Source organism: Diaporthe citri (genome assembly GCF_014595645.1).
Source record: "Diaporthe citri strain NFHF-8-4 chromosome Unknown scaffold_2, whole genome shotgun sequence".
NCBI classification, from domain to species: domain Eukaryota; kingdom Fungi; phylum Ascomycota; class Sordariomycetes; order Diaporthales; family Diaporthaceae; genus Diaporthe; species Diaporthe citri.
In genome coordinates, this window is record NW_025064847.1 from 5,812,259 (window position 1) to 6,038,021 (window position 225,763).

Genomic DNA, 225,763 nt, shown 5'->3' on the forward strand with positions numbered 1-225,763 from the left:
AAATCTAGTTTTATATTCTTATATAATTTATTAATTATTAAATTTATATTATTATTATTAAATCCTATAATAATAATATTATTTATATAATATATAAATATAATTTATTTATTAAGGTATATAAATATTTCTTTATTATATGGGTAAATAATAAATTCTAGCTTAATTAATATATTTTTTAAGTATTTATATTAAAGCATAGGTAATTATTTTAACTTATATAAAGCTTTATTTAGTTTTGTAACTTTATTTTTATATTTTTATTTATTATATATATATGCAGGTAATTTTATATATATTTTAAAATTAATATTAAAGTATAGAAATGCGTTTTTAATATTGTAATTAAATATAAAATATCCTTTATTTATAGCTATTATTAATAGCATAGTATAGGTTTTAAGGCAGTAAATTATAGAAAAAGTCTTTAAATAGTTTATGCTTAATTTTTAATTATATCCTTAAATAACCTATTTAAATTTAAATTTAATATTATTCTTATTATTTACTACTTAATTAGGCTTTATAATAGCTGGGTTATTTATAAATTTCTTTTTATATACCTATTTTTCCTTTAAAGCTATATAGCTAGGTAGTAAATCCATTATTATATAAGTATTTTATTTTTATAAATTATATATTTTATTTAGCATAGATTTAACTTATAGGGGTTTTTTTAAGTTATTTAATACCTTTTTTAAAGAAAAAGGTTTATTAATATTAACTGCAGTTAAGCAGTATTTTAATATATTTTCTTAGGAATTTAATATAAATATTTAGTTATTTAATAATATATTTTATATAATATATATATAGTTTTTTAAATTCCTTTAAATTATTATATTTTATTTAAAATAAGAGGAAAATTTACTTTTTTATTTTCTTTCCTTTATTCTTGCAATTCTGGGAATATATATATATATATTATTATTATTATTATTATTATTATTATTATTATTATTATTATTATTATTATTATTATTATTATTATTATTATTATTATTATTATTATTATTATTATTATTATTATTATTATTATTATTATTATTATTATTATTATTATTATTATTATTATTATTATTATTATTATTATTATTATTATTATTATTATTATTATTATTATTATTATTATTATTATTATTATTAATAATATATAATATCGTTATTATTTATATATTGCCCTTTTAATGATAGGAATAAAGGTTTGAAATTCAATATCCCTTATAAATTTAAGGTAAATTCGCGGGAAATTTCTCTATTTAAATATATACATAATAAATTTACCGTAAAACCATATATTTATAGTAAATTCATTATGAAAGTACCGTGAATTTATGGGCACTCGTAAATTCACGGCAAATTCACCGTAAATTTATTATAACCCATTTATATTATATTAAATTCCCCCTTATAAATAATTTACTTTTAAGCATAATCTTCTTATAATATTAATAAGTAATATAAACTTAAATAAATTTAGGAAATAGTAATAAATAAGGAGTTTAAACCTTAAAAGCCATCTTAATAGCAGCGAAAGGCAGCGAAGGAAATATAAAAGTCCTTAATAAGGTATCCTAGCTATTATTATAAACTTTAAATATTAAAGAAAAATAATTATATAAATGCATTTATAATTTAATTAAAATATTTAATATAATAAAAGTAATTAATAATAATGCTAAAGGGTTTTTCCTATAAATAATATAATAAGTTAACTTTTATTCTTAAGTAAATAACGGAATATACTTTAATTTAATATATTAATAAAACTTAATTTATTTTTATTATGCTTAATAGCGGTAAAGCAAATTACATAAAGTAGATTTATTAAAGTAATTAATAGTAAAATAATTAGGCTAGGGATATATATAAGTAACGCTATAATATAAAGAATATAATAGCTAAATATAATAAGGTTTTAAATTTAATTTACCTTTATAATATTATAATAAAAGTTTTAATTATTATTATAAATTTATTATAAATTTATTATAAATTTATTATAAATTTATTATAAATTTATTATAAATTTATTATAAATTCATTAAATATTATTCTTAAAATAAGATAAATAAAGTAATAGGCATAATTATATATTTATAAAGTAAGTTAAGCTATATATATAAACATTATAGCTATTAGCATATTTTATTTTTATAATATTTCTTTATATTAATATAAAATTATTAATTTATAAATTAATTAGCATATTAATTATTAAAAGAAAAAACTTAAATTACTTTTATTTATAATAAACCCTTTTAAAATAAAATAAAATAAAAATAATATTATTTCCTTTTAATTCTTATTATAATAAAATATAAGTATAATTATATAATTATAAAATCTTTAATATTTAGTTTTGCTTAATTAATATTAACAGTATTATTATTACTATAATTATTATTAGCAGTTCTCTAAATTACATTAATTATATTATTAATAATATTAATAGTAATTAAATTAACCTTATTATTAATTAATATATAACATTTTATTATGCTATAGGTTTTAATATAGTTAACTAAACTAGCTATATAATTATATATAATGTCTTAGCTAATAACGATTAGAAAGTTGCTAAACTTAGCTTTTTAAGCGCAAATAATAATTAAGCAATTAATTTAATTATTCTTATTATAATAAATCTTAATAATGCTAAAGTTTTAATTTATGCGCAGCAATTTATATAAAATAAAGCTAATAAAAATGCAATTAATTTTATTATTTAAGTTAATAAAGCATAAAATATTAATAGCCTTATATAAATTAGCAAAGAAAATACATAAGATTAAAGTTATAATAATATACTTATTATAAATAAAAATAATAATAATGCATTAGCTATTAATATTAATTATATTATTGCATTAAGTAAAATAGCTATTAAAAAGGTTAGCGATAACGAAATAATATAAATTAAACTTAAGGTTAATAATCTTTTTAAACTTATTTATAAATATAGTAATATTTATATAAAAGTTCTTGGTTTTAAGGAGTATAGCAATAATAGCTAAGTTTATTTTCTTAAATTAAGTAATATTAGCCTTCTTTTTAGCTAAAAACATAAATAAGTTATTAAGACTAAACTTTAAGGCGGTTAGGTAAATAAGCTTAATATTATTTTTATTATTATTAAGGAGGTTAATGGTTGCCTTAAGTTTATAGCTAAGGGTGGATAGGCTGGGGCTAAGGTTAAGGTAATTATTAAATCTAACTAACAGTGAATATATCGTGATTAAACGGTCCCATGGTGAATTCACTGTAAATTTACTAGGGAACGGTAATTTATTGGTAATTTACTGTAAATTTACGGTAAATGCCTAAAATATTAAAATTTATAAATAAAAACCAACCCTTACTATTTATTAGCTTAAAAAAAAATAATAATTAAGTAATCATTACATTAATCATTAAAATTAATTATATTTACAAGGATTATATTATAAGATATATATAAAATTTAATAATTAAAAGTTTTATTACCTTTATTAATTAAGAATTATAGCTAATAACCTAAATATTAAGACCTTTACGTTTTTTTTAGCGAAAATAATTAATTAAAATAATTAAAATTATAAATTTAAATTATAAATTATTGCATATTAACTTAAATTGCATATTTATAAGAAAATATTGCTCCTTCTTATACTTAAAATGTTAAATATATATTACAAGAAATATATAAAGAAACTATATATATAATAAAATATTTAATTATAAATAATGCAAAGCAAGAAAGAAAATAAAGAAATTATTTAAGAAAAAGGATAAGGCGCCTAAATGGTAAGCAATTTAATTAAAAACGGAGTTAAACTCTTTAATTAAAATTTAGCTTAATTTAAATAATTTAAAATAATTTAAGAAAAATAGCAAAAAAAAATAAATAAGTTTACTTAGTAAATATTTTAAATAATATTAAGAACTTATAAAGTAATATGCTATTAACCCTAAGAATTTATTATAAAAGTAGCATAAAAATCTTTAAAAATAATGCGCTTAAATTATGGAAAATAAAACAAAATAACTTTATTAAGCATATAAGAAAGTTCTCTGCTTATTAAGATTAGCTAAAAACGCTTATATATAAATTAATTAATAAAAAGAAATAATACTTAAGGGGATTAAAAAAAATCTTTTAAAAACCTAAGATATTATAATATAATTCCTAAACTTCCTATAAGTAATTAAAGAAATTATGCTTATATAGATAATTTCCTATAAATAAGCATAAAAATAAATAAAAATAAATAAAAGCCTTAAATATTATAAAGTAAAATAGGATTTTTATTAAAAGTTAAAAAGCTATTATAACTTATAAAAGGATAAAATTATAAAAAAAGCCTTTATAATTACTTATAATAACTTAAATAGCTATAATAATAAAAATAAAAACGCTTACGTTATTAAAGATTTAAAAGCTTTATAATGAAATATAAATAAATCCTATAAGAAAAAGCATAAATAAACTCCTTTAAGAAAATCCTTAAAGATAAAGTAATATATTATATATAAATACCCCTATATCCTTATTAAATATTTTTATATATTTCTTAAAAAGGCTTATAAAAATTAAAAGCTAAATAAAAGAATTTAATAAATAATGTAATATATACTTAATAATAAAGCTAACTTTTAAGCTAAGGTTTAAGCCCTTTACAAGTTAAAATTTAAATTTAAGTCTTAAATTTTAAAGCTAATTAAGAAGGAATTAATATAAGAGATTAATAATTAATTATTAGGATATTATATAGCTAATATTAAGGCTAAGAAAGCTTTTATTATAAATATTATAAGAAAATACTCTTTAAAGTATTTAATAATATTAAATTTAATAAGTATAATTTTAATTATTAATAATAAGTAATAATTAATAAATTTATAGCTAGCTACTTATAATAATTATATTTTTGCAAGTAATTATTAATTATTAATTATTATATATAAAATAATATTAATGGAAATTAATAATTTTATTTTATATCTTAAGAATATTGCCTTATATTTATAAATTTTAACTATCCTTATCTTCCTAAAGTAATTTTATAAAAAGGATATATTTTAAGATAATAAGCATAAATTAATTACCCTTTAATAATATAATAAGATAATTCTTTATTAACTTATAAATATTTATAATTAATATATTGTTAAATATTATCTTAATAAAACCTTAAGCTTTTTTAATATATAAAGAAAAAAATATATAACTTATACTTAAAGAAAATTACTTATAAGTAAAGCTATCTTTTAATATAAAAAACTTAGCTATTTAAGATTAAGAGCACTTAAATACTTAATAAATTTATTTTAAGGGATATATATTTATAAATTAATTATAATAAAATATAAAGTATACGCCCTTATTAAGATTATATAATAAATTTATTAAGAATTAAGAGAGATTTATAAATAAAAAAGTAAAAGGATTGCATTAAACTTTTATAATTATAAAAAAGGAATTTATGGCTATATATTATAACTCCTGCTTATATATAAAGTTTTTAACTATATATAGGATTATTACCTTATAAACTAAAATAATAATAGCTTACTTTATATCTTTAAATCTTTTTATAAAATAATAAAATAATAATATAAAACTAAGATTAAAATTATTAAATATAATGGGGAAATTTTTAGCTATAAATAAATTATTAAAAACTTTCTTAAATTTAAGTATATTAAATTAAAGCTCTTAGTATTAAATATTTAAGCATAAAATGGTAATGCTAAGCGCTTAAGGGGTATAATTAAAAAGAAAATGCATATAATATATATAAGTTTAAGGCTATTATATTTATTATAGCTAAAAATTAAAAAAGTAATAATATATCTTAATAATTAAATATTAATATATAGTTTATAATATAAAATACCTTACTTTGAATTTTATAAAGTAATTATAATTTATATAAGGATTTTACAATTAAATTTAAAATTAAATTAAGCTTATTTATATATCTTTAAATGCAAAGCTTATATTATAATATTTAATATTTAATTAAGAAAGAATAAATATTAATAATTAAAATTATAAATATAAATAGGCTACTTAATTAATTACTTTTTATTAAATATTTATTAAATATAAATTCCCTTTATTAAAAAGATTATTAATATAAAAAATATAATCTTTAATAAATACAAATAATTTAATAAAAATTAAAAAGAATTTAAGGATAAACTTCTTATTATAAATATTAAATATTTTATAAAATAAATAAAAAACCATGCCCTTTATAAATAAGATGAAATACTAAACCTTAAAAGAAAGGATTTCTTTAAGAATAACTTCCTAAAAGATACCTTAAAAAAGGATTAATTTATATTGAATTATAAAGAAAGCATTAATAGAGAAGTAAAGGCCTTAAAAGAAAATATAAAGAATGCCTAAGAAAGGCAATTTATAATAAATTAATAAAATAGCGCTTATATAAATGCAAAATTTAAATTACTTCCTATGCCTTTATAAACTTCCTTATTAGCGCTTTTAGCTTATATTATTTAAATAAAATTAATAAAAGAAATCCCATCTTATAATAAATTTACTATAAATATACTATAATAAGCCATATTTATAGCTAGCATTAAAGCTACCTTAATAGCAATATTTAATAAAAAAACGCTAAATAAGGCATAAATTAAGAAATGCTTATATTAAAAAGTAAAATTATAAAAAAGCAACCTCTTAAAATTATTATAATAATATAAAAACCTTAAAAACTACCCTTTTAAATATTTATTTAAATAAGCAAAAGCTAATTATTTATAAAGTTATAAAGAAATAAAATTATAAATTAAAATTAAGAAAAAAAACCCTTAAGTAGTTAAAAAATAAATCCTTAATTATATATAAGTTTATATTTATAAGTTTAATAAGCATAAATAATTTAAAAAATGCAAAGCTTAATTAATTATTTAAAAAGATTAATAAATAAAAGAATAAATATAAAATATTTATGCAGCTACTTTAGTAAAATAATCCTTTTATATATTTATAATAATTATAATAAAGTTTAACCTAAAGTTTATATAGCATAATATTATAAATACCTTTATATACGCTTTTATTAATTAAGATATATTTATATAAATGCTATATAAATATTAATAAAGAAAAATTATTTTATTATTAAATAAAATGCTTTATAGCCTTTAAATTTTACCATTATTATAATAAAAAGAATTTATAAAAATATTAACTTAATATAAATATAATTAAATGCTATATAAATTATATTATTATATTAAAAATAATATTTTAATCTTCTTTTATATAAATAATATTATTATTACATATTAAAAAAATTATTAAAACTAAGTAAATAAGCTAATAAAGTAATTTTAAAAAAAATATAAAATTATTAAAAAATACCTTATTTAATAATTCCTTAAAATAAAAATCATTTAAAATTATATAAATTAATAAATTTAGTTAATTTAAATTACATATATTAAGAAAATTACTAAATTAGCTAATAAAATAAACATTCCCTATAAGGTTTTTATAATTCTTAAAGAATTATTACTATATATTAATATTGCTATAAAAGCTAAAGTTTATTTTTATTAAAAGAAAATTAAATTACTTTTATTTACTATAATTTCCATATAATTAAATATCGCCTTTATTATATTATAACTTGCTTAATTTTTAACTAATTTAAGCTAAAAACATTATAATATAATTAATAAAGTATTATTATATTTTCTTTATACTTAGTATCTTACCTTATATTTTTAAAATTTAAAGGGATTTATAATTACTAATAATGTATTTTTTGCTAATAATTCCTTAAATTAAAAGAGCTTATAAGCATTTATTATAAAGTTATTTAATAAACTTATTAAATAAAAAATAAATAAGTAAAATATAATTATAACTTTTATTATAAAAGCAAAGCTATTAGCTTTAGCTTAAATTACAAAAAAAATACTCTTTATAAGCCAACTTTTTACTAAGCTATTTATAAAATTAAATAATAAAATTATTAAAATTAAGTATAATAACACTTAAATAATTAACCTAATAACCTTTAAAATCATTATACTTAAAACTAAGCTATAATATATAAATATTTATAACTATTAATTAAAATAAAAGGTTTAGGATAATAAAATTATAATAAAATATATACTATTAATATAAATAGTAATAAATAAATTAATAAAAGCGTTGCCCGCTAAAAAATAAAATAAGTTTTTATATTAGCTTAAATTAAAAAGCATTAAAAACAACCTATATAAGGGAACTTTAATAAAAAATATAATAATTTAATAATAGCTAATAATAAAAAATAAATAAAGGTTTAGCCTATTAATTTCTATTAATTTAAGGGGGTATATTAAATTTAATTAATAATAAATATATCGTAATTAAACGATCTTATAATAAATTTACCGTAAATTTACTAAAAAACAATAATTTACCGATAATTTACTGTAAATTTATAGTAAATACTTAAAGCACCAAGATTTATAAATAAAAACCAACCCTTACCGTTTATTAGCTTAAAAACAAAATAATAATTAAGCAATTATCACATTAATTATTAGAATTAATCACATTTACAAGGATTCCACTATAAGACATGTGTAGAATCTAACAGTAATAAAGAACGTTAGCAAGGGATTAAGGCTTCTAGGCCTTATTAAATAATTAGCTAACCTTAATAGCTAGCATTAAGATAGCAGCCTTATTAATCTTAGCGTTAATAATTTACTTAACTAGGTATATGCTTAGGTTCTTAGCTATATAAGTAAAGGTAGCTATAGTAAAAATAATAGCAATAACCTCCTTATTAATAACTAAAATCTTCTTATCTTAATAAATAAATTAATTGCATAAATTATAAGCTTAATCTTTAAAAAGCATATTATATTAATAATTTTATAATATACTTTAATAATAAATATTAAGGGATAAATTATATAAATATAAGCTTAGCAGGTTATTATAATAATTATAAGTAAGGGAGTTAATTATATGCTTTTGCTTATCTTTCTTTATTAATTCTAAGTTTTTTAATATTTACTTGCTTTTCCATATAACGTTATAAAGGTTTTAACTATGGTATAATGAGCTATTATAATTAATTTAGCAAGGAATAAGGTATTAATTAATAAATAATTTAGCTTATGCTTTAATAATAAAGTATTTAATAAGATAATTAGGTAAAAAGTTATAAGAAATAAAGATATTATATTTAATATTATAGTTAAAAAGGCTATTATATCCCTTTTTATAAAGAGTTTATTAAAAAGCCTTGCAATTACCTTAATAATAAATAAGCAAATTATTATAATAAGTTGTAATAATATATATGCAAAGGAATATATATATCTTTTTATTATATAAATAGGTTATTTAATAATAACTAATTATTAATAGCTTATTAACCTTATATAACTTAGCTATAAAATAATAATATTTAAATATATAACTTTATTATAAATATATTATATTAAAGTTTTAGCTAATTAAATATAAAATTATATAAAAGTTTAGTATAATAAAATTATTAACCTTAATAAATTTATAATTATAATAATATTAACTTATTATAAATAAATAGCATTATAAAATAATAAGATTAATAATAGCCTTTAAGGTAATATAATAATAATTAATTAATAAAATAATTATTTAAACTTAATAATAAATAATATTAATAAAAGTTTAAAGAATATATTATAAATTTATAAATAATTAAAGTAATATAGCTAAAAGGATTAATTAAGTGCATTAATTTATTATAAATTTATAATAAATTATTTATACTTAAGTAATTACCCTTTAAATAGCCTATATATTACTTTAATGCAATAAAGCTATAATAATAAGGCTATTGCTAATCCTTCTTTTTAATAGCCTTTTTTATTTAATAAGTAAGCTTAGCTAAAAAATATTTCTTAGCTTAAAAAGCAAAGGCTTTATTATAATATAATAATTAGCTTATTAATAAAAAGCCTTTATTTTAGCTTTTTATATTTTAAAGTTTTTAATTAACTTATTAACTTATAAATAATAAGCTAACATTTATATATTATAATAATATAAGTAATTTATTTATTTAATAAAGTACTTAATAATTATTAAGCCTTAGCTTACTTTATAATCTTATCTTTAAATAATTTTTTTTATTTTATAATGCTTAAAGGCTTTAAGGCCTTTAATTTTATCTTTAATAGTATTTATATCTTTTATTAATAAAAGATTATAATTATATAAATTAAAGCTTAATAATTAAGCTAAGAATAATTAAGTAATTAAAATTATTATATATATATTTATATATAATAAAAGCATTAATTAATATATAAGCTTACTTACCTTTTTTTAAATTTTAAATAGTTTTATTTATTATTAAAAGAATTTATATATTAATTTCCTTAATAAGTTATATCCTTTTCTTAAAAATATATATACTTAATTCCTTAATTAAAACTATATTTAATAATATTTCTTATTATATTATTACTTAGCAGCTATTTAAACCTTAATAATTATAATTTAAGCTTCCTTTTAATATAGCTTATAAAATTAAGCAAGCTTTTAATTTATAAGTAATAATAATATAAATAAATTAAAGCTATAAAGCATTTAATTAATAAAATATTTTATTGCTATATTATATATATTATTAAGATTAAATTATAATAATAATATTAAATTTATTTATTTATAATTTAAATAAGTAATTACTATTATTTATATTATTATTTTAATTATTTAATTCTTAACTTTAAATTAGCTATTAATTTATAAATATTATATAATAAAGAAAAAAAGTTTTAAGTTTAAATTTTTTTAAAGTTCCTGCTAAAATTTAAAAAGGAATTTATAATCTTAATTAAAGATAATATATTTTAAAATTCCTTAATTACTTAAGTAAAGGGTTTTTAATATAACTTTTACTTAGTTTTTTACTATATATATAATATTTCTTAAAATAATAAAAAAAGCTTTAATATATTTATTTATAATAAATAGAAATAAATTAAAGAAAAAAGCTTATAATATTTTTATAAAGTATATATTATTAATACTTTTAAGAAATTTATAATAAAGTTTATAATAATAATATAAAATAATATTAATAATAAGAAAATAAGTTATATTTTTCCTAATAGTTTTTAATTATTATTTTAATTTATAGCGCATATTAAGTAAATATTTAAATACTTATATACCTTATATTAGCAGTTTTTAATAATAAATAAATCTTTTAGCTTTTAATAAACCCTTTCTTTCCTAAAGTAATATTTAAAATTATAAGCATTAATTATAATAAGTTTTGCTACTTTTAAAGGAATATATAATTAATGCTTTTCATTATAATTTTTAAAGTAAAGAAAATTATTATTATTTAATTTAAATAATATATTAATATTAATACTTAGCTATTAAAGTTAGCTTTAAATTTTAAATTATTTCTTATTTTTAAAATATACTTTTAATATTTTATCTTTAAAGTTTAAGTTAAGTTAAGTTTTAAATAAAGTATAAATAGCTAAATTAAGAAATTTATTTAAGATTTCTTTATTATTAATAGCTAATTAATATATTAATAATTATAATAATATATTAATAATAATATTAATTATTCTTAATATATAATATATTAAAAGTTAATATTAATTAAGATATTTTAAGGCTAAGGTAAGCTTAAAATTTATCTTTATTTTATTTATTATTTTTATAAAGATATAATTAATAATTTTAATAATTACAGCATAATTAATTAAAATATAAATTAATTATAAGCAGTTAAATTTAATTATAATTTAAAGCTTTTAAATTAGCTATATAAAGTATATTATCTTTAATTTAATTAGCTAATATTTCTTTTTAATTATATTAATAGTTTTGCTTAAGTATATTATTAGCTATATTTAAGATCTTAATATTAATAAATATTTATCTTATTTCTATTTTTTTATTAGCTAAAAATAAATATTTAAGAAATTAACTTTCTTTAATGCATTAAGTTAAATAAATAATGATTTATTTAAGTTATAATAAAAGAAAGTATTTAAACTTATTAAAGCTATTTAAAGATTAATAAAGGTATAAAGTTTCTTTATAATAAGATCAAAGTTAGCTTTCCTTATATATTATTTCTTAAAGTTACCTTTAAATAGCTTATTTTTTGCATTATAATGAATTAATTTTTTAATTAAAGTATAAAATAAAATATTAGAAATATTTTATAAGTTTAATAAACTTTTTTAATTATTATAAGGTAAAAGGGAATTATAGCTTTATAATAATTTAAATTTAATTAATAATATTATATATTTCTAAGCTATTAATGTAAAAGTTAAATAATTTTATTAATAAATATCTTAAAAAGAATTTCTTAAGGAAGAGAAATAAATTCTTAGCTTTAAATAAGCTAAAGATTATTTATAAATATTATAAATATTCCATAGCTAAGTTAAAGAATATAATAATATTATTAATAAAAGTAATAATAAAAAAGCTATATAATTATAAGATATAATTTATATATCTTTAAATATAAGCAAGAAAGTTATAAAATTTTATTATTATTATCTTAAATTATTTTTATTTTTAATAACTTATAATAATAAATTTATTTTAATATAACTTATAAATTATAAATTAATAAAAGAAAGTATTAATATTTATTATAAATAAGTAGCCTTTATTATATATTTATTATATAATATTAAATTAAAAAGAAAAAAAGTAGGCATTTAAAATAATAATTTTATTTAATATTCTTAAGTTTATTATTATTTAATCTTTATATTAATTATAAATAATTTATTAAATAATAAAGATAAGTAATTTAAAAAGAGTAATTAATATTATTTATTTTACTTTTTTTTTTAATAAAGGTTATTTATAAGTTTATTTATTATTTTTTAATTCTCTTTATTTAAGTAATATAAATGCTTATTAATCTTATAATTTTATTAATTATTTATTAATAATATCTTTATTTATTAATTTTTTAATATATTAATTAATTTATTATTTTTAAATATTTAATAATATTCTTAAATAAAATTTTTAGCTTTTTTTATAAATAAATTAAAAGATTAATAAATATAAATATTATTTAATAATTTAACTTTTAATAAGTTTTTAAATTTAAATATTTTTAATTTATTATTAAATTAAAGTTATTTTTAAAACTTTAAAAAATTATTTTATAATAATGCCTTAAAAAGATTATTTAATTAAGGTATTAATTAAATATTTTAATATTATATTAATATATAATTTAAGCTATAATTTAAGTTATTAAAAAGATTTATAAAATTAAATAAAGTTAAATATTAAAAAAAAAACTTATTTTAAGTAATTAATATTATATATATAAAGGCTTTTACTTTAATTTTTTAATTAAAAAATTTTATATTATTATATATAAAAGGAATAATTACTTTTAAATAAAAGTTTTAATAAATATATATAAAGTATAATAATTAATTTATTATAATAATACTTATAAAGTTATAGCTTATTAAGCTATTAATTTAGCTTTTTTATTTAAGCTAAAATAAAAAGGCTATATTTTTTTAACTTTATAATAAATATTAATATAATTTAATATAAATATAATAAAATTATAATATTTATATTAATCTTAATTATATATATTTATTTAAGGGCTTTAATAAAAATTATAATATTTATAAATATATTATTAAAGCATTTAAAGATAACTTTTCCTTTTAAATTTAAAATATTAACTTAATAAGAAATTATAAATTCTTAACTTATTAATAAGCTAATATTTAAATAATTAAGTATTTATGCTTTAATATATATAATAATAATTATTAAATAATCTTTTATAATAGCTTAATAAAATATATTAAACTTAGCTTAATTAATAATTTTAATATAATTTATTTTTTAAATATTAGCTTTTATAATTTAATTTATTATAACTTATAAAAAATACTTTAAATAATTTTAAAAAATAATATACTTTAAGGCTTTAATATTATAATAAATTATAAATAATAATTTATTTATAGCTTCTTAAATTTATATATAAATATAAATATATAATTTATTATATAATAATAAAACTTTTAATAATTAGCTTATATATAATATTAATTTACTTTAAGCTACTTTATAAATAAATATATAAAAATTTATTATTAAATAAGCTTTTAAATATTTTTTAAGTAATAATTTTAATATAAAGGCAGTATTATATTTATAATATTTAATTAAAATTAAAGTAAAGGTATTTATTTAAGTATAAGTTAATATTAATAAAATAAATATTAAAGCTTATTTATATTAAGTTATATAAATTTAATTTATTAATAAAATAATAGCTATTTTTTAATATTAAAATAATTAATTTATTAATTTCTTTATTTAAATTAAATACTTTATAAGCTAAGCTATTTTTTATAATAAAAATCTTTTTTTTTATAACTTTTAGCTTATTATTTATAAAGAAATAATTTTTAATAATTAGCTTATTTTTATAATAAAAATTATATTAAAACTTATTATTATTTATATTAAATATTTAAATAATAATATTTAAAAAATTTTTAATATTATTTTATTAATTAAAATATTAATAAAGTTATAAATTTAATTATATACTTTATTAAAGCTATTATAATTAATTTTAACTTTATTATAAGTTATTAATTAATAATTTTTAAGCTTAAAATAAGCCTATTTATTTATTTTATTTATTTTAAATTTATTAATAAATATTAAATAGCTTTTAATATTACTTTAAAATTATATTTTAAAATATAAAGTTTAAAATATAATCTTTAAAATAAAGTAATTAAATTTATTAATATAATTAGCTTATCTTTAATATTTAAAAATAAAAATTTAATATATTAATATATATTAATAAAAATGCTAAATAAATAAGCTTAATTAAAATTAAAAAATAAAATAATAATTATATTTTTTAAAAAGCTTTTTTTATTATTATTTAATTCTTTTATTATAAATATTAAGTTTTTTACTTTTCTTATAATTTAATTTTAAATTTATAAAAATCTTTATTAATAAAAAAATAATTAAAATAAAAAATAATTAATGCTTTATTAATTTAATTTTATATATTTTAAGCTATAAAAAAAGCTAATTATTTAATTAATATTATAAATTAATAAATTTATTAAATATATTTTTAAATATTTTAATTATTAAATATATTTATTTAAAAAATAATATTATTAATTTAATAAAGTTTTAATAATATTTTATAAAATATAAAAATTATTTAATAAATAACTTTTTTATAAAGTTTAAGCCTTTAAACTTCCTTAAGTTAATTTATAATACTTATTTTTATTAAATATTATTTAAAATTATAAATAAATAATACTTAATAAATAAAAAGATAAATTATAACTTAACTAAGCTTTTTAATAAATATTATTTTATAAGTATATTTTATATTAATTAATAAAGCTTTAAAGGTTTTTTTAAATAATAACTTTTTTATTAACTTAAAATATTTAAATTAAATTTTAAAAATTATTTTAATTTTTATATAATTTAAATTACTTAATAATAATATCTTTAAAATTTTAATTATTATAAAAATTATTAAGCTTAAATAAATAATTATTATTTAATAAATCTTAATATCTTTAATTATAATTATATAGCTAATTTTTTTTATTATTTTTTAATTAATATTTTAAATAAATATAATAATTATTTAATTAAAAGATTTTTATTATTAAGTTTTTATTTTATAATTTTTTAATTAAAAAAGCTTTATTAATAAAAAAAGTATTTCTTTAATTAAATACTTTAAATAAAATTAAGTTTATTACTTAACTTAATTTTATATTAAATAATTATAAAAAATATAATACTTTAATTTTAATAAATTTATAAATATCTTAATTAACTTTAAAATTAACTTAATTAACTTAAAAAGCTTAAAATAATATTATTTATATAATTATTTATTAATTTAATTTTATTCTTTTTAAAAAGTTTTATACTTTATATAAATAAAGGTATTTTTTAATTAAATTAAGAATTATAAATTTTAAAGTTTTATAAAGAATTAAAAAAGGCTTTATATAAATATATATAATATTAATACTTTAAGTTTCTTTATAATATTTTAAATTTAAATATAAGAATTAAAGTTTTAAATATAACTTAAGTATTAAACTTAATTTTAAAAGATTTTAAAGAATTTTAAAATTTTTAATAAACTTTATAATTTTAATTTTTTTTTAAATTTTCTTAATTATATAATAAAAATATTAATTTATAAAATATAAATTTTATATATTATAAATTAATAAAGTATAATATATATAACTTAATAATTAAAAATAATATTTAATTAATACTTTATAATTTAAATAAATAATAACTTATTAAAACTTATATAAAAATTTAATATATTTTAATTAAAATTAACTTAAATAAATTTTATTTAATAATTTTTAATAAATAGCTAAGCTTTTATATTTTATTAATTAATATAATTAATAATAATAATTATAATTATTAATTAAGTTTATATTTATTAAATATTAAATTTAAAGATTATTTTAAAATATTTTTAAGAAAATTAAGCTTAATACTTAATTCTTTAAAATTAAAATATTTCTTTTTATTATTATTTAGTTTTTAATTACTTTAAATTAAAGATTTTATAGCTTTAATAAATTATATATAATAATATAATAATTATAAAGAATTTATTAAATAATAAATATTATTATAATATTTAATAAACTTTATATTTTTTTAAATATAATAAATAAAAAAATATTTATTTATTTAAAAATTATTACTTATAATTAAAATAATTATTAATACTTTTTTATTAATTAAAAGTTAAAAAATAATAATAAAAATATAAAAAGAAATTATATATTAAGTTTATATTTTATTTATAATATATTTATTATAAATTTATAATAAATCTTATTTTTTTTTAATAATTTAAAAAAGCTTAAATTAATATTTACTTAACTTATTAATTATTAAGAATTTTATAACTTAATTTATAAATATTATAATATTATAGCAATAATAATTATAATTTACTTAATCTTTTTATAAGATAATTATATAGCTAAAATATATAATTATAATTATTATAATAATGGAAATAAAGGTTTAAAATTTAATATCCCCTATAAATTTAAGGTAAATTTACAGGGAATTTCTTTATTTAAAAATATATACGGTGAATTTATTATGAAACTATATATTTACAGTAAATTCGCTATAAAAGTACTATGAATTCATAGGCATTCATGAATTCACGGCGAATTCACTGCAGATTCACCGTAACCCATCCATACTGCATTATTTAATATCTGGATATTTTAAATTAATGTAGGCTTTTTATTATTTATATCCTATACTTAATATATGTTTAATTCTAGGACTATATTTAATAATATGCCCTTTTTATTTTTAGGTTTTAATTTAGTTTTATAATTATTATTTTAAAAATATATAATAAATCCTTATATTTTTAAGTTATTTATATAAGGCTTTTTTTTATTTATTACTTTATAAGGGTACTTATACCTTAGGTTTTTATAAAGTATAATATTATATAAATATATAGCATATTTTATTGCTTTTCCTTATAAATATATAAGTAAATTTATTATATATAAAAAGCTTTTTACTTTATTTATTATAATTAAATTTAGTCTTTTTATTAACTTATTTAATTCTTTTATATATAAGGATATTATATAGTAATTTATAAAGTATTTATTTAATAAGATTTTAAATCTTTTATTTATATATTTATCTTTATTATTAATAATGAATTCTTTTATTCTTTTATTATATTTATTTTTTGCCTTATTTTTATAATTATTAAAAGCTTTTAATGCTTTATCTTTATTTTTAAGCAAAGAAACTTTTAAATATTAAGTTTTTTTATTAAAGAATAATATATAATATTTATATTTATTATATATAGGTTTTAAGGGGCCGTTTATATTATTATATATTTTTTTAAGTATATTATATATTTAGTTATTTAAGTTAGTTTTATTTATTTTAATTATATGCTTAACTTTTAAGTATATTTTATAATTATTTATATATTCTTAAATAGGTTTATTTATTAATATATTTATTTTATATTTTTAAAGAAATATTTCTAAAGCTTAAATATTTATATAGCTTAATTTATAATGCTATTTATATATTTCTTCTTTATTTTTATTATTTATATTTAAATTTTATTAAGTTATATATATTTTTTAAAAGGTATATTTAATCTTATTTATTTATTTTATTATATTAATTTTTATAAAGTATAAGCCGTCTTTTTAATATTCTTAAGTTATTAGCTTATTTATTTTTTAAGAGTATAGTTTAATAATATTTTCTTTTAATTTTAGTTTAATTTTATTATTTATATACTTATAACTAAGTATATTTAAACTTAAAGAAAGTATATAATATATATTAAAAAATTTCTTTATAATATTTATTTTTAAAAACTTAATTATTAAATCCCTTATTTTATTTATAAATATAATACTTGCATTACCCCATTTTACAGTTTTATTAATTATATATATAATATTAAAGAAATAAATATCTTAAAAACTTATTATATTTATAGCAATATTTATAGCTATTTCTATAAAATTTATATATTATTAATTTCCTATAGATTTATTATTAATTACTATGGTTATTATATATATATATAAGGTATATAAGGGGTTATTTACCTTAATTTCCATTAGGTTATTAAAAGAAAGTTATAAGAGATTTAATAAATTTTTATTATATTTAGTATTTTTTATTAAATTATTTATAGCTATATAAGCTATAAATTCTTCTTAAGCGCCTTTTAAAGCTATGGGAAACTTTATGCTAACTAATAAAGCTAAAAGTTGCTTTTATATTTTCTTTTATTTCTCTTAGCTTATATTCTTTCTTAAAAAAATAGTTTTTTCCTTTTCTTTTCTTTATTTATTTATTTTCTAGCTAGTAAGTACCTTATTTAAATAAAGGAAATAGCAATTCTCTTAAGTATAGCCCTTTATTTTATAATTAAGGTATATAATAATCTTTTTCTTATTTTTCTTACTCTTTATATATAAAGCGTTTATAAATAATTTAAAGGATTTACCTTTGCTTTTATTTAATAAGCTAAAAAAGAAAGATTTAATTATATAAGCGTTTAAATCTTTTTTAAAACTTTAAGTTATATTTTAAATAAAGCTAATATATTTATTATTTAAGCTATAAAGAATTTAATTAATTATAATTTATTTAGGAAGAATTATATTATTAACCTTTAGATTTTTTAAAAAAAGCTTTAGCTTATTAATATATTCTTTTATAATCTTAAAATTATTAAGATTAGTATTAAAGAACTCTTTATAAAGTAAATATTAGCTTATAAATTTAAAGGGTTTATAATGGGATTTAAGTATATTTTATACTTTTTAAGCATTATTTATATCTTTTATAAATATAATAAGCCCTTATTTATATATAAGTTTAATATTAATAAGGGCTTTTTTATTTTAAGTTAAAGATAAGCCTTAAAAAAGATTCTTAAAATTATTCTTAATAGCGTTTTCTTTCTTAAGCTAGGCTTAAATTTTAACGCTTTAATATATATAATTTTCTATTTTATTAAGGAGTGGAATACTATACTTATTAAGGAATGCTATTTTAAAGTAAATAGGTAAAGTATTTATTAAGATAATTAAGATAATAAAGAGAAAGATATAGTAAATTCCGGATACGTTTAATGAGTTAAGGAATAGAGATATAGGTATTAAAGTAATATAGTTATAAAGAGAAGAAGAAGGGCTTTTAAATAGTATATAAATTGTATAGGTAGGTTGAGTATTGGTGGAGAAACGGTTGAGTGTTTAGGTAGAGGAGGTGTGGTTTTTATGTGTGGGCTCTTGGTTAGGAGATGAGGTTGATTTGTAATGTTAAATGGGGCGATTTAATTAGTTAAGGGCTTATTAATTAGCTTAATTAAGTAATTAATTAAAAGGTATGTTTTTAAGTGTGGAGCTTATCTTATTTAAAAGGTTTAAGAAGTAGTAGTAATTAGGGGTGTTATATAATGTATGTTTTTTATATTGGGTTAACGTTATTATTTTGGGTTAGCTTTAAAGCTTATAACCTTTGAAATAATAGCGTTAAATGCTTAGTTTATTAGGTTAGCTAACGTTTATTTTATAGGAGGGAAGGCCCTTATTTATAGTTATTATCCTTTATACAGTGGCAAATATATGGGGAAAAGGATATCCCGTATTAATAATAGCCTAGATATAGAATATTCCAACAGTCACCCCTTGCCCCAGCTCTACTCTCTATACGTCGACACTCTTGCTTTAACTAAGAGCCATCATGGCTTCTCCCTCTCCGGACTACATCATCATAGGAGGTGGAACATCCCGGCCTACTTGTCGCCAATCGATTGTCCGAAGACCCTTCCATTCAGGTCCTAGTTCCCGAGGCCGGCGATGACCTCACCGCTGACCCACGAGTCAACGTCCCAGCCTTCTGGACGTCACTTATAGGTTCCGACGCCACCTGGCAATTCCAGACCGTGCCACAGCCAGGGCTGGGCGGCCGGTCCATACGAGCGCCCCAGGGCAAGGCCCTCGGCGGCTCGTCAGCTGTCAACGGACAGGCATTCATTGCCCCGGCCCAGGCCGAGATCGACGGCTGGGCCAAGTTGGGCAATCCGGGGTGGGACTGGGCAGGCCTGGCGCCGTGGTACAAGAAGGAGTACAATCTTGTGCTCCCGGCGGATCAGGCCACGCGCGAGCATCTTGGTATTGATTGGATCAATGAGGAGTATCGCGGTACATCGGGTCCCATCCAGGTGTCCTTCCCTGGTGTCATACAGAATCCACTGTGTAAGGCGTGGATCGATGCATTCCGTGGATTGAACAAAGCCACAAACGGAGGTATGCAAGTGTGAACAACATGGTCCACTTTTGACCGTCTTCAGAGACCTATATGCCATATACATCGGCTGCTTGTGTTGCAAATGGCAAATGCGCATATCTGGAAATATGAGACATAAAATGGCCAAAACACATGACGGCAACCTGGCCACCGTCGATCCAGAGACCAAGACGCGGAGCTATGCCGGCTCAGCGCACGGTGTGCCTGCTCGCCAGCGTCCGAATGTGAAAATCATCACTGGGGCCAAGACCCAGAAGGTCTTGTTCACGGAGACAGGTGCTGGCACGGTGAAGGCCACGGGCGTCCAGGCCCTCATTGACGGCAAGGTCGAGACTTTCACTCCTAAGAAGGAGGTCATTCTTGCGGCCGGTGCTTTCAACACTCCCAAGGTGCGTGTTTCATGAATTTGCTCACCTGGTCTGGGGCATTTACGGCCGTCTCGATGCTGCTTCAAGTTTCTATGAGACCTCGGATGTACCAGAAACTTTTCAGCCTCACTGACAAGGTACTGCAGCTTCTTGAGCTCTCGGGCATCGGCGGCAAGGGGTTACTGGAGAAACACGCCATCCCAGTCGTCATTGACCTTCCAGGGGTGGGAGAGAACCTCCAAGACCATCTGATGACAGGCATGAGCTACGAGGTTGTTGGCGAGGTCATCACCGGCGATCCACTGATGCGTCAGGAACCCGAAGCCCTCGCCCAAGCGCAGAAGCTCTACACAGAGCACAAATCCGGGCCCTTCACCATCGGCGGCATGCAGTCCCACGCGTACATGCCCACACCCGACGCAGCAGGGCTCCTGGACAGCCTCCCACCCCCGCAGCGGCCCCAGGACGCAGAGCAGCAAGACGTCATCCGCTCGATCCTCTCGAGCCCGGAGGGCAGCTCGGCGGGCTGGTTCATGTTCCTGGCGCAGACGAACCTGCACGAGGGCGGCAAGAGCTTCGTGGGCACGCAGCTGCTCCCCGGCAACTTCGCGAGCCTGGGCTGCGCGCAGTCGCACCCCTTCTCGCGCGGGACGACGCACATCTCGTCCGCGGACCCGGACGCCCCGCCGGCCATCGACCCGCGGTACCTCTCGCACCCGGCCGACCTCGAGATCCTCGCACGGCACGTTCGCGCGCTCGAGACGGAGCTGCGGCCGTCGGCGGCGCTGGCGCCGTTCTTCAAGGCTGGTGGACGGCGGAACCACCCTGATGCGTTCCTGGTTGGGGACCTGGAGGGGGCGAAGAAGTATGTCCTTGGTACGGCTACCACCGCGCATCACTCGTGTGGTTCGGCGGCTATGCTGCCTCGGGAGAAGGGGGGTGTCGTGAGTCCTGAGCTGGTTGTCTATGGGACGGAGAACCTCCGTGTTGTTGATGCCAGTATATTCCCTCTGATCCCCCGTGGCAATATCCTGTCTTCGGTGTACGCTGTGGCCGAGAAGGCGGCGGACATCATCAGGGCTGCCTGAGATCAAGAATGGATGAACGGCTACTGTGTAGTCCGCGAATAGAGGGCCAAGGAGACCTTGAGCTTGGTCTGACGAACCTGCTGGTTAGTGCAGTGCGCCTCAGTCAAATATCGAATGTCCCCGTACCTTGATAAGGTTTTCCTGAGGAGACAACAATGGTGGACGTCTAGCCAATGACACACTTTCAGGAAAAAGTAAGGATGTATTAGGCTTTCTTTCCAGCCCCGTTTCCTCCAAAGAGAGATTACACAGATCATAATGAAATTATAGCAGCGATTTGCTTGTACGGGCCTCCAGATTCAAGATCAACCAGATATGCGTCCAAGAAAATGGTACATTCTCGCCGGGCCTTGCCATAGTATGTATACCACAGATCGTGATCGTTACTGAAAAGTTCCGACATATTCCCAGCCACTAACCACAGGTGAGAGACCTAGAGTTTCTTAGCATATGTACTCGGATGCCCATGCTTCTTCGCAAAGCCCTTGATCTGGCCGTGCATCACCAGGTGCACGATGAACCACACAGGCGCCATGAACCAGGCCATGAGCGTGTCGACCAGCCAGTTGTTCCGCAGCGCCCCTCCCATGACTCCCCAGCGCAACAGCTCGCCCAGTATGCCGACGGTGATGAAGTGCTTTCCAGCCTCCAGACCCGCGATCGCCCTCTCGGCGACCTGGTCCGGCGTCAGTTTCGGGTCGTCCTTCTCGAGCTCCAGCGTGATGTCAGGCTTCGACCTCTGCTCCCTCTCGAACCCGGGGCTCAGGATCGTGCCCGGAAACACCACGTGGATCTTGACAGGCTGGTCTGGGTACAGCATTGCCTCCTGGGTCAGGGTGTCGGCCAGTCCCCTCAACGCCCACTTTGTTGGGTTGTAAGGCGAGTAGCCCACAAGAGCGTACAGCGCCAGCACTGAAGCCGTGAAGATGAGGTGCCTGGGCTCGTTGGGGTACTTGTGGTTGGGGGACCACCACTCCCTGAGGATGGCGTGGGCCATGTCGCTCGCGCCCCAGAAGTTGACGCCCATCTCGCGGCGCATTTCGGTCATGGCGCCCTCCTCGTGGAAGAGCATGGGTGTTGACATGCCCGCGACGCACCACACGATGTCCGGGGACTGGCCATTGTTCCAGGCCGTAGCCTGGGAGACGATGCCAACAGCATAGCCTGGCTCAGACACATCCGCAGAGATAGCATGGAAGCGTTGGGATTGAGATTTGGCGGCGGTCTGGTGTAGGGAAATTAGTGTGTCAGTCAGTTTCTTGTGAGTACACACCCAAGGAGCACGATCATCACTGACCTTGATCTCAGCCAGGGCAGCATCCAGCTTCTGCTGGCTGCGTGCAATAATTATGACGTTTGCCCCTTTGGCTGCTAGTTGGCGTGCCACGCTCAGGCCCATACCTTCAGAGCCTCCCGTGATGAGGACAGTCTGGCACCCTCGTCAGCCGTGTACAACGTGAGATGGATGGGAGAATCATTGCCATACTTTGCCCTCAACAGGCAGCTGGTTCTTTCCGAAGAGTCCCATGTTGACAATGAGGAGCGCAATTACCACACCAGCAGCTGCGATGCTGATGTGTGAGGTTTCCAGAGAAGTTATGTAGTTCATATCTCAGCCGCGAGGCAGCAGGATTCCGAGATGAGAGCCTGAGCTGAGCTGAGCCGGGCCAATGAAGTAGACCTTCAAGAGCCGTTGGTCACGGAAGCTGTTGATTTTTGAGCTGGAAAAAACAGAGTTGATCCGGCTGCTTTCAAGACTCTTCCAGTGATATGATCAATCATTCGACCAGATTCGGAAGCTCGACTTATGACAAGTCACTGGCTGAGGCACCGTTGACTTCTCGTAAGCCTCACGTAGTTGTAGGAGTAAGCCAGGAACCCTGAAGATCCCTGTCAGCTGTGCCTGGCTGAAGCTGTCTTATCGCGCCGATAAGCGCTAATCGCTACCAGCACTCCCCCAAAAAAATTCTGGGGATGCGCTCAAGCCGTTCCCATTCAATTTAGCGCTTCCAGATCCTCAGTGCCTCCAAAATTTCTCAGTCTCGTCAGGCACAGCTATCCTGACGCTGACCTGCACTTCTTCATTCACGATACCAATATGGCTAAGAAGAGGAAGGTCTCACGCGCCTCAGGGCCGTCTGGACCTAAAGATGTCGACCCCGCCGAGGCACGCCTTGCCATCCGCACATATGAAGACATCGCCGATGACCAGGAGCAGTACTTCCTCGACAAAGACAAGATCATGCTCGAGGATGAACCAAGATCCAAGCGCTTGAGGACAGACGATCGATTAGACGAGTTCCTGGAGCCATCCGACGAGGAGGTCCTGGACGACGGCCAGAGCGAATCCGAATCCGACGTGGAAGCCGAATACAAAGAACTGCAAAAGGCCGTCAAGAAGCAGACTAAAAAGAACAAGAAGAAGGGCGATGATGAGGAGCAGTCGGGCGACGAGGAGGGCGACGATGGCTGGTGGGGCGATTCCAAGAAGGAGTACTACGATGCTGATGCCATCGAGACCGAGGCGGACGCCCTCGCAGAGGAGAAAGAAGCGAAGCGACTGCAAAAGAAGAAATTGGCGGAAATGGACGAGGCTGACTTCATCTTCGACGAGAACGAATGGGCGGCGCCAGCCGAAGAGACCGAAGAGGGCGCTGACGTAGTCACGGAGGAGCTGAAAGACATCGAGGTCACGGACGACATGGACACGAACGAGAGGTACCGAATCCTGCAAGCGAGGTATCCCGAGTTCGTGCCACTCGTCGAAGAGTTCGAGAAACTTCAACCACAGCTCGCCCAATTACAACGGGAGGCCGAGGGAAAGCCTGCCCAGTCGCTGGAGGTGGTAAAGCACTGGATACTAGGCTGCTACGTAGCCTCTCTCGCCAGCTATTTTGCTATTCTGACGTCCCCGGCGCGAGATGCAGGTGCACCAACAGTTTCGCTCAGTCCAGCGGAGCTCCGAGACCACGAAGTCATGGAAACACTGGTGAGCTGCCGGGAGGCATGGCAGAAGATCCGAGACCTCAAGGCGGCCAAGTCCGCAAGCGAAGAGCCAGATATAATTTCGGCCGAGGAGGATATCTCGATGGGTGAAGACGACATCAGACCTATCAAGAAATCCAAGCTGGCCCTGAAGGCCGAAGCCGACCGCAAAAAGAAGAAGAAGAAGGCAGAGAAGGAGAGACTTGCCAAGGCCAAGGAGGTCGAGGAGTCTCTTGCCGATCTTTCTACCCTCCTCACCAAGCCCAAGAAGGCGAAGAAGGTCAAGACTGTCACACAAACACAAGAAGACGACCACTCCGACTTTGGCGAAGAGGAGGCCCTGGACGCACGAACTGCTGCTGACAAGGCTGCCAAGAAGAAGAGTCTGCGCTTCTACACCTCGCAGATCGTGCAAAAGGCCAGCCGCCGCGCTGACGCAGGTCGCGATGCTGGTGGTGACGCAGATCTCCCCTACCGCGAGCGTCTCAAGGACCGCACAGCCCGACTCAATGCGGAGGCCGAGAGGAGAGGCAAGAAGGACTCCAAGAACGGCACAGAGCTGGGCGGTGATGACAGCAGTGGAGACGAAGCCGTGGCCAAACAGGTGCGAGGCGAAGAGGACGACTACTACGACATGATAGCGCACCGGACCAAGTCCAAGAAGGACGATAAGGCTGCGCGCAAGGAGGCACTCGCAGCGGCCAGCGTTAGGGATCGGGTGGTGGAAGTGGAGACGGTCGGGCCCGACGGAAAGAGAAAGATCAACTATCAGATAGAGAAGAACAAGGGCCTGGCACCCAAGAGGAAGAAGGAGGTGCGCAACTCGAGAGTCAAGAAGAGGAAGAAGTACGAGGACAGGCAGAAGAAGCTCAAGAGCATGAAGGCCACGTACCAAGGAGGAGAGGGCAAGGGCGGATACCAGGGAGAGACGACGGGTATCAAGACGGGCCTGATCAAGAGTGTCAAGCTGTAGTGGATGGCAAACTTGGCATTACTGAATTATTGAACACTACAAATAAATGTATGGTTTCAACTTCGACCATGGTAGAAAATTCAGTGAACTTGAGATGGGACTCGAGCTGTCCAAGGCTGAGCTGAGCGGTGCCGAATCGGCAGATTGTTCTCCAGCGACCCTGGCCAAAATGACAGCAACTGGGCTCTACGCCGAATCTTACAAGCATCTCTGCCCTTTACAACCAACTCAACCGACGCGCGAGAAGACGACCTTCAAGGCCATTTGACGATCAATTGAACGAAGATCGATCCACAAAGCCATGATAACTCCATAACCCACCAAGTAAACCACGGTCTCTACCTATCGCAGCTCAGCTGCCCCTTGATCCGCCCATCGAATCGACTCTCCCACCGACCGGCCGCCCACCCACCACAAACCCACCGCGACAATGGCGTCGTCCAACCTCCCCGACCCGGACCTCTCGGCCCTGACGTCCTCGTCGCAGATCTTCTCCGCCGCCGGCGGCAGCCCCTCCTACACGCTGCCGCAGATCCGCAGCCTGCACAAGCACATCCACGTCGCCATCGACGACAAGCAGGCGCGCCTGCGCACCCAGGTCGGCGGCAGCTACCGCGAGCTCCTGGGCACCGCCGACGCCATCGTGCGCATGCGCGCCGACGTCGACGAGGCGCAGGGCGTGCTGGGCCGCATGGGCGCGCGCTGCGGGCGGGCCGTCGTCGGCGGAAAGGTCGCCGGCCTGGGGCGCTTTGCCGCCGAGCGGGACGGGGTCTGCGAGGATAGGTTTGGCAGGCGGAGCTCTGGCGATGCTGCGAGGGTTAAGATACTCGCTGAGTGCGTCTTGGTTCTTGGGGGCTTGCTGCAGGGGCGGGCTGGGCAGCAGGATGGGGATAGGCTTGTCACTGCGACGAAGGTCCTTGTTCTGGGGGGCTTACTGGTGAAGAGCTTTGAGGAAAATAAGCCTTGTGTTGAGATCAAGGCTGCGCTGGGGGCGTCTACAAAGAGCCTGGACAAGTTGAGGAAGCGGCTTTTGCGGAGCATTGATAGAGTCCTGGAGACGGTCGGTGAGAATACCAGCAGGGACCTTCTGCTCAAGGCCCTCTGCGCACACAGCCTGGCAACTGGAACCGGTACTCGGGATGTCATCCGTCACTTCTTGGATGTCCGTGGCAGTGCGATGGCGTCGGTCTTCGACGTCGAAGAGCACCGGAGTTCCATGGATGTTGTGAAGGGACTCGAGCTCTACACCAAGACAATTCTCGACGTGCAGTACCTTGTTCCCAACAAGCTCACCGAGGCCCTGTCATCCCTGAAGAAGGAGCCCCTCCTGTCCGACGCCTCTCTGCGCGGGCTCGAAAGCCTGAGGCTAGATATCTACGAACGGTGGTGCGGCGACGAGATCTCCGACTACAAGCCATCGATCCGGCACGACGACCTCGACGGCAAGCAAGCCGTAGACATGCTGACCAAGTGGACCGCCAAGGGCAGCGAAGTGCTACTCCAAGGCCTGGAGAAGACGCTGGAGCGCACGACCGAGTTCAAGGCCATCACGGAGCTGCGGACCGAGGTGCTGCAGCTGTGGATCCGCGACGGCGGCAAGGCGCGGGGGTCGGACCCGTCCGTGATGCTCGGCCGGCTGCGGCATACCATCAACGCGCACGTGGCCGGCGTGCTGGACGGCAAGGTGCACAAGCTGCGCCTCGTCGGGTCCGAGGTCGCGGCGACGCTGGACGTCTGGCGCGCGGGCGTCACGGACGCGCAGCCCAGCCTGTGGGACACGGGCTCGCTCGACATGGACCTGCACCACGGCGCGGGCCCCTTTGCCCTCGACGTCGTCAACCGGCTGTACGGGCGCAACGACGCCGTCGCCAGGGCCGTCACGGGGTACAAGTCGTGGGCGCAGGTCATCGACGACGTCGAGGGGGTGGTCGAGCAGCTCAAGAGGCAGAGGTGGGACAACGATGTTGACGAGGTCGAGGATGAGGAGACCATCGACGAGAGACAGCAGGCCCTCAGCAGGGACGACCCGGCTAAGTTGCAGGAGAGGCTGCACAGCGCGCTGGAGAAGTCATTCCAGGAGCTGGACGAGCACTTATCTAAGCTGTGGGACGCGAACAAGGAGGGCGAGAACAGTGGCAAGATCGCCATGTACCTCCTCCGGATACTCAGGGACATACGAGCGAGGCTGCCAAAGCTCGAGTCCGTCAAGGGCTTCGGCTTGGGCATGGTCCCGTCTCTCCAGGAGGTCACGGCTGCCACCGTCGCGGCGGCGCCGGTGGAGAGCTTCGCGAGCGGCGCCCTGACGAGGAGGAAAGTCGTTGGGCGGAGCTTGTGGGAGGGCGAACCGGAGCTGCCGACCTCGCCGTCGCCCGGCGTCTTCAGGTTGTTGCGCGATCTGACCGTGGCGATGGGCGATGCTGGCACAGACCTGTGGAGCCCTAGCGCTGTCGCGGTTCTGCGGAGGCATGTGAGCAAGGAACTCTCTGGGCGGTGGGCGGCGACTTTGGAGGCGCACCTTGCGGAAGGCGAGGTTAAGCCTGAGGATGAAAAGCCTGCGGTCGAGGCCGGTGGTGACAAGGCTGAGAATGGGACCAAAGAGGACACGGCTGAGAACACGGAGGATAAATCTGGGGATGGGACGCCTACGGAGTCTGCTGAGGGAAGCAGAGTTGACAAGCAAGGTGGCGAAGAGGCGGCTCAAGAGTCGGTGACGGATGAGAAGCCAGAGGCAGTTGAGGACGCCGAAACGAGCAAGGCAGAGGCAGTGGATGAGTCAAATACAGACAAGGAGGCAGAGGCGACTGCAGAAGCAGCGGTTGCCGAGAAGCTACGGCGGGACTTGTTGGTGCAGTGGCTCTTTGATGCCGCCGTATTGAGGCTCTCCATAAGCACGGCGCAGACCCCGGATGGGCTCAAGGAGCTAGAGGAGTCCGTCTGGAAGAAGACGGACCTCGAGGGCACATCTTCACAGCAGCGCCTGAACAAGTCATCGCAGGAGTACTGGAAGAGGACCAGCTTGCTGTTTGGTCTGCTGAGCTGATTGTATATACCCAGATGCGTTTTTAATTCAAAGCCTATCTTTTCGGCCCCTCTAATTACCATTTGCTCGGTGACACAGCACAAAATCAACCACATTACAACTTATGCCTCTTCTCGCCTGAGGCGATCTTCCTGAACTCTTCCTGGATGAGAGCAAGGACTGTTAGCAACCAGTGACTTTGCCTGGATAGAGAGTTCAAGTTGAGGGCGGGCCAACTTACCTGTGGTATCCCAGCCACAAACCTGTCCAGGCCATCAAACACCTCCCTCGCGTTCTGCACGTCCATGACGTCCCTCTCGGGCCGCCGGATGAGCTTCTTGATCCCGAGCAAGCTGTCCCCGTTGAGGTGTGGCCCGAGGCGCTCCTCGACCTCGTTCAGGACCAGCTCGCGGAACTTTGCGTCCTCGTTCGGCGCCGTCTGGAACACGGCGTTGACGAAGCCGGCGCGCTCGAGCTGCTCGGCGGTGATGCGCTTGCTCATGATGAGGGCCTCGTTGGACCTGGCCGGGCCGAGCCTCTGCACGAGGGCGCGCGAGGCGCCGCCCTCGGCGACGAGGCCGAGGGAGCTGAAGGGGGTCAGCAGGAAGGTGTGGGGCGCGCAGTAGATGAAGTCGGCGTGGGCGACGATGGCGGCCGAGAGCCCCACGACGGGCCCGTTGAGCCCCACGACGAGGACCTTTGGGTGCGTGTAGAAGGCCTGCGTGATGTTGAGGTTGAAGGCGAGGAAGGAGCGCATCCAGTACTGGCGGACGTCGGTCTCTGTCTCGGGCGCCTGCCTGGATATCGAGACGTCGGCGCCGCTGGGGGGGCCCGGGCGGGCAGATGATGTCAGATTGGTATGTCTTGTTTTTTTTTTTCTGGGGGAATGAGAAAAGACCTTCCGGTCAGGTGGGCTGGGAGAATGAGATGAGAGGACGAGAGGGCGAGGGCGAGCCGGGCCGGCGAAAGGGGGCGGGCCTGGTGGCCTCCCGGATGGCGGAATGAAGGAGAGAGGAGCTGGTGAGACAAGCATACGCAGAGAAGAAGCGCCCCTTGGCGAGCAAGACGGTGATGTACACCTCATCGTGGGTCGCGATCTCACGTAGCGCCTTTGCTATCTCGTAGTACTGCTGCTGGTTTAGGGCGTTGAGCTTCCTCTCATTGCTTATCGTGATGGTGGCAATGCGGCCCTTGTACTCGACGGATATGACGGAGTCTGCCATGTCGATGGCGGTGATGGGTACGGGCACAGGCACAGGCACAGGCACAGATACTGGTCTTTTGGTGTTGGTACTGGTACTGGTACAAAATAGACAACGGTGTTAGTCAGGAAGAGAGAGCAAGCAACAAGCCAATGCGAGGCGATAGCTGTGTTACCTACACTAGAGTAAGCGGATCGTGGGATCAAAAAGGTTGAGACACAGGTATGAATCAGGGATGTGCGAGGATCTTTTTTGGATGTAAAACAGTCTGACAGGCAGGACGAATATGGACGACTGGATGGAGCTCATGTGGTTGAAGCCATCGTCCCCGCGGCTAGCTGTGGACTGCCTCGGCATCTCTGAGACACCCCCTGCGAACCCCCACGGGAAGGAACCACCTCCACAAGCTCCAACAACTCCACCTTTCCTCCATCTTCCCTCCTTCCCCGAGCGCACAAGGCATCCCTGGTCGCCGCGGCCTGGCAGGCATCTCGCCAGCTCGCCCGCCCGTTTGGTGCTCACTGTCACGACCAACTACACTACGCAGCACGGGTCTAATCGGATTTATTCCTTCCCCAAGGGTCCACGGGGTCTCACCTTCCCAACCTCGTCAGCGACCAAATCAACGACGTTTCGAGACAGGTCGGGAAATGATCGGCCACAAACAACGACAGCCTCGCTCTGGAATGCGCCTCGCAAGCTCTTTCTGCCGGCCATGGGTGACGTGCCCTTCGTCCTCTGTCCTCTGCCCGCTTGTCCACTATCGCTTGCATGTGCGCCGGCAACAGCAGCACCATCCAGGCGATACCATCGTCTCGGTCGACGTATGCCATTGGGGAACATGACCGTGGCCGGGTGCTTCGCCAGTGCGACTCCTCGGTGCCCGCGCCCAAGGAGATGCGCCTGTCATGCTTCACCGTCAAAGATCTGTACTCGATGATGACAGCCCGTTGGCGAGATGGCACACTGGGGGGTTATTCAACTTTGCTCCCTCCCTCCTCCCCGTCCACGATGCTAGACGGCCCACATGCTCCGATGGGAGGGCGAGGAAGGTCTGCTGTCATCGTGCGAGCGAGTATATCATACAGTACACGCAGACACGGCACTCGACGGCCGCGATGGCGCTGATCCCTGGGGATACAGGGCGGCGCTGACCTCACCGGGGAGAGCAGCCATGTGTCCAATGGCTGGGAAATTGGGGCCCTGGAATGGAATGGATTGGACATCCGGATCGTCGACGTCTCTTTTCTGTCTGCGCAGCCGCGGGTGCTCCCGTACAGCGTACCGGCGTACAGCGCACCTGAGAACTGGTCTGGGCTACCAGTTGTGACTGTGACCAGCCAGGCGTCATGATGTCGACACTTGGCGGAGGGACGTAATGACTTGCCTGTCCCGTCCGCACCAAACCGTCCCGGGCAGTGTGTGTCTGGTGTTGCTTCTGCTGCTGCTGCCGCTGCCGCTGCCGCCGCTGCTGTTGTGTTGGTCTGTCTGCCGTTGAACCTACGATCGTGGGTATCGGTGGGTACCCCCCTGATGTGTTGTGTCCTCTTTTCAACGTCTTGACGCCATTCCTCCGATCGTCGTCGCCACCTGCGTGTCTTTCCCAGACCACGCTCCCTTCCTCGCCAACGAGACAGAGGCAGAGACCTGTGCTCCGTCTATATATCAAGTCGTCACTTGTCTGCTTGTGTACCAGCACGCGGCACTCAACCTACCCTTCTTCCTCCATGCTCCAACGAAGACACCATGAAGCTGAACTCGGAAAAAGTTGAATTGCAGCCCAGGCCCAGGCCCACGCTCTCTCTGGTCTCCACGAGCCCAAGGGTGTCTGAGCTTGAGGACGCCGCGTCAACACGAGAGGGCGATGCCGACGAGTTCAGCCTGGTCCAGCTTCACCACCGCCTCGAGCTCGAGTGTCTTCCCCCTGTTGACCAGGGGAAGCATGCCTACCTATTCCTCCTGGCGTGCTTCATCCTCGAGGCATTGATATGGGGCAAGTACACTTCCATTCCCATTTTTCTTCCCCCACCCCTTCTCCCCCTTTTCTCGGATGACATCAGACAAGATGTCTCTGTCAGGATCCCTTCGTACTCGAAGAGCTTCCGCAAGAGAGCTTAGCTGACGCAGTCTTGTCTCTCGTTGACCCACAGGCTATCCGTTTTGTTTTGGCATTTTCTCGGGCTACTATGCCAGGACAGCCCCTTTCGCGGGCTCAACAGCCATAGCCAACATAGGTATGTGGCATGGGTCCGTCTACACAGCTCTATCGGAGACTGACAGCTAGACTAAAGGGACGTGTTGTTCCGGTCTGATGTACCTCTGTGGGCTGCCAGCACTCGTCCTCAACCGCATGTTCCCGCTGTGGGCGAGGTATTCTCCCCTGATCGGACTGTTCATCGTGTGCGCGGCTCTTTTCGTGAGCGCCTACGCCAGGAACGTCACGGAGCTCATCATCACCCAGGGGGTCTTCTACGGTATCGGCGGAGCCATCGCATATATGCCCTGCATCATGTATATCGACGAGTGGTTCGTCAAGAGGAAGGGCCTTGCTTACGGCATCATGTGGTCCGGGACGGGGCTAGCCGGCGTGGTGCTGCCGCTGATCCTCGAGAAGCTGCTTGAGATTTACGGCTACAAGACGACCATGATTATCTGGGCGGTGGTGCTGTTCGCCATCACGGCCCCGCTGGCATGGTATATCAAGCCGCGGGTTCCGCCGCTGCCGGTGCGGCGACTCAAGGCCTTCAACTTCCGCTTCTGCCTCTCGCGCCGCTTCATCATGTACCAGCTGTCCAACACGATCGAGGCGGTCGGCTTCTACATCCCAGGTATCTACATCCCTATCTACTCGGCCAGCGTACTCGGCGCCGCCCACTTCGCTACCGCCCTGTGCATCCTCCTCTTCAACATCTCCTCTGTCGTTGGTTGCATTGGCGTTGGATGGCTTATCGACCGCTTCCACGTCACCACCTGCGTCTTGGTCACCACCGTCGGCGCCACACTCGGCACTTTCCTCCTTTGGGGGTGCGCCTTCAACATGCCCATGGTCTATGTCTTCTGCGTCAGCTACGGCCTATCAGCGGGTTCTTTCTCCACCACCTGGACCGGAGTCATGCGCGAGGTGGCCGGCAAGGATATGTCGAGCAGCAGCACCCCAGATGTCGTGGCTGGAGCCGGCAGCGGCAACGGTGGTAGTGCTGACGGTCTCGGGCCCGCCGAGTCGCCCCTGTCCGAGTACACCGGCTCCTACGCCGAGCACGTCGACCCAATCATGGTGTTCGTGATGCTCGCCGCGGGCCGCGGCTTCGGCAACGTCATCTCGGGCCCGCTTAGCCAAGCCATGTACTACTCGATGCCGTGGAAGGGCGAGGCGGCCCTGGCGTACGGCAGCGGCTACGGCAGCCTCATCGTCTTCACCGGCGTCACGGCGCTAGCGTCCGGAATCTGCTTCCTCGGGCGTCGAGTCGGGTGGTGCTGAAGGTGACGATGATGATGATGCTCACCCGCCTACCCCCCTCCCCCGGGGGGGGATGTTTTTGATTGTCTCAGTGTAATTTACATACATACGACTACGGGATGGTTCCAAGAAGGTGGAAATTGACAGGAGGCTGGAGTGTTGTGGTTGTGTGATTCTTGTTGTTTCAAACTTCTACCTCCTGACACGCTATTAGGTGTGAGAGGAGAGACTCGACACCTGATCAAGGAGAGAGGAATGAGGATTGCAGCGAGGGTTGGTGGTGATCGATACCCAGAGAAACGATTCCCTCGCTGTAGTGGTGGCTCGGAACGCATGCGGCTTGCATCGGTCGCTCATAGACCATTCTTTCTCCCAGTTTCTTGTTTGTTTTGGCTTTGACTTTTGAAGAGGTGTAGGAGCTTGAGACATAGACACAAGCAGATAAGAAGAGCAATCCGACTGGCACGACAAACAGTCTTCCCCCACCTCCGCTGTTTGTTTGTCCCGGTGCGAGCCGGCCATTTGTGAGAAATGCTAGGCAGATTGTCTTTGGAACACGTATTTGTAACGGTTTGGATCGAGGAACTCTATTCGGCTCGGAGATCTGAGACTCCCATCTTGATCCCAGCCAAGGGATTTGCAGAGATGTGTCTATCTAGCCCTATACTGTAACCACTTCTGGACTGGACCTGTAGGACATACGTCGGGCAGTATGAATAGCCCGTGGGACTGAACAACAACTATCCTCGACCCTTGACCGGAAATAGGTAGTCTTTCCCCCCGCGCCGGCAGGATCGCAGCAGCCGCTCCAACGGGTCTTCGTGAAACCATGTCCCCAACCGGTCTTGGATAGCATAGTAGCGGCAAGTTGCGCCTGATAACTCAACAACACTACCTAGGGTTCAACAATCCAGGGGGACGGACGCAGCTCCAGCGTGGCGGAGGGCGCCGCTGTCCAGGTGGGACAGGGATTTGTCGGCGGGATGGAGTCGAGATATGCCAGGTTTTGTAGATCACTAGACCGCGGATCGTGGTCCCGGGATGCTCAAGTGACAGCTTCCCCATTCTTTTTTCCGTCTTTTCCTCTTTCGAAGCTTTTCTTCCCATGTCCGAACACGATGCTGATGATGCCGATGACGATGATTGTCCTTGACTTCCCTTTTGATGACCAAGCAATGAGAACGCCGTGACTCCGATCGTTTCTTGTTTTTCCAACCCCCTTTCCCTCTTGTCTCTTTCCCTGTTTCCAAAGCCAAAACGCCGCAAGCAGACCAAAACTGAATCAAAACAAAAGGTTGTCTTCCGTCCTTGAACCGGATGAGCCGAGGGCGGGAAGCAGGATAGCCAGCAGGCGCATCCTAAGCAGACCACTCGGACTGATTCCTCTCGAGGATCGGCCTCTGGTCCCACCTGTCCCCATCGATGCTCCTCTGGTCGTCATCATCACCATCGTCCTCAATGGCACTCCCGTCCACATCGTCCTCCTCGTCACCGTCCCTGGCCTTGTCGTACAGGAAGAACTGCACGAACACGCCCATGTCCAGCAGCAGCGTGCCCACGCTGCCGGCGAGCCAGGACAGGTTGACGAGTATGTACCGCCCGTAGACCCTGCCCGCCTCGCCCGGCTCGCACCCGGTGTCCTCACCATAGCACTTTGGGTCGAAGGCGAAGATGGACAGCGCGTAGGTCAGGTTGCCCAGGCAGGCGAACAGGAAGAAGAGCATGCTCAGGCCCTCGGTCGACTTGCGCCGCCAGTTGAGCAGCAGCTGCGGCAGGCGCGACCCCAGGTACAGCACCGCGCACAGGTACCCGAAGATCTGGCCCCACAGGTCGAAGTGGATCGCGTCGTCGCCGCCCGCAGGCTCTTCGCCGCCGTCGTGCTTCTGCTTGTCAGACCCGTAGCCGCGGCTCAGCGCCCACCCCGCCACGCCGGCGCCGATCACCATTATGACCGCGACCGTGTTCCAGGCCACCGCCTGCAGGGTCGAGGCGGGCGGGGGAGGCGTCGCGGAGGGCTCGTTGATGGGCACGATGGGGTTCACGTGGATCAGGCGTTCGGACCAGTCCGAGCCGCGGCGCTCGCGCTGGTCCAGCAGGCTCGTGCGCTCGTCGGGCTCGCGGCCGTTGTTGTGGTTGCCATTGCCACTGCCATTGCCATTGCCACCACCATTCGCGCGGCCGTTGTTCTTCTTCTTGGGCGCGGGCGGGACAACCTCGTCCTTCCAGGTGAAGCCCCGGTAGTAGAAGCACTGCCCGAGGAGGACTATGTCGGCGATGGTGTAGTATATGGCCAGGATGACCATGGTGGGCAGGACGCCCTGCAGGACGGCGCCGAGGATGTTGAAGACATCGCCGGCGAGCCAGACGATGACGAACTGGAGGGACAGGCCGTCGGCTGCGCTGCGGCGGAAGTTCTCGATGATCTGGGGACTGAAGACAACGACCCAGCATGCAATGGAGATAGATCTGCAGAGAGGGGTCGCAATCAGCCATGAGTGTGTCTTTTGGGTTTTGAAGAAGCAAGGCGAGGTAGCAAGGGGGGTTGTGTTTACCCGGCAATTCCTGAGATTGCTTCCACGTCAAGGTTGAGTGGTTGCGTTGGTGGCGCCATTGAGTGCGGAATGCGATTTGCCCAGCCCAATGCGGAAAGAAAAGCAGCTAGGAAATATACTCGGAGATAGGTACACACACAGATCAGGCCAGGGACGAAGCAGCAACCCTCCCAGAACTAGTAGAGAAGCGTGATCAGGATTAAGAAAAAAGAAAAGAAAAGGCGGCTCAGATAAGGAGGAGCAAGAGCGGGTGAGAAAGAGGGAGAGAAAGACGAGAGCGCAAAAAAAGGCTTGCAGCAGGATTTTCCATGTGAGTGACGCACAGCGTGCGGAAGCTCCGAGCGCGGCGCAGGCATTGGAATTGGGAGATTGGGGAGGGAAGGACCCACGCCACTGCAACCTCTTTGCCCCCTTGGGTCCAGGCTACACCAAGCCCGGCCCAGAATCCGGGGTAATGCGGGGTAGGGCGGGCCCTTCAGCTGCAGGTCCCAGTCCCGAACATGGGAGTTGGGACCAGGCACGGGAGGAGATCAAGTTTAGATCCGATGCCCTGCTGTTGAGATGTGCGGGTCATGTACACTAGATATGCAGATACTGTACTGTAGCCTACTTACTGTATCTGGTGTCTGTATACCTATCCTTGTCAACAAGCAAGACATACATCAATGTATGCAATCGAGGCCTGAAGGAGGAAGAGACCAGACGCCATTCTTCTCATCTGAGTGGGGCGGGGGGGGGGGGGTACGCAGCTCCACTAACCGTTGCAGTTGCAGATGTGGGACGCTCAGCAGAAGAGACAATGCTTCTACCTTCTGAGGAACAAGTGTGGGTCTGGTTCGTTCGCGGTTCGATTGGAAGTGTCATGGCTCCGTCATATTTGTCCCGTGGGCCACCTCATCTGGAGACTGCCCTGCGTCCACTCCTACCACGCAGACACCGTGTGGGCACTGCCGGGGATGGATCATGGGCTGATGTTGAAATTGTCTGCAGCCAGCACTCTTCCAATTTACGAGTGAGGACTCCAGATGGCAGCACACTGTTGAGCCCTAATTTCATCGAATGCTTGGGTCCAGGTCTATCGCAATACTTCCTTGCAACGGCCCCTTCTAGTGAGCCATCTTGAAGCGGCTCGGCATCCAAACGCCGGCAGCTGTACTCTTGATTTCTATGGACTTGGATTATCTGGACCCAAATGGTCGCATCTCAGCCATGCGGTGAGTTCCTCGAAGCCAAATAATGTCACCTGAAATATGTTTAGCCTGAGGTTGATGTCTGCCTCTGCTGTCGTGCTACAGCCTGTTGCAACACAGCCCATCTAAGCCCTCCCGACGCCTGGCCACATACGCATGGCATCCGATGTGGTATAGTATTCGATGACACAGATGTGTGTCATATCATTGGGAGGATTGGCTGGTACTACATCAGTACGGCCCAAATATCCTGAGGTTTACCAACTTGAAGAGTAAGCTGCAAGGATAATATGTAAGAGGGTAGAACCCAAACAACAAATTAAGAATAAGGATGCCAAGTAGCGATGTGGATGGTGTGGGCCATTACCAGTCCTGCAGCAAATGTGGTACCGTACATTGATGAGATTCCTCATGTCGGTGATAGATCCGGATCTGACCGGTGCCGACTCGGCAGTCTGCCCCAGAACCTCGGAGATTCTCAAAAAAAATCGCATTAATCAGCTTCGGTGATCGCCCCTCCAGGACCCCACCATCCCGAGATCCCGTCCATGACGATGGGCCCGACGGCGGTGTCCAACTTTCCCTACCTGTTACCCCTTCGGCGCGAGGTGATTATTCTGGCTCGCAGGTAGTCCCAAGCCTCATTTTCCACAGACGAGCGAACGGCCGATCCCACAACAACCCTGCCTCCCCAAACCCCCTCAAAGCAAACAGACGCGACTCGAGAGAGCGAGGAGAGAGAATCATGGGAGCGCCCATCCCCGATCTTCCGATCCTGGAGGCTGAAGACTCGATGCTGTCCAGGAAATTCGGGCGCGAGCTGTCAAACTACTTCGCCGGCAGCCCCCTGAACCGCGTCGGCTTCTTGCGGTCCGACCACGCCTTCCTGCGCTCGGCCTTCTCCCACCCCTCGGGCCCGCTTCCTCCTGCTAAACGAGCTCGCGCCCCTCGTCGACGAGACCCGGCGCCGCCTCGCCTATGTCGGATACCCGGAGGTGACGCCCTTCACGGGCACCGATCCCTTCGAGAAGAGCGAGGAGCAGATGATCAAGGACTTCAACTCGGACGAGTTCAAGCCGCTCATCCTGCTGCTCGGCCTCGACGAGGCGCACAAGCTCCCGGCATCGGAGGGGGACCCCGGGTTTGAGTACAAGGAGTACAAGGGCAGGCCGTACTTTGCCGTCGACATCACGCCCAAGGGCTCTGCCGCGGGGGGAGCCAACAAGGTCATCGATGCGGTCAAGGCAAAGGGATACTCGTTCTATCAGAACCAACGGCATATGGGGCTGGGAGCCAGTGAAGGTAAGCACGACCTCACACCACCCACAACTTGAACCCAGAGTGCGTTCGCTGACACTAATACTCCCCAGCTGCCGTATACGCCAACGCGCGGTCCCTCCTGGACTGGAACACGCGCATCCCCTTCTGCGCGTCCTGCGGCTGCAAGACCCTCTCGATAAACGCGGGCACGAAGCGCACCTGCCCGCCGACGGACCTGGCGGGCGGCAAGCTGACGGAGCGGGCCGACTGCCCCTCGCGGCACGGCGTGTCCAACATCTGCTTCCCGCGGACGGACCCGACCATCATCGTCGCCGTGGTCAGCGCCGACGGCACAAAACTGCTGCTGGGCCGCAACAAGCGATTCCCGCCGCACTGGTTCAGCACGCTGGCCGGGTTCCTGGAGCCGGGGGAGTCGATCGAGGAGGCGGTGCGCCGCGAGGTCTGGGAGGAGAGCGGCGTGCGCCTCAGCCGCGTCGTCATCCACAGCTCGCAGCCGTGGCCGTTCCCGGCCTCGCTCATGATCGGCGCCATCGCGCAGGCGGCGCCCGGCGACGGCGAGAAGATCAACCTCGGCCACGACCCGGAGCTTGTCGATGCGCGTTGGTTCTCGACCGAGGAGGTCAGGGAGGCGCTGCAGTCCGGGGTGTCTGGGCTCGGGGAGCCGGCGCCGCCGGGGTACAAGGAGGGTGGGCTGCGGTTGCCGCCCCAGACGGCCATTGCGAATCGCCTGATTACGGCTGTGATAGATGGTTTTGTTGGTGGTGGTTCCAAGATCTGAGGAGTTTGGGTAGAAGTGAGATGGCCGTTTTGGTACATAAGAGTTTGGGCTCAAGAAATAGACGAGACATTTGAAGCAAGGAGTTGTTGGAGTGGCATGAGTATCAAACGGATGCAGTGAATACAGTGAATACCATCACTGCTGCGTGAGAGTGAGCATTGCATGTTGGTGTGCTGTCGGTCGATGCGAGGTGAATCAAATTCCATTGGGGCGATGATTCTGTCTCATGAAAGCTGCATTACGAATGATCACTGCAGTGGGACAACGGATGTCTTCACACTACGGTTCAGTTCAATTCGTAGCAGGAAATTGTACATCAGCCCACGGCCATGTGGGCTTGGATCTATGTCCCTCTCTTTGCCCGCCAGACGCTGGATGCTGGGTGGGTCCCCACCGATAGCAGATAACGAAGCTGCGCCTAACCTAGTTCGGCCTGGCCCCACTATCGGCCAGCATAAAACTTCATTCAGCGCGGCGCTCACTTTTTGAAACTTTTCTCTTCTTTCCCTCTTTATCAGTAGGATTTCTGGTACACCGTCATGTGAACCAGAGATTATCTAACAACTGGAGGCTCCGCTACGGCGGCTTGCTGAGGGTCTTCCCATATTCTCTATGGATTTTCTTCCGTTCCCGGCCTCCTTGAGCAACGTTTCTTTGATCACCTTCTCCCTTCTTTTATCGCGCTGGACTTCGTTTCTAGGTCCAGTGCGGTGGGGTGGTCGCGACATGCCAACGTATGTAGGATGTGGTAGTCATGGTTTTGAGAGGGCAGTAGTTCTTGCGTAGGAAATGAGCGACCCACTCGACGCGTGTGAAAATGCCTGCAGATTCTGCCCTGCTCGTCGCGGTGTTGCGAATGTCTGCCGACCACTGCGGGAGCGTCGCGCCCGTGTCGAGGTCATTGCAGGACTTTCTGGTCTTGCGTGTGCCGTGGGAAGAATTTGCAGTCAGGGCACCCCAGGTGTGCGTGCATGAGTGCTTGCTGCATCGTGGGAGTCACCTTGGCAGACCGGAGTATTGCCTCCTTGATGTCCTACCGTCGCGTAGTGGGATAGCACCCATCGAGATGGTGTGCCTTCGGATGGCTCTTGCGGGACGACCTCCAGGGCTCCTATGGGGTAACCTACTACCAGGTGAAGGACAATCTCCTATGGGACCACCTCCTATGGGATAGCCTCCTATAGGATAGCCTCCTGTGGGATACCCTGTTGTTTTCGTCGTCGTCAGCACGTTTGTTCGAAATGAGGCTGCCGGGGATCTGCTGTTGATATCTAGGTCCCCTGCTGAGGGACAATCTACTATGGGAAACATGTCACGGGATAACCTCACTTGATCATTTCCTCTGGAGCAACCTTTTGCAGGATAACCTCATCTGGGATACCGTCATGTGGCAGAACCTGCTGGGATCTCTTCTTGGAGACCACCTGCCGAATAACTTACCATGGGACAACCCGGTGTGGGACAGACTGCCGTAGGATAATCTGCCATGGACAGTCCATCACGGGATTACCTCTTATGGGATACTAAGCTAGCCTTCAGATGTCCTGTGGGGGAATTCTTGAGGGACACAATTCTTGGGATGATCCCCTCGATGACCTTGTCGCACAAGGCCTTGTGTGATGACGACCCTCAATTGTCTGTCACTACTTCATAGATCTTGCAAATTACACTCACTCATATGCCAAATCAATGAACCGACGTGATTCTCGACGCTGGTGATTCGCATTTCCCGATGTCTTCAATCCTCAATTTCGGTATGAACCCGTCTTGAGTCACGTGATGCAGACCCACTTGGCTTGACCAATCAGCGTTAACCCCACTGCCAAATTGAAAAGTCGCTGTCGCCCCAAAAATCTTCACTAGCTCTCTCGCTCCACCAAACCAACCTCATCAACGAACCTTCGTCAACAACAAGGCGCAACAATCCTCACCATTAGAACCTTTAGAATTCTATTGGAAGACCGTCAAGATGTCCAAGATCACGGTCGCCGGAGTGCGCCAGAATGTTGTCGAGCTCCTCGACTACTCGTGAGTACCAGCCCTCCCCCTCGTGCGTGGCAACTTTCACGATCTTCTCTTGAAACCTCAACCGCTGACGACAATGAAAACATCAGGACGACTGAGAAGAAGCGTAACTTCCTTGAAACCGTCGAGCTCCAGATCGGCCTCAAGAACTATGACCCTCAGCGCGACAAGCGTTTCTCCGGCACCATCAAGCTGCCCTCCGTGCCTCGCCCCAACATGTCCATCTGCATCTTGGGTGACCAGCACGATATCGACCGTGCCAAGCACGGTGGTGTCGACGCCATGTCCGCCGACGACCTGAAGAAGCTGAACAAGAACAAGAAGCTCATCAAGAAGCTCGCCCGCAAGTACGATGCCTTCATCGCTTCCGACACCTTGATCAAGCAGATTCCTCGTCTCTTGGGTCCTGGTCTGTCTAAGGGTACGCAACATTCCACTTTTGAGCCTCCTGGGTTGGGGAAGAAACGAGAGAAGACCATAAACACTGACAAACCGAACAGCCGGCAAGTTCCCCACCCCCGTCTCCCACGCCGACAACCTCACCGACAAGATCACCGAGGTCAAGTCCACCATCAAGTTCCAGCTGAAGAAGGTGCTCTGCATGGGTGTCGCCGTTGGCAACGTCGGCATGGACCAGGAGGAGCTGATCGGCAACATCATGCTTGCCATCAACTACCTCGTCTCCCTGCTGAAGAAGGGCTGGCAGAACGTTGGAAGCCTGACCATCAAGGCTTCCATGTCTCCCCCCAAGCGTCTCTACTAAGTTTGCGTCGGATTTGTGATGGAGGTCTTTGCAACTTTCGGAAGATCGGCATCCCCGGATGCTATGGCGGTACACTCCAGCTAGACAATCACAATGAACGAGACTCGACTTGGACTCTCTGAGAGCCGATCAAAACCTCTCTCTGCTTTCCCTTCTTGGTCGCCTGTGAAGAATTTCCATGCGTGTCTCCATCCACATCAGGCAAATCGCGATTGGTGCGAACCGTCGCATCGCATCGTACTACCCCACTGATGTGGTTACCACTGTTCCCAAACACAAGTGGGCCCCCCTAATCGTAGACGAGGTTGCAGTGCCAGGCAGTTTTTCTAACGGTCTCCCCACCTTCTGACGAGTCCCGACTCACATCACTCCCGAAGACAGGCCTCCACGAGCCACTGGTTTCATCGTTGGTAATGAGAAAGGACCCGCACTTGCAGCTTCATGTCCGTGTGTGCCTTGAGTGGGCCTCGCTCATCCTTGAAGCCGTTGTCGTCGGGCCGTGATGCCTTTCCTCGCTCGGATGTCAGGTAAGGCACTCGCAACGGGAATGAGAAGCCATATGGCCGCAGATGCGACTGGAGGCGATCATAGTGAACCTGGATCCTGGCGGTCAGGCATGTCCCAGTGGCGAAAGAGATCTTGAACGCAGCAGCTGCTACCGCACCTTCCAAGAGAATATGATATAGGGAATCTATACCAGCTAGATTTCCGCCATGATGCTCGGGGACAAATTAATTTCCGGTGGCAATTCAGCTCATCGTGCCGACAGCCAGCAGGCCACTCAGGATAGCCGATTACTGACGTCTACGATCCTGAGGCTTGCCAACTCACTGCTGCTCGGCGCGTCTCAAGCAAGGCGTCTCAGCACCAGGGTCACGTCGCAACCCCACGAACTCATGGGGCATCGACCGGACGGTGTACACTCCAAGATGCCACGCTGCTTATCTACAGTATCGAGACCAAGAAGTTGGTCGCCATGGCCGGCGGCGGGCACAGTAAATCCCCACCGCAGCATCGCGTGCACCTCGGGCCCCTTTGGCCGGGCCACCAACCACGCGACACGGTCACCTCACCCAACACTGCCGTGAAGCTTGGTGGGGTTTACCGGCACGCAGGGCATCTTAGCATGAGCCATGGCGTGCAGGTTGGAGTTTCCCAAGTCCGAGAAGAGGGAGCTAGACCACGCAGCTAGCACATGCTGGAGTAGCTGGTTACAGTTCGCAGATCACTGGCATCTGTCATCATGCGTTCCCACAAACCGTTCAGCACGAGGCCTGGCAAGGGCCAGCACAAGCTCTTGATCTCCGCGGGAACGAGGCTGTCGAGGGAACCCCCGATTGTCAAACTCGACGGCGGAAAGCGATTGGCTCTTCACGTCGAGTCCCTCGCTGCGGGCGACGGCAGCTTGTGAGGGCCTGCGGGTCTGAAACGGCTGTTGGCGACGGCGGGCCACTCACCGATAGGCGTTTCCTAAGTGATGGGTGGGCGTGGGCGTGGGCGTGGGCGCCGATGATCTTCACAAGGGCCTCCATCTTCCGAAACCCGGGCTCCCACGTTCAGGGTTTGTCTCCTCAGGGCCTCTCTCTCTGGTGGGCACTCACTCACCTTGCTCGATACCCATCCCAGCACCTGGTCCACGCGGAGAGCCCGTCTCGGTGAGCCGCGAGGGCAGGCATCGAGCACCTCTCCAATTGGCCATGCGGACTCGCCAGTTCTGGACTGCTTCGGGTCCGGAAGGCCCCATCTCAGATACGGCGACAAGGGCCGCTGACGTGCAGCAGGAACCTTGAAAACCGTTGGACAACGATGGCTGGGATGGCACCCGAGGGACGAATGCGATACGACAGTCATAAAATCTCCGATGATCTCGGTCAGCCGTCATGCAGAATGCCCCGAACAATAAGATGGCGGCTCATGGGATCTGTTTCCACGCCTCCCCGTCGAGTCGAGGGCGGTCTCGACTGCCTCGACGCCAATACTATGGGCGGGTGAGTGTTGGCAGCGTCTAAGCCCTTATCCCAGGAAGTCGGAGGGGAAAATTTGGGGAGAATAAGCTTCTCGCATCGCAGATTCTAAAAGGGAGACCGTGACTGTTGGAGTCCTCCCCACGCATCGATCGATATGCTATGGAGGGTGTTCGTGCTCTGCTCTTTTTTTGGGTCTGCGCAGTGGCCCGCTGCCGAAAGTTAAGAGAGGCTAGGCCAAACCCAGTTATGACCCGAAGGCCACCACCACCACGTTCGATTCACCGCATGTTTTCATATAGGTTCGCCTCTATTGAAACGCTACGAACGGCGAAGCATTTGAGATCCGGTGTCAAGATACAGCACACCACCTACACACTGCCTCGATTCCAAGATAGCTAAGCATCGGTCTCCAAGGAAGGGAACACGCCTCCCGCTTCCGATGTGTCCACCTGCTGGAGAGAGGGAAGGAAAAGTGGAGAGCAGAGATTCGCGACTGGACGGATCGTGTCTGTAATTCCCACACTTTACGAAGGTAACATCAAAGTCCAAGCGTGCTCCGATCAGGACACGCCAATACGACTTTGCAAGAGTATTGGCAGGCCCACCTCACAACACCGCACCAGAGCCTCAGAGCCTGCGGCAGACATCGGTGGGTGCTGCTGGGTGACGCAGCAAGACTGTTAGCTGAGTGCCACATTCTTGGGGCGTTTCGCTATGTTTGTCTGGACCGCAACCATCGTTTCCCAAGATTTCAATTACGCTCCTAGCCGTGTGACATATCCACACTAAGGTCAAGCTAGGCGAGTTTGACCACCACGAACACCGGCCGTGCGCTGCTTGAAACGCTGAGGAGCTGCCAACTACCGGAGGCTAATATGCGATCCCGCTCCCCTGGCCACATCCCCAGATATTCTGGACCGCACTCCTGGTGCTGGCCCTTCCATAGCATAGCCATTAATGCGCAAAACAGAAAACAACCAAGGGCTGCCAAATGTGGTAGACCGCGAGGCTCCCGGGTGTGCTGGCTGTGCATGTGTCTTCGATCTGGTTCGGCACTGACCGAGGGGAGAATCTGGACAATCTGGACGGACACCACAAATCGGAGAAAACGTGGCCGGCGGCATCAGGACGACAACTCACCCACAGCGCGAAACAAGATACAGCCTACCTTATCTGGAACAATACCACCTCCATCATGGAAAAGAAAACCTGTTGTATCGGATACCGTGAGAACCGAACGCACAAGATGGAGTAGCCAAGGGTCAAGATGTGTGGCTGACACCAGTACCGTGCGTCACTCGATCCCCATACAGAAGACTAAACTGACCAGTCCGCAGCTGCCCACTTCTAGGGGGGGGGGGGTGTGCCTCATGACATCCATTGTAGCATTCTCTCTTACGCACAGGCATCCGTGCTCGTCACCAAGGATGTGGCACCATCAAGTAGCTGCCAACATGCTGGGCCCTGTCCTTCCTTCCCGTTCACGTCAAATCCCCCTCCCTCAGGTTGTTGGAACGCCCGTCAGCAGTTGTCTGCTAGTGTCAACTGATGAACTACGGTCTCGTGGATAGTATCACTTCATGCTATTTCATCCGGAGCCGAAGAGGCAGGGCCCTTGACTGAACAGGGACTACGTCCGAATGATGTTCTACCTCCCACCCACATGGGCCCTTGGTATCAAACGCAACACCGCCGCCTTCGCCCCCCCCCCCTTCCGTTTTCTGTCTGAAGTACTACACAAGCCACTAGACGACCGGATGAGCACATACCCTTTCTCTTACGAAACCCTTTCTCAGTCCCCAAATGTCAGGACTGACTCGGTGGTGCAGACGTAGACGGCCGATCATGAACATGTTCGTCTTGATGTTTGCTTGAAAGAGGCCGTTCCATCCCACCACATCCCCTTCTTCCGCCGGCCTTTTTTCTTTCCTCTAGAAGCCTCGCCACTTTTCTCCCTTCTTCGAAAAGCTTCTCAGCTGCCCGCACCGAGTCTCTCCCCCGCTCGGCGTGTAGGTAGCTGGCCGTCATCAAAGCAAAACGACAATGCTTTTCCCTCTGTCCGCCCTGCAGAACTGGCCCACGCCCAACTATGCCAACCCGGAGAGGAGAGGGCCGGCGGCGACCATCGTCGTCTCCGTGCTGCTTGCGCTCGTCACTCTCATCCTCATCGTCCGCATATACACCCGCGTGCGGATATCGAGGGGCTTCGGGCTGGATGATGTGCTTATAATATTCGCCTACGTATGGTCCCCTTGGTCGACTCTATCCTCTGAGCCGGGGCTGACGAGCAAACAGATACCTACGGCGGCCTTTGCTGTGCTCTCGTTCGTTGCCATGTGGAAATTCGGCTGGAGCACTCACGTTTGGGATGTACCAATAGAGTTGACCAAGCCGAGTCTGCAGTTCAGGTAGGATTTTGCTCGCATAAGACTGTCATCAATACCGTTTGCTAACAACGCCCCGTTCAGCCTGGCAAACCAGCTGTTGTTTGACGTCGCCACATCGCTGACCAAGCTGTCCATGCTATCGCTCATTTACCGAGTGGTATCCGCGGACAGGAGCCGCTACAGATACGTTGTGCTGGCACTGGCAGCTGTGGTTCTTACAGATGGTTTGATATTCTTCTTCATCACGACCTTTCAATGCCGGTCCGTCTCTCCTACTCGCATGCAATAAGAACTTCCCGCTGACCAACCAGCAGACCAGTCTCAGACTATTGGACGCTTTCCTTCGTCCCGCAGAAGTGTATCAACGAGGAGTTGCACCTGCTGGCTGCTGGATGCATCAACACCACAACCGACTTCCTCATTGTCATGCTCCCAATCCCATACGTAGTCCGGCTCAAGCTACCAAGGAAGCAACAAATCATCATTGTCAGCCTGTTCACGGGTGGTCTCTTCGTCACAGCAGCAGGCGCCGTGAGGACCTATATGTTTCACATCACGCTCACGGATCCCACCCGCGACTTGACATGGAATGCATACAACATCATCATCGTCAGCGCACTTGAGCTGTACATTGGCATCGTAAGTCACCCCTCTGAAAGGTCCACACCACGAAAGACAAAGAAACTCACAGCCAACATCAACAGATCTGTGCTTCCGTCCCCGCCATCAAGCCTTTCGTCGCCCGCTACCTACCCATCATGCTCGAGAACCCGAGGTACTGGTTGTCCAAGCAGTCAGAAAGCCGCAGGGACCCCTTCGACAGGCCGTCGGCAGCAGGCAAGGGGCTCGAGCCCGACTTCTGGCTCGTGACCGAGAGGGACTCGACAGCCACCTTCCAGGACATCGAGTCGGCCTCGGGCCTGGTCCTGCAGATGCAGCCGCGGCCGCCGATTCCGGGCATGCCGACGCCGACCCGGCCGCCGCGCACCGCCTCGACGCTGCAGACCGGGACGGCCCTGCCGACCATCACCACCAACACAACCACCACCACCAACACAACCACCACCAATAACACTACCACGGCCGACGACAACCTCTCGGTGGCCTCGGCCGCCTCGGCCGTGCCCGCGCCCCTGAGGGTGGCCAAGAGCCCGCGCGCCAGCACGGCCAGCTCGCAGCGGCCGGACCTCAACAAGCCGCTGCCGCGGATCGGGACGGCGGTGCTGGACGCGAGCTTCGCGAGCGAGGGCGAGGCGGTGAAGCACATGAGCAGCGTGTACCAGTTCATCCCGCACGAGGACGGGCACATCAGCGTGCACAAGGCGCGGAAGAGCGCGTTCGGTAATGGGTGAAGGGGGAAAGACGGGGAAAGGGGAAGCCAAGGCGTGGTTCCTCCTCCTCCCGCGAAGAAATTTATTCATGGACGATTCAAATTTCGCCACAGTAAAAGGTAGTCAGTCCTATACGCGAAAGTCCTTCCTTTGGAAGTCTTTTTCTCTCTCCTCTCCTCTCAGGCAGGAGGGAGATGAGAAATGCTTCCGTTGCACACCCCCGTGGCTGGTCGAGACCGGCTTAGGCAACAAGAGGGGGGCGAGGGCGAGAGGAAGTCCGGCCGCACAGCAGATGCTGTGCCGGGTCACTCGCGGGTTTGGTCCGCGAGTTGAGGACCCTCGAGAGTACCTACCTACTCAGAGAGCTTTGGAGACTTGGAGAGCAGGAGGAGAGGGGTTTGCTCTCGGTTCGCTGCTGCTGCTCAGGCAGCCAGTCGCTCCTTGGTGCTCGCGCACCTTACGCTACAACGAAGCAAGGTCTTAACGGCATGTGTCTGTTGGTCTAGATACCATTTAGATAGCTACCAACCTAATAATCCAAATCGGAAAAGATTATTCGCTACAATAGTCTGGGCCCAGCAATGTGTGTATGTGTGGTGCTGCCGTCACCACGATCTCTTCAGGTGCTGTTCACGACGCCAAACCATCACGGCCACAATATCCAGACCGAAGCAGGCAGATCAAGAATCTCAGTACCTCCCTTCGGGGATAGGTGAGTGGCGTCTGACCTGTGTTCTCTTCTCCCATAGAAGCCATCACCTAGCCGGCCCCGGCTAGACGGCACACGCCCCTCCCAAGCCCCCAAAAATGAAATGGAAGCCATTCACCGAACCAGGTGACGTCTGTCAGTCACTCTCCTCGCCTGCCGCCCCTTCCGTTTGATGGTTCCCTCCTCTTTCCCTCCGCCCGCCGCAGCATCCGCTTCTAAATTCGGTTCGTCCCAAGTTGCGAAACATCGGACCCGCCCAATCGCAAACCCGCCCGTTGTGGAGGGGCTCTCTGCCATGGGACTCGTTCCGCGTGACGGCCGAGGGCCCTTTCGGACGAACCCTAGGCTTGGGGGGGGGGGTTGTTGAAACCGCGCTACTACCACACGAAGGGAGGTGTCGACTTCTTGGGGAGTCGGGGGGGGGGGGGGGTGGACTGACCTCGGTGGACGATTTGGGATGAATGGGGAAAATGGCTGTTGGGTGTGTGTGCGGTGCTATGAAACCCTTGGGCGAGGTCCGTTGGCTTCGGTGACGAGGTGGCGAAAGGAGGAGGCCGACTGGATTGGTAGAGTGTTTATTCCCCTTCTCTCGTGAGGATCATTGATGAGCAGACAGCTTGTGAGCCTACGCAGTGGCCCCCCTCCGTCGGCCTGTCTACACCTACCTACACAGCTCGTTCCATGCCCTCCATCCACCGCAGACAGACTTGCATGGCTGCTGATCACCGTGCCCAAGGTGACCGCCGCGCCGTGAAGGTAAGCAAGCAGGTAAGCGCCGTCCCCCGTTCCACGAGCAGCAGAGCAAAGGAAAGACATGCACGCATGCACTGGAGCCCAACGTCGCCCCTTCACGAAACCGACCCGTACAGAGCGCCCTTCCACAAAGGCCATGTGACACCTGCAGTCCAAATCAGGCCGTCAAGGGTCCCACGGGTGGGTGTATGTGCTGTATCGTGCGTAGACCACAACCCATTGTCCGCTCAATTCCGAGACCCAATATAGTAGGAGCTCGCATCTTACCATCCATAATGCCCCAGTTGTTCGGTCGGGAATAAGCAGCACAAGGCAAAGAGAGAGTGAGAGTGCGAGAGCCGATGGAGCCCAACGCACCAGAGCTCTCAGCCCAACCCAGCCGAGACGGCCAGGACGGCAGGAGACGGCGCAACTGGGGGCCACTGAGCAGTCGGTCCATTCAAGAAGGGGGCCCCTTCGGTGCCCGACTGCCACCCGCCCCAGGGACCCAGCCAACCAGTGTAAGTTGAGCGACGCGGGCAGGCCCGAGGCGAGGTTGAGTGGTCGGTAGGGGATCGTCGCCCCGTCCCTGCCCCATCCGGAATTGGGGGCAGTCGGTGTGCGAAGGAAGGGAGGCGAGAAAATAAAAGTCGGTGCCATAGATGAGACATAAGACACGGCATGGCTTCCCTCGGGTTGTGAGGGATATAAAGGGGGTGCCTGTTGTCTGTCTCCCCGTCTGGCACAGCCTTTTTCCGCGTCGACACCATCGCGATTCTCATCTTTACACGTGCACACGTGTTACTTAGTTTCTTACCCTACCCGTTGCGAGGACCACCGAGGCGATGAGGCTGGCCATGAGCACGGGCTCGAGCTCGTCATCGCCGTCCTCTGTTCGCTGCTCGCTTTCGTCGTCGGCGAACTCGGGCTGCGGAACGATCGCAGACGTGCCCGAGACGACGAAGGCTGGTTGACGCCCGCGACGAGGACGTCACTACATGAACATGACACGCCTACGGGACGAGATCGAAAACAAGATTCGACGCCAAGTATTTTTTCATTCTTTTTTTATCCCCAAACACAAAATCAAATCCCTCAAAAACACAGCAATGACCAAAACAGTAATGTGCGAGCTCGCCAACACGCATGAGACATGAGAAAAAAAAGCAAAAGGAAAAAGGGAATAAGCCAAATGTAACAAAAATGTTGCTGTTGCCCAGGTTTGTTCTGTTCATCCAACGAAGGTTGCCCTTCGATACAAAATCTTCTAGTTGTGTTTACATGCCCGTCATGAACCGAAATCCCTCGAACGCAGATTAGTCATTCTCTTTTTTTGGTGCTCAAATGCAACGATGCAACAACAATCAATTTCACAACACAATCAATCGCCGCCCGCGGTGGCGCTGGGCGGCTTCCATATCCTTTTTGGGTCGCTCCTTGAGGCGGCGTCCTCGGCGCGTCATCCTCTGGTAGGCGACTTTGACTGTGTCAAAGCCAGTGTGATAGTCCCTGGGAGAATCTTCCAGTCCGGAGGCGGTTGAAACCTGGGCCGGATCTGCATAATCTTCTCCCTAAGGGCAGTTCCGGTTGGCGCACGTGGTAGTGGGCCTTCCTCGGCGCAGTGGTTTGAGGCCAGCCTCATCCCCGCTCGACACGGCCTGAGCTCATGGAGCGTGGGGATGATGGGTGAAGCCCAATCTCATGATGGGCAAAATCCTGTCCTGGGTCGACGGCTTTTTTGCACTCGCAGTCTGTGTTTCAAATTCCTCCAATGGCGTCTGTCATATGTACAATGGTTAGATATCTGTCACTCAAAATGTGGCATACAGTCCGCCTTCGAGGTCGACGTTTAAAAAATAGACTGACCAAAATTCATTCAGCCGGATTGCTGAGCGAAAGGGTTGTACTGCTGCTGGACCAGACCCGGGTTGTTGTGGGCATAAAGATCATTGTGGATCCTTGTCATGGCATCCAGACGGTCCCTGAATAAGTTGATGTGGTCCAAGACCGAGCGGTCATCCGCCTGGGGGAACGCGGCAACGAGGTTAGGAAGGGCAGCCTGGATTTCGGCCCACTCGCCTCGGAGCTTGATCGAGACATCTTCGACCTTGGGCATCTCCGAGTCCATAACCGGCTTGGGAGACTTGCGGCCGGGCAGGGCCTTACCAGTTGGCTCACTCTTCCTCTTCCTGGTCTTGGACGAGTCCTTCGGGATGCTTCCGCTAGGCGACGGGGGTCCTGAGCGGGCGCCCAGCGTGGACCCGTTGTCGTTGTGGACACGGCGCATGTGGTCGCGCAGGTTCCAGTTACGGGGGAATCCGTTGCCAGGGACAGCTCGGTCACATCCCTCATAGGTGCACAGGTAGGGCTTGTCTCCGTGTCCGTGCATCGCGTGGGCCTCACGCTCATGTCTCAGCAAACAGGCGGTAGAAGAGAACCTGGCGTTCTCGCATGAGTCGACCTTGCAGCGGTAGGGCTTAAGGTGCGAGTCCACAAATTTGCTGTCACATCGGTCGTTAGTGCGCAAGGACGGGATACAGGATACGGAAGAGTCAAAGTGTTTCTGTCACTTACTCGTAGTTGCACTTGAGCTTCTCGGGCTTGTGGTTGCAGCTTGCTTGTCCCTCCCATGGGCAGTGGAAGAGGCCGTCCGCCTTGGGATACGCATTCTTGTAGAGTGGATGATCCCGCGCAGACTCACCTTCGCCGACGGTTCGGCGACCATTCCAGCCGGTCATAGAGATTTGGTCGTCTCCCATGGCAGGCATCATGCTGCCGTCAAGGTCCTCCGGTCCCATCATGGGTTGAGAGGCGTGTCCGCCTAGGCTGAATGTGTCCAGTGACTGAAGGGCTGGGGAGTTGGAGGAAACACTCGTCAGGGGCGAGTTGTGCAAGGCCAGCGGCCAGACGTCATCCTTTGAGGCCGAGGAGCCCTCGCTCAGGTTGTCCCAGGAGTGAGTGGGTGAACCACCCGACATGCTGGTGTCAAAGTCCAGAGGGATCGCATTGGGGTCCACATGCTGGTTCACAGAGAAATCACTGAACGCCAGTCCGTTGACAGGCAAACCATCCATCTGGGGGTAGAAGCCTGACGTGACCATCTCCGGCGATGTTGTCATCGGGGCAGACTGCTGGTAGAGATATTGGGGAACATCCATCATGCGGGCGTTTCCAAGAGGTCCATCCTGGAACGTGTGTGCATTACCTGAGATGTCAAATTTCGACGCCATAGAAGCGTCCTGTGACATGATTGACTGGGGCCTTGGCTTGCTCTTGCTCGAGGAAGCCTTGGAGATCCGGTGGCTCTTGGCAGGGCCTCGGACCGAGATCCGTCTCATAGGCTCAGCCTTGTGAGTCTTGCCACCTTCAGCTGTGGGAGCTGGCATCCATGTGGTCTGGAAGTCCTCGGAAGAAGTCTGGGGTTTCCCGGCAGTAAAGTGGCCCATGGTGAATGAGTAATCCTCGGGTTCTCCTTGGTCTGCAAAGAAGTTCTGTGGTCCTTCTACTGTCGTAGTGTCCCACGCTGATCCCGAAGGATCAGCTGATGGTCCTGTTTGAGAGAAAGGAAAGATCCCGGATGAGTTGGGAGACATAACACCGGCTTGAGTATAACTGTAATCGCAGGTTGCATGGTTAGTGTGCTGTTTTTTCCACTACCCCGGTTGCTTGAGAACAAGAAAACACCAAAAAACAAAACGAGACATGTCATAGTTGGCAACAACTTTGTTCCTGTAGCGGAGACAGGTTAGTTTCTACGTTCAAATGGCCAACGTCAAGGTGGGGTTTGTTACAGACCAACTTGGGAGGAACTCCTCGATAGACCAGATGGCGGGGCGTTCGAGGTCCGGTTGATCCAGGCAGGGTTAACAAGGTCCAGGGCCGTGAAAAGGAGCGCACGGCGGGAACAGAATCAAACGGATGAAACTCATGACGCTTCGTGCTCCTGGACGCCTGAGAAGTGACGATTTGCGGCTGGGTCGTCCTGCCCAAGGGGTCGAAGTCCAGCTGACAACATAAACGAGGCCTTGGTCCGCAGAAAGAAAACAGCACAGCGTGCATCCGGAATGGCCGAGACGGAAATCAGAAAAGAGACAATGAGTCCTGATAGGGAAAGCATTTGAGCGGTTTGGTTGGCGTGCTGGTCTCCGGGACCAAGAACTCCCACGGTCAAGTCCTTCGGGAAGATATCCACGTGCGGCTGCACAGCAATCAGAATTAGATTGCAACGTCAGGGGGCTCACCACCAGACCAAGCCGCATGAGCTTCGAGCTGTTGGTGTGCCTCAACTGACTTCGAGGCTCCAGTAACCTCCAGTGGGCCTGGGAAAAGGACGTAGCCGATGCGTCCACGGAAACAGAGGGGTTCACTTCCTGAGTCGTCGAAAAACAAGCATTTGAGAAATCCATTTGCTCCTTGGGTATCCGGGGAAATAGCACTGAAGTGGTCCTGAAGAAAAAGTCCACTGATCCAGGGCAAAACCTGTTGATAGCAGTCTGCACGCTCAGGGTGATACTTACGAGCATCTGGTGATGCGAGCGCATGGCCGCGCTTCAATTTTCCTTGTATGGTTCTTGAATCAAGAAACCCGTGGGAAGCCTGTCCGGATGTGTTGTGATGTCCATTGGAAAATCAATTGTCCAGTACAAGAAAGAAAGTCCTTGGCTCCATTGCTCCTGGATGAGGGTTCTAGTCCTGAGGTCCGAGAGGGTCTCCCTGTCCGTCCGGGAAGTTTGTGGTAAGGATCCAGTTTCGTGGTTTGAACAAGACTTGGCTCATGACATGACAGGCTCAAGAAGCACACAAATACGCCTCCCAGGGGAAAGACAAAGGAAAAGCAAGTGTAGTATACCTAGAAGGGCTTTGGACTTCGCTTCTATCCAAGTGGTATCCAGACATGGTATCCGAACGGTCTGATGTGACAACGGTGGTCATCCTCTCCAGAGCGGCTGCTCAAAATTCCAATGGGATTGAAGGTATCAACACCTGACGAATTTGTCAAAGGTGAATGATACACGCGTGGTCCTTGTGGAACAACTGAATTTGTTGTTGCTCTGCACCACGGCAGTGGCAGCAGAGGTTTGATATCCTTGGGGCGCGAGCACAACCGGCAAAGTTCTCCAGAACAGGCTTGTTCTCCTTGTGGAACGAGGTTGTGATCAAAAGCAAAACAGAGATATCCTTTGGGTCGAGAAGGGGGATTGTTTGAGAGCAAGATGATAGTAGTGGAGCGAGTCAAGCCCGAGCGAGCAGGAACGATGGGAGAGGTTGTTAAGAAGTGGCGAAAACAGCGGGAGATCAGCAGGAGGAACCGTGTGGAACAGCGTGGACGTTGCTGGGTTGGGCAGTAATGCCTCCGGACGCGAGGTGAGCTGTGGGTGCAGTGTGTGTGTTGGGAGAGAAGAAGAGGAGGGGGGCACGATGGGAAGTTGGGCACAGAGAGGGGCCGCTTTGGGTTTTAAACTTGCAGCGACACGGACAGGGCACAACCAAGGCAGTTGCGGGTGGGGACCGCGCGCTGAGGGAAGGGCCCCACCCTCGTGAGCTGGCGCCTTCCCACTGGACGCAGCACCCTGAACATCTGCTGGTGAATGACACGGCACCCCTGCCAATGAATCTCCCAGCCCTCCCTCCTTGATGGCCCCTTTCCCCTCCCATCCAGCCATCCTCAGCTCGCTCATCTCGATTGACCACCACGCCAGCACGCCCATTTCCCGTCACGAGCAGCAGCTCCATCGCCAGCTCCTCCTGCCCCAGATCCCATCTCCCACGCTCGCTGGCACGCGCTGACACGAAGCCTGTGGCCTAGTGTACTGCCTGCATTTCCGCTGCTGGGCCATCACACTGGCCGCATCATGCGAGCCCATTGAGTTGGACTCTCTGGAGTCTGGGCCCTCTCCGTCCCTCGCTCTCTCTTCTCTCCTCCTCCTGCGACATGTGCTCGGCCGTCACGCTTCAAGCTTCATCACCAAAGCCAACTTGGCTGGTCCGGGAAGCTCTCCCAGCCAATAAAGGCCGGGTTGAGGGCTTGGGATGGCTGGTCGTGCCTCTCTACTGGCCAGCTAGACAGTAGCGAAGACAACGCATCCATGCAAGAGTCCAACTCTATCACGCCAAGCCCATCCCATGATTGGCAACCTCTCCCACCGCTGCTTCATGCCGGCTTGCCTCGTGCGGAAACCTCGGGATGCGCCGTTAATGCTGGTCGTCTCTTGATGACCATCGTCCCTTGGCGGGTTCTCCTCGTCACCAGAGAGCGAGACCAGCCAGCTGCCAGCTCAGCCAAACCAGCCCCTCACTCATCTGTCGACAGAGCACTGTATTTTCCGGACGCGCAATACCGGTCATGCGCGAGCGATTTTCATGGCCGGGCCGTCGCCTAGCTGTTTGAGAAGCCTGTTTTCTAGCTCCAGTGCTAGTAATTCTCCTGACGATCAGCCACCGGGAGCACAATGGCTTTATCACTACCGCGAACGGCCTTGATCTACGTGTTTCTGTGGCTGGGAGACGGCGTCAAACCCGAGGCTCGTGGCGTCTACTGCGTAGGTAGCAGGGTGGCTGGTCTTTCATACTTGTCCAATTCACCCTTCACATCCTATCCTATCCGTCTCCAATGGCTCTTGTTGCAGAGGAGGGGTGGGAAGTTGCGAGCAACGTTGCACGGCCGCGATTGTTGGTCGGTTCACCCACATCCGATTCCAGTCGCCGCGTCGGATGCGTTCCCGACGTCACATCGAGCGATAAGGTCGCTTGCTGGCACAATGTTAGGACTCTGGACTGTCTATTCTAGGACATGGTGGCTGCCCAGCTCGGGTGTGAAGCTCATGTGAAGCTCCTGCGTACGAGAGCACAGCACCGCTCGTCCAGACCGTCCGGCTAGCCGCAGGAAGGAGGTTAGACTCATCAGTCTACATCGGAGATTGCCCTTTCCCACATGCTTTTGAGCTCTCGCTCGCCTTCGAATTCAGCGAAAGCGGCTCTCCTCAGCACAGCAACGGCTTCTGGCCATGTCTGCAGCTGCAGCATCGCGCTCGCACTGCGAATGTTCTGGTCAATCAGCCTCTGCTTCCAGTACAGTTTCTCGGGGCCACTGCCAGACATTGGTGTCATGCTGGCCATGGCAGCGCGAGAGAGCATCAGAGTCCAGAAGACAGCAGCTTGCTCGGCAGAGTCGTCCACCGCGCGTCGTTCAAACCCTTCTGTGACTGTGCTGACGGAGTCCATAAGACATTCGAGGATCTCGTTGCTCATGCGGCCGGGCCGGAGCACTAAGCTGAGATACATGTACGCGATCATACGAGCATTGGCAAATCCCAGGTCTTGTTGCTGTCCACGAGTGCTTCCTAAGAGGCTGGCGGGTCCGCAATTTGAACGGGCGGACTTGTTGTTCTTGTCCACACACCACCATGCGTCTGTTGGCTTGGGCGACAAACTAATGAATAGCACGCAGGGCAAAGCACATTGGTTGACACTGCTGACCATGGAGGACAGCTGCCCCTGTACATCATTCCTCGTGACACAACCAATTGCCCTAGTAGCGCAATTCCGGTCAGCATCGCTCGTGCAGTCGGCGCAGTTATCGCAGCTTCACTCACATCCCAAGGAACTTTTGTAATATGGTCAACTTGGTGGTGACCATCGGGCCCCAATGGTGGTTTGCCGCCGTTACAAGCCCGTTTAGGTGCATGACTACCGCCGATAGGGCATCCGGGTTTGTCTATTGATGTCAGTCAGATCTAGTATTGAAAGCGGTCTTTGCGCCCTCGGCCCCAGACAAGGAATCCTCACCTCCCACGAAGCAGCCTCTAGAAGCAACAGACAACTAATTGTTGCCATGACCGAGTCACCCGTTTCTTGGGAGGGACCCCCCAGGTGCGTTTTGATAAAGTTGAAGGCATCTTGCTTGAAGTGCAGCAGAGGGACTTGAATGTACCTTGTAGACGTCTGTTGAGTAGTGCTCACATCGGACAAGGCACGCCCACTGCGACTTGGACTCCATGGCGGAAGAGGCAACCTGATCTGTGTCAGCAAAAGCGCTTGAACCCCGTGCATGGAACGGTATTGATAATCGAGCTGACAACGTCCCTTTCAGATCACGGGGGTGTTGACGAGCAAGTTGGCACTTACCGAAACGTTGCTGCCGATGGTGAAGATTGGCAGTCTGAGGTGCTCTCCCGGGCCACTGTGCAGCGACAAAGTTAGTCATCCAGCCGGGAACAAAGCGGCAGGAACACGAACATACGCGCGCGAAACAGCCACCAGTTCTTCTCCGACACGTCGGCTGGAGTACCGGAGAAGAGTGTCGTGGTAAAGGCATCGACCCCAAAACTCGCATCAGCCTCTTCGTTGCTGGACAGTGGCTCAGATGTATCTCTGCCCCTGGACTGGGCTCCTATCCCCGCGTTCCTGAACCTGGCATCACCATCGCGACAGTCGGATTGCTCTCCGGTCGACGCAGAATGGTCATAGTATGAGCACTCGGAGCCGCTGCGAACACAACTCGCGCTGCGTCAACCCTGCTCGTCAGCCTCAAGATCACCCTCGCTCGTCTCGCCAGATGTCGGATGCTAGGGTGCAAGTGCTTGATGGAATTGAATCGCTCCGCCGTGCCAGGACCATCCGGTGAAAGAATGTCTTCGTCACTCACCAGACTGGCCTCGCCTCATCGCACCTCACGTGACGCCTCTTACAACTCACACATCCCTTGCGGCTCCGCCGATGGTATCTCCGTTGCCGTTGCGGTTGTGGGTTCACCGAGAATTCCGTCGATCCGTAGAACGCCATTGGGGGTTGCGCTCGAGTTGACCATAGGGGCAGATTTCTCCCCCACTCGGTGACGCCGGCGCTGTGTCCTTTAATGCAGTGGGGAGTGCTGAGCGTGTGATCACGTCGATTCAGCTGCCGATATTGAGCGACAAGAATTCACCTACGGTTGATGTACAGCGCAACTCTGAGGTCCAGATCCCTTCGCTTCGAACCAAGACGAAGCAGCCTAGCCAGAAAGCCACACCGCCCAGACCAGAAAGCAGCCAAGTTACTGAATTGGAATAAGCTGGTAACCGTTGACACGGCCTTCAGATCGTGAACGGACTGGATAGCGTCGCAAAGATCTCTTGGCATCGATCATCTCGAGGATCCTAAGGTCTTACATTCTGTTGTTGAGCCCGCATCCAGCCACTTGGAATCCACGTGGGCGCCAGTCTAGCCTCGCAGCGTCCCAAGACGAGGCTAATTGTCCAGGGCAAGCATCTTGAAAGGTCACATTAGGCAACAGGATACCTAGAAGTTGAGCAAGCTGGACAGTCGATGCCAACGACTGTAGGCATGTGCTTGTCCCGAGGCGCTGTTGAGACTCATCTGCGAGCCTGCCGTTGACTAATCGGGACTCAGCTCCAGTAACCATACTATGGCGTAGATCTTGCCCATCTTCTCCATGGTGATTGCCAGAGAGCGGACGCTCATATAGCCGCATGCACCACCCCAGGCAGTATTGTCCTCGTCAGAGACTCGACAAGCCCCATAGCAGTGTCCTTGGACTCGGTGTGTACTAGGCCTAACAATGAAGGAGCCAGCAGCCTGTGTTGGACGAAGTCTGGGTGGATCGGGATGCTGACGGGAGGAAAATGGAAGACGCTATTGCCCCTTAGCACCTTGCAGTTGCATGCCAAAATACTGCTGCCTTGAGCTGTGCAGATTGAACCGCGACTGGCGTCAGAATCTAGCGCCGCGTAGGACGGGCGAGGGAGGAAGCGGCTCCGCGGTTGCGAGCTGCGTCCCTGAGCCGGCGCGTGTTAAGAAGATTGTTCTGGAATTTGTTTCAGCTGATCTATTTCCCACGAGGCCGTAGACTCTGACAACAATGCATCGTGGAGACTGGAGACCGGAGAACACCATCACCGGGCCACAGTGGTATTCGGGACCTAATATTAGCTCGCACCAGGGCGAGCCAGTCTTCTGGGCTAGAGTTTTCCGAACGGCCGCTCTCCCAGCAGATCGGGACCGACAACTCATTAGACTCGAGGGCTTCCTCTTCATGTGTTGCACGCCGAAACATACGAGACGTCATGGCCTGCCTGCCGTCGCCGAAGCGTAACGATTGCCTTGTGGCACAACAGCAAACTCTCAAGGATCGTCCGATGACCCGAGAACGGTCTTGCTCCGGCCACGGCGAATCCCAGCATTGTGTGGCCCCTGAGCGCATGTTACCGAAAGACGATGCTAGCCATGACAAGACCTGTCAGGGCGGTTCATCACTAAAAAAGGATGACAGATGTAACACCGGCACCAGCAGTCTCGGGTCTATCTTTGGCCATCATGCTGGAGAGGCAGTTCTCTGAGTGCTGCCCGGGACACCCGAGGACCCCGCTCGGGTCTCCCTGTGACCCCATCTCACCCGCCCCTGGAGTTTGGGAAATTTGTTGGAGTGCTCGCTCAAAGTTCCAACCATCTTCTGGAACTGGCGAAACTTTACTGCGAGCCTCGGCGCATCAGTGGGCTCATGTCCTTCTCCAAGGTTGCACTCCATAATAATACCTCACCATTTCTCGTGCGGGAAACCAGCCAGGACCTCGAGCAACCGCAGCCCCGACGTCTTACTCGAGACACGCAGACGCGGCCGCTTCGGTCGAGTGGACATGACAGGTTCATATTTCTGCATGTCTCCTCCCCAGCGCGTCCAATATCGGCTGCCCGACTGTCATGGAAAAGCTGACCTATCAGCAGGTGTTTTTTTAGACTTCAAGGCTACCGCTGTGTGAGACGGCGTCTGTATCTGGCATCAATGCCTGGGTTGGGCACCCCATTCCATGTTTCACTGCCCAATGTCCCCAGCTGCTGTCACCGCTGCCCGAAGATCTGGGTGCTTCCCTGCATGATCTGTCCTCCATGATTCCACCAAACCTGGATTGACTGTCAACCTTTGGGCCACGACATACCCTCTTGTTACAGCCGTGGAGGCCCAATCGATGCCCTATCGCCCAGGTCAAATCCACAGCCGCGCCGCCTGCACACCAATTGCAAATCATGCTGCTTTACCCAAGCAGGTCATGTCGGATTAGGAGACTCTGCTAAGCCCGCCCGTACGCCCAATTGCGCGCGCCCAGGGGAGGCCCCGGCCCCCCGGCCAGCTGTTCACCAAGCTCGCTGTCTACGCTCCAGATGCGTTCCCTGACTTTGACGGAACCCCAAGGGGGGTAATCGCTGGCAGTTGTGCCGCGCTCCGTGCTCCATGCCTGCCTTTTTCCAGTTGCCCGATTTGTTGCGGTTCGCAATTGCCCACAGTAACGAGAGTCCTCGTGCATGCGGCTTGAAGATCTCTGTCCCTGGTCTCGTGGATTGTGGATCCTGAAGCAGGGTGCCAAATGAAGTTGTGTTGAGCCTACCTCAGTCGACTCTTGTTCCTGCCGCCCTGCCTTGGCGATAGGCTTCGGCTACTGCTCACCTAGACAAGGACCCTTCTTCGCCACTCCCCTCAGGTATCATAGGTATAATTACCCCCGGCCTTAGAGGAGCACGTTTGGACCGAGGGCCCTTTCATCTGAAGTTATTCGCAACCCCGGAGTTGGCAAGACAGCCCATCTGCCACGCAGTCATTTTTCCGAGCAAGCATTACGCTATGGTAGTAGCTGCTTCCTCACGTTACCCCGTTTTGGACATTCCAAGGACTAAAGACTTGCGAGTCGCCGTCCACACTCCGGAGCGATCACCTGGACAGACTGAACACACACCGCTGCACCACGGAGACCACACATCCCGGAAGGACTAATTGCCATAGCAGTGGGATCCCTTGGTGACAAGAGCAGTTTTTACCCAAACTCTCAAGTAAACTTGGCCCGTCAGGAGCATCCCGTGGACAACCATTAGGAGGAGAGCGCCAGCTTTTATTCCATGATCATCACTTGTGCCCACAAGTGTCTCTTTGTCTGCTAGTCTGTTTGTCTGCATTTTTCTGCTGTTCCCGGAGGCCGTGTCGAATTTTTTCAACCCTTGGACATCCCGATACCCAGGACAAGGAGTCGTCTCTTTTTTTGCGAAGATGGCGCAGTCGGACTTTGCCTACAGGACTTCCAAAGGACCTTGGGGAACGAGAAGGTGCGGACCACGAGACATCTCCCGAACGGAGTCGTGCAGCTAACCCGAAGCAAAGCCCCATTGTGTACCAAGACCCGTACCCGAACGGAGGTAGCCGGGACATCATCAACGGAGCCTACAGCAGCACGCCGCAGAGGTAAGACCAGAGCCACCCAAGTGGGTCCCCCCAAGCCATGGACACCGAGAATAACAAGCAAATCCCAAAGTATACAATACAGCGGGAGCGCTTCGGCGTATAATCTCCCAGGAGCCATATCGACAGTGACAGCGAGTCATCATGGACGATCCGAAACGGCCTACTCAAATTCTCAAGCGTACAACTCAAGACCGGTTTCAATGACCTATGGAAATGGTGCGGCCCCGGCACAGGCCTACGGGTCCTACAAGAGCACGAATTCACAAAATTGGGATCACCAGGGCAGGTTCTCTCCAACAGACTCAATGGACGACATCATGGCATCGCCCAGCCTGTCCGACTACTCCATTGACAACAGTGGCGGAACCGGGACGACACCGCCGGGAAAGCATCACAAGTCGTCGTCACACAGCAAGGCCAGCCGATCACAACGGAGGCCGTCGAACCGGGACGAGTTCGACGGGCCGCACCAGTTCCTTCAGCGACCGCCGCCAGAGTACATCGCCATGCAAGAACGCGAGCTGCCGCATCTCCCAACCAACCTGCTCGTCCAGGAGCAGGACAGCGTGCTGGCGCAGGTCAACGACCGGCTGTCGCAGTGCGCGTACGACTTCGTGGCCAAGTACCAGTTCCCGATCCCGTTGACGCAGGACATGCGACCCGTGGAGCGGCCGCAGGACCGTGAGTGGACCGAGTGGGTGTACCTGCTCAAGCGGCTGGCGACGAAGCGGCGGATCCCGGCGCGGGTGCTGTACAACGGGCAGATCAAGCAGTTCGTGACGATCCTCGAAAACAGCCTTGAGATGAGGCACGCCGCCAAGCACCAGAGCCGGCCCCTCAAGGACGACAGGAACATCCTGCAGCTCATCAGCGCCGGCATCCAAGTCGCAAAGATCCTCAAGGACGCCCAGGCCATGGACTACTTGGACCGGCTGTATGTCAGCACGGAGCAGCAGATCCAGGAGAGGGCCAAAGCTGCCGCGGTGAGGTTCAGCCGCGGTTGAAAAGGCCGAGCCGTCTTGATCATCGGCGGGTCAGACCCCCACTGGGGATTTGGTGTGGGTGTCGAGGTGTCACCGCGCCGCAACATATTTTATACGTTTTTTCATCGATCCCGTGACAGTCCAGCACTGATCGAGTTTCAACCCACGATAGGCTGCCCAGACCTCTGGGCGCTACCACACGTTTTCATAACAATTCAACCTCCCAACCCACGGTCGACTTCTCGATTTGGGGACAGGAAACCGATTATTCATTATACGTTTTCACGCACAGGAAGCATCGCCTCATTCCACTGGAAGGAGAAAGATGCAGGATGACAGACCAAAGGAATGCGAGAGAGGCAGCCCTTGGGCGAGTTTCCTCGCCCAGCTACCTTTTTTGTCCGCCAGCCGACGAAAGCAGTTCAACGAAACGGCAGTGTACAGTATCAACCCTTAAAAAAAACCAGGAAGGACTTTCTGACGACCTCAATTCACGAGCCCCATGACGCCAGCGGAAGAAAAAGAAAAACACAAAAAGGGAAAATGGAAAGACAAATTGAGAGAAAGGCATCCGGAACGGCGAGCAGGCTGGAGTGTGGGACACCGACGGCGGGTGAGATTTGGGAGCGGACCGTTGCGAGAGCGACCTTGCTTCCTGATTTTGGTGCCATTCTGGCCATGCTTTGGCACTGTGAGAGACTAGCGTCGACATGCTTGCTTGCTTCGGAGCGTGATTTTGGATGCCCGGAGACAATGGGTACCAGCGGTCGCCATCAGCTATTTTGGGAAAGGCGTGGGGCCCCGGGGATGGGAAAGAGAGCCAGGGCGGGAAGACTTGACTTTTGGGAGTTGTTGGACGTCGTGCTGTTACTTGCCCTCGCAATTGCATGCCTGTTTACCCTGCCTTGCCTTGCCTTGCCTTGCCATGCCATGCCTTTCTTTTCTTTTCTTCTCTCTTCTTCTTCTTCATCAATTCCCCTGGAGGACGAATGGAAGAATGACCAAGTTCTTTCCATGTTTTGCAACAGTAAATTTGCTTTTCGGTTCGGCCCCAAACATTAGAGAAAGCGTCTGCTTGGTTGCGTGGTTCAGTCTGTCTCGCAAGAAGAAACCCTTGCTGCCGGCTTTGCATCCCGGCATCGAACCAGTACAGCTTGTTGGCCCTGCTTTCCGCCCCCCGCCCCAACTGGACTGGAGGAGGAAATGTAGAATTTCACTAGATTCAAGGGGGAGAGGGGTTAAGGTGCTTGTGCGCTTGCGTTGTGTGTGGTCGCACCGCGCCGTTGGGAGCACTCCCGATTGGGGGGGCATGTCATGCTTCTTGTTCCTCTCTTTCCCTAGTGCCACAACAGAGATTAGATGTTGCGAAATCCTCCCCCACAGCCAGCAGTTTGTGTTCCACGGCATCCTGAATTGCATCCGGGGTTTTGTTTGCGGTCGCCGTGCCGCCGCTCCTGCTGCTGCGGCCGGTGACGACGTCGACGCCAAACATGCAATGTGTGCATCCGGAGTGACATGACATCTGACAGATGATGATACGCAGTTGCCGTTGCTGGCCCCGGGCACCCGCCCGAGCGACGTGCGGGGCCTGGGAGGACCGTGTCCAGTCCGACCCGTCGAGTCTGTAGGGCAGTGGGGGACAGAGACACCATGCTCGAGGCTTCCCTGGGCACAGGCCGAGGCTATCACCGCGCACATTGTGGCAGGCCTCGTGGGCGTTGTTTGTGTGTTGTGCGGCTGGCAACGGGTAGCTAGATGAAAGAGACGACTGCAATTGACTGCTTGAGGAAGCGAAGGACCCCTGCTGCAGAAAGACCGGCTTCCCACACCATCATGCCGAGGGGAAATGCTCGAGACTCTGCCTCTCGGTCACGTTGTTGGGGTCGCATTGGCTGGACCGTCCAAGCTATCCTTGCTGTCGGTCGCCTCATGGGGTATAGCGGCTGGGGCCCCCGGGCGCTGGGCAGTGAGCCGCGAGACAATTCCCAGACTGCTGGAAATAAATCAACCTCCAAGCCCACTCTCGCCCTCTTGCCCCCCTCGTCCTCCCCGGGGGCCTGCATTTTCCGCAGCGGAAAGTTCCTTCGTAGATTTTCCGTAGTGAACCTCTTTTTGTTTTCCTTGAACGGTACTGCTGCTGCTTTTGGACCGTAGCAACAGCCGGAGATTATATTCGCCCCTGCCCCCCGCCATCTCATGCAGGTGCATCCAAAAGCGAACTCCCGAGCCGCAGGATACACAGAGGAGACGTGGCAGCGACGTTGAAAGCCCATCTGCCGACCTGGTCGCCCAGCCCCGCAGCGCTAGGACTCCCTCGTGCTTCACAGCGACGGGAGGGAAAAGAGAGCAAACCGGGAGGAACGAGGTGGAGGAACACGGGAAGGCCGTGCGTGTGTCTCGTCTCGGCCGGGGCAAAGCATATTGGGGGAAAAAGGAAAAGAAAAAGAAGAAGAGGACGAGATAACGCGCCCCATGCAGCTTCCCTAGCCTGGTTTCCTTTCTTTTGAGAGCGCGCATATGCAGGAGTGCACATGAGACCGTGCCGATAAATGGGAAGAGGGGAAAAGCCCAGACAGAGACCGCAACAGGACGCGAGGTCACGTCAGCACTGCATCGAACGCTCCAGGCGGGCGGTCTATCTCTGCGAACAAGGTGTGAAAAGAAAGAAGGCTAAAAGGCAGAAAGGGAAGCGGTTGCATATACCTGAAAACACCCCGGCGAGAGGAGAAAGTCCTGCGAAGTCGTGAAGCTGGATCGCAACGCGGAACAGCGACAGCCTCCTCCTCCTCCTCCTTCTCTACCCCCGAGCGAGGAGCAGCAGCAGCACCACCACCACCGCGGACAAGGCGACGCGCAACACCGTCCTGCCCAAGACGAGAACTCCCACGAGCACAACGAGGAGGAGAGCGCGTTCAGCAACAACAGCAGCCGCCGCCTAAACACACAGGAGGACCTCCATATGGCCTCCGTCATCTCGTCCGGGACGTCGCCCATGTCTGGGTTCTCCCAGGTGGACGACGACCTGGAGTCATGGCAGTTCCTCGACACGGACGGCGGTGGGAATGCCGCCGGGTCGCTCCAGGAGCTGGCCGGATCGCTTGGCCTTGACACCAGCCCGTCGATCATCAGTCAGGGGTCGTGGGGGATCGTTCGCAACACCGCCGCGCATCAGCATCAAAACCATCAACACCAACAACAGCACTATCAGCAACAGCAGCAACAACAACAACAACATCAGCAGCAAATGTTGTTGCAGACGCCGTCGCCAGGGCCGCTCATGGACCACGCGCTATCCGTCTCGCCCCTGAACGGCGCCGCATCCTTCGCCAACGGGTCCCCGGCCGCCGCCGCGGTCGGTAACGGGGCGGCAGGCTTTGGGTTCTCCAGCTCGCCGCTGGACACTCAGCAGCACGTCTCGCAGGGCCAGTTTGTCATTGAAGCGCTGCAGCATGGGCAGGCCTTTGGCGTGGGATCAAACACCGCCGCCCTCTTCGAGCAAAGCCAGATCGGTTAGTGAAAATGCCCCCCTCCCCCTTCTCTTCCCGTGTGGTGGCTTTGTGTGTTGTGTTACCGGGTACTGCCGTGTAGAGAGAATGAATGCTGAACGTATGTAGAGTTTGATTTCGGCCTCAACAATTTCCCCATGCTGCCAGATAATGGGTTCGGCGTCGATGATGCTCACTCTCAGTCGCTCGTGCACTTCAACATCCCTTCCTCCATGCAGACTGGCGTCAACGCTTCGCCTCCATGGACACATATCCCAATTCAACAACAGTACAGCACAGCCGTCGTCCCCGATTCGTTCGACGGCCACTCAGGCTCATCCATCGGTCACTTCACGCCCCAGTCAGGGTCGTCCATCGACCTGAGCCCAAAGGCCTCACCCGGATCGCTCCAGTTCAGGCTCGAAGGGAGCAGGTCAGCCACCAGCAAGGCCATCCCCATACCGACGGCGGACAAGAAGGACCGCGCCGCGTCCAAGGTGCGGAAGACCCAGAAACGCAAGAGCTCGACGCCGCCGTTCCTGTCGACGTCCTCGGCGTCGAGGGTCGCAGAGGCGGCGGCAGCCCAGGGGGGAGGAGGAACAACACAAGGGTCAGCAGGCGCGGCGGCGGCAGAGAACCCGGTGTTCCTGTTCTGCAACGCGACGCCGGACACGTGGGCCAAGGGGGGCGGGTCCTTCGACGGGACGCCGGACGCGTCCAAGGCGTCGCAGAAGGGCCGCAAGGGGGCGCTGTCCAACGACACGCGGGCCAACGCGCTGGCGGTGCGGCAGAAGGGCGCGTGCTTCTGCTGCCACGTGCGCAAGGTCAAGTGCGACCAGCAGCGGCCGTGCCGCAGCTGCGAGCGCTTCTGCGCGCAGGTGCCGCAGGCCGTGTGCTGGCAGTTTGACGACTTCACGCGGGCGCTGTTCCCGCCGTTCGTGCGCGGCCACTTCGCGCGCGACGAGATGGCGCGCTTCGTCGCCGACAACGTCGCCAGCTTCACGCTCAACGGGGCCGAGCACCCGGACGTCACGGTCGTGCTCTCGTCGGGCGCGGGCCTGCGGTCCAAGCTGTCCATCAAGGCCAAGTTCTTCACGCCGCGGGCGCCGACGTCGGACGTGATGCAGCACTGGTTCCACACGGTGGGCGGGCGCAGCGGCGGCGGGGGCGAGGACCGCGTCGACCTGGAGGCGATGAGGTCCGCGCCGCTGGGGCTGGACTCGGAGGGGTCCGGGGTGTCGTTCAAGGCGGAGCTGAAGCGCAAGGTGGAGAAGTACGTCGACGAGATCGTGCAGGAGCCCGGGTGGTCGCTGCAGCTGGCTGCGGGGATGGCGCGCAAGACGGACCTCCCCTGCCGGGTGCTGCAGGTCGCGCAGCGGTACGCGCAGCAGTCCGGGTCGGCGATCGTGCGGCGGGCGCTGGGCGTGTACACGATGCAGTACATGATCGGGCACCACCTGACCATGACGCCGCAGTGCGTCGAGAGCCTGCGGCACATTAACCCCGTGGTGGCGAGCGGGCCGTGGATGACGCCGCGGCTGCTCAACCGGCAGGTGAAGGCGGTGGTGGACGAGCTGATCGTCGAGGGCGTGACGACGCTGTTCGACGAGTTCGGCAAGATGCTCAAGAGGCGCGGCAAGGCCGAGTGGGCGCCCTGCACGGCGGCGTTCCTCGTCTTCTGCCTGCTCATGGAGTCGATCCAGGCGTCGGCCGACGTCTTCGCCATCTCCGAGATCGAGATCGAGATGCGCAACCGCCGGCCCGTGAAATTCCGCCGCGCCGAGGCCCTCGACGCCAACAGGGCCATCGAGGACATGCCCTTCAAGCAGTTCGTCTTCCAGTTCCACCAGATCTACCAGTCGCACTCGAGGGACGCGTCGTCAAAGTCCTTCAACCCGCTGGTGCACGACAGCCACGACGGGGACGGCCAACTGGACGCCGCGGCGCTGGAGCTGATCATGAGCCTGAGGAGCATAGTGCATCTGGACTGTAAGTGATCTTATCTGCCCCACACAATTGGCTGGTTGGCTGGTTGGCTGGTTGGTCGAGAGGGGTGCTTTGTGCGATATGTACTGACAGGTGCTTCTCTCTCGCAGACGGTGAGCTGAAGTGGCTGACGCCGGCCCCCATGGCGCCCGCTGGCGAAAGCCACCCGTACCCGCGCAACGTCGAAGAAGACTACATTGGGCGTTTACTGGCCAAGTTCCTGCTCTCGTTTCTAGACAGCAGGTACATCTGTGAGGACTAGCCAGCCTTGAAGCCAGGAAGAACGGACCTCGACTGGCGACCATGGGTGTTTATAGTGTGTTTTGCTTTTTTGTTTTTTCGGGTGAGCGCAGCGATGAACAGAGGCGTCATGATCACGATCAAGGTATGATCTTGGATCGGGTTGGCTCTGGGATGAGCAAGCCGAACTTGGGTGCATGTCAAGGTGGGAGTTTGCGACGGGCGACTCATTGGTTGACTGCTTGCTTGCTTGATTGATTTGTTTCCTCGAAAAGGGTCCTATCAGAAAACGGGCTACCTGACTAGATAGAAAGGGAACAAGTGTGCATGCTATGCATTGTAATGTAGGCGAAAGCCATGGTTTTCCCCAACCTCAAAGATCGACGATCTCGGCGAACGGAGTGGAATATGGCGTCTTCATGGGAATGTTCCACCGGGCTCAAGCTTTTTACGGCGAACCCGGCTTCCCAAACCCCGATTGATCTAGGACCTGTCGATTGGAAATTGACATCATGGGGATTTGATGGCTCCTTGGTGTGATCGAACTGCCAGCAATCAACCCTGAATTCGCACGAGGCGAACAGAGGATCGCTGGGCACAGGTCCAGTTGTGTGGGTGGGTGTGAGGGTCGTGATGAGGGGATGATTCAGACTCGTCGTGTCCTTCTCTCTGACCGACTGCTTGACTGAGTGGCTCTCCAGCGTGGCGATGGACCTGGAGGCGTCGCGGATGGCTTCCGATGGAAATGACAGCCTCGATTACGGCCGTCTCCTCCTCAGCAGCACGTTGCCGTGCCCCAGGCCGACCAGCCGCTTGCCGAGTCGTGAGTGAACAGCCTCTCCTCCGCTTCGTCCCCGTTCCTCCCCAGCCCTGCTCCCCTCCTTGTAATGGTGGAAGGATGTCTGTCCGCATTAGTCCTGCTGTTGCACTTTGATCTACAGCAGCAGGGTGGATTGGACGGGTTGTCTAGACCCTGGTTTTGCTCTTCCACATGAACGATAATAAAAAGTTGACCGTCTTGTGCATAGAGAGAACACAGCGGTAGGCAATTTGTGGGTGTGAAGACGAGTGTCCTCGCTGACTTTTTGGGTCTTTGCGGGCAAGGCCAAAAGAGGGAAAACGCGAGACGGGAAAACAGTCAGCCAGCCCAAGTGGGCGCTGGACCGACTGCTGCGAGAAGGAGAGTGGCTTCAAACCTGTGTCGAGCTGCAAAGGCGTAATTGTGCTGCACCCACTGCCATCAAAGAAGCCATCTCTTCTGGCGAGCAGGCGGCTGCTTGAGCTGCGACGCGATGCGCGAGAATGCGGTTACGGTTGCGATGTTTGGTAAGAAAGAAGGAAGAGTGCAGGTCGCAAATGTTGACGTCGAATTTTTTTTATGGAAGGCAGCGCCCCACCAATTCTTTGGCTCGGCGCTAAAAAAGCGGTACGTACCGAAGAGGTGGGTCCCACGGTCACGTGCTGCTTCTGCAGTTTTTCCCTGAACGACTTTACTTCCGACGACCTCGTCCCTGTCCTGGCTTTCTTCTTTCCTCTTCTCTTCTTCACACTTATTATACGCACGGTTAATCAAGCGGTCTTGAATCCCCCACTCGCGATCGTTCATATTTACGTGCCAGAGAAGAATGGAATTTTCTGCCCGTCATCATCACACGCCCGGCGCGGCTCTCACTCGTCGCTGCAACGGGCAAGGCGGGCTTTCCGACATCTCCAACCGAGATCGTCCAACGGGATAAGCGCAATTTTAAGCGAGCGAGGCACTGCCCTCCTCCATTGGCAAAGTTTTGGATGAGGAGGATTCTGACGTTCCGTCTCAGTCTGTCAGTCGATGTCGGGACGCAAATGCTGCGAGGACCCCCTCTCAACGTGGGGTGCGTGGTCGGACGAGGGCGCGTCGAGTCCCGGTCCTGGACTCCGAACCTGGGCTTGGGCCTGGACTTTAGGCACGCTCGTTGTCTCCGCTCGTCCGCATCGCACAAATGTGTCGGCTTGACTCAAAGACTGCGACGGATCCTGTCGCTCCTTGGTCTGCCTCGACGAACAAGGCAATCAATCATTGGCCTTGCCGCAGAGTAGCGGTCGGCCTCCTCCCAACTGGGTTGAACAGCTTCATGCCGTGCGACTTTGGGAACATCATATCCTCCCCTTTGGCGTCTCTCATTTCGGCGTCAGATGTCTGAGCATAGTCGCCCGCATGCCGGTTCTCGCACCACCTACCGCGCCCATTCGTTCATTTTCCCTGCTAGGCAATGCCTTGGCCGGGACTGCCTAATTCCACGAGCAACTGTGTAGCACGGCGGTCGGTCACTTGAGCACAAAGTCCGTTTCAGGAGTTTCAGTGGCTCCAGCATGGCAGAACATCGCCTCACCGTATGGAGATCTCACGAATGCTTCATTTGCGCCCTCCTCACCGGCCGCCGCGTCATGAATGAACCAACAGCGGACCTGTCAATGAGGTTGGCAACCATTCTGGACTTACGCCCAATGAGCTCTGGGGGCGGCCCCTCCCGTGATCTTGCCCCCCCCCCCCTGGCTGTCAGCGCGTTATGTACCGGTCACAAAACCTAGAGCCATACGAGTGAGCCCCTTGCGAACCCGGTCCACTCGTCATCGAGCACTCTTGAGGATTTCCGTTCAACTTGCGGAACATGTAGAGCTGCCTGCGGGACTCAGAGTCTGCCGGGCCTTTGGTCTTGTCGCGCGGAACACCTGGTAGCCAGACTGCCGTAGCTATAAATTCGACGCCGCGCCTCCAGAAGATGGTGGCCGCGGCATCGTTATGCAGACACTTCCAACGACTGACCTGACACTCTTCCTTCACACAGTTCACCAAGCTCATCGAAACTTGAGTCGACTTTGCTCGGTCACTGAGCATTGGCTGCACTGCATAAAGGCCATCGAAAAAAAGTGCGCACTCGATCGAGTACACATCGTCGTCTCAATCGCGGACACCATCACCGAACATTCATCCTCTTCTCCGTTACCATCACCCGCCTCAGTAGTCAGTCATGGCAGTCGGCGGCTTGCCCACGCTTCTCAGCAGTCAACCTTCGACGGCGCCGCCCACGTCTGGGACGACGACCAAGCCCCAGCCTCGAGACCCAAGTAAGTAGTCACATGAGCACACAGCACTGCAGGCACGAAGAGAACATCGCGGCGCGGCGATTTTGTGGTTCGGATCGCGCAGACAGCATTAGCTGCTGGGTTCTTGTCCTCCCGGATATTCGACAGCACAACTCAGAGACAAAGATGGACGGTTTGGCTGACGATTCTCCTGATCAGCCCATGGCTTGAGGCAATGAGGAACGGGCTCGGCGGGTCGGGGTACCGCCCAGTGGAAGCGGGGATCTTCACACCGGTTCACGGAAACAGCTGGGATTATCGACGAGGCACCTCTCGATGTATGGCTTGCAGTAGTGCACGTCAGAGAGGTCAGATCTCAAAATTGAACTCTGAGGGTGCAGACAAATGGCTCTGGCACCTCTGAAGTGGGCTGCTTGAATTTCCGTCTGCGTCAATTGGTAATCAATATCATGTCTACATGCGCACCAGTACTGTCGACTATGACGGGCATTCTGTAACGTGCCATGCATCTTTGACCCTGTGCGCTCCAGGGGGAGATAACGTATATTCGACCGGCAGTTCGGAAAGTTGGCTACCTGTCCGCCTCATCAGAACCCGGTCTCTCTCGCGCCCTTGGAACCTTCTGTACAGCTTTCTAGCCTGTACAAGGATCGATCGCCTACCACCCCACGCCAGCCGTCTGACGTCGGCACCAAAAGACAGAAGCGGCCCAGGATCCCCGGCGAGCCAAGGTGTGACTGAGCTGTCACCTCCCAAGGAGGATTCACTACCGTGACCGGTGAGAGGCTGGGATCCTAATCCGACCCCTCAGGCGAGATGCCCATATCAGTCGCTGCCAGTCATGGGGACAACACGCTGCGACACAACACTGTCGATATCCAATATCCGGGTCGCCCGGTGAGGCAATCCTACCCTGACCGCCACTCCATCCAAAACCTCCTCGGCACCAACCACCACCGCCAACAGCCCTGCCAGCGCGCATGTCGTGTTGACGATCGACGATGTCTCTTGTGTTGCGCGAGCGGCAGGGACAGGGTAGAAAGCACGTTCATCGGATTTTCCATCGCGGGAACCTGCACCTGTGTACCCAAACCCGCCTCAACCAGTTAGCTCTACGGGTACAGTACCCATTTTACCATCCCGCCGGGCAAAAACGTGTCAAAGGGACACGGGGCTCGCCGAACCCCTCGAGCAGGAAGGGGACGTGAAGAAGGCGTTTATCGTTGTCCTCCCACGCCGTGCGACCGAGCCTCCCTCACACGGCAGGGACAGCAGGAGCCGGTGTGGCTGACCTGCCGTTGGTCCCGGCCGTGGGCCGAGCGCAGAAGCGAGGCCGGCCGGTCCTGAATGGTGGTGGTGTGCGGAGGGGCTGGGGCTGGGTGGCGTGGGTTCCACGATGGCGTCGGCAGCCTCGCGCCATGGCTTGCGCCTGCGCCTGCTCCTGCGCATGATCCTGCTCCTGCGCATGATCCTGCTCCTGCGTATGCGGCTCGGGCGGGGCCGTCGTCCCTGCTCCTGCTGCTTTTGCTGCTGCGCCCGCAGTCGCCCAGGTAGTGAATCGGCAGCGGGGCGTTCACTGTGCCGAAGTAGGCAGCCCTCGCGAGCTCTGGGCTGTACCCGAGCGAGGGCGTGTCTGGCCAGGGGCTCGAGGGCCCGAGTGTGGACTGGTAGCCTGGGCTTGCCGGTTCGGGGCTGACGAGGCGCTTGGAGCTCTCGGCGTCGAAAGTGCCGTCGCCATCGTAGTTTGTAAGGGTCTCGTCCATGTCGAACATCAACTCATCCTTCTTGTCGTCCTCCCTGGGGGCTTGGACCGAGCTGCGCCTACCCTCACCCGCTGCCGTCCCAGAGCTAGTGCTCGTCGCGACAGCTCCAGACCCAGTGCTCGCAGCTGCCGCAGCAGTGTCGGTGGCAGCAGCAGCGATCGAACCAGGGGCGGGCTCGGGCACGGCGATGCCTGATGGCCACTCCAAGATATACCTGCTGAAGAGCAGGCAGTACAGCCGGCGGCAGAACTCCTCGCGGAAGTGCGCGGGGACGCCTGCCAGGACCCGGGCGTAGCCGTCCGTGTGCTCCTCGATGGGTGCGGTGTTGACGAGCGTCTCCAGAATACCCCGGGAGAAAAGCTGGAGGACTAAGTAGTCTGTGAGGTCGTCTATCTCGCTCGCCGCGCCGGCGCCGTTGCCTTTGCGGCCGAGTGTGCCGCTGCTTCCACTTCCGGTGCGGCTGCCGGCGTCGATGATACCTTCGAGGTCGAATTGAGGCGAGTATGGTGGTGAGGCGGGGGTCTCTGCCGTTGTTGTAGCTGTCGTTGTTTCTTGTCCCAGGAGGTGGGCGAGCCTGTCCCACAGGCGGTCTGCTGCGTTCACCCGCACCGTCACGTGGATGTACCACATGTACGATGTTATCTTTGCCTCGTCGGTCTTGGTGCTGAAGGCCGCGCTGCTGGCCGGATACGCTGAGCCTTGGACTGTTGGGTTTGAAGAGTCGGGCATATTGTCTTCTTTCTGCTTTGTTTCTTCCAAGCTATGCTCGAAGCTTGAGGATTGTCCTGTTCGATAATGGAAATGATTCTGTGCAACAGGACATCAGGTTGGGGCGATTTTATACAAAGACCAAAGCGCTGCTCGGTCCTGAGTCTCTGTGACTGCAGGTATCTGGTGTGCAGATACTTTGCGAGTGCGACTGCATGTCACTAATATCCGAGCAAGAGATCGGACACGCTTCTGAGGTACTGAGTGGCTAGTACGAGGCAGTCATAATGGGTGAGTGGGCATGTCAAACTGACACGAAACGTCTCGAAGCAGCAGGTGACGTGCACGAACAATCTTTCTGGCACGCAACACTATCTATCTGGTTAAAAAGGTATCTGAGAATTGAAAAGTCCCCCTTCATTCTTTCTCACCAGCTGACCGTCCTGTCCACCCATCATCACACATCAGCTTGGCCATCTACCACAACCAACTATTACCCGTCAAAGCCACTCACAGCCTCTCTAGACAAAAACAGCAGCAAGCACAGCTGCAGTCTCACAGAGAGCTCCACCCTTCCCACAGTCACGACACACACACTCACACCAGTCCTCACTTAACTAGGCAAAGCCGCCTCACCGGGGATCACAGTGCCGTTCTCGATCGCGCTGCGGTGCGCCCTCGCGACCATGCCGTAGGCGGGCAGGTACTTGTCGAGCCAGGGGAACAGCTCGGCGGCGCCCGGGGTGTTGCGCCAGTCGCGCATGAGGTCGCAGACGACGGAGAAGAGCGAGACGATCTGGACGCCCGCGCGCGCCATGCGGTCGTTGGACACGTCGCGGATCAGGGCCGTCGTCGTGCCCGAGGCCTCGACGTTGGCCCAGACCGAGTAGCCCTCGTCACGGAGTGAGAGGGCGAGGAAGGTCGTGCCTTTTGGTCGCCCCGTGAGTTAGTCACGGGCGGATCTCCCTGGAGAGCACGAGATGAGGGTGTGGACTCACAGACGTCAGTGACGATGCCGGCCATTATGACCTGCGACTTGTTGGTTGCCCTGATGGCGTCGCGGAACTCGGCGTTATCCCAGGCGTTGACCTCGCCCTGGCGCTGAATCAGCGGTGCGTCGGGGTACATGTCGAGTATTTCCTGGGGCAGAGGGCCGTTGGGGCCTGTTGTGGTTTGTCAGTGAGTCTGAAGCTATTAATCCAGGGCAGAGTCTATGGGTCGCCTAACCCTGCTGGGCCGAGGTGGTCATCACGACGGGAATGTCAAAGACCTGCCCGATCGCGGAGTGCGCGATCATCGAGTTGCGGAAGAGGGTGGCGTCAAAGTCTCTGGCCATGTTGAAGAGGCCTTCTTGAAGGTCGAGGATCAGGAGCAGCTGTCCCCGTGTTAGCCACTGCGCACGAGCCGATGCTCTACGTGAGTGCTTCTGGTGTATCCGTCGGTGTGCCCGCGGCTTGCCCACCGTTGAGCTGTTCGGCCGCATGCTCAATTCTAGGCACCGTCTTCAGGTTGATATTTTGTGAGAGTCACTCACAGAGTCGTTCTTGTTGATCCGCTCGAAAGGGAAAGCTGCTTTGCGTTAACTGATAGGACCAGCTTCCGAGGTTGAGGTCACTCACAATCCCCAAGTGCCATTCCTGCCATGGCAAAAGCCGGCAACAGAGACTTCGTGGACAGCTTCATCCTGATTTGGTGATACAGTTCTTCTGAGTAGACTTGTTGACAATTATCGACGGCAGGGAGGAAGACGATACAAGTTGATCCGATGATCTGAGGCAACATAAAAATCGAGCACCTAGCTGCCCCTTATATCCTCTTCTCAAGCCGGCGAGGTCAACTAAGAGGCCCTTCTATGTTCCCCAGAGGAGCCGCACATGGGGCTGAAATTTCTCATCATCACCAAATCTTGACCAATGCATTGCATCTCGCCGCCACCGCTCCCTAGGGATGCTTGCCTGCATCACCCATCATGGCGAGCTTAAGCAACCCTGAGTAAGCGAAAAAGGCCGTTATCGTCAACATATCGACTGTATGGACCCAAGACCCCGTCGGTCAACAAGAGGACGCGCCATTTGGAATTGTGGCTGCCGTCTTTGTAAAGAAGATCCGTCCAGTGACGATGTCGTCTCCACCCCTCGACACCCGATGTCTGGCTGCAGGTTGAGCCTGGCGTTGACTTGGCGCGCAGGAGCTGAGGGCTGGACGGTACGGAGATGGCGGTGGAGTTGGGGGAAGTGCGTGACTAAGGTGTCTTTTTCTCTTGGGGCATTGTTATTGTGTCAGCACCTTGTCAGAGACGTCTAATTGTTTATTTGAACCACAGCATATGACGCAGAGCTGCCATATCGTGCGTACATGTCGTGGTGGTTTGACTCGATGGGCGAGCGCTGTGCCATATTTCCGTAAAGCCGGTTCACATACACATCAGTGCGCGGTGCTCTCTGGAGTCGTAACGTGAGCATCAGCAATCTTTTGTCAGTTATTATGGAGACCACTGGGCCAACCTGCTGAGGGGACTGCTGACAGGAGATGCCAGTGTTACATCGCTCCTCACTAAACACCAGCCCAAGTCACACTGGTCACCAAAGCATTCGCTTAGCTCCGACGGGCTGCAGATCGCTCAGTAAGCAACCCCCGTTCATTTGTACAATTCCTCTTCATATCGTAACTCTCATGGCTAAATTATATACAATCGAATGCAAAAAATGAGTCCGAATACGATCACTGCGTCATGGACAAGGAGATAGACGCCTCGGACCCCCCATTGTTGGTCCCGCAGATCGAGATGCTGCCCCCAGAGAAGTCGATGTACATCAGGCCGGCACCCTCGGCCCTGTTCCCGGAGAAGTACTTGGGCCCGGAGCTGTCATCCCCGATCTGGACGACCACGCCGTCGGCCGTGGTGTACGAGAAGCCGTAGTTGCCCTCCTGGATGTTCAGCCCCGTGGTCGGGAAGCACGACGTGGTCCCCGCCGCGACCTTGTCGTCCAGCTTGAAGACCTCGCTGCCGGAGGGCGCCGCGACGGCCTGCGGCGGCTCCTCGGTGATGGTGAAGGCGAGCGGGAGGCCGCTGGACGCGGTGCTGGTCCCGCAGATGCTGAGGGAGGAGCCCGAGTCGGCGTAGAAGGTGCCTGTCCAGGAGCCCATGGACTGGTGGTACCCCTCGTCTGTCGAACCCGTCTGGATGCTGACCAGCAGGTTTGCGTCGACGTCGAACGAGAAGCCGTACGTCGTCCCCGCTGTGGTGGTGAAGTCGGTTGTCGGGAAGCACGACTTGGTGCCGGCGCCGATCTCCTCGTTCAGCGAGAATAGTGTCTTTGGCGCGGGCGGTGTTGCAGGCGCGGTCGTTTCGGCGGGCGGGTTGGATGTTGTCGCTGGCGGCGGTGGGGCCGACGTCGATGTTGGTGGCAAGGTCGTCGTTGAAGAGACGGCGGAGCAGGCCTCGCCGCTCAGGACTTGACGTCGGAACTTGGCGCTGCTGGGGCGAGAGCAGACGGCGCCCTGGCCGTTGAACACGACCTGGCCGCCGTCTGGGACTCGCTGGTAGGCCATGTCTATGAGGAGCTTCTTCATGTTCTCTGCCACTTTTCCTGTCTGGTAAAGCTCTGGGTATTCTCCCAGGGCAAGCAGGTAGGCTGCAAGGCCAGCTACTGCTGGTGCGGCTGCACGCAAAGATGTCAGCACTCACGATGGTCATGGTATATGACATCGGCTCCCGGAAGATATGGCTGCTTACCAAAGGATGTGCCATCTTGTTTCTGTGTGCTAGAGAAGAAAGAGTTGGCAGCACACTGAACCTGCTGGCCAGGAGCCATCACATGAACGAGTGGTCCACCCTGGGAGAAGGAGGCATTCTTGCCGGTGTTGTCAACAGCGCCGACGTTGATGATCGGGGTTCCGGAGGCAGCCATCAATGGCGGATAGGAGTCGACATCGAGTGCAGATGCTTCCCCGTCCTGCAGATGTTGCGTGAGTTTATTGTCGACCGAACAGACAACACGAGAGTTACACATACCGCGACTTCTTCCCGGTCATCGTTTCCAGACGCTGTGACGAAGACAATGTCTTCCTTGATCATCTCGTTGACGTAGTACTGCAGCATTTTCTGCGTGAATTTGCTTGGGTTCGCGACTGCCAGGTACATTAGCAGGCGTTCTGATACCAGTTGCGGTATTGGGACACATACTCGAGCGTGAAAAGTTCACGACTGCTTTGCCTTGCAGCTTCTTCTCCCTCACATCCTCTATGATCTTGTTGAGGCCATCGAGTGTTTCGTCGATATTGATGGAGGCTTTCACAACAACAAGATTCACCTGTTTTGCAACGCCGTACTTGGGTCCATTGACCTTGGACCCAGCACAGCTGCCGTGGCCGTCAGAGCCCAGGTCCTCCTCGACCGACTTGTCTGCCTGAGCTCCCCCAAAGATCCAGCGCGGCTTCTTAGCCATGCCGGTGTATTCCTGTGCACCGATTGTTGTTAGCACATGCTCTAGCAGGGCGAAATAAATATGCACTCACGCTGTTCTTGGTGTAGTAGCCCGTGTCGAGGACATAGACAGTGATATCGGTACCGGCACTGTCATCATAAGTGTAACTCTTGAGTGCCGCGAGGTCCACCAGCGGGGGCTGCGAGAACATGACGAGCTCGGTCGGGGCATTGTCCTGCTTCACCACGGCACGCTTCCTGATCCTGCCGAGCCTGTCCAGCGACTCCATCCACCACTTCTCGTGCACGTCTTCATCGCGCTTGCTGTTCGGCACCGGCACGGCCTCGCCGGCGTTGTCCTCGAGCGGGACAATGGGCTCTACGCCGCCAACCTGTGATGCTTGTGAGTCCAGGCCAAAGGGAAGAAGTGCTTTTGTTGATGAGACAAGTCTACTTACCAATGGATCCGCGGTGAGGGTCGCGTTCTGCGCCGCCGTGATGTTGGCGCTCACGAACAATTGCACCGTATCAGTTGTTTCGCGGTACTTCCCCTTCCCAAGTTCCTTATCGAGGAGCGAGATGAAGTCCGTGTTGTCCTGGCTCGTGGCACCGTCCTTGGGAAAGATAAGACATGGGGTCGGCGTCCCGCTCGGCGCCGAGCTGGTCGGCTCCGTGCTCGTGGGCTCCGTGCTGGTCGGTGGCTCAGAGCTCTCCGGGGGCTTGGTTGTCTGCTCTGGGTTATCTGGGTTATCGCCCTCCGAAGAGGAGCCGGCCGTGACGGTCGTGCCGGCCGCCACTGCTACCGGCGCTGCCCCCGAGCCGGCGATGGTGAAGGAGCCGCCTCCGGTTCCTCCTACCACTACCACACCGGCGGCCACGACGATCGTGTCGCCGTTGCTGACTGTCGTGGTCGCTGGCGGAGCGCTTGTCGTCGCTGATGATGAGACAGGAGGGCTGGTGATGGTGGGCGGGTTTGTCGTCGGCGGCGCAGAGGAAGGCCCACGAGATGTTGGAGCATTTGAAGGAAGGATCGCCACAGGCGGGAGAGAAGGGCGGCTGGAGGAGGGAATTACTCCTCCGGTTGAAGTGCCATTTGATTGGCCCGTGGAATTGTCACGTCTGATGAGATGGGCAGCGTCATAGTAAGGCTCTCCCGGGCGAGCATTTACTGAGAAAGAAAGTAAGCCGAAGCTTAGTAGTAAAGAATGTTGGAGATTGAACTTCATTTTCGATCAACGAGAGTAGGTCACCGCAAAGAAAAGAATGTAAGGCGAGGGAAGCCAGGCAAGGTACAGAAAAGTCGACAAAGACTGGAATCTGAGATGTTCAGCTCATGACTGTATACATGGGCAACGACGAGGACGGATCGACGTCGCTTTTATTCAGAAACATCGTCATCTATTTGCTGGAAGACCCCAAGGCAATGGTACGCTGATTATGGAAACATCTCGAACGATTCAGCTGGCAGAGCCTCGAGTCAGCACCTCCATTGACATCTTTTCTCTTTTTCAACACCAAGCGCGGGATGCGTGATCCTTGGCTTTATTTGAACTTGAATATTTGTGCTTGACGCTCGAATGACTAGGATGATTAGCGAATAACGCCAGCTTGACCGGATCTCGTGGAGAGATATGGCGGCGCACTTGTACCTTAAATCACCTTTCATGCTTGTCTATTTCCGTTCTGGCTCCCTTGCCAGCCCCATAGCGCTTGGCGTACGACTCAGTAAATCAACGGGCGGGCGCCGAGAGAGCGGTTCGAGTGGAACAGCCTCTCACAGACTTCGGATGGCTTGCTCTAGCTGAAACAATGCCCTGTACGCATGGAGTTGGCACTCCCTTGCAATACCTGTGACGCGGTCTATGCTGCCGCTTTCGTGATTGTTGTAAATGATATTGTATTTTCTTGCTTTCCTCCTTTTCAGTAACAAACAAAAGTTAGCATGTAGCGTCTTTAAAAAAAGGCTGTACCTTGGTAAGCGAATAATGAGCGTTAAATAATTTTCGATATACATCTGGGAAATCCCACTCTCGTAGCACTTAAGCAATCAATCTGTTTGAGGCCAGAGCGGATGGTACTTCTTTCCACCGCTCGAGCTTCCTTCAGTGGAAATTTGGGTGACTTTGTCGCCAAGCTTTGATAGCAGCAAATATAATTCTTCAATTTCCAATTTTATCCCAGATTCTGCTGGAAACCTAAGTACGCAGCGATAAGAAAGACTATCTGTGAAGAACCTTGTTACCATCCTAGGTGAGATTATTCCGCATGCCTCAACTAGTAGTCGCGAACGATGCCCTCTTTGGTGATATGGAGGTTTCCATCCTCACCCTTGCCAACGACAGGGCTCTGATCGAAGTTTTGAGCCTTGCTCGTTCGACCATGGTCAGGACATTCCCTGCAGACAACATCTCCATTCTGATGACGCTCATTGCCGTCAAGATCAAAACAGTGATGATACGAGGCATGACGATACAAATTCTTCTGATGTGAACACTGTTTTGATGGCCACACAGAGCAAGCTCCTTTCATAGAAGAGGATTTCATCTTGCTTGTTGTTGCTTATATATGTTGTGATTGTAGGTGACGAGATGCTATCAAAGCTGAGGTCAGTTCCCTGCTGAATATTGAGACGTTTTAGGGTATCCCGGTTCCTTACACTAAAGTCTGATCAGAATATTTATGACGAATACAAGCTAATTTCGTACGGGTGTGGTAACCACTTCGGCGTGCCAGGGGTTTTGAGCCAAGAAGTATGAAATGTGAACATGTAATACAAGCGAAGCCGGGCCTAAAAAAGATGAGAGACTCGAGCATGATATAAATGTTCTCATCTAGCCCGCGAGCATGTTTGGAATCTCAGCGCAGCACTCCTAGATGCCACCAGCAAGCACATCAGGCGTGGGTCTCTGCAGCCATGGCGGACCGATGTGGTCAGGAATTGAGCGGCGGTTCGCCTGACGCTTGGCCAACTTGGTGGGCCTTGTTGAACTACGAGACTAGAATGATGTGAATTTTGGTGTTTAGCATGGAGTATTAAGTTCAAGCCAAGATCCACATATCTGTGTATGTGAGCTATTGTTGGTTCTCATTGCTTATAAGCTAGCGGATCTTTTTCGTCTTCGGGTGACTCTGTTCCCCTTCAGTGTGGTCTTTGCATGGCCCGTCAGGCTGACTAATCACGCAATGATTACTACTAGTTTTCCAGGCAAACAACTCCATCGCCCGATTCCAGCATTTGCAACAACACCTTACGATTTCGTATGTCTCTTCAGCAACTCATTAAGATCTTGATGTCATGGAGGATGCAGTTCGCCCGAGCGTGGAAGCCTTCAAGGCGATGCACGACAGGGGATACCAGACTTGGGCCGCACTCTGGCGGATAGCCGCCGCACACAATCACCTACAATTTCAACTTTCCAACCTTTGTTCAGCGTTTCCCAACCATCCCTATTTCCCAGAAAGGCTCACAGTCGACACATCCTTCTCAAACACGGCTACCGTAAGGGGTACAACCACTTAGAGAACCAGCAGAGGACCTTGCGATCTCTCATCATTCCAGGATGAGATGATCCTCCATGTAGCTTCAAACTGCCCAACGACGATCGTCTTCAGTTCTGCTCCACATTCTACAACGAGCTTTCTGAACCACATCTCAAGAGAAATCACCCACGTTCCCATCTTAATGCTCGCCTGGGCATACATACTGTCGGCACGATGGGCAGAGTTGATTCCTGGCGCGGACATATCCGACTACAACGGCCACCAGATGCAGCTAAACTCTGGCAATGGGCCGCATGGACTGGAAGATGATGATAATTCTGTTGTGGTAGATATAGGTGACGTGGATGATGCCGCTGCGAGGTGGTGGACAGCTGTTCTTGCGGCAGACGGCGGCTGGGACGCATCAATCCGCAGTGACACTGGTGTCCTTCTCTGCTCGCCATGGTCCATCAGGACCCAGCCAGGGCCAAATTTCACGATATCTGCAAACATTAAGCCTTGCTCAGCAGTGGAAAATTCGTGTCCTGCGTCTTTCAGCACCGCTGTCCGCTATCTATCAGAGTATTGCCATCTTCACGACCTTGCCGAGCAAAGCCAAGCAGCCCTCGCAGCGGCGTTGCTCATTCCAGTGGCAAAATTTGACACCAGAAGAATCAAGTTGCCCGTTCCTCGACTACCACGCAAGGCAACGCGCAGTCAAGAAAAGCCCCAAGTGCTTCCGTCCTGGGACATGGAACCTCGGCAGCTGGATCGGCTTCTCACACTGAGTTGCAACGCGAGGGGAGTGAAAGCTCTCTTGAACAGCATCTTCTTCGAACCTGATGTGGCCTGCAATAGCTGCGGAGCTTGGCTGCAGGGCTCATTTGCTTTCCTCGACTCCGACAAGGCCGGGGACCCACGTGTCCTCTTGAGCACGTTTATTGAAAGGGATCCAGGGCTCGGGTTCCTGTGGCTAGGTGCCTTTATCACGGGCGCCGAGGAGCGCTGCCTTCAAGAAGCTCGTATGGGCTGGTGGAAGGTCGACATTAGCGCTGCTGCCTGGACTGGTACGCATGCGTCCTTCATGCAAGAGCCCACCACGAAACCTCCTCCCGACGCCCAAGAGATCTCACGAGCTGACGAGTGCCGCCTGATGTACCTGTCCCATGAACCAGATCACGCAGTCCCACCGCTCTTTCCATTTGCTCCGTTCGGCTGCACCGCCATGGAAGACACAGACCTTGACGTTCGTCGACATGCCCGATGTTCGGCAGCTCATGGCCTTGAATATAGTTGTTTTACCTGGGACTGTCAGGGTGGCAAGAAGGTTGAACAGGGAAGAAATGGGAAGCTGGCGATTGCCATCCGTGCAAAGGCTGGGAGACCTTCTGTTGCCGGTAACAACAGCTTTGCCGTCGTTTATGATAGCCTTGATCCCGAGGACGAAGTGTCAGAGATGGTGACCAGGAACGTTTTTACCTGGCTCCGAGGTGAAGACGGATTTCCCGTGGCGGAGAGATCGATCCGTGAGCACGAGTGGATCGAAAATCTAGAATCGGACGACGACAGCCCAATTGATGGGGATGTTCGGTCCACGGCTGGAAGGAATCTTGGTGGGTGGTTATTGGGGGTGTCAACTAGAAGGTCAAATTCACTTTGATCTGTGGTCTCGTTTTCAATCTGTACACATATGCTTCTTAAGCAGTATGCATCCAGTCCCTTCATACAGTGATAAAATTTGATCTAAAGACAAGAAATGTGAAGAGCTTGTCAAATATTAGCGTAGCACTAATATTATAACTTCCTAGCAGCACAATAACACTATCAATGCGGCCAGTTCTGGGTGCATTTCTCTTCGGGGGCTTACCCATTGGAAAACGCACCTCAAACTTGCTCACGGCGCTTGGTCTTGTAATTCAAGGCTGAGCCTGGGTTTATGTGAGCCTCTGATGAGCCCCAGCCTCGAATCATACGAGCATGTTAATGGGATGATGTCGTTCCTTTGTCAGACAGGTCGAGCCTTTTCACTTCTGATTCTGTGGAATGGCTGCCGAGGAACTATATGAGATGAACCACTCTCACACCCAATGTTCATCTGCTCAAATACATTTCTAATGCAGGTACCAAGTGGGCTTTCTTTTCAACTAACTGGCTTCTTTGCAAGATCATCTTGAAAGGGAGCGCTCACAGCTTGGCCTTACAGTCTATGTTGACTGGATGCGAGCCAAATATACCTAAGCAAAGGGCAGACCTACCATAACAACACAGATGCATACTTGAACTGACGTACACGGGGTCCCATGGCATTCATTATCATTTATAACCAACTATCTCCGACATTGGCTCAAGAACTTTAAAAGTCTCCACGGTCGTGACATCCGCCAGGCATACCACATGTTATTAATTGGATTCTACAGACGAAAAGCCGAGAAGTACGGGTTAGCTTGCGAGAACAGTGATTTTTATTCTCTTATGTGTCTATAAAGCGGCGTTTGGAGGCTCGCGTGTCTGATATCTGCTTTGCCTGACATATAAAAAGTTACGCCAGGAATGGAGTACCCAGGATAAAGACTATCTAATGAGCAACATCTGACACTGTCTCCGTAGTCCAGATGACGAGGATTCCAATCTGAGAATTTCTGCCCCAACCCAGTTGTTTCAATTGCACATGGGGCTACACCCAGAGCTGTTCAATGTTCCTTCATTTACGCCCGGCAACCTTGGGATGACATATCCTAGTTGAAGTCGGCCGACTAGTTGAACACAACAGGTTTTCTTGGCTTCGCATTGCATAAAATTACGCCTCGTCGCTTCGATATCTTCTGTATGCGTACGTGGTCAAGGGTGCAGGTTGGCGGGACGGCGGCCTGGTCGGGCTTGCTGGCCGGTTTGAAAATCGCATCATGACCATACATACATCCGTCCTTCGGGCCATCTTGTGGAGCTTTCGTGCTGTGACACAACGGCCATGAATTCCTATCCTGAGCTACCGTCTACGATTCAGCATCTCATTCCACTGCTGCGCGAACTCCCTCAGCCCGCCGGCGCCAGACGCGCTCGCGTCGACGACCTCCTTGGGCAGCTTGTGCGCCGAGTACTGCGGCGAGCTGAAGTTGTATGCGGCGGGGTCGTCCTTGTCGACCAGCCGCAGCTCCGGCTCATAGTCGTCCTCCTCCTCCTCGGTATCCTCCTCGGTCGCAGTGTCCTCCCCACCCGGGAGAGGCCCGTCCCCGATGCGGAGCCGCACCACGCCGTCCTCGACGCCCGTGCCGGCCACGCCGATCATGGGGTTCGGCACGTGCAGCGCCAGGAGCTCGTCCCAGCCGAACAGGAGGGTGTCGGTCCTTGGCGCCCAGGGGTTGATGTCGATGAGCCTGGCCTTGCCGAGCTTCTTGCCCGGGTCGTCGTCTTCGCTGTCGCTGTCATCGTCGTCCAGACTGTGCACCTCGGGGATGTAGACGTCGAAGACGAAGTTGCCGTCCGGGAAGGTGAAGCGCAGCCTCGAGTCGAACAGGTCCTTGGTGCGCGCGGCGATGGCCGGGCGGAGGCGCTGCAGGAAGTTGTAGTGGTTCAGGTCGCGCTGGGCAATGGCCACCAGGCTGCGCTGCTTGACGAAGCAGCGGAACTCGAGGGCCTGGTGGGGCGTGAAGAAGGAGCGGAGGACGAGGACCGGATGGAAGCCCAGGCTCGAGGCAGCGGCGCCGTTGCTGGAGGACGAGGTGGTGGTGGTGGTGGTGGTGCTGACTGTCCCGTCGAAGGCGTGGTCGAGGTCGTGGGTGATGAAATTTGAACTCTTCAGGAGGAGGTAGATGTCGTTTGGCGAGGTGCACTTGACCGTGTTCTGGTGTGGCGAGATCCATGCGGCGTCCCTGGGCGAGGACCAGTTCAGCTTTGGTGCGACCTCGCCACCCAGCTCCTTGATGGTGTCCTTGATCTTCTGGTGCAGCTCTGGGAAGCGCTGGTTCGGTGGGAGCCGCGATGGTGTTGACTCTTGGTCGTCATCCTCCGTGTCCGAGTCCGAGACCTGCTCCGGCTCGTCAGGGCGAGGAGGGGCGAACGCATTCGACGTGGGCTCCCAGTCATCATCGTCATCATCTGCCGCTGCAGACGGATCATCGCTCGAGAGTATTATGCCGTCCTCGCGGATGTACTCGATGAACTCTGAAGGCAGCTTGATAATACGGGAGCGGATGCATGATGTGCGGTATCTGACTTATGCATTAGCCGTGATCATGAACGAACGCAGAGGCAAGTGAGTAAGGTAGAGTGAGATCGACTCACTTGGGAAACCAGTAGTCGTAAGAGCAGTGCAGGATATGATCCCTTGTGACCGGAGGAAAGGCAACGTCTGAGTCTGCAGCCGCAGTGGAGGCGACTTCCGCAGCGGGTTGCTCTGGGCTCTCGAACGCGGGCATCTTGTAACTCGACGCTGCTGTCTGGGCTTGTTGCCGGTGGGCAGAACGAACTCTGCAACGAACAGAAACCAGACCTGCCCTAACAACACACTTGAGAACAGGAAAAGACTGGGACTTGTGTCTCCAAAATAAATAACAGACCTGGAACTAAACCAAAAGACTGAAGTTGTGGGATAAAGATATGAAATGGGCTTTGTTGACTCACAGTCGAATTCTCTGTGACTCTTAGTCGTCCTCGATAAAAGTCGCCGAGGAGGCCAAGGATTCTAAGCACCTGCAGCGCAAAACGTCAGAGGCAGCCCCTCCAATTGCCGCTGAAATCCCAGGCCCCTGGCGCGGAGGACCCTGGAAGTGGGGCAAATCGTCACACCGCCTGCCCAAAACACCCTATCGCCAATCGGTATCTTTTGAGCCTCGGGGCCGGGCTCCCAATTCCCCCCAAAGCAAAAGCAGAGCAGAGCAACTCTAAACCAACATCATCATCACCACATCGAACAGCACCAACCAGCTCCCCACCTAAACAACTTACCTCCCATCCGAAACAAAAAAGCCAAATCGAAGAAGCCAAGAGGGGAACCTCCAAACTCAACCCACAATGTCCGACAACGTAGGCCTCTCCACCCCCCGAGGCAGCGGGACCTCAGGCTACGTCCAGCGCAACCTAGCCCACATCCGGCCCCGCGACAGCGGCGCGCCCTACCCACCGCGGGACTCCGCCTCCGACATCCCCAAGCACCGGCAGAGACAGCCAGATAAAGGGATCCTGGAGCACGACCGCAAGCGCGCGGTGGAGGTGAAGGTGCTCGAGCTGCGGGACGAGCTCGAGGACGAGGGCGAGCTGGGCGACGACGAGATCGACGAGAAGTGCGCGGCGCTGAGGAAGAAGCTGCTGGCTGAGAGCGCGCGGGGTTCAGGAGGAGCAGGGGTGGACAGGAGGAAGGGCCCCGGGGGCGGCTTCAAGATGCACCAGGTGCACGAGATGGCGGACCAGAAGATCCGGGAGGACGAGAGGCTGAGGAGGGCGCTCAAGATCGGCCGGGACTACGAGGAAGGCGCGCATTGGAAGAGACAGGAGGAGAGGGCGGCCAAGGCGGCTGAGAGGGCGGAGGGGGAGGGCGGTGACAGGCCGAGGGATGGTCGGGACTGAGGGAAGGGGAAGAGAGAGGGGACACATGATTCTGGAGAAATAGGATATTCAGGAGGCATTTCGGGTTGGTTGATTCATGGGCGGGACGCATGGCATGGCGCAGCGAGAGGCGTTATGGGCGTTGTTTTGATGCTTGTATTCTATAATACATCTGCTACTCTTGAATTATTTCATGTCGCCCACACTGGTAAATGCTGCCGCGCGACCTATCTGAATGGAAGTTAAACCGTGATGCTCCTTGCGCCCCCCACCCACCATCTTAAACCCACGGTCTGTAAAGCCCCCCACACTCCAAGATCTTTGCCCACGAGGGCGCCTGCCCAATCTACCGTGTCTTGTTTACAAGAACTGATGATTCATCCCCTCCGCCCCGTACCTAATGGAGCGGCAGGCCCTTGAGTCTCGTCTGCAGGATATCCAGCTCCAGCAGCAATGCCTGCCCGCCCTGGTCGTCGTTGCCGTCGCCGTCGTTCTTTATCCGCTCCTCCAGCTTCCCTGCAGCGGCCAAAAGCGGCTCGACGTACCGCTGCTCGACCGCCGCGCCCATGGCCCCGGGGACAACCTCCTTGCATGTGTCAGACGCAAACAGGAAGTAGGCGAAGTTGGCCGCCTGGATCAGGAACGCCGAGTTCTCGGTCCAGTACTCGAGCAGCGCCTCCGTGCCGGCCTTTTCGAGCGCCGACACCAGGTTCGGGAAGATGGCGTACTGCAGCTGCTCTATGCACTGCGTTGTCGCGAAGACGTTGCCTTGCTGGCTGGCACTGCCACTGGCACTGCCGCCGCGCTCCTTGGCCTCGGTGGAGGCCTTGTGCGCGCTGATGAGCTCCTCGCGCAGCCACGTCAGCGCGCAGGCCTTGAGCGAGGCGAAGGGCGCGTTCTCCAGCAGGTCCTCGAGGATCTTGAGCCGGTCCGCGTCGTCCGGGTCGTCGTGCAGGATCAGGCCCGCCAGCGTGACGGCGGCGTTGCGCACGTGTATTGACGGGTGGAAGACGGCGCAGAGAGTAAGGGCGTGGTGGAAGGACATGAAGTTGGGCTCGTCCTTGGCGGCGTCCGCGGAAATGAGCTTGTTCTCCTCGAGCCAGAGGCCGACGACCAGGATCGCCTCAATGGTCGCGGGGTGCTCTAGGATCTGCGACTGGGGCGTCTCGCCTAGGAAGTTCTCGAGGAGCGTCAGGTGGTCTGGGAAAAGGTGCATCTCGGGCGTAGGCGCGTCGGCATCGAAGACGGTTGATGAGAAGACCCAGTAGGCCATCAGACATATCATGCCGCCGGTTGAGAGGTCAATGTCCGTTGCGTTGGACGCCTCTTCTATGTTTGTCAGGGGTGTTCTGTTGACCGGCTCGTTGCAGATGTCATGAATGATGGACCTGGGACACTTGGATAGGCCAAGATCCCGTGTGAGTGCCTGGTGAGAAGTGTGAGCAAGACGCTCCGAGAATGAGTTTGCAAAGGAAACCAGTCGGTCAACCACTCACCACCAGCTTTCCGACCATGGCGTCCCTGTTTGCCAGCTTCTGGTCGTCCCTAAAGGCTTGCGTGGCTGTTTTCCTACCGGGGACTATCTTGTCTGGGTTGTAGAACTCCAGTAGCCTCCTCGACCAGGACATGTCGTTGGCACCAACATACGACTCAAGCACGCAACTCGTAAAGGATAGTAACAGGCGTCTCTGAATCTCATCCTCGTCGGATGAGTCTCCCTCATGGTCGGCCTCGGGATCCGGGGCATTCTTGGATGCGTCACCGTCATGGTCCGGGTTGGCAACATTGACGCTGGACTTCCTCTCAGGCAGGGGCGGGCGTGCCCTCTGGCCGGACAGGGAGTGGACGAGGTTCAGGATGGAGGCAGTCTGCTCCTGGTTGGGCTGATAGGTCTTATAGATGGTGAGCAGGCTGGAGGCGAGGAAGCGCGAGGGGTACTTTGTCTTGATGCGCTTGTGGAGGATGGCGAGCATGCCCAGCAGGGTGATGAAGCGGCGGTTTGCCTCTTCTATGGAGATGGGCTGTTGCTTCCCCTTGGCCTCGTCGCCGTCGTCCAGGGTCAGGTCCTCAGGAGTTTCCTTCTCTGCAGGCACCTGCAAGGCCTCCAGGACCTCGAGGACCTTGATGATGCACTCGCGTGGGTTGCCGAGGCGGGCGACAGTCTCGAGGACCTGCTCCGACCCCTGCACGGGGGCCAGCTTGTCGACAAGGTCCCAGCCGATCTCCGAGGTGAGACTTGCATCTTGCAGGATCTCGTTGAGGGTGGGCAGGATTTCTGGCGAGAGGAACTGCTCGATCAGAGTGAGGTAGGTGAAGTTGTCTGTTGCTGGGGGCCGCGACTCCTTGAGCGCCTGGATAGCCTTTGCAGTGTCTCCCATGGCGAGCAGCGTTGGGGATGCGCAGTCAGGTCGACAAGTGTGCAATCAGGTGAGTTGAGTGCAGGGCCTTTTGACGCAAAGACAGGAGAGTCGGACTGGAGATGGGTACCGTTACAGTGAGCGTGAGGAACCCGGGGCTGGATGAGACGAGATGGGATGAGATGCTTGTTGCAGGCTTGCTTGGTGCTGGGTGCCAGACAGTCGATGCTAGGTGCTTGGCTTGGCTGGCCTGGGCTGGTCTGGTCTGGAAGATACACAAGCGACCACATGTGCGATGCAGATGGCAACCCCGCAGTGAGCTGGACCCTCCCTGGAGGGAGTTTCGAGGTTCTTTGGTGGGGCAGGCAGGCAGCTCTCCACAGTACCGGTAGAGGAAGCAGGAGTGGGCTGGGCAAGCAGGTGGGACCCGGTAGCTTCTATGACGCCATCCCAACACAGGAAGGACCTTCACCACCCGTCTGGCTGGGTGGTTTCGGCTTGAAACATTTGAGCTGACACGACACCAGCTGCACATTGCACCAGAGACCAGAGGCCAGAGGCCAGAGACTGTCTGGGCATTCCCTCACTCGTGCGTTCGCTGTCAATCGCTATCAATCACTGACTGTCAAACGCCAACTCCAGATTAACAAGACCAACCAAAACAGAACAGACAGCCACTCAGCGAGCGTCTAGCCTACACATCGTCGTCCTCGTCGTCGGCCGGACTGATGCCGCCCCCAATTGGCCTCATCGCGCCCCAGCTCATCCTCTTACTCGTCCGAAGCATCCAGCTCCAGTGAGCCCAGGGGTTATCAGCCAGCCTGATCATCTCATTGACGTCCCTGTCCTTGGGACCCGCGCTGGCGAGCCCTGTCTCGATGGCCAGCCGCGCATAGCGCATCGCCTTCCACGGCTCGCCCGCGCCGTTCCACTCGATGGCCGCGAACGTGTACGCCTCGTAGATGCTGCCGCTGAGCCGCTCCTGCTCGTACAGGCTGACAAACAGGTCCGCCATCTCAGGTGTCGCCGACGACCCGGCCTCGTAGTTCTCCAGCTGCCGCCGGATCCGCTTGATCTGCCGGATCCGCTCGTCCGAAGCCGTCGTCATGTCGGACCGCTGCGTGCACAGCGAGCACCCGCACCGGAATCCCCACACGTGCGAGAGCTTCTCCTGCCGCTTGGCCCGTGTGCGGATGGGACTGTGGGTGTCACTCGTTAGTCGCAGCCGTGACGAGAGCCATGTCTGCCCATATTTTGGTCTGGAGGCTACTTACTCCATGTATGTGAGACTGATCTCCTCCCCGATCTGGATGGGCCGTGTAGCGTGTATGTGCTGCGCCAGCGTGTCTGGGTCAAAGTAGTAATCTGCATTCGGCCGGCAGTCATGGTTGAACCGGGAAACTGTGTTCTCTGGTCAGTCACGGCATTGGGAGACTGGATTGGAGAGTTTATAACCGACTTTCAGGGAACACCACGTAGAGCCCATTGTTGTTCTCGTCATCAACATCCACATCGAAAGCATTCGTCCGCAGGATCTTGTCCACCCTCTCGATGTGGCCGCTCGCGCCGTCGTGGGTCGACAGGTTCAGGAACCGCCCGCGCAGGTCCGACGGCAGGTAGTCGATGGCCTCGGCCTGCAGGCGGTGCATGTCCGCCTCGGGCAGGTCGTCGAACATGGCGTAGTCGATGATGATGGCCGGCGTGAAGGTCATGATGTGGTCGCCGCGCTGGAACGGCTGCGTCGCCACCACGCCCATGTCCTTGCCGGGGACGTGCACCATCTTGAACTTGGACAGCTCCGGGTCCTCGTCCCGGTTCTCGTGCGCCAGAACCTCAGGATCCGTAAAGCCGGGGAGGTTCGAGATGTAGTCTGCCCGGTCGGGGCTTGTGAGAACAGCTATGCCCCGGCCGTTGGCGAAGGTCGAGCTCACGAAGATGCAGTACTCCGCCGTGCCGTTGGCCGTGCATGACGACGCTCTCGTCCATGCCCGGTTGGCTGGGCTGTGGCTGTCCCCCGGGAGGTACTTGGTGATGAGCGTGTCGTTGGAGCATACCGGGGTGGAAAGCAGTGGGAATGAGCGTGATAATGGTGAGTGACAAAGGCCGGCTTTGTGTAGGGGCGAAGAGACCTCGTGGGCGAACACCACGGGCGCTACGCATAGCGCAAGCCACCCGAGTAGAGTCATGATGCCGTTTAGTATCGAGGCTCACGATGTAGAGGCAGTATGGACAAGAAGTGAAGGTCAATGAATGAAGTAAAATATTAATCGCGGTTCATAATAGATCAAGTTCCAACTTCACTTTGCCAGGAAGGAGAAATCATGACCTGTGGGATCATTCACGGACAGAGTGGCCACTGAATGAGACGGAGAACCAAAGGGCCATTGCGCCAAATAAGCAAGCTCTTCATCTTCTTCCGAGAAAGCTACCCTACCTTATTGCGAACCCAATGCCGAATGAGACGCCGCCGCTTGGATGTTTCATCAATCGATGCGGAGGAGCGATAAGGTGCTTGAAACAGCCGGATAAGGCATGTAGGCTGCGGTCTCAAACGCACACGAGCAGCAGCACCAGGAGCCAGCAGGGGAGCAAAATAAGGAATGGCCCGGTTAATAGACTAGTTGGTTAGGTTGCGGGCCCAGCCATCCGGGGCAATGGGCCGTCGCTGGTGGACCTGGGACCTGGACCTGGGCCTCGACATCCCCAGCCCTCGACCCCCTTGGGGCGCCAACCTGGCCCTCGGATCTGTGTGTCACTGGCAGGCCTTGGCCCGGAGTGGCGCTAGTATCAAGCACGTTACAGAACCACGACACAGGACGGAAACCAAGCCAGGACAAGCGAGAGGCAATACACGAACGGTCGAGCAGGATCCTGGTCGTGACAGGTCTTGGCGTTGGAGAAACATAAGCGCTGCGAGGAGGACAAAAAGAAAAAAACCAAGTGAACATGATGAGGGCCGGTGAGGTTTGAGCAAGCATGTCCTGCAGTAGGGGGTGCTGCTCTTCAAAGGCTGATCTCTTAGAGGAGGGGCTCGAAAAAGTGTAGAGCGAAACTTTAATCCAATTAATATTACAGCACACTGGGCTGGGTGTGGCTTGAAGTTGAGTTCAGCGGCAGGCGTGGCGCACGGGTCACCCCAGCCACAATGCCCTCGACTCTCAAGACCTTCATCAGGGCATGAGGAAGCAAAACCCCGGATTTCAAGATTTTCTTCTCTATAAGGAAGTGTTCAATTAAGCAGTGTGGAAGTCTAACGACGACTGCAGCAGAGGAAGGCCTGATTGGATCAGATCAGATTAGATCGAATTCCATCAGATGGGACAATATGAGCGCAAGGCCCACCAGCCCGCATTCAAGACAGCAGGCGCCTGCAGGTGCAGCTTCCTCTCCTTTCTTTTACACAACTACATCTGATAACGATCAGCAAATCCTGTGTAATGTGCTGTGCTATACCAAACAAGAAGAAGATCAGTGAACGAAGTATGAATGTCACGAGTCAGGGCCAATAGATCCACACATGGTAGTTACACAGCGCTTGCCAGCAGCCTTCGGGCCGCTCTCGAGTCCTCTTGTCAGTCAATATTTAGTTCCGTCAGCAGTGCTCGAAGGCGTGATAATAAACTCAGACTGTACTAATACTACTTGGAGGCGGGAAATGAGCCAGTAGTCGCCCAGTAAACATTATAATTGAAGCCTTGCGCGTCATAGAAAGGACCCAGGTTGACCGCCTTGCCATCCGCCGTTGCTGTGAAGGCGAGACTAGAAGTACCGGTGCGACGAACTGAACTTGAGTCCAGCTTTGGCGATGCGGTAAGAGACGAGGTCCCATAGTTGCCACTCAAGATCACCGGCCCATAGGCCACAGCAGCGATGCCCGCGTTGTCAGCAGCAGGCACCGTTCTCAGCTTCATCGGCAGCTTCACGGTGACGATGTCACCTGACTGCCACTTGCGCTTGAGGACCGCATAGCTCCCGGGCTTGGCTTCGACGCCTGCTGCTTGCCCGTTCACCGTGATTGTTGCGCCGGAAGCCCACTGCGGGATGCGGATGCGCATGGTCCAGTCTCCCGTGCCGGTCACCTGCAGTGTACTTGTGTCACTGACGGGGTATGTCGTCGACTGGGTGATCTTGACACTGCGCTGCGACCAATCCAACGTCGAGGCTGTGAAGAGGTTCACGTAGACTCCAGAGTCGTCGTACCAGTAGATGGAGTCCATCAGCTTGGTATTGGTCTCCACAGCCGTGCCCAGGCAGCACCAGAAGGAGTCGTAGTCGGTGCTCCAGGTGCCGCCGCCCCATGCTGGACCGACATCTCGTTTTCCGCCGGGTTTGAGGGGTGTGAAGAAAGTGATGTGACCATGGCTGTCCGCTGGGTTTTGAGCCCCGAGGAGATGGTTCATCAGCGCACTCTCGTAAAAGTCGAAGTATTTGATGTTCGTTGGGTCCATGGTCCACAGATCCCGAGTTAATTTAAGCATGTTGTAGGTGTTACAGTGTTCAGCGGTGTCGGTGGTCAAGTATTGCGCAATTGCATTGAGTGGACGGAAGTGCTCTGCCTGGCTATCCCCCCCGATGGCATATGTATGAGCATTGACGGTGAAGTCCCAGGCGTTTCGTGCAATGTCCAAGTAGCGTGTGGTACCAGTAGCCTTGTACTCTCGAGCAGCCCCGATCCACTTTGGCACCTGCGTGTTGGCATGAAGTCCATTTAAGCGATCTTGGTTGCTTGCGAGAGGGTCGAAGATGGCCGCATGATCGAAGTGCTGGGCAACAGTAAGCCACCGTTTGTCTCCTGTGAGCTGATAGACGTTTGCGAGGACATCGTTCATGCCGCCAAACTCGGTGCCCAGCATCTTTTGCAGCTGGGAAGAGCTGAGCTTCTTGGTGCGTTCGTCGACCCAGCCACTGAGCGCAAGCAAGACATCGCGTGCTTTAGTGTCGCCAATGATGCGCCACGCGTCGAGCAGGCCAGCCATGGTCTTATGAACGGCGTAGTATGGCACGTTGCCGTTGCTCAGTGTCCCACCTTCGAGAGCATTGAACTCTGGCTCTGGAAACCCGGACAGATACCCAGCATTGAAGTTCGCAGCGCCGTTGTTTGCCTGGCACTTTGCCAATTCAGCCACGAATATGTCGCGCGGTCTCGGCATGTGGTGTCGCGCAACACCGCATAGCCGTTCGACCAGCCTGTGAGATAGTGTCCTTGAGCATGCGAGCCGAAGGGGAAGTCTGGCGCGTCCCATCCACCATTTGCCGCGGCGCTGTTGGTGGAGAGCTTGCGCGTTGCCCTGAAGTTGTACAGCAGTCGATCGACATTTACAGATCGGAGATAGTTCAGCGTTCAGTTTTGATTGTCCGTCCAGGGGCTGCTGCTCAGCGCCACTTGACTCAGGGCGAAAGGGTATGCCGAGACTCCTACCTCCGGGACGGCGATAGGCGGGATGCTTTGGGCGGTAGTCAAGATGCCTGCGTGTAGGAACCCGATCAGCAAGACATGAAGCAACGTGATGCAGGAGAGGAATCGTGGATAGTAAGGGGACGCAGAAAGTGGCTAGACAATGGATCATAGAATGAGCACACACGCTTGAATTTGTGCCATGTCACGATATCTACTCGTTTGCAAGACTTAGCCGCAAGAGCGACTCCACTCATGAAGGCGGGGTAAAGAGTGTAACTTTCTGGTTGCACGCTGCTTGTTGTAGGCTCAAACTGTACTGTATAGTGGGTAATGGTACTCACAGATGTGGAATGGGCATGTGGTATTCGGAGGATTACTAGTAGAGCCAAGTTGTCCTAAGCAATTTCCCGCCAACAGGGTAGAAACAGTCAAGGCATGACTTGCAATCATGATTCGGCCGCCTAGTTAAATTGTGTTGGTAGTTGAGAATGCGGAGAGACTACTACGTAGACGGACCCATGACCTGAATTACCCGGATCTATCGTGTTCGCATTCTCAAATTGCTAATGCTATTGACCTTTTGAGTACGACGGTGATAAGTGAGTTAAGTATTCCACCTGTCAACTATTTCTCCAAATAATCAGACTATCGCATCTAACATTCAAGATGGGAGGGGGCACGTAAACACGTGCAGGTAATTAATCAGATCCGCCTCCAAGCGCTCCAATAGAAGAATCTCTCCAGACTTGGTTTCCTTGGCTGTCACCATCGCAACCATACCTTCGTGCATCAACAAAATGTGTAAAGTACTCATAGGCGCAGCAACGCCGGCATTGTCAATCGATATAGTACCGACACCCTCCTCGGCGTTGGCTCCCTTCGAATCGAGCCCAGGCTGTTTCTCAAGCTCCCCAATTGGTGTCCTGTGTCCCGCGCTGCCAGGAGCAGACTTGCCATTCCTCACTCCCCGTCTATAGCCTACTTCCAAACGTTCACTGGGTTGATGTTTTAGGCTGTAGTATAGAAAAGTTTGCAGAGTTTCATCTTTCTAGTCTATCTGACGCATGACTAAAAATTCCGCCTAGCTACGGAGATGGCACCTACGCTGATTGCGTCGGGGTGGCCGAGGGAGAGTGCACCGCCACCTGCATCCAAGAGCAGGTCTACGGCGAGACAGCCTATGCTATTTGCCTCAACGACTGCGCCGACGCGGCCCAGGGCATCAATTGCTGCGGGTGTTAAGCGCCGATTCTGGATTCAATCCTGTGCTGGTCGACATTATGTTCTTGAATGGGCTTGGATAGCGGCTCTCTAAGCTCTAGCAAGCGTCCACGTGGGCACGTAGGAGCATTGAGGGCAAGCGTTTTTGCCTTTTGCAATTGGGTTGAATGTTGGTCTCACTGGGTCCAGAAAGGGTCGGGGGATTGTATAGGTACTTGGTGTGACGTGATCATATATCCTATAGCATCCAGCTTGTCACGCGCCGCCTTCCGTCCACACGCAACCAAAGTCACCAGAAGCCTAAGCGCTCTCTCAATTCTTTGGAGTAACTTCTGATATTTCGTGCACAGACAGCTGTGGATCCTGCTCAGTTGGTTGCTAAGGCACTCTTTCTGCCCGCTAATCTGGGGCTAACTGTAGAGACAACTGGATTCGCTTTAGCAAGCTTGTCGACTGTGGTAGTTCTCCTCCACGACTTGACTTGGCGAAATGAAGTTGAAAGTCGAAGACAAAAGGCACAACAATTAGGGCCTCCATCCACCGGTCCTGGTCCGGAAGAGCCCACCTGGGTCTACTTCCTCTTGCACCCTTTTCGCCAGCGCCCTGTTCTCTGGCTTCAGCCTCCCAAAGTAGTCTTGGCGGAAGAAGCCATAGTTCATGAACACAGGATCATAACTTTCTGAAAGTGTCCTATCCTCCTTCCAGCCCAGCACTCGCTCCCGGACGCCTCCGTACGTTGCCTCCATCGTGTCGGCCATTCTATCGTAGCTCGATTGGAGGGCGAAGGCGTAATTCATCTCGATGATGATTCGATCAACGGAGTCATCCGCGTCGATGAGATCGGGACTGCGCGCACGAGCTTCCCTGGCGATGGCTTTGGGAAACGGTTGCCACGCAATGGACGCGACGATGCCAGGCTCAAGCAGCGTAGTCTCAGTGACGTTCCTCCAGTGGTTGTGTAACTCCTCCATCACCTTGACGTCATCTTCAGCCCTGGGGAGCGGGATCGTTTCCGTGGCAATGTCCACCACCACTCCTTTCAGGACAACCCAGTTGCTCGAGGCCATCAGATCGGCGTATGTGCGCTCTCGCGTGGTGTCCATCAGCGGGTTGGCGTCGGTGAAGTTGTCGAACTTGCCTGCTGGAGGAGACGGGCCATCGTAGAAGAGGAAGATGATCCATGAGTCCACTACGTCGACATTGGTGCGCTCTGCGGTCACGATGACAGCAGCCCTGGGGTCGTCGTTGTACTCGGTAAAATCACGTACTGCTTGGAGAAGCTTCTTGTCTTTCTCCGTTGTCCTCAAGTACACCAGATTGCCGCCCCACACGTTTCCTTGACGTTGCCCTTGCAACCTAAGCACGTGGTAAGCCCCTGCACGCCATCTCGTACATATATGAAAACTGACCTGTAGTTTGTGATAATGCCAAAGTTGTTCCCGCCCCCTTTCAAGGCCTGTACGAAAGAACTTAGCATACTGTCGGGCCCCAGGGGATGGATCGATCTTACCTTGAATAGATCGGGGTGGTTGTCATTATTGACATGGCCAATAGTCCCATTGGCGAAGACGATTTCGTACTCAAGGACCTGGCTTGCCGCCCATCCGTACTGTGCCGACATGTAGGACAATCCACCACCAAGCACGAGCCCACCTACGCCGGTGTTCCCGATTCTACCACCAACGAACGTCCATCCACTCCCTTGCAACTTCGCTGCAATTCCATCCAGTCGGTTGCCCGGCCCTACGTCAATGACACCAGTGTCTTGATTCACACTCGCTTGGTCAAGATGCTCGGTGACGATCAAGGGCCCACCTTGCACACTCGAGAAGCCGTTGTTGGGATTGTGCCCGCCACTTTTGACGGCGAACTTTTCGGTCGTGTTCGCAAGGATCTTCACAACGGTGGAGACCTCCTCCGATGACTTGGGAAAGATGATGCAAGAAGGCTGCAGAGCTGAGCATGACGTGGACCAGTATTGGGATTGCTCTTCAATGTAAGCGAGGTCAAGGGAGCGGGTTACGCTGATGTAGCGGAGGGCTTCCACGGACGAGCAGGTGTCAGCCAAGGCCGAGCGAGCCAAGGCGAGGATAATTGAGGAGATCAAGAGTGGCAACATCATGGGTCTGCGTTCAATACACTGAATCAAAAGGGGACAGTGCCCGCAGGACCTTTGGGAGAAGTGAACACTATTTATCCTTCTCTGGACCTCACGATGTCAACAGCTCTATCCGGACAGCGCATGCCCTAGTCTTCATTCAGAGCCGACGTCCTGGGCGCAGCAACGAGACGAATGCTCCGGGTGATCCGATTTTAAGTAGAATAGTCTCTCTTGGCCAGGAGAAGGGGATCCTCTGGCGTCACACATTGCACCAATACCGTGGATACACTTCTCGCTAATATGCACCCTCATATACGAGTACCAAATTCCAAACGACTTTCTGATCCAGGCCTCGAACTATTCAGGAGCCTTTCCAAGTCTGACTGCAGCTAGTCTCCCAAGTCAGCATGCGGCAGACGTCATATCACGCCCTCATTGAGCGTCAAACTTACCCTAAGTGACACGGCACATCCTATCCGCACCCTGCAATGCATTTTGCACTTACACAACCGGTTTTTTTAATCATTCGCAAAAATTGCCATTGGTCTCCCCGACCGTCTCCGGCTGACAGCATGTGCCCGTGTTACGGTGCTGCTAGCAGCCCGTTGTCTACAGGTCCTAACCGCTCGACGCGACCCGGCAAAAATCCTGACAACGTGCAGACACGAACTTGGCAGCTGCCAGCTGTATAGTGTGGAGTATACTAAATGCATAGGCTAATCTGGGCTTCACATTGCTGCATGGAGGATTCAGCTTCTGCTTAGCGGAGCGCGGATTAGGTAGCATGGATGACAACCGCGCGCATACAGTAGCGTGGCCAGCTGATATGGAAACGGAGTCATGCACGTTCGGAGGCAAGAACTTGTGGGTATTAGTGGATTATGGGGTTCCAGCTGGTTCGACGGCATATGATGAATCTGCTGCACCATTGTGAGCGTCACGCAACTTCAGAGTATATTCACTGATGGTCAGCTGACCATCCGCCCCCCCCTAAACCAAACTCGTCCCCTCTACAGGTAAGCAAACCATAGAATTTTCAACATTCGAGCAATCTGGCCAGGAGGTGTTTCTGGTGCAACTGTTTCGGGCTGCGGTCGCCTAGGAAGCTAATCGCTAGGTCTACAGTATGCAAGAACACCTCGAAGGTGCCTTGTCCAATTCCTGGACTTGGCAACTTCTGCTCTTCGTTTTTTCTTTGCCCAAATGCCAACCCAGGCACGGAGTGGAGACAAGCGACGTTTTAGTGTTAAATTATTTTACAAAAATGCAGGGAGGATGTCAGCAGCAGTAAAGTCATCTAGCCATTGAATCCCCTAGTCTTGCTTTCCTTAGAAGTCTACTCATCAACTTCGCCTATGAATATTAAACAAAATCTGTTCTTCCGAAGCTTCAAGTTCTTTCTAGGTCCTGCTGTGGCAGGAAAGACTGGGTCTGATAAATATGTGATTTTTTGTATACGAAGTGGGCGTATGGCTAAGTTCTGAGTGCAGAAGGGGTCCAGACAGCACCGATGTAAGTACTGCGTGCGTTCCCTACATTCACTGTACCCCCCATTCACCGCCACACCTGCCATGCATAAAGTGGCGGTTGAAGACCGAGGATGCGGCTGACGGTGCTACCACCATCAAGCTAAAGTACTGTGTATGGACTCACCTGACGACTCTATCCTCTCACGCAAATGGAGTCTACTGTCTGACGAAGTCAGCTTTCAGGACATTGAGAATGATCCCACGGCAACCCGAACAAAGACTGAATACCATGAGATGGAGCAATCTACATCAAGGCAATCGAAAGGCGCTTGCGACGCACCTGGACTGACACAAGTTGCACCGACAAATCGAGCAGCGCAGAGATATCTGAGGGCATCAAGTCTGTGTGCGCTTGGTGCTGCGATGTGCAAGTTCATTCTCCTTATCTCCGCACTCTTCCCCGGGTTTCTATGACAGCGTCATCACAAGTGCCCACCTCAGCGTCATCTCGGGGATCGTGCGCGCCGTATCGACCCGGGCGTCTGACACGACCAAGCCCTTGACTGTTCTGCGTGTGAGCACGTCGCAGGGTATTCAGCTGTCGGTCTCGCTGGGGCTTGAGGACGCCGGTGGCGAAGTTCCTATGCCTGAATATGTTGAAGAGAAGTGAGTCATGTCTATGAATGTGTCGTGCATTAAGAGAAGAATGCGGTGTTGAAGGCTCTGACTCCTAGTAGAAGTAGTATAGGGGATCTAGTTGTGTGGAATTAAGTCTTGTGGGGTGAGTAGATGAGTCTACCTAGATGATTACTTGTAAGATGGTCATCATCCTCATCAATGCCATTTGTTGGCGGTGTGAACCTCACGGTTATTCTTTTACCCGGTCTCACTGTGGATAGGGTGACCGAAGCCGTTGACTGCAACCCGGCGGTTGAGCCTGGCGCAGGCTTCTTAACATCAGTGGCGCAGCAGGTGCCCTATGTCAGACGAGTAGTCTGGGCGCATTTCGGAAATTTTTCAATTTTGTTATTCGCGGCTTTGCGAAGAGCTCTTCTCCTGGGCAGGGAGTCCAGAGTGAGTCATCGCGGTGACATCGACGGTAGAACTGGGCTGTGTTCAATGTTTAATGATCCACAAGGCTTGTTTGATGTGCCCTTACCCACATGTCGAGCTTTCTCGGGTACCAGTCTCCCCCACGATATGTCAGAAGCCGTTATTATGCGGTAGTGCAGTGCAAAGAGCCCCTACAGAATCAGCCGCAGTCCGCAGTCTGCATTAAGATTGGCCCCAGCGGATGACTAGCCCCGGCATGAGTCAGATCTTCGCAGTTTAAGCACCCGAGAATGACATCGGCTGCAACCGAATTTTGAACTCCAACAAAAAGTGCCGATCCTATGTACCCGGTCACAGATGCTTAAATACGTGGGCGTGACGATGGGACTATGTGCTGCCAGAGAGAGGTTCTCTCATAATCGATTGTCATCTCCGGCTTTCAAACGCCCAGCAACATGGTCACCCGCCTCGAGGCTTGCCAAGCCCTTCACTACGGCTGCGCCTTGAGTCTCTTCTGCCTGTTGTCTGTCTCGGCGTGCTTTCGACGAAGCAGCAAAGCCAAGGCGGAGACTTGTACGCCAGCACCGGTGCGCCACCAGTCAACACCACTCACATTTTTACTTCTGAGTATTATCACAACGTATCTTGGTGAAGTCATAATCGCCGGATTCGAGGGCAATGCTCTCGGCAGTCAAACACCGGACGCCGTTCATCTCGTTCTCTCTTTGATTGCCTGGTCCAGCGTTTGGATTGCGTCAAATCACTCCCGATATCTCCTTTGGGGAGCCTCAGTCATCACTTTCCTTTTCGAAATCCCGTTGCTCGTTCTTGCCGCTCTGAATGGGTTCTCAACGCCTTGGACAGTCGCCAACTTTTGCGCCCAAGCGGCCAGACTTTCAGCGATTTTGCTTTTGGTGCTCGCGGACTTCAGCCGGCAGTTTGCGACACGACAGCAGCCTGATGCGGAGGAAAGCCAACCTTTTCTTCGTGCGCAGTCCGAGACTGGCGAGAACGGATATGGCAGTGTGCCGTTCCATGACGACACCGACACTGAGGTTGCCAGTCAGGACACCCCTGGCAATTGCAGTGACGATAGCGACGATGACGACGAAGATGATGCAGCCAGCGTCAAGCGACGACGAGCGAAACGTCTTCAAGAGGCTGGCGGCTGGCTTGGCTATCTCAAAGACTTTTCCATCTTCATCCCCTACATAATGCCCAAGAAGGATCGCAAGGTTCAATTTTCCATTTTCCTTTGTTTCGCCTGTCTCGCTGGTCAAAGAGCGCTCAACATCTTGATCCCGGCCCAACTCGGCGTCGTCACCAACTTGATACTTGACAAGCAGGAACCTTATGGTGCCCTATTCGTGTGGCTACTTCTCGTGCTCATTAACGACGACGCGGGGTTGGGTCTGGTTAGAGACCTCGCCAAGATCCCAATCAAGCAGTACTCATATCGGCAGCTCACCAATGCAGCTTTCAACCACGTCATGAGTCTCTCTATGGAGTTTCACTCCGAGAGAGATTCTGCAGAGGTCATGAAGACCATCGAGCAGGGAGAGTCGTTAGCCAACCTCCTTGAGACCGCACTTCTCGACATCCTGCCCACGGTCTTGGACCTCTTTCTCGCCGTCTGGATGCTGTACACCAAGTTCAACGTCTATGTCGCCCTCACCATGCTCATAGCTACAGGAGCCTTTATGTCGATGGAGGTCTACACTTCGAGCGTCAACATCGAAAACCGCCGCGTGTCGAGCAAGGCCGAGAGGGAAGAAGCGCGGGCACTGCACCAGGCCGTCCAGGGCTGGCAGACCGTCAGCTATTTCAACATGTTCAGCTTCGAGAGCCGGCGCTTCGGGCGGGCCGTGGACTTCCAGCTTGATGCTAGTCGCAAGTATGCCGTCCGCGATGCCTTTGTCCAGGCGCTGCTCGAGTTGACAGTACCGATCACGTTCTTCACCATCTCCAGTCTGATCCTGTACGAGATCTCCACCGGGCGAGCTACCCCTGGCGACTTTGTGTTCTTCATCCAGTACTGGGAGAGTCTCATCTGGCCGATGAAGTTCCTCGCTCACAATTACCGATATCTGATGACGGATCTGGTCGATGCAGAGAGGCTGCTCGGCCTGCTGCAGACCAAGTCGACAATCGTCGAAAAGGAGGACGCCATGGAACTGCCCAACGTCAAGGGCCACGTCGCATTCGAGAACGTCGGGTTCTCCTACGACCCCAGGAGGCCGACGGTGCGGGACCTGAGCGTCTCCGCCGCCCCGGGGCAGACCATCGCCCTGGTCGGCGAGACGGGCGCCGGCAAGTCCTCGACCATGAAGCTCCTGCTCCGCTTCTACGACGTCACGTCCGGGCGCATCGCCATCGACGGGCACGACATCCGCGACGTGACGCTCAGCTCGCTGCGGGATGCACTCGGGGTCGTCCCGCAGGACCCGCTGCTCTTCAACGCCACCGTCATGGAGAACCTGCGGTACGCGCGGCCGGCCGCGACGGACGCGGAGATCTTCGAGGCGTGCCGCGCCGCCGCCATCCACGACCGGATCCTCACGTTCGCGGACGGGTACGAGAGCCGCGTCGGCGAGCAGGGCGTCAAGCTGTCGGGCGGCGAGATCCAGCGCCTCGCGATCGCGAGGGTGTTCCTCAAGGACCCTAAGGTCATCATCCTGGACGAGGCGACCAGCGCGGTCGACACGATGACCGAGGCTAGCATCCAGGGGGCTTTGGACAAGTTGAGGAATGGGAGGACGACGTTCGTCATTGCGCATAGGCTTTCGACGGTCGTGCACGCGGACGAGATTGTTGTCCTGCATAACGGCGAGGTGGCCGAGCGCGGAACGCATCAGGAACTAATTGCGCTGGGAGGAAGGTATAACGACTTATGGACGAGACAGGTTGGAGGCGCAACGGTAGAGAAAATGTTGGAGTAGACAGTTTCATTGCACTGTGCTTTTAATATAGATTTCTATTTCCCATCGGAACTCATTTTAGGGGATGATGTCTGAGAAGTACGAGAAGGCAGCTTCAAGACTTTGGGCATCAGTGTAGTTTCCGGTTGTTCGTCCTCATAATGATTCCTCGGGACCACGGAAGCACGGAGATCATTCAGCAAAACACCTGATCATTTCTGAACCAAGAGCTCAGCATCCCGGCGCCCAGAGCACTCTATACGCCATGTCCTCCCAGCCACCTCGGGCCTCGGCACAAACACGACCTCGACATCTTCATCAGGCTGCTCCACAGCCTCAGCCTGCGAAGACTTCGCAGTCGATGGAACAACCCACTCTCCCGCAGCCGGCCGAACATCGAAGCGAAGCAGCAGCAGCGCCGCCAGGAGCAGGATCTCACTCGTGGCGAAGTGTCGGCCAGGACACAGCGTCGTGCCACCCCCAAAACCCCGGAACGCAACGGGGTTCGGCCGCGGCTGACCCTGCTGCTTGAGGAAGCGCCCGTGGCGAAAGTCGTCCACGTCCGGGCCCCACACGTCGGGGTTACTGTGCTGCGCCCGGGCCGACATCATCACCAGCCCGCCCTTGCGGAGGCGGTACCTGTCGTCCAGCGAGCAGTCCTCGCGGACGACGCGGACCGAGTTGGCCATGCCGTGGTGGCGGAAGACCTCGTGGTAGGTGGAGAGGAGGGTCGGGCACGAGGCCAAGACGAGGCTGAGGTCGAGGACCGACTCCGCGGTCCCGTTCTCGTCGCCGGCCCGCACCGCCTGGCTGACTTCCCGCCTGCATTCCTCCAGGGCGTCCGGGTCGCTGAAGATGCGGTAGATCACCCAGAAGGCGGAGGGGATTGTGTTGGCGACGTTGTTGAAGACGGTGCCCACCAGGAGGCGCGGTATGTCGTCTTCTGGTATCTCCTGGCTGATGCAGTGCTCTATGAACTCTTGGATGTAGGCGGAGCCTTGCTTGTAGCTGCCTTCGGTGTAGTATTTCGTGAATGCCTTAACCATACGCTCCCGGGCTTCCATGGCTGGCCCGAAGAAGATGCTTTGTGGCAGGATGTCCAGCATGATGTACATCAGCGATGGGTGAAATTTGCTGCAAAAAGTTTAGAGAATAGGTAAAAAACATTATTTTGAACTGCGAGACTTACGACCAGGCATCGAGGCTACGGCTGTCTCTCATCGGGTTAGACGGCCCATATATCGCCTCTGTTGTCGCGCGCATGACCAGTCTGCTGATCCAATCGTACATACTGAGGGTCGTGGGCGAAGATAAGTGCTTTAGTGCCTTGTCAAAGACCTCAAACGCATCGTTATTCAGAGCGTCCAATGGCGGCCCGTTGCTCATGGTGGGGTGGGTGGCCTTGACCATTCCGCTCATGAAGCCTTTTTCGGTCACCATGTCACTTTCCATGATGGCGAGGGCTTCCTTGCTTGCACCCATGGCCACCTTGGCAGCTTTCACTTGTATCGGTGCGGATATCAGTGTGCGCCACTGGCGCTGCACCACGGGGATGAGATCCAACGAGTTGATCACGTAAAGGCGGACCCCGGGTAACCTGAGGGTGTAGATGGGCAGATTTCGGTGTTGCTCCCGCATGTGCACGTAAAAGTCCTTACTCCATTCGACCACTGTTTCACTGTTAGTGAATGAGGTCACTCATTTCTGATTACCACTCCTTCGTGAACGAGGAATCGGTGAAGGGAGCAAAAGCCCTCAAGTCCGCAACACCACTTCGTAGCAAATTGGGCCTCAGGGCCCCATCCAACATAACCACTGATACTCGAGCCGATTGAGTAAGGCATCCCCGTCCCCCAGAGACTTACTGCCTAGTATGGGGCTGACGAATGGAATAGAGGTAGAGACCATGGGAGGCTCATCTTTGCCATGCGTGAGGTGCAGAAGACTCCAGAGAAACACGCAGACTGCCACAACTCCGCACAAGGCCGTCGCAAACGCTGAGCTGAGGTTAATTGGTGCCATATCGACGCTTGTATGTTGGCCACAAGAAAATAAAAAGTAAGAAGTGTAGCTACCGGCAAAGGCCGGGGACGTCTTGAGGTGCTGGGCCTGTTTTCAATCATCACAAGTTGGTTGGTTGATGTCTCATCCTGCATGACTAACCATGGCCTTTGGTCCGTTGGTTGCTAGCGCCGGTTTTGGAGAGAGAAATATGCGATTAGCCGGGGTTTGCAGAATAGCAGTCAGGTGTACAAAAGACAAAGTACATATGTAGACTTTTTCAATGCAATAGTCTTCTAGCTCGTTGATGTCGCCATATTAGAACTCAACCGAAACCAAAGGACTCAGAACATGTCATTTTGGGTCTGCTTACATAAGGGAGGATAAGTATATTCCCTTTGTTGCCGTCAAATTGGGGGCTTCGGGACTACTTTTATATCTGGCGAAAGAAATAGAGGAGGAGGGGCCGTTTGGATCTCGCGTCCCCATGCCATCTCCACTGCTTCAACGCGAAGGTCAAACTTGATGCGCTGTCAATGCGTTGTTGTGCCAAACCTGGAAGACTACACGCGCTCCTGAACCCTGATCAACAATCGGCCACCGACCGGGCTCGCACTGAACTGGTCAAACATCTCCATGCCTTCCGCTGTCATCAACGGGTCCACTTCCGCGTCGAACCGGAGAAAGAATGCGGCGACAAGCTTGCTGAGCTCCATCCTGGCGATACTACAGCACTGTTAGCCTCCTGCCAAAGTTCATCCGCTCACAGTGCAGGTGGGCACTTACTTGATACCGATGCAAGAACGCTGCCCGACGGAGAACGCGTTGAAGGCCGCCTTGCGCAGGTCCTCGCCGTTGGGATCCAGCCATCTCTCCGGGACGAATGCCTCCGGTTCCAGAAATGCCGCTTCGTTGCGGTGGACCGTGTAGTTCTGCACTCCAACCACAGTCTGACATTGAGGTTAGCCCCAGAGCTTGAATCACACGTGCATTGTGAGAACACTGACTCCCTTGCGCACCCTCACTCCAGCCACAAGCGCATCCTGGACAGCAACACGCGGCAGGGTAGCGATGATGGTCGGATACCTCCTGAGCGTCTCACTGATGACGGCTTGGAGGTACGGCAGTCTAGCACACTCAGTGGCGCCCGGCACGCCAACCCCGGGATCCGGAAACGCCCCGAGCAGCTCGGCCCTCAGGCGGCGCTGCACAGCGGGCCGCGTCAGGACGGCCCAGAGCACGTAGACAAAGGTGTTGGCGGTGGTGCCGCTGCCCCCAAACATGCCCCCCATGCACTCCTCTGCGAGCTCCGAGTCGGTCAGCGGGCGGCCCAGGGCGGAGTCCTCGCCGGCGAGGGCGTTGGTCAGGAACGATGTCTTTGTGCCGCGCACGCGGCAGCTCCTGATGACGTCGACGGCGAAGGCCTTCCACCTCTGCACGGCCCGGAAGTAGCCGCCGATGTAGCCCGGCACATAGGGCCCGAGCCGCTCGAGCGGCGGGAAGAGCTCCTTGTAGATGAAGGTCGGCCTCCAGGAGCGCATGGCGGCCATTATCCAGTGCGGGTGGCCCTCCCTCACGGACTCGGGGTCTTCGTCGAACATGAGGTGGTAGATGGTGTCGAACCCGAGCCAGTGTGCCCAGGGCAGGACATCGACTGGCTGGGGCGCCTTGGCCAGCTGGTCAAGCAGGGCCTGGATCTTGCTGGACATGTTCGGCTCAAACTCCAGGACGCTCGCCTGGGAGAAGCCGCTGCAACAGCTTCTGCCGCTGCCTGTGTGCCTTGTTGTCGCGGAAGCTCAGCAGGTGGTTCTCGTGGAATATGCGCTTGGCGAAGTAGAAGCGTTCTTCCTTGGCGAACGCGCTCGAGCTGTAGATTTCCTTGACGGCAGCGGGCTCCGAGAAGGATAGTTCATTGGGTGCCACGCGGACTACTGGTCCATATCGCACATGAGCTTCGTGAATCCGGTGCGCTTTCCGGCCTTGAAGGTTGCCGAGCAGTTTCCAAAGGATAGAGAACTTCGCCAGCGACGGTCCTGGGTAATTCCGCAATGGATGAAAGAACACATTGCACAGCAGTTGAGCTGTCAAGTATGCCACGAAAACAAACACACCCCACAAGAAGGCTGGTAGTGCCTGTCTCAACGCTACCAAATCCATATTGGTGGTGATAGGAGGACTCATGAGCAAGTAATGGATATTAGTTTGACTGTCGGGAATAGAGACTCACACGCCCGGTAATGCATGTTTTTATTTAGATATCTACCGTATTTGTTACCCCTCATAGCGATGCGGCTTATCCGGGCCTGGCTCATTATTTCCGGGCCTGTCCTATTGCTAACCCCAGATCCGTCGCTCTACTCCAACCTTGCACAAGGGCAGCATCCGACAGCTTCCACAGTCCACTCCGGCAATGGACTAAAACATGACCGCAGTGTTCGCTGCCACCCTTGGCTGTCCAGATCCAAGTCTTGATTTAGGCTTTGGCATCTGCAGCCGCGCGTTGATGTTCTGTCGGATCTTGTCCCGGAGTCCATCATTCTGCTTCTTGCGTTTATCAAACTCTTCCTTCTTGCGGGTATGTTCGTCGCCGGTCAGTCTCAACAGCTCAGCCTCAGCAGCCCTCCTCCAGTTGGCTGAGCGAACCTCGACGTCTTCAAGCATATTGCTGAGTCCATTCACAATCCCTGCCGTTGAGAGTGAGCAGGAAATCGCAAATTCATTCGGCTCAGAGCTTGCTTACCTTCACCTTCGGCTGGTTTGCCTTTTCGTCGCGCTCCCTTGCGAATAGAAGAGATCCAACCAGGTTTTGCTGTGCCGCTAAATGCGGCGCTGGGGCGCTCTGCCAGTAATTCTTCCAGTTCGTGCTCAATCTGGTCGATTTCCTCAACCCACTGGATCATGTGGAAGGGATCCATGTCCTCTGCCGCCGTCGTGTCGACGAGGGAGCTCTGAAATTTGTTAAAGATATCGAGGGCTTCGATGGTCGGATCGCCTAGCACGGCATCACAGACGAGACCGTCTAGGACGTAAAACCTCTTGCGGATGCAGCCTCCCCGGATCCCCAGTGTCGTCTCGACGTAACCTGAAAGCTTCACCAGCTCGTTGTTTGCGAGCAAGACGTATCCCTCCCCCTCGGGCAGCGGCTTTATCCGCCACTTGCGGAGTTTCGCATAGGTCAAAGAGATCGCATCAATATCTGAACCACTGTCCAGGGCAGCGAAGGCTGGCTCGGCGCCCAGGGAGCAGCCAAGCTTCTGAGTCGGCAAGTTCATGTGCATGAACATCCAGACCTTTCTGAGCCGGTCAATCTTGTCACCCATCACTGATATAGTCTTCCTGACCATAAGGTGGGCGAGGCTGACGAGAGCCTCAGTCTTCCGCAGGAACTGGTTGCCGAGCACCAAAGGCGCGGCCAGTTGCTTTACCACAGCAAAGGAGCACACCCACTCCCTTCTCGGACAGTTCTTGGACAGAGCTTCTGGAATTGAAACAGTTAATCTCGTCGTGCCGACTGATTCAAAGGGTTGGTTCTTGGCGTTGACGAAGTGATGTTTGGAAGGCGGGCGCTCGATCGTTGCACCAATGTCCAGCGCGTAGTCCTCGCAGATGGCGTTACCAGTGATTCCAGTGTCGGGCAGCGCATGGGCCGGCCTGCCGTTGATTTCTAAGGGCAGAAACCTCCTTTCACGCGCCCTATACGAAGTATTCAGTGGCGATCGCGCCTCGGCAGGGAGTCTCTGGTCCTGGGCCGTGACAAACTCTTCCAACTGCATAACCTTAAGCTCATCCTTCTTCCTGTTGATACGGTCCTTGAGTGTCTCTGCCTCGAGACGCGCTTGTTGGATCCGCGCTTGTTGGGTCCGCGCCCGCATCTCCTCGGGCGTTACCTGGTTTGATCGTTGCGAATATACATAAACCCCCTTGACTCCAGCGAGTAGCTGCTCCTGACTGATCGGGCGAGTTTCGGACCGACTAAATATGATATTTTCGGACGAATCCTCCTCCATTACCGTCTGATTGCTGACTTGTCGGTTGTCGCTGCGTCGGGATGGGCGAGTATGTTGTTGAGGAGCGCGCTGCGCTGCCGCCAGGATGCGGATCGAAATTGGGTCATTTTCAAGTTCAGAAAGACCTCTTAGCTCGTTTTCCAAAGCCGCCAGCGTTTCTTCCTTCCCATGATCGTTCCTTAGGCTGCGCTCAATACTTGACCAAATATAGTCGAGTCGGTCGCCAACAGGGACCGAAGTGGTTGGTCTCTGCAATCCCTTTCTCCCGGGTGTGTTAGACGGCTCTAGGCCAGGCGCACCAGTCTCAACTAGATTCGATCCCACAGAAGGCAGTTGTACATCTCCGTCGGGGTGGCGGACTTGATCTTGCTTCGGATAGCGGCGTCTGCGGAAGTTGTGCGGTCAGTCCTAGCTCAGGGGCAAGGAATTGGTGGAATCAGTTTCCTACGCACAGCATTTCAGCCCCCGTAGTCCCCGCCAAATTGGCCATGTTGAGTTGTTCTAGCAGGGTGAACTGCTCGGGTGAACCAGGGGCATCTGCTACGTTCCTGACATCGATGAAATATTCGCTCAAGACTGTTAATGCAACTCTTTCAAGAGAATGGGCTCGAGGTTGAGCGGCGAAGCGACAGCGCGAAAATGTCCGCGCTTCTGTTCTGGGAGGTTGTCAATTTTGAGGGGTAAGAGCTGATCAGACCTAAAAGTCTGACTGCGAGGCAGGCTGATTTGAGGCCTGCATGCATGCACTGCCACCTGACGGGAGGTAGGGCCGGGCACAAGTGCAATTCTGCGCACTTGCGTGTCTGAATCTACTTGGCCCTGCGCCTCCGCCAGCTCTGGTATTATGCAGGTGCACAGCCAGGTTTTCGATCGGCAAGTGTGGTCACGCCTAGGTCGGCAACTCACCATGACGGAGCTCATGAGCTCGCATCCCCACGGCCGGCGAATTTCCACCGGATAGTAATCACGCAAGTCAAGTTTCGAGGTCGGGGAAATGCTAGAGTCTGTTGAAAGCGTGTCCTCTCCTCTGGCGTTGACCTGGGCGACGCGACAATATGAATTTCGATGCAGAGAAACAAGGCTCTCACTATGACTACGTATCTGGCTTCGGGTCGCTGGCCAGTTTCATGGCCAGTGATAGCGATCACAGCCCCTTCGTCTTCAGACGCTTCGATAAATTGGCGGCACGAGACCTGTTATACTACCAGAGTCAACTAGCCCAGATGCAAGCTGAGCAAGACGAGTTGGATGTCCACGACAGGATCGACATTAATAGCACTGAGGATGGAGGAGAAGAGCACCGCGACCGGATACGGGACTGCGTTCAAGACTGGAAATGTTTTGAGCAAGCCGCCTTACACTCGGCCTCCTTGGCTCAAAATCCCGCAGTTGGCACATCAAGTGAAGCATGGAAGAAAAGAATGGACCTCGCGATGAGGATACGCACGACGTTAAAGGACTACAGGGAAGCTCTCATCCAGGAATCAGCTTTCCTAGCCATGCCGACTCCATCGCCTCAGACAATGACAGCAATATCCCGTTATTTCCATGGGTCCGCAAAGTCTCCCAACGGAGGATTCGCAGCCTCCGCCCCTTACTCCATGCTCTCGGGAGCCAGCTCCTCCCTATACCCGCCCAATATAAGCTCAAGCATGGCGCAGATCCGTGCTTCAGACTACGTCTCCCTATCCAAGCAGTCAGAGCCAGATCTCCTCACATATCTACTGCGGACAAAGTTATCACGGCTTTTCAGAACGACGCCGCCGCCGCCGACACTCCCCCTATACCACAACGGGCGCCCGCAGCCTACCATCTCGCACCTCAGCCGGTCCACGATAAGGTACTTCTCGTACGAGCGAATACGGTTTGCAGCGCTATTTATAACCACCCTAGCGGCGGCTCTCCTACTCTTCACGCCCATTTTTACCTTTTATAATGTATCGGCATCGCGGCCGTCGCTGACGCTGGGCTTAATTGCGATGTTCACGATAATCTTTGCGGGGTCGCTGGCTGTGATAACGAATGCTAGCCGGTCGGAGATCTTTGCTGCATGTGCGGCGTATTCGGCTGTGCTTGTGGTGTTTATCAGTGGTGATTTTGCCTCTGGTGGTGGTGCGACGGATAGTTTGGTGGCATGAAATATCTCCTATACTACTGTCCGGTGGGTTGACACCAGCTTCAAAAGCCGGGATGAAGTGAATATATGGACCGGGCAAATTCAGAGTTCCAGCAGTGAGCGAGTTGTGACTCAATCAGACGATCGAAAAGCGAGACTGGGAGATTGTATCACTTTGGCTATTTGTTACGAAGTACTCGGATATTGAACCTGGATCAGTCATTCGTTCATAGGATCTTGTCACCAAAATGATCAGCGGCTTCCATTCCCAGTGTCAATGTGATGCCGCCTGCCCCCTGACCAATAGGTCGATATGCACAGGCAAATAAACATAAGTCCCGATCTGAGGAAGTTCGTAATTCCATACTCCCTTCTGTCGTGAAATTTCAAGACTTCTCTTTCTTTTCTTACCATCTCATCTACACACCACCAAATACATATATCGCCAACCACTCGCCTCCATGAGCACCTAAGTTTCTCACTATCTCTATTTGGACTATCTTTTTGCCCACTATCAGTAACAATCGTCCTCTCCACCACAGAGGTTCCTACCCCTCCATCAGATCCTCTGCTGGCCTAGCCTTGTCTGCAGTCTTGTCATCGGCCCTTAATTCTGCCCTGATGCCTCGTTCCTGGAGCCTCTTGACTGCGCCCCAGAAACAGCTGCTTCCGTCTGTGCTTGCTCCGTGGCTTCAACACTTCAAAGGTATCTTCCGTACAAGCAGCGTGACTTCAGTGAACCATGTTTGAGATGATAAGATTTATTCAAGTACGGGACCAGCCTCCAACTTGCAAAAGCTGTTGACGAACATGTCTTTCCCATGCAACACCACTCCAAGTACTTCCAATGTAAGAGATTACCGGCAAGGGACTCAAAGTCCTGCTATACTCCATAACCCATGTCTACTTCTTGGAGTCAAGCGAATCTGCGTGGGCTGCTGACTGAGGTTCCCAACCTCCACCTTCGCAGCAAAGATCTCTGCCCGGCTGCTCTCCCAACATGCACCTTTTCAACTCCTGTGCACACATCTGAAGAGAGCCGAATCTCCTCCGTGCCAAAAAGATGAGAACCAGTGTCGTCTCTGTATTGCGTCTTGATTAGAGATTATCGATCCATCAGGGTGTGAGATTGACAACATGGCAGGTTCGCCCGGCTCATACGAGCTTGCTCTCGACGCCGCTTTCGTAATTGGCTATACCGTGTCATGTATCATGTGCAGCCTCACCGCGCTAAGTCCTTAGCAGCCTTGTAGGTCCTAGGCGGTACCCGGCTGGCGAGCTAAGCAGTACCTTTCCCAACCTATCACATGACACCCATAGTGAGTCACCGCGGTTGCTGCTTCATGGATATTTGTTAGCCTTAGAGGCAAGCATCACAAGAGCCACACAAGAAAACAAGAATGCCGGTCCAAGGCGTCTTACATTTAGTTGCCCCCTAACAAGAGCGGTATGATGCACCCACCAGCGGCAGCACTAGAGGGATTTCACTTCCGGTTCGTCGATGGTTGCTGGCATTGTCGCCCCAGCTCTTGTTGGAATTCGGATGGTGTGAGAAGGTACGAAGACTTGGCGTTGTTCCTGGCTGGGCCAGAGGGAGCAAGCTGGCTCCCAAGACTTCGTCCTTGTGGGGCCTCGGTTGACCACCACTGAAGAGGGACTCTCTTCTGTTTCTGAGATTTGGAAGGCATTGTGCTTCTCTTGTTGTTTGTTTGTTGTTGTTGTTCTTCTTCTTCTTAAAGAAAGAAGTAGTAAGGTTTGAAAGTTTATGTGTAAGTTTGTGTGTGTGTGTGTGTGTGTGTGTGTGTGTGTGTGTGTAGAGGAAGAAGAAGGGAAAGGAAAGTTGGGTGGTGGGAGCCGGGGGGACCGGCATATTTATACTCTACTCGCAGTCAAGAGTATACACCCTGATGGCAACCTAACTGAAAGACGCGTTTATCTGTAGGCTAGTGCACAACCTATGTGTATTAGTTGTGTGGTGTGGACCGTGATAGAGAACCTGTATGTCCATTGTGTGATCAAGACATATCTATGCATTTCGAGAACCTTCTCGATACTCTAATATGGATTACCTCGCCAATTATTGTGCCGTCCTTCCAAGTCCTGCAAAGTGACACTGGGCTCGTTACTCAGACCCTGGTTGGTTACGAGACGCAGTCTCGGGCTCCGACTTTACCCCAGACCAGAGAGGATATCAAATATCTATCAGAAAGAGTTTGGCGTAGATTAGTGAGTGCGAGCAGGTAAAAGGTCCTTCAGCACTGTTTGAGTCATTCCAATTTTGCTGTCGAGCTTGAACATGCTTGGGAAATTGATCAGGTGCCAGTATAGGCAACGTCCCCGGACCCCGATTCCGACCACCCTCACCATCTACGAATACCACTATCATTGCCCTCAATTACCTACCATAATAATTTCAACATTGTAGTAGCATTAAATGAGTCTAATCATTTCAAGTTGTGCGCATGTCATCAGTATCATTACTGTCACCCTCTGTCGCCCAAAACCAGACAGAAATTCTTTCTCCAACCAGTCCACTGGGAGGATCATCTTGTGATAATTCCAGATCCAAGCGGAAGTCCGCCTCGGGAATCCGGAACGTCACAATTGACTCGTGACAAGCAGAAGGTCTCACAAAGTCCTCGCAGCTGCTGCACGCCTGCTTTAGATGCGAATTCAAATTTGGCAAGGACACTGATGCGTGACCAAACACGGTCTCGTGCCTCGGATTGCCATGGTCGGGATCCCAGGCCCCGTAGTGTTCTTGCCCCTCGCATAAATCAGGCGCGTTCGAGTGCTTTCTTCAAAGGTGCAGCATATGTTTGCGACACTGCCATAGACTCCTCGCTTGTTTTATATCCAGGGTGACTTCCCAATCCCGAAAGATTTGCCTCCTCTCCCTTTCACCTTTGATACTGAACACGAGAGCAAGGCCCAATAGAATCGCAATGTGCTGGGTATGTCCCGCAGTCTGCAGTCTGAAGGTTACTCTTAAAATCTCTTGGAAGTCGTTCTCATCAAACGGCCAGTTCAATTCGGGTCTTACGGGCTGTAAGACAGAGAAAAGAGCATCACAGGTTTGGAGAAAGAGACCTGCGAGTTGTTTGTGTCTCTCTGATGTATGGTCGCTGTAAATATACTCCTTGAAGACGGTGAAGACTGCTGAATCAGGTATGGATGACGTCCGAAGCAATAGATGTCGAATCCAAAAGAAATGCGGAAACGACTCAAATAAAGCATCGATAATCACACATGCATGAGGCTCTCGGTAGTCGGCCTTTCGAATGAGATCAGGCCTCCTTTTGCCGCTGCCGTAGGTGATCGCTAGGCCCAATATGCCGTAGACCAGATCATGAGGCTCTGAACTCTTCAACCCATTACTGGTGATTTCCGTCAGCCATCGCCACAGGTCGACATATTCTCCACCTTTCGCCCAATCTCTCATCATGTTCAAGATTGCTGCTTTGTCGTTATCGTCAACGTCCGGATCCAGCATATCAAGCGTTTCGTCCCATTTAAGCTCCAAATCCCCCACCACCGTGACGATTTGCTTCGCGCTCACAACCTCTTGCACCACCCAGATACGTTGCCAGTACTCGGCATCTCGAACAGCGGAGACAGCGTCCACCGTCTCTTTCGGGAAGTGTTCGATAAGGCGATCTTTTTTTGGGTTATCTTCCCTCGCACACAGCCTCGTGGGCAGCAATAAGATGCTGCGCTTGAAGGTCTGTCAATCCAAGCCAGGCCACGACCTGTGATGCATTGCGATATATCTCGGCCATTCGCGGGATCTGTTCCCCTAGTTCCTTGCTCCCATGGCTCTGATCAAGACAGATCCGATCCGTCCAAAACCAGCGGTCGAAGTATTTCCGCTTCCACGCGCTGTTCAGGAACTCCCAAAGGTTCTTGTGGACTTCAAATTCATCCCATTGGCTTGCCGAAGTGTCCTTGATGCGGATCTTTTGTTTAATCTGAGTCGGATCTCCCCAAATATAGGGCAGCGCATCGTATACCCTGGCGTTCTGTTCAGCGTGACAGATCGTGCACGCAATCTGCCCATCGATTTTCCTCCTTTCTAGCTTGATGAGCCGAATCGTGGACACGGAGGCAAGCTTTCGTATTTATACGGCGTAGGCTTCTTGTGTTTTGTGTAAGTTTGGTGTGAGGTGCCGGTGACGTAGAAACTTGATGCTTAATGTGTGTGTCAGAGTGTAGACACAGCAAGAAGAGAAAGTGGAAGCAAAAAGAATCGAATCATATTATGTCCATCCAGATGTTGGGCACCATGGTTTGTAGCACTTCAGCAGGCAGACTCAGCTGCAGCAAGCGCGTGGACCGGTCCACCAGCGGCTAGCCCCAGTACCAAAACACGTCACCACCCCCTCTTCCCCTCTTAATCACCTAATTTCTTTCAATGATTTCTTTATGAAACAATCATTCCTTCGTATCATAGTAAGCATGATAAATTACTTAAAAATTATATGGAGCAGTTAGACTGAGCAAAGCCAGTGTGTTACCTAACTAAGTACGTGGTACGTACCTAGGTAGTCTAAGAAAAGTTCATACACACCTACTCAATTCATACTTCTGCACTCTTCGGTTTTGTATGAGGGCCCACCAGAGCCTCCCCTCCTACTCTTCGGTTTATGCCAAGAAGCCAATCAATACCTCACCCTTGATGATGCTGTCCACTTCGCTTGAACGCAGCAAGCCCTTCGAGGCACAATGCAGCATCAGAAACACAATGCACCATCAGAGGCTCCATGCACCATTAGAAGATTAGTATGCCATTAGAAATTCCACATTGAATAAAGTGCTTACTCATTTATAAGCGTGTGTTGTTACGCAGTACGTCTTACGTGTAACATTAGAAATGCTTGCGGGGTAGATGGAAGCCCTTGGTAATCGGACTGCAAGGACTCACTCCCGAAGCGCGAACACAATGATCATAAAGAACAGCACATTTCGCGGGGGGTTGTCTCATCCGCCGATATTACTTTCCTGCTCGCCGACAATAGTTATCCATCATTGAAGACACAACCAAACCATCATTGAAATGACGACTGACAGCTCAACAGGGACGGTCTTGTCCCCGGCCGCACTGGCCCACGTTGTCCTACGGACCTCACAGTATGAGCCCATGGTCGCATTCTACAAGGCCTTCCTAGGAGCGCACGCGACCTACGAGAACGAATCTCTATCTTTCCTGACATACGACGATGAACATCATCGAGTAGCTATCCTGCACGTGCCCTCGGCCAAGCCAAGGGACCCGACGTCAGCCGGCATGGCCCATATGGCCTTCACATTTAACACTCTGAAGGACCTCCTGCTAGCCTACCGCCAGCGGAAGGCCCGGGGCATCGTGCCGATCTGGGCGGTCAACCATGGCCCCACGACGAGCATGTACTACCAAGACCCGTCAGTATAACTCTTTTCCTATCACGGTTCCCCGACCGATGCGTCTTGGAATATTCCTGGACACGTCGCTTTAGGCTCCGTAGCAGGTGGCTAACACATAATAGCGATGGCAACCAGATCGAGACGCAGGTGGACAATTTTGAGACGGTCGAGCAGGCAAACGCATCCATGAACACTCCGGAATTCGCTGAAAACCCTATCGGCGTCGACTATGATCCCGAAGACCTGATCAGAAGGATTGAGAATGGCGAGGATGAGGGATGCCTGAAGAAGAGACCCCGTATCGGGCCTCGAGGGCTAGAGGGAGTACCTGTGCCACCCAAGCCTGACGTTCGCAGGAGCTATGATCTTGTACAGGCGTAAGGAGACTGACTGGTAACGTGATGGAGGGATTCTTGCGAACTGTCATCATGCGAGCATTGCTGTATTTTGCGTCAAAAAGCATGGGGTATCTTTCATAACTGGATTGAGAGAATGGAAATCTTGGCATGGGCTCAAATTGAACAACTTTTGCGACTTGTGGAGGCAGAGCAGACTCGTTAAAAAAAAAACAATTCAGTACCGCTACAAAGTGATCATGCTTCACCCGATGCAAAACAATTACTGACCAATCCCAGGTACCAAGATCAGCATTCAAACCTACAGTGATGGAACCGGCCACTGATCAGATGCTCGAACTCTTTAGAATCCTGTGTACTCGAATGGCCAGGATTGATCTCGTCTATGTGTACCACACGAAGATCATCCTGGATGATGTGAGTAGGATCGTCTTCCATCCACAAGGCAGATCCTAGATAAAGATATGTGAAATTGCTCTCCATACTAATAGCCACAGTGGGTTGCAGCCAAATGAAATGAATCCACCCAAAATAAAACGTCATCTGCTCACGCCTCCACACAATGCCACGGCTGAGCTTCCACTCATTACATGGGCCTTCAGCCAGGACCGGTTTCACTCAACCGGCCCAGAGAAGCTCTCCGTCGCCCCATCGGCGTCACGTCTTATTTCTTGTCACCGCTCACTTCCTCGTTGGTCGCCACGCTCTCCTTATCCGCCTCCTTGTCGGCCGTTCTTTTCAACAGATGCGGCGGGCACTTGCCGCCTTTCGAGGGCCGAGGGAAATCATCAGGGACGCCGTCTACACTGCCCGAGGTGGCTACACGTGAACCGGCTTCATCAAGAATCTTTTAGTCAATTACTCCTCCGTATAGCGGGTGGTTAGACTGCTCACTCACCTATGGCGTTGATGACGCCCATTGCCATCTTATTGCCAACCTTCTTGGCCCCGTCAAGCTTTGGGGGCATCAATAGTAAGCAAGTCGATTGTCTGTATCAAATATTCACAAATATGGTCTACTTACCACTCCAGATCCAGTCATATTTGCAATGGGAAGCAGAAAAGTAGTCCGAAAGACGTAGAGCTGGAGATGGCACAAGATGTCTTTGGTGCTGACGTAGTGCGGGAGAGCGAGTTGGTTGGGGAGCGGAAAGAAGAACGTAAGCGGATGAAATAGAAGTGAAAGAATACTCTGAGAGCCGGTCCAATGGCTGAGCTTCTTGGCTGTTGCGGCACAGTTCCCAGGTGACTTTGCCCATCCTTCCCGTTCCATGCCAGGCCATCTTGGCGCCCAGCAACCTAATCGAGAATGATACCTAATCCAGCCTGGAGGATTTGATAGTCGACCACAGCCTGATGCTGATCATCTGACGCCTTGGGCCATCAAACTGCCTTGCCAACAATCATAATTCTCATATTGAGAAAACGGCTATTAGAACCGCTAAGAAAATCTCAATGGAAAGACGAATTATGGCAGCACTTGTTTCATCAAACTGGCGAAACAGGACGGCACTGGTAACATTAAAATCAGTCTCAAGATTCCATTTGCAGGATAGATTCGTTTTAGGAGTGCGGAGAACGATAACATTGAAGACAGAAATCCTGTCAATATCCATACAGTAGGGCACATCTAGAGCAGGTACAATTCCCAGCAGTAGACAAGTGACCCCCTTGTCACCCTTGGCTAACATTTTGTTGCTTCAGTATGAATAGTGCAATGACAAGTGCGGAGGTAATGTTACGTACAATAAGAGTGGCGATAATTATGATATTGATGTTGTCAAGTGAACGCGCATCCCCAACGGCTCAAGTCACCATCGGAGTGGACAGAATTCTTGCAGTGACTGGAACTACTCCTGTACTGTCACTGGTTCAATTTGTTTCGTCTCATCCTCCTGCCTTAAATCCGTCTTGTTGCCTACGTGTTATGTGCGAATCTAACCAGAGCCTCGATCACCTTGTCACAGTCGAGAAGTCGAGACTAAGCAACAATAGACTTCTTTCAGCAGTAAGCTATTACATCGCTGTAGTGGATATTATAGCACGTGGAAAGTGACGTTACACTCATCTTGTGAACATGACACAGGGCTCCCGTAAGCGTCCGTTTGGCTAACCACTGCTAGATGCGCTATGTGTATCTGACAGCTGTTGGTTCGAACTTAAGAGCCATAGTCCATGGCCTATGGCCTTTGCCTATCACCAAGATGAAGACGGACGGACGACTCATCGGTTCTGTTCTTAGGCCATATAACTCTGTCTGAACACAACAGCACACGACAAGGACTCCCACTTGACGCAGGGACCCGCCGATGGTTTGTGTGCTCTTCTGTCAAATATGCCTACTTGTTTGTGATTTTAAAATGCCTGAAGCTGATCTTAGTCTTCAATATAGAGGGAATCATGGATCAGCAGCCGAGACTCTGTCCTCTAAGCAGGGTGATTGGAAAATATTGAAGAACTGACACAATACAGACACCGTGGATGATTGACTTCAGAAGTAGAATCGAGAACATAGAGTGCCCAGGTGTTCTCCATTCAACGGCAGCCGAGCGTAAAGGTGCGGATGACCTTTATCCAGGCCCCTGCTTCCCGCGATATGAGGGGGCTCTGCCGACGGCTTCGGACACAGGTGGGGAGGGGACAAGCGGAGAGCAGCTGCGGAGGAACTCGACGGTCCAAATCTCAAGAAATCATTGGCCGACACCCTGGCAAAAAGGTACCTGGCTTAATTGATTCATTTTCTTAGTGACATGGTCGAAAGAATTCACTCAATAGGTCTTTATTGTCTCGTGTATCAGTCAAACTTACAAGTCGACCCCCCGTGGCGTTTGCCGTGGCATGATTCGAGCAAGCAGGTTTTGACAGCTGGCATTGTGTGGCTGGGATATTCGGGACCAACCAACAGCGATCGAGGCAGGGCAAGGGGACATGGGACTAAAATAGGACAGACGGGGATCATGTGGTCAGCGGCCTAATCCGAGCAGGATAAGAAGGGGGAGACTCCCTCCACTTTCCAGCAGGCTCATTTGCTTCGACCCTTCACGTTCTCCATTTCGTGTTCTCCTCCTCCGGTCAGCCATCATCAAGGACCCTGCGATCACGCTTAGACCTCTTTTGGCAGCAGCTCTTGGAATCACCAACTAGCGAACACATCTTGCCTACGCTACCACACAAAATGCCCGAGGTCAACGTTCCACAGCAGCAGCAGCCCATGGAGGCCCCCGCCGACTCCGCTGTCGTTACTCAGCAACCTGTGAGTCCCATGTCGATCGTCATTCCCGCTCTGCCATCCCATCCTCCCGAAACGTAGCTAAACGGGGTGTACTGTAGGGGGCACAGGAGCAGATGAACACAGAAGACATGAGCCTGCGTGGTGGTTGCGGCGAGACGATCGACTGCTGCGGCATTACCGAGAGCTGCGGCTGCTGCTAAACAGGCCGCCTGTTTCAGTTTGATGATTATACTGGTTGCCTAAGTGGACGGTGGGGATCAATACAGCGGAGGCGGCTGTGCACGACAGCTCTGAAGATGCTGGTTGAGACATGAGAATGGGCGAGTTGAGGCGGTCCCATCTTCGCCCATCTGAAGCTTTATAGATAGTCCAAAGTGTTTGTTGGATGCGGTAGATTGTTTTCAATGCGATGCCACCGGGCTCCGAATCTCTTAACCCATGATATGCGTGTGCTGCTTTACTTCGACCGAAAGTTTGATCGTCATTGCGTACCGCCTGGGCACAGAAGAACAGACCAAAGGCAGTGCGGATCGGCGGGAGTGGGAAGCCGGCCGAGCCAAGCTCAAACGGCCGTGCTTCGCAGGCTTGGCAGGGCTGCCAGAAAGCTTATCCCTCTTAGCGCAAAACATGACGTCAAGATGGAGAAGCCCCACACCTAGTCGAGCGAATAAAAAGGGGCCATGCATAGATCATTCCACTGTGCTATACTTGGAAAAGACGATGGCCCCGGGCTTGGAAAGCTCTAGACCGTGCCATCCAATCTCCACCCGGCATCTATCTAGGTACCTGCACGGAGTGATGTTCTGGCAGCTGGAAAAGACATAATACGATAGACACTCAGATGACAAGTATAGTTCTCTACTTTTGATTCTTCTTCACAGCACACATTTTCTGCAGCGCTCCGTCCAGGATGTAGCAATCTGCCCTGCAAAAGTCTCCAACACCAAACCCCCAACAGACCCGCGTCCAATGTTCATCTTGACCCAATCCAGCCCCTTCGCATCCCAAATCTAGGCGATCAACTTGCCCGGCGCATAAGCGTAGCGGGCAGCGGTAAAGACTACAGCTCCTGCCATCATGACAGCAGCACTGAAGGCGATGCCACTAGTGTACCCGTTGTAGTTGTTGATCAATGCTCCGGTAATAGGTGTGCCAGCAAGACCTGCGAAGCCCACGACAAAGGTGGACTGGCCAACATATGCACCGATCTGCGTGTACATGGTCAGCAGAGAAGACACCAAAGAACATACATGGGGGATTGCGCGTACCTGACTAGGATGCGGTGCACAGTGTGCCACGGTCGACATCATCAGAGCAATAATAACACCACTGGTGCCCCCGAAAAGCACCGAAAGCACAATCAGTCCCGCAGACGAAGTGATGGCCAGCCAGCAGAATAGCAATACGGCGGAGCTGTAACAGGCCAAGGTAGTGACGTTGAACTGGCCGGCGTGCTGGGCAAATGTACCACCCAGAACACGACCGGCGAATGAGCCCGCGTTGATGATTGCGAAAAGGTACGACGCGAGGGCAGACGACATGCCATGTGCCTCGGCGTACGTGGCGAGGTAAAAGTACGGCGTCCAGAACCCGAGGACCACCAAGAATAGGCCGGCGACTTGGAGAGAGTATGCGGGCTTCTTAAAGGCGTCAAGTATTATCAGGCTGCTCTTTCTCCTCATCCCGGGACGTGGACGGATCGCGGCCGCGGAGATGAGCAGGAGGGAGAGACTGATGAAGCCGCATGTGCGCTGCGCCCACGCGAACCCGACATTTGGGTTGTCGATGAGGTTCGTCAGTACGACTGGGTAGATGATGCCGCCTATGGGTGAGCCAGTTGACGCGTATGCCATAGCCATGGCTCGCTTCTTGAAGAAGTAGTGGCCGACGACGGCCAGTGCTGGCGCGAAGATCAGGCCACAAGAGAAGCCGAGGAGGATCCCCTGGCAGAGGAGGAACTGATAGAACTCGCTGCACAGACTCGTGAGCATCATGGCAACCACCAGAAGAAGTGAGAATGGCCAGATGACCGACTGCAAAGTTTTGAGTGTCAGTTCAGGTCCCAATTTGCAGCGAAGGTGTACTTCGGGTTGGATATACCATGGGTCCCCAGCGGTCCGTGATAGGTCCGCCGATGAGGGTAGCCGAGAACTGCGCGAAGGCCTGGATGGAGCCGATCCAAGCGATAGTTGACGGTGAGTAGCCCTTGAGGTACTCCTGCTGGTAGTACGTCTCGTATATCCTGAGACGGGAGCATGTAAGGTGTGAGTAATTCAATGTCTCATTGCTGATGTAGAGCCATTGCGAACGAAGATCTCAGATTCTGTACATACCCGAAAGAGTTGACAATCCCAAATGAGGCAAAGGATGTACACCAACACCCAAACACCACCATCCATGCCTTTGTGCCGCCGTCGGGAAAATCTGGCATGGCTGAAGTCTGTGGTATCTGCTCCGAACCGGCCTTCCTATTCTCCATATCGAGCCTCCCAGTCAGTTCCGGGGAACTTTGAATGGTCTCTGACGCTTGGGTAGACATTGTAATGATGCGTCGTGGACCAGTCTTTGTTTCCGTGCCTGGGATATCGTCGCGAGTTCACCAACGCGCAAAAGAGTTGGGGAGAGAACTTTGGTTCTGCACAAGTTTTGTTCTGAGAGAATTCAGGATTTGTCTCTCGCAGACATATTTATTGTCCATTGGAAATGTGTTGCCCGCGATCATCTCCGACTTACGCCGGCAGACGAACGAAATGAAAAGATAGCGCTGACAAGAGCTGTAGACATGCTGCTGCGCTTATCTGTTTTACCCATGTGGTGACTTCGTCCAAATACATCCTTCTGAGTACTATTGTAGCTGGTTCAACATGTCCTCTCGGCCCTTGCCGCGAGTTCACCCAAGGAATCATTTGTACTGGTGATCAGCATCCCTCCACGCTGGAAAACCAATAGTCACGGCCAAGTCAGTCCCTCGCAGGCTCAACTTGCAACTTTGTCATATACAGCAAATCGGAGATGAGAACAGAGTACCAGACGGCCGAGGAAGTGGACACATTTGGAAGTGACGGGACTGGAGGCGGTCGGCGATGATCGGATATGGTCGGTCATCATATGGCTCACGAGGCTTGCACCAATCAGGCATGATCGACCGTGGTTCCCCCAGTGCTCAGACGCACACGGCTATAAGCGATATGACCGTTTACTCCGTACTTGTGTGTATGCAGCCCAGTACTAGTCTATGTAGCCCATTGAATCGGGGTAAGATTGAACTGAGTGTGAATTTGGCGTTTTATTTGTTCGGTTTCGTCATGCACTTACTCATTATCCACACATGACATTCATGTCCGAGGTCCTGCACAACCAGAAACGCTCTTAGCGATACGGAGGGCATGTCGCCAAGCACCGATTCCAGTACCAGTCGGAACGGCCAGCCGCCGGCAACCAACTCATCTTCCGGTCCCGTTGATCACCATGGCCCCGGATCAACAGATTCAGCTGGCAATAATACAGCCGATCCCACCAAGCGCCGTCGGACAAGACGTCTACCGCTCAGTTGTGGAGAATGCAGGAAGAAGAAGGCAGGGACAGCTGAGTCTATCGTCAAGATAACCCATACTGCAATCATATTGACTACCCACTCAGTTGTCTTGTGACCGCCACCAGCCCTGTCAGAGATGCATGAGGTCTGGCCGGCCGGGCCAGTGCTCATTCGAAACAGGAAAGCCGGTCCCGGCGCCGAAAGGCGATAGTATCGCTCAGCAGACTGTCTCTCATCGAGATGATCCTCAGATTCAAGAACTCAGGGCCGAAATGTCTCAGCTGAGGGAAGTTCTATCCAAGATCGGGAATAACTGTATGAACACCCAGGACGACAGTCCTCTTGATTCCACTGCGGAGACCTTGCGCCACTTGGTTGGCTCTAGCCGGGGGCTACTGCCGAACAAGGAACCCAACGGTTCTCCTGGCGAAGTTCCCAGAGGGCAGGTCATAGCGCTCAAGGACAGATCGCCACGCGGTTACTACCGTCAACATACTCTGTTTCGATTCTTCGATGAAGTTAGATAATGTGCCCGTATCAACTTTCAGTACTGTTGTTTTCTTGCTAAACGATCTTGCAGATACCCCAGCTCTTTCCATTCATTAAAGAGACCACTGATGAGTGGCTGAAACCTCGTGGTATTACTCTGAGAAAAGAAAAGTCAGCCATTGCCGTTACTATTGCGCCAAATCCACAACATAATGCTCTTGAGGATCTCCTTCCTCCAAAGGAGCATACAGATGCCTTGATCTCGTTTTATATCGACCACGTCGAGAAAATACATCGCGTCGTACACATTCCTTCTTTCAAGAGGGAATATTCCTCGTGCTGGATACCGAATCAGCCCCGTCATCCTGCTATGACAGCTCTGATACTAGCCATGATCTCAATATCAACGCCCATCTCTACTGAAGACTCAACATCTAACTATCGGAGCATGCCACCGAAGTGGATTGCAGCTTGTGACGCGTGGTTGGCGCAACATGCCACGAAAGGCCGCAAACTTGTCTACTATCAAGTCGCATGTCTAGTCTACCTCGCAAAGCGGATAAATACGATACGGAAAAAGAGGTTCTGGATTGAGACTGGGTCTCTCGTCCAAAACGCAATGCTAGACGGGCTACATATGGAGGAGCCAAATTCGCCCGCCCACAGCCCCTACGTCAAAGAGACCAAGAGACGCATCTGGGCCGTGGTGCGAGAACTCGACCTCCAGAACTCTTTCGAGTATGAGCTTCCCACGCTCCTGCACAACCTCCAATGCAGCATTACTGACCCTGCCAATGTTGATGACGAGGAGATGGAAAATTCAACTCCAAGGCCCAAGACCTTGGACCACATGACAGACATATCCTACCAGGCTCTGAGTTCCCGCAGCTGGAAATTGCGGCTGGAGATATCTAAACGCTTGTTCAGCACCGGCACAGCGAAGGCGCTTCCCTACGACGAAGTCTTGCAGTATACCCACCGACTCACCCAAGCTCTTGACTCGCTTCCCCTCTGGTGCAAGAAGATCTCGATGGATGGGTCTGGTGCGGCAGACTCGCTCCTTATCTCTGCTTTACTACAATTTCAGCTCAAAGAGTGCATCCTAGCCATCCATCGACCGTACCTCCAGGGCGGTAATAGCCATTCCTCACTATCCGAGATGATTTGTTACCATGCAGCCCGAGACGTGCTTCTCATGAATCGAGAATTAGGCAAACATGGAATGCAAAATCTTCTGTTTTTCAGAGAAGATCTCTTGGTTGCTTCCCTCAGCCTCACTCGCCTCAGCTTGAACCAACCCAGAGGTGAGCATCTGCCTACTCCCCCTCAACCAATAACATCTCATAAAGCCTGATAGAGGCGAGATCTGAAATATTCTGACACTTGAGTCAGGCTCTACAGCTGTCATTACCGCAGACCTCGAGTCTACGATTGCCCTACTCCAGCAATGTTACCCCTTCGCAGAGGACAGGTACCTTCACTGTCTCCACGGAGAGCCATGGTGTCCGCTCACGATGAATGGGATTATCATGCTACTCAAGATTCAGCTGGGGCAAGAAACCCACCAAACTGCAAAGTCTGCTTGTGCACACATGTTTATTGATCTCTATTATAAACACTTCTCGAGACAAGCAACGTCTGATCCGAATCGAGGAAATAGACTCAGCGAAAAGAATGATATTTTCCAGACGAAGTCGGTAGACAGTGCAGAACATTCGCAATTACCCCAACAGATGGACGACTATACCAATGTGAGTGCATAATCAGCTGGGTCAGCTGTGCATGTCTAACTTTCGAAAAACAGTTTGACATGGACTGGACGAACATCGATATTGACTGGCAATCAGGGGCCGTGTGGGATATGGAATTGCCCTGGGGCTCACCGTGAATCCAGTCGAAATATTTTCTGGTGGGATCTCCAAAGAGAAGGTTGGCACACTACCCACGGAGTTACGCCTAATTTGGAACCAGTTGTGGCACCGTGGTACTTGGTGTGCCCCGGCTTGTCCAAGACATCCGTCACAACGAATACAAAGAAAGCTGACGTTGCCTTGCAAAAAAGAAGGAATCATGTGGGGCCCAGAGCTATTTTAGAGTACAAAAAACAATCACTTTTACATGCTCTTTGTTTCTATTTCCAGAGAGAGCTTTGTTAGGCTATTACGCTACTCTGTTGTATATGTACCTGACGTTGCCCTTCATTGGGGCTCCTACTGCACAACTCAATGACTAGACAATTTTACAACACTCTCGCTATCAAACATTTTAAATACAAGCACACAATATTGCGTCAACTTCATTACCAACACAATCATTCAAACTACAAACGTCAAAAACATGCAACCAGCAATTCGCTCAACCCTCCCCATCCTAATCAGTTTCCTCATTGCACCCATCCTCGCATTCACAAAAGAATGCCCGGTATGTTTCGACAACACTGTGCGTGGGTGTGACGGCATAGGGCCAGATACCCCTTATTATACGTGTTACACGACGCCCACGGACGTCCACATGGTAGCATCTTATACCTGTGACGGTGGGTGCAGGCTGGTGAACGGCAACCCACGCTGTAACAATGGTAAGCTTCGCGACGAAGTGGTCACCCTGCCTATGGATCCCAAGTGCCCCTGGGGGCTCAGGGGTGTGAACGGTAAGCAGCCGTCTCGGTTCAGGGCATAGGCAAGGGCCAGAGGATGATTTGGTTTTGTTCTTTTCTTCTTGGACATGCACTCTCAAGTGAGGCAGTGCCTCAAAGGTAGACCACAGCTATGAGATGCATCACCAAATTACGGAAGTCTTGAAATTTCGATTGCTGTTTTACCCGATGAGATACTGTACTCTGATGACCAGACCTGATCTATCGTCATGTTGGATGTTTCCAATGATGTGTCACTTTTGCCCCTGATAAGGGCGAGCAAGACCCAGGAACAAATCTTTACGCCCACCCACAGATTCAGCTTCTTGTAATTAGGCGATAATTCCATTATAATCCATTTTTATGTGTAAAAAGAATGAAGTTTAAAAGAAATATTCTTACATGATAAAGACCGCTCACCGATACATGAGCCTCTGCTTACTTTCTAAATTTTCCACAAATCGGATGGGATTCTGATCTTCTTGGTGGTCATGTTTTTCTGGTTCGCATTTGATAAACACCGCCGGCAGTTGGCCGACAACAAATCATTAATGGCGTCAGGTACAGTGGACGGAGGGTCAGTAACGTGGTTTTCGAGTCATTGATACACGTGTACGAATTACTAGCTCTGCAACCTTGTGGAAAGGGTGGAGATCCTCGGTCGGATAACTCCCGTGGTAGTTCATATTTAATGGGTCAGCATTAGCGTAAGCCATGTATAATTCAATGAATAAAACAGTAAAGCTTATGCAAAGTTATGGCAGCCACGTAGAAGGTAGGCTTAGATGCCCGGAGAGATGACTGATGCTGTCTTTCCAGTGCCTAGAGTGTATCTTAAATCTTTGAAACGGAATTTTCGACATTATGCGCGGTTCGTCACAGAACCACGGACACACCAGGCAATGTTTTGTAATCAGTAGGCCTTCTGATTTCGTGCTTACTCTAGTCTGGCTGCAGAAGTACTGTTATGCTAAAACGGGTCTACTTATGTAAAGACCTGACTTGTGTGTCGTCCTTTACCCATACCATCATGGTACCACAAGCAGGAAAACATCCCGAACGTGGTGTTGGAACAAGTGAACGACTCAGGTACGTTCTAGTCGGTCTAATTATTTCTGATTTCAGGAGACGAGATGCAACGTTGAGCCTTATGCAATTCATGGGTACGTAGCGAGTGTGGACTGTAGATCGTCATCCAGAACGTATAAAGAAAGTGGGTGGTTCTCTACGACATTTTATCATTGATCGTGCTACTCAACACAGTCTCTGTACCATATCCAGCAATTTCTCCATCGACTACACCTCCAGCACATCCCCCTCTCTATCTCTACACCCTTCTAAGCCTTCAAAATGGTTCGCATCACCTCAATCGTCATTTCCCTGATTACCATGGCCCTCGCCGTGGAGGCTTGCACCAACTGCCAGTGCCACTTTGCGGACGGCTCGCACTGCTGCGTGGTTGAAGCTCTCGACAAGGACTGCGCGCGCGTCTGCGCAGGTGCCAAGCGTGGCAAGGACGACAAGCCGTGCGATGCGGGTGGATCGTACAACTGTGTCGGCGAGATCACCTCTCTCGGCCGCATGTCTTGCAAGGGACCTACTGCGCAGTAAACTTTTGCCACCAGCTGTATGTCCCTCGCCCCCTTTGATGGTCGCCGTTTTCCAACCAAAGAAGGCAGTACGTTGACCTTGTTCAGTATAGCTAAAGTCTTCCTTAAGAGGCATCGAATGTCACCAGCAAGATACCACAGTGCTACGAAAGGGGTTGCTGTTTTGATATGGAGGCTCTTCATTTGGCCTTGGAGATTTTTATCGAAATTTCAAGTGCCAAAACAACAGGAGTCAATTATTCTGCCAATATTCATTCCACCTCGAATTAGATAGAGGCAATACAGGACACCCTATGTTACGATGATACCTCGGCTGGTTTGGATGAGCGGGAAGTGAGCAGCTGCTCTTTATCTCTTGCGAGCCCTTGTTACGATCAATTGATTAGGTAATAGTTTCAGGTGCAATTGTTACGAATAATGGTTTTCCAGACTCCTTCGGCGTCTCTGGCCCAATCTTCTTGCCTGAAGTTCTGTGAGCCCCATCCGTACTCCTCTATAAGCATCTTCTTCACCTCGTCACGCTGCAACGGTGAGTTAGCGTTGAGTAGGCCTGACTATCAAAATTCATTCTGAAAGCACGTACGGCTTCAGGATATGCATCGCCAAAGAACTCCCTCGAGAAGGCGTCGCCTCCGTAAGGGATCAAGTTCAAGGACCGGATCTCGGCGATCAAGCCCTCGAAGTAAGATGTCGCATCTTGCGCGTGATAATTCCGGTAATGCATAGGTTCTTCCGGCCTTTCGAGTGGCGTTCCTTCAGGGTTGGCAACTTCGGGACTGTCGTTATTGTCCAACATCCTCACAGTGTCTGTCAAGATGCATTAGCTCCTCCTTGCCCAGTCCAAGTCGGAGAGTATTTGGAGTCATACTGGCTTTCGTATCTAGCACTAGAGTCATGCCATCCCTGAGGTTGTGCGCCAATGCAATATCATGGCTAAGTAAATAGTATAGTCTCACTCCCTTCGTTCCGTCAGCCTCTGGATCCCGGCTCTCTACAATATCATAGTCTCGCAAGAACGAATACGCCATAGAGCCGGGGAAGAGCATGCACCCGTAGGCAGACGCCTCCTCGTCAATCTCTCCGTCAGAGTATGGCCCATCGATATATGGTATTTTCTTCATCAGTGAGATTACTGCACCGTCGAGACCGAGCTGGTTGCATATTGATTCGTTGATTATGTGGTTGGACGGCGGTGGATTGATGATTTGGGAGGAACGGATGTAAGAAAGTGCAATAAGTAGTGAATAGTATTCCTTTATGAGAGAGACTATTGTTGCCTCGTGATAGGAAGATCTGGTGCTCATGATAAAACAGTGAGAAGGGTGGGAATAAGGTAGCAATTGAGAAGCAAGGTTCTCCTTAGGAGAACATCCAATGAAATAAATCCAGATTTAGTGCAGATAGCCAGCCCCGCACTTTACTTCTGGCTGATTGAACGGTCTAGGAAGGACGTTGCGGGTCGGATGGAGGAAGCGGCACAGAACAGAGAGGCCGGGCAGACTGGCAGGAGGCACAGCTAATTAATAACTTTCAGCTTAGTTAGCAGGGATACCCACTACGGGAGAGGCCCCCTCTCAAAGAATCTGTGGCGGCACAGCTTGGAAAGCTAGTGGCACCGGGTTAGCACGTAACAGTCGGCCCGAAGGCTGCCAGTAGAGGGCCAAGATGCCATCTACGTCTCCAGAGCCGGGGCCTGATAGCGATCATTTTCGCGGAGAACGAGTGAGAGAATAAAAATATCACCATTTAAATCTATGTGTGCGTGGAACTCAATTGTATTGAGAAGAGTAATGTGCAAAAATGAAAATGATGCTATCACCGGTGTCAATCTCAACACTCTCACTAATAGGCTTGTGCCAGATATATATGGACGCCTCAGGTGATTGCATGGCATTTCGTTCCTTGTGTTATAATTGTTCCATTTCTAAACAATGCAATTTTTTTGTGTTGAATATCGAATAAAGCTTAATGCAGAAAGAAATTGAAGCAGAGAACATTTGAATTCAGCGAAGTCCTATTACAGCTATGCTGGCCCATCCGACACAACCCATGTGCACTTGCGTTTTCTCCCGCCTTTTATCTCAGCCAACCCAAATTCATACCTAGTTGCGCATAGTAGTGTATGTAGTACAGAAATTACCTGCGCTATCAGGTACTAGACAGGCAATGCAAGCACTGTGAGCTGGCCCGATTCTCAGCAAACTTATCAATGTCGCCTATCCATACTATGGCCGGCCCTCAACTGTTTATGATAGTCATAATCCACGCTCATCAAGGTCCTATCCAGGCCATCTGTGCGCGCAGTCGCGTGTGTTTTCTCCGCCTTGCTTTGTCCGAACTTGTCAAGAAAGGACCGCATCCCCGTCATGGCCGCCTTGGGTACCTGAGGAAGTTTCGGGTCATAGCTGGGTTGTGCATGCAGAGGCTGTTTGTTTGGACCTCCGCTGACACCGCCGGGATCGGTCGGTTTGCTGCTGCCGCCAGTGAACTTGTACCAGAAGTAGCTTGACCACGTGCTCGATTTCTCCACCATGCCCTTCAACAGTACAAAGGCCACCGGTATGCAGCTGCACAAAATGCCTACGTTGATTTCGGCAATACTACGAAGTGTTAATTAGACGTCGCACTCAGTACGTGCTGGTAAGATGACGGGGGGATCGCCGTACCTCCAACCGTAGATCGGCATTGTGTCCCACGTGATGTCGTTGCGTGGATTCACAACGATGTTGAGGCGATAGTACGCACTGACTATAGAGAACACACATGCTCTGCAAATGATCAGTGAGAATTAAACCGGGTTCGCTAAAGGCAAGGTAAGAGGATTGCTGACGTACGAGGACCCCACAATGAAAATGGCAGCAAGCCCTGTCTTGCGTTTTGTCGAGGTTCGCAGCTCCCAGACAAGGAAAAGTGGGAGTATCAAGATGTAGATGTCTATTACAGCTCCTACCACTCCTGAGGCCGCCGTGGTACCGTGGTTGTAGTGATAGCACCTCTGGTGGTAGATTGGCGACAGCCAACCACCCATGGCATAGTCTGCAGGCTTTGGAGTGCATCCCACTGCCACTACAATGAGCATCGAGATATAGAAGAGAACAATAAAAACCATGCCAGACAATATTAAAACATTAGCGCAGCGTAAAGGGCTGAAAATCCGTCGATAAAGGGCTAGAATCCCTGTCTTAGCAAACATGGCTGCTACGAAGAAAAGCAGTAGCGTTACAACAGATGTCTATTAATGTGTTAAAGTCATGCGAATTCGGATTGGCGCTTCGAATCATTGTCTTGGAATGAGCACTTACCCGCACGTAATGGACCGTTATGTTGCTGGCTGGGGTATCCCACATGTGGCGGCCACCCGGATTGTCGAGAACTATGGAACTCAGTTGGAGCTCGAGGAAAGCACCCAAAGTGAAATAACCTACTTGTAAAGAGTAAGATGGTGTAGACTGCGAATGTGGCCTGATTTGGTACATTGTCTGTCAGTTCCCAACAAGTGTGGTACCGTCTCCTTTCTCCTTTTGTAATTCGACTAACCGAAGCGAGCAGGCAGAGGTCTTGGGAAATGTGAGCTCATATCATTGACCAAGAAGTGTTCAAAAGCGCTCACAATCATCCAATCCAAACTTGTGTGTAATGATTATCCGAGAATATGCTCGTAGTGCTATAAACAATATCATTGGCGGCAATGTCACGTAAGTGAAAATTCTGGGTATGTTAGCCTGTGACGGCGGATCGACAAAGTCCGGTATTACACCCGGCGGAGGTGGTGCCGCTGGGATCAGGCTGAGGTCAAATACTGGCATGTTGTTGTCTTTGGCCTTGAGAAAATGCTTTGAAATAACAGGATGAACGCAATTGAAAGTTTAGGAAGCAAATGGAGTCGGGAATAGAGATGAGAAAACTGGTTTCGCCTGAGGATGAAGCTTAACGCATGCAGACTCACAAGCGTCAGTCACCGGGAGTCTTGCTCCTTAGTAACGCCACCGCCCCACCATTACCGGAAAAGCCCACCGGATGCAGTCATGACCCCATTGTAGTTAAGAATGTAATGCGAGTGATGCAGCGTTCTGAATGAACATCAGGAAGGTCATCCGTATCTCAAGCCCAATCAACCTGAGATGCAAATGCTGGGGAATTTCATTAATACCAAATCCTGCTTATGGGCAAAGGGCAGACCTCCATGAGTGCCTATGTGGTCTCGAGTCAACTGAGGTATGTCAGGGCTGTTGTGACCTTTTCTGCAAGCAATCCAGACCCAGAATGTGTGCAGCACACCTGGCAGGCCCAACAGTTGCTCTGATTGCCACCATTTTATCAAGGTTTGCACATACCTGCTAGCCTTCTAGAATGACCCGGACTGTATGAATAACTCCACAGCCGGCCTCGTTTGAAGCTTACGCGGGTGGCTCCTTTATCGTCCACGACGTAGGAAGGTTGTCGTTGAAATAAACATTCTTGTCTCCACTATCGCATCAAGGCTAAACCTTGTACTGGAATCCGCCTGGTATCCACACGTTAAACCAAAACTAGCCCAGCGAATGCTGACCTGGTCTTGGCGAGTGAAAAGCTTCTGGCAGTGTAAGTACCTATGTGAACTTTTGGAAGGATGTTTTGACTTAAAATGGCACCCAGGTTCAACAGCACAAGTTTTGGTTCCATTTGCAATCCAGGCCGATTTCCAGATACCATCACTTGCCGCCTGAGAGCAACATGCCGTTTCCCCAAAGAGCCATGTCGACCAAAAGGCTTGGCCAGGCAGCAGCAGAGTCCACTCTGGAAACCCGACCAATTGCCGCTTGAGTGCCTACAGCTGCTTGACAGAATTACGAGACAGAAGAGCTTTCCTACCTACGTCAGACTGACTTCATATCTGTTGAGCAAACTCATAATGCCGAGCCCCGAGTTCATTTTGGAGTCCAATCGTGGTCTCCTCGGTATTGATCTCACCGTCAAAATGCAGGCAGAGAAGCATAGGCAGCAGCAGCCTGATCGGCCCTGCGATAAGGACAAGATTGCCAGGGTCTGACGTGTCGGCGTGGCAAGCGTCCGTGGGAAGGCTGGTGGGAAGAACCGCGAAAAGCCGAGAAGCGGGATGGGCGCAGAGCCTCACCTTTACCCCTCCCTGATCGTCCCTTTGATGTGTGCTAGTCTGGGTTCGGTGTGTGGTTACACATCACTGGAGATTGCACGCCTTACTGCAGGGTCATCACACCGCCGATGGCTTGCGGGACACCATCTTCGGGCTCCGTGTCTGGTTTCACCGTCTGATCGGGACCTCCTTAATCACCTCAATCACCTCAATCTCAGCCAATTTTCCTATTCTAAGCGCTTGCCGGAGCGAGGAACTTACCGTTCATGCTCCCAACGCCATGGGCGCCAGATCACGCTCGCCTCCAATTGGCCTAGCTTTGCCTGAAGGGGCGGCCAAGATGTGGCCACCATCACACAGCGTGATGCAGGCTGCGATACCCTCCGATCATTATAGCCTATAGAGATAAATCTTTCTCGGTGTAGTCAGCCACCTCGCACGATCAAATCTTCAAAAGAGGCATTTACACAGCACGCATCACCGAAACGGCGTCTTCATGACCCGAGATCATAATCTTATTCTCACTTGATCCTGATCAGGTTCCTAGCAACACTTCTGTTTCTAACATAGAATTGCTCCGGGAAAGACAGTGAATGTAAGCCTCCTCTCGCGGATATTTCCAGATACCCACCATATGACCCTCAACCACACTCAGCCTTTGCTAAAGTCTAGACAGAATCATCCTCCGAAGTAAATGGCGCCCGAAAACCAACCAGAACTACTCATTCAGGACATCCCATACAGAAGTAATACCTTCCCAAGTGAAGTCGTTAATGAGGATGACCTCCAGCTGGACGAGCTACTCAGAGAAAAAGACGTCCAGGGTGAACCTGAGCTTTTCTATCCGCTTAAGACCGTTTACCGAATTTTCACGAGGGAGCGAGTCCTGGCACAGCTCAGGTCGTACAAGGCACTTCCCAATGCGGACCATTATGTGGACCTCATATGTGCTACTGGAACTGAAGCAAAACGGCCGCCACCCTACATCAAGATATTCGCCATTTTAGCCCTAATTGGCAAGGGCGAGTCAATCGGGGACTTCATCGACGCCAAATTGTCGGATGATACTTTACCATTCTACCGTTATGATTACTTGAATGCTAAGAGGCAACATTACCTGTTCCTGAAAGATACTGAGACTCCGATAGCGGTACTCAAGAAATGGTTACCCCATGAAAGATCGGCTTTCGACACGACACAGCGGATGCTCCTCGTGCCGTACCTTGAACTTGGTCCCGGTAACATGGTCCAAGAGTACAGTTTATCAGATCGAGATGTCTTGCCGTGGTGCAAATCCAAGTTCAGTGGCTCCGAATCTCCAAACCCCTCGATGGTCGAGGGAGCCTACGGAAAGGTTTACTGCGTCGATATTCACCGTGACTGTCATGGATTTCACAAAGTCCTACAAACGGTATGGTCTGCCTGACTCGGCCAACCCTGAACAATGTCCACGGCTGACACGACTCATCCAGATAAAACTTGACGGCGACAAGTTCGCTGTCAAAGAGCTCCTAAAACGAGACTTCAACGATGAGGCACAGTTCAGGAAAGAATTGGACCACCTCAAGAGGTTTAACGGTCTGGTTCACGATCATCTCGTGACACTTCTCACCACCGTCACCAAAGGAGAGACGCCAGAAAACAAGCAGTACCACTTCGTCTTCCCTTTCGCCAGATGCGACCTTGGCGACTATTGGAGGTCCAACCACAGTCCATCGTGGGATAAGACCACCGTGAAATGGGTCGCGAAGCAATTGCTAGGCATCATGGGGGCAATGGATGCCATACATGTGCCAAAGCACCTACATCTTGGCACGCAGATCGCCAAATACGGGATGCATGGCGATCTGAAACCGGACAACATTCTCTGGTTTGGGTCACACAGAGACTATAGGGGCATCTTCGTGATTTCTGACTTCGGCGTAGCAGACATGCACAGTGACAAGAGCCGGTCGAACATCCCCAATGAGAAGATCCCGGCCGTCCCGGGATATCGGCCCCCGGAGTGCGACATTCAGAATGGCTACATCTCTCGACGGTACGATATCTGGACATTAGGCTGTCTTTTCCTCGAGATCGTGACGTGGTTGATGGGAGGTCAGGAATTTGTCAGTGCATTCAAAAGGGAGAGGATGAAGACAATCTACGTCACCGGCGCGAAGAGAGACATGTTTTATACCGTCAAGAAGCTGGAAGGACAGACACCAGGTGCCATTCATATCAGAGAGTCCATCGTTGCGGTCAGTTCTATATCAATTCTTCTCGAGCTCCTCCAAGTTCCTCAGAGCTTCGACTGTGGAATATTAGCTCACAGTTCCTGACTCGACAGAAACCGACTGAAAAGGAATGGTATGCGCTCGAGGTCAAGCCCGAGGTCAAGCAAGTACGGTACCAAACCCGACCCAGCTCTGCAATAACCTACTCCCTTTAGAGCTGACTCCATACGCAGTGGATTCAGCGACTTCATGAGGATGAACGGTGCCCAGCACTCATTCACGACATCCTAGACATGATCGAGAATGAGATGCTGGTAATCCTGTCCAGAGACGATCACAAGTCCATCACGAGAGACAGGTCGTCATCTACGACTTTGACGAGAAAGCTCCAGGAGTGGGTCTCAAAATGTGAGGTAGACGACGGATACTGCTTCCAGGGCCAACCACATGCCCGCCGCCCTGTTCGGGCACCGACCGTGGTTATTGCTCCTCTGAATAAGGAAGCTGAGGACTGCATACAAATGCATAAACCGGCACTCCTGAGTCATAATCCTTCGCACGATGAGAGGCGGACCAAGTCAACTGTGCTCTGGGAAGACTTGCAAGAAGAGGCGTAGGCAGGAAGGGGATTCACATAGATCTCATCAAGCAGGTTTGGGGTCTTCCGTGGTCGGATTGCGAGCCGCGATCCATGTCTGGGATCATGGGTTGAGGTATCATTGGAGCTACATGATTTTCAGATCTTACACGACTTCTCTAGTAAATTCTTCTAATTGGTATGGCGGAACACGAAGCATGGATATCATGAGTATAACAGCATTTCCAAGTCAAAATGATTTCTACATTGAATCGACCTATATATGTTCATCCGCGCCCAGGCCCACGCAGCTCGATCCTAACAGTTTTTCTATCTAAGTACCACCCACGTGCCATACCAGTGAACACATTCAGTAGTGATCCTCCATAGCTATCGTACTGCGTAGTCTCTCGAGTTCGCTCTGCACCCACAACGTATTAGTGCGTCATTGTCTGACTAGACCATCTCCGCGCAGTAAAGCCTCTGACGTACCCTTTGCAGCTTGCGGGGAATTTCGCACTGGAACCTCCCTCGCACCCACTATTTACACGGTCAGTTCACTCGGTTTGATTCAGCGGACACGGTGTAAAGGAGCACTCACGCTGACCTCAGCCCTTCCCTCGCCAAAGATTCCGGCTAAGAATCTCTCCAAATTGTCTTGTGAGGCGTAGGTCGCACGGATCATCTGTAGTTCCATGGTTTCAAAGAGAATGGTTTCGGAAACTTTGGTGAATGAACAGATATCTCGAAAGGTAAGCAAGCGCGTGGGCTTTGAGGAAGTTCCGACAAAATGGTATGAATGAATGGTGTGAGGATGAAATTGTGAGGAGGGAACGGCGTTATAAATCCAGAGCCTTGCTGCGGGACGCAGCGTGCGGCTCGAGCCCTCCATGTGTTCGGGCAAATGTTTCGGTGGCGTCACGGGAAAAGCATGCATAGTTTCCAACCAATGCTCTCCTGGAGGCAAGATGGCATACTTCCGGACTTTCTGAGGCTGCAAAGCGCGCCCATCAATGATTCGGAATGCGCGCATGCATTAGTGCAGCTGCAGATGCGCTGCGTGTGTGAGGCTTAGCGGGCTGCGCCCCCCGGTTGTGTAACGTCGGACAAACTGGAAAAATCGCAGCGATGATCTGGCTGCTGCCCGCTCCATTTCGTAAACCTACTCCAATGCCCCGCCAGGTTGGGGCTTGGAAAATCGAGCATCCACCCGGCCACTCGTATGAGGTTCACTTGAGATGGACTGGGCTCGTGATGATGCAGTACTGGGTCCAGCCGATCTGAAGCAGGTCTTCAAGTTTGAGCCTAAGGAAACAACAGTGCTACGAGTCCTCAACCAGCATAACGTCAGTCGGATGGTGGACCGATCGCAGGGGACCAACCGTGTTAACACGCAGTAGAAGCCATTGATCTGGACCTTGAAAGAAGAAAAGGGGTGGGAAGAATGGTTTCGGAAGGTAAGCACTCAATTCTTCTGAGGCTTTCGTGATGCAGGCTTTCTCACTTTAGTGTTATGCTTCGAAAAGATTCTGACCGTGACCAGGAGCTGCCACCCATCGATGGCTCTGCATCGGGTTTGGTTCTCATGTGAGGGATAAACGAACCCGTCATCTGGAGCATACTGACCGGCTTTTCAATGCACAGTCTGGCCAAACGGACAGGTGAGACGGGTCTCACAGGAATAAAGAAGGTGAATTCGGATCAGTGGTTGCAATATGTTGATGAGCAAATGGCGAAGAACGGTCATGGTCACAATGATCTAGCCATTGCGCCCCGGGGATCCAAAGTAAAACAACCGAGCGGCGGTTCACGAAGCCTCAAAGTACTCCCATTTTCCAGAGAGGTTTTCCTACGGATCGCCACAAAATTCCACATCCATAACTCTGCAGTCAGAACCATTAGCCGAGCAGATATTCCAGTCTTCTCGAGCGCTAATGTGTACATGGGGGAAGGAGAAGGGCCCAGATATCCGGCATACGGTACCTAATCACCAGTCCTCACAGACACTATCAAGTAATAACCGCCATGATTATTCACAAGACTGATGCTGCTACAGTGTACAACTGTCGCACTACCAACTCCTGGGCGATGGACCTCGCATATACCGCGACATTCTTTCCACACTGTGGGCTCACATTTGGCATCCTGTTCGGTTGCCCCTTCTCCATCGAGAAGCAGATTGTGAACAGGCTGACCTACGCCACGAAAGACGTCGGACACCCCCTTCTGATCCCTGGGATATTTGCAGAGCTCGAAAGAACTCGCCAAGTCCACATCATCGAGTCTGCGATCGACGACGTGGAAACACGAATCCTGACTGTTGACTCGAGCCCTGAGGAAATGGATGCAATGCCGACGGCGATGAAAGAAGCAGACAACCGAGCAAAGCGTGCACAATGGTTGGACACTACCTATCTGAGGAATCAGCTAGTCAACTGGAACACCCAACTCAAGAAGCTAGCCGGTCACACAGACGAGCTCTCCAGTATCGTTTTTCGGAAGCAAGAGCCTGACGAAGCTCGCTCATGTGAACCGACGAAAGAGGAGGGGCTCAAGAACGAAGAGTGCATTGGCGCGTCCGGAGAACACCTACAGCGCGTGGGTGTTAAAATCAGAGATAGAGTTCAAGAAATCATTGATGAGTATGACGCCAAGATCAGAGACTGTACCATGAGGGTTGACGGCATGGCCATGGCAACTCAATGGGTAAGAAGCACCATGGCTTCCTCCTACAGACCGCGGAGGTTCGCTTCTTCATAGATGTGTAAGAATTCGGACTCCGGCTGACAAAATCAGGCCCAAGGTGAAACCAATGTGGAAATCGCCTTGGCGACCAGTCGAGATTCCAGGCATATGAGATCAATCGCGCTCGTCACCATGATATTCTTGCCAGGCACATTCTTTGCGGTATCAACCCTTGTCGCACCCACCGTTGTATGTGCTCAATGATCCTGACTTTTGCAGTCAATCTTCTCGATGACCTTCTTCGACTGGTCTGGCCCTAACGGAACGCCCGAAATTTCCACATATGTGTGGATCTACATCGTCATCACTGTCGCATTCACCCTTCTGACTATTGGGATCTGGTGGTACTTTGTTGTCTATCGCCAGCAACCAGCGAGCAACGAAGTCATGGATGAGGAGGCCATGGAGCTTCTACCTAGATAGGAGGCATCGGAATTTTGCTATCTTAGAGCCCGGGCGAGCTCATTTCGTGAACCTAAGTTCAAGAACATGCTTTTTGCAACCACAATGCGAACCTAGAAACTGTTGAAACAAAAGAAAAGGGTGAAATACAATGGCCATAATGGCCTGCAGCTGACAGAGCTGGGTCCGAATCCTCTGAAGGCCTCTGCTGGCGACAACGAAAACCTAGAGGCCGAAGGCGTGTCCACCAAGAATGGAATGTGAAAGATCCGAGTCACCCGTATTACAGGTCGAATACCAAAAAAAGGATCCCTCGAACAATCTCTAAGCTCGTCTAAAAGTGGAATCCTGCCCCGTCCGTTGGGGGGTGGGATGTCTATCAACCAAAGGAAAGGAAACAGATGGACAAGGAGAGAATCCCAACGCTCGATTTAAGAAGCAACACGATATTTAGTCCGACTCAGAAGATGTTGAACTGGAGCCTCTCCTGGTTGTATGCCTGCAGTTGAGGTAGAGTGTCTGCAGATCAAAGTCTTGGTTGGACTCGATCATGTAGACATTGTGGTGGACCTGTTGAATCTGTTGGCCGAGTTCTTGAGATCTTGTTTAAACATTATGACTTACCTCTACGTTGAAGTCAGCATCATGTCCCAGCAGAGCCTTCAACTCTTCTGACAGTCTCCTGGGGCTGGCGTGCTTCGTGGGGAGTTGCCTCCGGACAGCAGCCGCAGTTGCCGCACTGGAGACTTCCTTTTCTGGTCCAAGTCCGTGGTTGTGAGAGAACGACATTGAGTTGTCTGACCAATCGACATTGGGTTGAGCTACCGGAGGGGGGTTGGCAAGTTGGGGAACGATCGAGACTTCGAGGCAGTGGATATGTTGGTGGGAAAGTTTGTTTGACTTGTAATTTGCAGGCGTAATGATGATGTGTGAATTGTCCAGATGGATAAAACGTTTCTCATCGGGAGCAAATGGAGGGATTTATATCCTTCCGTAATCATTCCAGCCTCCGAAGGAACCCATCAGGCGTCTAGAAGTGTCAAAGATGTAGAACAATCAGCAGGCATGCGTCACGCCCGACACGAGTTCAAGCACTGGGCGTTCTCCTGCAGCTGAAACCCATCCCTTACGATGGAGTTGCGCGGGAATTCTGTGGACGAGGCACCATGCCATCGGTCATCCGGGGGCGAGGGGGGTGGCCTAGTCAAATGACCGCAGGACGCTGGAAGTGTAAAAAAGGCATCCAAGCGGCTTGAAGGCAACACAGGGTCTTGTGTAGCAGGTCACTTTGCGGCGGGCCGCCTCGGACCCGGCAGTCGGCACTTGACAGGAGTGCCAACATGAACTGGGCAGCCTCATTCTCCCTCCCACGCTGGAGGGTCCTTTCCTGACCCTGAAGTGCCTCGCTGCACATTTCGGTGACCTCCCTTAGGGCCCAGCCTGCAGGAGATTCCGCCAGATTGGGAAAGGCTCTGAGGCTATTCATTTTTACACGAACCGCCCCCGGTGGCTTGGAGCCAGTCCCCTTGGGGGCTTCTTGACCGAGCTGAAGCATCCTTTGGCGGTTGTGGCCCCCAACTAGGGGCAAGATGCATTTGTGCCACCCGATTGCTCAGCCCCAGAGGATGTGTGCTGACTAGGAGTGGGGTGTGCAGGTGTGCAGGTGTGTGTGTATGTGCTTGCACAAGCGTGTGTGTATGTGTGTGTGGTGGGGCTGGGTGCCATTGGTCATCAGATAAGGCTCTCTCATCGTTCTCGTCCTCCGATGATGTTGACAAAATGCGGCAGTTCTTTTGATACTTGCACTGCCTGCTTCCTGCTATGCTAACTGGAGTTTGCAGGATTGCGTGCAGGGCATCCGCTTATGGCGCGGATCTTGAATGGTGTGATGAAGGAGCCGCCGGCACCATCATTTCAATAATTATAGCGGCCTGAACTCCGATCTCCAGCTTCAACTGGACTCGAGTTTGCTGAATATTGAATGGTGTTATATCTAGTTTGAAGCAACCGTCTCTCACACCCTCGTGTGATGAGCTTCTCAGTGCCAGTACCTGACGATGGCACCATTCATTGACGATTCGGTAAGCCATTGATGTTTCTGTTCCTGCACAGCTGTCAACCACTTTATCAACGGCGCTGATTGAACGATAGATGAGCTCTAAGAGGCCAAGCATGCTTCTCTTGGATACCCGCGTTTCATTTAGCGACTTGCCTCCAAGTTCGTCGGTCCAAAAGCCGGGAACCGAGTTGGCTTCCAACAGCCAAGTTGACGACCTCGGCAACGGTAAACACCTGGAGCAGCAGGAAGACTCGGAAGATTTGGACTCGGGAGCTACGGGATCGTCTCAGCCGCCGGCCGACATTCTGGTCGCAAAAACAGGCACCAGGTTCAAATCAGAAGGCGACTCTCGACCAATGCCCGGGGACTCGGATGCGCCCGCCGAATCACAGCCCTCCTCAACCGGATACGACGAGAGTCTTCTAGAGACAGCAATTCCCGAGACCCAAGACACAACACTCACCGAATGTACAGGGAGTCTGGGGGACGAGCTTCGCGAGGCATACTGCGACACGGAGAGTAAACAGCGCAGCGACTTCTTACCAATTGATGCGCTCGACCGGATCGTCACCGAAGACCGTGTCAAAGAGGAGATTGGAAAGCTCTCGGGCTGCTCAAGAAAGAACTTGAACCACGATGTGCAACAAGTCTTGGGCGCCGCTTCAACGATTCCAGGCCAGACAACATCGCGGAAGAAGATATTTGCTATCCTGGCCCTGATTGATAAGTTGGACGCGATCTGGGATTTCGTAACGGAAGGCATCTACGACGTCCATTTACCTTTCGAGAAGGAAAAGGCGCAAAGCCCAGGTGGACACGAAAAGGTCGGCTTGAGTTGTCACGGAAATCAGAGACAAGTGGCTCAACACGAATACCTATCAGAGCTTTCCATGGATGGAGTGGCTCTGAGGTCACACACTTCGAGAGAACGCAGTGGAATGTCCATATCCCTATCTTCTTTCTCAACACCAAGAAAGACCCTAAGGTTCGCCATTACCCTCTCCAGGAGAGTGTAGTTCTTCCTTTCATCGAAGACGATGAAGTCAAACAAGGCGGCAAAATGGGTGGTTTTGCGGACGTGTGGAGAATCAAATTCCATCCATCTCATCACAATCAAGGGGTTCTTGCTGTAGGTCTATTCCCAAAGACCAAAATTAACCCGTCTTATGTTTCTAACTGGGTCACCTATATATCTAGTCAGGCAAACGCGAAAATCCATCATTCGCCATCAAACGACTGCGTTACATGGACGAAAAAGCCTTCCGCAAGGAGGTCCAAAATCTGAAAAGGTTCAGCACCCGCGACTATCTGCACCTCATAAAGCTCCTGGGAACGTATGAATGGCGTCACCAGTACTACCTAGTTTTTCCTTGGGCCGATGGCAACCTATTGGACTTCTGGGAAAAGCACCCAGAGCCACTGGCCCCCAAGCGCGATATCAACACAGCTCTCTGGTTCTCCAAGCAGTGTCTTGGGCTCGTGGAAGGGATGAAGATGATTCACACGTGGGACACGCCTGATGTAGACGGACAGCACAACATGTTCTCTTTCCCGACCCACCAAATCTACGGTCTGCACGGCGACCTGAAACCGGAAAATATCTTGTGGTTCAAGCAATATGAGACTCACACAGAGCAAAGCTCGTCATCGATGGGACATTTCAAGATATCTGACTTTGGGTTGAGCCACTTCCATGGAACAAAATCCGTTGCAGACATTGATGCCAAGGACATGGGATTTTCGCCGACCTACCGAGCTCCAGAGAGAGACGTGAAAGGCAAGGTAGCACAAAGCTACGACGTGTGGTCTCTTGCTTGTGTTCTCCTCGAGTTTGCAAGCTGGTACTTGGGCGGGTACGAGGAGGTGAAGACTTTCAGCCAAAAGAGGGTGAAAGAAGACATGCAGTATGACGGCGGGTACAGACAAGATCGGTTCTTCAACTTCATGAGAGCCTCACAGGGAGTGTCAGATGAGGTGCAGGCCAGGGCACAGATATGTGCCATTGAGAAGGTCTCCGTGGTCCAGGTGCGTATACCATCAATAAAGCGTTGTGTCCGACAAACTAACACGGCCCTGACAGGAGTTTGAGAGACTATACGACGACCCTCACTGTTCCGACTACCTCCTCGACTTTCTCAAGCTCATTCAAAAGAACCTCCTCCGCTTAGGGCCAGAGAAGAGGAGCGACTGTACCGAAATACTGGAAAGCCTGCAAAAGTTTGACGATACCTTGCAGAAAGACCCAAGCTACGGTATCAACCGGGTACAAAATCCGCCTTCTCGGTCGCCGACGTTGGACTCAGTCTTGATGGAAGGAGATATTTCTGCGGAGTTCAAGAAGCAGATTCGCAAGAATCTTCCAAGGAGAAGTCTTTCCTGGGACCGAGAAACACCCTCCATACCCGGTGTGCTCTCATCGCCTAGCTCGAGTCACATCAACCTCGTCTCAAGCGCGCGGCGAGACTCTCGTACCTCATCACCGGAACGTAAAGCGAACTTCCGCTTGTCAAAAGAATTGACCACTGTACAAGAATCGCCCGGAGGCCAGGCACATGAAGATCCTGGCAAAGAGCAGCACTCACACCCAGGTGGGCAGGCAACATTGACTGAAGACACCGCACAGACAGATGAGGATCACAAACTATCGACGGCGAACGCTGCAGGTCTCAATATCACCTGCGGCGAAGCATCGCGTCTCAGACTCGGGGAAGAGCAGCAGCAGCGTCCGTCTGATACCGAGAACACCCAGCAGATTCGCGCAGTCGACAACGCAGCCGCAGAAGTCGCGTCCACTGAACGCGCTTTAGGCGCGGGCTCCGACGAAGACGAAGCCTCCGGCAAAAATCCACCATCAAAGCCCGACTGCGTAACAAATGCGGAAGAACAAGCAAAGAGGGACGATGGTGAGGCACCACAGCCTGCGATGGACGCTACTGCATTGCCCGAAGCGAATGGGGCCAGCCAGCCTGCTCATCCGACCAAAGACAACGATGATGAACATCAAGTCTCATCCAGCGATGTGCCTCAAGGCGTTGAGCTTGTTGAACACCTCAAGGTACCACTTGGAGGAGCAGAGGGGAGATTTTCCTCAGAGTCGACAACTCTGTTTCAAGATACGTCTGATGTCGGGAAGGAAGATGCTCGTAGCCGTCGTACGCGCAACTCATCTCGGACGGGCAGCCATGGCAGGGAAAAGATGGCAAAACAAATTGGAAATGAAGGGAGTGTTATTGAGGCCTCGATCATGAAATCGACCTCGGACGAGAAGGCTGGGAGGAGGCGGTTTAAGTTCTTGTTTAAGAAGATACCCTGTTTCAATTAGGCTGCATATTGTTTCTCGCATTAATTCAACACTGGAGTCCTGGGTCATCACATCAATGTCTATAATCCACTGGCATACATACCGTCCAAGGTTTAATGTTATTTTAGACATGGTCGAGCATAGCACATCGAGAACAAAGTTCTTGCCAATGGTTGAAGCTATGTTTGGACTCTCTTGCCACCCCAGAAATAATCGTCATCTCACAAAGAAAATATAGCCACAGTCGCATGGGGAACAATCCCATGTGAAATGATCAGTTTCCTGCTCCCTTCTTAAAGCAGCACACACGTGCGGGGCTTGTGCCCCTGTTCAAACAGGGACTATGTTCAATTAGTCAAATAACATCCCATTGGATAGATGGTTTGTATAAAGTACTACCTACCTACCTGTTTGGCAATTATTTGGGCAAAAACTCCGTTGTCTTAACGGCAGCCTGAGGCAAAAGGTACTTGTGTGAGTGCCACTTGAGGAATACCCTTGCATCACCTGCAACTGCCCCACTAGCGCGAGAGCCGGAACTTCCAGGCTTGGTCGACGGACTATGTAGACTTCGACCAGCTGTCGCCAGCTGTGCCGTCGTCCACCTCTTACCCAGTCACGCGGGGTCTCCATCTTCCCAACCTCACCATGCAGAAGCGTGCTGTCAACAGAGTCACCAAACCGACAAACTTCCGCCGACCCAACCGCAGGATCGACGAGGACCAATTGGCTGCCCACTTCGAGGGCACCGAAGAGGAAAACGCGCTTTACCGCGCCGCAGCCGCCGTTGCGAGCGCCGAGGGCCAGGATGTTGTCGACACCGACGAGGCCGTGATGGAGGAAGTGGGCAACGCGTTTAAGGACGAGCAGGCCCAGCATGAAGTTGATGTCGACGGCAACGGCGAAGGCGACGTCGATGTCGAGCATGAGACCCACCATCACCATCACCATCACCACCAACACGGCGGCCATGACGTGCAGGGCGACGCGCTCGACCACGAGATGCCCATGGCGCCCATGAGCGCGGAGCCGCACCACCAGCAGGCGCACCACGTCGGCCACCAGAACCTCGACGACATCCTCGGCCACGCGAGTATGACCTACGCCCAGGCAGCAGCCGCAGCCGCAGACCTCCAGCCGCCGCCTCCTCCCCAGCCGAACGTTGGCGGCGCGACGATATCTGCCCCGCAGCCCCTCGTCGCAGCGACCGACTTCCAGCCCACGCCCTCGACAAGCCAGCACACACAGTCACTACAACCGCCCTCCCTCGGCGCGCACCCCGCGGGATCGTCAGCGACTTCCGCGCAGCAGCACCAGCAACAGGAGCCCCCTCAGCCGCCGCCCAAGACGACGGAGCAGATGGCAGAGGAGTCCGGGTACGCGGGGTTCAAGGTGGACAGCGCGTTCGCGAAGCGCATGTCGCGCGACCCGGGCCAGCGGCTGGCCGAGCAGCGGCGGCAGGGCCAGGACCTCAACCTGGTGCGGCGCAGCAACGTCGAGGCGCTCTTCGCCCAGATCGCCGGCTCCGAGGCCGCCAACCCGTGCGCCCACTGCCGCAAGGGCCAGGGCCCCTGGACCGTGTGCGTCGTCTACAGCGGCCAGATGATGGGCAGCTGCGCCAACTGCTGGTTCAACGCGTCCGGGTCGAGGTGCTCGTTCCACGGTGCGTTCCTGTTATCCTTTACCACGTTTTCCTTACAGTCCTACGTGTACTAAACTACTTTGCTACAGAGAAATCACAACCGCCCCTCCCCGGCGCCCACCACCCCTACGCGACCCTCCCAGTAGCGATGCCGGTACTCGGCCAGGAGCAAGGAATAGGCGTGGGGCCAGGAGTAGCCGGTGGTGCAGGCGGAGGCGGCGCCGCCGGGCACATGGTGGGCTCGCCGGTGCAGCTCCACGCCGCGCAGCTGTGGCAGGCGCCCGCCGCGCTGTTCTCGCACGACGCCGGTGTTAAGCACACGGTGCAGAACGCGCTGGTGCAGGTGCGGCAGGCGGACCGGTACGCGCGCGCGCTGATCGAGGTCGAGGTCGCGGCGAAGCAGCTCGCGCTCAAGATCGTGCAGGCCGAGGAGGTTGCTGCCGGCCTGGGCGTCGGCGTCGGCGTCGAGGGTGACGAGGAGGACCATGGTGTTGATGAGGACGAGGACGGCCGTCACGGCAGCGGGTATGAGTCACCCGCGCCGGGCGGTAACGGCATGCCGGAGGATGGGGAGCCATGAAAGGGGAGCCGTGAACGCGTGGACGCGTGGACCAGCCCAGAAAGTGCCTACGAAGTATGGCTTCCACTGAGACAACTGGATATGATTACCAGACGCTGTCTAGTCGATGGATTTGTTTGAGACTTCCATGAAGGAAAATTCCTATTGGTGACAACAGGCCGCCTAGTCGGCAGCAAGGGCAGCTAAAAGTCGTGTCTAGAAGACTACTAAATATCAAATCATAATACCTACACACGCGACCAGAGACGACCGAGACCCTGGGCAAGCTAACACACAGCAAAGACTGAGCGAAGAACTCCGGACGGGGGGAGCCAAGAGCCCACCAGAACATGAAACGTCGAAACAGCGCATGAACACAAGCCCACGCCGGCTGATCTGGAACTCTCCAAACACATCATCCCTTCTTTGGGAAGATCGCCAACGCCAGTGTCGCACGAGCAACAGCAGTATCAGCCCACATTGGGCTCATGACCTGCCGGAAAGGGCAGATATCCAGGCCTCTGGAATCCCCTCCCCAGCTTGTAGGTGTGGGAGAGGGTGGCTGCGGCCAATGCAGCGGCGTGACAAGAGGACGCGACGACACAGCACAGCCCCAGCACCGTCTTGGTCTTCAGATGGAGGCGGGGTTTTGGACTACAACCGGCGTGATGTGGCAAAGTTGAAGCCAGGCCCTGAGCGAGCAGTCGCCAGCGGACATGCGTGCAGGCAACGGCGAGCTCTCTCTGCCTACCCACCCGAACCGGACAGTGCCATCTCGACCCACCAAACCATATCATTCCTCTTTCTGGTCCATTATACTCCTCACTACGTGTTATTCCTTCCCCGTTTCCCTGAGAGATGGGTGGGAGAGGAACGGGCCATGACCGGACAAAGCCAAGACCGCCCACCGCCATGCGCCGCCCTCGTCGGCGCGGCGGCGGCAGCAGCAGTCGAGATGTCTGCATGTCGCCCATGTTGAATGGAACCCCCAACTTAGAAGTACATGCCGCCATGGCCGTCAGCACTCAATCACTCTCATACACAACGAGGTATTGTGTGTGTGCGCGTGCATACCAGCCTTCCAGGCCCCCAGGGCGAACCGACCAGGGATGATACCTGTGGGCCGGGTGCGCGACGGCCACAGGACCCGGACTGGGAGGCATTTGGTCCGAAGTTTCAGCACGAACGTAGGCCGAGTCGACGGTCTCGAGCGAGTGGTTGCGGCACGTACGGACGCCCGGTACATTATACGCATGCGTGTGTGTGTGCGTGTGTGTATGTGCACAAAGTTCAGATAGCGGACAAAAAGCCTATCCAGCACACACCCACATCTCACCCCGCGCCTGGTCCAGACCCTCAGATCCTGTTGCTTGGCCCTCCCGAGATTCTTCTTGGGATAGTTGGAGTTCTGGTCGCATGTAGATGCGGGACTGACTCTGCCAAACTCTCCTGTCGCAAGGCGGGCAAATCGGCATGCGAGGGAGCGCTGGCTGGTAAAGACTATGGTTAGCGGCCGCAAGTGGTCGATGGGATCAGTGATTGCCACAGAGTAGATAAGGGTATTGTAAAGTATTGGCTTTCAGTAAATAGAGCTCGTGATGCTATAGACAAATCCAACATCCGGGCGTCGTTGATGTTGAGCCGCCGTATCCGAAAACCTGTCGAGATTTGTTGCCGCTCGTCTCACTCGGTGTGGGCCCTTGTCGCGAAACATGTCCCACCACGCCATCGCCTGGGGTCGTCTTCGCGCGCCTCCCTTCAGTGCCTTTCGCCTGGGAAGCACTTGTAAATACACAAAAAGACAAAAAAAGACCACAGCGTTGACAGACTTCATAATTAAACAGAATATTGAACACCGCCCAATAGTTTCAGATGCATATCCTTCTTTTCGTCCCCACCACTGCTCAACGTACCAGCCACTCCCTATCCTGCAGCTTTTCGCAGTAGTCGCAGTCGCAGTCGCAGTGATCTCGCGGGACAAGGTGTCGAGTTATTCGACGTAACGGGGTGAATTGGAGAGTCCAGTTGGGGCGATATCAAGGACCGGAGTAAGACATGACCTGTACCGCCGCCTTCTCGGGGAAACACGCGAGGAATTTCATGAGGCGATCCAGGTTTTCGTTCGTAAGGAAGAAATCGTTTGATTATAACGTTTTAGGGGTATCCGAATAAGAGCGTTTTGGACTAGATCAGACCGCAGAGACGCAGGTTCTCCTGGATGATGATGTCTGCAGTGTTGTTAGTAAAACGTACGGCAGGTCGCAGCATATTTGGGCGCATTCAACTTACCGTTGACGGCCGCCATGACGAATCGGATCTGTGTTGTATCTGTTGCACATGTGAAATGTGTGTAGATTTGCTTGGTCTCGTGTTGGTTGAGGCTGACGAATCGGTTCAGGATGTAGTCGCAAGCCGCTGCGTAGTCATCACCGCCCTCATAGTCGGGGAAGTAGTTCTTCATCGGGCTGACAGGAAGCTTCTCCTTGAATCGATCGATCTTGTTCAGGAACAGGATTATTGAGGTCTTGATGAACCACCTGGAGTTGCAGATCGAGTCGAACAGGGTCAGAGCTTCCTGCATACGGTTGACGGTCTCGTCTTCGAACAACAGCTGATCGTACTCGGAGATAGCGACAAGGAACAGGATTGTAGTGACGTTCTCGAAGCAGTGAATCCACTTCTTACGCTCAGATCGTTGACCACCGACGTCGAACATCCGGTAGGTGAGATCACCGATGATGAAAGTCGTCTCGGTAATACCGGTCGTCTTGACACGAGACCGCAGGACATCCTGGTCGTTGGGCATGTAGTCGGGCGCGGCGATGCGAGCAATGTTATCGAAGTAGCTGCAGGCCTGGTTAGTTTCCGCGCGCGGCCACTGGTAGAGAATGGTGCGACTTACTATCTGGCAGAATCGTTCAGCTGGTACTCTCTCGAGCGCTTGAAGCACTCTTGGACACCACGGTCTTTCCAGAGAGCCTCGATGGCGTTTCCAACCTCGGGAGGAAGGACATCGCCCTCGATCTGGGCGGGCTGCATGAAGATGGTCTGGACGTGGTACTCCATCCGTTGGTCCTCCAGAGGCAGCTCCAAGGACTCCATGGCCTCCAAGATGACGCGCATAGACTGCACCGTGTTGCTGAAGATGATTTCCTTGAAAGACTCTCGTTCGTCGCGGGAGTAGCCACCCTCGTGGATGAGCTTCATTTGCTTGAGAATGGTCGACTTTCCGGATTCACCAGCACCTGTCAATTCTGTCAGCAAAAGAACGGTCGCGGTAATCGCACGACAACCATCAAATTCTCACGCCGCAAAAGGCGACGGAAGTAACATCACGGGAGCGGCATCAATCGATAGACATACCCAGAAGTAGCATCTTGATCTCATTTCGTTGTTGCATCCGGTCGCGCTTCAGCTGGTTCTCAATCTCCTCGTTCCGGGCCTTGCCCTCCTTCTCCTCCGTGCTCATGCCGCAACCCATTGTGATTGAACGAAGTCGCTTCGCTCCGATGCAAAATTAATGGCTGCAGGTTTGGTTTTATTAAGTCGCAAGGTAGATGCGGATCTGCGGGAAAACGGATCAGTGGTGAGTTCAGCGACGGTGTTTCGATGGTTGCTCGATTGACTGAGCAGCGGTTGCTGACAGGCACGACGAATGCTGCGGAGGCCAACGCGGGAGGGACGGATTCGCTTGGCTGGGTATTTGGCCGCGGCTGACGTGATGAAACCGGAGCAATGTAGACGAGGTAAGGGATGTAGCAGCGTGGCAGTTGATGGCGATGGGGCGCAGGAGAGAAATGTGATGAAGTTGTGATGTGATGGGAGTTGAGGATGGAGGAAAGGCGAGGCGAGGCGAGAGTAGGTAAGGGGCTTGTGGAGGGCGAACGTACCGTAGAAGCGATCAGTCGAGGCGATGCGATGCGTTGCGATGCGGTGCAAGGCTGTTCTTGGTGTCCTGTGTACGGCCTCAATTCGACGCCAGGACGACCGGAAGGAAAAGATGAGGAGAGAGAAGTAAGGACAGTCAAGACTCTAGGGAGTTATTTGGGGGCACAGGCGATTGTGCAGAAAAGAAGGTTCGCCAGGATTGAGATCCAATGGAAAGATTGGACGGCGACGACGGGAGGAGTGGTGTGGTAGGGTAAGCGTGGTCGAAGGCAAAGAGTGAGGCCGGGAGTTATGGGGAAGCAGGTCCAAGTCACGGACAGGAGACGAAAGGGGAGGGAGGGAAAGAAGCGAGAGGGCAGAGCAGAGCAGGAACAGGCCTATTGGAGCAGACTGCGCGCGCGAGGGTTGATGAATGGGAACCGAACGGGATGTGGATGGGGATGGATGGATGGGCCCGGATGGGATGATTGCCTCTGGGGAGAGGGGGGCTCCAGGGGGGGGGATTGGCAGATGTTCAGTGCAGCCCGAGCCAGGAGCAGTCCTGTAACAGCCAGAGCCAGAGCCAGAGCCAGCCAGAACCAGCGTCGGAGACGGCAGAGAACGGTGGTGCTCTCAAATGGCGCTAATATTAGGGGTGCCCACCGTTGAACTGGAGCTGCAGGGTACTATGCAGGTACCGTCCCGACGAAAGAAAGGTGGGGAGCTACATACGCTCCTAACGGGCTAACAGACTGACCAAGCGACCTTGTGGCCACCCGTTCCTTGTCTCCTTGCGATGCAGGCACGGTGACGGAAACGCGAGATGCACACTCTAGGGGGAAGAAGACAAAATGAAAAAAAAAAAAAAAAAAAGGGCCAAGTTGGCAGCGAAGCAATCGGATAGTCGATCAATCAATAATTCGAGATGGGATGCAATGCAATGCGATGCAGTGCAGTGCAGTGCAGTACAGTGCAGTGCAATGAAGTGATGGAACGGAACAGCAGGTAGCGAACTACCTTCAGTAGATATCGACCTAGGCAGAACTGGCAGATGGGGAGACTGCCTCGAGGCATGGTTCGGTTCGGCAGCTCAAAATGCACCTCGTCCTGCATCTACGGTTCGTTTTGGTGCAGCTTCAGACCGCACGACGCCTACTTTCTGCTTCTTCCGAGATCCAATCCTGCTTCTGCTACTTTTTGCCCCCCCTCTGTTCCTCCCCCGAGGATCAGTGAGGGTCACCTGCAGTGATCATTCCCACTCTGGCTGCAGCAGAGAAGTGGATAAACCGAGCCAAAACAACCCTGGAAGCTGAAGTCTGTGCCAATAGTAGCACCTCAGGGCCTGGGGCTAGTCTTCTTTGAGGCCGTGGTGGGCCACTGGCTGTTCGTACGGTACAGGCGATGCTATCTCAGGAGACTCGTTTTAGCAAGCGCAACACCCGCACCCACAACCAAGACGCAACACCCGCTCGCCTCTCGAGAGCGGGAGAAGATCGCTTCCGACTCCTCTGCTCCTGCGACAAAAGGAAAGGGGATCCATCAATGATCTTCGGTCAATCTATCCACCCTCGCCATGATTGCTTGACAGCAATGGCAGGCCAGCCACGCATCGTCCTCGGGAGCCCTCCTTTGCCCGTGCCTGCCGTCCTGCAATCAATCATGCGCCTTCGAGCCTCCAGGCTTTGTCAGTGCTGTCTCGGTCCAAGACATCGGAGGCTGGATGTCTGGCCTCTGGCGAGCCTGTCATTAAGCCGTGCTACCCTTCAATCGACCGTATCGCGGGGACATCCTAGCAGGGAGGTCATCAAAGTACCCGTGCTAGTGAGATCAAAGCTGACTGTGTCCCTATACTGGGCACCATGGGCTGAGACTTCCTTGGCACTTTATTATTCATCACTCGCCTGCCCTCGGAATCATCACACATAGTCAGATAGTCTACATACAGACGTGCTGTACGCACGCAAGATACACCCACACAGACAGACGTATCACATTTGCGCCCAGCACGAGTGGCAAGACGATAAACAAGGGGGAGCCACTCCCGACAATCACCTGCAGGCGCTGGCCATCTCGTCATGTCGAAAAGTGGGATGCTCATCTCAGCGCCCTCGGCCCCGTCGGCGAATGGCAGCGTTGCGAGCACATTCGGCACTTCAGACCCCAAACTCGCCTGGCGCAATTTCACCGCAGCGAATTCCGCTCAGGCCCCACCTGGGCACTCCGTAGACCCTAGGTCCTGGTTGGATGCCCCCTCCCGGTCAGTGCGGAGGGGTCTGCCAGGAGAGACAGGCCGCCTCACCACAGCACTCGCAGTGCACGGCAGTCCAACCCCCTCCGAGAAGTCTGTCTGCCAGTGTTGGTGGTTTGTGGACTAACGACCCAAGGCGCCGGCCGCGGACCATTCGTTTCATCTCGACAGCGCCCGTGGTCGCTTTGTGGGCGGTTAGCACAACAGTTTGGACGTACGAAGTGGTTTACTATTCGAGGAACCGGCAATACCGAGCGGCTGGATAGGAGGGCACGCCGCACAATGCTCATCGCACGCCCGACGCCGCTCCCGTGCCTGAGCGATCCAGGCCAGCCACGGCCCATCCGTCGGCACCCCGACGTCCAAATTGCACAACGGCAGAGTGGTCTCGTCCTCGTCCTCAACTCGAGGCCAAATGTCCCAAAGCGGCTCCAACGCGAAGCTTGAGTCTTTGACATGACTGAGGCGGGTGCCGGCATTGGCCCGTGGGCCTGGCCCGGAGATGAAGAATTTACCCAAGCGGAGATTTCAATCCCCAAGCGGAAAACCTCTCTCTCTCCCGCCCACAGCTCTACACCCAGCGGCCGCAGAGTCAAGAGGGCGTGCGTGCGGTGGAACTGCCAGCCGCGTCATTGCTGGCCTCCTGTATGGTCTAATCTGTCCACCACTACGACAGTCCCGTGCCCTACTGCTTATGAGATTACACCCCAGACCGTACGGGAGCGGCCATCTATTTCGGGATCTCTTTGGATTTGCTGGTGATGATGAGCATCGTCGCCCTCCATCTTTTCTTCTCGAAGGCCGGTCCGCGCCGTGGCCGCGTTCCCTGGCCTCCTCCACTCTTCCCTGTCAGCGAGCCGTTGCGGAGACTTGGCCCTAACTCCACCCGCCTTCTTCGGGCAGGTGTTCCTGCATCAGGAGGGGCTGGCGTTTATTACCATTTTAATTTTCCGCGCCGCCTGCGAGATCGTCGACTTGGGGACGCTACCAGTCGCGTGTCGGCTGGCTGGTAGCGGCCGGCCAATGTCCATAACAATAACTGTAATGACAGTAATAATAGCAACAGTAACTACTGCTGCATGCGTCTTGAGGATCCTGAAACCCCTTCAGGATCTCAGCTCTCGCCTCACGTTTCGAACCCCTCAGGCATAGCAGCGCAACAAAGACAATCTTCCGCCTGGGTGACCACCGGGCAGGATGTCGAACATCGCGCCATCAACCAGGTCACTACCTTAACCGAACCCCTGCCCTATATCGAGACCAGCCCCCTGAAGGTTACGATGAGTACTACGCCAGCCAGTTTTCGTCAACAATTTCAGGACGAGGTCGCTCAAGAAATGAGGAAAAGTCTGTGCCCGTATGGGGAGCCATCGGCTGGAGAGCCGCCTCCGTCGTCCTCCAGCACTGACAGGCAAACAGGCTGTTGTGATCCGTGGCATTCATTATTCAGACTTCACCCAAATGTGGGCTGACCCCGGGGATGCGAGCCCGAATCTCGCAACACGGGACCCCAGAAAGTAACGGTCAGACGGGGGGAGGGGAGGGATCGCCAGACCCAGCACAATTCTCAGCCTGAGCTAAATCGTCCTCCCACAGACAGCCTTGCAGCCCTGGTCGCAATTCTACTGCAGTGCCGCTCGACGGGTTGGCGCTTGGTGGCAATTGATATTTCACCTCGCTTCAATATCGATGCATCAGTAAGGGCTAAAGGGGGCTATGGCGCATCAGACCTGTCGGTTGCGTGAAACACATGGCAACAAGGGGGCTGTTGGCACTTGCTTTATCCCACAGGCCTTCTGCGGCGACATGTCGCAACCCATCTAATCGATCCTCCTCGACAAATGCTGGCTGTTCTCAGCCTTTCCACAGATGTGGCATGGTCGGCAGTCGGGTCTGCAGCGAATACGGCGATAGCCCGCCGGTCCCAGCCTAGGTTCACGGCATTAACAGCAAGTCGCATCAATAGTCTTGTGAAGCAGCAGCCAGTCAGGAAATTCAGGTCGGCTGCTCCCTTGCTTGGCTTTGCCTTGCATTGCCTGGCCATGCCTGGCCCTGCCTCTCTTTCTCAACCCCCTCTCCACTCCCCAGTTTTTCCGAAACTGTTTCTGGCTGCCGTCGTCCAGAGGACTCGGCCCGTCTATGGGCAAGTCTGGTAGGTCTCTCGCCCGGCGTGCCGTTTCGTTCTAGAAACCCTCATAGAAGCCTCTGCGACAAAGCGGCCGCCCCTTTCTCATGCAGGCTCACACACGCTCGCAAGGAGACGCAGAATTCGCCCCCTCGGTCCCTGGTGCTACTGCAGGTTCCGGGATGCTCGAGTTTTGGGAAATCGGGTCCAGGTTGCATGGCGCCGAGGGGTAGAGGGAGGCTTGCAGATTGCAATCTGGCTGTCTGGGAGAATGTCCTCGCTCCTCTGGCACTGGACTGCGCAAGGACTTGCTCTCTGTAGCAGAACCTGCTCGCGGATATGGATACCGCAGCGGGCTTGTAACCCGATCTTGTTGCTCCGTCCGGTCGTTTTGAACGCCGCCCGCCGAGTCAGAGCGGCGCCGGTAGTCAGGATGGGATGATCGGATCTGTGTTACAGCGGCAGAGCGGTAGGTTCAGGATCTGGTCGATCCAACTTGGCGAGAACCAGAGCATCGATCCCAAATACTCTTGTAACCCACCATCTATCTATCTGGCAGGCTTCCGACCCCTCAGCTTGGACCGCACAAGAATGTCTAGGACGGGACTTTGCTGCAGCTGAGCGGATAGCGGAATGCTGCCCACAGTAGTCTCACCGACTGTGGCCGGTGTTATTAGTCTCGAGTCGCGCGCCCCTGACCAAGAGCGCCAATTGACCAACCATGTTCTGGCGAGCTTGTTGGCCCACGCTTCTGGGTCCGTCCTTGGGTGGCCTCAATCTAACAGGCCCTGAGGACAGCTTCCAAGTTCGCAGGTTCTAACTTCACAGCACGCTTGTCCCTGGCTTCTTGAGACCGTTGTATGCTCAATTCGCTCGTTAACGACCCTACTTGTCTCAACTATGGCTGAATCAATTCCCATGCACTCGCGGAGCCCGTCGACGCGTCTGGGAGGACGCGGTGAGTCGATTCATGCAGGGACCCTGGACCCAGCCCATCGCGAATGATGTCACCGTCAATCTTGCTGACTTGAACGCCGCGCCGCACAACAGCCTACGCCCATCACCGTGACGACGATGACACGGAGACGGAATACGACCGCCTGCGAGACCTGGCCCGGGCCGAGGCCTCAAAGCGCAACTCGTGCTTCGACAGGGTACGCCGCCGCCGCCGCCTAGGTCGCCCTTGACCGGCCGTCATCCCTCTGCTGGACCGAGACTGACCGATTCGCAGGCCCACGAAGCCTACGAGCAAGGCGATGGCGCCGGGGCCAAGCAGTTGAGCAATGAGGGCAAGTCACACGCGGCCAAGATGGAGCAGTACAACAAGCAGGCGTCCGAGTACATCTTCCGCGCCAACAACTCAACGGACAAGGTGCCCTCCGACACGATCGACCTGCACGGGCAGTTCGTGGAGGAGGCCGAGGACATCCTGGAGGCGCGGATCCGCGACGCGCAGGCGCGCAGCCAGACGCACCTGCACGTCATCGTCGGCAAGGGCAACCACTCGGTTGGCCACGTGCAGAAGCTCAAGCCGCGCGTCGAGCACCTGTGCCAGGAGCTGGGCCTGCAGTACCGCACCGAGGAGAACGAGGGCCGGATATACGTCAACCTCCAGGGCCACGAGATCCCCCACATGCCCCCGCCGCCGTCGAACTACTCCGGCGGTGGCTACGGCGGCGGCGCCAACCACGGCTACCCTGGTGCCCAGCACGGCGGCAAGCAGCAGCACCATGGCCAGGCACAGCACGGCCAGCAGCACCCCAGGCCCCCGGCGAACACGGGGCAGCAGCAGGAGGGGCAGCAGCAGGAGGACGGCACGGAGAAGCTCAAGAGGAAGGTCATCGACAAGCTCACCAAGAAGCTGGGCGACTGCTGTGTTGTTATGTAATGTGTCAGGCACGATTTCTCTCTTCTATTTTTCTTGGTTGGATATTTACGGTGATGATTATTTAGACGCTTCCGAAATCAAGAATGATAGATGTCAAATTACCCATCTTCAAAAATGAGTCGGCGCTGGTTGCGTGAGGCGGTCGTGCCATCTGGATTGCGACTTCCTCTCTTGGGAGACCTAGTTCCTGCTCGACGGACTGTGTACATATCTACTACTATGCTATTCCAGCTCTCAGACAAAACACAAACATTACACCTGTTTTCAAGACTACCTCATCCACAGCAGAATACTTATCCACCATTTACGGTTCCTGAAACACCTTCAACCCTTCAATGTACCATGAGATCAACCTAACACTCACCATAACGCTCACTCGACATGCCTACACCCTGTGCGCAACCACCCAGACGAAGCAACAACGAACCCCTTCGCAAACACCGCACCCGCAGACATCGTCAACCCAACACGCCCTCTCCGCCCTGGGACGACAGCCTCTACCACTGGTACAGCCAACAGCCCACGACATGGGAGAGCTCGTGGAGCCAGCCACCCAGGCACCGTCGCCGCCGCCGGCACCCGCCCCTGCCCTTTCCCTCCTCCTCAGCAAGAAGGCGCTCGACGCGAGCCGCACAGAGATCCTAGTCTTCGCGTCGGGCATCCTCTTCCTCGCGAGCCAGGTGTGCCTGCTGGTCTGGATCCTGCGCCGCACTGGCGCCGCACCCACCGCACCTCACAGGAAAGAACACCGCAAGGTCGCCATCGTCCTACCACCCGCGACGGAGCCCTCCCCACCTGCTGCCGCCGAAACACACGAAGATGGAAACGGCGACAGCAACGGCAATGACGAATCTCTCATCCGCCTCCGCCGCCGCAGCACCTGGGGCGGACGGTCCTCACACCCGGGCTCACTCCCGCGGGGACGGCGCAAGTCTGCCGGCTCGCGGAGCAAAGCGCACGACTGTGGTGGTGATGATGATGATGACGGAAACGAGGAGGACGAGGGCGGGAAGAAAGGCGGGCAGACTTCGCTGAGCAGCCCGGGCTTGGAACAGGAACTAGACTCTGAGGCTGGCTATGCCGCGCTCACCGCCATCGGGGACATCGGTCGCATGGCGGCAGCGCTGGCGACGCCCAATTCACTGCCGCTAAACTCAGGCGGTGGTAGTCACGAAGGCGCGGAGGAGGACATGGAGCTCAGGGAGTTCGACCCGCGGCGGGCGTGGGGCGAGGCGGGCCTCCTGGGGGCGTCGATCGAGAAGCCGCGGTCGCCTCGGTCGCCGCGGGTGCTCGCCGCCGACCAGGCTGCCATGATGGATGCGCTATGCGCGGAGGAAGGCGAGGAGAGGGAGCGGAAGGCGGCTGCGCCGTCGCCTGTGGGCGGTATCGAGGGGAATCTGCCGGCGCTGTCTTCGGGATTTGATGACCCGCTCGGGGTGAACAGGCTTGTGGCTCTGCCAAGCAAGGATGATCAAGGCCCTGAGGGGATTGAGCTAGAATCGCGAGAAGAAGGGCGGGATTCGTGAGTTTGTGATCGAGAGGACTTGGATGCTGTCGCTGTCAGGCTGTTTCCACGTGTGTGGTCAATCCCGGATGAACCTAGATATGCAGCTGCTTTGCTCACTGGACTAGACGTGTATACATCAGATGAATTGTCATGTCTTCCTCAGCAATAAGTGATCAAGGTGCTTAAGGATACTGGAATTATATGGCCTGTGTATGTCTTTTGTGGTGGAACTCACGGGCAAAATCCACCATCTCCTTGAAGCGGGGCACACCCTTGTCTACTTCCTCCGTTCTGCTGGGGTGGTGGCGCTGGAATGTGTTAATGCCCATTTTCTCCCAGAGGTTGAAGAACCACAGGTGTTTCCTGCTATTCAACGAGTGGTCAGAGTCTAAAATGATGCCTCACGACTTGTTCTGTCTGCTTGATAATCCTCTCGGGCGAGCCAGAGTTGCCGCTGATGACAAGAAGGTCCGCTCAAGCTCAACAGGATACGGGCGAAGAGTCGAGCCCGTTGCGGCTCCGGACCACAGAATAAAATCACGAGAAGAATCCACCATCACCCAGTGGCTTTGAGAGCACTGCTGAGAGTCAATGATTCTATTCATACCGATTACAAACCGTCTGTCTATACAAGCCCTCTCCGAACCATGCTCGCGCCAATTCGGAAAAGTGCCTCGCGCCACCACCCCCATTTCCATCCCCTTCGCACCCGTTTTTTTATTCTTTCCCGGATCCGACGGGCCCAGCTCAACACTGTTGTACAGATCTTGCGTCCTCCCTTCTCAGTGCCGTTGATAATTGTGATTTATTGATAGCGTGGATTCTGGCAACGTGTATGCGTCCGTACGTATGTGTGTATGTACCTCTTCACCCGGAGTCGTAACCCAAACGCAACGCCCGCGCCCGCCCGCGATGCTCGTGTGCTCGGGCTCATGCCTGCTTCCTGATCTCGCGCGCGGCCTGCTTCAGGCTGAAGTTGCACTCCTCGTACGCCCGGCCGGCGCCGAAGCCCGCGCCCACGATGGCCGGCCACGCCCTGCGCTTGAACAGGAGGACTGAGAAGACGACGCCGAAGCCGAGGCCGAGGGAGGACTTGATCAGGAGGTTGGAGAGGCAGCGGTCCCACTGTTTGCAACCCGGCGCGTTAGTCTTGACGGGTTCTTTCCATTCCTTCCCCTCTCTTGCTGGGGTCGTAAGAAGCGCGGCACCCGGAGTCGGCGGGAGGGAGGGCGCTCGGGTAGGAGCTTACCTTTTCGTTCAGGAGTGCCTCGCTAACCGGTCGCGAGACGGTGCTCGGGGGTGGTGGAGGAACGGAGGTCTGCGCCATTGTGACTTGTGGTACTGTTAGATAGAAGCGTGAGCCGATCAATCCTTGTTCCAGAGCTTGGCTGGCGGTCTCACCTCGCACTGGGATGTGGATTGAGCGCGTCCTCGGCCTGGATATGACGTTGGGTCTGGATTCTCTCTCTGCCCTTCCGGATTGTTTTCGAAGATGTCAATTGACCTGCCAGGGGGAAGCTGCCGGGCGCTAGCCAGGGTTGGTGGCTTATCGACGCCGCCTTCTGGATTTGGGGCAGCTTATCGCTATCGGTGGGCAGAATGTCCAGAATTTCGGGACAAAGTTTCTGGGCCTTGAACCAACCCTGAACAACACCATCAGGACAGCAGAGGGAGCATCTCGGAGCATTCCCCGGGTACCTCGAGGCCACTCAAAGGACAATGGCGTCAGAAATGAAGGTTTCCGCGCAGGTGAGACAAAATTACGCACCACCTCACACAGAGAAATGCTGACCAAACTTACTCGGTGCAGTCTCCGGACGCCCTCATCAAAGCCTCGAGAATCCTCGACCAGAGCAGCGCCGAGTCCGTTCCCGACACACTCTCGAACCTGTGGCACCTCCTTTCGAGCTCACCAGTTGGCACATACTACGCCGCGGAGCAGCTCATACTACGATGGCTTCTCAAAAACATGAACGGGTCGTCTGCCTCGGCAGAGCAGTTCCGGCGGTATCCCATGGCCTGGAACGTGGTGGCCTGCGTCTTCACCAGAATACCTCTCTTCGCTCTCCCCAAATCTCTCGCCGACCGGCGATTCGTTCATATCCTCGAGCAGACCCTCAAGGAACTATCGAACCCGCAGAACGAGGACGTTGCATCTTCGGACGTGGAGATGGCCGATGGCTCAAGTTCTCCTCCCAAAGGGGAATCAAAAAAGAGGAAGAGATCTCCTGAAATAAAATTTGACCTCGCAAGTCTTAGGACTTCTTATGGCTGCTTGAGGACGGCAGACAGTCTGTTCGTTGCCCTCGAGAAGCTCCTGGCCCGGCTCAAGGAAGTGCCAGTCGATGCACCTTCCAATGTCCGAATGGGGGCTGAACACGTCAAATCGCTATTTTCTTCGCCCGCCAAAGAAGCTGTCAAAATCCTCCGGCCAATTCTATCTATCTGCGACCACGCCCTGAACGAGCAGGAATCAGAATCAGCCGAGAATCGACCCTCGTGGATCACCATCTTCAGCGGCCTGTGGGATCTTCATCTCCAGAGTAGCAGCGATCCTGTCGATGTGGCTCTTTCTCTCTATCCCACGGGCTTCATAATCTTGGCCAAGATGGACCGTTCGAAAGACCTCGTTGTGGACCCTCGCGTCAAGTGGAGCTGGAGGCAAGCTCTCCGACGTTTCTTTATCAAGAACATGATCCTTCCTGCGAGAGCGGCGTTTCTGAATCGGAAAGACGTGGGTATCATACAAGAAGCTGTGAACATGACCAGTTCCCTGCCGACGGCTTCATCCCCTGTGCTGTTCAGCCTCGCTGTCTCGCCTTCCGGGACAGCGGATGATGCAAGTGGTCGAAAGGATCGCGAGGACTGGACTCAAAAGGTCTTTGAAATCATCGAGGAGGCCATGCGTACTGCGGAAACTACCAAGCGGAACGATGCCATGCAAATCGTGCTCGACGCGGCCCTGCAGAGCAAGGCTAGCATCTCCCTAGGTAGCCTCCGCGAAGTCTGCAGGCAGTACACAACAGAGAGTGGCGCAATTGATCTAAGTCTCGTGTCTAGAGTGGCGGATATCGACGTTGATGTCTTCATGATTTCTGCTGAGGGACAATCTTTGCTCGACAACACCATTGGGCAGATCACAAATATGCATGACGCGGAACTGGATGCATCTACTGAGACTGACCTGGTCAAGTTTATTGTGTCGTTGGCAGAAGGCTCTGCAAAAGCCCGCAATCTTCCGTGGTTCATAAGGAAATGGACCGAGGTCCTGTCGGACAGTTTGGCCAAAGACGAGGACTTCACCTCCGTCAAGGGAATATGGTCCAGCGAGCAAATCGTTCAGGCAGTTGCAAATCTCCTGCAACCATCCATCAACACATCCCAATTAACCACGCTCCTCGAGTGGCTGGAGGGTCGCGAGGACTCTTGCAAGAAGGGTTCTCTTCTTGTTGTCATTGACGCCCTCACCAGGGGCGTGACAGACGAAGAATTTGTGGACAGTGTCGGAACTCGACTGTTTGACCTCGCTTCCAAAGTTAAACTGAAACACCTCGACGGATCAATGCGGGCACGATGGTGGCGGATCGTTGAAAGAACGGTCTCGCAGTCAGAATCAGAGACCGTCAGTGCTCTCTGGAAGAAAGTCGAATCAGACTTGAAGAAAGCGCTGAAGAAAGAGGACCTGGCAGACCCTGCAGCACTCGCAGCTTTCCGTTGCTGCACAGCATTCTGGCTGGCAAATTACCCTAAGGCTGCTGTTGAGTCCGAGACGTCTGCGATAACCTGGACCTTCCTGAAGAGGCTGCAGAAGGACGAGCAGAAAGTAACGTCGGCAGACAGCTCCAGGTTATCCTTCTACGATTCGCGCCGCTTGGTCGATATCGCTGCCTACTCAGACTTTAGCAGCGAGTTCCTCGCAGGGCTGCTTGCGTACGTAGACAAGGCGGAACCGTCAAACAGCTCAGTCAGGTCTTTGTTGTTGAATGAGGCCAGTTTGGGTAACCACAAGTACCTCGGTGCCCTTGTCAGCCATGCCATTGGCACGCTTGCACGAGAAGCAGGCGACAAATCAAAACTCACCAAGCGACAAGTGAACACGGCCATCCGCATCTTGCTTGATTTGCCGTCAGAGGCGCTCAATCGTGAACAGCGGGAAAAGATCATACCAGCGCTACTGCAATTGGCGAACTTGGGAGAAGCTGATGCCGATTCGGAAATGACAAGAAGCCTCGTATCCTTGATGATCAAAATCATGAAGAGCCCAACTTTCTACGATGGCATGAAATTTGCCGATCTTGTCACACTGGGACAGACCATCGAGACTGGCATCAAATCCAGCAGTGCGAGTGTTCTGGCCACCGAGGACGCTTACACGCTTCTGAAGTTGTTTGAGGCTCTCGCATCAGTCACCCTCAAACAAATGACGTCGTCTTGGGAGAAGCGAGACCGAATCTATTTTTCGGAGGCTTCCCGCGTCGTGTCAGGCTGGCCTGTGGAGGCTACTAAAGATGAGGCTCATCGTTACGTCCTACTGAGAGCGCTGGTCAGCGCCTTCAAGACCCCCCAGGCCAAGCGGCAAGCGCAGACTGTGGTCGATCCGGCTCAACTCAAGGAGAAATTGTCCGTGATGCTCGCAAACTTCCTGGTTTCTAGCGACTTGTATGACCTCCACGATGACACAAGGCCGCTGGGACAAGGGATTTCGACAAGCTTCAGCTGTGTGCTCATGGATCAGCTCGATGTTTTGGACGTGGCTGCTGTTCGGGATAGCTTTCTACCATCGAAGGGAAAGCTTGAAAGCCTCAGTGACGAGCTTTGCAGCAAGGGGTTTAAATCCGGCTGGCGGGTCAAAGAGTTGCTCTTTAAGTCTTTTGGTAAAGACGTCGAGGACCCACTTCACATATGTGACGACTTTGCGATTTGGAAGCCACACGCCGATAGCTCGGTGCCACGTCTACTGCTCGCCGGTCCACATGACATTACCCGGTACGTGGATGTTGTGCTTATCTACATGTATGACGAGGCAAGAGCTAGCTACGCACGGGCAATGGGTCAGAAGCTGCGCGATGGCGATGCTATCACTGGCAATATCATCGCCATACATCGGCTTCTACAGGCAGAGAACAGTGAGTGACACCCTCTTATATCTCCTGGATTTGGCTGACTTGAAATAGAATCCTCACTTGGAACTTTTACGGACCTGATAGACTGGACCGAAGTCCAACATGTGCTCACGAAACGACTACCTAAAGCAAGAAATTGGGCCGAGTTCGCAGTCATTGCCAAGACAGTAGAAATGGTCCTCGACAAGAAACCCATGAAGCAATGGAATATCGAGGTCACGCTGAGCACCGTATCCACGATCTGCTCCACCGGGCCAACGATGACAGAAGACGCCCACGCCTCCGAGAAGGCTTACCCCTGGCTCTGCAGCCTCGTCGAAGTCATCATCAAGCGACACCGCCACCGACTCGAAGGACATTTCCACCTGCTCATCACAGCCCTCCAGTCCCTACTCCGCCTCCTCATCATCCCCTGGCCGACGACCGCTGCCACCACCAGTACTACCAGCACGACGTCCTCGCCCGACCAGCAGGCCCAAGCCGCCCGCTTCTCCCGCCTCCTGACCCTCACCTGCGAGCCGAGCGTCGCCTCCGTGACGCGTGGCCACGCCCCCGGCGCGCTGGACTCTGCGCCCGACGCGGCCAAGAAGTCGGCCGCCCAGCACATGTACCTGGTGCTGGTGCTGTACGTGAAGCTGCAGCTGGAGCGCCCCGTGCCGCGGGCGGTGCGCGCCGCCCTCGACCCGGGCGTGTACTCGGTGCTGGACATCACGACGCCCGAGGGCAGGCGGGTCATCAACGAGGCCGTCGACGCGAGCGGGCGCGCCATCTTCCGGGAGATGTATAAGCAGTATGTCAGGTTTGGGAAGTGGAATGGGGTTTAAAGCAGGGGAGCTTTACGCGGCACGCTAGGGACATATTGTCCTGCCTGGAGAGATTTCCGGTAACCTTGGGAGTGCGGACCCGCTCTCCCTCTGATTTATGGAGGATGCGGTTCCCAGAATAGACAATTTGTACATGACAATGTCTGTGGATTAAGCATGATGGCATTGCGACTATATGCTGCCGCAGCCTCACATGGTCGAATAAGCCTCTTGTCACACAATCTCAGCAAAGTAATTCAACAATTTTCGAGTAAAGCTCTAGGTATTTCAGCTTGACGTGATATACGCACGGTTTCAAAAGGCGCAGAGCCTCGCATATCTGCTGTCTTCTCAATATGCGTTAACGTAGAGATACCGAGGAAGATATCATACCTCCAGACCCACCCCTTTCCGGCCACCGGAGACAGGGGCCGAAGCAGTCGCTTGATTCACGGGGGCGCTCGGCTTACCCTGCCCGACTAGGCTTCAACTCACCACGGCGATTCATCTTCCAAGTCCCGGGCGCGTTGCTGACCGCCATCGAGCAGAGCCCCCCGTGAGCCCGGGAGCCGCGGACTCGCTGTCCAGTCAACACCTCTACAAAGACCCCGTATCAACGGGGCAGGGCGTATCCTCATGGGTAAGCACAGCATAGTATCCTGCCTACCTGCCTACCTACCACAGTGGGCCGGCATGGATACGAAAATCCTCTCTCCCTCTCCCGCGCCGCACAAGTGCATAGACTACCTGCCTGCAGACTTGCCACAGGACGCGCGGTTCCGCACCTTTTCTCCTGTGCGGCGCCCCCCTCCCCCCTCCCTCCCTCTTATCCCGGGGTTGTGCAAGGCTGCGGCTAAAAAGCCGGCCCAATCGCCACGAAAGAGTCTGCTCCCGGGGACGTGGGCCTGGGTCCATTGTGTAAGGGCCAGGAAGACCGGGGGTGGTCAGCACCGTATGTGGGCATTCCTGCCGCAGCTATTTCCAGGAGAGCTGGGACTGGCTGGGCGATGAGGCGATAGCTTCACAGCATGGCTGATTGCCCATGGAGGGGGGCGAGAAAGGACAGAGCCGTTCCGAGCCAGTTGCTCAGGAGTTGTCATCGGAAGGGCGGGTGGGCGAGTCACTACATGCGTAGGCCGTCGTCCAGGTTGGGCTGCCGTTAGCTTTGGGCACGCGGTGAACCGATCCGGCTGCCGGCAAGACCCGTCCCACGTTGTCTACAGGGCTGACGGATCCTTTGAGCCGGGGAAGGACAACGGGCGGCCATCGTGGCCAGCTTGGTGCGCTCGGCGCCTCCTTAGCAGGTGCCCCTTCTACACCGTCGACTATGGGTGTGGGTGGCAGTGTGCGAAATTAGAGCTCTAGATAAGATGAGGTCAACGAGCTGACATAGAGTCCCAGACCCAGGGAGGCGAGAAGAATTGGGCCAGCATTGGCACATGACGAAAGAGTTCTTGTCCCCCTCTGAAAAAAGAGACTCGCACCAAAATTGTAATTTTGGACAACTGGTTTCCACGCGAGCCCGCCTGGATGACGATACGAAGGATTCGGCGTGCATTCTACAGGCGCAACATTGGGCCAGGATTCCGTAGCACGGCAGCTTGCTAACCCCCGGTACACTTTTTGGGGACGAGAAGAGCGATGCTTGGCTGCGCGAATGGAGCCCTGCCTCGCCTGTGCTGCGCCGTTGGAATGCAGTGTGATGCCCGATCTCTTGGAAATCTCCTTTTCCAGCCGTCAATGCTCATCCGCGAGTTGCTTTTTGTGAAGAATACTCGTGTCCCCTGTGCCCAACTCCATTTTCCCTCGAGAAGGGTCCTCCTTTTCCCGGTTTTCCCTCCGCCTCACTCGAGTTCGAACGAAGCTCGGCAAGCTTGACACCATTGACGAGTGACCCCTCAGCGCCCAGCCAGCTTCACCCCACACGAGCTAAAGCTCTCTGGGCTCATAGCGCTCTAATCCGGACAGAGCTCCTCGGCAGTTCAGTCGCCAACAGCCGCAGCAGTGGGGATCACTACTGTCCCTGCCCAAAACCACCTCTCTCAAAAGACGCGTCTGGGAAAGCACACTTACAACAGCGCGCCGTCGAAATTTGTCGACAGGAATCACCTCTGGTCGATCCAGGTCCGGCCAGGAGAGATCGGCAGGGAATTAAAGCGACAAGATCTGCCCCCCACGCGATGGGCTGGGGACGAGTTGCCGGGTGAATAGAATCAATCAGGACGACGACCCAATTTTGGCCACGCCAGTTCAATGGAGGCGGGCAAGAAGCCCACCACGGCTGGAGCCCCAGCAGCACCCACCTCGGCTGCTGGTGGACCAAGCTCCGTCGGCGAGCCTCCCGCACCCGCTCAAGCGCAATCGAGTCGAGGTGAAAATGCGACGACGACCCACGGCCATGGGCCGCTTCCAAGCCCGGAATCGCTGCAGTACCCTGACGAACGGAGCGCCGGAGATCAGAGTCTGCATCCCGCCCCGGCGAACCATCCTTCGCGCAATAAACAGACGGATATAGGAGACGGTGCGGACGAATCTGCCACCGAGAGACAGGCAGCTATGGACATGGTAGATCGGGCCAACGCCGGCCAGCCGGTATTGTCGGGGCCAGATCCGTTGGGGCTGGCAAAGAGCGATCCGCCTCATCAGGATGGGACAACAGACGAAGGGACTGCGCAGGCCAGCTCGGGCCAGCTCCAAGCCCGAGGGCAGGAACAAAAGGTCTCGCCCAAGGCGTTTGGGTCGAGCCTGTAAGCTTATTTCCGTCCGGCGCCTCGTCATGACAATGGGCAAGCTGACTGATTGTGACAGATGGGGTACTTCGACCTATAACCCTGACGACGAGACTGACATGTACTGGGAGCACGGACGCAGGTATGCCCGGGATTATTTCATGCCGAACGACGAGGACGAGCAAGATCGCCTGCGTATCCTGCACCAGATCTACCTGAACATCTTCAACCTGGAGCTGACGACGATACCGCTCGAGGACCCCACGGCGGTCTTGGACGTCGGGACGGGCACGGGCGAGTGGTCGATGGCCATGGCGGAGAGTTGGCCAGAGTGCAAAGTGACCGGCATCGATTTGTCGCCGACCTTTGAGAGGGCAGTGCCCCTGAATTGCCACTTCGAGGTCATGGACGGAGAGGATCCCTGGCCGTGGGATGACAACACGTTCGACATGGTGCATTATAGGCACATGTCTGGCGCGTTTCGAGACTGGAACTATGTTTATGGCCAGACGCTGCGTTGTCTGAAACCAGGCGGCTGGGTAGAGATCTTGGAGTTCCACGACCACGAGGGAGAGAAGAATTTCTATGATCGCTTCCCCCCACACTCGCTAATGCATAAGGCAGCCAAGGGGATCGAGGAGGCGGAGATAATCCACGGCAAGCACAGAGGGATAGACCACATGGAGCCGGAGCTGCTCGAGAACAACGGGTTCGTCGACTGCGAGGTCCACGAGCACATCATCCCGCTGGACCCGTCCAACTCGCCGCTCGGCAAGCTGTGGCTCGTCACGCTGCGGGCCGGCTTCGAGAGCTACGCGTTGAGGCTGCTGACCAAGTACCTGGGGTGGGACGCGGCCTCGGTACGCATGGCATGCGAGTCCGTCGGCCAGCAGATGATCGCCATGGCCACGAACCCGGCGCTGAACAAAGGATTCCAGATCCGGCTGAGGGTGACGATCGCGCGGAAGCCGCTGGAACCAAAGACCGAGCTCGGCCACGGCGGCGAGGGGTTGGTGCCCTAGCCGGCCCCGTCGTCCGCGGTGTCTCTGTCGCCTCCACGGCTTCATTGACGGCGGCACCTGGCACGCAGGACCACGGGAACCGAGACTACCCAAGCGAAACTGCTCGGTCGCGGCCGCACAATCGAGCGAATGAAGTTGTTCATCATGCTTTCCGCTCGTGTTTGCGCGCATGCGTGCGTTCGGTGAACCGTGTAGATACCCATCCTTGAGTCGGCCTGGTCTACTGTCAGCCTCTTTTTGCATAGTAGTGGAAGAAACAGGGAATCAAGGATTCGAAGCTGCTGAAAGTTTCCAAGCGGTCTTGCTTCATTGCACAGCGTTTGCCACTGTTCTTGATGGTGTTTGATGTGTTCCTCGGCCACGGACGTGCAGTTGAGAATCCGTGGACTCGCGTCCGCATTTTGTATTCAACATTAGTTGGTGCCCTGGCGTTTTGAGCACATTGGGAGAACCGTCCCTTCCGATTGTGTGAACGTGGTGAACACAATTCGCAACTGCCCAAGTAGCACTTGACCAGGGTGGAAGGAGGAACATGCGGGCAACGAGATTTGTCGCACCCTCTATATCCCCGTCTCCTGCCTTTGGCACTCCTACTGTCACCAGAAATCGATTTAGATTTGAAGTTTCTTCTCTGTTGTCAAGCCGAACAGAATACAACAAATACCTCACTACGTCACGAGTACTTCATCCAGCGGCATCACTGACTCTTGCACATCTGCCAAGGCGAGAAACAGAGAACAGAGAGTGTGTAAAAATGCCATCATAAATTCTGGTTCACTTCAAAAGGCAACGAATGCCGAGTGCTATAGCTACTGCATACTCGGATGCAAAAAGGGGGGGGTTTCGAAAGATGGTTCAGGGGTCTCATCCTTCATTCATCCATCATACGAAAAGTAAGGTTCCGGTCCCAGTCTTTCATTTACCCTCTCGAAAACGCCTGATCAAAACGCCCTGGAGCCCGAGCCCGCGGAATAAATCGGTTCCCTTTCAACACACAAAACTTTCACGCTCGCGCTCTCATGCTCAATGCTGTTGCTGTTGCTTCCAGGGTGATGGCTGGCTACGCCACCTGGAAGTACTCCTTCGCAGAGCCGTTGGTACCGCCGGCGACCTTCTGCTTGGGCTGAGGCATGTCCGTCACCTCCTCCTTGTCGCTGAGGACCTCCTTGTTCTTGACGACGGGGAACGGCGACAGCACCTTCGAGATGTCGCCCCACCAGTGCTCGCCGAACCGCCGGTACCACTCGACCGTGATCCGGAGCCCGTCGGCGAAGGACGTCTTCTGGTCCCAGCCCAGCTGCCGCAGCTTGGTGCCGTCGACGGCGTACCGGTGGTCGTTGAAGGGCCGGTCGTGTGTGTACTTGACCCACTTCTGCACGTCGTCTGGCGTCTCGTACGGGATGCCGAACTGCTCGAGGAGCTTGACGCAGAGGTCGCGGTTGGCGACCTCGTCGTAGGAACCGACGTTGTAGATCTGGCCTAGCTGGCCCTTGTGGAGGATGGTGTCGAAGGCGTCCGCCGCGTCTCCCGCGAACAGGTATCGCCTCGTCGGGGTGCCGTCGCCGTGGAGCACGACCGGCAGGCCCCGGTTCAGAAGGCAGGTGAATTTGGGGATAATCTTCTCCGGGTACTGGTGCGGGCCGTAGACGTTGTTGCTGCGGACGATGATGACGGGGAGCTTGAAACTCTTCTGGTACGAGTGCACCAGCATCTCTGCTGCGGCCTTGGACGCCGCGTACGGGTTGGTTGGGGCCAGGATGCTGGACTCGAGGAGGTCGTCATCGTCGTCCTTGACCTCACCGTAGACCTCGTCCGTCGAGATGTGGATGAACCGCTTGATCCCCACTTTCTTGGCGCTTTCCAGGAGCACGTGGGTTCCGTACACATTGGTGTGCGTGAAACCGTACGAGTTACCAAAGCTCAAATCGACGTGAGACTGCGCTGCAAAGTGGAAGATGGTGTCGATGTTGTACCTTTCGAGGCAGTCTACCACCTCTGTGGGGTTGGTGATGTCGCCCTGATAAAAGGTGAAATTCCGCTTGTCATTCAACATGCGTGTGTTGTTGAGAGATGAGCAGTAATCCAATTTGTCGAAGGACACGATGTTGTACGCATGGGGATACGTCAACGTCAGGTGTCGGACAAGCCAGCATGCACTAAGCTTCCGTGTCAGCTGGAGGGGCTCGTATTTCGGCGCTCACGCCTCGGGGAATGGGGACTCACATGAAGCCGGCTCCTCCAGTGATCATGATGTTCTTCACATCTGGCAGAGGCTCGAATTTGGTGGTCCCCGTCAAGACTGGGGCCTCCTTCCAGACGCCGAAATCCTCAAAGAAGTTCTGGCGGGTGCCATTGACGCCTGTACAATACGGTCAGATCTCGTGCAAGCCAGGGCTGCGTCACGACTCACGTACCATTTGAGATGCCATTGGAACCGTTGATGTGAGGAGCCATCTTCTCGACTTTCCGCCTGTAGCGAATTTGATATCCCGCGCTTCAAACGAGAGAAATGCTGAGAAAGGCGGCGTGCAGGCTGTGTCTCTGCTGCTTGTGTGTGGCCGTCACGGTGAGGTTCGTGGGAGCACCTGGTCACCTCGCTGCAGGCAAGCTCGCAGTGAAGTACTAACCACTGAGTCGAAGAATTGTGGGGACGGATCGAGAGCAACGGCTATCTGGCGAGCAGATTGCGCCGACGACTGTCCAAATAAGGTCGTGACTCGCGCTTGCCCCTGATTTGCGATAAGTCTGCCGTGTAAAAAAAAAAGAGTGAGACTGATGAAAAAAAAAGTGTCTTAGAAGAAGCTCGGCAAAGGAATGTCGTCCGTCAATCAAGGGATCCGGGACCCAGCAGCCACTGACAGGACTCGTTAGCCTGAAAAGCAGAAGTGATCGCCTGCAGCCGAGTTCAGGGAGGGCCGGGCAAATCAAAGAGGACGAGGCTGCAGGACTTGTCTCTGCGTGATAAAATATGCTGTATGAAGGGGACTGGATCAAGAGAGTATGTCTGGCATGGCCATGTCTTTGAATTGTACGGCCGCAAGGGGGGGTCGAACTTTCTTTTTGAAGGGCTCGGGTTGAGCCAAAACCACGCGGCCCTGCGTTGGTGGGCACCCCGTCTGCAAGGTACCGGTACAAGGGGACGCCCGTCTCCACGGGTGCAGGTTGCGGGTGCGGATTGAGATGCCTGGACGCCAGAAACCTCCCAAGGAGGGACCCCTGGAGCGAGCTATACTCGACGCGCGCGTTTTAGTCAGGGGAGATGAGGCTTGCGCATTGCGAGGCCGGGACGACAAGCGGCTCAGCCGGGCTCAGAGAGCAGCGAAGCAAGATTGACTTTTTTTTTCTCCCACGCAGACATGATTAATCGCTGAACGCTAGATTTTCGGGGTGCTACCGCTGTGACACGGGCGGCCCTAGCTCGTACCTATCGGGCAGCGCTGTTGGGACTTGGGGAAGAACGGCCCAGGAAAGAGCAAGAACGACCGTGCTACGGCACCACCAAGCATCCGTCCGTCCGTCCATCCAAACGGTGCGCCTACAATGGAAACAAAAGCGTCCCACATCACGAACTTTGCCCTTTTCCACGCCAAGCTAGCAGCATCGTATCATGGCCAGCCTCGCTCTCGCTAGCGCTGTCAACTAATAATACTAATCCTTCGTGTACTCATGGGGCCGGGCCGGGTGGTCAGCATTTTCCCTCTTCTGGACCTGCGATATCCTCCAGCCGCAGCCTGCCCAAGGACAGACCTCGGCGGGAGCCACTTTCCGTCGCCCCAAATCTTAACCCGCATGCGCGGCGAAGGGGGCCCTCCTATCCGAGCACCGTGCGGTGCGCCACGGCGCCGGCAGGTATGTAGTAGTGTATGTATGTCTGGATGCATATGCGGGAGGAGCCCTGCAGCGGATGAATCGGTCGGTAGCTGTAGATCCGAGTACGCGGGCGCGAGAGCGGCTGATCGAGGTCGTTTCGAGGCATAATAAAAACTCACCCACCAGTGCCTGTCAGTTGATATCGTCTCTCCCAGATGGAGGTAATTGTACATAACCGTCCGTGGCATGATTGGGTCTCGTTCAGTGGCCGCAGCAAGGTCTTTGTGTGTACTCTATACTGTACCGTAAAAAAAAAAAGAGTAGCCTACCCTGAACTTTGTCCGCTATCAAAGTTATCACGGCGAAAGGATGCTTTTCCTCTTGGCGGCGGATGAGCTTGGCGGCCTGTCAGCCCGGGCTCGGTCAAACGACTCCCCACAATAACGCCAGGCACGCCAGGCAAACCTGCCAGCCAGTGTCAGCCGTCGGGTACCTACAGGCAGGTTCCGTCTCACGGCGTCGCGTTTTGCCCCTTCGAGCAAAAGAGGCTATGTCTCCTTATCGAACATGATTGTGTGTGTGTGTCCGAATTCGTGTGATATTCATGTCTTGTGCCTGTGCTGTCGATCATGATGCGGTGCAACTGCGACACCATATGTACGCAAGCTGGGCCCGCATTGCATTATCTACAACCCCACGTAGCCGCAAGCTTGGGGAAGCAGATCAGGACATTTTTACACGTGTGTTATATGCACTGCGAGTTCCCACTGGGGCTGACGAGGCGAGGGCCATTGCATTTCCTCCCTTCATCCCTCCCAGTCCACTCAAGTTCCCGAGCCATGCATAGTACATAATACAAGTATAGACCAAAAAAGAAGTGGGCTCTGCATTCGTCAACCGCACCCCACGCAGATGACGCATTTGCAGGGACCATCGCGGCAGCACCTGGGGGAGTGGGAGGGAGGGTTAATTGCCGGTGGGGCGGGAATGCGCGTTTGAGATCTAGAGTTGCTCCCCTTTTTTGTTTCAAGAGCACCTTCTGGCCCTACAGCAACAGCAACAGTGCTCGCTACGCAGAGAACGCATAGCGGCCCTGGACCGCCCTTTGCAAGGCATGGGCATCATCATGAGTGTGCGAACCCTCGATCGCGATAGGCTTCCCGGCCCACCACGCACGATCCCCAGCCGGCTCCCGTTTGTGGTGGCGAATACGTGCACGCTCTTCTTTTTCGATGCTCGCCAAGACATGTCGTTGAGTTTGTTTCTGCTGGCTGTTGTTGTTGTTGGTGCTGCTACTGCTGTGCCGCCATGCGTATGCACAGATCCTGGGGGAGCACGACCAGCCAGTCAGTCCCTCCGTTTCCACCTGCTGACAGCTCCACCGCGCGCGCGCGCGCCATGCTCTATAGGGCTGTTAGGGGTACCAGAAGCCGTGCAAGCGAAACCAGCGAAACCAATGTCACGGCATCTGAGCAGCGAAACACACATATCGCGCAACACAAAAGTAGAGCCGTGACCTATCAGGTAGACTGCATACTTTCGGCATATCTTACATTTTCTCGAAGCCTATTCACCCGACTCGTAGGCCCTCGAGAGCAGCTGTCTTGCCGCCCGAAATAGAAACAAAGTCACAAGCTGGAGTTTCTTCTTCTCCACGACGGGCACCGCCCACACGCCCGGGCACCCGCTTTATTAGCATTGGGGAGAAAAATTCCCTTGGCACACATGCTCTCGACCTCCCACTTGGCACCCGGGAGGGAAGCTCAGGCCAGCTGATGAGCTATACGTCTGCCCAGATCGATGCCTTAACTTATTAGCTTCGGCTCATCTTAATAACTCAGCTCAGTCGTTCTCCTTTGATACCAAGAAGGCAATCTTAATTGGATCATCTGATGCCGGGCAGGGTCCGGCCCCCTGGGCGAACATGAAGCTTTCCGCAGCTCCCGGAGGGCATTGATGATCTTCTTCGACGAGGAACGTCTGGGTTCGGTTCGATTGAGGTTGTTCAACCTTCGTCTCATCTTTGCGCATGGGTGGGATGTCGTGGGAGGGAAACAAAAAAGCTAAGCAGAACTGGCTTTACTTGGCATGTCAGAGGCGCCGAGCTTGTTGGCCGTCTGCGTTCGAGAGAGCTTCTCCTGTCCCCGGGCCCGTCCGCCGTCCTATCCTCAGGCCCGTTGGAACCATCCAGACCAGTGCGCAAGTCATTGCTCGTGTTCGAGACCCTTTCGGCGCCGGCGCTTGTCAGTGTCGTTAGCAGACACTGGACAGAACAGGTCCCGAGATGTGGGATCAATAGGGTGCGTCTGTGTACGGTGCCATCTTGGTGTACTAACGCGACGCCGTTGTCAACCAGCCTTCATTATACTCCGGAAGGGCCGCGCTACCGAGCCCCTTTTTCTAGCCATAGTATAGTCCGCAAACTACAAATGTAGTTTGCCTTTCGCTTAGGGACTATGCTTTACAGGAACTACGATCCCTCCCCCTCGACAGTTTGGGACTGGGGGTTGGTCTTGGCTCCCCAGCATGGGCGGCGGCGTACCGAAGCTCTGGGCGGGCCGTTTCTCTTTTCTTTGTTGGTCTGTTCTGCGTCTTGTTGGGCACGAGTAAGTTTTGGGGGTGCTCGGCGATGCGCGACGGGCGGTGGGATAATGCCAGGCTGTCACAGGTGCCTTGAACGGGGTTTCAAGACTTGCATATTATCAGGCCGTTGCAGAGTCAAGACTCAAGAGTCCAGTGGAAGCGACAATGTGCTCACTGCAAGGGACAGACACTCTGTGTGATGAGATGTGACCCATTGAAAGACCAGTCCCACTCGGCTTGTGGTACGTGTGTTCGCCTAAGCCACGAGTGGGTGATGGGGCCATTCATGACGTCTCCCGCGGAATGGCTGACGCGGAATGCTCCCTTCTGGCTGGCGAGTCGCTGGCGAGGGAGCGTTTCGATGTTCAGACGGAGAGTGGGAGGGCCAGCCCTAGCGGGGAGCCGCGACTGCTGCATGCGCCTACAATGTAACGAGCATCAGCGCACGTCCGGGGGTCGGCATGGTACCCAGGGTACGTGGTGCAAACGCACATCAGCAGTAACCTCGATCTGCTCAGCCACACGACGGATCGGGGGCAACGGGGGTACCGCCCAGGCATGCGCTTGTCACAAGGATCCGTGGCCTAGTCGGCGCCCGGCATGCCAGACATCCTTCAGGTCGGCGCTCACTACTGTGGATAGCGCTCAGTCAGTGCGCCGTGGGCTCCGGCAGACGATCAGAGGATCAAAGAGGATCAGAAGATCTGGAGAACAGACTGGCGCTTCAGGCAAACTGGCAAGCTCGCAAATTGGCAGGGCCAGAGGGGATCGAGGAGGCCGAGCGAGCGAGCTGACGAGGAGCGAATCGGCAGCCGAGAATCTGACAGCCTGACAGCAATATCGCCAGATTCAAGATATGTCTTTGTTTGGCGAGATCAGCGGCTGAGTAAAGACATGTCTGTCTGAGTTGAGTTAAGTGGTGCGGCAAGATGGAAGTGGAATGGTGTGTCGGTCCTGACGAGGTGTGGTTCGTACCGATACTTGGGCCATTTTCTCACCCCAGGCTCCCCGTGTCCCCGTCTCCATTCCGCTGGGCAGCCACAGGCCAAAAGTCAGTTCAGGCAGTCGCTCACCCGCCCTCACTCAATCAGCCATCCCTGCCGAGGCTCCGGCCCCTCCCCTCCACGAACCCCTGCAGGCCAGGAACATGAAGGACCCTTCAGCAGGGATTGCGAATCTTCCTTTGACCTGAGCACGTTCCTTTGTCGCTCGCTCACAGCCCGTGGAAATCCCGTCAACCGTCGGGACTCACTGCTGACGGAGACTGTGCACTCGCGAGGCCTGGCATCCCGACCTGCCCAGACAAATACAAAGTCATCATCACCTTCCTACACCTCCTGGGCGAACTCTACCTGCTGCCCTCCACCTTGCTTTTCATATGAGATCTGCCTGCATCTACTTTTACCTCGCACCCAACGGTCCTTTCCCCCTCCATTACAGACGCTCCCTTTATGTGTTCATGCTGCCGACGAGTCTAGGGCGTATCATCGACCTTCACCACTCCTTCGTCTTGTTTCAGCTGAGCTGACCGTCATACTCAATTCTTCTCGCCGAACAGCGACTCAACTGTTTACATTTCTCTCGATTTCTGCAGTATTGTAGACTTGCAAACTCCCACCGCAGCACCCAGATCAGCGCCCATCATGTCTTCAGAATCTGGCCGGTCCGAAACGGCGGGCTCAGTTGCCTCGTCCCACACTGAGACCGGAGGCTACGATGAGCACAACGAGAAGGTGGCAACGCTCCGCGACGACGAGAGCCTCACCAACCTCAAGTCGCCTACATCCGTCTACCACGACAGCGACCATGAGCGCGAGGACGAGGAGCTCCTGCCACAGCCGCAGGAGAAGGCAGAGCCGCCCAAGGGCAGCATGGCATCCTCAATAGTATGGATGGTCGTAAACACATTGGCCACCATTGGCATCGTGAGTATTTCCCAAGCACGGCTCGCTCCAGCATCCCCGACGAAGAGTGTACTCGAGCTGACAGCTAACGCCAACTACAAGGTCTTCGTGAACAAAGCCATCTTCTCCGACCCCTCGCTCAAGCTGGCACAGCTCACATTCGCCGCCTTCCACTTCACGATCACATGGCTCACTCTGTACATCCTCTCGCGGCCTCGCTTTGCCTTCTTCGTGCCGCGCCGTGCCTCCATCCGCGATATCCTGCCGCTCTCCATCGCCATGGCCCTCAATGTCATCCTACCGAACCTATCGCTCGCCTTCTCTACCGTCACCTTCTACCAGGTCGCGCGTATCCTGCTGACGCCCTGTGTTGCGCTCATGAACTACGTGCTATACCACCAGACCTTGCCCACCAACGCCATCATTGCCCTCGTACCCGCCTGCGCCGGTGTCGGCATTGTCAGCTACTACGACAGCCTGCCCGCCGCCGACGCCAACATCAAGACGACCAGCGGCCTGGGCGTTATCTTCGCCTTCGCCGGCATCTTCGCCAGCTCCCTCTACACCGTCTGGATCGCCTCCTACCACCGCAAGCTCCAGATGAGCTCCATGCAGCTTTTGTTCAACCAGGCCCCCGTCTCCGCATTCATGCTGCTCTACGTGATCCCGTTCGTGGACACCTTCCCCGTTTGGACCACGGTGAGCGTTAGCCGCTGGGTGATGATCTTGATGGTGAGTAGCCACAATTCCCTCAGTCCCTTTTCTCACCCTCAACTTCATCCCCCTTTGCACGCTCCCCATACGCCTGCGCAGCGGCTGCCCTGCGCTTCGCCAATCAATAAAACTCTATCTTTAAGTGTTTTGGCTTTGATCGGCAGTACCTCATCTCGGGCGCTCGCAAGGGAGAGAAAGTCCGAGAATAGCAACCCGCCATGGTGGCCCCAGCCCCTGTTGTGAATGACTCGACTAACAACATGTGTGCGTGCAGTCCGGCGGCTTCGCCTCGCTTATCAACATCTCCCAATTCTTCATCATCGCCCAGACCGGACCTGTGTCCAGCACCGTTGTCGGCCACGTCAAGACGTGCTCCATCGTCGCCCTCGGATGGGCCACGTCAGGCCGGGCCATCGGGGACAAGTCCGTCCTCGGGGTCATGATTGCTATTGGGGGTATCATGGCGTAAGTTTCTCTTTTATCCTCTAGATGAGGAGCCACTTTTCCCCCAGCTCCAAATTACAACAAAGGTTGCGCTCATATGACTTTGACTACGATGCTGACTATCTACTAGATACTCATGGGTGATGCTCAAGGAGAAGCAAAAGCAACAGGGCAAATAAGCTCTCGACTGACTGGGTCCCACAGCCGGCGTTATTGTCTTTTTGGTTTTTGTTCTTGGCATACAGTTTTCTTTACCAATATACCACAAGAATCGATACATGTCACTACACCGAATTGGGTGACGATGAGAAGCGTTGCAACAAGGGGAACACCAGGAAAAAAAAGAAAACATGTGAAAAATTAGAAAAGAAGTGGCGAGTGGAAGCTCCTGAATCACTTCGGAAGTTTCCCGCCAGTAGATCAATTGAATCCGAACAGGACGAGATGAGACATGTCCATCATCAAATCGACGTTTCCCGTAGTCTGACTACAGGCTAAGCTTTTGCACCCCTGGGCCCTAGGAGTGAGACCGCATGGCGCAATCTGTGTGTTTACAGCCCTGATTGATTCCAGCCGCACGAGCCAAGGGAGGATGTGTGCGGGTCAGTGATAAGGGAGAGCAGCGGATGTCTCAGACACGGAAAAAAAGGAAAGAAAAAGCAAACATCGGACGCCACCAGATTTGTTCCCTGCAACGGGGCAATAGTGAAGATTAAGGGTATCGATATCGAATGTTTGTCGTCTACAGGTTGAACCTCGTCCGCTCCTTCTCCATCTTGGCCTTCCACTCCCACGACAGCGCGTCCTCGCCCTCGCTGCCCGCCCGGCCGATGCCCTTGTCCACCCTGCGCAGCTTGAGTGTGCACCGAGGCTGTTGGGAAATTTCGAACACGTCAGCGGGGTTTCATCCACACAAATTTGCGTCTTAAGTGTGATTTCTTCCGGGGCTTTGAATGCCGTGGGTTGTAGGGGTTCTGTGGTATTTGCAAGTGTGCGCGCGCATTTGTATGGCGTTGCCCCAGCCCACATGTTTGCATGCCACAGCCGCCTACCCGGTGGATCAGGCCGCCGTGGGTGCACGATTGGTAGGTGTGGTTTGGTTACGCACGAGTCCACATGTTCGTGGTACGCGTGTTGTGCGTGGAGTGTTGCATGATCGACAGGCGCCATGAGGGGAAGGGAAAGTGGGGGAGGAAGATGGTGGTGTTCTGCGGCAAGGGGGAGGCGGAGTTTGGGTGTTTGTGGATGTGTGCACTTACGCCGAGTTCTTGCAGACCGACTCGTATCTGTTCGACGCCCTGCAGTTCTTTCCCGTCCGCTGCTTGGACGCTCTTTTCTGTCTCCCTCTTGTCTCGGAATCTGTACAGCCGATTATGTCAGCGTATTTCCTGCCCTGGGAGTGGGAATGCATGATTCGCGGGTCTGGCCTGTCGTTGCCTGCAGATGCAGCTTTGCTACTCACATATATCTGTGCCGGCGAAGGAAGATGTAATCTCGCTGGTTGTGTAATGTGACCACTTGCCGCATCTCGATATCAGGCTGCGGAGGGAATAATGTCTGAAAGCTCTTCGCCGCCAGCAGGCCGAGACTGCTCTTGAAGTTGTTGAGAAGCAGTTCCGGGTAGTACGCATCCTGGGCTTTCCCGTGGCCGGGCAGCTTCGAGCCCTCTATCCAGTTGTTGACCGAGTATGTCAGCGTCGGCCCATGGGGCAGGTGCACGATCGTGAGCCGGTTGGGCTTCTTCTGGTCCTCGTTCAACACCAGCACCGAGGTGTACTCCCTGTTGGACGCGTACTTGCAAATCTCCCTGACGCTGTACTTGTGCCCGTAGCGACCCGCCGACCGTCGTATATACTCGGAGTTGGGGAACAGCGACGTCAGGAGCTCTGCCTCCTTGTGGAGCGTCGAGTTGATGGATGTCGTGACGAGGACTTTGGGGACTTTCGGAGGCTCGTCGCTGAACAGATTCGGGAACTTGGCTGATAGTACGGCGGGTGTCATGTCGAAGTTTGTGCTTGTTGTGGAGGGTGCTGCACTTGGTTGGCGCTCTGCCCGTTTCGCGCGCATCTTTTCTATCCGCTCCTGCACGGCATCTTCGGCCGCCTCCTCCTCGTCGTCTGATCCCAGCATGCTGTCCACCTCGTCGTCCTTCTCATCTTTCTCCTCTTCGAGAGGCTCGTCCGCGGCCCCGTTCTGCTCCTCCTCCAGCTTGCGCCGTTTCATCGCCGCCACGTCGGCGCTTGTGTAAAGACTTTCCTCATCTGCATCGTCCCATTTTCGCTTTTGGTCGAGGGTTTTGGTCTGATTGCGTGAAAGGCGTTCTTGTTTCAATTCGGGGTCCTTCGCCTCTTCCTTCCTCCTGCGCATGCGCTCCTCGCGCTTGGCCTTGCTCGATGTTCGTTTGTCCTGGACATGGCGTTCCTGGCGATATATTTTGTTCATCGCAAGCTTTGACCCAGCCATCTTTGCAATTGGTGCGGGTTTGGTCGTCGCGTTGGTGCTGGAAAATAGGCCGACCTGGGAAACTCAACAAAGCCGATGCTCTCTCAAGAAAATTCATGGGACTCGGTCGCTGATAAGATAAGAAATTGTTTTTGCCTGCCCGTGGATCATCGGCCAAGAGCTGCGCTGCCCCTCACTAAGAGCTTCAGCAATTCCATGGTACATTGCGACGCAGACAAAAACGCCCAAGTATTTGGAGAACGGTTTTTGAGTCACCCCAAGAACAACCGACGTTTACTTCTCTTGCCATCCGTTACCCACAATCACCGTTGCCATTTGACTCACCTCCCCGACATTGAGACTGCCAATTGCCTGTTTATGAAGGCATTTAGACTCATCAATTCTCTCAGACCACTTGTTGGTGCTAACTCCACCTCAAACTTCTGGAAAGTCACAGCGAAACCCACATCCGCACGACCATTTTCCTCCTCCCACCGTTTACACAGAGCTGTGGTAGCGCACAAATTAAGCAAGAAAGACATGGCGACCCTCACGACAAAGACCGGCCAGACCATTGACCGGCAGGCCATGGAGTCCATGCTGCGTCGGCGCATGTTCTACACCCCATCCTTCGAGATCTACGGGAGCGTTGCTGGCCTGTTTGACTATGGTCCCTCCGGCTGTGGTTTGCAGGCAAACATCATCGAGACATGGCGGAAGCACTTCGTTCTCGAGGAGGATATGCTCGAGGTCGACTGCACCGTCTTGACCCCCCACGAAGTCTTCAAGACAAGTGGCCACGTCGACAAGTTCGCCGACTGGATGTGCAAGGACCCCAAGAACGGCGAGATCCTCCGGGCGGACCACTTTGTCGAGGCCATCCTCGAGGCGAGGCTGAAGGGCGATAAGGAGGCGCGTGGCCAAACGGTGGAGGAGAAAGAGGCGGACCCAAAGAAGAAGAAGAAGAAGGTCAAGTCGGAGGCCGTCAAGCTCGATGATGCCGTGGTCAAGGAGTACGAGGAGGTGCTGGCTCAGATCGACAATTACGATGGCGATCAACTTGGTCAGTTGATCAAGAAATTCCAGCTCAAGAACCCCGAAACTGGCGTCCAGCCTTCGCCCCCAGTACCATTCAACTTGATGTTCCAGACTGCTATCGGTCCATCCGGCCAGCTGGCTGGCTATCTGAGACCAGAGACAGCCCAGGGCCAGTTCACCAACTTCGCCAAGCTGCTTGAATTCAACATGGGCAATATGCCTTTTGCGTCTGCCTCGATTGGCAAATCCTACCGAAACGAAATCTCCCCTCGAGCGGGTCTGCTGCGTGTGCGAGAATTCCTGATGGCTGAAATCGAGCATTTTGTTGATCCTGAGGGTGGCAAGAAGCATGAAAGGTTCCCCGAGGTTGAGAACATTGAGCTCACGTTGCTCGACAAGGAGACGCAACTCTCCGGCAAGACGGACCTGAAAACCATGAGCATTCGGAAGGCAGTTGAGACCAAGGTTGTGGACAACGAGACCCTTGGTTACTTCCTCGCACGTATCCACCTGTTCCTCGCAAAGATCGGCGTAGACATGAGCAAGGTCCGCTTCCGCCAACATATGGCTAACGAGATGGCCCATTACGCTTGCGACTGCTGGGACGCCGAGCTTCTCACCTCGTACGGCTGGATCGAGTGTGTCGGTTGCGCTGACCGTTCGGCCTACGATCTCACGGTGCACAAGAACAAGACCGGCGCACCACTGGTTGTGCGCCAGAAGCTGGACACGCCCAATGTCAGGCAAGAGTGGACGCTGGAGTTCAACAGGAAGAAGTTCGGCCCCGCCTTCAAGAAGGATGGCAGGATTGTCGAGGCTGCCATCAGTGCGACGACACAAGAGCAGCGAGAGGCTTTCGCCAAGCAACTGGAAGAAAACGGCAGCTTCACCATTGATGTGCCCGGTGTGGCAGACGGCAAGGCTACGGTCGGCAAGGACTTGATGGAGATCAAGTATTCTACTATCACAGAACACATCCGGGAATACACACCAAACGTGATCGAGCCCTCGTTTGGTATTGGCAGAATTCTGTACGCCTTGCTGGAGCACAGCTTCTGGACTCGTGGCGACGGTGCTGATGAAGCTCGTGGCGTAAGTAGCACACACTCCATCACGATCTCTCCGGTTCAACGCCAGACTCACTAACAATACGAAACAATAGGTCCTCTCCTTCCCGCCAACCATCGCCCCAACAAAGGTCCTCATCGTGCCCCTCTCCAGCAACAAGGACTTCACCCCCATCGCGCGCAAGCTTGGTCAGAAGCTGCGGGCGCTGGGCGTCTCCAGCAGGGTGGACGACTCGTCGGCGACCATCGGCAAGCGCTACTCGCGCAACGACGAGCTCGGCACGCCCTTCGGAATCACCATCGACTTCCAGACCGTCAAGGACGGCTCCATCACGCTGCGCGAGCGCGACAGCACGAAGCAGGTGCGCGCCGACGAGGCCAAGGTCCTCGAGGCCGTGCGCGAGATGGTCACCGGCGTCAAGACGTGGAAGGACATCCAGGGCGAGCTGCCGGCCTTCGAATCTCAGGAGCTGGAGGTCAGGACTGCCTAGATTCGATAAAGCGGAAAGGGCATGTGTTAAGATTCCTTAGATGGGCTAAAAGTAGGAGCAGGTATAGTGCAGCATGCGGCGTCGTGCTGGCTGGTGTAGCTTTCCCTCGACGGGTGTTCTAGATATCAAGACAAAAAGATGATGTTCCCATGTTGTGGGCTGAGAAACGAGGACTGTTCGCCATCGTCGTAGACGTCGTGTTGCGCGTGCTGAGACTGTAGTCAGCCACGAACTACGTCGGGCTAACAGCGTATTTGGTGGTTCGAGGTCAGCGTCATTACGTGGCATGATATTGTCTGCACAGTCTTGTCGGACGATGAGTCCAGGTTGAAGATAGGATGTACACCATTAACTAGAAGTCTCGCCACGGCTTGTTCGTATCCTCTCAGCTCTACACCAGGGTAATATTTGACTCTTGGACCTCGTTGAAAGACAATTCCTCCCCGTACATTACTCCTCGTATATAAGCATCTCCAATGAGTTGATATCTTTGGTCACTGTCCTCAGCTGCCGAATCAGACTCTACTAATCTGGGTATCAGAGGAACGGCGCCAACTCGCAGTACAAACACCTTATCCCGGGATTTGCACTTGGAAGGAACCGCACCAAGTAGACTCTCCGCCGCCCAGAATCGCCGTTGTTAAGGAACTGGCAACGAGGCATTGAATGATAAAGTCTTTGACCGGCAGCATCTCATTGTCCGGCATCATCTCAAGCATGGCCTTCCGGATAAGTCATCATCCGCGCTATCAAACAGTTGGGCAACATCAAATTTGGGTCTGCCAGTACCTCTAGGCTATCAAAAGGCCACAATCAACAGAAATTGGTGATTACTATGACTTTGGCAAGTTGGCTTTCCTTCCTTCGCCGACCTTGAAATATCTCAGCAAACCATGACGTGGACCCTGTGCGAAGTGTCAAGTCAGGATGTCAGCGCTATGTGGCTTGAAGATAAATCAGTCTTCTGACGATAATTTGTCCATTACTTACAGTCTGTGCTGTCCTCCTCTTTACCGTTTTCCGCGACGGGGTCTCAAGCGTCGCAATGTCATCCTCGTCACTAATCACAATTGATTGTGACGGACCTCCCCTATCGAGTCCTTTCCCCTGAGGGGCACACGGCGGATCTGTGTCAAATTGCGATGTCTCGGAGCCATGAGAAATGTTCTGAGCCGTCTCAGTCAAGTTCGTAGAGCTCTCAGATGCCACCAAAATATTAGATCCATCGGCATTAGGGTCGGCCTCTTTGTCCGACTGCTCGTTTTCAGTCGACTGTCTATCGCCCGCGGCATGAAGAGCAACAATGTTCAAGATTGCAGCTCCGTACTTCTTCACCGTCTGCGGCCCAACACCCTTTATCTCCATCAATGACCTTTCGTTCTCGGGCTTGTGCTGCGCGATCAGCTTCAGTGCAGAGTTGTGTACGACCTTCCAGGTGTCTAAGCGTCGCTGTTTGGCGATTTTCCCCCGGTGCACTTTGAGTGCCTGGAGCAAGGGGTCGGTTCTCTTTCGTGATGAAGTGTTCTTCCGGCGCTGGGAGCCAGTGTGTTGAGAGATGTGCCGTTCTGGTTGCCTGGCGGTTTTTTCTTGAATAGGTGCAGGTGATGCTGTCCGGGAGTCTTCCAACTCGGCGTTATGTTTCGTTGGCATCATTGAGGACGTGATAGTCACCGTATGAATGTTGTCATGATGGCCTTCAAAGTGATCAACGGCTGAGATGACTTCCAAGGTCCCTTCTTTACCAGGATTGTCGAGCTCGAGCAGGAGCGCGGTTCCTCGTCTCGGCAATTCGATCCACTTGTATCGCTCCGCATACAATGGTGGCGGCGGAGGACTGGGTTCTATCGACTGCCTCAGAGAGTTCAGGCAATGATACAGCATGAACCCGGCGTAAGCATCCGAAGCCGCATATGCCTTTTGCTCGCGGCTGAGCTGCTTCTTCTGGCCCCAGTTGCTTGTCCGAACACTACTCTTCTTCAGTGGAAAGTGCAAATATGTTTGGACTAGCTTGTCCAGGGCACACAGTCTGGTGGTACAGTGACTAGTCTGGCCGCTGCGCCCATAGTTGTCGAGATTGTGGAGGTGACTCAGCTCTACCGCACCCTGCGGCTCCAGTTCGAACCACTCTCGAAGCCTCCCAAAGTCCGCGGCCAGGATGTTGACGCCGGCTTTCTTTATCCGCGGCGACTCGATGATCGCTCGAAGTTCAGGGCCGATGAAGTCCCTGGGCTTCTTGCCAGTGTAGGCGCCGAGATGGAAGAGCGCAATCTTTGTCTCGCATGCGATGGCTATCAATCCGACCTTGTCTTGCAGGCGGTCCTCGTTCCGGCTGTCCCCGTCAAAGCACGGCCATTCCATGTCGAAGCCTAGCACGTCTTCCTGCAGGAACCCTTGTGCTATCTCCTCGGCCTCAGCCTTGGATCTAGCGTACAAAACTTTCGGCTTTTGATTTCGCGGTCCGCGGTACAGGTCATAACTCCACCAAATCTGCTTCGTCACACCTGCTTCTGGTGGCGAATGCCCGGCCGCCCCTTGCTGCCTGGGTTCCGGCAATTTGAGGACGAATTGCAGTGGCCATGTTGGCTGTGTGGCAGAGCTCTCGCCGGCAATTGCAGAGTTGTTGGCTTCAGCATCCATTACGTTGCGTGGTTGTGTCAATATGCAGAGGGATTCGATTTAAAGCGGTCAGGTAGAGTTGTTGTCAAAGGACGGTCCTCCAAGGCACGGGGCTGCTGCAGTTAGAGTTCAGGACCCACATAAATCTGCAACGCCTCATCCCCGGCAATAGGTTGGATTTATATGCGGCGGAGAGGCCGTCGCCTTTGGTCATCGGATGAGGACTCCTTCGGCAGGCAGTTCTCCTCGAGTATTCAGGGGTCTTATCAAGCACACGCTTGAATTGTGTCTGCAGGCCATGGATCTATAGCTACATCCTAAAGCTATGGTTTCCTATAACGATTGAAAGAGGTTCCTAAGAATGTCGAATATATTGTGGTGTCCAGGGTAGTCAAGATTTATTTAGTCATCGTTAATGGAAGCAGACTAGATCTACATCGACGAGACCAGCAGCGCAGAACTATCTGAAGTAATCGATTCCCTTTACAGATGGTGTGAGAGCGCCAGGATCTGCTACATGTATTTTGACGACTATCCGGAAGGCCAGTATGACGCGAGCTCGATTTCGGAGAGTATTGAGATACATGGATACTGCAAAACACCCGCTAGGTCACGAGGGTATAGACATTGCAGGAAACGTGATGAACTCCCAAACCAACCTCACGGCACAAGCACGGCTGAAACTAGTTAGACTGACTAGTATAACTAGTTATAGAAGACTCATGCTCATGCAGGGCAGTAAGGCTTCTTGGCGGTAAATAGTTTCCTAAGGTCAAGTATTGTCAGAAATTACTTTGGGCTTAGGCTAAAGTCCATTCTTCAGGGTGAGATTGAAAATGGGCCAGAGTGGAGTGTCCGGGCACGTACATGGTGATGTAAAAGTGCTTCTTGTCAGCCTGGAGCAAATCATCCCGACCAGCCTGCACCGCATCATTCGCTTCCTCATCTCCCATGAAATTTTGGTGTGTCAAGATGAACTTGGCCGCCGTATCGACCCAAAGCAATTTGTTCTTCAAGCTCAGCACGCCGATCTTCCGCTCGTTGTCTTTCTGTGGCCAGCTGCCCAGTGGCCACAGGATGGTGGTTTCTTCGACTTCATCGAAGCCTGCGTCCTTGAGACCTTGCGGGTATTTGCTTGACACATCGTAGTCAAGACCACCCTTCTTTGAGGCAAGTATGACCAGATGTATTAGATTCAGAAATGGAGAAGCGCTCGGGGTGTCGAATTCCGGAAGCTTTGAACGCGCGGGCTCTGTAACGTGGCCCAGTTCGAGACGACCACCTGGAACGAGGTGACGGAAGCACGTCTCTCGAAACGCCGGCCAGTCATGAACGCCCGCATCCACCATGCAGGCTTGGATGAAGTGGAACTGCTCGAACGGCCACTCGGAGTCATTCGCGTTGTGTTGAATGAAGCTGATGTTCGAGGGCGTATCGTCTCGTTGAGGAGGGAGAGTCAGATCAGTTCCAATGACGTTTGCATGTGGCCACCTTTTGGCCATGGCCAAAGCCCACAAACCGGTTGCCAGTCCCGATGTCGATGATGTTGATCTTTTCAGACGTATCCGAGAGTGTGGTCTTGTGAAGATTTCCATTGAGACTGAGATACCACAGTTGATGCTGGATATCTACAATGTTTTGATCAGTCAAGTCTGCAATAACATGGCACGTAGCTCAACATACTCGGACGGTCCTGTTCATTCTGTAAGACATTAGCAGCCGCATCATCTAAAAAGATGTAAGCTACACAAATCTGTACACACCGTGTTTTCCACATCCGCCATAACATACTCGGATGAGCTGACATTCCCGGCCATCTTGACGAAACGCCAATGATCCTGAAAGATGTTAAAGAGGTCAAGAATAAAGCTTGGTTCCAGCCACTGAAAGCCCTGAGATGTTTGAGTACTGTCTTTGTGACTTAAATCACCGTTGGTACGTGGACGGAGCCACAAGAAGACAAGGTATTCCTGCGAGGTGAGGAAAGAGGCGGCGCTGATGCGAAACGGTCAGCGTAAAACTGAAAGGTATCAGACCATTTATAAAAGTATGGTAGAACCTCGTTCTCCGACCAACGCGATGCTGATTTTTGCTATCCCCGCTGTAGGATCCCGAAGCCCCATCTCGTTTGCGGCACTTTGGTTGATCGGCTCGATGATTCCCACAACCAAGAGCACCAACTGCCTAACTGTGGACCCGTTGAGGTTGCAAATCCGCAGCCATTTTTAGAGAACAGGGACACAGCCCTGCCGCTGAAGTGCACGATGCAGTCGGCGCTAAAGTCGGTGCTTTCCAGCAGCACCAATTTGCAGATGTGCTTTGGTCTGGCCAACCGACCAACCGGCCAATCGGCTTACATTCCTGATGCCTGCTCGATGCTGCGGATCGACCACTGCGTGCAATGTCACTTGTATCTCACCGCTTAAGTCTAACTGTAAGGGTGGAGGGCAAGCCGTGTTAGGATCCTGGATGCACTGGTGGGAGTGCGAATGGCGATGTAAAGAAAGGCAGCTCTGGTGTGGTGTGGTGGGAACTTGCCTGAGTGCTAGTTTGGAAAGATACCAACTCTTCCTTTCCAACTGGCCTATTGCCCCTTCCCCGTCACTGGTGTTTCCTTTTCCTCAGTGGATGATTTCAAGGTCGACTATCGACTATCTGAGAATAAAACCAGACTTCTGTCGAGATGATACGGCATGGCTTGTGAAGTCGGAAAGCTCACTGGTCATTGAGCCAAAAGCCCACTCCCCCCCTCCTTTTTCAGATCGATGCTTGATAATTGTTTCATGGGGTTGACTTGATTTACCCGTGGCCCTTGTCGTACAGAGCTAACCATTCCTGCAAGAGGTGGTCGACATCAATGGCTCGCTACTCGAAATTCTGTGCTTCCACACCTGCAGCTCCCGCTCGTACTCAAGCTTAAGTATCTAATGTTCAATTACAGTAGTGCTTATTATACTTAGAAATTACATTCTTGTTGTTTTATCTGCTGATTACTGTGCTATCCTATTGCATTAGTGACCGAGTCGATTCACTCTTCTCTAAAACCACCGAAGGTCCCATAATCAACATTTGATAAAAAGTTCCCTTGAAAGATTGGCTCTCAGTCTATCTTATTCATTCGTGCCATCCTCATCGCGTGTATAGTGAGATCCTGACTGTTGATGACACCGTTGCGTATCCATCAGTGGTGCTCACGTGAGCCCTGGGGAAACCAAGGGAGCTCTCTTGAGCCTTGATGAACTTATTGAGTGTGCAGTGTGCTTGGAACTCACATTGGCAGACAGGTTCTGGAGGAGGAGTTGGAAAACGTGGCCGAGCATCGGCAAGTAACAAGACATGGCACCTATGGCAGGCTCAATAAAAACTCAAATGCCCTTGTACATAGATTCTGTCTCCGATTTTGAGCCCTGCGAATTTCCCCTCTCTAAACCAATATCTTCAGTATTGAGCGAATTGTTGTGAGACTGGTGGTGAGTATATATTGTAAGCTACTAGGTGGGAGGAGACTGATAATGGAGGGTGACAACTCAGACCCTCTTCCGCAAGGTCATCAAACAAACGGAAGCACAACAAAACTCCCAGACTCTGCACCCAAATGCACATTGTGCCTCCCTTTGTTTAATGTCCGATCAACTCCGAAGTTGCTCACCCCAAAGTTCCGCCCGCTGATAACAAGCTTCACTCCCTCGCCTTGCTCGAACTCAATCCCCGTGGCCCAGATGCCAATGTCCAACCTCACCACCTTGCCCGGCTCGACTTTTTCCTCCACCTCGTGCGGGTGGTACGGCCAGTGCGGATGCATGCTTATTCCCTCGTCAATGGCGCGATGCGAGGCCCGGAGAATGCCAACCGGACCTTTGTATAGCACGACCTCGGTCTCCTGCTCGGGTTTGAACTCGCCAAAGGACTTGATTGGTAAGCCTTGCCAGGGAATGTTAAGGTTCGTCATCTGGTTGCCCTGCCTATCCATCTTTTGGATCATGACGTATACATCCATGTCGTTGTGGTCTGGACAGGACATGTATAGCACAGCCTTAGGCATGCCCATAATGCGCGTCGTCTCCGGAAAGGTATACGTGAATGCCACGCTCTCGCCAGCAGTCGAAAGATAGCTGACACTGCTGGCGTTTTCCTGCGGCCCATCAAGCAAAAATCTCCCTTCGCTTCCCAAATGAAACTTCTTGTATTCCGTCCTTGGAGGTGGGAAGTCCTCTTCGATAATGTTCTCGATCGCCTGCGGCACCTTGTTGCCGAACCTCAAGATCGACATCCTGACCTTGGGGGTCTTCTCCCATCCATTGTCAGTGCCCTTGAGAAAGTGGTCGAAGAAGGCAAGTAATTCATCCTTGGCTTGTGCGTTTCCCCAGAGGTCATACCATTCCTGCCAGGGGTGCCAACGCAACCACTTGGACTCGGTATCAACCTCCATCCAAGCCCTGATGGCACCCATCCCGTGCATTGTGTTTGTCCAAGTTCCCGTGATGTAGGTTGGCACATTGATCTTCTTCATGTCCGGCCTCTTGTCGTTCCACCACTCGTTGGCCAGCGGGTGTTCCTCGTACATGTCACGAAAGCTCTCGAGCCCGTTGCGGCCCTTGAGCATATACTTGACAATAAGCTTGTCGAAGAGGTCTCCGGCGTAAATGCCGCCGCGGGCAAACTGCTCGCGGTAGAGGTCACCACATCCCTCCCACGGAGCGATAGCGGCGAGACTCGGTGGTCGGAGCGCTGCGATGAACCACTGTGCTATCGCGAGGTGAGAATTCCCTGCGAGGCCGACTTTGCCATTGCACCATTCCATCCCGGCGACGGCCTCGATAGTATCATAGCCATCCTCGGCCTCCTGGGTTCCCATGATAACCATGGTTCCTCCGCTATCAAAAGCCCCTCTAGTGTCGACATTGACGATGGCGTAGCCACGAGGAACCCAGTCCGCCGGATCCGGAGCCTCGAACTTTTCAAGGCCCGAGAGTGTGCCAGGGGGGATTCCGAGACCCCATGGTGTCATGAGCCCCAAGGACGCTATCCCATTGAACTTCTTGCCAAATGGAGACCAGCAGATTATGGCCGGTACTTTTGCAGACGGGGAACTGGGGCGGAGTACGTCAGCGTAAAGGGTCGTCCCGTCGCGTACTTTGATGGCTATGTCGTGCTCTACCACAATGGGGCAAGGCAGAGGACGGGCGTCTGGATATTCTGGGTGTCTCCAGCCTTCTGGAAGAGTCTCTGTGTGGGGGTTGAGACCAGTGTAGCCATCTCTTCCAACGATGGGTTGGTTGAGCGGTTCTATGGGCACATTCACGTCTGAGTGTCTCATGGTGACTGATTTCAAAGAGTCTTTAGAGCAATTCCTTAGACTTTCTGGGTACAAGAATTTTGTTTTCTGTGGATGATGCCGGGATGGACAAGCAAGTGCTCTGCATCTAGATCAAAATGAACCTGCGGCAGCCGTATGTATATTGCCTCTGGGATTACGTTTGCGTACTGCTTGGTCTTGAATGCATATAGATCGCGACAGCCGTAATCTCTGCGTGTTCAAAGAACCTAATTAATTGTGGTATTCACCGGCCGTGTACCCTGTCCTATGTACAGGGCTTCCTGACAAAGAAGCCTAATCCGTGACTTCTGTGGCGTGAGCGAAGGATCCCCTGACTCTATTGTCTTGTCTGTGCGTGCCACAATAATAATACCAGCTTTTCAAGGCAAAATTGTATAGAAAAAAGGTAGCTTTTTGTAGCATTACATCCCGTATGCATTGTAACGGTGTAGGTTTAATTAAAAAAGTATAAATTAGAAGTTATAATTGGTTAGATTTGGTTACATTCTTTGTGGGGAGTTGTACTGGCATGGGTAATCTTTTAACGGAAACCCTGTGGAGCAAATGCCTTATTGGCGCGGCCCCGGCCGTTGGTGGAGCCGAGAGACCCACTGACTCCCGAGCCGATTCCACGGAGCATGGCACCTGTCCCGAGCCGAACCTTTCCGTGCCGAAACACCTGAGCGTTCGTCCACCATGAACCCGTCCCGAACCGAGTCGATCTCCATCAGCATGGGTAGGTTAATCGAGCAGTGATGATGGGCTTGTATGATCCGGGTGTTAGAGACAGTCCGAAGTGGCAATACTCGCACCTAAACACCAGGCGTTCTAAATACAATTCTGAGACGTCTTTCGAGTATAAACCCGTTATCTCAACACAGCCCAAAACTGTTCTCTTGCAATAGTACAAACAATCTTCATCGCACTTTAGAGATCTGAGCTGTGATCAAACTTTTCATAATGAATATTGAATTGGAAAGACGCCATCATGATCATCGCCACAGACTATGCCTCCGCTCCGACCGCGACCGTGACGGTATCAGCAACCAAGCACACGGATGTTTCTTCAAAGCCTCTGGTTCCCAAGCCAGCAGGACCCCACAAGCTTTTCTCAGAGACGGGCGTCACGTACGGCGACTTTCGCGATGATCTCCTCCGCGATGGGTATGTTGTTGTCAAAGGCGCCATCCCACGTGAGAGGGTGGACAAATACGGCGAGGAAATGATGTCGTACCTGGAGAACTTGTGAGCTTCCCTGCCATGCCATCCCACTCCTGTTTTCTCAGTTGTGCATCTGCTAACTTCACATAGCGCTGGCGGCCTCGGCTTCAACCGCAACGACTCTGCCACTATCAAAGAGTCCAACCTTCCGGTGATCACGGAGAAAGGCATGTGCCTAGGCTACGGCATTGCCCACGAGTCCTTCACCTGGTCGATTCGCCAGGAGCCTGGCGTCATTGATGCGTTTGAGAAGGTCTATGATACGCCTGACCTGATCGTCTCTTTCGACGCCGTCAACATGGCCTTCCCCAACCGCACCGATGTCAAGCCCAACAAACCCTGGCCGCACCAAGACCAAGACCCAGAGAAGCCCGGGTTTCGGTGCCTCCAGGGGCTTGTCAACATCTTCCCTAATGGCGAAAAGGACGGCGGGTTGATTGTATGCAAAGGCGCGCATTTGCTGAGTGAGGACTTCCATGCAGAGTTCAAAGATGAGCCCAACAAAATCTGGGCATGGACGAAGGAGTGGTACGGATTCACCGACGAGGGCATGCAATGGCTGAAGAACAAGGGCTGCGAGTGGGTCAAGATCAACGCCGAGCCTGGGGACCTGCTGCTCTGGGACAGCCGCACGCCGCATTACAACCTCAGCCCAGAAGGCGACAGGCCCAGGTTCTGTGCCTACACTTGCTACATGCCTGCTGCTGATGCCAGCCAGGAGGACTTGTTGTGGAAGAAGGCCGCATTTGAGAAGACGCAGAGCACGACACATTGGCCGAACGCCATGCATGTTGGCGGGATTCCGATCTTGCGGGACGGCGAGCCCTGTCCTTACAACACTGGAAAGCCAAGGGAGACACCGAGACTGGGAGAAAGAGGGTTCAGATTGACCGGCATTCCATATGTTCAGACCGAGCCTATTCAGGTTTGAGTGAGTCTTTGGTGTATTAGTCGAGTTCTTAAATTGGCCAGTCTTCCAACAAGTTAATCTAGCTTTCTGCCTGTAAAACGACGTCTTCAAACCAAAGACAGGAATCTTGCTCTTGGCACGAATAGGAAAAGTGCTTGTTCCCTGTTGTTTCTGTTCCCAAGTGAGATTATGCAGTCATAATTCCAGGTCCAGACCCGAAGATTTGACAATAGCCCTTCAGGCATGATAATATCTGTGGCAATTCTAGCCATCAAAGGGCTCATGGACATGAGTCTGCCTACCAGTTCAACAAGTCTGTCTCGACAAGACATGAGATAAATTTGGGGAGTGTCTCTTTTTGGAATGATGATACTGAATGAATTATCTGAACATATTCAATCTCCATGTAAATAAGACCACTCAGCCGGTAGCACCTGGACTCAGCCCCGTTCTTTTCCTTTCCCAAAGTGATAGCGGCTGCGAGTAGCACAGCACAGCTGGTGTAGTTCTAGTGCATGACGATGTTGCCACTCAGTTGCGGTTGTCACCCAGTTGCGTAATGTGTCATACCATGCATTCGTGAACCGGGACAGAATATGAACGATATAAATACTTCAACCAAATACATTAAATATCACACTGTCACTTCTGGCCACAGCCTGTTCGTCGCCCACAGCCTTACCCGGGCCCCGAAGAAATACACTGGAATCGCCAGAGCCCCCATGACACCAGATATGATGGCAAATATGTTCATGGCACCATTGTAGCCTGTCAATTTGATCAAGGGAACAGTCGAATAGCTAAGACCAAAGGAGATGAATCCTCGACCAGCGCAGATGACCAGTAGCAGGGGACCAGCCTTGCTGGGGAAACTGTCAACCACGTAGGTGATGCCGATTAAATTCGCACCGAGGAAGGCGAAGAAGCAGACATTGTAGGGAGCCACGATGGTCATCCAATGCCAACGATCAGGATGCGCCCCAGCTTGGCCATAGAGTACACAACTCAAGACCGCCAAGGCGATTGGAAGACTCCAGGTTATCAGACGGTACTCGGGCTGCAACCGTCTTCAAATTAGCCTTGCATGTTCTAGTTTTAGGGGACTGACTGTCGGCATACCTGAAAGAGGCCATTCCTCCGTTTGCTCATACTCCGAGCAACAAGGTCAGATCCATAGCCTAGAATCGGAACCATGATGACAGAATCTAGCACCTGCACAAGTTGGACATATCCAAGCCACCCTGACTTGAAAGAATAAGGCGGTGACATGAGAATTGTCGCGAATGTGGATGCCTGGTATACGTATATGCCCAAAAATGTGCCGTTGAGGAGAAGGACCCAGACGATATTTGCTAGGCAAAGTGATTGGAAAGCGTATTTGTAAAATGCCAATGTTCGCTTCCATTCGGGTTTGAAATGGAATACTTGCAGGTCATGCCGCCATGTCCGTTGGCCAAAGACTTCAGGCTGTAGTTGGTGGTTTTGTCGGGTCGTGACACTGAAAATCATCTCTGAGTCGCCGTTCTTACTGACATGGCCTGTTTCGTCCAGCTTCAGGTGAACCTCTCCCCCTAAGAACACATGTTATCGGCCTTGTTCAAAGCAGAATGTCAAGTTCCAGTTCAACTTACTATCAGCGTCTTCAGGGCGGTCGTACTTCGTTTCAACCACGAATACAAGTGACAAGATAAGGATGGCGACGTTGAGGAATGTGATGATGAGGTACCACCACTTCGTACCCCGAGCAGGGACGATGTACGTAGTGGCGACAAACATGCCAGCGGTGAGAGTAGTTTGTATACCAATGAACCAAGAGAGCTTTGCGCTGCGTTCGTGAAGGAAGTGGATCTCCTCAACGATGTACGGCGCCAAGGCCTCACTCTGACCGGCGGCGATGCTGTAAAAATTACGGCCGGCAATGTGGCTACTCACTAAGGCCGGGAAGGCACACCAGATGCCAGACACCACAAGCAGAACAAGCGAGGCCAGAAAGACAGGCCTGCGGCCTACCGTGACAGAGAGTGGCATCGACAAGAGATTCCCGATCCCCATGAACAGCGTCGGGTAAGTAAGCAGGTCTGTGGCTCGGGTCGCTTCTGACGGTGCGTATTCTTTTAAGACTGACGGGAAGACTGATCCCATGCCAGATGTACATAGAACCGAAGTCGCTGAATATGATGCCACAATGAAGACTATCAAGAATTTGTGCCATTTCGGAAGGTTCAGGGGGTCTAGCCGTTTTCTAGTGTCAGTTTGACAATCGCGACCAGAATTCGTGAAAGCTTCCTCTATACCACTATGGAGCAAGCAGCTGAATCTTACCTTTTGGATCTGGGCTCGGGGTCGGAATCAGGACGACTGAACCACCTTGAAGAAGCTGGACGGTGCCATGTGCCTGGGGCTCTGCTCTCGGCTCGAGTCGGCGGTCAGCTGTTTCGACATGAACGGCATCAACAGAGGACCTGACATCTTTCGTGCCAGAAGAATCGGCCATCTTCGCCCAAGGAGAAGTTGAGCTGCAAGGAAGAGCTCGGATTGCACTGGGAGTATCTGATTTGGGTGATATCCAGGTAATGACCACGTCCGGGAGCGTATCTAAATATGCAGTACGTCGCCAAAACTCAGTACTGAGGTTCGCATACATGCACCTGGCCACTGAAGCCAATAGCCTTTACCCAGGGGCTATATCCTCGATTTCTTGACGGGGGTGGATTCTCGCATGCGTGACGACGGCATGCTGGATTCCTTACTTCAAAAGGTCGACGGGATTCTAGCCCAACAGGCGAACCCGCCTCCCACTTTCTTGGGTACATATTCAGCCCCAGAGATGGTGCCTACAAGTGCGATGGTTCAAGATGGCCCACAGGCTGCCCATGTGCGCAGCTCGACCAACAAATCGGACCAGGCAAACAACAGTCTCAGCAGCGCTGATGCCGCATATAATACACCAGAAGCGGAGCTTTTGAACCTGAACGGCATCATTTCCGGCAATAACGACTTTGGCTACGATGCACTGTACTCGGCCATGTCAATACTTGGTGATGAATGGTTTCCCGGTTTGCCTGATGGAATGGGGATTTTGTCAGCTGGGTCCATGCCGTGAATGACTTCAGAGGTCTTTAGACTGCCTTATCGAGAATGAGGAGATTTGAATGGGTGCCTAGGTATACAGAGACTGCGCGTACATGGTAAGAGAATTGACTCGACCGCCTCTGACACCAACGGGACAAGCTATTGTCTTCGAGAGCAAGCTTAAGGGGACATGTGTAAATTCCCCCACCAGATTTGAGTGTATCATATCCACATCATCCGAGACTTTTCCGTAGCTAGTAGTCATCTGAAAACTTGATAAATGGTCTACATATTGTATATCATTTGCACGAAGCCTTTGTTTGACAAGCATATAAACGAGTCTACTAGGGGCGTGAGCGAAGTGCAGGAGGCTAGTCAAGCATTGCATGCAGTCTTGACCGGAGTCGGTGACTGTGAAGGATTCGGAGTAGACTCGAGGACCAACAATCAATCACCGACGAGGGGCATGGGGAATCAGGGAACCGGGTAATGGATTCCAAGATATTGAACCTGTTGACTCAGTCGGATATTGTGCGGATTTTTCCAAGTCCCCAGTTCTCTGCATCGAACCAACACAGCAGAGCGTTGATTACCATTCTTGTGCGCCCTTTACCAGCGCGAAAGGTCACAAGTGGAGCGGCATCCAAGGGACCTGACCAATTGCAGCCTTATGGTTGTGATAACGAATAGGCCTCCCCTGTGGATCACCAGGTTGTCTATATATTAGCTGCCGTATAGGGGCACAGCAGCCAGGGGGCAGAGCTTGGGACGTTTGTTGCGTGGCTGACTCCTTGGGCGTGTTCTCTGTTTTGAAAAGATATCCAAACCGGTATGGCCTGAGTCACCATACTACACTCCACTTAGATATATAAACCATACTAATAAAGCTACTTAGATAGTCAAACATGTGAACTAGATTCACCTCCTTAGCATCAAGCGCTCGTCGGTCTGATCTTCTTCATCGCCATCCTCCTCCAGTTGTGCCAGACAGCATCTGTACCTGTCATGGCACTCACGACTGAGTCTGGCGACGCCATCACGTCCAATGCCAGTGAAAATGATCACGCCGCCGCCGCCGCCACCGGCCCCCGAAAACTCGACCACCCAGCCGAGATCGATGAGAAAGATATCCACAACACTTCAGATCCAACCAGCAAGACAATGGGCGAATCCAGCGTACTAAGCCTGCAAGCCGAGCAGCCCCAGTCGGACCTGGAGAGTAGCGGAAGCGCATCCAAAAATGGACCAGCGAAGGCCCCACCGCCAGACGGAGGTCTCCAGGCCTGGCTGCAAGTGCTCATCGCCCACCTGGTCATCTTCAACACCTGGGGATACATCAACTCGTTCGGCGTGTTCCAGACCTACTACCTGAGCACCCTTGAGCAGTCCCCCTCGCAGATCTCGTGGATCGGCTCGGTGCAGGTCTTCATTCTTTTTGTCATCGGCACTTTTTCCGGACGCGCAACCGACGCGGGCTACTTCCGGCACACCTTCGCCATCGGCACCGTCCTCATCCTGATCGGCGTCTTCACGACCTCCGTCTGCACCGAGTACTGGCAGCTGTTCCTCGCCCAGGGCATCTGCACCGGTATCGGGAACGGGCTGCTGTTCTGTCCCACCCTGGCTGTCCTCCCTACCTACTTCAACAAGAAAAGGGCAATGGCCGTTGGGCTTGCTGCCTCGGGAACCACGACGGGGGGCATTATCATCCCGGGCATCTTCGAGGCGCTGCTGCCCCGAATTGGCTTCGGATGGACCCTGCGCGTGCTCGGACTGATCATGTTGGTCTTCCAGGTGATCTGCTTCGTCCTGGCGCGCACCAGAGTCCCACCCCGGACCGTCGGGCCTCTCGTGGAGTTCTCGGCATTTAAGGAGCTTCCCTATCTCCTCTTCGCCATCGGTATCTTCTTCTGCTTCTGGGGCATATACCCAGCCTACTACTACGTCGGCGAGTACGCGAGCAGCGTCATCGGGGTCTCTCAGGGGGACTCCATTAATCTTCTCATCATTATGAACGGCATTGGTGTTGTCGGTCGGCTCCTGCCCCCCTACCTCTCTGACAGGTGGACCGGCCCGACAAACATGATGATTCCCTTTGTGCTGCTGTCCGCGGTGTCGCTCTATTGCTGGGCCGCCATTTACACCCAAGGCGGCCTGTGGGCCTTCGCCACCATCTACGGGCTCTTTAGCTCGGGCGTTAATAGTCTATTCCCTACTGCCCTGTCTGCCTTGACCACGGACATGACCAAGATTGGTGTGCGAATGGGCATGGTATACACTGTTATTAGCTTTGCCACGCTGACCGGCACACCCATCGCGGGGGCACTCATCAGTGCCCACGGCGGCCACTACCTGGGTATGGAGATGTTTGCCGCATCGCTGCTCATGATCGGGGGTATCATGCTGGTCGCGGCGAGGATATCGAGAACGGGTTGGAAGCTGAGGGCGAGAATGTAGGTCCCCAAACACGGGTGAATTGTGAATACGGATTGTACAAGGGAATTAAAATCTGTAAAGGATGGGATTATGCAGTATATTGCATTCGACGATACTGCTGTAGACGGTCCAGATACAATTGCTGCTTAGATATGTACAGATTCAAGATTGCAATCTTGCGAATCCAAGGTGCTGGATAGGCAGAGTGCACCAAGTCTAGTTACCCTACTCGATTTTCTGTCCCAGACCCTGATATCTCCATCTACTCACGTATGCTGGTGAACCACTGGTGGCACCATTGCTTGTTGCATATGCGCCGATCAAAGTACCTGTATTGAAGTTAGTACTTTGTGTCTCGGCTGACCGAACTCTTCGACCATGGAGATAGCTACATACCTGTGAATGGACCAGTGCCTCCACTGAGCAAGGTGCTTGGAGCGTACCCAATGATGTCTGCGCTTTCACCATCACTCGACGTAGACGCAGAGAAGGCGTAGTGTGTGTCATTGACAGCTTGGATGCCGAGTCGCAGGGGCTGGGACCAAGGTATCGGAACAGGCTTGACGACTGTCTCGATGGCCGGGCCTTCATAGTTGCCGGTGCCAGTGACGCGGAACCGGAGGTAATAGTCCAAGCTTCCGTTCGAGAGCGGCAATGCAACGAGACCCAGATCTATGTGCTGATACTGGGTCAGAAAAGCCGTCACCCCTACTTCCTCCTCGGCTGCAGTGGCGTTGAGCTCGACGTCGACCGAATAATTGAACAAGGTATACGTCTGTCGTCGACTGACAAATGTGATGCCGTCCGCGGGTGCAAAGTCCGCGCCACCGGTCAGGTTAGCAACGCTCGGCGTCAACTTGAGGGCGTTCGGCTTCTCCTCCGGCGACACCTCATAATTCTCAACCTTTGGAAATCGCCAGTACACGAAGTGCTTTGGCATGGACGTGTACTCCTCGAAGTCCACAACATCCGGGTCGCTCACCAAGGGGCCATCTCCGGGAATACTGCCGGACGCAGACGGCAGGTCCCACCCGTTCATTTCCCCCTGGATAGGGTCCTGGCAGACTGGCCAATCTCCCTCCTCCCAGGTGACATTGAAGAGCACCGACTCCCTGCCCATCGGGTAATTGAGCCATTCCGGGCCAGACCTCGTCGAAAGCGCAACACCCCACCAGTTTGCATCGGCGTCCTGCCACAGATCTGCGTGGCCAACGGTTTGGAAGTACTCGCTTGTGTTGCGGTTGGTCAGAATCGGGTTTCCTTCGAACGCTTCGTAAGGTCCATCGACGGCGGTCGCACGCGCGATTGTCACCGCGTGACCCAGTTCGGTGCCGCCTTCAGCTATCATCAGGTAGTAGTACCCGTCCTTCCACGGCTTGTAGATGTGAGGACCTTCCGGGCTAGGCCCACCAGTGCCATTCCAGATGTAGTATGACGAGCTGGTTTCTCCAGTGCTGAGATCGATCTTGGCCTGCTGGATGCCCGCGCAGGTGATGTAGACCTGCCCGTCCACGTCGTCGTCCCAAAAGAGGTCCGGGTCGATGCTCGCCGGCGTGAACCGGAGCGCGTCAGACCACGCGTCATCTGAGTACGGGTCGGTTGTCGTGTAGATGGTCCCCACGATCCCCTGATCAGGGTCCACACCAAGCACAGAAACGACCACGACATAGAAGGTGCCGTTTCGGTAGCGGAACGTGGGCGCGAAAATGCCGTTTTGTTGCCCGGGGCTGGAATCTCCGATCTCTGGCAACTGTGACTCTCGGTTGAGTGCGCTGCTGACGAGCTTCCAGTTCACGAAATCCTGGCTTGCGTAGATTGGGAGGCCCGGTGTTGCTAAGAAGGTTGACGTCACGCAGAAATTTGTGTTGTTGAGCTCTGCAATGACGCCGGTGCAGGAAGGGTCCGAATGCCAACCCGGCAGGATGGGATTGGTGAATGAGTTGTCCAGTGCCTGAGCCCCCAAGCCCGCCCCAAGCAGAGACGTGAAGAGTGTGATGAGAAGCATGGTGACAATGTCCACTCAACTGTGCGGTGCGAACAAACGCTCAACTCAACAAAATTCGCCAACACGTCAAAAAAAGCCAACATGGAAGACGATGAATCAATCGTGTTTTTGATTTTACGCGACGATTCAAGAGTGGTTTCTTCAACCACGTCATTCTCGCGGGGGAAATTCCACACGCGGATTGAGGAGATTGATTCCAAGCGAGCCCGGGTGAATTCGCGCGTACCCGCCGTATGTTGCAGCAGCAACCCGACTCGGCGTCGTATTCTCTTTTCCCTGTCGTATCGATGCCCCAGACTCGGGATGTGCTGGGCCGGGCCGGAAAATCCGGGCCTCGGAGCACTGAAAGCGGGACCGCGCCAGGCTTCGGTAGGAGATGAAGCGAATGGCGGAGATGAGATCACCATGTCAATCAAAACATATTCCTTGCTGATGGTAAGGCCTGGCGGGTCTGCAAAAACAATGTTTGGTGAGCACAATCGTTGGCATGACTGACTGTTTTGCTGAAGCTTATTTCTTTGGGATTCTGGGTCTTGCCTACCTAGTGACCCGTGAGTTCATACCTAGGTCGTCAACCACACGCCTGCTTGGTACGGCGACCCCCATGCAATAGGTCCGCATTGGGTCTGAATGGTTTCTTCATGCTTCTTTTCTTATTTGAGAAAAAAAAAAAAAATGCAGCATTGAGAAGAAATCACGTAGTCTGAAAGAGATACAGGCTGACTGTGGCTGCCAACAACCAGAGGAGCAATCATCCAGACCCCAATTCATGTTGTCATAAAACCCCAATTAGCAGGGCTCAACAAGGCAGGATTTCATGCTTTTCGATGAGCAGTAGAAGGATACTTACTTACTCCCAGCAACATCTGGCACCTGAGCCAACTCGGCAGCTCCTTTGCATGACAAGGCTTTGACAGGGTAGAGCATAGAGATAGGCAGTTGGGAACACATTATGTCAGGTAATCACGTGCAAACCAGCCTCAGGTCGCACAACCTCGAGCTATAGCCGTGTCGGTAAAAGATTAAGGGGTGGCGTTTCTGCACCCATTGACCTAGGTGGTCGTGGGGACAGGTACACTCTGTGTTGTTCTTGTTCGCAAGATCTCTAAATCGAGAGCACCGATACCAGTTAGCGTCTGAAATAATGCATTCGGCTTGATTATGATTTGTGGGAGGGACAGGATCAGCATCGTCCCGATCTACATGATACTCAATATTGTCGGCCAATATGACACTATGCCTGGGAAGGTGACCGGTCTGGCCATTTGACGGGCCGGCTAACCAGATCCTTCACGTGCCGAAGAGCATTGCACAAGCCGGCCGACAGAGCCAGATGACCACGTGTTTTAGCGTGATGAAGCATGCATGTTCACACTCCCTAAGCCATATTGTGCCTGCAACAGATTTTCCGATCGACTTGAGGGCCTGGCCAGAGTCTTCCGACAATTGCAAAATGAATTCGAATGCTTGTGTTGCTTCAGCAAACAATGAAACATCGCTTGTCTGCGATCTCTGCCTTTCATATTTCAGCTACTTTTGAAAACAATCATGCATTGGCTTAGAGGATAGTAGGGGCATGTCTGCATTCAATCAATTTATGTGGGTTAGGGCGCATCCGATCTGACCACCGTTGTATTTCGAATTGCGCTTGGTGTGCCCCCCAACTTGCATCTCTGAATGCAGGCTGAGAGGGGTCAACAACACCACCCTCAGTCTGGCCACAACCTGCAACTTTACTGGTCAGCGGCTTGATGGGAGCAGGTCTTGAAATGAGCCACACCGGTCGGTACATCGTATTCCTGCCCTACTCTCTGTCCTTTTCCACCCACATTCATATCTGTCTATTTCATCTGTGCAAGGTTGTTCAGCGGTTTGCCTTCGTAGCATGTTATCGCCGACTCGCGAGAGAAAGGGTCTTCTCGATTTCTTTCGAACAAGCAAACCATATTCTAGACCTACAGAAACGACACCAAAGACGACCGGTCCCTCACATGAACAGCCTCTCGCCCCTCCCCAAAGCCCCACACAGGTTTCCCCTGACCAAGCACTCACACTTCATTCTGAAATTCCAGCGACCCCTAATCAGGCCGTCGTGCCTGTCTCCCGTACCTCGGAATCGTCTCAGCCAAACATTAGTCTGGCGCCTAAAAAGAGCAACTCCGCGGTGCCCAAAGCCTCTGTGGCCCGTGTGAGCACCATTATCAGGGAGGTCAACAAGATCCGCCCCAAGAAGGGGTCCCAATATAACCGCCCAAAGGACACCGATCGGGAGTTCTGGAGCCAGAGACTGAGCCCAAGAGAATACGCCTATCTTCTCGAGCGTGTTCACAAGAACCAAGAGCTAGGACATTATTTCAATCACGAGCTCCGGTACGTATATTAGTTGGGCTGGCTTTAGAAGACGCTTGGTGGTATTAGCTCCTAGTTACATATGTGGGCTGACGAGCACACAGGTACGAGTATTCGACTTCAAAGAACCAATTCACGATCCTTATGAGTGTGACCGCGTTACATGGCACATTCGTTGACAAATTCAAGGCCCTTCTTACCAGGATTGGAGTTTATATAGAACATGGGCTTCAAGGGTACGAGGACACCCCTGAAGACTTGCAACGTGTGGCTGCAAACATCGAACCGCGAGGAGATGCAAGAATTTATTTTAAGGAAGTCCCGGATAGAAAACAGCCGGATGGATCCTATTTCTTTCGGGACTGTAAGCAGGCGCAACCTTCTTTAGCGATCGAGGTCAGCTGGAGTCACCATAACAGTGAGGAATTGGCAGAGAGGGCACGGGAACTCATCAATTTGTCTAATGGCAACATTCGCACTGTTGTTACCGTGAATCTGCATGACATATACAAGGAATCCGATGAAGGGAAGACATTGGAGGAAAATTCAGAAGGCCCAGCTGCGGCGACAGTGTCTGTGTGGAGGGCTCGCCTCAAGGATGTTGACGGGCGGAAGGTATTGACGCCCGAGTGCGACTACGACGAGGTATGCCCTTTTCATTCTTTTGTTCCAATGGTTTCAAGTTATCCAACGGCTGATACTCAGAATGTATACAGGCTTTCCGGGACTCAGGTGGGAACGTTGTGGACTCATTCAAATTATGTCTCTTTCTGAGCGATTTTATCTGCGAAGATCATGTAATTCGTCATCCTGGATGCGAACAAGTTCAAATCCAACTCACGGCCAGGCATCTTTGCGATGTATACGACGTCGCTGTCGAGCAACACGTTTTAGAGCGTGGGGCGAAATCTACCCCCGTGGGAGTCACGCACGAGGAGGATGTCCATGCTGAGGCTTCGAGCGAGGAAGATGTCCATGTTGAGGCTTCACGTCAGGAGGAAGCTCCTGCTGAGGCTGCGCGAGAGGAGAATCCTCCTGTCGTTGTCCCGCAACCAGAGACCAGGAGTCCGGCTCGGAGGGCAATTCAGGGAGTCGCTCAGATACTTCGACGTTCAGAGAGACATGTCAAAAAGGCTGCACCCCAAGGAACTGCGCAGAATATTTAATTCTCAGCACAGGAAAGGGAGTAATGAATAACGTCTTTCCAATTGAGTCATGTGTTGATACTCGATCCTACCATGTGCCCAAGGCGTTTGTGCTTCTGTGTTGCCCGTAGCCTTGTCTTGGTTTTTTAGTATCTAGATACCCCTATAGTCACCCCTCTTTTTTATCTAGCCCCGCCCCCAGCATAGTTGTTAGGCCAGAATTTGACTGTCATAAAGTGAGGGAGGGGTGATGGTATGTCGTGACCGGGCTAGACCCAATGGGACCCAGGCAACTTCCAACAATTATAAAGCCTCTCCCTCAGCCGCATCCTCATCATCATCTCCCGCTCCTCGAAAGTCTCTATAAATAAAATATATGACTTAGTGTCCGTCATGGCTTTTTACGCCTGCATCCGCCGCCCAAAAAGGAGTCCGTCCAGTCGACCTGCAACACAGTTACAATGCTTGATAAGAACACCAAACTTGAAGCCAGGTTCGACAAGGCGTTTGATGCCTGGAAGGCCACATGGTTCACTGAAGAAAATGCGTCTTTTCCAAATACGCTTCGTGCTTTCTATTCTGTTCTATTCAAACAATGCTTCTTCCACATGCCATCCTCCATCTCCGGGGTAGTTCATTCTAAAGCTAACGTATGCCCTGTAACGAGACACACAAGGGCTTCTAGAACCAGATTAGGGAACTAAATGGGGTTGCTAATAGCCAATTTAATTAAAGTATCTCGCAGAATATATATATATATTAAAAGAAGCTAATGCTAAGCGGGCTATAAAAGGTATAGTATATTAAAAGAAAGGGGAGTGCTTAATCATCCCTTAATATGCTCAGCTCTTAAAAAATATATATATCCTTATATATTTTAATATTATTAAATAATCTCATAATTACTTCTTTTTTAAGAATTCTTAGTTTTAATTTATTTATTATTTATTTTTATTATTTTACTTATTAAATTTACCAGCTTAATTAAAAAACTTATTAAGTTTAGCAGCTTAATTAATAAACTTATTAAGTTTGTTAGCTTATTTAGTAAACTTATTAAGTTTATTAGCCTACTTAGATTTAGCGGCTTAGCTGGATTTAGTGGCCTAGTTAAACTTATTAGCTTAATTAATGAAAATTAAATCTAAATTTATAATAGGTGTGTTTATAATGATTAGAGTTAAAGTAAAAGTGTTAATGGCCGCAATTTAAGGGTTTTAATTAGCAACTTTATCGTTATTTGCAGCGTAAATATTAATTTATATATTCTTCTTTTCCTTTTTTAAGCCTTAATAAACCTTTTTAGGCTTAATAATCTTCTTACTTATTAAGAATTCTTTAAAGTTATTTAAGTTTTTAGCTTAATCTTTATTTTCCTCTTTATTTTTATTATTAAATTGCTTAAATTTATTAAGCTTTATATTTTTTGCTAATATAATAAGAGGCTATATATTAAGCATTTTTAAGGCATTATCTTAAAGCAATTTATTTAATTAAGCCTTTAAGTTTAAGTAAAGTTTCTTTATTAATTTTTTAACTTTATTATAATTAACATTATTATTATTATTTTATTAATTTATTTAAAAGTTCTTTTTAAATTATATAAAAGAATTTATATTAAGATTATATTTATTATTTTTTTATTAATTAATAATTTCCTTATTATTATAATTTTACTTAATATTTTATTATAAAAGGTTAATAATATTAAGGTTTATAATTGGATTAAGCAAATTCTTTTTTTAATAATTATAGGTATGGTAATCTTTAAACTTATAAAAGAAATAAATAAGCTTATTATAATCCTTTTAAGCAACCTTTTTAATAATATAGTAAAGAATGTAGCATTAACGGCAAATATTGCCTTAATTGCAAAGATTTTTATAATATATATTATAAAATGCTTAAATTGCTATATATTAAGCCATAATCTTTGCATTTTATTTTCTAAGCTTAATAAAAAAGTTCTTATTTAAAATATTAATTAATAAGTACTTACAGCGCATTTATATAATATTAATATAGTTAATTTTAAAGAAGAATCTTATATTATTATTTTAAATAAAGCAAAGAATTATAATATCGTATTTACCGCCTATTATAGCTATTTAAATATAAACTTTAATAAGGTTATAATAAATTTCCTTATTAAATAAGGCTTATAAGTAGGTTTTAATTTTATTAACTTAAGCATTATAAGGCATAATAATATAAATTTAAGGCCTTATTATTATATTAATATTTAAAATATAAGATTAATAAATATAACCCGCTATTTTTATTAATAGCTAAGCCTATATTATATTAATAAAGTTAATGCCTTTTTTAATTATTATAAATTAGCATATTAAAGAAATATAATTACTAAAGAGCAACTTAATTACCTTATTATTAATAAGATTAAAATCTATTTTAAAAGTATATATATTATGGATAAGTTATTAAGCAAATATATATTAAGCATAGGTTAAGTTAAAAGGCGCGTAAAAGTTAAAAATAATTTATATGTTTTTATTATAAAAAACGTTAAATGTAAGATCTTAAAGTTTCTCGTGTTATTAATGATTTTTTATAAGGAAGGCAATGTAATTAAATCTTATAGCTATAACTTAATAAGAAAGGAGTATTAAGAGCTAATTAAAATAAATATTCTTATATTTATTATTTTTATTATATTATTTATTAATAAATGGTTTATCTTAGTAATAATTGTTAATAAGCATAAAAAGATAGCAATTAAATATAATTTATATTTAATAAATATATAATTTAAATTCTTATAATGCTTTATTAATAAGGATAATTATAAGGTTTATAAATTCCTTATATGCTAAAGATTAGGTAATAATAAATATATAAATAATAATCTTAGCTTTATTAAGGATTCTTTTTATAAATTTATTAATATTTTTATTTAAGATCTTTATTTTATTTAAAGTTAAGATATTAATTAAGTTATTAAGTTAATATAATAAATATATTAAGCTAGGCTTATATTTATTTTATAATTTTTAAAATATAATGTTTTTTAGTTTTTAAATGTTATTATATTTATTATAGGTAAACTCCTTAATATAATTTATAAGATTATATAGCTTTTTAAGCTATATATTTAAGCATAAGATATTAAAGATTCTTAAGGCTTAATATATATCCTTATTATATTTAAAGTAAAAGCTTTTTTTTAATGCCTTGCTCTTTAATTATAAATTAATAATATAAATAATAAGTTTATTAAATTATAAGTTAATATTAAGCATTTTATATATTAAGGCTATAACGTTATTATTATTTATATTTTAATTAATAATAATTATAACTTAAGGATTATAATTAAGGTTTTTAAGTTTAAGTTATTTAATTTATAAAGCTATTTCCTTATAAATATTATTTATAATAACTATCTTTTCCTTAATCTTTATAGCTAAAGTTATATTATAAATAGTTTTATTTTTAAACTTTATTACTAATAATATTAATAAATATTATAAGTTTTAATACTTTTTATAAATTAGCTTAGCATAATTATTTATTATTAAAAAAAAGTAATTATAATTAAAGTTATAATAATAAGTATTTTAAATAGCAATAAATAAAAATTTATAATATATCTTTTACTTTATAATATTTACTTTAATAAATTAATAAATATATTATTATTAAATAAGACTTAAATTAAATGCAAGGTTAAGAATTTTATAATAATTTTAAACTTTTTAATTATATTTATTAATATCATCCTTATATTATTTACCTTTAATTAAATAAGCATTATTATTATTATTTAAGAATATTATAATAATTAATTTAATATTATATTATATATTATATTTATTAAATTAATGCTTATTATTTAAGAAGGCAAGATTTAAATTATTTTTATTAAGGATTTTTGCTGCCTTTAATTAATGAATTATATATAATGCGTTTTAAATAAATAAGTATATATAAGTAAGAAAGATAATATAAGCTAATATAATTTTGCTATTATTAAGAATGCCTTTAATAATTAAAGCTATAAAAAGCGTTTTAATAAGCATAATTAAGGCATGCCTTTAATCCTTAAAGAATATATATAATGCTTATAGAATGCATTAAATAATAATGGCTTTATAATATTAAAATTTTAATATAATAATAATAATAATCTTATTATTTACATTTTAAAGTATTTTTAAATAAAAGAAATTTTTATGCTTATCTTAAATATTATTTAATTTATAAAATAAAAGGGCTGGGTTATAATAAAATTAATGCATTGCTTAACTTAAAATAAAAAAAAATTATATAATATTTATAATAATGAAATTGCCATTAAATATAATAAATTATTAAATTAAGAAGATATTTTAAAATTTCTTTATTTTAAAAAGGCCTTAAAGTTTTAATTTAGCTATAATATTATTATTAATTTTAATAAAATAAAGATTAATTATAAACTTTTTTATCTTTTTTTTATTAAAATTAAAGATTTTTATAAGTTTATTTAATTTATTATATTTAAGGAGTTAAAATTGCTTAAAATTAAAAAATAAAGCTAAAGCTATTATTAATTTCTTCTTAAGCTAACCTATTTATTTAAGCTAATATATTATAAATTAAAAGTTAAATAGCTTATTTAATAAATTATTATATAATATATAAATTAATATAAATTATAAAATATTAACCATTATATTTATTAGCAATATAAAGTAATTGCAATACTTATTAACTTTCTTTATAATTTTAATGCAATGCTCCTTTAAAGTCTTACCTTTAATATTATTCTCCTTATTTATATAATGCTTTTAAAGCCTTTATAAAAACATATAAGCAAAGCTATAAATAAACTCCTCTTTATTATTAAACTTCTTTATTATTATAAATAGCTTAATAATTATAATATATATATTAATTTATTATTACTTAATATTTATCTTATCCTTGCTATAAAAAATATAATAAAATTAAAGTTAATTATATATTACCTTTATAATTATGCTAATAATTTCTTTTTTAAACTTATTATTTATAAAAGCAAGAACCTTAATATATAAAACTTATACTTAAACCTTATATAACGTGGTTTACCACCTTATATTTAATATCACCTCGTATTTAATTTTTATTAAGTTTGCTAACTTTAGCTAACCTTAGCACCCACCTAATGCAAATAATTTAATTAAATTTAGCATTAATTAATGCTAACTATAATTAAATCCTTATTTATAATTAACTTTATTAATTTAAAGGCATTAGCGTAATTATAATATTAATTTAAATTAGTTAACTTTTAGTAGGAAATATGCATTTAGCATTATTTAATGCCAATTATACCCTTAAAAAGTTAATTTATTGTAAATTATTAATACCTATATATTTATATTAATTAATATTAATTAAGCTAAATTTACTATAATATAATTGGAATTTAATTAAATAAACCCTTTTTTATTTTTTTTATAAGTTCTTATATTATATTTAATCTTATTATAATTGCTATATTATCTTTTAATTAATTTGCTATAAATTAACTTCTTAGCATTATTATTAATTTTATTAATTAACCGCTTTCTTTTTTATTTTTCTTAAATAAAAGCATGGGATTTCTTAATAATAAGTGCTTTTTTAAGCTGCACTTAAGTTCTTTTAGCCCTTTAGTATTTTATAAGCGCTATATTAGCTTTTTAAAGTATATGGATTTGCTTGCTTATTATAATAAGTAAGTATATTATTACTTATATACTCTTTGCTAATTAATTAATGGCATTTATAATTAATATAAGAAAGCTTTCTTAATGAATAAAGATTTTGCTTTTAATAAAACTTAATTACTAAATAGTTTATTAAGTATTTAATAATATTTAAAACTTTTATTTTTAAGGGGAAATAAGGAGGGATTATATAGAAGTTTATAAGCAGATATTAAGCTTAGAAATTATAAAATTAAGGTCTTAAGGGGAAATTCCAGCTTTTTTAAATATAAACTTAATGTTTTCTGCTATAAAAGTCTTATTATGGGCTATTTTAAATATAAGAAAGAACTTAAATTTAGTAATATAATTAATAAAGGCTTAAATAAAAAGGTTAATTTAATTATTATATATATATTTTAAAAGCAAATATAATGCAATATTTAATAATTAAAGTAAATAAGATAAATATAATAATATGCTAATAATAATAATCTTATTATTTTTATAATATTAATTAAACTTAGCTAATATATAGCTTTTATAACTATTTATAATTAATATTTAATAATTAATATTTTTCTTTAATTTAATATGCTTATTAAAATATTAAATTTATTTTAAATTAATTTTATTATTTATTTATTTATTAAGAATAAGCTTAATAACTTAATTATTTAAAAAACTTAATTTTATTACTTAGTTAGCAAGGTAATAAATATCTTAAATAATTATAAATAATGGAATTTATAACCTACTTATATTAATGCATTTAATAATAATTACTTATTTTTAATTATTAAGCTAAATTAATTTAACTTTTATATATTTATTAATATATATAATAATTATTAATATAATAATTATGCTTATTATAAAGCTAATCTTATTAAAGTTATAAAGGTTATTATTAATAATTTAATACTTAATTATTATATTGCAAAGTAATTTAAATTAATTTTTAATAATTTTTAAATTTTTATAAAGGGTTTTTTAATAATTATAAGGATAATTAAACTTAGTTTTAAGGCTAGGTTATTAATTTATAAAGCGTTAAGCTTAATGCTTATTAATAAGTTTAACATTTTATAATGCTAACAAAAGGTTAGCTATATTTTTTATATTAAAAAGTTATAAAGGGAATCCTTAAATATTTTAATTAATAATATATTAAATAAGCATTTGCTTTTTAATTAAGTTAAGTTTATATTATTTAATATATAATTCTTTATTATTTCATTAGTTATTTATCCTTTTACGTAAAGTTTATTTAGGGATATAATAAATTTATGCAACATAAGCAGTATTTAAGGGTTTTTTATAATTTTTTTTGAAATCTTAAATAGCTTTAATAACTAAAAGGATTTAAGATTTATTTAATAGGGAGATATTTATAGTTATTAATTCCTAGCATATTAATTATTTAAATAAGTAAAGTAATGCAAGATTAACGCAAAAAATAGGGACGCGATTTATATTAAAAACAACCCTACTTACTAAAATTTAACTACTTTAAACTTTAATATAACTACTTATATTACTTTAAATTAATAAAATTAATTATAAATAAGGAGTTAAATATAGTTGGTATTAATTAGTGCTAAATTTAATTGAATTGTTTGCATTGGGTGGGTGCTAGGGTTGGCTAAAGTTGGCAGACTTAATAAAAATTAAATACAAGGTAATATTAAATACAAGGTGGTAAACTACGTTAAGGCATTTATAAGTAGCATTAATTATATAAATTATTCCTTATTAAATGTTTTAAGTATAAAAAAATAATATAAATAAAGAACTTTAATTTCCTTTTTATCTTGCTTAATAATATATATTTAAGTATTAATTAGCATTATAAGTACCTTATAATTAATTTTATTAAGCTTTAAGGCTGCTTATTTTTTATAAGTATATTTATATACTATATTATTTCCTAAGCTTATTAATATCTTATCCATATTGCAAAAAAATATGCAAGCTAGCAGCTTATAAGTATTATTAAGGAAATTAATAATATAATTATAAATAATAATAAGCTAATTATAAGCAGCAATCTTTAGGAGTTTCACTAAGTTAAAAAGAAAGTTTGCATATTCCTAATTAAGATAAAGAAATTAATTATTAAAGTCTTCTTATTTCTTAATAACTAAAAGGGTAAGCTATAAAGATTTAGCAAAAAAGGCTATCTTAATAAAATTGCAAAGCTATATAAGGCTAGGTATATATAAATTATAAAAATTATTTATTATATATCTTTAAAAATTAATATTAATATTATTATTAATTATTATTATATTAAGCAAGAAGGCGCTTCTTTATAATAGCTTAGCAAAGCCTTATGCCGTTAATAAGCTTTTTAATTAATCTTATAATATTGCAATTATTTAAAGTATAATAATTAGGCTATTAAGGAAAATAAAGATGGAAGTAATTTTTATATTAATTATATTATAATAGATATTAAGGTTTATTTTAAGCTAAGTGTGCTGATATAAATAGCTAGAAATTTAAATAGCTATGGTAAACTTAAATATAAAAATATTGCTAATAATTATTATAATTTCTTAAATATATAGTATTATTAGCTTCCTTAAAGCAAAAGTAATATAAATAAAAAAGGGGAAATATACTTAACTTTCTTAATTAACTCCTTATTTATTTCTTCTTTTTCCTTAAATTAAGTAAGGCTAAGCCTTAAGTTTTAAGCATAAGTAAATTAATATAATTTAAAATCATTTCCCTTAAATATTAAAAATAATAAGAATTATTTATTATAAAAAAGCTTTTTATTTAGCATTATATTAAATAAGATATTATTTAAAAAGTTTAATAAGGAGTTTTGCTATATAGTGTTAAGGGAAAATATAGTTAAAAGGTTAGATTATAATGAAATGCTGTTAAAGCAAAATAAAGCTATATTTTATATTGCAAAAACGTTTTAAGCAAAGATCTTTTGCAATTTATAAATTAATTACTTTAAATTATAATTAATCATTAAATTAATAATATTATTTAAGATAATAATAAAATTAGTATTATTATTAACTTTAATTAATGCCTTTATTATAAAAAAACCAAAGTTTATAAGTACATTAATTATATTATTATACTTAAGTAAATATTTACTATTTTCTGAAATAATGGCATATTTAAATATAATGAAATCTTCATTATTAACGCTATTTAATTACCATTTAAGGAAGTTATTACTTACTTTTAGCTTATCTTAATTAAATCGCTAAATGCTAAAATTAAACTTACTTTAAACTTAATGCAAATTAATAATATTATTGCAATTACTTACTTTGCTTTGCAACTATAATAGCAAATATAACTTACTTAAAAGGTTATTTATAAAATTATTAATATATAGGATTATAGCTATATAAATAAGGGAAATAATAATCTTTATAAAAAGGGGAATAAAGGTATTAAATAAAATGAAAGTGCCTTTCTAAAGATACTTAAGCGCGTTTATTAATACGCGCAAAGATATAGCGATAATTATTTTATTATATATCATTCTAATAATGCATAAGATGAATTTAAAGGGGGAGAATTATTGCGTAATTAAAAATAATATATATAAAGAGATTTAAATTAAATAAGGGTAAAGAATAAAGGTGGTTATAAATAAAGGTTAAAGGTAAAGGTTAATATTAATAAAGTAATAATTAAAAATAAGCTTTAAAAAGTTTTTAATTTTTAAGGTAGCTATTTATAAATAAATTAAAGCTATTATTATAGTAATAAATAGCAATTTGCTTTTAATAGTAATTATATATTAAAGTTAAGATAAGTTTTGTTAATACTTATTTTTAATAAGAATTTAGCATAATTAATTAACCATTTAATAGTATAGCGTAAATATATTACTTATAAGGGATTTTAAAAAATAAATATAAGGGTTATTAACTTTTTAAGTTTATAATGCCTTTAATATTTATTAATAAAATAAAAAATATTAAAAATAAAAGTATTATAAGGCTTTTAAGTTATTCCTTTATAATTTATTTACTTAACTTTATAATATTATTATTTAAAGTAATTACCTAGCTTTCTTAATATAGCATAGTTAATAATAAATTTAATAATAAACTTTTTATAATTATTTTATATTAAAAGACTTAAAAATAAAGGCGCTTATAATGCATAGCTTAGCGCCATAAGTTAAAGATATTTAATGAAAATCTCTTTAAATTATTTAAGCTAAAGGGAAAGCTTAAGTTTATATTTAAGCGGATTAATCTTTTTAATAATTAAATATAATTTAGCATAAAGGAAGGAAAGCTTTATTTAATAATTAAAATAGTACTTATAATGGCTAAGTTTTATTAATTTAATATATATAAAGTTTCTTTTCTTTAAAATAAGTAAACGCTAATGCTTATTATTATAATAAGCTTTTATTTTAGCTTATTTAATATATATATATTTAAAAGCTTCTTTATACATTATTTATTAAGCTAATTTAAACTTATAAAATGCTAAATATATAATAAGTAAAAAGCCTTTTAAAAAGCATTTATAAAGTATAATAAATAAAATTTACTTTATTAAAGCTAATTAAAATATATTTATAATAAATAAAATATATAATAAATAACGTTCCTAAAAAGAAGGATCTTATAATGCATTAAAATATATAATTAAGCTAATAATAATAATTTAAATAAATTATTTTACTTATTTATTTACTATAGCATAATTTGTTATTATTATATAAATATTAATGCAAACTGCTTTATAAAGTTCTTTTTATAATGCACTTATAAACTTACTATTTATATTAAATATAAAGACATTTAAGAGGCCTTAATTTAAGTAAATATGCTTAATATAAAGCTTAGCCTAATTTTTAATTATATAGCTAATTTTAATAATTAAATCATAAATAAATTTAAATATTTTATATATTATAAAAAGAATATAATTATAGCCCTTTATAAATAACAATAAGCTAATAATGAAATTAAGGTAAAGCATAAATAATGGGATTTTAAGAGTTTTAATAAGTTATAAATTGCTAAAGAGTAAATATTTAATTAATTTATAAGCATTATAAGTTGTATAATTAGCGATATATTCTTATACTTAATAACTTATTTATAAAAAAAAGGCTATATCTTAAAGATAAGCTAAGGTTTAGTTAACTTTTATATATGCTTAATTATTATAAGCTAAGCAAAGTAATTACTTAATATATAATATAAGTATAATTAGCTATATAACATTTTTTTTAAGATAATAAAGAAGATAACTTTAAGAGTATATAATGAAATTATAAAGAATTAAGTTTAGGCCTTTTAAATTATTTTATATTTAATTAAATTAAAATATAAAGTAATTATAAATAAAGCGGAATATTTTATCTTATTAAAGGGCTTAAATAATATTTTCTTAAAAAAGTTTAAATATATAAAGTTATGCTATAACCCTATTAGCATTTTAAGCCATAGTTACTTTAGTTAAGGGTATATTATATATAAGTATTTTTATAATAAGTTTTAATAAAATATTTGCCTTATATTTTAAAGAAGTTAATAAAGTTATTATAATTTAAGGAATGTTAAAAGCTTGCAGCTTAAATTAAATTAATTTTATAATATAGTAAGCTTAGCTTTAAATAATAATATAAGAATATATTAAGGGTTTAATTATTATCTTTTTAGGTTTAGCGATAAGCTCTTTATTCTTAAGTAATTATAATAAGGTATTAATATTAATATAGGTTTTATTAAAAAGATAAATAATTATAATCTTATGAATATATTATATAAAGAATAATTGCTATTTAATAATGCAATAAGTATTTTATAAAAAATATATAGCTGCTTTAAAAAAGTGCTTAATAAATTTATAATTTATAATAATTTAAATAATATTATAATTAAAATAATATAAATACTTTTTTAAAGCTTAAATAAGTTTAAGTATTTTTAACTTTAATATAAAGTAATTCTTTTTTATAAAATTTAAAATATAAAAAAGAAATAAAATAAGTTAATTTTTGCTATTTACTTAAATTTAATGCAAATTAGCTTTAATGCCCTTGCTATTAATATTTATATAAAGAATAAATAGCTTAGTAAAGTTTAAAAAAGCTAAATTAATATAGTTAATAAGGGCCATTTTAAGTTATTCCTAGGCCTTAATAAAATAAAACTAAAGCTATTAATAATATTCTTATTTCTTTTCTTAAATTTATAATTCCTTAAGCTTTATATTTAAGGTAAGATATATTATTTAAAAAGGAAATAAGTAATATTAAGTATAAGTATTTCTTTATAGGTTTATTTATAAATTAATTTTAAATTTTAAGGTCTTAAGTTTATTTAATAAATTAATAATAATAGCATAATTTAAAATAAAATTATAATAATAACTTATAAAACTAATACCCTATTTTAATTTTATAAAATTAAATAATATCTTAAGGTTATAAATAGCCTTTATTTTATTTATAGTTATGAAAAGTTTAAGCTTAAATATATAATGCTTAAAAGCCTTTAATTTAGCTTAAGTAAAATAATATTTTAGCAAAAATATTATATAATTGCTATTTTTTAATATTATAAAGATAAGCTTAAGGTATTAAATATATTTATTAATAAAGTAAGAGAAAATTATAATATTATTAATATAAATTAATATAAATTCTTAAAGATATGCATTAAAGAAGCTTTTTATATAATATTAAAAAAAGAGGGGGGAGATTATAAAACTTATAATAACTATGGCTATATATTTAAGGCCTTAATAAAAGGTAATGAAAGTTATTTTTTAGCAATCCTTAGGAGTAATAAGTTATTAAAAAAAGCTTTTAAGAATATTTATAATAATAAATATATTATAACTTTTAAAAAAGTTAAGTATATTATTTTATTAAGATAATAAATAGCTATAAAGAATAAGCTTAATATTAACTTAATAAAAGTTAATAATTATTTAAGGTTTATTATTGCATTAAATAATAAAGGCTAGCATTATAGCTATATAATTTTCTTTTAGCTAAATTAATTTCATTATGCTTATTTTAATTAATTTATTAATAATTTTATTAAAGGCTTTACAGTTTTTATATAATATATTATATAGCTTTTAAATTAAGTTATTAAAATTAGCATTTAATTTTAAGAAAACTTTTATTTTTATATTATTATTAAATTATTTTAGCTTTAGTTAAAATAATTAAATGTATTAAAGGATAATTTATTTAATTTTATATATTTTATTAAAGCCTTAATTAAGATTTATATTTATATTATTAATATTAAATTATAAATTTAAAATTAATATATTAAAAAGGTAGCTATTTAAAAATTATTCCTTTTTTTTATTGCAAAGTATATTATTAAGTATCTTTAATAAGAAAATAATAATTAAGGTAAAATCCTTTTATATTAAAAAGGTTTTTAAATTAAGAATAATAAATATAGCCTTTAAGTATTTAAAAAGCTACCTCTTATAAATTATTATAAATTAATCTTTAAAATTAAAAAAGGGTAAGATAATAACATATTATGGGTTAGCCTTGAGCGTTTGCTGGAAGGTACCCAAAAGGGGTTATAAATTGTAATATTTAAGAAGTAAGTTAGGCCTTGAAAGGGCCTAACTCTAAATCTATCTTTTAAGTATATGCCTTATTATATAAGAGGGTTAGGTATAATATAAGCTTGGCATAGGTATATATTATGGCTTAGGCAATAGCCTAAGCTTATTATATAGCCCCCTTTCCATTCTTATATTGCGCATAGCAGGGATTAAACCTAGGGCTCTTGCGATTTTATGCTAATTATATATTTATCCCATTGCATACCTATCTTAGGGCCATATTTATTTACCTTAAGAGCAATAATTATCCATTTTATTTTTATATTAGCTATATTTATATGCTATGCTTAGCATAATATAATACTATTATAGTATAATAATATTGCTGCTATATATATAGTTTTTTATTAATATATTATAATTATATATAGGCTATATATATTGCTAACCTTAAGTTATAATACGTTCTTATTAATATATTAGCGTTGCCTATTATAGCTATTACTCTTATATTATATTTATTATTACTACTTAAAATAACTTCCTTATAATTACACTCCCCTTTATAATTCCTTCTTCTTAATATTATATTATTATTATAATATACTTATTATATATATTATTTTATTGCCTTTATATAACCTTTTTACTGCCCTTATAATCATTTTTTTATTTATATTAATTACTTTTTAGCTCTATCTTACCCTTAGCTAAGAAGCCTTTCTTAACTTAATTAATATTTATATAATCCCTTAGCCTTTTTATAATTTAATTCTTTAGCTATTTATTCTTATGCTTATTATGCTTTCCCTATAGCTACCCTTTTTTATTAAAAAGCCATTGCTTTAACGCATTAATACCTTTTTAGTTCTTTAACGATTCCTTAATATACCCTCTTTTATCCATATTTTATTTATTAAGCGCCCTTCCCTTAGCTTATTAATACCCTCTTAGTTCCTTAATATTCTCCTTAATACTTATTTTCCTTTCATTATATAAGAAGAAGAATAAAAAATAGCTTTTATTGCAGGTTTTAATAATTAATATAGCAGCTTTAATATAGCTATTATTAATAATAATAGCAATAACAAGCCACCCCATTGCTTTAATAATATAATCCTTAAGGTTGCCTTATTTCTCCCTTAATATAAGTTTATTATAATTATTAATTAAGTGTAAGAATATTATGCTATAAGATTATATTAAGTGCTTAGCAATTTTAATAATAAAGATTAATAGCCCGTTAAGCAGCTACCCTTTTCTTATAAACTATATATTATGATTTTTTACAAAATCAATAAGCTGCTTATTTATATCTTTAAAGGTTATAATACATTTTATACTAACTACCACCATTATAAGCATAAATATATTTAATATATATATATATTTATTAATTTATTGCTATTATAAAATGCATAGCATTATTTAAAGGGAGTGATTGCTGCTAATAATAGCTATATCCTTATCCCTAAGTAAGTTAAGTCCGCCACCCTTACCCATAATAATGCAATTATATTTACCCCAGCCTTTAACCGCGCCATTATTAATTTTTATAAGGCTATAAGCATTACGCTAATAAAGCTATCTCTTATTATCCCTGCTATTTACTTAAGCAGCCATACTTATTTTTATAATATAACCCTAATTAACACCCTTATTAACCCTATTAAGAATATACCCTTAATCCTATTATAACTTATTAATATATTCTTATTCCCTATTAATATTAATATAATTATATATTGCATTAATAATATTAATATTAATAATTATTAGCTAACCTACTTTATTTAAAAAATAATAAATGCCTTTATAATTCTTAATAATAATTAAAGAGCTAAGGCTAATTATTGCATTAATAATATATATACTCTTAATATAAATACCCCCCTTATTCTTCTTTTATATTTATATTAACTTAGCCTTAAGCATGCTTTAATATATTTAAAAACTATTATTATAAGGAGTTTAATATAATAATTAATGCCTTAAATACCTTTGCTAGCTAAATCTTTAGCGCTAAGCAATATAATTATAATTTAAGTTATTATTATACTTATAATAAGTTTAAGGAAGAAAAGCAAAAAGATAAGAAGGAAAATTTTAAAAACTTACCTTCCTTTAGCTATAATGCCCCTTATTATAAGTATTAACCAGCTTAGCCTATTATTATAGCTATAATAGATTTAAGTAATTAAAAGCTTTATCTTTAAATAAAAAGTTTATAAATTTAATTCCCATTATTATTAAGTTATTATAGCTTTATTATTAGCCCTTATAGTTTTAATTTTATAATTAAATATTTTTAATATGCCTATTTAAATAAATAATAATAAAGGAATTTTAAAAAGGTAATATGCTTAATATAGTTTTATTTTATAAAAAATTAACTATATAGCTTGGTTTTCTTTTAGCTTAATATATTACTTAATTTTTATAAAAAGAGAATTTAATTTATTTATTAAGTAAGTATATAATAAGTTTTAATTAATTAAGAGTGTTTATATATAAATAAGGTTATAAGTTTAAATTCCATTATTATTATACCTTATTTAAGCATAATAAATATTTAAGGCTTACCTTATAACCTTATTTAAATAACTTATAATAATATAATAAAATTCCATTTATTTTTATTTTATCCCTATTTATAATCCTTATTATCTTGTATTATACCTTTAAATAAGCTTATTAAGCTTAATATAAGCCTGCCTTATAATTACCTTAAATAAGCAATCTTTTATAAATAATAACATCCCCTTATTACGCCTTAAATAAGTTAAGAGCTATTAATCTTTATAAGTTTTTAAAAAGTTTTTATATTAATATATCTTAGCCTTTTTATTTAATATAAACCTACTTCTTAAGAAGATTATTTTATAAATACTTTAGCGCATTCTTAATTGCTAGGATTTTCTTTATAAGGTATTTCTTATCTTAGCTCTTATTTACTTTATTTAAAATTAATATAATACTTAGCTAAGTATTTATAAATATTTAAGTAAGTAATAAATTCTTTATAATATACTTAACTTAATTAATATTAAAAGTAAAATAAACTTAACTTAATATATTTAAAATAATTATTTAAGGTATAAAAATATTTATTATAATATATTTTTAATATAGCTAATTAAGCTTCTTTATTAATTAAGTAATTTAAAAGTACCTTAAGAATAGCTATATTTAATTATTAATGCAAAACCTTTTCATTATTTAATAACATTTATTAGCTATCCACTCTTATTATTGCTAAGTAAAAATAATAGCAGCCTAAGCAATATTTATTTTAATTTAAAGATGGTTTAAAAATGCAGCTACTTAGCCTTTAAGATTAACTATAAACGCTGTTATATTTAAAAGGCTTAGAACCACCTATATATTAAATCTATTTATTAGCTAATTTAAGCTTTAGCTAGTTATTATTAAATTTCTATTATTTAGCGCTATTTAATAAATTAAGAAGTAATTAGCTTAATTATCTTATAAGAAGGTAATAATATTATATAAGTACTTTTATACTTCTTAATTTATCCGCTTTATATTACCATTTATTTTAAAATAATATGCTATAAATAAAAAGCATTTTATGCCTACTTAAGTATATAAAGAAGCTTAAAACACCCTTATTTAATTAAAGCCTTAATTATTAATAATAAATATAGGGAACCTATAATAATGCTATTATAAAATAATAAAGCATTATATGCAATTCTTTACAATTATAAAATATATTGCTTTTAAGAAAATTTATTTTAAAAAGTAATTTATAATAACCATTAAGTAATATAAGCCGCCCTTATAAATTAATAAGTTTATTATAAAGTTAATAAATATTTAAAATTAATAGTAATTTTAAAAGAGAAATAAGGTAAAGCAAGCCTTATTATAATTATTAACTAAGCTAGGTTTAGCAATATATATTATAATTTTAAATAAAATATTAAATTACTTATAATATATTATTTTAATAAAAGTTATATAAAAGGACTTAAAAGGTTCCTTTTTATCTTAAATGCCTTATTATAAGAAAGTTATAAGCCTATTATAATATTAATATAATAAGCAATTCTTAACTTAAGAACCATAGTTAATCTTAAAATTAAAACGCACTATATATATTAAGAATATAATTAGTAATTTAGGCTATTATCTTAACCTTCTTAAGAAATTACTATTAGCTAAATATAACTACTTTATAATAAATCTTATATTATAAATTTTATTAAACTTCCTTATTTTAAAGCATAATTAATATTAATTTATTAAATAGCTATAATCTTATAAATATAATAATATAAGCATTAAAGATTATTATTAAAATTAATTAAAATATTTTAATTATATAATTCTTTTTTAAGGTTATTTTATTTTATTTTTATTATAATAATACATTAAGATATTATGCCTATATCCCTAGGTAATATTAAAGATTATAATGAAAAAGGGATAAAGTTTTAGCTTATTAAGCTTACTTTTTTAAAAGGAGTTAAGGGCTAATAAAGTACTTAAGGCCTTTATAATTTATAAATATTATAAATAAATAAAATATACTTTAAAGTATAAATAATTATACCTTTAAGGCCTTAATTATTATTAATAGCTCTTTATTATAAATAATATAATTTCATTATATTAAAAAAAGCTTTATAAAGTAATAAGCAATTAAATAAAAAGCTTCCCTTTTTTAAATTAATAAGCATACATTAAAAACTATCTTTAAGTAATTTACTTTTATTATTATATTTAAATTTAAATTTCATTTAGTTAAAATTAATATTTTTATAAATATTACCTTAAGGTAGCAAAAAGCTATATTTTCCTTACTTTTTTATTAAAAAAAAATCCTCTTAATAATAAGATAAAAAAGGGGATTAATAATCTTAAAAAAGTTTTTAATAAAGTTATAATAAAAGTTTATAAACTTTATAAAGCTTTAAATATTATAAATTATTTATAATGCCTTTTATTTTTAAATTATTTTAATCTTTTTTAAGTTTACTTAAATACTTACTTTAACTATAATAATAAAGTTTAAATACTTTACTTTCTTTATTATAAACTTATATTTATCTTAATTTAAGTTTAACTTAGTATTTTATAAATAATATAAAACCTTTTATACTTTTTTTATATAGTTTTTCCTTAAGTTTAAGGAAAATATTAATATATTATTTAAGTATACTATTATATAATCTTTTAAGATATTAATTAAGATTAAATTAATATACTATTAAAATATAATAAGTATATTAAATAAATTAAAGGGGTAAATTAATTATTTAAATAACTTAAATTAAGTTTAAAATACCATTAAATACTTTTACCTTTTTACTATTTATATTTAATAAAAAGCCATATAAATATTTAACTTTATAAATTATTAAGCATTAAAAAAAAGCATAATATTTCCTTAATAAGGAAAAGAAGGTAATAATCTTATTAAGTTATCTTATTAAGGGCATAATAATTTATATAAAACCGCTACCCCTTATTTACTTTATATATTAAAAGAACTAAAGCTGCTATAAGCAAAGAGCTAGCTCTTACTTAACCCTTATTGCAAAGTTTTATAACTTATTTCCATAACTTAAATAGTTAATTCCAAAGTATATTATATAATAAACCTTATAATAATGCTAATACAAACCTATTCTCTGCTAATAATAAATAAATATAGTAATTAAATTAACTTTAATATAATAAAAAAGCGAAAGCTTATTTCTTATTAAAGAGGTTAATAAAGTTTTATACCTTTTTTAATAAAAGCTTAACCTTATATTATTTTATATTATTATTATTTTTCTTTTAAAGAGCTATAACTTAAAGAATTTATATAATCTTATTTAAGCTTATTTTTATTAAAGTAATATTTATTATTTTATTGCAAAATAAGTAATTTATTTACGCCTTTATAATTACTTTAAAGATTAATCAAGCTAAATTACTTATATCTTGCTAACTTTTCTTCTTTATAACCATTTCTTAAGCCATATTAATTACTATATAGCTATAAGCTAAGTTTAATAAGATATTATAATAATATAATTAAGGTAAACTTAATAAAAAGGAATAAATTATACTTAAAACTATATAAGCTAAAATAAAGACTTATTATATATTAATATTTAAGGAAAGCTATATTATATATATAATATATTAGCTTTATAATAAGCTAATAATTATTTTTAAATTTCTTAAAATAAGTAAAGCTATTAGCTTTAATTTTACCTTTTATATTTATTATTTACTTATAATAATATAATAGCTATACTTATTATTTACTTAAGCAATAATAATATACTTATAATTTATAATAATAAAAATTTAAAAAAAAAGCTTATTTAATTTATTTTATACTTATTAATATTATTTTTATATAAATTAAGCTTATAAAGAAAGCTTATATTTTTAAGCAAGACTTTATTTAAAAGCTAATCTTTTCTTTTAAGGCTAATAAAGTTCTTTTTATAAAATATAGCTAGCTTTATAACCTAAACTTAAGTTAACATAATTATAAAAAAGAATTTATAATTTATTATAAAGTATTTTTATTAACTATAATATAAATATGCTTTGCACCCTTATTAAGCCTTCCTTTTAAACTTAAAGATTTAAAGTACCCTAGCTTAATTATTAGCTAATTAAAAGAAAAAGGCATCTTAATGCCCTTACAGCTCCTTATTCTTAGCACCTTAGCTCCTTATTATACCCATTATAGCTATATTTATTATTATTATATTTTAACTTATTACTTATTGCCTTTAAGCTAAGAGCTTTAAGGAATATAAGGTTGGGCTTATATATTATTAATGCTTAAGATTTTATGCTTTTAGTTTATAAATAATTTAATAATATACATTTACTACTTTATTATAATTTATATATAAAATTAATACTTTAATAACCTTATTATAAAGCTATAAAAAAAATTAATTATAAAAGTAATTTAGCTTTACTTTATTTAATTACTTAAGGCTTTTAACTTGCATTATTAGCTATTTAAATTAAATATAAAATTAAGCAAAGCTATTATAATTTTATATTTAAAATATTTTAAGCTTAGCTAAAGCAGCTATTTATTAATATAAATTTTTATAATAATGCTTTAAATATTTAAAGAATTTATTTATATTAAAGCTATTTTAAGGCTTATCTTATTTATAAAATGCTATAATATATAATTATACCTTAATAAATAGCTAACTTTATAAAAAGATTTAATATTCTTAAAAATCTTTAATAAAGTTTATATTAATTTATAACTTATACTGCATTATAATTTTTTAAGTTAAAAAGCTATTTTAGCTATTATTAAATAAGGGCTTAATTAAAAATAACTTATATTAAATTAAGGGTAGGTTAAGAGAATTTATATATACTTTAAGCTTTATAAGTTAATAAAGTATTATTATAAAAAGAAATATAGCAATATTGCTATTAGCATTAATAAGCATTATTATAAATAGCTAAGGAAGCTAAGGCGCTTTTTAAGCATTTTTA

General features: G+C 47.8%; 60 protein-coding genes across 60 annotated transcripts; 31 read left to right on the forward strand and 29 right to left on the reverse strand.

Annotated features, from left to right (window-relative positions):
• Positions 1–20,371: 20,371 nt before the first annotated feature.
• On the forward strand, positions 20,372–22,394 carry INS49_007140 (uncharacterized protein; the record flags this gene model as incomplete). The annotated part of the gene is made up of 4 exons (XM_043167905.1): positions 20,372–20,408; positions 20,452–20,937; positions 21,101–21,327; positions 21,453–22,394. 4 exons carry the CDS (start codon positions 20,372–20,374, stop codon positions 22,392–22,394), a joined length of 1,692 nt encoding a protein of 563 aa, XP_043029049.1.
• A 433-nt stretch (positions 22,395–22,827) lies between these two features.
• INS49_007141 (uncharacterized protein) lies at positions 22,828–24,003 on the reverse strand (the record flags this gene model as incomplete). Its single annotated transcript, XM_043167906.1, has 3 exons — positions 22,828–23,619; positions 23,692–23,823; positions 23,881–24,003. The coding sequence occupies 3 exons, from the start codon at positions 24,001–24,003 to the stop codon at positions 22,828–22,830; spliced, it is 1,047 nt and encodes a 348-aa protein (XP_043029050.1).
• A 489-nt stretch (positions 24,004–24,492) lies between these two features.
• On the forward strand, positions 24,493–26,352 carry INS49_007142 (uncharacterized protein; the record flags this gene model as incomplete). Its single annotated transcript, XM_043167907.1, has 1 exon — positions 24,493–26,352. One exon carries the CDS (start codon positions 24,493–24,495, stop codon positions 26,350–26,352), a length of 1,860 nt encoding a protein of 619 aa, XP_043029051.1.
• A 430-nt stretch (positions 26,353–26,782) lies between these two features.
• Positions 26,783–29,392, forward strand: INS49_007143 (uncharacterized protein; the record flags this gene model as incomplete). The annotated part of the gene is made up of 1 exon (XM_043167908.1): positions 26,783–29,392. The coding sequence occupies one exon, from the start codon at positions 26,783–26,785 to the stop codon at positions 29,390–29,392; it is 2,610 nt and encodes an 869-aa protein (XP_043029052.1).
• Positions 29,393–29,486: 94 nt separating this feature from the next.
• On the reverse strand, positions 29,487–30,930 carry INS49_007144 (uncharacterized protein; the record flags this gene model as incomplete). The annotated part of the gene is made up of 4 exons (XM_043167909.1): positions 29,487–29,534; positions 29,613–30,192; positions 30,407–30,670; positions 30,755–30,930. The coding sequence occupies 4 exons, from the start codon at positions 30,928–30,930 to the stop codon at positions 29,487–29,489; spliced, it is 1,068 nt and encodes a 355-aa protein (XP_043029053.1).
• A 1,993-nt stretch (positions 30,931–32,923) lies between these two features.
• On the forward strand, positions 32,924–34,051 carry INS49_007145 (uncharacterized protein; the record flags this gene model as incomplete). Its single annotated transcript, XM_043167910.1, has 1 exon — positions 32,924–34,051. The coding sequence occupies one exon, from the start codon at positions 32,924–32,926 to the stop codon at positions 34,049–34,051; it is 1,128 nt and encodes a 375-aa protein (XP_043029054.1).
• Positions 34,052–35,388: 1,337 nt separating this feature from the next.
• On the reverse strand, positions 35,389–36,641 carry INS49_007146 (uncharacterized protein; the record flags this gene model as incomplete). The annotated part of the gene is made up of 2 exons (XM_043167911.1): positions 35,389–36,496; positions 36,583–36,641. 2 exons carry the CDS (start codon positions 36,639–36,641, stop codon positions 35,389–35,391), a joined length of 1,167 nt encoding a protein of 388 aa, XP_043029055.1.
• A 1,876-nt stretch (positions 36,642–38,517) lies between these two features.
• On the forward strand, positions 38,518–39,831 carry INS49_007147 (uncharacterized protein; the record flags this gene model as incomplete). The annotated part of the gene is made up of 3 exons (XM_043167912.1): positions 38,518–38,628; positions 38,732–39,074; positions 39,143–39,831. The coding sequence occupies 3 exons, from the start codon at positions 38,518–38,520 to the stop codon at positions 39,829–39,831; spliced, it is 1,143 nt and encodes a 380-aa protein (XP_043029056.1).
• Positions 39,832–41,800: 1,969 nt separating this feature from the next.
• On the forward strand, positions 41,801–42,619 carry INS49_007148 (uncharacterized protein; the record flags this gene model as incomplete). Its single annotated transcript, XM_043167913.1, has 3 exons — positions 41,801–41,859; positions 41,946–42,277; positions 42,357–42,619. The coding sequence occupies 3 exons, from the start codon at positions 41,801–41,803 to the stop codon at positions 42,617–42,619; spliced, it is 654 nt and encodes a 217-aa protein (XP_043029057.1).
• A 1,243-nt stretch (positions 42,620–43,862) lies between these two features.
• Positions 43,863–44,278, forward strand: INS49_007149 (uncharacterized protein; the record flags this gene model as incomplete). Its single annotated transcript, XM_043167914.1, has 2 exons — positions 43,863–44,026; positions 44,095–44,278. The coding sequence occupies 2 exons, from the start codon at positions 43,863–43,865 to the stop codon at positions 44,276–44,278; spliced, it is 348 nt and encodes a 115-aa protein (XP_043029058.1).
• A 2,351-nt stretch (positions 44,279–46,629) lies between these two features.
• Positions 46,630–48,325, forward strand: INS49_007150 (uncharacterized protein; the record flags this gene model as incomplete). Its single annotated transcript, XM_043167915.1, has 5 exons — positions 46,630–46,827; positions 46,882–46,994; positions 47,055–47,234; positions 47,288–47,612; positions 47,678–48,325. 5 exons carry the CDS (start codon positions 46,630–46,632, stop codon positions 48,323–48,325), a joined length of 1,464 nt encoding a protein of 487 aa, XP_043029059.1.
• A 3,296-nt stretch (positions 48,326–51,621) lies between these two features.
• Positions 51,622–53,191, reverse strand: INS49_007151 (uncharacterized protein; the record flags this gene model as incomplete). Its single annotated transcript, XM_043167916.1, has 2 exons — positions 51,622–52,246; positions 52,320–53,191. The coding sequence occupies 2 exons, from the start codon at positions 53,189–53,191 to the stop codon at positions 51,622–51,624; spliced, it is 1,497 nt and encodes a 498-aa protein (XP_043029060.1).
• A 3,454-nt stretch (positions 53,192–56,645) lies between these two features.
• Positions 56,646–58,551, reverse strand: INS49_007152 (uncharacterized protein; the record flags this gene model as incomplete). The annotated part of the gene is made up of 6 exons (XM_043167917.1): positions 56,646–57,273; positions 57,338–57,459; positions 57,676–57,756; positions 57,870–57,924; positions 57,981–58,247; positions 58,433–58,551. 6 exons carry the CDS (start codon positions 58,549–58,551, stop codon positions 56,646–56,648), a joined length of 1,272 nt encoding a protein of 423 aa, XP_043029061.1.
• A 3,617-nt stretch (positions 58,552–62,168) lies between these two features.
• INS49_007153 (uncharacterized protein) lies at positions 62,169–62,972 on the forward strand (the record flags this gene model as incomplete). The annotated part of the gene is made up of 1 exon (XM_043167918.1): positions 62,169–62,972. The coding sequence occupies one exon, from the start codon at positions 62,169–62,171 to the stop codon at positions 62,970–62,972; it is 804 nt and encodes a 267-aa protein (XP_043029062.1).
• A 2,938-nt stretch (positions 62,973–65,910) lies between these two features.
• On the forward strand, positions 65,911–68,684 carry INS49_007154 (uncharacterized protein; the record flags this gene model as incomplete). The annotated part of the gene is made up of 3 exons (XM_043167919.1): positions 65,911–66,460; positions 66,566–68,425; positions 68,533–68,684. 3 exons carry the CDS (start codon positions 65,911–65,913, stop codon positions 68,682–68,684), a joined length of 2,562 nt encoding a protein of 853 aa, XP_043029063.1.
• A 4,279-nt stretch (positions 68,685–72,963) lies between these two features.
• On the reverse strand, positions 72,964–74,238 carry INS49_007155 (uncharacterized protein; the record flags this gene model as incomplete). The annotated part of the gene is made up of 1 exon (XM_043167920.1): positions 72,964–74,238. The coding sequence occupies one exon, from the start codon at positions 74,236–74,238 to the stop codon at positions 72,964–72,966; it is 1,275 nt and encodes a 424-aa protein (XP_043029064.1).
• Positions 74,239–74,830: 592 nt separating this feature from the next.
• On the reverse strand, positions 74,831–75,900 carry INS49_007156 (uncharacterized protein; the record flags this gene model as incomplete). The annotated part of the gene is made up of 5 exons (XM_043167921.1): positions 74,831–75,144; positions 75,216–75,380; positions 75,445–75,592; positions 75,752–75,786; positions 75,837–75,900. The coding sequence occupies 5 exons, from the start codon at positions 75,898–75,900 to the stop codon at positions 74,831–74,833; spliced, it is 726 nt and encodes a 241-aa protein (XP_043029065.1).
• Positions 75,901–76,938: 1,038 nt separating this feature from the next.
• INS49_007157 (uncharacterized protein) lies at positions 76,939–79,869 on the reverse strand (the record flags this gene model as incomplete). The annotated part of the gene is made up of 7 exons (XM_043167922.1): positions 76,939–77,879; positions 77,954–78,173; positions 78,233–78,348; positions 78,404–78,677; positions 78,736–79,035; positions 79,102–79,597; positions 79,865–79,869. 7 exons carry the CDS (start codon positions 79,867–79,869, stop codon positions 76,939–76,941), a joined length of 2,352 nt encoding a protein of 783 aa, XP_043029066.1.
• Positions 79,870–81,938: 2,069 nt separating this feature from the next.
• Positions 81,939–83,783, forward strand: INS49_007158 (uncharacterized protein; the record flags this gene model as incomplete). The annotated part of the gene is made up of 3 exons (XM_043167923.1): positions 81,939–82,142; positions 82,203–83,369; positions 83,439–83,783. 3 exons carry the CDS (start codon positions 81,939–81,941, stop codon positions 83,781–83,783), a joined length of 1,716 nt encoding a protein of 571 aa, XP_043029067.1.
• A 1,326-nt stretch (positions 83,784–85,109) lies between these two features.
• On the reverse strand, positions 85,110–86,538 carry INS49_007159 (uncharacterized protein; the record flags this gene model as incomplete). The annotated part of the gene is made up of 2 exons (XM_043167924.1): positions 85,110–86,331; positions 86,405–86,538. 2 exons carry the CDS (start codon positions 86,536–86,538, stop codon positions 85,110–85,112), a joined length of 1,356 nt encoding a protein of 451 aa, XP_043029068.1.
• Positions 86,539–87,133: 595 nt separating this feature from the next.
• On the forward strand, positions 87,134–87,685 carry INS49_007160 (uncharacterized protein; the record flags this gene model as incomplete). Its single annotated transcript, XM_043167925.1, has 1 exon — positions 87,134–87,685. The coding sequence occupies one exon, from the start codon at positions 87,134–87,136 to the stop codon at positions 87,683–87,685; it is 552 nt and encodes a 183-aa protein (XP_043029069.1).
• Positions 87,686–88,061: 376 nt separating this feature from the next.
• INS49_007161 (uncharacterized protein) lies at positions 88,062–90,042 on the reverse strand (the record flags this gene model as incomplete). Its single annotated transcript, XM_043167926.1, has 2 exons — positions 88,062–89,090; positions 89,161–90,042. The coding sequence occupies 2 exons, from the start codon at positions 90,040–90,042 to the stop codon at positions 88,062–88,064; spliced, it is 1,911 nt and encodes a 636-aa protein (XP_043029070.1).
• Positions 90,043–90,715: 673 nt separating this feature from the next.
• Positions 90,716–92,207, reverse strand: INS49_007162 (uncharacterized protein; the record flags this gene model as incomplete). Its single annotated transcript, XM_043167927.1, has 3 exons — positions 90,716–91,220; positions 91,296–91,422; positions 91,481–92,207. The coding sequence occupies 3 exons, from the start codon at positions 92,205–92,207 to the stop codon at positions 90,716–90,718; spliced, it is 1,359 nt and encodes a 452-aa protein (XP_043029071.1).
• Positions 92,208–93,659: 1,452 nt separating this feature from the next.
• INS49_007163 (uncharacterized protein) lies at positions 93,660–95,171 on the reverse strand (the record flags this gene model as incomplete). Its single annotated transcript, XM_043167928.1, has 1 exon — positions 93,660–95,171. One exon carries the CDS (start codon positions 95,169–95,171, stop codon positions 93,660–93,662), a length of 1,512 nt encoding a protein of 503 aa, XP_043029072.1.
• A 1,993-nt stretch (positions 95,172–97,164) lies between these two features.
• On the reverse strand, positions 97,165–98,759 carry INS49_007164 (uncharacterized protein; the record flags this gene model as incomplete). Its single annotated transcript, XM_043167929.1, has 3 exons — positions 97,165–97,996; positions 98,050–98,096; positions 98,151–98,759. 3 exons carry the CDS (start codon positions 98,757–98,759, stop codon positions 97,165–97,167), a joined length of 1,488 nt encoding a protein of 495 aa, XP_043029073.1.
• A 2,959-nt stretch (positions 98,760–101,718) lies between these two features.
• Positions 101,719–104,202, forward strand: INS49_007165 (uncharacterized protein; the record flags this gene model as incomplete). Its single annotated transcript, XM_043167930.1, has 2 exons — positions 101,719–101,836; positions 102,128–104,202. 2 exons carry the CDS (start codon positions 101,719–101,721, stop codon positions 104,200–104,202), a joined length of 2,193 nt encoding a protein of 730 aa, XP_043029074.1.
• A 191-nt stretch (positions 104,203–104,393) lies between these two features.
• Positions 104,394–106,203, reverse strand: INS49_007166 (uncharacterized protein; the record flags this gene model as incomplete). The annotated part of the gene is made up of 3 exons (XM_043167931.1): positions 104,394–105,315; positions 105,371–105,851; positions 106,047–106,203. 3 exons carry the CDS (start codon positions 106,201–106,203, stop codon positions 104,394–104,396), a joined length of 1,560 nt encoding a protein of 519 aa, XP_043029075.1.
• Positions 106,204–106,745: 542 nt separating this feature from the next.
• Positions 106,746–108,339, reverse strand: INS49_007167 (uncharacterized protein; the record flags this gene model as incomplete). The annotated part of the gene is made up of 4 exons (XM_043167932.1): positions 106,746–106,908; positions 106,969–107,132; positions 107,190–107,883; positions 107,939–108,339. 4 exons carry the CDS (start codon positions 108,337–108,339, stop codon positions 106,746–106,748), a joined length of 1,422 nt encoding a protein of 473 aa, XP_043029076.1.
• Positions 108,340–108,597: 258 nt separating this feature from the next.
• On the reverse strand, positions 108,598–110,679 carry INS49_007168 (uncharacterized protein; the record flags this gene model as incomplete). Its single annotated transcript, XM_043167933.1, has 3 exons — positions 108,598–108,866; positions 108,923–110,574; positions 110,642–110,679. The coding sequence occupies 3 exons, from the start codon at positions 110,677–110,679 to the stop codon at positions 108,598–108,600; spliced, it is 1,959 nt and encodes a 652-aa protein (XP_043029077.1).
• Positions 110,680–111,244: 565 nt separating this feature from the next.
• Positions 111,245–112,327, forward strand: INS49_007169 (uncharacterized protein; the record flags this gene model as incomplete). Its single annotated transcript, XM_043167934.1, has 1 exon — positions 111,245–112,327. One exon carries the CDS (start codon positions 111,245–111,247, stop codon positions 112,325–112,327), a length of 1,083 nt encoding a protein of 360 aa, XP_043029078.1.
• Positions 112,328–117,358: 5,031 nt separating this feature from the next.
• On the forward strand, positions 117,359–118,576 carry INS49_007170 (uncharacterized protein; the record flags this gene model as incomplete). Its single annotated transcript, XM_043167935.1, has 4 exons — positions 117,359–117,723; positions 117,828–118,029; positions 118,341–118,478; positions 118,559–118,576. 4 exons carry the CDS (start codon positions 117,359–117,361, stop codon positions 118,574–118,576), a joined length of 723 nt encoding a protein of 240 aa, XP_043029079.1.
• Positions 118,577–118,725: 149 nt separating this feature from the next.
• On the reverse strand, positions 118,726–119,103 carry INS49_007171 (uncharacterized protein; the record flags this gene model as incomplete). The annotated part of the gene is made up of 3 exons (XM_043167936.1): positions 118,726–118,895; positions 118,960–119,017; positions 119,086–119,103. The coding sequence occupies 3 exons, from the start codon at positions 119,101–119,103 to the stop codon at positions 118,726–118,728; spliced, it is 246 nt and encodes an 81-aa protein (XP_043029080.1).
• Positions 119,104–121,236: 2,133 nt separating this feature from the next.
• On the forward strand, positions 121,237–121,493 carry INS49_007172 (uncharacterized protein; the record flags this gene model as incomplete). Its single annotated transcript, XM_043167937.1, has 2 exons — positions 121,237–121,314; positions 121,392–121,493. The coding sequence occupies 2 exons, from the start codon at positions 121,237–121,239 to the stop codon at positions 121,491–121,493; spliced, it is 180 nt and encodes a 59-aa protein (XP_043029081.1).
• An 810-nt stretch (positions 121,494–122,303) lies between these two features.
• Positions 122,304–123,832, reverse strand: INS49_007173 (uncharacterized protein; the record flags this gene model as incomplete). The annotated part of the gene is made up of 4 exons (XM_043167938.1): positions 122,304–122,501; positions 122,562–123,326; positions 123,394–123,535; positions 123,627–123,832. The coding sequence occupies 4 exons, from the start codon at positions 123,830–123,832 to the stop codon at positions 122,304–122,306; spliced, it is 1,311 nt and encodes a 436-aa protein (XP_043029082.1).
• Positions 123,833–125,100: 1,268 nt separating this feature from the next.
• INS49_007174 (uncharacterized protein) lies at positions 125,101–127,205 on the forward strand (the record flags this gene model as incomplete). Its single annotated transcript, XM_043167939.1, has 5 exons — positions 125,101–125,346; positions 125,409–126,621; positions 126,710–126,788; positions 126,978–127,068; positions 127,122–127,205. The coding sequence occupies 5 exons, from the start codon at positions 125,101–125,103 to the stop codon at positions 127,203–127,205; spliced, it is 1,713 nt and encodes a 570-aa protein (XP_043029083.1).
• A 2,097-nt stretch (positions 127,206–129,302) lies between these two features.
• On the forward strand, positions 129,303–129,658 carry INS49_007175 (uncharacterized protein; the record flags this gene model as incomplete). Its single annotated transcript, XM_043167940.1, has 2 exons — positions 129,303–129,559; positions 129,655–129,658. The coding sequence occupies 2 exons, from the start codon at positions 129,303–129,305 to the stop codon at positions 129,656–129,658; spliced, it is 261 nt and encodes an 86-aa protein (XP_043029084.1).
• Positions 129,659–129,957: 299 nt separating this feature from the next.
• Positions 129,958–132,590, reverse strand: INS49_007176 (uncharacterized protein; the record flags this gene model as incomplete). Its single annotated transcript, XM_043167941.1, has 5 exons — positions 129,958–130,083; positions 130,146–130,369; positions 131,789–132,162; positions 132,229–132,330; positions 132,397–132,590. The coding sequence occupies 5 exons, from the start codon at positions 132,588–132,590 to the stop codon at positions 129,958–129,960; spliced, it is 1,020 nt and encodes a 339-aa protein (XP_043029085.1).
• A 2,758-nt stretch (positions 132,591–135,348) lies between these two features.
• INS49_007177 (uncharacterized protein) lies at positions 135,349–140,615 on the forward strand (the record flags this gene model as incomplete). The annotated part of the gene is made up of 9 exons (XM_043167942.1): positions 135,349–136,065; positions 136,127–136,894; positions 136,984–137,028; positions 137,104–137,278; positions 137,923–137,998; positions 139,092–139,108; positions 139,504–140,153; positions 140,244–140,381; positions 140,412–140,615. The coding sequence occupies 9 exons, from the start codon at positions 135,349–135,351 to the stop codon at positions 140,613–140,615; spliced, it is 2,790 nt and encodes a 929-aa protein (XP_043029086.1).
• Positions 140,616–141,044: 429 nt separating this feature from the next.
• INS49_007178 (uncharacterized protein) lies at positions 141,045–141,383 on the reverse strand (the record flags this gene model as incomplete). Its single annotated transcript, XM_043167943.1, has 2 exons — positions 141,045–141,164; positions 141,219–141,383. The coding sequence occupies 2 exons, from the start codon at positions 141,381–141,383 to the stop codon at positions 141,045–141,047; spliced, it is 285 nt and encodes a 94-aa protein (XP_043029087.1).
• Positions 141,384–142,651: 1,268 nt separating this feature from the next.
• INS49_007179 (uncharacterized protein) lies at positions 142,652–145,975 on the forward strand (the record flags this gene model as incomplete). The annotated part of the gene is made up of 5 exons (XM_043167944.1): positions 142,652–142,675; positions 142,746–143,477; positions 143,588–143,782; positions 143,851–144,678; positions 144,734–145,975. 5 exons carry the CDS (start codon positions 142,652–142,654, stop codon positions 145,973–145,975), a joined length of 3,021 nt encoding a protein of 1,006 aa, XP_043029088.1.
• A 627-nt stretch (positions 145,976–146,602) lies between these two features.
• On the forward strand, positions 146,603–148,176 carry INS49_007180 (uncharacterized protein; the record flags this gene model as incomplete). Its single annotated transcript, XM_043167945.1, has 2 exons — positions 146,603–147,617; positions 147,686–148,176. The coding sequence occupies 2 exons, from the start codon at positions 146,603–146,605 to the stop codon at positions 148,174–148,176; spliced, it is 1,506 nt and encodes a 501-aa protein (XP_043029089.1).
• A 2,163-nt stretch (positions 148,177–150,339) lies between these two features.
• INS49_007181 (uncharacterized protein) lies at positions 150,340–151,636 on the reverse strand (the record flags this gene model as incomplete). The annotated part of the gene is made up of 4 exons (XM_043167946.1): positions 150,340–150,383; positions 150,445–151,001; positions 151,058–151,400; positions 151,519–151,636. The coding sequence occupies 4 exons, from the start codon at positions 151,634–151,636 to the stop codon at positions 150,340–150,342; spliced, it is 1,062 nt and encodes a 353-aa protein (XP_043029090.1).
• A 5,659-nt stretch (positions 151,637–157,295) lies between these two features.
• INS49_007182 (uncharacterized protein) lies at positions 157,296–158,283 on the forward strand (the record flags this gene model as incomplete). The annotated part of the gene is made up of 3 exons (XM_043167947.1): positions 157,296–157,353; positions 157,446–157,549; positions 157,627–158,283. The coding sequence occupies 3 exons, from the start codon at positions 157,296–157,298 to the stop codon at positions 158,281–158,283; spliced, it is 819 nt and encodes a 272-aa protein (XP_043029091.1).
• Positions 158,284–158,618: 335 nt separating this feature from the next.
• INS49_007183 (uncharacterized protein) lies at positions 158,619–159,809 on the forward strand (the record flags this gene model as incomplete). Its single annotated transcript, XM_043167948.1, has 1 exon — positions 158,619–159,809. One exon carries the CDS (start codon positions 158,619–158,621, stop codon positions 159,807–159,809), a length of 1,191 nt encoding a protein of 396 aa, XP_043029092.1.
• A 911-nt stretch (positions 159,810–160,720) lies between these two features.
• INS49_007184 (uncharacterized protein) lies at positions 160,721–161,117 on the reverse strand (the record flags this gene model as incomplete). Its single annotated transcript, XM_043167949.1, has 2 exons — positions 160,721–160,915; positions 161,040–161,117. 2 exons carry the CDS (start codon positions 161,115–161,117, stop codon positions 160,721–160,723), a joined length of 273 nt encoding a protein of 90 aa, XP_043029093.1.
• A 392-nt stretch (positions 161,118–161,509) lies between these two features.
• INS49_007185 (uncharacterized protein) lies at positions 161,510–165,737 on the forward strand (the record flags this gene model as incomplete). The annotated part of the gene is made up of 3 exons (XM_043167950.1): positions 161,510–161,539; positions 161,601–164,916; positions 164,965–165,737. 3 exons carry the CDS (start codon positions 161,510–161,512, stop codon positions 165,735–165,737), a joined length of 4,119 nt encoding a protein of 1,372 aa, XP_043029094.1.
• A 2,232-nt stretch (positions 165,738–167,969) lies between these two features.
• On the forward strand, positions 167,970–169,467 carry INS49_007186 (uncharacterized protein; the record flags this gene model as incomplete). Its single annotated transcript, XM_043167951.1, has 2 exons — positions 167,970–168,463; positions 168,525–169,467. The coding sequence occupies 2 exons, from the start codon at positions 167,970–167,972 to the stop codon at positions 169,465–169,467; spliced, it is 1,437 nt and encodes a 478-aa protein (XP_043029095.1).
• A 1,060-nt stretch (positions 169,468–170,527) lies between these two features.
• On the reverse strand, positions 170,528–171,921 carry INS49_007187 (uncharacterized protein; the record flags this gene model as incomplete). Its single annotated transcript, XM_043167952.1, has 3 exons — positions 170,528–171,623; positions 171,691–171,826; positions 171,882–171,921. The coding sequence occupies 3 exons, from the start codon at positions 171,919–171,921 to the stop codon at positions 170,528–170,530; spliced, it is 1,272 nt and encodes a 423-aa protein (XP_043029096.1).
• Positions 171,922–177,503: 5,582 nt separating this feature from the next.
• INS49_007188 (uncharacterized protein) lies at positions 177,504–179,101 on the forward strand (the record flags this gene model as incomplete). The annotated part of the gene is made up of 4 exons (XM_043167953.1): positions 177,504–177,785; positions 177,867–178,496; positions 178,753–178,943; positions 179,053–179,101. The coding sequence occupies 4 exons, from the start codon at positions 177,504–177,506 to the stop codon at positions 179,099–179,101; spliced, it is 1,152 nt and encodes a 383-aa protein (XP_043029097.1).
• A 563-nt stretch (positions 179,102–179,664) lies between these two features.
• Positions 179,665–181,385, reverse strand: INS49_007189 (uncharacterized protein; the record flags this gene model as incomplete). Its single annotated transcript, XM_043167954.1, has 3 exons — positions 179,665–179,793; positions 180,182–180,281; positions 180,385–181,385. The coding sequence occupies 3 exons, from the start codon at positions 181,383–181,385 to the stop codon at positions 179,665–179,667; spliced, it is 1,230 nt and encodes a 409-aa protein (XP_043029098.1).
• Positions 181,386–181,904: 519 nt separating this feature from the next.
• On the forward strand, positions 181,905–183,960 carry INS49_007190 (uncharacterized protein; the record flags this gene model as incomplete). The annotated part of the gene is made up of 2 exons (XM_043167955.1): positions 181,905–183,494; positions 183,565–183,960. 2 exons carry the CDS (start codon positions 181,905–181,907, stop codon positions 183,958–183,960), a joined length of 1,986 nt encoding a protein of 661 aa, XP_043029099.1.
• Positions 183,961–184,890: 930 nt separating this feature from the next.
• INS49_007191 (uncharacterized protein) lies at positions 184,891–186,597 on the reverse strand (the record flags this gene model as incomplete). Its single annotated transcript, XM_043167956.1, has 2 exons — positions 184,891–184,896; positions 184,951–186,597. 2 exons carry the CDS (start codon positions 186,595–186,597, stop codon positions 184,891–184,893), a joined length of 1,653 nt encoding a protein of 550 aa, XP_043029100.1.
• A 705-nt stretch (positions 186,598–187,302) lies between these two features.
• Positions 187,303–188,393, reverse strand: INS49_007192 (uncharacterized protein; the record flags this gene model as incomplete). Its single annotated transcript, XM_043167957.1, has 5 exons — positions 187,303–187,342; positions 187,444–187,992; positions 188,096–188,204; positions 188,260–188,278; positions 188,340–188,393. 5 exons carry the CDS (start codon positions 188,391–188,393, stop codon positions 187,303–187,305), a joined length of 771 nt encoding a protein of 256 aa, XP_043029101.1.
• Positions 188,394–190,126: 1,733 nt separating this feature from the next.
• Positions 190,127–191,893, reverse strand: INS49_007193 (uncharacterized protein; the record flags this gene model as incomplete). Its single annotated transcript, XM_043167958.1, has 1 exon — positions 190,127–191,893. The coding sequence occupies one exon, from the start codon at positions 191,891–191,893 to the stop codon at positions 190,127–190,129; it is 1,767 nt and encodes a 588-aa protein (XP_043029102.1).
• A 988-nt stretch (positions 191,894–192,881) lies between these two features.
• Positions 192,882–194,045, forward strand: INS49_007194 (uncharacterized protein; the record flags this gene model as incomplete). Its single annotated transcript, XM_043167959.1, has 2 exons — positions 192,882–193,138; positions 193,205–194,045. 2 exons carry the CDS (start codon positions 192,882–192,884, stop codon positions 194,043–194,045), a joined length of 1,098 nt encoding a protein of 365 aa, XP_043029103.1.
• A 613-nt stretch (positions 194,046–194,658) lies between these two features.
• On the reverse strand, positions 194,659–196,518 carry INS49_007195 (uncharacterized protein; the record flags this gene model as incomplete). Its single annotated transcript, XM_043167960.1, has 4 exons — positions 194,659–195,081; positions 195,144–195,595; positions 195,656–196,255; positions 196,347–196,518. 4 exons carry the CDS (start codon positions 196,516–196,518, stop codon positions 194,659–194,661), a joined length of 1,647 nt encoding a protein of 548 aa, XP_043029104.1.
• A 225-nt stretch (positions 196,519–196,743) lies between these two features.
• On the forward strand, positions 196,744–197,127 carry INS49_007196 (uncharacterized protein; the record flags this gene model as incomplete). The annotated part of the gene is made up of 1 exon (XM_043167961.1): positions 196,744–197,127. The coding sequence occupies one exon, from the start codon at positions 196,744–196,746 to the stop codon at positions 197,125–197,127; it is 384 nt and encodes a 127-aa protein (XP_043029105.1).
• A 974-nt stretch (positions 197,128–198,101) lies between these two features.
• INS49_007197 (uncharacterized protein) lies at positions 198,102–199,553 on the forward strand (the record flags this gene model as incomplete). Its single annotated transcript, XM_043167962.1, has 1 exon — positions 198,102–199,553. One exon carries the CDS (start codon positions 198,102–198,104, stop codon positions 199,551–199,553), a length of 1,452 nt encoding a protein of 483 aa, XP_043029106.1.
• A 204-nt stretch (positions 199,554–199,757) lies between these two features.
• INS49_007198 (uncharacterized protein) lies at positions 199,758–201,537 on the reverse strand (the record flags this gene model as incomplete). Its single annotated transcript, XM_043167963.1, has 2 exons — positions 199,758–199,861; positions 199,929–201,537. The coding sequence occupies 2 exons, from the start codon at positions 201,535–201,537 to the stop codon at positions 199,758–199,760; spliced, it is 1,713 nt and encodes a 570-aa protein (XP_043029107.1).
• Positions 201,538–201,618: 81 nt separating this feature from the next.
• INS49_007199 (uncharacterized protein) lies at positions 201,619–205,052 on the forward strand (the record flags this gene model as incomplete). Its single annotated transcript, XM_043167964.1, has 5 exons — positions 201,619–201,768; positions 203,624–203,907; positions 203,991–204,122; positions 204,306–204,531; positions 204,603–205,052. The coding sequence occupies 5 exons, from the start codon at positions 201,619–201,621 to the stop codon at positions 205,050–205,052; spliced, it is 1,242 nt and encodes a 413-aa protein (XP_043029108.1).
• Positions 205,053–225,763: the final 20,711 nt, after the last annotated feature.